A 277,798-nucleotide genomic window follows, 5' to 3' on the forward strand; every position below is an offset into this window, starting at 1 on the left:
CATATTTGCATACATAAGGTTGAGAAATAATAAAACAAATATGGGAAAATTAAAACCCATTTTGTCCCTATTCTCAAGAATCACTGAAATGCATTTGAGAAAATCACTGCCTCTTTATTAAATGTTTGTTTTCCAAATCATTTTTTAAAGTTCAAAACAATAAAATACCTATTTAATATTAATTACAAATAACTCTTAAGAAGTTAAAAATATTTTGTGAGAGTTAATATTAAGACCTAACACTGAATTAGTGTTAGTCAGTGTTAAATTATTAACTCCAGCAGATTTGATATTTGACACTATTAGAGTTAAGGTACCAACTCTCCAAAAAGAGTTAAATTAACACTTTCTGCTGTGGACCCATATAGACACGTTAAAAGTGTTGAAATCAAATCTGACAGAGTTAATCTGGGCCTCCTGGATTTGCTGTGTAATGACGCCCCCTCATGTATCATCCATGGCTAGAACCGGCCCGATCTTTAATCAACTCTAGTTTAAAAACTACAACACCCAGACACTTCAAACCTGGACTGGATTATTCTGCTCTAATAGCTGAATATTTAGATCCATGCTTGGGATTTGTGAAACTTTTATCTGATTTGTGAAAACTCAATAAAGTTCAGATTACTATTCACACTTGTTCCATAGGGTTCTCTCAAATTCAAACTCAATTCTAATTCAAAACCACTTTATTAATCCCAAAGGGAAACTAAATGTTGGCGTAACTCATTAATTCTTCAAAGTGTTATTGTAGATGGTGATGCCTGTTGGAAGGACAGCTCTTCTGTCGCGGGCTGTTAAGTGAAGTGAAGTTTCACAAATCAGAAAAAGGTTTCACAAATCCCAAACATGGTTTTACATATTTTCTTATTAAAGCAGAATAATCCAGCCCAGGTTCGAAGTGTCTAGGTGTACTAGTTTTTTAACTAGAGTAGACTAAAGATGCGGTGAATGAATTAGGTGGAATCGCCCTTTAGCCATTTCCCGAATCGGAAGCTGGAATCGGAAACCAACTCCAGCTTCATCCATGCAATCAAGACAATTTATTTCTTTTGTTACTTCTTTGTTGAAAAATGTTGAAAACACCAAAGTCAAGAAGCCCAGTTCCTGTTAGCAGTCTGTAAAACCGTGTGGCAACGTGGAGTTTACTGTTACTGCGGCAGGAGACAGTCGGACGCTTAGCAGTAGATTCAGGCCTCGGTCAGGAGGGAAGTGAAAACTGATCTGTGGACATTTCAAACTTGCTTCATCAAACTTCCTTCTGTTGGCCTGATTGCCTCACGGCGTCGTCCTGCTGTCATAGCAGGAACTCAGCGCTTCAACATTCTGCCGTTAGCATCCTGCTGGCCTCAGAGTTCCTGTTTGCTCCAGGTTCCTGGATGAACTCCACACACTGAACGCCATCGGCCGCTTTGGGGGAACCGCAGCTCCTCGGTGAGTCCTGAACACAGAATAGCAGTCCTCTTACAGCTGAAAGGTTGTTGGTTTGAGGGGAGCTGTTGGTGACCCCAACCCTACCCATATCTCAGGATCTGATACAAAATCAGCCAGTAATCTTTAGTCCAGGCCTGGCAACCACGATATAACCACAATACAACCATAATGCTAGTAAATGCAGTACTGTGTGTTTTTATCAGGAGCTGCCATGACACCAGAGGACCTATTAAACACTTTGGATGATCTTGGCAACGAGGATTTCACCAGATTCAAATGGTTCCTGCAGCAACCAGAATGCCTTGAGGGCCTCCCGGTCATCAGAAAGGGTCGCCTTCAGGCGGCAAACAGAGAGGACACTGTTGATCTGCTGGTCCAGACCTACACACTTCCTGGAGCGCTGGGCGTCACCAGGGAGGTTCTAGAAAAGATCCACAGGAATGATCTTCTCCACAGTTTGTCTGTCAGCAGCTCAGAACCAGAAGGTCAGTGATAGAAACAAACATCTGATTAATGTATTGGAGCAACTTTCTCATCTACCTGCCACACATTGTCTGTACCCGTCAGTCCATGGCAGGGATGATGAGGAGTCTTCTGGGAGCATGGCACAGGCCTCTCTGACTCTTCCTCCAAGAGAAGGTAAACCTGTTGGCTTCCAGTCTTCAAGTCGGTCTTTAATGAGACTCAAACTGAGAACAAGTTGTAAATGAGTCCATGAAGTCTGGATCTGATAAACCGAGGTCTGATCTGGACTTGAAGCTGTACTGAATGATATGGAGAAGAAGTTCAGGTTCAACACACTGAAAATCTTAACGGCGATATCTTTAGTGTCCTGATGCTCCAACCAGTAAATGTCTAGTTTATTTTTAGATGTGTTTCAGTTCCCTGGCAGAAAGGAATGTTGAATGTGTCACAACTTTATTCACTGATCAGTCTCGGCAGAATATAGTTTAGATTCTCACGTTTCACTTGTTTCTATGCACAGATGTGGTGGTTCGGGCTCCTGAGCCGCATCCCATCGCTTTCTACCAGCAGATGCTTCAGTCGAACTTCCAGGACAAGTTCATGTGTGCTGAGGAGGGCTGGGCAGAGGACAAGCAGCGTCTGGTTGACGTCTACACGGAGGTCTACGTCGCTGCCGGGCGTGACGTCCACATCAACACGCAACACGAGGTCAGGCAGATTGAGAGTGTGTTGAAGCCAGCCGGGGAAACGGCAGTGAAACCCAGAGACATGTTCAGTCATCCTTCAGGAGAGTACCAGCCCATAAAGACGGTTCTGACCAATGGGATAGCAGGGATTGGAAAAACTTTCCTTGTGCAGAAGTTTGTGTTGGACTGGGCTGAACGACGAGCCAATCAAGACGTGGATCTGATTTTCCCCTTCACCTTCCGCCAGCTGAATCCACTGAGAGCAGAAAGACTCAGTTTAGCTCAGCTCATCCACGAATGCATCCCAGAAACTGTAGACATCAGAGAGGAGGCTCTGAATTACATCTTTAAAGCGCTGCAGTCTTCTGGAAACAGCAACTTTGACAAAAGTAGATTTAAACTTCTGTTTGTGTTTGATGGACTGGACGAGAGCCGGCTTCATCTGGATCTTCACGTCGACGACGTCCGATCTGTCGACGTGACAAAGACGAGCACAACCGACGTTCTGCTGAGGAACCTCATCAGCGGGAAACTGCTACGCTCTGCTCGGATCTGGATAACATCCCGGCCGGCGGCAGCCAATCAGATCCCTGGGCGGTTTGTCAGCAGCGTGAATGAGGTCAGAGGGTTCACCGACCCCCAGAAGGAGACGTACTTCAGGAAAAGATTCAGAAGAGAAGAGCAGGCCGAGCAGATCATCGCCCACATCCAGGCGTCCCAGAGCCTCCACATCATGTGCCACATCCCCGTCTTCTGCTGGATCGCAGCTACGGTCCTGGAGGACGTGTTGAAGACCCGAGGAGCCGCAGAGCTACCCAACAGCCTGACGGACATGTACACAGAGTTCCTGGTGTTCCAGATCCACCATACTAAACAGAAATATGGCTCCCAGACGTCTCTTCACTACATCAAATCCTTAGCTAAACTAGCTTACCAGCAGCTGGAGAAGGGCAACCTGATCTTCTACAAGAAGGATCTGATAGAGAGCAATGTGGACTTCAAAGAAGCCTCAGTGTGCTCCGGCGTATTCACAGAGATCTTTAAAGAGGTGCGTGGCAGGAAAGGCAAAGACGAGATGTTCAGCTTCGTCCATCTGAGCGTTCAGGAGTTTCTGGCTGCTGTTTATGTCAGGATGTCTCCTAGCAACAGCAGCAAAATATCATTTTTCACGCAACGATCAATGAAAAACCTTCAACTCATATTAAACCAAACATCTTCAAAGAAGATTCACAGGATTTACATCAACAAGGCCTTGCAGTCTCCAAACGGTCACCTGGACTTGTTCCTCCGCTTCTTTTTAGGTCTCTCTCTGAGCAGCAGCCAGGATAAACTGAAGGAGCTGCTGACCCTGACAATCTGCAGCTTGGAAACCAAACGGAAAACTGTTCAGTACATCAAGAAGAAGATCAATGAGAATGTGTCTGTAGAGAAAAGCCTCAACCTGTTCCACTGCCTGAACGAACTGAACGATCGTTCTCTGGTGGAGGACATCCAGCGGTACCTGAGCTCAGGAAGTCTCTCTGCAGACCAGCTGTCTCCAGCTCAGTGGTCTGCTCTGGTCTTTATCCTGCTGTCTACTAAAGATCTGGACGTGTTTGAGTTGAAGAAGTACTCGGCGTCAGAGGAGGCTTTTCTGAAGCTGCTGCCGGTGGTCAAAGCTTCCAGCAGAGCGCTGTAGGTACACAGAAAGCTTTATTACACATCGTTGTAGTTAAGTTACTGTGAACTTTGATATGGAAGCAAATCACAGAGTTCTTCTTTTTCTTCCTTCAGGCTGAGTGAATGTAATCTGACAGAGAGAAGCTGTGAGGCTCTCGGCTTTTTGCTCATTTCTGAGTCATCTGGTCTGAAAGATTTGGACCTGAGCAAAAATATCCTGCAGGATTCAGGAGTGAAGCTGCTGCTGGCTGGAATGCAGAGTCCTTTGTGTAAACTCCAGGCGCTCGGGTAAGATCCAGTGGCTTCCCAAAGTACTCATACACCTTGAACTTTTCTGTATTTGGTCACATTACAATCTTTTTGTAGGATAGACCTGCTTTAAGTTCTGGCTGGATAAAAAAGAAATTTGAATTTCCCAGATAAAGATCCTAAACTAGAGAGTCCAACAGGTTATCCCAGACAGGCATCACAGGGAAAAGCTGCCAGGAGTTTTCATGGGCCGTCGGCTCAACGTTCTGCTGTCTGACGGTTCTGGACCTGAGCAGCAACGAGCTGCAGGACTCAGGAGTGAAGCTGCTCTGTGCGGCGCTGCTGCGTCCGGACTGCACTCTGGAAACTCTCAGGTCAGACCCAGCAGGTTGACTCCGCTTCCTTATCTACTGCTGACCAACGCGTCATGCCATCTGTGTGCGAAATGACAGTGAATATTAAATATTATGTCTAGATATTCCACCAGCTTTCAATACAAAGCAACTTGTAAAGTGAGACCATCATTCAGCTTCAGTATAAAAGAAAATATTGACGTGACTGAAATATCAAAAACTTTCCAGTGAAAAAATGATGGAAATTGTTAAAATGGTGCAAAGAGAAGATTTTTTTTCCTCAGAAGAGATGTTGAGCGTTGCTTCCTGTTCTCTGCAGCAGGTTTTAATCCAAGGCAGGTTGTTCAGTTTTTCCTGAAGATGTTTGACACGGTCCAGGAGTATCGGTTGGTTCTGGAGGTTTGCAGGTTGGAGTTGGGAGCCTCCGTCCTCTGGAGCGTCCGGACCGAGCCGCGGCTCTGACTTGCTTATGGAATTTCCTTGGAATGAGTTTCAGATCAGGGTTGTAAATGGTTGAAAGCTTGAATCGCAACTCTGCCCTCAGTTCGGTGTTGGTTTGTCCCGTTTTACAAAACTGGCTTCCTTCAGCCGTTTCAAACCGTCTGTCAGCTCTGGAGCCTGGGTGTTGGTGCGTACGTCTGCATCAGCCCAGAGCTGCTGCCTCTTCTGTGCCCTGCGTCATGTTGTCGCTGTTCGGTTTCATCGGCGTAGAAGTCAGTGCCGACCTCGTTGCTCTGGACAGCATGAACACAACCGCTCAGCTGGCGTTGGCATTTTGTGCTTTGGATGAATCGGCGTCAAACAAAAGACCCAAACCATCCAGGTGAGGACGATGAGCGTCTGATTCCATCGTCTGGAAACTGCCGGTGTTTTTGGATGTTGATTGGGGAAAAGCTCTGCGGTACTGTAAACATGAGACCGCCAAGAATCCATCGGCGGTAGTTGTCATGCCAGGGCACTAGATGGTGCTGTGATTTTAGATTGTTGTTGAAATCACATGTGCTCTGACCTTTAACCTCCACGTTGTCCTGCAGCGTTGTGCACATGGCTGCCTCCACTGAACCATTTCACTCTGAGACCTGATGGTGCCAGAGACTCTGATCAGTAGTCGGGTAAACCAATGGCTGCATCCCAACAACGTCTGTGTAAGCATGGCCTAAAAAACAAGTTGCTCATCTGTGAGCCTCCAGAATTGACAGATTCTTGGATTGGTGTGAAAACATGTTCAGGAAAAAGTGAAGTGGCCTTCCTGTAGCTTGTTGCAGTAGACAGATGTGCACAGGCAACACTGACTGCTGCTTTCTGCAGGTTAAGTCAGACGTCTCTCACAGAGGCAGGCTGTGAGGAGATCTCGGCAGTTTTCTGCACCCAGTCCTCCAGACTCAGACAAGTGGACCTGAACAACAACGACCTCAGAGACGCAGGGATGAAAAGTCTTTCTGCTGGACTTCAGAGCTGCCACTGCTCTGTAGAAACCCTGAGGTAACAACCCAGCTGCAACCAAACCAAACATGGTTTACCAAGTGGTAAGACGTCCTGAAGCCTCGGCGGACCGCTGCGCTCTGCTGCCTCACCTGCATGGAGTCAGAGAAACTGAGTAAACTCGGTTACTGCCTGTGGTGACTTTCCACTTTCTTTGCAAAGTGTTTCTGTAGCAAAGAAACACAGCAATGAGACCCATGAGTGTCTGCAGGTTGTCGGGCTGCATGATCTCTGAGGATGGCTGCGTGTTCCTGGAGTCGGCGCTGAGGTCCAACCCGTCCGGTCTCAGAGAGCTGGACTTGAGCTACAATCACCCAGGAGACGCAGGAAAACGTCTTTCTGCTCGACTGGAGGATCCGCTCTGCAAGCTGCAAACTCTGCGGTCAGATTCAGGCAGTTTGATGCTTTTACTCTGAAAGAGTTGGGTTCATGGTCCCGAGGCGTCTGAGCTTTGGTTCCATTCCTGTTCAGTTTGGATCATTTCTTTAGTTTCACTGACTTCATTGTTTCCTTTACCGTTTGTCACTTTCAGGTTCTTTTCCTGAAGTCCCTGCTTCAACTCCACCCTCTGCTTCAGCTCATGTCTGTCGCCCCTCTCTCTCCTAGCTGTGAGCGCCCCCAGTAGGCTGGGAGGGACCATGACATTATTTTCCTGTTGTAGACAGAAAAAGCAGCACGGCTTCATTTTCTATGCAGTTTTTCTCTGAAGCAACAATGACCTGCTAATGCAGGGGTCACCAACTCCTCCAGGGCTGCCGTCCTGCTCCAAAATGTCTGAATCCCTCACCAGCATTCATTCCTCTCTGCAATAGGCTGGAAACGAGCAGCTTGTTTGATCCAGGTGTGTTTGAGCAGAGACACATCTAAAAGTTACAGGATGGTAACTGGAGGACTGGAGTTGGTGACCCCTGTGCTAATGAAAATTACGTAACACGGGGAAAGAACCTGGATTGTGACTGAGGTCGTGACCCTAAAGCCAACTGGTAGACCAGTCAAATAATATCAGGTGGCCCAAGGTCCCCATTTAACATTACCCAGGTAGGTCTGGCTTAGAATGATGAAACAGAAATGGTGTACAATAAATTTTATTTATACATTCTTTTACAATATTAAAAATAGACTTTATTCTAACTTAAAACCCAATAAAGCACAGGGACCCAGGACAAGACTAGAAACAATCTGAGACTAAAACAACTGCAAACCAAATTAATGACAAAATGTTAAACAACAAAAACAAATCCCACATTGCCTCCACCCAGTCCTATAAGGCTGTGGCCACATAAGCTGATTCATAAGAAAAATAAATTTAAACTATTCTGGTTCTGCTTGTGCTACAACTCCAGCTGTAGAAGACGACCTGTTAGCTGAGAGCATAATAACAGCAGCAGCCTGTAACACCCAGAGAAGATAAATGTCTGCCGACAATAATAAATCAAATGAAAAGGTTCCTTAATCAGCCACTGCAGTGAGAAACCACTGACATGCATCCTAAGAAGCCATTAGAAATCACGTCAAACCAGTAGCAACAATATAAAAGCTACATGACGTCACACAGAACCAGCCACAAGTGACATCAAAAATCCATTAATCCCACCAGCAGCACAAATAGCCACGATCCAGATCCAGCTGCTGCCTGTCTGCACTAATGAGCCCGACAAGGCTGGGAACGGAAGTGAAGGTGGGGGAACGGGGCCCGGATGTATTCAAGGGCCCCATAAAGGGTGGGAATTTACAGCCACTTTATGTAAACAATGTTTTCCTAGTAAAACCACCTGGTTACATGAGAAATGATGCATTCTCAGCCTGTTTCTCTGACCTGCAGCGCCATCTGCTGGTCTAAAATAAATATTTAGCTTAATGTTAAAAACTTCTGCAGACTTTTTGATTGTCTCTTTCTCCTCAGTCTTCCTGTCAGAGTTCTGTGATGTTTCTCGCCCTCCGTTATCACATATTATTTGAGAACAGATTTTTACTTGTCTCCTGCAGGCTGGATCACGGCGGAGAGCGGCGCCTGAAGCCCGGGCTGCAGAAATGTGAGTGTCAGTTCAGGAACCAAACTTTCTGCTGTCAGCACATGAAGCCAACTGGCCGCTTGTCTCCTAGATTTCTGTGAGCTGCTTCTGGACGGGAACACGGCTCACAGGCGGCTGCAGCTGTCCGCCGGCAGCCGGCAGGTGGCGCGGGTGAGCCAGCAGCAGCCGTATCCGGATCATCCGCAGCGGTTCCACTTCTGCCAGCTGCTGTGCAGCGAGGCGCTGGCAGGCCGCTGCTACTGGGAGGCGGAGTGGCGGGGCACGGTGCACATCGCGGTGAGCTACGGGGGCATCCCGCGGAGGGGAACCAGAGACCAGTGCCTGTTCGGGAGGAACCACCAGTCCTGGAGCCTCTGCTGCTCGGCGGCCGGCTACTCGGTGAGCCACCGGCGGCGGGACGCCGTCCTGTCCGCCTCCTGCGCCTCCAACAGGGTGGCGGTGTACGTGGACGTTCCCGCCGGCGTCCTGTCCTTCTACTGCGTCGTCTCCGACTCCCTGCTCCACCTCCACACCTTCAGCTCCACCTTCACCGAGCCGCTCTACGCCGGGTTCGGGTTCTGGTTCGGCGGCTTTGGGCATTCAGTCACTCTGCAGGACAGCCCGAAATAATAATGCAGATGTTTTACCAGAGTACATGAATGGGTCAGTTTATGGAAAATAAAAGTTCTGGCAGAAAATAATGTTTGTTTTTCATGACTGATTTTTTCCATCCTCAGATAATTTCCGTGGTTCATTAGTGGTAAAATCTGAAGTTATTGGGAAACTTTTCATATTAATCTGATTCAATGCGACTTCATTTATTCAGAGTTTTACAGTAAAACAAAAACACAAAGACTGGAGGCAGGATTTCCAGAAGATGATTCAGTTATAAATAACAAGTAACCAGGAAACAGGAGAAAATATCCAGAGACGACAGAACATCCAACTTTTTATTGGATCCAGAAACGTTTCAGAGAAGGTTCTGGTTCCTCCAGAGGAAAGTTCTGACTTTTACTGTGGAATAAAGTTTGAATCAAATTTAAATATTTATTTGTGGTAAAAAATCTGAGCTGATCCAGACCAGGACAGAAGCTGTTCTGTTGCTGGTTCTGCTGGTTCTGCCTTAGAGGAGGATGAAACCGGACGGCTGATCTGGGTTGTTCTGATGGTTCCTGTTGATCGTTTCGTAGCCGTCTTAGTTCAGCTGGAGCCTCAACTGGTGTTCCTCTGGGTCGGGCCTGGTTCCGGAGTCGGTTCCTCTGGGTCGGGCCTGGTTCCGGGGTCAGTTCCTCTGGGTCGGGCCTGGTTCCGGGGTCGGTTCCTGCTCTCTGGAAGCGGCTCGTTCTTGCTGACCTGAGGGAACCGTGTTCCCCTCCATGATGTTGGTTCCTCAGTGGGTCCAGCTCACGGCCCCAGTTGGCCCGGTTGCCCCTGGTGATCGGGCTGATAGATAGTGACAGGTTCTGATCGCAGATTGTACTGGATGAAGGTGGGTTGATGAGCCTTCATCAGAAACTGGATCTGTTTGGTGAATCGGAAACGTTTTAAAATTGTCCATCATGGTCCAATTTTTACATCAAAAAATATGAAAACATTTCTGATCTGGTGAATGTTTCTGAATGAATTCATGAATTTGTCTCTGCCAGCAAATTAGTTCAGAACATATGTTCAGCTTCAATGCTAAATGTTTAGTACTGAAGCTGAACAGAACCGCTCCTGGTTACTTCCTGCCAACTCCCTCTGACCGGACCTGCTCTGTTCCCAGCAGCAGATCTCTAAGAGAGATCAGAGGTCAAAGTGTCCAGATCTCTGGGTGTCGCCTGATGGAGGCGTCACCAGGCTGCCTGTAGCTGCTGGCGGTTATCTGGCCACGTGTGTGCGGGGTCCAGGGGCCGCCGGACGCCCCGGCCTGGCAAAGCCTTGTATGGCCATGACTGCAGGGAGACGGAGATAAGGACGCTGTGTGACCAGCAGCGGGCGTTTCTGTTAAATTTAGAGCAGCTATCAGGCACAGCTCTCCCTTCTGAACGCACTCTGATCTCCTGGAGCGGCTGCATCAGGACCGAGGTGAGTACCAGCTAACCCCAACCCACAGGGGACAAAATTCCTCATTCACTATGCTCAACCTGCAGCAGGAGACGCTGAGACACCATCAGCTGGAGCTGAACAGTTGGAGGTGGCTGCAGGCCTTTGGAGACTGTTGGAGGCGGTGGGAGACTGTTGGAGGCTTTTGGAGGTGGTTGGAGACTGTTGGAGGTGATTGGATACTGTTGGAGGCTGTTGGAGTTGGTGGGAGACTGTTGGAGGTGGCTGGAGACTGTTGGAGACTGTTGGAGGTGATTGGAGACTGTTGGAGGTGGCTGGAGACTGTTGGAGGCTGTTGGAGACTGTTGGAGGTGGTGGGAGACTGTTGGAGACTGTTGGAGGTGGTGGGAGACTGTTGGAGGTGGTTGGAGGCTGTTGGGGACTGTTGGAGGCTGTTGGAGACTGTTGGAGGCGGTTGGAGACTGTTGGAGGCTGTTGGAGGTGGTTGGAGGCTGTTGGAGACTGTTGGAGGTGATTGGAGACTGTTGGAGGTGGCTGGAGACTGTTGGAGGCTGTTGGAGACTGTTGGAGGCTGTTGGAGGTGGTTGGAGGCTGTTGGAGACTGTTGGAGGTGGTGGGAGACTGTTGGAGGTGGTTGGAGGCTGTTGGGGACTGTTGGAGGCTGTTGGAGGTGGTTGGAGACTGTTGGAGGCTGTTGAAGACTGTTGGAGGCTGTTGGGGACTGTTGGAGGCTGTTGGAGACTGTTGGAGGCGGTTGGAGACTGTTGGAGGCTGTTGGAGGTGGTTGGAGGCTGTTGGAGACTGTTGGAGGTGATTGGAGACTGTTTGAGGTGGCTGGAGACTGTTGGAGGCTGTTGGAGACTGTTGGAGGCTGTTGGAGGCGGTTGGAGACTGTTGGAGGCTGTTGGAGACTGTTGGAGACTGTTGGAGGCTGTTGGAGACTGTTGGAGGCTGTTGGAGGTGGTTGGAGGCTGTTGGAGACTGTTGGAGGTGGTGGGAGACTGTTGGAGGTGGTTGGAGGCTGTTGGGGACTGTTGGAGGCTGTTGGAGGTGGTTGGAGACTGTTGGAGGCTGTTGAAGACTGTTGGAGGTGGTTGGAGGCGGTTGGAGACTGTTGGAGGCTGTTGGAGGTGGTTGGAGGCTGTTGGAGGTGATTGGAGAAGGTTGGAGGCGATTGGAGACTGTTGGAGACTGTTGGAGGTGGCTGGAGACTGTTGGAGGCTGTTAGAGGTGGTTGGAGGATGTTGGAGACTGTTGGAGGTGGTTGAAGGCTGTTGGAGACTGTTGGAGGTGGTTGGAGACTGTTGGAGGTGATTGAAGGCTGTTGGAGGCTGTTGGAGGTGGTTGGAGACTGTTGGAGGTGGTTGGAAGCTGTTGGAGGTGGTTGGAGGCTGTTGGAGGTGGTTGGAGACTATAGGAGGTGGTTGGAGGCTGTTGCAGGTGGTTGGAGACTGTTGGAGGCTGTTGGAGACTGTTGGAGGTGGTTGGAGGCTGTTGGAGGCTGTTGTAGACGTGGTTGGAGGCTGTTGTAGACGTGGTTGGAGGCTGTTGTAGACGTGGTTGGAGGCTGTTGGAGACTATTGGAGGTGGTTGGAGGCTGCTTCCATCTGCGGCTCAGATGGAGTTTCAGGACTGAGATTCTCAGGTTGGGCGTTTCTTCAGATCTTCCTGTTAGATCAAACTGATGGAATATTTTGACTTCTACACATTGACCCCTGCTGGTGGAACCGGACTTCTGCAGGTTTATTCTCTGTTCCAGCTGCAGCAGATCAGTCATTTCAGTCACTAAATTTGGCAACATTTGTCGCAGATTAATGTTCTTGGTGCCAAATTATACATGGACCCATCAAAATAATATTTACTATCATCTTTTGATTTTCCAAGATGGCTGTCATGGTTGTTCTAGAGAATTTATTTGCACTAAAGCTAGCAGTACTGTAGTTATTGCTAAAGAACAACAGTCAACCAGATGTTATGGTCACTACTAGTGCTAATTATAATGCTAATCACATAAAAATAATGAGCAGAAGCTAATGCTAAACTGCAAAATGTGTCCAAAATTTAGTGAAAGTTAATGTTAAAGCATATAGAAATAGCAAAAGCTAAATCTGAATTGCTAAACATAGACAATTAGCAGAAGCTAATGCTAACATCAAGCTGACTGTCTCCTTCCAGTTGACGAATGGAACAAAGTTCTGATACATTTTATTACTTTAAGGCTTATAAACTGGATGAGCCAAAAAAAATAAGATGAGACATAAAATTCATCCCAGTCATGAAAACAGAAAACATTTTATTCCAATAACAAGTTAAAAAGGCTCAAAAATGGCAGCCATCTTGAAAAATGGCCATCATCCTGAAATTCAAGTGTCTGATGGGAAAAATTAAAAACATGTTTAATACTTACTGATGTAGCCACAGTGACAGATTCTTCTGGGTTTCATTTCTACCAGATTTATACAGTAAAACCTTCCCAGAACCAGTCCAGGTCCAGGAGAAGTTCTGGCTGTTTACAGCTGGTTGTTTTGGACCGTTTCTCATCTCCAGTGAGGAAGAGGAGGAGGAGGACAAGCACGAGGAGGAGGAGGAAGCAGCGTCTTGTTTCTGGGCTCTAACCAGGTCGAGGTTCTGCTTCTTGTCTTCACGTCGCCTTCTGGTTCTGCTGGTTCTGTGGGCCTGAAGAGATTTTCCTCCTTTGAAGATGAAAACTTCCTGGAACTTTGTGGAGATTCTGATTTAAAGCATTTTGCTCTTCGTCTGACGGTAGGTTCCTCCTCTTCCTCCTCCGGCAGCCTGATGACCGACTGCATGAAGCTGCTTGTGCCTCAGTCACTGCAGAGGTCAGAGATGACGATTTCAGCCTTAATGTTTCTCATTAACCGTGAAACCAGATCTGACCAGAACCTCACCGCCAGTCCTCCTGTGGTTCTGATGCACCTTAACCAGCAGGTATCCATGGCAACCTGCAGGGTGGTGACCCAGGTGACCTCACTAACCCCTCCCCACAGCCTTTGCACTGAGCTGGACCAAAAGGAAGCTCCAAACCGACCAGGTGTTTCTGTCCAGATTTGTTACCTCTATAGAAACTTTTTCTTTCCAGGTTAAATAATCTGCCAGCTTTTTACCAATATTCAGGAATTCTTGACTTATTTCTTGCTAAAAAGTTTATTTTGCATTATCTCAAGCATAAGGGCTGGAAACTTGACAGAAATCCTTGGTAAGGTTTTGTTTTTTGCAGTGTGGATTGGATCGTTGAGGAAGAGCTGTTGAAGGTCCAGACTGTCAATATTTCTCAGATCGGTCAAAGTTGGTCTGCTGGAGATCCAGAGATTAGCAGGGGGAAGGTCATGTTTTTGGGTTTGACCCCCACGTTCATAAACCCAGATCCAGACTGAAGCCCGTTTCTGTCTGTTTCAGGTTGAGGAGGCCTGAAGCTTCACCATGAGTCCCGCTGGACGCCCGTCGTTCCTGCTGCTCCTGTTCGCCGCCATCTCAGCCAGCTCCGCAGCAGGGGGCGCCGGTTTGGCGCCAAAGTCCAACACCACAGCCAGAAACCAGACTAAATGCGGCGGCAGCACTGACTGCATCGAGGGCGTCATCCTGCCGGTGTGGAAGCCGGAGAACCCGGCCTTCCCCGACCGCCTGGCCAGGGCCACCATCTACTTCGTGGGGCTGTTCTACATGTTCCTGGGCGTCTCCATCATCGCTGATCGCTTTATGGCGTCCATTGAAGTCATCACCTCTCAGGAAAGGAAGATCATCATAAAGAAACCCAACGGGGAGAAGATCACCACCACGGTTCGCGTCTGGAATGAGACAGTGTCCAACCTGACCCTGATGGCGCTCGGCTCCTCCGCGCCAGAGATCCTCCTGTCCGTGGTGGAGGTTTGCGGTCACAACTTTGACGCCGGTGAATTGGGTCCCAACACCATCGTAGGCAGCGCCGCCTTCAACATGTTCGTCATCATCGGCCTCTGCGTGTCCGTCATTCCCGACGGGGAGACCAGGAAGGTGAAGCACCTGCGGGTGTTTTTCGTCACCGCCACCTGGAGCGTGTTTGCTTACACCTGGCTATACCTGATCCTGGCCGTTTTCTCTCCAGGTGTTGTTGAGATATGGGAGGGGCTTCTCACACTCTTCTTCTTCCCTTTCTGTGTTGGGTTTGCTTATGTGGCCGACCGCAGGCTTCTTTTCTACAAATACGTGTACAAGCGATACCGAGCCGGGAAGCAGAAGGGAATGATTATCGAGACCGAGGGCGAGCCAGATCTCCCTTCGAAGTTGGACGTCGAAATGGACGGAAAAATGCTCAACTCCCATGGAGACGAACTACCGGACGGAGAGGCGAAGGAGCTGGACGAGGAGGAGGCGCGCAGAGAGCTGGCCAGGATCCTGAAGGAGCTGAAGCAGAAACATCCAGAGAAGGAGACGGAACAGCTGATGGAGCTCGCTAACTACCAGGTTCTGACCCAGCAGCAGAAGAGTCGGGCCTTTTACCGCTGCCAGGCGACCAGGATCATGACAGGAGCCGGCAACGTCCTGAAGAAACACGCCGCTGACCAGGCCAAGAGGGCCACGCAGCATGACATCTGCTCTGAGATATCCGTCAACAACTTCTCCTCCAAGGTCTTCTTCGACCCTGGGAACTACCAGTGTCTGGAGAACTGCGGCAGCGTGGCGCTCAATGTTGTCCGCCGAGGAGGAGACTTGACCACTACGGTCTGTGTGGATTACCGGACTGAAGACGGAACCGCCAACGCTGGCTCCGACTACCATCTCACCGAAGGAACCGTTGTGTTCAAACCCGGCGAGACCGACAAGGAAATCCACATCAACATCATTGACGACGATATTTTTGAGGAAGACGAGCACTTCCTGGTTCACCTCACCAACGTGCGGGTCACACCAGACGGAGCAAACGACCATCAGGCGAAATACGCCGACGGCCTGGCAGGGCTGGGCCTGCCGTGCTCGGCCACCGTCACCATCTTCGACGACGACCATGCCGGGATATTCAGCTTTGAGGAGCCGGTGGTGACGGTGAGTGAGAGCGTGGGCGTGATGGAGGTGAAGGTGACCAGGAACTCAGGGGCCCGCGGTGTCGTGGCGGTGCCGTACAAAACCATCGAGGGGACGGCAAAAGGCGGCGGAGAAGACTTTGAAGACACGCACGGAGTCCTGGAGTTTGACAACGATGAGATTGTGTAAGTACTAGTGGTGGCACTCACTTAAAAATGTTAATTTCAGGGTCTGTAATTAATTAATTACATTTAATTAAACGACATATCAACAAAATCAGCAACACTTTCAATTCAAAAACCATTTTTGCTGCTATTGAATAAATAGAAATATGAGCTCAAAACCAGGAAGCATCTGTAGAAACGTGGACTGTGGATGCTGCTTAGCATTAGCTGCTACATGTTTAGCATTGAGATGTTTTTTCTTTTTTAGGCTAGCATAGCTTCTGATAGGCTAACTCCTTTTAGCACACCTTGAACACAACGGTCTTTTCCAGTGTCCAATTTTTCTGGGTTTCAGTTTTGTCCCTGATGTTGATGTGTGGATGAAAACCTGTTCACCAGCTGCGGTTTAGAAATGTTTGAATTTTGATTGTATTAGATTATCTGGTAGCTCCGCCCCCATCCTGTCATGTGACCTGGCATCCTTCTGCAAACAGCTGGAATAAAATCCCAGCAGATCTCAAACATGTCAGAGCCAACCGAATATTTTATCTCATTTCGGTTCAGATTGGGACAGTTTGTTATGGCGTGTCTCCGCAGAAAAAGAAAAGCTTTCATTGGAGGCGTGTTGTGACTTTATGCGACTCTAGCATGTAGCATAGTCTTCATGTTGATGTATCGCCAGCAGACTAAGATGATGGAGTTTGGGTCCAGCAGCATTTCTAACAATAGCAATGCCACCTAGTGGTCACATTCATTACAACACGTAGTACTTTTCATTACAATACACCATAATTTAGGTGGATGTGGGCCAGTTGACAGCAGTTTCAGATTAAACCTGACCCACTCCAGAGGTCATTAGTCTCTCAGGTAGAGGGGTGCAAAGGTTGTGGAGGTAATTCAGAACCAGTGGGTCCCATTTGGCAGCAGACATGGGCCAATTCAAGGTTAACATGTGTAATGCTGCAGATCAAACATCAGCTCATAGAATAATTGGGGGCTTGTCTGGGATCCTGACAGGATTGTTCAAGTTTCAATGACAGAAACGGTTCCTGGGTGCTCTGGTTCAGATGGTTCTGCAGAACTTGTTGGTTAGAAAGGATTTTATTCTGTTGCTGGTACTGTTAGGTGTCTTGGTACGGCACCGTACAAGTCATGCTGATGATGACGATGTTCTGGCCTGAGGTCAGCCTGAGGTCAGCCTGAGGTTGGCGTCCTCAGACCTGTCTGCTCCACCAGGCCTGATGTCGCTGGAGTTTCAGTCAGCAGCAGGTTTAAGGAGAAACTTCAGCCGCTCTCTGCAGGCCGCTGGTCGTTGTTAGAAGCTGAGAAGTTTCTGCAGGGAGACTTAATGTTCTGTCAGCGAGGACGCCGCCCACTGAGAGCGAGTACAGCTGTTGTTTTGTCCTGTTTGTCCCGCAGACATGTCTTCAGGTGTCCAACAGTGTCGAGACAGTGCTGCGGGTGGACCCTCCTCTTCCTGGCTGGGTGCTGCTGACAGCTCCTTGTTTCTGTCTGTCCTCCAGATGTCCTTGCTGAGAGGACGGTGTTTTATTTAGCATCTAGTCCAAACGCAGCCGCTCCTGTGTAAGGAGCAGATAAACAGCCTGGACCTTTGTCCTTATTAGGCCGTCGGCTGCAGCAGCAGCTTAGCGCGCGGCTTCGCCCATAAAGCAACCGGTTCCTGTCAGAGCGCTGGGGGAGGTCGGACCTGGCCCACGGCCACGGCGCCGGCCCACATCGCCACGGAGACGAGAAGCAGATCGGACTGCAGAGCTCTGTGGACCCGCCGTCCATCAGAGAACAGTCAGGTTCTGCTGACCCGTTTCATCTCGGTGCCCTGAGGCTCAAACCTCCATAAACTTCACTACTACTAATGCGGCATTCCCATCATTCCCATTGTTCCCATCGTTTCCAGTTCAATGCTGGAGTCCAGGTGGGAACCTAGAAATGGGAGAGACAGCAAGCTCAGCGTGGCATCTAGTAGCGTCACTTCCGGTGGCAGCTGCCACTACTTTCCATCAAGTAAACGAAGTCAAAATATTGCAGATGTTACACTTTTTAGTAAACGGTACTCATTATTTCAACAATTATTATTTACTAACATTCAATATTATGAAAACGTTTTACAAAAATTGACATCAGCATTCCCAAGACAGGTCAGCACCCTAGTGGCAGCTGCTGGAACTGCCAGTACTGGCTGCCACTGCCACAAAATGAGATTCTGCTGGAGGAGAAACGAAGGTTCAACTTCATTTATTGATGGAAGTCCCCAATAAAATCCGAATAAAAACACCAAATTCAGGAGACAGACCGGGTCACGGCCGCGTTCGACTGCAACATAACGGCACTAAATCACTGCTGCACTGCAGGCCGGTTCTGATCCAAACAGCAGAAACAGAAACATATCAGTTCAGTCTGCAGGAAACACAACTTCAGTCTGCTGAAATCAAATAAACATGGTGAGTTTCCATGGTGCTGGCCTCGACGCACACACACACACAGTTGTGTTTTCATGACTTGTGGGGACTTCCCATTGACTTCCATTCATTTTCTACAGCCGATCCCAAACCATCACAGACTGAACCCCGAGTCCAAAAACAGCATTTCCCCTCATGGGGACCAGGAAATGTTCCCACAAGGATATAAAAACATGATTCACACAGACACCAGTCAGTTTCTGGTCAGGAATCAGTTGGAGTGGAAATAAATCCAGGAGCGGACTCTCATTTGAAACTGGATTTCTGTGTTGCGTTTTAAACTGAAAGGTTTCTACAGGAAACAGCAGATCGTCTGGGTTTTAGACGTTGCCTAGGAAACGGAGGTTTACAAACACCTGGATGTGTTTTCTCATAACCTCAGAGCGTTGAGACGAAGGTTCGGTGAATTTATGAATAAAGTTTCTCCTGTGGATTCCCTGAGTTGTCGCAGTGCATGCTGGGAGATGTGGTCCAGTTGGATCCTATCAGACTCCCGGCCCAGTGAGACAACCCGACCTGCTGCAGGGTGGATGGACCAGCGGTACCGGGACATTTCCACCGAGTCTCTGCAGGACCGACTGGGTCACAGCGTCCCGCTCACTTATTACCATCCCCCTGTCCTCCTGTCCCCCTGTCCTCCTGTCCCCCTGTCCTCCTGTCCCTCTGTCCTCCCATCCCTCTGTCCTCCCGTCCCTCTGTCCCCCTGTCCTCCCGTCCCTCTGTCCCCCTGTCCTCCCGTCCCTCTGTCCCCCTGTCCTCCCGTCCCTCTGTCCCCCTGTCCTCCCGTCCCTCTGTCCCCCTGTCCTCCCGTCCCTCTGTCCCTCTGTCCTCCCGTCCCTCTGTCCCCCTGTCCTCCCGTCCCTCCCGTCCTTCATCACGTCTCGCTCCTCTTCCTCTGCTTTCTTCTCTTCCAGCAAATCGATTCGGATCAACGTCGTCGATGATGAAGAGTATGAGAAAAACAAGAACTTCTTCCTGGAGGTCGGCGATCCTCAGCTGCTAGAGATGAGTGAACGGAAAGGTGGGGGCGTCGCCACCCTGACCTCTGACCCCGCCCCACTGACCTTTAACCTCTCCTAATCTTGACCCCCTCAGATGTTTGTGGTTTCCGTGATCGTTGCGTGATTTTAGGTTCAGGGTTGCAGCGGTTCTCTGAACCCCCCCGCCTGTGTGCCTGTGAACTAATGACCCCTGACCCCACAGGAAGACGGTGTCGGTTAGAATAACGGACCATGAGGAATACGATAGGAAGGCCAGCTTCTACCTGGAGCTGCAGGAGCCCTGCTGGGGCAGGAGGGGACGGACAGGTGGGAGCCGTACCTGTCTGGTGACCTCTGACCTCTCTTCTTCCTGCTGTCGCTCTGCTGCCTCCTATTGGCCAGGACTGTCAGGGGCTCAGCTCTGATTGGCTGCAGCTGAACTTTTTTAACTATGAGGGTCTTAGAGACACTGGTCCAGGTTATCTGGAACAGAAACGATCCAGAGACAGTCAGACCTCCCAGTCTGGACCTACTGGTCCCAGACTGGACTGGGGTTCTGAAGCTGAATGGGGGAGCTGCTGTAGAAGCCCAGATCGTCTATAGCAGGGTTTCAAAGTGTGGGGCTCGGCCCACAGGGGGCGCCAGAGCTCTTCAGGGGATCTGGAGGAAAAATCCAACAAGAAAAGAAACTCAATGTTTAGCCAAGCTGGAGACAAGAAGTTAGATTTTTAGACAGCCAGGGCGGATCAACATGGAATGAAGGAAATAAAGCTGGAATGCTAACGGCTAACTGTCCCACACTTTGAAACGCCGTGGGATGCTAATGGCTAACTATTTCACACTTTGAAACGCTGTGGGATGCTAACGGCTAACTCACACTTTGAAACGCCGTGGGATGCTAATGGCTAACTGTCCCACGCTTTGAAACCCCGTGGGATGCTAACTGTCCCACGCTTTGAAACCCCGTGGGATGCTAACGGCTAACTGTCCCACGCTTTGAAACGCTGTGGGATGCTAACGGCTAACTGTCCCAGGCTTTGAAACGCCGTGGGATGCTAACGGCTAACTATCTCACACTTTGAAACGCTGTGGGATGCTAACGGCTAACTGTCTCACGCTGAAATGCCTGATCTAGAGATCGAACCTCCTACTGCTTCTGATGCTTCATGCTTCTCTTTATTTTCTCTGCAGCTCTGCTGCTGCAGGAAGTCGGTAAGCAGACTTCCTGTCTCCTTTCTCCTTTCCTGCTTCAACTTTCACCCCTTCAGACAGAAACAAACGCCTAAATCAATGTTTTTTTCTTCTGGCCTCACAGGTGGCTTCGTCCAGACAGGTAGGACCGCTGTCAGGTTCAGTTCAGGTAGACGGGTTCAGTACCTGACGGGCTGACATTAACTGATCCTTTCTCTAACGTTTCATTAGACAAGCAGCTGTTTGGTAAGACACCGCCCCCTGGTGGACGTTTGAGTGTCTAATTCTACAGACCATCTGACCCTCTGAAAACCAGGAGACTCTCATTTAACCAGAACAAGACCAGGACCAGAATTGGACTAGAGACACTGGCTCTGGAGAGTTCTGCCGGGTTCTCTGCCTTTCTATCAGCTCCGGGCTCTGTTGTCGGCAACCTGCGGCTCTTTAGCGCCGCCCTAGTGGCTCTGGAGCTTTTTCAGAAATGTTTGAAAATTGAAAAGAATGGGGGTGGGAATTATCTTTTGTTTTAATATAGTTTCTGTAGGAGGACAAACATGACACAAACATTCTTAACGTTTTCCAATGCTATAAAAATGTGTAGGGTAAATATTAAATTTCAACATTTCCGTCAACAAAGATTTGCATCAAAACCTGTGACACGTTTCTTTCAGCTGGGCGGTGCGAGGCAGGGGGCTGTAAACAAACAGACAGGTGGGGGGGGGGGCATGGAGAGCAAAGGGAAAAGAGGAAAATAGCCGAAGAGAGATTTACAATTCTTGGACCAAATCATTTGCATTCATTGCCAATGCAGAAGGATTACCTGAATGTTTGCTCTGTAGAGAGAAGCTGCCAAATAACAAAAAGACTAGAGAGCCTAGAGAGACACCTTACTGTAAGCTGCACCTACAAATAAAACAAAGAAGGAAACGTGTGTGTGTGTGTGTGTGTGTGTATATATATATATATATATATATATATATATATATATATATATATAATTCCCTTCTCACCCTCCGCGGGTGGTCTGTCTCTCCCTCTCTCTCTCTCACATTTCTGGACTTGGTTCTCCATTACCATCTTGTCTGTCTGGATCTGGAAGTCCCACAGGATCTTAGCTCGGTCATTCTCCACCACCTTTGGGGGTGTTCCCCACTTTGACCTCGGGGCTTCCAGTCCATATTCTGCACAGATGTTCCTGTACACTATGCCCGCCACTTGGTTATGTCGTTCCATGTACGCTTTCCCTGCCAGCATCTTGCACCCTGCTGTTATGTGCTGGACTGTCTCAGAGGCCTCCTTGCACAACCTACACCTTGGGTCTTGTCTGGTGTGGTAGATCTGAGCCTCTATTGCTCTGGTGTTTAGGGCCTGTTCCTGTGCAGCCAGGATGAGGGCCTCTGTGCTGTCCTTGAGTCCAGCTTTCTCCAGCCATTGGTAGGATTTCCTGATATCAGCCACTTCAGTTATTTGTCGGTGGTACATCCCATGTAGGGGCTTGTCCTCCCATGATGGTTCCTCCAGCACCTTGTCCTCTGTTCCCCATTGCCTGAGACATTCACTGAGCACATCGTCCATTGAGGCTTTGTCCTTGATGCATTTATGGATCTTGGATGTTTCATCCTGGACAGTGGCTCTCACACTCACTAGTCCTCTGCCTCCTTCCTTACAGCTCGTGTACAGTCTCAGGGTGCTGGATTTGGGGTGGAACCCTCCATGCATGGTTAGTAGCTTCCGAGTCTTAACATCCGTGGTCTTTATCTCTTCCATTGGCCAGCTAATTATTCCTGCAGGGTATCTGATTACTGGTAAGGCATAGCTGTTTATTGCATGGATCTTGTTCTTGCCATTGAGCTGGCTTCTCAGGGCTTGCCTTGTTCGTTGGAGGTATTTGGCTGTGGCTCCTTTCCTTGTGACCTCATCGAGGTTGCCATTTGCTTGTGGTATTCCCAGGTACTTGTAACTGTGCTCTATGTCTGCTATTGTTCCTTCTGGGAGTGAGACCCCTTCTGTGCGGATGACCTTCCCTCTCTTTGTGACCATCCGGCCACACTTCTCTAGTCCGAATGACATCCCAATGTCAGTGCTGTAGATCCTGGTGGTGTGGATCAGTGAGTCGATGTTTTGCTCGCTCTTGGCGTACAGCTTGATGTCATCCATGTAGAGGAGGTGACTGATTGTGGCCCCATTCTTGAGTCGGTATCCGTAGCCAGTCTTGATGATTTGGCTGAGGGGGTTCAGGCCTATGCAGAACAGCAGTGGGGACAGAGCATCTCCTTGGTATATGCCACATTTGATGGACACTTGTGCAAGTGGTTTGCAGTTAGCTTCAAGGGTGGTTTTCCACAGCCCCGTCGAGTTTGCAATGAAGGCTCTTAGAGTCCTATTGATGTTGTACATCTCTAAGCATTCAATGATCCAAGTGTGTGGCATTGAGTCATAGGCTTTCTTGTAATCAATCCAAGCGGTGCACAGGTTGGTGTGTCGGGTTTTGCAGACTCGGGCGACTGTGTGGTCTACAAGGAGTTGGTGTTTGGCTCCTCTGCTATTTATGCTGATGCCCTTCTGTGCCGTGCTCATGTATTTATCCATGTGCCCGCTTATCTTAGCTGCTATGATGCCTGACATGAGCTTCCATGTTGTAGAGAGACAGGTTATTGGCCGATAGTTGGATGGGACTGAACCCTTTGAGGGATCCTTCTGGATCAGGATTGTGCGCCCTTCAGTTAACCATTCAGGGTGAGTCCCATTCTGTAGCAGCTGGTTCAGTTGAGCTGTCAGTCGCTCATGGAGGGCAGTGAGTTTCTTTAGCCAGTAGGCATGGATCATGTCAGGCCCTGGTGCTGTCCAGTTTTTCATACCCGAGACTCTTTCTTGGACACAGTGATGGTTACCGGGGCTTGTTCAGGGAGGTTGCTGTGGTCCTCTCGTAGAGAGGTTAGCCACTGTGCATTGCTGTTGTGGGACGCCTCCCTTTCCCATATGCCTTTCCAGTATTGTTCAGTCTCCAGCCTTGGTGGGTCTGCTCTGTTGTTATTACCCTGCCATTGAGAGTACACTTTAGCTGGTTGGGTGGAGAAGAGCCGGTTAAACCTCCTGGCTTTATTCTCTATCTCTTTAGGCGGCTGGCCAAGGCTTGGAGCCTTTGTTTGGCAGTTTTGAGTGCTTCAGGTATGGGCATCTGGCTGTACTTCTTGGGTTTATATATTTATATAAGCCGCCCCGGGCTATAAGCTGCATGGTTCAAGGTGTGGGGACAAAGTTGTGGCTTATAGTCAGAAAAATCCAGTCATGTGGAAAGACATTTCCAGGGACGGTGCTACATTAGCTGCTATGTCAAGATTAAAGTTGCATCTTAGATGCCCGATGTAGAGGAGCTGTCCAGTGATGTCTGTAAACAGAAGTCACATCAGGGGTGAAAGTAGTTTTAAATTCTTGGGGGTACTATGACAAAAGTATACTATACACTATATATATATATATATACACACACAAAAAATTGCTTCTTTTTGTGCTTTGGAGTTTCTGTGCTGATTAATTTTGCAAAGCGATAAAAGCTCGTAGCTCTTGCATTGTTACAAAATGGAGTCATGTTTCCTTCAGCCCACTGGCTGCCATGTTGAACCTTGAGATGCCAGGAGACCTAAATCCTGAACTTCATGGCATGGAGTCATCCCAGTTTTCCATGTCTGGCATATAACCATTCATTTTATCTTTTAAACTGGTTCTATTGATCCTGTGTCCAGACAGAGGGACAATCAGTAGCCCAGCATCATGACCTGTTTGTTCTGCAGATCCTGCAGCTTCACCTTCCCAACATGGCTCCTCCTCACCCTGACAGGAGGAACCACAGAGCTCTGTGAGGTTAAAGCTCATCTTCTGAAGTTGGGATGTTTTTCCTCCAACAGGTTCCAGAGGAATCACCTCAAACCAGATGATGGACTGGATTTTATTTCACTGTCATTTGTGGATGTTAGAGCCTCATTTTCAACAGTGGAGCTATAAAGGTGGAAAAAGGTTTTAATTTTGGAGAAAATCTCATCAACATCAATATTTCCACTAAATAAGAGGCAAAAAAATTGTTGATAGAGGAAAATCCTCTCAGACTCTGAGCTCAAAGCGAGATGCCAGAGAGCAATAAAACTATTATATTTAAATAGGCAATTTAATTTCACATAACTATCGCAGTAGAAGCCATTTGTTTGTTAAATACTTAATGAAACATATTTACCGTGTTTGATGTTTGTTGTAAATGACGTGATACTCACAAAGGTAATTAGTCCAAGTTTGTGGTTTATTGAACGTTCAGAAACTACGGCGGCTGTAAAGAGCCACAGAAAAGGTAAACGAAGGTAAAACAACCCGAACAGGTGATCAACTCTAAACCAGTAGCACCTTTTTACTTTCTCTGTCATTTAAGCCCACCCGTTGCCGTGGCAACCGCCTGCACTCCACAAGCCGACTGGAGATTGTTAAAAACATTCAGTCCATTACGATATGAGGTTTTCAGGCTTGATATTTATTTTGTGATCATTAATAATCCTCCCTGAACACAGAGCTGGTTGATGAGTTCATTTAAACTCCTGCTCTGCTCGTTATTTTAATAATGGAACCGAAACGCACGAAATTGTGCAACACCTTGTTGAAACAATAATCACTGAGGTTATTATTGTTGTTGGGTCATTAATTTGAACACGTTTTGTTGATGTTGTTCTTTAATAAAGTTACGAACGTTTTGATAAGCCAATCAGAGGAAGACCTGCTGGTCTCAGCGTCAGTTTGTCACCTAATGCTGAGATCAACTCAAAAACTTCTGCGGTCGACGTGTTGCTGCCCTGATCTAATAAAGCATGAAGAGTTCAGAAACAATATGAAATGAGAAAAAAGTTATTTATTAACGGATTAAGTTGTGTTTTAGATTGTTCTTGAAAAACTAACCAGTCGCGGCTGATTAGTGGGTGAACTCACAGCTGCTCAGTGAAGCCAATGATTCTTTACAGCCGCTCTTCTCTTGCAGGTACTGCGAACCCCGCTAAATCTTTTAGGGGTAGCAGTACCCTGCCTTACCCCCTTACTTTCACCCCTGAGTCACATTAAACACGTATGAACACAATCCTGTCATAGGCACATATATTTAGTAACAAAGTGGTTGTTTTTATAAATTGATTAGTAATTTTTGCCAGTATTAACATCCTGAGGATGAGGATGGCTGCGTGTCAAAAGAGAAGAGGATATGTTTTACCGTTGCATTTGACTTGCTTGGCATTTGAATAGAAATCAAACTTAAACTGTATTAATTTAAATTTCTATCTTTTCAAAAGGCTGCTGCTTCATTTTTATAACTGCAGGTTGTGTTTTATTGCTCTCTGTTGCCCAGATAAGGGGCAGGTTAAGCACATTCTGGTTTGTTGTTTTTTCGATTACTTAGCATGAATATTTACAAAGACCGGTCGTTATGCAAACTGCATTTGGGAGCAGGAAAAAAATGACCCTTTTCCCGTCGATCTTCATAATAAAAATTACATCAAAAATCTGAATTCTTCATTACATTTTTTAAATTTTATCAATGCAACGAAACGTAAAACATTAATATTGTAACGGAAGGTAAACTTAAAGCACCATCGTGCAACAGAGGGTGCGTTCACACTGCCAGTAAATGCGACCTGTATGTGTTCTGCAGTCTGAACGGGCAAACGACCTGAAAGTGTCCCGCATGCGCAGTAGAGGGCGCCATAGCGTCAGCGTTGTCAGTGTTCTGCCAACCGCCATGAAAAGAAGAAGTGCTCAGTGTTTGCGGAAGTAAACATGGAGGCTAACGGTGGAGCTTAGCTTACATATTTCAAGTTGTTGTCCGGCCGGAGCAGCATATTAACAACTTAATCCTCATATAATCCGTCATGGTTGTTGTTTTTCTTCCCACTTGCGCTTATCAGGACGCAGAATAGTGAGATTTATTGAGAATCAGTGACGTTCAGTTCGGATGAATGCGGCCTGAACGTTAGGTCGTATTTGGATATGTATCGGATATGGGTCACATTCGAAAAAGAATCCGACCTGTGCTGTTCACACTGCCATGGAAAGATCGGATACAGGTCGCATTACGTCAAAAAAATCAGAATTGAGTCACTTCAGGCTGCAGTGTGAACGCACCCAGAGTCACGTGGCTCGTCATGATTAAAGAAACATTTAATCATGAATGATAATTATACACTTAGTCGTTTTGACAATAAGCTAATATAAACACTTAAAGCCTGTGTTGTCTTCATTATAAGCCTTATATTAGGCTTTTAATGTTTTGTGGCTCCAGACAGATGTTTTTGGTCCAATATGGTCATTCAACATTTTGGGTTGCCAAGCCCTGGACTAGGCCAATGGAACACCTTGATTCTTTCGTTCCCCAGTCTGGCCACAGCATCATCCCTGCACCGCCGTGCTCTGAGGCGTCTGAGCAGCTTGGGTCTGGTTCTGGTCATCCGGGACAAACGTCTCTACCCGCGTTACTGAAGAACCCGTCTCAGGTTCTGGTGTTGGCTCGGTCTGAGTTGAAATGAACCCAGTTTGTTAAATGGGAGCCTCAGAGGCCTGGTACTGGTCAGACGTTCTGGACTCGTCTCTCTGTGGGTCCTGGAAACTTCTCCTGCAGGTCCACTGGGCTGGACTGGTTCTCCTCGTGGTCCGATGGGAACAGGGTCCACTAGCTGGACCTGACACCAGAACCAGCCAGTTCTCCTGCAAAAAAGGTTCTGGTGGCCCACTGCTGAACCCGATCACCTCCTCTGGTTGATTGGGTTTGGCCCAGTTCAGAACGGTCTGAGGGGTCAGAGGTCAACCTAACTCACATTCTGACTGCATGCCTGCACCCGGTCCATAACCAGGAAGTCCTGACTGAGCATGCTCAGTATGTTCCGACGCACTGAGCATGCTCAGTTCCCAGTTGAGGTTCTGGTTTAACTGGTTTAGACTGGGAGACCATAAAACCAGGTCCAGTTTAATCAGAGCGCTTTCGTTTCAGGCAGTGTTCTCTAACGTGTGTCTGGGTGTCGGCTGGAACCAGAACCTTCTCTGGTTCTGATCACAGGACGGTTCTGGATTCAGTCCATTCAGTTCCTGTTCACCTGTTCAGGTCAAGATATCTACAGGAAGGTCCAGGGCCGAGACCGTCCCGCCCCATCCGACATCATCAGCATCACAGGTTGGCATCCATCCATCCATCCATCCATCCATCCATCCATCCATCCATCCACCCATCACATCCTACAGTTGGTAGGCAGAGCAGATTCTTGGTGTTGAGTTTGAAGACAAACTGAGATCAGAGTCTGGAGAACTCAAAGAAGCTCTGAGTGTCCAGAGCTGGAGAAGACATTCATTTCAAAACCTCACTACCTTTGTTGGCCTGCAGCTAAACAAACATGTGACCTTTGTCAGATGGGGTGTGTGAGGAGGTTTTGACAAAGAAGGAGGAGGAGGAGCGGCGGATTGCAGAGATGGGCAGACCAATGTTGGGCGAACACGTCCGACTGGAGGTCGTCATCGAGGAATCCTACGAGTTCAAGGTGAGAGTAAATCCCTAAAATCACGCTTCTGCCTCTCAGGTTCCTCCCAAATGTCAGGAGGTCTTGTTTGCCCTGGATCCAGGCTGCAGCTTTAGATGTACAGAGACGGAGCTCTGGTGAGACCACTGGTTGTCCACCAGCGGTTTGGTCCAACATATCCCAGTTCTTACCTCAGGCCACTTTCACAGCATTCAGTCTGCCTTCAGAGTAACCACTGGTCTACAGAAAGGCAGACTTTCAACTCAAGGTTGGTCTGGTTTCAGAACACGGTGGATAAACTGATTAAGAAGACCAACCTGGCTCTGGTGATCGGGACGAACAGCTGGAGGGAGCAGTTTGTAGAGGCCATCACTGTCAGCTCAGGTACAAGCTGCAGAAAGAAAACCTGCTTCTCTGCGTTTTTCACACAAAGCAACAGGGAATGTTGTCTCCTTCCTCAGGTGGTGATGATGATGATGACTGCGGTGAAGAAAAAATGCCTTCCTGTTTTGACTATGTCATGCACTTCCTGACTGTCTTCTGGAAGCTTCTGTTTGCCTTCGTTCCTCCAACGGACTACTGGAACGGCTGGGCCTGCTTCATCGTCTCCATCTTCGTCATCGGCATGCTGACCGCCATCATCGGAGACCTGGCGTCACATTTTGGCTGCACGGTTGGCCTCAAAGACTCCGTCACCGCCGTGGTGTTCGTCGCGTTGGGTACTTCAGTACCAGGTGTGACACAAGCTAAGGTTGATACCGCAGACAAGAAAAACAGATTTAGGGTGCATTCACGCCAGCCTTGTTTACTCGGCTTTGATTAAACTCCAGTTCGTTTGACTAGAAAGTCCGGCTCGGTTGGGGTGGAGTCGTCACAGGCTGGGGAAAAACACCCTTAGTCTATGTTGAGGTCTGAGAGCCGTATCAGTTTGACATCTACCCTCAGCAACACAAACACCTGCTGGGCTAATAGTCTTAGTAGGAAACCAGAGAGAACGCAAACAGGCAGATGGAGAACATGAGAGGTCTCTTCAGAAAGTCCTGGCCAGGCACCAAACAGAGACTGGTGATCTGACTGGTGAGCAGCAGCTCAGAGGCATGAGATCAGGAGGGACTTTACAGGAAACTGTGATCCCGACTCATGTTCAGGCTAACTCTGCAGCTTGGACCTGGAAATAAATCTCAGGGAAAGCAGAACACAGGAAGTTTCTTCTGTTAGTCATCAAACACCAGACTTTACTGCTAAGCTATGCAGCTACTGAAGAACGGGAAGGCAAACATGGAGACTTCACCCTGATGGTTAGCTTCTTGTTCAGTTATGAATTTTAAACACGAGATATTTTCACCAGCAGTGGGAACCGTTCAGAAAAGAGCTAGCTAAAACATGACCACTATGCCAACACGGGTTTTAGCTGAAGCTAATGCTAACACTACATTCAACCACCAAAATCGAATCAAAGTTTATTTGTATATCACATTTCAGCAACAAGGCATTTCAAAGAGCTTTAATCATAAAAACACAAAGTCATAGAAACAGTGAACAACGTCACATCAGATTATTGATCAATGTTTCATTGATTATGTTTCAACGCTGACCAGGTTTTTAGTCTAGGTTTAAAAGGCGCTACATCTCACCAGAACCAGCCGGACCGGAAGTGATACTTGGAACGTTTCGGTTTTCAGGGGCGGAGCTATGGGGGGAGTGTGGGGGGCGGCGGCCCCCGGCCAGAATATGACTTCAGGGATCCAAGCCTTTATATGTCTGATGAGAGCTGGAGAAGGAGGGCCGTCTCCTGTTGAGTACGGTGTTGCCCCAGTAGTTTATATAGCAGCTGCCCCAGGCATTGTTAACTCATGGTTACTAAAAACTTTACCAGACAGATTGATTTCAGTGACAAAGTGAGTTAACTGTAGACTGTAAACTGTGTCAGCCCAGCCGCTGCTACGTCAATCCGCGTTTCCCCATCAGATGCGGTTCCCCTGCGTCTTCCTGCCGCTCCGTCCAGGCGGCAAAATACGCGCGAGCTCGTTGTGACGCGCTTGTCTGGGGAACTACGGACACCGTGAAAGCTCAAACATGTTTCAGCAAAGTTGTCGCTTTCTTTCACGTTTTTGCGTGAAACTAATAGTAATAATTACTATTATCTAAAAAAAGAGGAAAAAAAAGTTGTGTAATATTTACCTAGTCCCATTTTTGTAGATTACTACTACTAATAAATACATATGTCACATATATATATTATAATTATTATATATATGTTTAGTTATATATAGATATTTAGACATAGTGCTATATGAAATAAAAACAGGGCAATGCATTTTAATGCTCAGTATTACCCATCAGACAGCGTTCCCCCACTTTAAAACGGGGAACCGTATCTGATGGGGAAGCGCAGATTGACGTGACACCGCCGAGCTCACGTCCCCTTTTCTCTGTCGGTGGTACAGCGGTGATGTCAGGGACTGAAGGCTGAGTTATAGTCGCGGTTTTAACAGTTCTGGTTGAGCGCTGTGAGCCGAGACAGCAGCATGGCGTTTATAGGTAAGGTTTACATTGGAGCCGCTGGCAGACAGTGGTGGAGCTAGAGTTTTAAAGTTGGGGGGGCCAAGGGGGGCCAGGACCACCTCTGGCTCCGCCTCTGCTGGCAGACCATCTTCCAGATCGTCCAGTTTGTGTGAACGGCGGCGCGCGTGATCCGTGCTGAGTTACAAACATCCAGAGGAGCACGAGGCGCTGCGACACACTGCGCATGCGCTGCTGTAAAAAAAATTAAATCTTCATACTAAGGATTTTAATTCACACTCAAAAATACAGAGAAATAATAATTTTATGTAAGCAAAATATGAAGTCACAGGAAATATGTATTCTTCCCACAATGCATTGTGAGATCTGCCTCTGCGCCTGTTTGTGAGACTGGCCCAGTTGCTATGGTAACTGACTATCTGCACCTGGGCTGGCTCTCTCTGTCAGACAAGATGCAGGTTTCTATACTTGTGAGACACCCAGCGTCGGTCTCAGGACCCTGACAAAAAACCATAAGCCCTAGGAAAATTTTGAAAACATTTTACAGGAGCAGGCATGTGTATCTATGTCATGACCAACTTTGAGATCAATAGGCCTCTATTTGTGCCTGTGAGGGGGAGTTAAACAGAGTTTTAGAGTCAGACCTCCACTGTCCTGTGTGTGTGTTTCAGAGAAAAATATTAGTGATTCTGTGAGACACTCAGCCTCGATTTTTCACGTTTTTCTCAATTTATGTCATCATTTTAACTCAGAATCCCACTAAAAGTAATAGCTCCCTTCTCGGGATCAAGCTGAACGTTTTGATACCATTTTTGTGGGGGTGCACGGAGTGGTACGGGTCGCATTAACGGTGACGGAAGAAAAATAAATAACTAGAAAATTCCTGCAGAAATTTTAAGGGGCCTGCCAAAGTGTGCCCATCACTTTAGTCCCAGCGTTTTAGATTTGTCCTGATAAATAGATCCATGCTGGTCTGACATACATATCTTAAAGTATTGTCAAGTATATCATAGGGATATACTTTTTTTTTCTTTCGAAAAAATTTTATTGTTACTTAGGACATTTTATAGCATAAACACATTTATACAGAAACTCTTCACATAAACACAGTTTGTCACATTTCTCACTAAAAGAAGATAAGAACAAGGATGTTAAAAACCAAACTCTGTACGTTAAAAGTTGAGCAGGACCGGGGCGACTCCTTACAAAGTTCTGAGCCATCCTGTCCCTCCAAACAGCGCCTGGTGCCCAGAGGAGAAAACCCCCCCTGCTGCTCCTTCCCTCCTTCCTCACCCGGAGGGCCAGGCCGCCGCTGCCGGGACCTCTGTCCGTGGAGCGCCGGCTCCTTCGTCCATGGAGGCGCAGGCGATGCTTCTTTGTGGCTGTGTCCTTGGCGCGCCACCTGCAGCTCTGATGTTTCCTCTTTTTGCTGCCGCCATCCGGATCACAGCCACGGGGGGGATCTGCCTGCGCCTACTTACCAGCAAGTTTCTGGAGGTCCATATGGCGTCTTTGACGGTGGCAACGGTGAGCCACATCTCTGTGAAGTCTTTTTTCTCCATTTTCTGGTGGCTCACCCCGTACAGCACGAGCTGTAGATTGAGGACCTCCCCTGCTGGTAAGTATGGGAATTGCAAGGAGCCGGCCTCTGCCCACAGGTCCCTGGCAGCGCTGCACTCCCACAGCAGGTGCCTCACCGACTCCGGCGCGCCACAACCGGGTCGGGGGCAGATGGAGGTCGCCGACATGCCACGGGAGTGCATAACGGCTCTGACCGGGAGGATCTCATGGGCCACCATCCAGGACAGGTCCTGGAGTCTGTTCGAAAGGACGGGATGGCCCACATTGCGCCAAACCGCGGTGGCGTCTCCACGCAGGAGGCCGCGCACTGGAGTCGCTGGTTCCCGGTCCTGCACAACAGAGATAATAAAACGATGGTTAGTTAAAATCCTGATCTCCTCTCCTTCCAGTTTAAAATGCTGTAAAAATTTCCGTATAAAAGTGTATGCTGGTGGGAGGTTAAAAGGTACTGGTTTTTTAAAATCACTCTTTAAAAGTTTCAATTTCCTTAGATATGACCCAAACCAAAATCTATTCATTGAATTTGTCTTTGGATTGTTAAAAATGTCCATGGCTTGTTTAAAATGAGTGCTGATGTAAAGGCTGCCTAAAAACAGGTACAGGTCTGGGACTCCTTTCCCTCCTTTTTCTTTGGGTTTTGTCATAATTTCTCGTTTTAATCTTTCCCATTTGGAGTCCCAGATAAAATAAAAAATGTCCCGTTGCAGCTCTAAAAACACTCTCCTAGGAGGAATAAAAACAGAACTGGTTAGTAAAAACACTGGTAAAATCACTGCTTTCACTATTAAAATCTTCCCCTCTATTGTTAAGTTCCTCATTGACCAGAAACCTATTCTTTGTTTTACTTTTTGTGTTATTTCTGTCCAGTTTGTTTTTCCTTCACCATTTTTATCAAATTTAACTCCTAAAATTTTCTGTTCTTCTTGGGTCACCTGAAACTGAAGTCCTATTTGTTCACTGTTTTTCCATGGTCCGTAAAATTGTGCTTTGGTTTTTTCTTTGTTTAATTTGGAGCCTGACGCTTTTCCGAACCAGTCTGTTAATTGGAAAACTCTGTCTACTGATAAAAGATCTGTACATAAAATGTTAAAATCATCCATATATAAAAGACATTTGGCCACCTGCCCTCCACTCCCCGGTATAGTTACTCCTGAGATCAGTGGGTTGGATTACTTAGACACGGAGCAAAAACAGTTTTTGACCTTGTAGACTGTGTATTTTTGGAAAGAAAGAAAAGGGACTGATTTATCGTCATTTTTGTACTTGTATTTTTTTACAGATAAAGAGTTTTTTGTTAAAATCACGGTTCGCACGCGTCCCTTACTTCCAGTGTCTAAGGAATGGCACAGATATTGGATCTGTTGCCATAACATTAGTCAAAAACTATCTCCAGGAGGATAAAAGGACATTCAAGAAGGAAGGAGACGAATGAAAGGAAGATTTTGGAAGACGAGAAGCTAAGTGTCTTTGTATTACCGTGAGTAGCTGACCTGCTAACAGGCTAATGGCGAAGCTAACTATGCTAACAGAGGGAGCGTCTATTCGCACTTCATGAGTCGTTTGCAAGTTAAGAAGACATTAAAGATGAAGATTGTTTACGTTCATGGACTATAAAGGCTCTTTGTGATCGTTTAATAGTTTGTTGAAAGGCTTGTTGGACATTATCGAGATTAAAACATGGATGAGAAACGCTCGTTTGTTGCCGCATCGGACGCAATGCAGGCGAGTGACCACAAGAGGGAGCCAAAATACACACAAAAGGCACTCGATGAGAAACTCCACAGGCTTATCGGACAAAGAAGGGCAAAATTGGCTCAGATTACGGCTAAAATTAAGGAAATGGACAACATGAAAAATAATGAAGAACATGTTGATAAAGTGGAATCAGAAACACTTAAAAGTTTTTACAAGCTGCATGAAGAGTTCATATTGCTAAACAACAATGTTGTACAAATGTTACCTGAAGAGGAAGCAGACTCAGATCAGCGTGACTGGTACGAGTCAAAGGCAGCTACTATTAAGCAGTTTTTGCATGAGACTGAAAGTTGGATTCAAGAACGTAAAAGAAATGTTCAAAATGAAGAGGAAGTTACTCCACATGACAGTATATCTGTAATAGCTGATCTTCGTCGTCAAAGAAATAAGAGCAGATCAGGTTCCAGGACTGGAAGTTCTTCAGTTGTGTCAAACACTAGTTCAGTGGCTCGCATGAAAGAGGAGGCTAAAAGAGCAGCTCTTCTTGCACAAGCTGAATCGTTGAAAAGGAAAAAGGCAATACAACTGCAGGAAGCAAAGTTAAAGGCTGAGTTGGAGGAGCTAGAGATTGAAACTGCAATAGCAGCCTCTACCGCTAAACTCAAAGTTTTCCAGAACCATGAGGACCCTCGAGATGCAATGAATGAATATGTGAAATACAAGATGGAAGAACATTTGTCAAGTCTTCCTAGCTCCCAACCTGTACATGAAGTCCATGCTCCGATGACAGCAGATGCTGAAGAGAAGGAAGATCATCCGATGTATGATGTGTCTGCTAGTATCACAAAACATTCATCTCATGCATATTTGTGTCATCAGGATCACTCAGATAGAGCCCCACCTCCATGTCCTCAGGAGCCCACATCTACAGGTGACAGGATCTATGAGGTGATGCATCACCAAAACCTGATTACTGAAATGTTGGTCAAGCAGCAAAGCCTATCACTGCTGCTCAAGAGAGACATTCCTGTGTTCTTAGGTGATCCACTCACGTATAGATCTTTTCTTAGAGCATTTGACAATGCTATTGATAATAAGACACAAAACGAGAAAGATAAACTCTTCTTTCTGGAGCAATATACACGTGGAGAGCCACAAGATCTGGTGAGAAGCTGTGAACACATGAACCCAGAGAAATGTTACAGGAAAGCCAGACAAATGCTTCATGAGCAGTATGGCGATAATTTAAAGCTAGCCATGGCTTACATTGAGAAGGCTTTAAAATGGCCACAAATAAAGACAGATGAGGTTAAGAGCTTAAACGCTTATGCTCTCTTTCTGATTGGATGTTGGAACACGATGCAAGATGTTGACTACATGGAAGAAATGGACAACCCAACTAACATGAAAATCATTCTGTCCAAATTGCCATATAAGATGAGGGAGCGATGGCGTAATGTGGCATTTGAAATGCAGGAGACTAAAGGAAGAAGAGCAAGGTTCACAGATCTGGTAGATTACATTGACAGACAAACAAAGATTGTCTCAGATCCACTGTTTGGTGATCTACAGGAAGTCAGTCTATCTATAAAACAAAAAGAAAGGAGCTGTTCTGTGAAGAAAGCAAAGGAAAGTACACCAAGAAGTAGCAGTTTTGTTACAAGTGTTGACACAGAAAAAACAGAAATTTTCACAGTCAAACCAAATTGCAAAGACTGATAATGGCAAAGTATCTCAGAATAACTGTTTGTACTGTGACAAAAATCACAAACTTGAAAACTGTGAAAAGTTCCAGAAACTAACACACAAGGACAAGATTGAATATTTGAAATCCAAAGGTTTATGTTTTTGGATGCCTTATTCAAGGTCATTTGAGTAAAGATTGTTCAAGAAGACTGACATGTCAGTTCTGTTCGCGGAAACATCCAAGCATCCTACATGTACAAAGAGAAGAAAAGACATCACCAAAAAGTGAAAGAAACACTGCATCTGAACCTCAGATCACTAGTGCTGTAAGCCAGGAGATGTGTGGATACACTGGGGCCGGGAGCAAAGAAGGAGTTTTGGCCATTGTTCCAGTAAAGCTCAAGTCCAAGAAAGGCACACAGATAATAGAGACATATGCCTTCATAGATCCTGGCAGTTCAGCAACATTTTGCACAGAGAAGATCATGAGAGCATTGAACTTAAGAGGCAAAAAGACGGACATTTTGCTCCGAACTATGGGACAGGAGAAGCTTGTCCATAGTCACATCCTGTCAGAACTGGAAGTCAGTGGACTTGAAGAGGAAAAATACATTGACCTACCTTCAGTGTTCACACAACATGAAATTCCTGTCAAAAAGGCGAACATTCCTGATCAGAAAGATCTCCAGAAGTGGACGTATTTAGATGAGGTGCACCTCCCAAGTATCAAGGCAGAAATTGGCCTGTTGATCGGTGCTAATGCTCACAAAGCAATAGAGCCATGGAAAGTCATCAATAGTCAGGGAGACGGTCCATACGCAGTGAAAACATCGATTGGATGGATTATCAATGGTCCTGTAAAGGGGGAAGAGGACGTTCAACACTGTGAGAATGACTGCGAACAGGATATCAGTGGCTAACATTGAGGAATTGCTGATACAGCAATATAATTTGGATTTCACAGAGCGTAGTTGTGAAGACAAAACAGAGATGTCACAAAATGATCGACAGTTCATGAAAGATGTGGAACAGTCTTGTCAGTTCATCGACGGACATTACTGTATAAGTCTTCCATTTAAGAACAAGCCTCTGAGGATGCCCAATAATCGCAGTCTAGTTGAGCAGAGGGCCATCAATCTCAAGAAGAAACTCATAAAAAACCCTGAGTTTCATGCTGACTATAAAGCCTTCATGCATGACATCATAGCAAAGGGTTATGCTGAAAAGGTGCCTGCAGACAGTCAGTGCAACACTGGAGAAGTGTGGTACATCCCACATCATGGGGTGTACCATCCAAAGAAGAAGAAAATCAGAGTTGTTTTTGACTGCAACGAAACATATCAGGGAGTTTCACTGAATAACCAGTTACTCCAAGGCCCAGACCTCACAAATACCTTGATTGGAGTGTTGACAAGGTTTAGAGAGGAGAAGGTTGCATTGATGGCCGACATAGAGGCAATGTTTTACCAAGTCCGGGTACCCTCAAGAGACTCTGATTTTCTGCGTTTTCTATGGTGGCCTGATGGAGATTTGAACGGAGTACTGGAGGAGTACAGAATGACAGTACATATTTTTGGGGCCACGTCATCTCCCAGTTGCGCTTGTTTTGCCTTAAGAAAGACAGCCGAAGACAAAGAAGGTGAGACAACAGCTGAAGCATCTAAAACAATCAGGAGAAAGTTTTACATGGATGACTGTTTGGTAGCGGTGGCTTCAGAGGACCAAGCAATAACGCTTTCACAATCTCTGAAAGCTCTATGCTTGCAGGGTGGATTTAACCTGACAAAGTGGGTCAGTAACAGCAGAAAGGTTCTGTCTTGTATTCCTGAAAAGGAAAGAGCTAAAGAGATGAAGGATTTAGACTTGAACAAAGACGCTCTTCCTACCGAAAGAGCTCTGGGGATACACTGATGTACAGAGTCGGACACTTTCACATTTAAGGTGAATGTACCAAGAAAACCTGCCACAAGGAGAGGAATTCTCTCAGTTTATGATCCTATGGGTTTAATTTCTCCATGTATTCTTCCTGCCAAGCTGATTTTGAGGGAACTCTGTCAAAGAAAATTGAGCTGGGATGAGGATATTGGAGAAAGAGATTTTCAAAGATGGATGCAGTGGGTTTCAGAACTCGAGGAGCTTTCTAGCTTCCACATAAAGAGATGTATGAAGCCAGATGATTTCTGTCCCACATCTAAAACAGAGATTCACCATTTCTCGGATGCAAGCGATATTGGTTATGGCACTGCTTCATATCTATTGCTGATCAATGAAGATGGACGGAGGAGCTGTGGATTGCTCATGGCTAAATCCAGAGTTGCCCCTCTGAAGAAAATAACAGTCCCTAGGATGGAACTGACTGCTGCAGTCATAGCAGTGAAGGTCGACAGACTGTTAAAACAAGAACTGGAGACCCCCCTCGGAGAGTCTGTCTTTTGGACAGACAGCCTGACTGTACTTGGGTACATACAGAATGATGCCTCACGTTTCAAGACTTTTGTGGCCAACCGGGTTGCATTCATAAGGGAAGCTACTTCATCATCTCAATGGAGATACGTGAATAGTTCACTTAATCCAGCAGATATGGCTTCACGTGGTACAAAATTTACCACTCTTATCCAGAACCACAACTGGATTTGTGGTCCACATTTTCTTTATGAAGAGGAGTCTAAGTGGCCTACCAGACCTGACATACCAAGCACCATACATGAGGACAGTGAGATCAAAAAGACAGCGCTAGTCAGTCTCTTGACCATGACTGAAGTTTCACCCATGAAAAAACTGGTGGAATACTACTCTGACTGGCACAAACTCAAAAAGGCTGTTGCATGGATGCTACGCTTGAAAGATCTGCTTCACTACCTTGTTGAGAAGAGAAAAGAATGTAAAGAGGTTGTTGCCCTGAAAAGAGACAGAATCATTAAAGCAAGACCAGAAAGTGTATGAAGAAATGATCAGACTGAGAAAGTCAGTGAAAGGAAAACCTTTGTCTGTGCAAGACTTGGAAGATGCCAAAGTTGAGCTAATACGTCATAGTCAAAGAGAGATGTTTTCTGAGGAGTTGTCTGCACTCTTAAGTAATGATTCAAAAATAAAGAGGTCACATCCACTTTCCAAATTAGATCCTTTTCTAGACAATAGCATCATCAAAGTTGGAGGTCGATTGAACAAATCAGCCATGCCAGAGGAGGCAAGATACCCAACTGTGTTGCACAAAGAACATCACATTGCTAAGCTGATTCTGCAACAGGTTCATCGACAGAATGGTCACTGTGGAAGGAACCAGCTGGTAGCAAAGGTCAGACAGCAATACTGGATACCAGGTCTGAACAGAGCTGCTCGCACAGTAATATCAAAATGCATCACATGCAGGAAAATACACGCAAGGCCTGCAGTCCAAAAAATGGCAGACTTAATGGAGGAACGTGTACTCCCAGACAAACCTCCGTTTACACACGTGGGAGTGGACTATTTTGGACCTTTTGGTGTAAAGAGGGGACGATGCAAAGTGAAGCGCTATGGCGTACTGTTTACATGCTTTGCACTGAGAGCAGTCCACATAGAGGTTGCTCACTCTTTGGATACCTCATCATGCATAAATGCCATCAGAAGGTTTATATGTAGAAGAGGTCAAGTTTCTACCCTGCACTCAGATAATGGCACTAATTTCATTGGTGCTGAAAAAGAGCTTAGAGAAGCCATAGCTGAGCTTGATCATTCTAAAATAAGAGAAGATCTGATGTCAAAAAGTATTGCACGGACCTTTAACACACCAACTGCCTCCCATCAAGGTGGAATATGGGAAAGACAGATTCGTACTGTCAGGAAGGTGTTGAACTCTGTGTTGAGGCAACAAACATTAGATGATGATGGCCTTCACACATTATTATGTGAAGTGGAAGCAGTCATAAATGATCGTCCTTTGACTGCTGCATCAGATGATCCAAATGACTTGGAGGTTTTGACCCCAAACCATCTTCTGTTGTTAAAGAAGCAGCCAATCCTTCCTCCAGGCTTATTTGACAGTGATGATATGTACTCACGTCGAAGATGGAGACAGACACAATACATGGCCGATTTGTTTTGGTCAAGATGGACAAAGGAATATCTTCCGTTGCTACAAGAGCGGCAGAGATGGCGGACTCAACGGAGAAATTTTGTCACTGGAGATCTTGTACTCATTGTTGACAATTCAGCACCAAGGAATGCTTGGTTGACTGGAAGAATCCAAAAGACCTTCCCGGACTCCAAAGGAATTGTCCGTCGAGTTCAAGTTCAAACCAAGTCTAGTTTGTTAGATAGACCTATAAGTAAACTCTGTTTGTTACAGGAGGCAGAATGAGTCAGGAAAAGACTGTTAGTTGACTCACAGGCAAAACCTTGGTAGATTTTGTTAGGTTGATAACTATATGGCTCTTTTTGAGGTGTAATTGTTATGCATCCTGCCTATACAATTAGGGGCCGGAATGTTAGAGCCATAAATAGGAAATATTTAAGTTATGTGTAAGATGGTTTGTTTGCATTTTATAAAATTTAGTTAGGACAATTGATATTTGTTTAGGCTTTTTTTATTGTGCAGTTTAGTTTTATTTTGAAAGGTTTACTTCCTGTTGGGTTGTATATTGCCTTAAGAAAAAAGAAACCATTGTTCGGATTGCTTAGACATGGTTGGATTACTTAGACACGGAGCAAAAACAGTTTTTGACCATGTAGACTGTGTATTTTTGGAAAGAAAGAAAAGGGACTGATTTATCGTCATTTTTGTATTTGTATTTTTTTTTACAGATAAGAGTTTTTTGTTAAATTCACGGTTTGCACGCGTCCCTTACTTCCAGTGTCTAAGGAATGGCACAGATATTGGATCTGTTGCCACAACAAGCCCCATCATGGATCTCTGTTCTTTTTTATTTTTCTTTTTTCCTGCTTGTCCAAAAAAAGTCAGACCGCAGTGAAGTGAGTTTCAAGTTGGATATTCGATATTCGAGCTCCGCGGAGTAACCGGCGATTAGCTCAAGGTTGATCCGATTTATGAACGTTATTGTCGGCCAGCGGTTCTCCACCGCTCCCGGCCGCAGGTTCACTTAGGGACCGTCAACAAATTACCAAACCAAACATTCCTGTCAAAGAAATGTTAAATGCCTTGAATTGTAACCAACTAACTGTTGGTGCTAATTCAGGCTTTTACATGAGCCAAAATAGCATCTATAAAATTTTAAAGTCATATACAATATTTTCAGTGATTTTAATATTAAATAATATAATGTTTTCTTCCATAGCTTCCAGGTCATGTGACCTATTGTCATTAAATTCGTAATTGATTACGTTTCAAATACAGCTCTAAACTGGTGGGTTTTTAGTCGAGATTTAAAGGCTCTCAGTGTTTCAGCTGTTTTACAGTTTTCTGGAAGTTTGTTCTAAATTTGTGGTGCATGGAAGCTGAATGCTGCTTCTCCTCGTTTGGTTCTGGTTCTGGATGCAGAGCAGAACCAGAACCAGAAGACCTGAGGGGTCTGGAAGGTTGATACAACAGCAGATCTTTAATGTATTGTGGTGCTAAACCTTTCAGTGATTTATAAACTAACAACAGTATTTTTCTATTCTAGTCTCTGAGCTACAGGGAGTCAGTGTAGGGACTTTAAAACTGGTGTTATGTGATCTATGTTCCTGGTTTTAGTGAGAACCCGAGCAGGAGTTCTCACTAAACTGACCCAATTACTCTAAATCAGTGTAAATTTGTTTTAGTAGACTGGAGCAATGAGGTACGCTCATTTTTAATTCATTTTGACCAATTTTATTATTTTTTAGGCAATTTTGTATTTAAAAAATATATTTCCTATTTTCTCTTCACCTCCATAGGCTGCCACCTCATCGTGATGAAAGGGTTTGAGTGCTGAAGTGACTCTAGGAGTTATGCTGTCAGGGGCTTCATACCCCTTATAGGGTCACCCAATGCTAGAGGTCGTAGGTCATGACAAAGAGCAGCCCAAAGACCCTTTATGAAGAGCACAATCAATGGATACAGTGTCCCCTCACCTGGACGCAGGTCACCAGGGCACCACCCTGGAGCCGGGCCTGGAGTTGGTGCTCCGTGGCAGCATCTGGTGCCAAAACACATGGAGTCTGGCCAGGCTCAGCCCACAGTGGGTTCACCTTCCCATGGGCTCACCAACTGTGGGCCAAAAGGGCTGGGTGCAATGTGGGATGTTAGAAGGCCAAGGGAGGGGACCTTGGCCATCTGACCCTGGGCGATAGACTTTTCATGGGCATCACCTCTCTGGTGGGAGCCTGAGCTGGTGTGTGAGGTTGAGAGGTTCTGACTAGAAATAGTCTCATCTCATCGCATGACCCGAGATGAGAGCCATGCGCTAATTAATGGAACATTTATAAACAATCTGATATGTAGTGAGATAATGTCATGTTTCAGTTGTTGGCTGTGTTTCTATGACTTTGTATTTTTGTGTTTTTATGGTGTAAAGCTCTTTGAAATGCCTTGTTGTTGAAATGTGATATATAGATAAAATTTGATTAGATTTTTGGATTTGGGTGTTTTCTGTCCGAGGCCACGTTCTGCACAACCGGGGTTCTGAAGGGATCCATTTTGGTTGCCTTGGGATCACACCTCTGCTTTTGGCAGATGATGTGGCCCTACTGGCTTCATCAGGTCGTGATCTACAGCTTTACTGGAGCAGGATGCAGATGAGGAGGATCAGTACCTCCAGATCCAAGGCCGTGGTCTTGAGCTGGAAAAGGCTGGAGCGCCTTATTTGGGTCAGGGAAGATTGTCCTGACCCAAGTGGAGGAGTTTAAGCATCTTAGGATCTTGTTCACTGTTGGAGTTCATTCATTTCTGTCTCTGTTCACCACCCATGTCCGTTAACCAGTTTCAGGACCCGACCAGAACCACTCATCGTAAATGACCTTGAGAAATAATGAGATTTGGTTATATATAAAAACAAACTTTAATGCTAAAAGATGATCCAATTCCACAAGCCATACTTATCCAAATGGAACTTCATGCTTCTTATGTTACATTCACCGTCCAGCGTTGGGCCAAGTGAAGCAAAGATTGTAGCAAGTTTAGCTTTTTATTCATCTCTGCAATCTGGACCCTCCCTAAACGGTACTCTAATCAGTTTCAGTCTGTTTACATGTCAGCAGTCACATATAAACATGGTTATGTATGCTGCAGCGTGTTAAGAGGCTAAAAGAGATGGAGGAAAATACAGAATCCATAACATCAAGAATGAGGGCAAAATGGACAGGAGATCAATAGACGGATTGGTGCAGTAAAGTGGGCGCTGTACCAGTCTGTGGTGGTGAAGAGAGCTGGATCGAAAAGCAAAGGTCTCGATTTGCCAGTCGATCTGTCTCTACCTTCTATGCCATAGGCTTAAAGGTCTTGACTGAAACTAACGGCCAAAATTATTTTTTTCCATAAGGTGTCTGGGCTCTCCCTTAGTGATAGGATGAGAAGCTCAGTCATCCAGGAGGGACTGAGAGTAGAGCTGCTGATTTTTCACTTCGAGAGGAGCCAGCTGAGGTGGGTCAGGCATCAGATTAGGATGCTTCCTTGACGTCTCCCTAGTGAGGTCTTCTGGGCGCGTCCCACCAGGAGGAGGCCCCGGGGAGACCCAGGACACGCTGGAGGGACGATGTTTCTCTGCTGGCCTGGGAACGTCCTGGGATTCCCCTGGAGGAGCTGGAACAAGTGGCTGGGGAGGGAAGTCTGGGCCTCTGCTGACCCGCAACCCGACTGCAGACAAGGGGAAGATGATTGATTGATTGATTTTTCTTCAACAGCTTATGGGTCATAAGACCCATAAGTTAATTGGGTCTTATTAACTCAAAATCAATGTGAAATTATTCTACTAGACTGGATAGGTGGTGCAAACTCATTTTTATTCCATTTAGCCCTTTTTATTCCTTGTCAGTGGATCACATGAAATTTAAGATATTAAACACCAATCATATTTTTTAATTTGTAAATTTAAATGATGTAAAAAATGGATAAAGATCTAAAATGGGGAAAAAAATGAGAGTGACTCTCTAATGATTAGTAGAACAATTTCAAAGTGATTTTGAGTCAATAGGTCACATGACCTGGAAGCTATGGAAGAAAACATTATTTAATATTAAAATTATTGAAAATAGTGTATATGATCTTAAAATTGAATAGATGATATTGTGTCTCATGTAATTTGTTGACAGTCCCTAAGTGAACCTGCGGCCGGGAGCGGTGGAGAACCGCTGGCCGACAGTAGCGTTCATAAATCGGATCAACCTTGAGCTAAACGCCGGTTACTCCCCGGAGCGCGAATATCCAACTTGAAACTCACTTCACTGCGGTAAAAGTCTGGGTCCTACCTTTCACCATCTCCCACCACTGTGCTCGTGTTTCGTACAGGTCTTGGAGGGTCTGCCACTCGCGGTACCGCTCCCTGTACTGGCTGACCAGAGCCTGGTCCTCCAGCAGGGAGCGGTTGAGCTTCCACAGACCTCTCCCGGTCGTCGCACCTGAAGGGAGTGAAAGCGTGCAGGATAGAAGGAGGTGATCAGAAAAGAAAGCCGGTGACAATCTAGCATCGGTTAGGGCGCAATCCCTTATGAAGTAATCGATGCGAGAGGCCTTAGAGCTATCATCACTGACCCAGGTGTAGCCCTCCTCTCCAGGATGCATGCCTTTAAAACAGTCCACTAGTTTAAAATCTCTAACGATTCTCTGTAATAAAAGCGATGTCTTGTCTACCTTAAAATCTTGTCCTGCTCCTTTTCTGTCTTTTCTATTTAAAACACAATTAAAATCCCCCCCCATAATAAAAGGTTTTTTTCCCAGCATGTGGGGCTGCAGTTCCTCTAAAAAGTCAAACCTGTCATGTTTGTCACTAAAACCATAAATATTTAAGAGGTTAAAATCCTGTCCGTTAAAAGTCAGATTTGCTAAAAGTGCTCGTCCCTCTCTCACCACGGTGCTCCCCTTCACCAAGATGTGTGGATTGTTTATTAAAATGGCCACGCCGTCATTTTTATTCTCATTTGATCCGCTCCAGATGGACGGTCGTGGCCACAGATCCTGCCACCGGGTGTAAGTCTTTAAAAACGGGATTGCACATTCTTGTAATAAAAACAAATCCGACTGTACAGAACTTAAAAAGGATAAAACACTCTGGGCTCTGACTCGTGACTTCACACTTCTAACATTTATTGTTGAGGAGGTGAAAGTCACGAGTATAATGACTAAAAACAGGTAAGACATTTTAAAGGATTAAAACAGTAAAAACCGGTTTAAAACCAAGTTAAAAATGGGCTCAGAGACTGTCCTGTGAACGGAGCTCTACCGATTCCCAGCATGGTGGTGCAGGTCGGGACTGAGCTCCGTTCCCCCTTCGGACTCTCGGTTTCGGGCGTTTTTCTAAAGCCGTTACCTTCGATGGGTCCTCCGGGGTTGATTGCTGAGCAACATGTTGAAAAGAGGCCTCATCGGCTGGATCAGAGAGGAAGAACTTGGTCCCCTCCCCGAGGGAACCGAAGAGGTTATCAAGTCTCCCTCTCTTCTCCACCGTGGTGGTCTGTTCGGAAGGAGACTCCGGTGCCGGCCTCTTAGCCAGTTGGGCGTCGGGGAGGGGGGCATCCTCGCTGCTGTCGGACTCCATTTCCTGAGAATTCACGCTAGCTCCGCCATCGGTCTGCATTTCCCCCCCACTGGATGTTTCGATTGGGGGGGCTGCTTCCTTCCCCTCCCCCTCTCCTGTCGCTTCCTCCTCCTCCTCTCCACCAATCAGAGGCGGCGACAGGAGATTTGAATTTTCCGGCCCAACGGCTTCAACTTGCTCACTTACCCGGTCCGCTTGTTCTGCTTCTTTTACCTTTTTCAACTTATTTGCAAATGATTTTGGACAGTCTCTGAAAAGATGGTCCTGCTCACCACATAAATTACATTTCCGCTCATTTGTACATTCTTCAAAAGTGTGTCCCACTTCTCTACACTTACCACAAAAGACCTTTTCACAACCCTCGGCCAGATGACCGTGCTCACCACACTTACGGCAGAGTTTTGGCTGGCCCTGATAGTGAATGTAGCCTCGGTTCTCCCCCAGGACTATCATGGATGGGAGATGTTTCAGGCCCTGGAAGCCTTGGGGGTCTTCCCACTGTTTAATGGGGACCCGCCAAGCGCAATTCCAGATGCCGTCCACATCCCGCACCTTCATAGCCTGGCCCTTCACCGTGCAGTATCTACCCAGCCACATACAGATGTCTTCAGCACTGACAGTCTCATTGAACATCCTGACAATCACCGTTTTCAGGGAGTTGTCAGTCAGTTTCTCAACGTCAAATACTGAAAACTGGGTCTTTACATTTTCATACCGTGTCCAAAACTCTTTTAGCCTGTGTTGAGAACGAGAATCTCAATCGATGAATCATAATTTGTATTGACACACGGAGCATAAAATCAGCCAAGAAAAGCATTCAGACTTTACTTATTTTATTAACTTTCAGCGCTGAAAGGAGACGCTTTACCATCACATTCAAAGAGTTTGTAAAAAAGTCTGAGCAGGTCTGAGGAGAAGGAGGGCAGCTGATTATATGAACTGAAGACACTCCCTGAGATCACACCATGTCTCTGTGGCCTGATAAGTTTCTGTTTCTGAGGAATGAGCCTTGGTGTCTGACAGAATCAAACATGTTACTCTTTACTATGGGCCCTTTGTCTGACAGCGTGTGACTCTCGACCTGGTAAAGCATCTCAACACCCCCTGTTGGGCTCTAAAGGAGCCCAAAAAGGAGAAGACAAACCCTAGAGTAGACACTGTCCCTTCCGGAAAACATCCCCCGAGGCTTTTACAGATCTTGACATACATTTGATCATTTCAGTCATTGATGTTGTCTTTCATTCATGTCATTTCATCTCATTTCATTTCATTTCAATTTTGGGGGTAAAAACGGACAGGGCACCCCTAGGCCTCTTAGGCGGTGGATCGAAACCACAATGTCCCTCTTACAGTCTAATGAAGAACATGTAAGGAAATAAAATTGTTAAAGGATGTTAGAGTTAAAATTAGGAAAGGAGATTCAACCGTCCATGGCATGACTCTTTTTTTTGTTTTTAGTGGAATAAAATATTTTTGCAGTTTTGTCAGAGCTTCATCATCTGTAATTACACATCAATCATAAAGTTGGACCATGACACTTTCTGGAACCAAATATTATAATTATTACCTTTATGTTTGTTATTTATTTATTATTTCTTTTTGTTACCTCAGGTCAACGTCATGCCATAGAAGGGTGATGAACTATTAAAGAACAAAGTCTGAATTTTTTTTTTTTTTAAAAAGAATAAATGTTAAATTTTATGAAAATATAAAATGGGTGAAGTGTTAGGATCTAATTTTCATCTTTAAAGTAAAAAGTATTAAAATTATATTCACTAAGTTGTTAGTTAACCAAAATGTAAATTGAATAGAATGTTAGGATGATTATTTCAAAACTTAATAAAATGCAAAAATGAATAAAGTGTTAGGTTAATATTTAAAATGAATAGAATGTAAAATGAATAAAAGGCAGATATTACTTAAAACTTAATAAAGTAAACTTAGAAATGTTAAGCTACTATCCTTTAAAGTCAATGAAGCAATAATGAGTGATGCATAAAACAATGTGTTGGTTTTAATAAACTAGACATATTGAAATTTCAATGTAATATTTAAAGGTTAATGAACTACAGAAAGGATGCAATGTTAAACAAAATGAAATGGTAAGAAAAGCTTAGAAGTCTGAGTATTGAAAGGACAGAACAATGAACACATTCATAAAACAGCAAACCAATAAAATAAATCAGGATCAAGGGCAGCACAGTCAAAATATACTGATATGAATGAACTGTGATGAGGAAACAAGTAAAAATGATCTCTAAGTAAAATGCAATGATAGTAATAAGATCTAATCATGTCAGTCTCTCTATAGCGAGCCCTATCTACGTCAAATCAGTTTCTGCGTGTGTCCAGATGTAGAGCAGCTCGATAGGAAACCCCGACAGGCCCAGGAGGCCTCAGTGGCGTTTCAGCTTTAACTCGGTCCACCAATCGTGGAAGGCGCCCACAGTCTCACACCCCGACCCAGAAAGGATTGGACTTCATTCTGCAACAGAAAAAACACAACAAAAAGCGAAATCAATGGATTATATAAAGAACATTAAAGTGAATGAAAAAATGTTTTGTCACTAGATACTAGTACTGCCCTTATACTATAGAAAGCTGGAGTTCAACGGTCGTCTTTAGGTTCTGGGAAACCATCTGATAGGCAGGTGGGGTTCTATTGGTACCGCTGCCCTTCTCTGTGTTGGAAGTGATGCACTGAACAGCCGAGGACCTCAGGCAGGGAACAGCAGCATCCACAGGTGATGAGGAGAGCAAGGAAGGTTCTTTAAGATTCTGCATCATCTAATTAGTAAATATAATGTTATTTATTTAAAGGCTTCTCCTTGAAGCTGAAGATCAAGTTGGTTTTTTTTACTAAGCCAATAGAGCATCAATATATCAGTAACATCTGTTATTTCAGTTCTCCTCTCAATAATAGCTAAAGAAATGCTTAAAGTCAGTAACACCTTCTACATTTCAACCTTCAAAAATAACTTTCCTTGTTTTAAGTGTTGGCATATTCAGAGGATCAGACAAAATCAGAAACGAAACAAAAAATCATGTAAAAGATCAGATTATGAAATAAATGTGCAAAACTGCCCACAGTTGTGTTTTATCAAAGAAATATCATTTGAAATGTATATAAGATTTATCCCTAATAGAAACGTTACCAGAAATCTTAAACCATACATAAATGTTTTGCTTTTGTTATTTTAATTAACTTCAATCAAATAGTCCTCATTTAACAAGTAGCAACCCGCTACACTAAAGGCCTGTAAAATATCATCAATAGTGTGAAAAGTTAATGATACGTGTTGAATTAAGATCCCTTCTAATATTTTCCATTCATGTAATAAAAGACAACCTTATTTTGTCTCAGACCAAAAACTGTAAATTATGATTATGAGAAATGTTTAGGCATTATTACCTTGGATCAACAATTACACATAGAACTAGATTCTTTTTATTCTGTCAATCCTTTTGACCCCCTTTAATCAGTTCCATAATTGCTCATTTGTAAATCCCAATTTAGACCAATTTTTATGTGAATCCTCATATTTTCTTCCCATTTTAAACCCTCATATAATGATTAGCCTGTTTTTTTTACAAGAATAAAGTTAACCCTGTCACTCCATATTTACTGACTTATTTTATTCTGATCATGGTTTTAAATCCCATAAGTTCAACAATTTTAACCTTTGAACAATTTGTTCTCTTGAAACCCTTCTATAGAATATTTGTTTAACTGAATTACCCTCCTTTGTAGTGTTGATCATATTTATCAATGTTTTTGGCAGTTTTGGGGAGAAATTTGATACAACTAGATTTATTAAATTGTATAATGTTCAGGTTAGACCTTTCTGCATGACTTGGTTAAACAAATAATTTTGACTTATAGCAAGAGAGAAGCAGCAATCAAATAATTTAAAATCTTGACATCATTGTTAATTTTCATGTATTCAATTCAGAATATTCAGTATTAGTTTAGAAACTCATTCAAATAGTTAAAACATTTGTGAATTTTGATTTAGCCTCTTTTATATTTTGCTGAAGCCCAAAACTGAAAAATTTCTCAATTTCTTAGATTAACTCAGAATTTGCTTGAATAGTTTAATTCCATGCATCTCCCCCTGTTTCTGTACCGAAACACTGTTTAGTGTTTCGGTACAGAAACTCCTAAGAAACCTAGTAAATCATTTAGCCCAAATTTGCTTTCATTGCTGACTGTAACAGTTGGACGTAATTTAACCAGGGTGTTTACACCTCAGTGAAATAATTTAACAGTTGATCGAAAAATGTGCAGCAAACCCTTAATTTTGTTGAGTAATTTTCCGAAGAGTAGATTTTTCTAAGATTTGAAATGGATTCCAAATAAACTTAAATCATAACTTGAAATAATAGTCCTCATATTTGTAGCCACTGTAATTTTAGCCAACTAGAACTTAGACCAAGTGTGGTCGGATGTGCTTTTATAAATCAGGAAATTAACAACTGTTACCGTACTTTTATCCTGTTTCAATTGTTGTCCTGGTGGAGGAGAGAAACATATTAGCCAGATGTTGGACAATCAGAGTTATAATCATTCAGGCAAACAATATATTTCTGTAAACTGCAGAGAGTTCTGACACCCTGCTGCACCGTAAAACTTATTCTGGGGGTCAAAGAGCAGAGGTCAGAGTGCAAAGGCAGTAGATAATGAATTTGCTGTAAATAAACTCAAGGTGAGAAAAAGTGGCATCACACAATCCAAAAATTCTAGAAAAATCATTAAGAGCTACAAGGTTTTGTTGGCAGCCATTTTGTCTCCAACCTGTAGACTGAGGGAAATCCCAGGACCAACCATGGCAACAGACAGGACCGCCTCCGAGTCTCAGTCCGGCTTTACATGTGATGTTCCATTTGCCCCATCAGAATCTGTCCAGGGCAGCATTCAGTCCCGCTGTGCAGAAAACTCTGGACAAAGTATGTGGCCCCCCTTGTGTGGGAGAGGCTGAGAGATACAGCAGATGAATCATTGTTTTCAAACCTCCGTCTCACGTCGGGCAGAAGCCGTTGGTCTTTTCTGCCATAGGAGACCCTCAGAAATGACGCCTGGGTCTCGTCCTTTAGCCAGGTGTTTCCTCAGAGATCACAGTCAGACATCCAATGCGAGATCCTGTAAGCTGCAATCCGCCTTCAGGTGACAACAGGAAAAATCAATCCAACCTCACTGACCTCTGTAGAAGGTGTAAGAATCGTCCAACAGGTCTTTGCTCTCAAACAGCAGTCCAGCAGAAGATGGCATAATTCATGTGTAGAAAGTGCAAATGTCCAAGTCAGCGTGGCTAAGAACAACGGAGGCCTGACGCCGGGGCATTACCTCCTCACACGGCCCTGAACTCGCAAAACCCGGCCCCTACGGTCCGTCAGACCACAGGAAGCAGAACTGCACAAAGTAAATTAAGAAAATAAAAGTGTATGCCACCTTTTGCTCACATAATTATAAATTAAATGTCTTTTCTTTAGCTTGTGACGTAGATGAAGAGTTGGCTCTTTGTTTCCTTTTTTTGTTTCAGCCAGGCTCAGGGTCACTGGAGCTGCTCAGATAAAGTCCACTGCCTCAGGCTCTGAGCTCCAAGGAAAGATAAAATAGAAATGCGTTAAGATGATTCAGAACTAACAGATTATGGAATCAACTCCTCTCAAAAATTAAACTCTAAGAAATTATTAAATGTAAAGAAATTTAGTATTTCAGCTACATACACTTTTCATTAATTGGTTATTCAAATGCATATGTAAAATAATTAATTCAATAGTGTCCAATTTTACACAAAAGCATCTTTGTGATAATGCCACGCTTTAAGACAACTAGTTAAATTTCCTTAATAATTTAGGTCAAAAAGAAAACTGTAATCAAATCTATACCATTAATGAAACTATTACCATTATCCTGATAATTTTCAAAACTGCTGGGTGTTGTATTTATGTATTGTTAAAAATTGTTCACATTTTATCTGACTTTTTGCCCATGTCCCCTCAGGGGCTCCATAGAAGTTTTTAGTACTTTTAACCAAAGTTTTCTTACTGACAACAATTACATCCAACTGTAACTTTATACAATTAAAATTAAAGGTGATGCAGGAAATTCATGAATATTTAAATAAACATGGCATAGATATTGATTGAAGCTATTCAGTTTTAAATTACTGATTTTAATTTAGTAAGATCTTCTACTCTGTATTTCAGTCATGCAGGAAGGCACTGTAAGAGCTCATTAAATAAACTCACAATATACCAATGTCAAATGAATAAATTCATAATTAACCATATCTTTAAATCGATTAGGAATTAGAGTCTATTTCTTCTTCACCCCCTGTTGATATAATTTAAAAATTTTAAAGCAATTTTGCATGTTGCTATTCTCCAAAACTAAAATATTCCAGGGTGTCACAAGTTTTCCAAATCTTCTGTCTAGAATTGAAAGTAGACTATGAGATGTTCTAAATGTAAAGATTTATCAGAAATGTTTTATGTTTATCATTTATCATTTCCCCCTTTTGTTTTCTTATGTAAATAGAAAACAAACAAAATATTGTCCAGATACTCTTTTTTTTTTTTTTACATGCGTCCAAAATGTCCAACTGAAACTGAACTGCAAAGGCCAAAAGTTTCATTTTAAAGAGTTCAGATCAGAATTTGGATTGCTTTCCTAAAAAGCAGTGTCAATGTTCTGTGTGAACCGACAAAAGAAAAATTGATCAATTTAGGCAGAGGAGCAAAAGATGTAGACAAAAATTATGCAGTACTGTAAGATGTTTTTGCGTTTCAAATCAAATGTTTTGTTGGACTTGAATTTGTGTATCAATTCAATCAAAATTTAAGGCACACAGATGTTGTGAGCCAGTTGTTGTCCAATCAGTTTGTTTTTACATAATCAATTATTATCATATCCACTTTAAAAGTTTCATGTCCAATTTGTGCCTTTCTACCAAGACACGCATGTGTTTCGAAATTAGCAGTTAGTTCAGTTAGTAAGTTAGTTGGTTAGTTGGTTTGTTATTAGGAAAAAAATAAAAACAACAATAATGTCAATAGAAATGAAAAGAAAAGAAAACATGTCAAACCAAATGAAACAGTCTCGTAATAAATGATATCTGGTTTTAAACCCAAACTGAAATGTGATTACTCCTTTTCCAACATTCCCATTTTGAAGTAAGGTGAGCGAATTATCTGGATTTAGAATCATAAATTGTCTTTGAGACAAGAATATTTTGTAATGAACCTTAATTGAATCTGGAGCTGTTTCATAATCACCTTTTAATCAAACACATACTCATATTTATTTACCAATTCTGTTCCCTCTTCAGACATTTTAAGGGGACCAAGTTTCACATAAAAAGAAATCCTGTTTTTGATAAGATAATGAAGGGAGACGAATATTGATTAGTCCATGATAAAGTTCAAGTCTGGTATAAACCTCATTTTTAAAGTTTCATTAAGTTCAAATTTTAACCCATCAACAGCTAAGCAAAAATTACTAGAATTTCAACCCATTAGATGTCACTTTATTGTGTTTACAATTTTACCTGTTATGTAATTTCATTCATCCTTCATACAGTTAATTTTACCACATGTGAATTTAGTGAATTGTGCAGGATTAGTTTAGTTTCAACCAGTTTTCCCTCAGTGTCAATTATTCCTTCCAGCCAATATTTCCCAAAGGCTGTTTAACAGGTCGCCTCCTTTCTGCACCAGGTATTCTAGCCCTTTTTTTTTTTAGTTTTTGTCTTTCTCCCTTATTTTCATATTCGTCATGCTTTGACAAATAAGTTATTAATGCTTCTATTTGCTCACCGAGCCCAATCCATGGCCCGATGCCCCACTTTGGATCATATTTTTCCTTTTCAAATTCACCCTCCATCTGTTTAGGCTAAAATTTAGGCTCAAAAATCACCTCTTCTTTCTCTCTTTCTCTCTTTTTTTTTTTTTAGCAGTTTTGCTCGCACGGCGGCGAGGAAATCAAACACAGCAGACAAAGTCAAAAACCTCCCACAGATTATAATTTCCCAATGTTGATGATAGGTACTTTTTCTCGAACCTACATAAAAAGACCACAGACAACGTATATGAATTTTATAGACAAAGCTTTTGCAAAAGGAGAACTCTCCGCCACGGCCTCTCCAGGCCGTTCACAGAGAATTCTGATCTCCTTCCACGCGAGCCCCTGTTTTATTGTCCAAGCAGAACAACCAAAAGGGGCAGTCAGGAAGAACAACAAAGGTCGTAAAACTTCTAACCTAAACAAACCAGCCAGGTGTGATATCTGATCTACGGTCTGAGCTCAGTTCAAATCTCGGTCAAACTGTCAACAAAGAGGGAGGATAAACAAGAGACAAAATACGACTGCTCACAGGCAGTTAGGAGGTATTCTGGTTGATAAGAATTAAGGTCTGGGAAACACAGAGTTAACTGTCTCACATGAAGATGAAACAGTCAGTCGTAACCTCCAGGTCAGTTTATACACACATAAGGAAGAGAACACTTTAAACTAACAATCACAATAATACTGATTAACATTAGACTGAATATGAACTAAAGTAATAACAAAATGATAATACCAAAAAATATCTAACATTCCCCCCTTATTATCATTTTACTGTGTGTAAACTTTATGCAAAAGCCAAGCATAGAAAATAAAAGAAAAGAAAAGAACCAATAAATGCAAAAGTTTTTTTTTTCTAATCTAAACACAGAAAATACACAATGAATAAATGGAATATAATGAAATAAATGAAAAATAAAAGAAACAACAAAAAATCAAATGCAGGTTACTCATCTCTACAACCACTTGTTGTAGGAGTCATTCAGCAAATGAATTCATCTGTTTATTGATTACAGAACTTCATCACTGTTCAGAAAACCATCAGAACTCGAAACAAGTCATCTTCAGTTGTGTTAATTGTTTTAAACATCATATTTCGTAGGCATGGAAAAATGCAACCTATGAACAGGCAAAAAAGAATCAAAACACCCAGAATAGGTGTTTCAAGCTTCACCAGTAAATTCCACCATGGTCTGGAAGTGAGCCAAGGAAGAAAATCAAAAGGAGATGATCCTTGTGTTCCACTTTCTATGTAATGTTTAAGTTCCTCCAGTTCCTGTTTCATCAGGCACAAAAGTACAGCACGTTGGGCCAATGATTTTACAGACCCCTCCCTGAGAGGCTGTGAGGAAGTCCAGTACAACACGGTTTTGCAGAACCATCTTTCTCAGTTCAGTCAGCTCTCTCACGGTGCCGTTGGCTGTGTACTGTTGATGAGTCGCAGGAATCCATATCTGTTGATCTCAACGTGGCTTCGAATCTCACCTACTCCGACCCATGGAAAGATGCCTTGCATAACTTTTTCTCCTGAAGCAAGTTGTCACAGTCTGGGTTGTCCTTCCAGACTTTGCAGCCGGGGGTTGCCCTCTGACCCCTGCAGGCGATGCAGTTGATGTAATCCGGTGTCGTGTCGCAGTAGGTGTAAACTTTGTTACGCAGGTTCCAGGGCACCGTCCCAAGAGAAACATGTCCGTTGTTGTAAACACAGCTCCTCAGAGATCCTGGTTTAGCTCCTGCTAAAGAAATGGTCTCTGGTATTTTCCATGTGGCTTGTGGAAACGGTGGAAACGGAAGTATGTCATCCTCAAATGAACAGTTCATAGATCCAAAAAGTCCTTTTGTGGCATCTCCTGTCCGAAGTAGAACAGAATAATCCTTTTTGCACCATTTGCATTTTCTTCTTTTCACGGGGACGCTGAGTCATGGTTGTGTGCTCAGGCCATAGAGACACATCTGTTTGTCATCAGTGATGCTCTCTGGGTGCAGACCTGAGTTGTGTGTGGAAACCGGTAGCTGCGCACACACATAGCAGTTCACAGCATGTCCCTCATAAGCGGTTCTGTTCATCAGCTTCCACACAGATCAGTGCTGTCATGCAGGTGGAACTCAGGCTCGCTTCCTTCTCCAAACATCAGACATGCTGCAGTCACAGCGCAGTAGAAGATCCATCTGGCATATGGAGTCCCCATTGCTGCTGGGCGTACAGAGATGTTAGAACCCCCAAACTAAAGAGTGAGGATCTGTCGAGTTTCTTCACTGGCGTTGAGACAAACCGCCCTATTGGTCAGGAATCCCTGTGTAGCCAGAAACTTCCCCGCCACTCCGGATTAGGGATCCAACACTCTCTGCAGCTTGCAGTGACTGAGATGTATCCAGCTGGGTCTTTCAACAATCTTTACAGCTGTTGGTGTGGTCATCAGCACCTGGAACGGTCCTTCCCACCGTGGACTCGCCCAGTTCTTTCGTTTGATGACCTTTATGTAGACCCAGTCACCTTGCTCTTCCTGCGAGGGAAGAAAATCAGACGGCAGTAAATTTGCATTTGACGCCTCTTTCTGTTTCAGGATCCTGATCATATAATCTGCTAATGTCTGTTCTTCATCAGCTTTTTGTATTCTGGAGCAAACAGAGGCAATCTGTAAGCTCTCCCATGAATTATTTCAGAAGGTGTTAGACCATCAGCTGTCGGGGTGATTCTCATATAGAGCTTCACCAAATCTAAGCATTCTGTGGAATACCGTGTGTTGGGATATAGTTTTGCAGATAGCCTTAGCTACCATCAAAGCATCTGCATGCTTTGCTGGAACTATTTCAACCCATTTAGAAAAAGCATCAATCATCATCTAACAGTATTTGTTAACTCAAGAGTTCATAACAAAAAATTTTTTATGTAAGAATTTAGTAGTTATATAGTATGTAGTTATAGTATTACCTCACCATTTTCCCTTTTCCCCCCTTTTTACACATGGCATTGCCCATGTGTCACAATCACTTAAGCTTTTATAAAGTCTTTGGGAGGATTAGTAGTTAGTGCAGGTGAACTCATAGGTTTATAGAAGATATTTTAGCAGACACGTATTTTAATTGCAGGGTTATATTTTGGTTTTTCTTTGTTAAACTCTAAATTAAATTTTTCAGTTAAATTCAACGAAATATTTCATAATATTTCAACACTGCAATATCAATTATTTTCAACACTTAGAGATGTTTAATTTAGTTCCAAACTAGTAAATAAAACATTTGAAAATCATTATTAGCTTAGAATCTCTAATACATTTTTTTAATTGGTGTAATTTAGTTGCATAGCTCTATCAGTTTTGTTTTTGTTTAACTTTTAATGATTATAATTTTTCTTGTTCATAGTTTCCTAACCTATGGCCCGTGGGCCCTAAGAGGATCACTGGTCCTTCTGTTAAGGACTGAGTTAACGGGTACAAAATGAACGATTGTATCTAACATTGTACCTAAAAACCCTTAAAATGTTCTTTTCTGGGTAGATTATTCCTATATGCAAACAGGATTAGTGAGCACATTCTTTATCACAGTGGTGTGTGTATAACTTATCTGGCATTTCTCCACTGTCTCACTTCTCGCTTCCCCCTCCTGCTGTTGGCGTCGCTGCAGCTGGTCCTCCCCCCGCCTCTCCTCCAGCTCCCTGTCAGTCCAACTGGCTCTGGTGTTGGATAAGTTGTCCAGACCATCCCTTAGTGAATGTCCAGGTTGTCCACCAATGAATTTAGTTCCAGTCCAAACGTCCAGCAGGACTCCATACAGTAGTTTGCTGCATGGCAGTTCCCAGATGTCGAGGAATCAGGATCAGCGGACATCTTAGTGCCTTCAGGTGGCAGAAATCATCGTGTCCTTTTTCGCTTCTTTATCAACTGTCATTGGCTGGTGATGAAGGAGGGACATCATCTGATCTGGCAGGACAGGTTTGAGTTGAGGTCGGAGGTCAGACGCACCGCAGCGAGGCTCAGACAGAGGAAAAGGAAAGAAGCAAATAAGAATCCATTAGGGTTTGTTCGTCTTTCTGTGTCTTTTTTCTTTTTCCAAACATTTTCCATATAACTTTTGTCTTGTGATCGTATAGTGTTTAGCCACTTATTACCCAACATTTTAAGAACTCATAAATCCTTTCCTTATTCAAACACATATAAACATGAAACATGTTAAAAGCTGTAGTCTCTTTTAACCTGTACAATATTAACCTTTAAAATGTAGAATGTAAGTTTATGTTAACTCCATCTGAGTCACGTTTCACCAGAGAACAATGGATTTCTCTAAATTTGTCGATCTTAGTGCTGCAGACTGTGAGGTCAGCGGGCAGCCCTCCTCTCAAAAAGGCCTAAGAGAGACATGAGGCTGGATAATGTCCAGGTCGGTACCTTACTCTGACCTCTGACCCCTCCAGTTATACAGCCAAAGGATCCTTTCACCAAGTTGGTGTTATAATCTGATTACGACACAATATATTAAACATTGTTCTCTGAGGAGAATTTTATTATTTTTATTTTTCAGCTTCTCCTCCTTCAGGAAAGTCATAATTCCACTTTTAGCATACAAGGAAGTTGTTCCCATGTTTTTATTTCAGTGAGACGTCTCTCAACTGGTTTTTCTTTGAAAGTGTAGGAACGCTAAAAAACAAAACAAAACAAACAAACAAAACAAAACAAAACACCAGTATTTCCTAAAAATAATTTTATTTCTGACTTGTGAGGCTTAAACCTAATTTTTAGTAACATTAAAAATTATTTTGCATGCACTGGTTTCATACCGAAATTCAATTTCTTTTATTTATTTATCTTTTACTTAACTTATAACAAGCTGAACTTATGTCCACCATTTCATCAATTTTGTCTGGTGGTTTGTCTTTTTGGGGTGTGGTAGAGTCTGATCATGCTGAGGATTTCTCCTGTTTGTGGTCCCCTCACTTTTGCCCAATCTTTTCCTAATGAGGGTATGGCTGCTTCTCCTGCTTCTACCCCATTTAATCTATATGAATGGATTAATCCAGTCATGTCCTCTATCCACTTATCGGGATCTTCTGTTACAGGCGTTATTCCTTCTACCCCTTTCTGGCCTCTATCAAGGTCCAGGGTGCAAAAACATATAAGTTTTGTGCACCTTCCTCTAGTGAGGGGTACAGTCGTGCTGCTGGGACTGCAGCGGCTGGGACTGGGGCAGACGGAGCTGCTGCAGCGACGGGGGGAGGAGCAGCTGCAGGAGCTTCCACTCCCTGCACCGTTACAGCATTCCGTGTGCTTAGAATGATTTTATTATCTTTCGGTCTAACAAATAGGTTTTTTGCTTCTACGAATTTTTTGTCTTTAACCTTTTTAATTTGTTCTTTCTGGTCTATGGCTGCTTTTAACCATAATTTAGTACATCTCAGCTCATCCTCCTTTTTAGCCTTTATTATTCCCGTTTTTCTTTTTTCACTACTCTCCAAAATTCCAACAATTGTTTGTCATTGATCAATTTTTAGCTTCCATCTATTTTATATTTCTTTTTCCATTTTTTCATGTGTACAATGCTACCAGGAAATCTGGACAGCATGTATTTCTCATCCCCATCGGGGCCCTCAACAAGTGAGGAATTACAAGAATTTGCATTTCCCATTATTCAACTTACTTGCAATTTGAGCTTTTATTTATTTAAATTTAGTCCAGGTTCGTTGACTCCTAGGGAGTCCTATGAACTGGAGATCTTTTCAGTAGGCCAGCAATTAAAAATACCTTGTTGTGGTATTCTCCACTTCAACTCTTTCGAGTGGGAGAATCTCGCCTTTGCATCCACAAGAGGTTTGCTGCTTACAACCCTACTGTGTTATATGAGGTAAAATACTGAGCAGTATTTAAACCTCCAATCACTCTTTCACACACACACACATCAAAGCAGCAAGCAAACAGCAATATCAGCACAGTAATAACAGAACAGTAATAATAAGCTTCCTATCTACGTGAGGACTTACCCTTAAGAGGTGTCCTCTAAGTAAGGAGGCTCTCTAAGAGCCTTTCCTTTTGCCTTTAGTTGAAACTCTGTCAACTGGGACCCTTATAACTTCTTTAGTCAAGCTGGTATCTGACAAGGACTCAAACCTTTTTTTTTTTCTGAATACAGATTTTTAGTCAAAACGCTGTTTAACAAGGATTCTTAAACCTCAGAGTTTTAGTTAAAACGCTGTTTAATAAGGATTCTCAAACCTCAGAGTTTTAGTTAAAACGCTGTTTAACAAGGATACTCAGACCTCTAAAATAGCCATTTTAAAATTCACCTACGTTTCTGTAGTTTTTGGGTTGTCCAGTCGGATCTCGTCACTCCGCCGTTGGCAGACAAAGTCGGACCTACGTCGCTGGCCCAGCAAAGAATTTTGCTTCCTGGGTCTTTCTTTCCAGGTCCAGTTGACTCTGGCCGTGCACGGATTCAGCGCGTCTTCCTCTGCCTGTCAGCGGGGGTTGAGAGATCCGGGTCACGGCACCAAATGATAGGTACTTTTTCTCGAACCTACATAAAAAGACCACAGACAACGTATATGAATTTTATAGACAAAGCTTTTGCAAAAGGAGAACTCTTCGTCACGGCCTCTCCAGGCCGTTCACAGAGAATTCTGATCTCCTTCCACGCGAGCCCCTGTTTTATTGTCAAGCAGAACAACCAAAAGGGGCAGTCAGGAAGAACAACAAAGGTCGTAAAACTTCTAACCTAAACAAACCAGCCAGGTGTGATATCTGATCTACGGTCTGAGCTCAGTTCAAATCTCGGTCAAACTGTCAACAAAGAGGGAGGATAAACAAGAGACAAAATACGACTGCTCACAGGCAGTTAGGAGGTATTCTGGTTGATAAGAATTAAGGTCTGGGAAACACAGAGTTAACTGTTTCACATGAAGATGAAACAGTCAGTCGTAACCTCCAGGTCAGTTTATACACACATAAGGAAGAGAACACTTTAAACTAACAATCACAATAATACTGATGAACATTAGACTGAATATGAACTAAAGTAATAACAAAATGATAATACCAAAAATATCTAACAGTTGACCATGGTTTTAAAACACATTGCAATAAACATAAAATAGTATATTTAAACACATAACGTCTGCTCAGCGGCAGAAGCTTACACACACAGCTGACAGACACACACACAGCTGACACACACACAGCTGACACACACACAGCTGACAGACACACAGAAATGGATCCACGCTTTACAGCTCCTATTTTTGTCCTCTTTTCAACACTTATTACACTACAGAGGATCAGATCGCGATCAACCTTCATTTCATATTCATCCTATGGTGGACCCCTCTCAACACTTTTGTGTTTCTTGAGCAAGTCACAGATTGGCTAACGCGTTCTTTTCAGGGGGCAGCACTCCCCAAGGATAAAACCGACAAAACCTCTCCTTTACCTTCCCCGCGTCCGGGAAAAGCCGGGGACAGCGACCTCCCGCTGCAGTGCCAATCAACCTTTAAACCTAATTCTTCACACCTAAAAACTACTGTTTCTTTTCTATACTCCTATGAACAGTTAAACATGTAGAAAAGCAATATGAAATTTAGACAAACCTGGGAAACAGTACAGTGGTGTATATTAAGGAACAAGTGTCCTTACCTTTCATGTGGGCCCTACACCAGAGTACTGTTCCGGAAAGTCTGCGCCTAAACGGCCAGTCCAATCTCTGCTCATGTGTCAACACAAAACCATCCTCTGCTACCAACTGTTGAGAACGAGAATCTCAATCGATGAATCATAATTTGTATTGACACATGGAGCATAAAATCAGCCAAGAAAAACATTCAGACTTTACTTATTTTATTAACTTTCAGCGCTGAAAGGAGACGCTTTACCATTACATCCGAGAAGAGTTTCTAAAAAGTCTGTGCAGGTCTGAGGAGAAAGAGGAGGGAAGCTGATTATATGGATGGAAGACACTCCCTGAACTCACACCATGTCTCTGTGGCCTGATAAGTTTCTGTTTCTCGTGAGAAATGGACCTTGGTGTCTAACAGCGTGTGACTCTTTCTCGGCCTGGTAAAGCATCTCAACACCTGTCGGCGGTGGTGAAACTTACATCGTATGCCTTGTTGAAGGGCAGGGTAAGGATACAGTTCAGGTCATCTGGCCGAAACTTCAAGGTCTGCTGGATCAATTTCCGTGAGAAGTCTAAACGTGACATTCCAGTTATCTTACCATTTTCATTAAATAAGAAACGAACGCTGTGGTGCCTCCGCATGCCGGCATGAGTAGCTGCCATGGTGGAGGCACCACCCGCTAAAGGTTAAAACCTTTACTAAAACAACAATAAAAGGTTAAAACAATTACACAACAGTAAAATACAACTAAAAGGAAGAGATATTTTTCCACTATTTGTGGTCAATATCTCAACCAGGGACAAAGTTTTAATGAACCTCTTTAAACGGTGGTAACAGCCAAGTCACAAAGACTAACACTATCACCACCCAATGGAGGCGACCACAATGAAATGCAATGACTAAATACCAGGTCTGAGACGACTATAAGCTTCGCACATTTTGTTCTCACTCATGGTTCAAATTAAAAAAAAAAAAAAAACATGAAGAAAGTTGGTAATTCTTTATTTCTAAAAAAAATTAAAATTTCATACTAAGGATTTTAATTTACACTCCAAAATTCAGACAAGTAATAATTTTATGTAAGCAAAATTACATAAAATTAATTTTATTAATTTTATGTAATTTTATGTAGGAAATAGTCCTGTGACTATTTCCTGTGAATAGTCACAGGAAATATGTATTCTTCCCACAATGCATTGTGAGATCTGATTCAGCGCTGTGGGAATATTCACTGCCTCTGTCTAGGACCCGTTGCTATGGTAACTGACTATCTGCACCTGGGCTGGCTCTCTCTGTCAGACAAGATGCTGGTTTCTATACTTGTGAGACACCCAGCGTCGGTCTCAGGGCCCTGACAAAAAACCATAAGCCCCAGGAAAATTTTGAAAACATTTTACAGGAGCAGGCATGTGTATCTATGTCATGACCAACTTTGAGATCAATAGGCCTCTATTTGTGCCTGTGAGGGGGAGTTAAACAGAGTTTTAGAGTCAGACCTCCACTGTGCTGTGTGTGTGTTTCAGAGAAAAATCTTAGTGATTCTGTGAGACACTCAGCCTAAATTTTTCTCGTTTTTCTCAATTTATGTCGTGATTTTATCTCAGAATCCCACTAAAAATAATAGCTCCCTTCTCGGCATCGAGCCGCACGATTTGATACCACTTTTGTGGGGGCACATGCAGCGGTACGAGCCGCATTAACGGTGATGGAAGAAAAATAAATAATCTATACTGCTCAAAAAAATAAAGGGAACATTTCACTTTAATTTTGTGTGTGGCTCCAAATCCAGGCCTCCATTGGTTAATAAATTTGATTTCCATTGATGGTTTTTGTGTGATTTTGTTGTCAGCACATTCAACTTTGTACAGAACAAAGTATTCAATGAGAATATTTCATTCATTCAGATCTAGGATGTGTTATTTGAGTGTTCCCTTTATTTTTTTGAGCAGTGTATAATAATAAAGAGACATTCTATTGGGTATAGAATAGGTGCCTCCATGCAATGCATAGGGAGAGCAGTGACTGACTTGCTCTCCCTATGCATTGCTATGGGCAGGCCCCAATAAAGAGATAGCTTGTAGGGTGTAGAACAGTAGACTCCTGCCATGCATTGCATAGCATTCCCCAATCAGGTTTTCAAACAAAAAGAGAGGGAGAGAGAGTGAAAAAGGTAAGAGGGTTAATTTATAACCCAGTTTTTCTCCGAGAGGTGGGTAGACTGTGTGAGATTATCAACCATTTAGCATAATTAGCTTAGCTACAAACTGTTTGCCTCCTTTTCACTAGCATTAATAAATGCTAGTGAAACTAACTTGTACCTTTTACCACTTAACAGACGAGTCAGTCAGCAGCAGCTCTAACCCACGTCCCTCTTGACCCGTCCTCTCCTGAGTGAAATTAAAACTGCATTATGTAACTTTTATATAAATATATTTTTTTCACATATTTTTTAAAACTGTCATTATGTTGTGACAGTTTGGTATGAGACGTAATCTGTGAAAAATCTATTTCCTCTGCCTTCTCCCAGTGCTACAAGCAACCAGTCAATGGCAGGAGAGTTTTAGTGCTGTCAATCACAATCTCATGTGGTGCTGCTCATCCTTCCTCCCCCTCAATTTGTGCTATTCTGCAGCTAGCATAGCACAGAGCTGTGCAGATTCAAACTGTGAATGCTCAGTTTAGTTAGCATAGCTACCAATGATGGCAGATAAACGGTTTCTTGTAATAAGTTGTTTCTCCACCATTAGCACATTTAGCAGTGAGTGAATGAGGATGATTGACAGCACCCTCCTACTGGTTCTGATTGGTTGTTCTGGTCAGAACGGTTCATTACTTTAACCAGTAATAGTAATTCAGGAAGGAGATGGAGGAGATTGATTGTTTCCACAGATTATCTGTCTCATAACAAACTGCTATGACATGGTGACAGCTTTAACTAATATGGAGAAAACATATTTTTTATTAAAGTTATACTGCAGCCTGAATAAAATGCAACATTTTATGTATATTTTGCACGTTGCTTTTGACTGTTGCTCATGGGGAGACATTTCAGTATCTAAAACTAATAGAAAAAAATAAACAACCTACCTGCATACTGGATGTGGACTGTTGGATGTTAGATTCATGAGCAGTAAATATTGTGCTGATTATCAGTATTGAACCAAAGAAAGCAAAGCAGATGCAGGCCTTTAAAATTGTGACGCTTTTTATGGGTCAAATAGACTCAAAAAATTGTAACAGCAGCTGCACAGGGGGGCCCAAACTTATTTTTTTGTCAGGGGGCCCAAGATTCCTGGCAGCGCCAGGAATGCTTCAGTCAGAAAGCATTAACCAGTTTACTGTAGAACTACAGCCTGAGATCCCACTTCAAAATAGGAGCAGGAACATAAATGTCTAACCACCTGCAGAATTCACAACAGGTGAAAACCAAAACCTCAGCACACGGTGAACTTCACTCAACTGAAAGCTTACAATACAGCCCAGTAAATTATCGCTTTAGAATTTCTGTGGAGAAATTCATTTAGGGAAAGCTAAGCGCACTGAGCATTTTCAAAGTTAGCAAAAACGCTGAACAGCAGGAGTGTGATGGCTGCTTTCACTGACTGAGAAGAAGCCAAATCTAAAGAGCTTTTTGTTTTCTCCGTCTCTTCATCAGACACCTTTGCCAGTAAAGTGGCAGCGATCCAGGACCAATACGCGGACGCCTCCATCGGGAACGTTACAGGAAGTAACGCTGTCAACGTCTTCCTGGGCATTGGTGTGGCGTGGTCCATCGCCGCCGTCTACCACTACAGCAAGGGCCAAGAGTTCAGGGTGGACCCGGGAACGCTGGCCTTCTCTGTCACGCTCTTCACCATCTTTGCTTTCATCTGCATCGCCGTCCTGATCTACCGGCGCCGGCCGGCCATCGGCGGGGAGCTCGGTGGGCCGCGTGTTCCTAAAATCCTGACTTCCTGCCTGTTCTTCAGCCTGTGGTTGATGTACATCATCTTCTCGTCGCTGGAGGCGTACTGCCACGTCCAGGGCTTCTAGGCCACGTGCTTCAAACTGAAATTGCAATTTGGATGGTTTGTCTTCGGTCCATCAGATCATCTGATTGTAACGGGTTCCTATAATGAATGTTTCTGTAAAGACTGAGTTCCTGAGAGGTTCTGGTGGGTTTCAGGTTCCTTCAGGTTCTGGCCTGACAGTCAGAATTTAGCATTAACCAAGATGTTTGGGTCAGCCCTGCTGGTTCCCCTGACTTCCTGTAACATGTCTGTAAGGTTCTGGTTCCAGTTCAGGTTTTCAGTGTGTTGGTGCACACTCTGTGTTCTGGTTTCGGTAGAACCATCTTTAAAATGTTCTGTTGGACCCAGAATGCTGCATGTTTTCCTCTAAGTTATCTTATACTTTCAGATTATATTTAAAGTGAGTTCTTTCAGGTATTTTGAAGTTCAGCCGGGTCCAAACAGCTTCAGGGGTTTTCTTTGAATGTAAGCAGCTTTTCAGACCCTTCAGGCCCGGCGTCCGGCCCGGTTTGGACAGAAAGCCTCTGGATGCGTCTGCAGAGGGCTGCTGACTTCCCTGAGTGATTCCTCCTCCACCTTTAGTTGTGCACAATGTTTTGTCTTGCATGAACTTTGAACCCACCGCCACACAGAGACCTGAGCAGCTAAGAGGTCCCTTCGTCTTTATTCTGCCATGTGATTGGTTGTTGAATGCAGTTTCTCCTCAAAATATTAAAGTTTAGTGAGTGATGATGAGTCGACTTCTGTCTTCAGTGTCTCGGATTTTCCAACTGGGAACGGCTGCCTGGAAACCAGAGCTTTAACTGGGACGTTAAACACACCCTGAATGTTTGGATGATTTACTGGAGTCTGTAATAATTCATAATTATTATAACTGCTTATGGCAATCATTAAATAAACTGGTAATTTAGATGAAAATAAGCCCCGCCCCCAACCGGAAACAAACAGCAACAAGACCCGGTTCCGGCCTCATCTGGATCCGCTTCAACTCGGGTCATTGTTCAGAACCGGTCCGCTTCTTCCTGGAACAAGACTTGGTTTCTGCTCACTCAGGGGTTCTGGCCGGTTCTGGTTCTGGCCCGGTGGGCCTCAGCAGAACCCAGCGTAGCTGGCGGTGGAGCGAGCGCAGAGACCCGGATAGAGCGCCTCGGTGAACTCGGTTCTGAAAGTGTGAACGTGACTCGGCCCGGTTTCAGTCAGCAGGAAGAAGGACAGAACCCCCCCAGCGTGGTCCAAACGGACACGGACCCGCTCATAGCCGTCATCAGGAACATCATAGGTCCACTTCTCCCCACCGTGCCACGCAGTCAGAACATCTCCCTCTGCTGCGAAGAACCAGGACGCCCGGTTCCGCCCAAACGCGGCCCGGCCCGCTCCCTTCCTGGGAACACTTTCGTACGCCAGAGCGACGCCGACGGTGGCCCGGTTGTCGGTGCTCATCCAGTCCACATCGAAGCCATGGCGACCCGTCAGCGCCGCCCGGCTCAGAACCTGCAGCTCCGCGTTGAACCGCTGCGGGTTCTGCGGGTAGTTCTGGTACCGGTCCGAAACCGTCACCCTGCGCAGGTCCGGAGACACGAGGAGCCAGCTGTTGGCGGTGTCTGGGTCCAGGGCGAGGTCCAACGGGTCCGACGGGTCCAACGGGTCCGACGGATCCAACGGGTCCAACGTGTCCGACGGGTCCGATGGGTCCAACGTGTCCGACGGGTCCGACGGGTCCAACGGGTCCGACGGGTCCAACGGGTCCAACGGGTCCAACGTGTCCGACGGGTCCAACGGGTCCGACGGGTCGGCTTTAGAACATGAGACATCAGAGTTCATGTGTTTTTTAATGTGCATTTGTTTAGTTAATAACGCTCAATAAAGTTTCTTTAGAAAAAAAAATGACGAGAGGAAATAGAACTCCTGCTTAAATACATTTCAAAATAAAAGCATGTGCATAAACGTCTAAAAAACTTTTAATGGGTGACAATCAAAACTTCAACACAGATGTTGAACTTTGTCCAACTGAAAGTTTACAAAACAGCCAAGAAAATCAATGATTCAGAATTTATCTGGAGAAATTAATTCAGGGGAAGCTAAGCGCACTAAATGTTTAGGCTAGCAAAACCGCTAACCAAGAAGCTAGCTAAACTGTTAGCACATTAGCGGAAGTCTAACCAGTAACACACCGAGGTTTTGTCAAGTCACGCAAGGTTTAGCAAAAGAAGATGGGGCGGGGCCTACAGGTGGAGCCACTCAGAGAGCAGCTGAGGTCTTACCTGGGGTCAGCTCGCTGGGCATCAGTGCAGTGAGCGGCTGCTCCTGGTCTGAGGACATGTCTCCACCCTGAGAGGACACAAACATCCACTGAAAGCACTCAGCTGGTCTGGACCTGCAGGTAGACCTCCTGAGGACACGTAGTTTAATCCCCCACCTCTAACCATCTGCAGGAAACAGGAAGTTAAATCAGGTTTTTTATGATCCATTCAGGGTCATAAATGTGCATACACCTCCAGACGGCTCAGGATAAAAGTTTCATTTAAATGAGGCAAAAATGAGGCGAAGCTTACTTTTTAGAAACTATATTTTATATAATTAAATTATTGAATACTGACAGATTCCGACATTCTGACAAACTTTCATACTAAAGTTTATTCTTTCACTTAAACATTTGACTTCTGTAATAATACCTGTAAAACTTTGATAAAGAACAAAATGAAGTGAAGTCACTGACTCAAGCTTATATTTATGGTTTGTTCAGAAATCTTTCATTGGCAAAAATACTTTTACATTTTTAAAGCAAATTAAAGGAAAATGGTCCGATTATTTCTTGGATTATTTTTAAAGCATGGTTAATAAATTTAGCAAATATTTCTGAAACCACTGTACGGTCCGTTTAAACCTGTTCTCACCGATGCTGCGTGTTTAAGGAACTTGGAAGCTTACTAAAAATATCATAAAATAAAGAGTCCTCCGGCGGAGACAGGAAGTCTCCACCTGGTGTCGGTCTTACCTGCCGAGCTTCTCCAGTTTTCTGAGCTTCCGGTGGCAGCAGAACCAGGAAGCTGGTTCCAGGAGGGTCCGTTTGTTTACCGCCAGCTGGGAGAAGTGACGGGGAGCCGGTGTGGGAGGAGTTTCCTCCAGAGCGACGTTAGACATTATGGCAGGCCGTTTTAACATAAAATCGGCCTCCCCACTCTCGTATTTCAGATGTCTGAAATTTGTTTCTGATGAGATATACAAGTTAAGCGAGTTAATTAATAATCCTTTAATGGGGTATATGCCACGGACTTCCGTTTTAGCACTTCCGCATTTTTTTTCCACATAGCCTGCTTCCGGTCCACAGGCAACAGGACGTTAACAGTGGCTCCTCAGTCGCTTTAGGACTATTAATGATGCCTGTATAATTCAGACGTCCTGAAACGCTCCAACAACAACAAAGGATTTAAGCTGGATGTGTCAAAACTTCACAATAACTTCAAAGGCAAGTTAATGAATCGTTTGTATTCACCATAATGCCTCATGTCTGACGTAGCTAACAGGGACAAGCTTACAAAGGTGCTATGTAAACGTTCAGTGGTTTGATTATCTGTGCAGTGTGCAATCTACATATCTATGCTTTATAGATATAGATATATATCTATATAAACATATAGATCTGTCTATATTGTGTCCAAGCTATCAGTCGAAGCTGAAGTTAGCTTCCGAATGTAGCATCTAATTCGGAAAATAGCTAAAGGGCGATTACACTTAATTTTTCACTATCTTGAGCTTTCTTAATATGTTGTACTTTAAAAACTACAACACCTAGTCATTTCAAACCTAACTAGATTATTCTGTACTAACAGCAGAATAAATAAAACATTTGTGAAACCTTCTAATTGATTTGTGAAATTTGTAAAATGTCAATAATAGATTCCAGAACGCATTAGATCTGAATTATTAAAGTGGCATTGTTATTTTAACTTCCCGTTTTATTTCTTTTTTTTAATCTTTATTATAGTTGGAGTTGGACAGAGTTCTGTTTGATGGCTTCCTGGATGGAGAGATCGGCTCAGCTAATGTTACCAACAACTTTTCTCCTGCTATTAACGTTTTTGTTTTTCTTTATATAGAAAGTATTTCTATCAGTTGCTCTTTTTCCATTTTGTTTACAGTATTTGCTCTATTTTTTTTTAATTTTTACCTTAATGCTTCCCTGGTCAGGTGAGGTGGAAATGTACATCTTCTTGACAAATGTCAGAACCACCTGGACTGAGCTGGTTAGTCAGATCAATCTGAATCTTTATTTCTCATTAAAACGACTTCTTGTAATTTTAAGACATTGTTATAAAATTGCATCTTTATTCTGCTGCAACGATGACTAAATTCTTGCAATTAAAATTTCTTGTATCCTGACCGTAATGCTCCTTTATACAACTCACAGAACAGATGATTGAAATAAAGGCACTTTTTGAAAATATTTTCTGTGATTTTATGATGGAAATTGAGGATGTGAGGAATCGATTAAAATCAAATCTGATATGAAAAAAAATCTTGTAAGTCATATCATCCAGCCTTATTCAGTATATTAAATTATATAACTAACTACATATTGCTTAATATTCACATTTCTTTGCTGGTTTTACCCAAATGTGTTGAATTTTAACATCTCATTTGAATTCCTCATCTACATGCAAATACTTGATATAAAAACTGAGAAATGGGGGAAAAAAAGGTTTGTGAAATGTAGAGTATTACAAATGAGATTCAGTTTTATTGTAGGTACAAACAGGATAAAAAGAACAGTGAATATATAATATAATATGATGAAAACTCGTCACTCTGGAGGAGAGGAAGAGGAGAGAGGAAGAGCAGCTCAGCCCCGTCCAGGATGACCATCAGGGTAGCCAACAAAGTCTGTAGGCAGATTTTTGCATATCTGGTGCTCCAGTTTCAAGATCATAGTTTAACCAAGTAAATAAAAAGTTATTCCACGTTGTGATGATCCGTGGACTGATGGACGCCATCAGCAGGTCCAGGTGCTTGGATCCAATGGAAAGGTAATCGGCACTGTGATCATGGCTCAGAAACACGAGGTGTTGCGATGCAAACCTGAAAAATTAAAAACAAACAAAAAAATAAGCGTCCATATTTAGCTGCACAACATAATCAAAACTAATAAATCCTCGGCTCTTTTTGAGAGTTTTGCTTGATAATAAATTGACAATATCTCAGGAAATTAAACGTTTAAGTGAAATAGTTCTGGTATCACAAAGAAACTGCAAAAACTGTTTCAGAGGTGTAACAACACTGAAGTCACTGAGTAAGAGTGAACTAAAATACTACTTAGAAATGCATGTTAAAATCTGAATACTCTTGAAAGTGTGCAGCTGAAATTAATTTAAACTACTAGCAGGCAAAGCACAGTGTTCACCTGATATCTGTACCAACAGTAATACAAACAGCAAAGGTAGATGTCATATGTTCGGGATTCGGGAAATACGTGATTTGTACCATTTGTTCTGTGGGTTTTTCATGTGGATCGGTGAAAGTTAAACGGCTGTAAAGCGAAGGTTTTGGACCTTAATCTGACCGACTACCTGTGTGGTTTGGATCGGGCTGAAGCGTTGCTGCTCTCGGCTGTTCTTAAATTACCTGCTCGGTATCGGAGGGGCTCCGACTGCATGTTAAATGTATTTTATATATGTCATATAAACAAAAACTAAGGAGCTGCCTAAGAATAATTTCATACTCCGTATAACACAAACGCATCAACACACGTATTGACTTACCTTGTGCCGAATCGCTGCCTCTGTTCTCAGCCTGTTCCCGTAGCAGTGGATTTCCTCCGGCATTATTTTCCTCCAACAAATTATTCCACTAAACGAACCACGTACAGCTTCCTTTATATCCCCCATCTTCCCATTTCTGACGCTGGATCTTCAATATCCTCAAGCTTTGAAATAGCAGGCAGCTACAAACCGCGTGTTAGCTGTAGTGGCTAAGTTTTGGCTACAGCCCGCTGTCGCCTTGATATCAGCTGGAAAATGAAAAAACTAAGCACCGGATGGTACCGACTAATTACTGGACACAACGGCACACCACAAAACTCAGTCGTTGTACCAGCAGCTCACAGATATTTTAAGTTTTGCGTCTTTTTCATGGTACAGATCTTGCAGCTTTGGCCAAAAACAATAGGAGCAAGCAGGACCCGGAACCAACCTATGTGGAATAAATTCAAACGGAAATACGTCACCACCTCTCGTGGCATATACCCCATTGTTTCTGATTTCCCCTCCTCAATTTAAGGAAATGTTGCTGCCAGAGGTTTGGCAGCCAGAGCGGTCAGTGTCCAGACGTGGATTTAATGTCTACATTATGTGAAATAAAAGTTTAAATTGCTCTGTGTAATCTAGGCCAGTAAAGCGGGTTCTGGACAGATGCAGCAGGTCTGCAGGACGGCCGTGGTGCTCCGGACAGACCTCTGGGTCAGACATCCAGGCAGTCCCTTTGGACCTGCCAGCCGGTTCTGGTGACGAGGTCAGGTCGATACTGGATCTGACTTGGATGCGAAGGGAAACTTAAGGAGTGAATTCTCATGGATCCGATCAAGCCCGGAAGTTTTCATGAATGAAATTCATGATGAAATTCTAACCCAACCAAATCCTGAGGAGCCAATAGTTGGTTTGGTAAGGTGAAATCTCACCTTACCAAACTATTGTAGATTAAAGTAATCAGTAGAATGAAGCTCTGCTAGCTTCAGCTGCAGATCTGTGCATCAACAATGCAAAACACCGCAGAAATGTGCAAAATAAATAGCACTGAAACTTTTTTCTAAACTATTTTATCTCTGCCAAAACACGAACTTCAGGGGTTAGCTCAGCTGCTACGTCCAAGTAAAAAACCAGGGAACAGTTAGCTGCTTGGCTAACAGCTAGCAGTGTGTGCGCGGCTAGCACATGTTAGCTTGGAACGTAGCACATCCGGTTAGCAGTGGTCTCCACAGCATCAGGCTGACGTTCGCTCAGATGGCGGCCGGGCCGACAAACATCCTGACTCCTCATCACTCAGAGGAATAGCAGTGATGTTCATTGATGTCTATAAAGCCATGAGTCTAAATCTAACTTAATTTAAGGGGGCCTCAAAACAATCAAGATCTGTCTAATATTTCAACATCCACTAAAGTTAAAACTGGCATAATTAAATTAATATTTGCAACACTCCTCCTTTTGATCTCTGATATGAGATCAACTATATAAATGCCCTGAATCCCAACACATGGAGGCTGCCAGCAACCAAAGACAATCTGATATCTGGAGAATTAGACCTTCTGCTTGTCACTGTACAGTTCCCACCAGCTCCAGGCTCCTTTCTAAAGATTATCATAAGTGATCAAATAGATGGCACACAACAACATACACATGTAAAACAGCAGGAGAAATGAAGTTCCTCTAAGTGTCAGCTAAGCAAATGCTAAGGCAGAACCAAGAGGGCATTAATGCTTTAGGAGAGGATGTTCCCTGCACACAAATCAAACGCCCAAAATCATGAAAGGGATAACACTGAAGTTCAGCATAAAATGATAAAACATTAACGATTAAAATGCACAAAGAAATTAATCCCTAGAAGGAAACTACAAAGAAAAGTCCTGCAGATTATGGTTGTAATATTTTGTTGTTCTTTTTCAAGGTAATGAAGCCGGGATTAATACAGCACACAGAGCTTCAAATAGGAGGGCTTCTTTATTCTCAAAAAGACATTTTTTCTCCGAGTTGAAAAAATGAGGTTCAATATATGGAGAAATAAATGGCCCGTATTTCGAACGGTAGAAAACCTTAGTTTCGGCGAAATGGCGGGCTAACAACGCGGTTAGCACTAACAGAGGAGAAACAGCTTCACATACAAGCTGAAATCAAACCACAGCGCATAACAAACGGCAGTGGCACCTCTAGAAGAGGACAAACGGAAAAACATGACATTAGCTTCATCTCTGTAGCTTTGTCCACGAAAGATAATTCAGTTCAAACATTAATTACCGAACACTTGGATCCTTCTCTCATGTGGCCATAGAGTCGTCTCCCCATAGACATGAATATGTAGATGCCTCATGGAGCGGGTCTGTCTGTTGCTGCGATACGTCACAGCATCCGCCATATTGAATGTGGCATTTCTGCCAGTAAGCTAATACAGGTAAGTGGACCGAACTTCAGAAAGTGCCGTTCTACAAAGTAGTTTAAGTTAATACTGTCATGATTTGTGGTTTGGTGAGGTGAGGGAAGACGCAGGCAGACAAGGATGAAGGTGAATGATGGTTTAATGCAGTGGTCCCCAATTGGTACCGGGCTGCGCAAGAAATAATTAAATATTTCTGTTTTATGTATTATTTGAGTCTGGAGGATCTTTTATTTTGAAAATCCTTTAACCGGATTCTCTCGCCAACACTGAGCCACAAGCAGCAAAATGAATAAGAAACAGATCCGATGTCTTTGGAAAGTTTCTTTGCAAAGGGGAAAAGGCCCAGAGAAGAGACAGGAGGATGGATTTATCCCGGACCGGTAGGTGAGTCAAACATTACAAGCCGCTCTGTGTAACATGGCGACCGGCTGCTGATGAGGCAATGAAGCTTCAAACTGCTTCACCTCGTAGAGACCAAGCAGGCTGTGGATATAAGCAACACTTCGGGTGTCATTGTCTCCATCACTCCCAGATGGACCGTCTGGTTGCAGAGAAACAAGCTAAGGGCTCCGTTAGTCTTTATCGTGAGTTAAAATTTTCACGAAAGTAAAATGTTCGTTTGTTTTTGTGGCGCATCTGTATCTTATTTTGAAGGGACATGTAAACGTTACCATAGCGACCAGAGTCAGAGCGTTTGGGCAGTGGAGAGGAGATGAGTAGAGCTGTGAGTCTTAAGTCTGGTTTAGACAGAAAGATTTAAGGATGTCGGCTGATTCTCCAAACCTCTGTGACCACAAAGCTGATAAAAGTACAACAGGTTCGATCGGTTCGTGTTCAGCCTCAAGGCAGGAGCAACACGAACCGATTCCAGTCACAAACATCCCGATTCCAGAGGATAATCCAGTAAAACCCCAACATAACGGGAATTTAGAATAACCAAACATGGATGACGATGTAGAAGCAGTAGTGACAGTTTGTGGAGACATTTTAAGAGATAAAAGAAACAAAAAGAAAAGGCGGTGGATAAAAGACAGCGGGAGCAGCAGCTCTATCTGCTGTACTATGATTTGGAGGTGACTGTGTTTTCATAGTTAACATTTTTAACTGAATAAACATGAACATATATTGTTGTGGCTGCTTATTCGTTCAGTGTAAGCCACAATTATTTAACAAGCTTCCGTTTTTCTTCATTGACCTTCATTAGCTTAGCTCTCAGTTAGTTAAAGAAATACTTACAACATCCATACAAAGTCTGACGAACTTTACTTTTCTTTGAACAGATGTTACAGATGATTCTTTAATCTTGCACAGCATTCCACATGTAAAGTAACGTAACGGTCAAAAAACTGTATAGAGCTTAATTGAATGCGCCACATTCAACTTCTTTTCATAAAACAAAACAAAAAGTGTCAAGGCACTTTTACACAATTTCAATTACGTCCATTAGGTGGCGCTTTTCTACAAAAAACATAAAGAAATGGAATCTTATTATCAAATATCTAAATATGCAAACAGCATACATAATAATCAATAATGTTACAAACTGACATTTTTAGCTCTTACATATATAATAATGACCTTTACATATAATAAGAAACATTTCCACATATCATCTCCGCGATATGTCAGCTGTTTGGGATTCCCCTCTGTTCTGACGTCACCGCGCGTTCTGATTGGCTACCTGTCACATTCAGCAGGTTGTATTCTCGTTCCCAGTCAGGGAAGGGAAAACCCCACAGGCTGCGATGAAAAGGCCAAGACAACCCAAATTGGGTATATTCAGGATTTAGCGGGAACGCCAACATGCAGAAGCCTGATCTGATGGTTCACCCTAACCTCCCCCCTGGGCCGCAACAAAATTTTCAAGTCTTGACCGGTCTGTGGTAATAAAAAGGTTGGGGACCACTGTTTTAATGAATAATCCACAGACAACAATGGGCAGCAAGACACAACGAGGATCCGACAACAGGTGGGAATAAATACACTGGGAGGGTAATCAAAGAAACGAGACACAGCTGGGAACAATCAACAGGGAAAACAGACTAATACTAGGGATGTGCCGATCAGGTTTTTTCCTGCCGATACCGATACCGATCACCCATGAGGGCCGATACACCGATACCGATCACCGATACCGATCAAATAATAATTTTTTTTTTTTTTTTTATCATTAACATTACCGGTTACATTATGTGGAAAAAGGAACCATGAATTCACCTTAATTTAGACAAAAACTTGTTTTTAATAACTTTTTTCAAGAAGAAAACTAAACAAAACAGGCATTGTGCAAATTGTACTGCTATTGATAAAACTATCTTTAACAGACTGATAGCATATGAAGGCTCTGAAGAGGCTAAATAATGCAAAGAGCCAAAATAAAACCTCTCAACATTGCCAAAAATTCAAGTATAAAACTTAACATTCAAAGGCAAAAACAGGTTCCATTACAATAAACAATCCAGAGTTACTGAATGAAAACTTCCTGTTAGCATGGCGGCTAGCTGGTTACTGCTAGCTCTGATTGGCTGTTTCTGACTGAGCGGAGTAATTATGCAGATCAGGGAGGAGATGGATTATTTTTTTAGAGATTATCTGTCTCATGTTAGGACAGCGAAAGTTTTAATACGTGTGTGTAGCAGCATAAATGATGCGCTGCCACTTTAAGGCCAATTTCAGCTGCTGCATATAAGCAAGCCTTCACCTGTCATGAGGCTGCTTGCGTCGTGACGTCAACCAAATCTGCTTCCTTTGTTTGCACTGTTCTGGCCTCCTTTGCTGCACCTCCAATATTTGGACCGATCTGTCCGTTCATTTGCTGACAGGAAGTTGCACTGCATCTAGGCGGAATTGGGGATCTGATTATTTGGCAGTGCAGTCATTTATCAGGTCACAGCCTTCTGACTCATCAGCATTGCACCTGGAGTGACACTCGCTGCTGTTTTGCCTACTTATAAATTGTTTTAAAATACTAATCTGCACTTTCCCTGGGGATAAAGTGCAACATTGTAGGGCTATTGTATCTGTTTTACTTGTATCGTTTCATTTTCTTGTCTGTCTTTTAGGGATTGAGGCTTCTGTGGTGGCGGTGTCTTGTCTTGTGTGTTTTGTTGGAGCACCTTTTTCTTTTGTTTGCTGTGTTTTTGTAGTGTCCAGGGTGGTCCCCATTTTCTGCACTGGATGTTGCCCCTTCCCTCACTACTTCCCCCATCGGTAAGCCTCAGTTTCCTTTTAAATTTAGACATTTTATTATCTTGTCAAATGCATTCACTGTTTTAACCATTCAATTTCAGATTATTGGGAATTTAAAAGATATTTTGAAGTTTAATAAATTTTGTAGAACTTTCTGAATCTTGTCTCCTCATTTCCAGTAGAACTTACCTGTGTCCTTACTACATTATATTTTCTGGATTTATTCCAGGTGGCGTTGTTGGTCATCGTAACCTTTAATATTTTATATTTGGGTTCATATTAAGAAAATCCACCCCCCAGGTTGCCACATGTGTAAAATGTATTTTTAAGTTAGATGCTGCAGCTTTAAGCAGGTTCGGTGTGAGAGTCACTACCAGGTGGAGCAGAAGCGAAGCTCCGTCTGTCAGATATTACTACCTGTAGCGTAGCAGCGGTTCAACAGGAGAGCAGAACCAGCGTCTGACATCGCAGCTCGAAGACTTAAATCATTTTCCAGGTTATTTGTTTAGCTTTCTGACCGTCATGCTAATCCGGGTGAGTGTTTGTAGCTGTGCGCTGCTTTACCTGCTGTCTGATCCTCCGTATGTCTTTTTTACTGCAGTGAGCCTCGATGTAGCCAAACTCCGTCCAGTATCTCATTGTTTTTATGTCATATTAGCTTCGTTGTGTTGATGCATTTTGACCTGCTTCAATTTTCCGCTGCAACACGCAAACTTCCCCATTCACTCAGTGGTTATAGTTCCACATCGCTTAGGATTTGTTGCTGCGCGTTTGCGCAGAGTGAAGGAAAGAGGAGACCAGCTGCACAGGCAGGCTGGGAAATGAGATGATCGGTATCGGCAACAAGAGCCAATGATCGCCGATCACCGATCATGCACTTTTTCACGGAAATCGGCCCGATTATGATCGGTGACCGATCGATCGGCACACCTCTAATACACAGAAAAACCTCAAAATAAAACCCAGATCACAACCAATACCTGTCATTGATACATTTTGAAATTGATTAATAAAGACAGACCTTTACAGTGTTTAATTAAAGAACATATTTACATAATTCCATAATTTAATTTACATTTAACATTTCAAGACAAGAATCAAATAATTTTCTTGTATTTATTTTTTATACATTTTTGAGAAATGACTTTTGATTTATAAATCAGTCATTGTCAAACATTAAACTACATATTTTCTTACTTTTTTCCAGAGAAAAATATTTATTACTGTATACATCAACTCTGCTATTGACAGCAAAGAGTGAAAATAATTCTAACAGAGTAAATTATTTTTATTTCATTACATAAGCTACATTAATACACTAATACTTCAGATTGAGATATTTACACAAAGTGAAAGAATAAAATATTTATTATACTGGGAGCACTGGTCACAGGCTTCAGTCTGCTGGTCTCACTGGGAGAACTCAATGACTTCTGAGACGTCCTGGTTCTCAGGCTGAAGCCGAGGATAAAAGAGAAATGATCCAAAAGTGAAAATACATATATGTTTCCTTCACCTTCATAACAAGCCATTTTCAGCATGTTGGGCTCTGACTCGTAGCATCTTTATAGCTAAATACCGACATGGAGAAGCTGAGCTGGAAACAGACTGAAGAGCAGCAGCTCCAGCTCTGATCCTGACTGATCTTTCCTCACTAAATCCTCTGGTTTCTAATGAACTTCTCCTCTAACAGCGGTTTCTCATCAGCTCTCATTAGAAAACAGTGTGAAAACGTTAGCTGCTATGCTAACAATCAGCGGTTATTTCGGGCCAATTTAGCTACATAGGAAATATTTCTCGGTTGTTTAGAAGCGAATTTCTGGCTGCAAAGTAATTCTGATCTTTCATCCTTACCTGGGGAAGGTGATGGTGAATCCAGTTTGTTTCGTAAAACGGTTGAAACACACAGAACAGGACTGAAGGAGCTCCGATCTGCTGCCACATACAAGATGGCGGACGCTGTTACCTACGACTCAGCGCTCAGTGAGGCGTCTAGTATTCATGTCTGTGGTCTTCCCCACCAGGTCTCGGATAAAAAATGTCCTTCTCTTCCGTTTTACCAGTTAGTGCCACCATAGAGATAACATAAGGGTAGACCCCGCATTGGCTGCTCCACGCAGGAAATACGGCGGCCATCTTGGAGCGGTACACCCTCGTACTTTGCTGAACCAAAACCAGAAGATGCCTCAGTTCTGCTCGGCTTATTCGTGTTTAAATCTAAGAACTGTTGATGTCAGGGACTGGGGGATAACTTTTCACAAGTAAGAATGACATATTATTCTTAGTAGGTTGTGAATGTAATATTACTTTGCTGTATTTATGCCCACCAGCGAAATGACAGCAAATGTTAGCTATCGGTCTTCAGCCGGAGATTTGATGACAGGAATATGTTTCAAACAGGCCTGCTCACAATTTCAGTAGCTTTGGTTAATTATCATTATCAACAAATCTTAATCAAATTTGGAGTTTTATGTTCTTTGAAATATGAAGATCAGAAATAGTGAGTGTAACGTTTTTCTGAATGCTACACGGCTTCTGAAGGCAACAAGGCTCCTTAGTTTCAGCTGCTACCTTTTTATTTTTGCTTTGTTATAACCGTTATGAGCAGATCAGCCAGTACAAAATAACTTCAATGAACTCACTAAATAACAGTATATGAATAAAATAACATGGACCTCATTCGGACAATGTTTTTGTGTACACACTCCCAGATATCACGTTTTTGTTTTAAAGGTTTCCAAAGGATAAAGAGATGAGGAAGAGGTGGGACATAGCTTTGAGGAGGGATGGATATTCATCTGTACTATGCAGTGAGCATTTCAAAACGGAGGATTTTGACAAAACTGGTCAGATTGTCAGACTGAGAGCTGATGTGATACCATCTATTTTCCTATATGGGGTTAGGGGGCTAACCCTTACCCTCTTTAGATGGTGTAAAAATGTAATGAACATGTAAATATTCTTGTCACAACAGATAAGTATGTATGTGTGTATGTGTCTATATATTTTATATATATGTATATATTTATGTAAATATATACACACATATATAATGAGATTATCTGAATATATACATAATGTGTGTGTGAATAAATTTCATCTTTGGTTGTATCTTGTAAAACATGTCATACTTTAAAATATTGTATTCCACCAAAATTATTTAAATATGCTAAACTATACGTTCCTATACATGCAGTTTTAATAGCTGTATGCCTAAAATTTAAATACGTGACAATGTGATTACTATTCAGCGTGTTATGATCTATTAAATGCGCTGACACTTCATTGTGCCTGCCAAACGCATAACTCTCCAAGATGGCCGCCCTAAATCTCGTCAGCTCCAATAGGCGAGAGCGGCCATGAGCGTCTATCCTTATATTATGTCTATGAGTGCCACAATACATAAACGAGGTTTTTTTCTATTTCCGGTCATTTTAGACCTGTGTAACAACAGCACCACATGCTGACAAAAACAAGAATTACAACCAGTATGTGAAATAAGAGTAGTATAGAAGTATACTTAGTCCTACACAAACAGTTTCCAGGTGAGAAGTTCCGGTTGTTAAGGTGGGCGTGGTGTATGGAAGTAAATATGTGCCATCAGAATTTGAATAAAAAAATGCATCTGAAACTTGAATGTTGTATATTTGCGCTTACTTTTTCAATTTAAAAAAAATTCAGTGTCATTATTAGTACATGTTTGCAATTTTCATTTGTTAAAAAAAATTACATTCCTATTTCAAAGTGATGAAATTTCTATATTTATATTTTTTCAGTGTTAAAAAAATTCAGCATATAAAAAATTTCAACTTTTAAAAATTCAAATGCAATATTTTCAGTGTCCTAAAAATTCAACTTGCTCAAATTTGCTGTCTCAAACTCAGCATCTAAAAATCCAAAATCACCTGATTAAATTTGACAAGACAGTCCCAACGTAACGAGAGCGAATACACAGCTAAACTAGGCACATTATACCCAATGACAAAGTGCCTGTGAAATATGATTCATTTGGTGAAAAGAGACTTATTTGACCTGAAATCAAAACTCTCTAACTCGTATGATAAGTTGGGCAATGTCACCTTGAATCAGCAGTACCTGTAAAAAAAATCTGATTAAAAACATTTTCTTGAAGCAACAGTAGCTGTGAAAGAAATATAACTACAAAGTGTGCATTTCCTATGAAAATGCAAGTGTGAATGCTCAATGTTGAATGCTTTTGGTGATAATGGCAAAAGCATGATTACAACAAATGTATTGCCAAGGTTACTGTATTTATTTACAACTCTACCAGCTGAGGTGACGGATAAAGACTTTGGAGAATGGGATAAAATTATATTGAGATCCATATGGCAAGGAAGAAGACCACAGATTAGATTCAGAACTCGTGGTCATCGAAGGACAAGGGGCCTTACCCTGTCTAAGAGCTAGTATGTAGCAGCACAGCTTGGTATTCTCCTGAACTTAAGCAATCCATTATACACTGCCAAGTGGAAAGGCATAGAATGTGTTATGTCACCCACGATACCTCTACAAGCCATGATAAATTTATTTATCTGTAGGGAGGAGTCAAATCCAAGGCTAGGATTATCTCTGGACATATGGAATGAAATTATTTTAAAATAAGGGCTGACAGAGCAGAGCAGAGTACTAAGGTGGATTGAGAATGAATCAGTTTTTATACTGATGTAACAGATAAAAGATTCAGTAAATGGGAAAAGGGTCCAAATATATTCTGGGAGGTGGTTAAGAAAAATACTATACAAAGCTTTGAAGAAATAAAGAATACATATGATTTAAACAACCAGGATCTCTACAGGTACTTACAATTGAGGCACTATTAAAAAAGATAAATTTAAATGAGTTGGAATCTGTTATAATTAAGATGTTTATTTCAGCAAATGAATCAACCTTGAGGAAGAAAATTTCTAAATTGTACACAGGATTGAAAAATGTGAAGAAAAGCAAAGCAACAAACATAAAAGTAAGATGAGAAAAAGATGCTAACTGTGGGCTTTTGCAGGAGAACTGGGAGGAGACATGTGGGCAACAGGGGAGAACATCTTGTTCCCTTTCCTGGAGACAGTTTGGCTGGAAGAATATTGTAAGATATTTCAGTAAACCAGCACAAAGAAAATACCAAGATCCAAGATGTTGGAGGCCTTCATGGTGTCCTATTGGCAGAATTTAAAGAATTGTATGGAAAAGGTGCTGGGGGTGAATATTCCACTTATATTTAACGTTCTGCACATGGGAAGAGGGGTGGAAAAATTAACAAGAGCATCTGATAAATACAGCATATAGCAGCTCATCCATGTAGCCTGATGTAGCAACATTTAGCTAGACGATGTCAGACAGTCAGAAGTTTTAATTATTGTTATCAAACTCGGTGTTTTGAAGCCAAAAATACCTCAGAAATATACAGAACCACCCTGAGAATCACCTCATTTAAAGTTAAACTCAGTTTCACACAGAGAGCCCGGCATAAATGTCTGGCTGTTGAACTGGACCGGTCCAGGTCGCTATCAGGCTAATTTCTGTTAGCAGCTTTACTAATCTTTACATCACCAAGGCTCATTAAAACAAACCTTTATCTGGGCTTTTTTCTGTTCTTCCTCCTTCTTCTCTCCCTCCCTGAAGGATGAGTCCTTTTCTGAGACATTGTTTCGCTAACTTAGCTTCTGACCGGAGCTTTGGACGTTTGGATGCTCATTGCAGCTCATGGTACCGGCGAGGCTGCGGTACCTACCGCGGCCACCAGGGGGCCCAAGAGAAATTTAGTTTTTCTTTTTATTCATAAAATAATGATTTCTACATACATTATCAAATATATATTATTGTAAAAACAAATCACTTTATAGTGAAATTGTCTGTTTTTGATATTATAATGACAGAAATTATTACTATAACAAAATAAAACTAAAAACTGAGCTCCATTGAGGGACCTTAGTGGGCCCTAAGCGGCTGCTTAGTTTGCTTATGCCTGGCCTCAACAGAACCGAACAAACTGACTATTCATGTGTAGCCCAAACGGACTTTTTCCTGAAGCCAACTGAACTTCAGAAACTTAGTTTAGCTCAAATGCTAAAACTAAGCATTTGAGCTAAGTTTTAGGAATTCTATATAAATATTGATAGAAGATAATCAAATCTAAAAATTAGGCGTTTGTTGTAAATATTTGGAGGTGTGTATATGATATTCACCAAAAATAATTTAAAAAAGCTAACAATAAAAATTCTGTTTTAACTAGTTGACATTTCTCCATCCTTATCCATTAAAGTAATTTTAAAATTCTTTCGATGGAATAAAAACCCCTCCAGATTAACAATCCCAAAGCAGGTGAACAAACTTTTCTCTCATATCTTTTTATCAAACTGGATAACCATTGTGAATAATTTTGTAGGAAATTTCTCTTTATTATTTAGGTGTTTCTTTGGAAGCAACCAACTCCACTTCCAATTTCTATTTTCAAAAATGTTGGACTGATAAAATATTGAAGTTGCTGAAAAGACAAAATGTGACATTTCGTAACGTCTCGTTGGTTTTCTTAGGCCAGTCAGTGGCACTGGGACGGCGCCAAACACCCGGAACGTTCCTTCTGGTTTACTTCTCTCGGTCCTTTTTTTAATTTATTTTTTTTATTATTACAATAATATGTACAAGTTACGTAAACAGTAACTAAACGAACGATGAGGCTTAAGGAAGGTAACAGAGCAAAAATTACAAACATGAAAGGGATACAAATAGGAAGAGGTTAAATGCAGCAGTCAGGGCAGATTACATGAGACATTCTTTACAAATTGTAGTATTCTTTAAAGCTTTAGTATTGGTACAGTATTTAAGAGAATACAAATATGAAGAAACATAGGCATAAAAAGTATTACATTTGGGTTTAAATTTAAGAAATTTGCAGCTGTAGATATTAAATTTTGCTAAAATTAATATTAAATTTATAATAAATACTATATTTTTTGGTGTGTCTAAACAGAAAAAGCCACATAAAATAGTTTTGAAGTTAAACAGTACATCTATTTCCAAATTTCTTTTTAGGAGTAAAAAAAAGATCTCAATCCCAAAAAAGATGAGTGATGGTTTCCTCAGAATTGATATTTAAATATTTTACTATTAACAGGATAACATCTATGTAGACACTTCTCGAATCTTATTAGTTATTAAATATTTCTTCAGTAATAACCAAATATCCATCAAATTTCATTAAATATATTGTCCCAACAAAAGTAGAAGCTGGTTTGCTTATGTGATCTCTTATTATTAGTTCTCTAATACATTTGTTATTAGTCTTACTACTTAAAGATTAATCTCTCGGTTCTTCTCATGTGCGTCACGTTGGGTGTGACGTCAGTGAACGTATCACGTGCGTCGCTCGGATCAGCTGACCGCTGTGTTTCCGGGTTTATTTCTCGGACTTAATTTCGGTTCAGGTCCAGTTCGGTTCTGCTCAGGTTCGTTTTTCTGAACTTACTCTGACAAAAAGCGACCAGAGTGACGGTCGGAACCATCCGAGTTCGGTTGGCTTCAGGAAAAAGTCTGTTTGGGGCACACATGAATAGTCAGTTTGTTCGGTTCTGTTGAGGCAGGCAGTACCAGTTCGGTTCGGTTCGGTTCTGTTCGATTAGACAGTAGAGTTCCGGTTCTGTTGCACTATACGGCATAGATTTGTTCCTATCGGTTCTGTCGGAGCAGGTAGTACTGGTTCGGTTCTGTGGAGTTGAGGATGCCACTGTGTTTTTCAACATCTTGAAGGTAAAAATCATGCTAAGTTATTTGACTTCTCATCGGCTTTTAACACAATCCAGCCTCATATTTGGATCGATAAGCTTCTTAATTTTCATCTGGATTTTAATGTGGTGAGTTCTTGATGTTTTAACATCATCATTTGGAAAATTAAACCCATTATTGCTGATATTTCTCATCCTTTACATGCTGAGTTCCAGTTTCTGCCTTCCGGCATCAGGCTCAGACTTCCTACTATAAGAGGTTGGAGCTCTTTGGTTCCTACAGCCAAAAATCTCTTTTTAATGCAGGACTCGCACCTGATTAGTGTTTGTAGCGACTGCTGGTCACTAATGAAATAAATACGCTGCTGTGCTTCATGCATTGGTTGTTCGGTGGTCTTATTTTTAATCTCTTTAGTTTTTATACTTGCTGTAACATCTTTTGGCCATTTGGGACACGAATAAATCTGAATCTGCTGTAGCAGTCAGCACAGGTTCTGTTTGTGTACCGAGACCAGGTTCTGTTGGGTTCAGTAGATTCTGTTGGATTCTATTGAGTTCTGCTTGGTTCTGTTGGTTCAGCAGGTTCTGTTTGGTTCTGTTTGCAGTGATGAGTGTGTCGGACAGTGATGAGGAACTCTACAACGAGCGGACCGCCCTGGTTCCGGCCCAGAACCCTGCGGTTCCGTCCTACCGACCCGACCCAGAGCTCAGCCCCACTGAGGACTCCGACAGTAAAACGGTACCGGCCCGGTTCTGCTGACCGTGTTTGAGGACAGTGTCGGTCCTGACAGGTTCTGCTCCCCTCACAGGCCGGGCGGAGCGGCGGGCGGGCCGGTCTGGACCCGGGGGCGGAGCCTGAGGACGAGGAGGAGGAGCCTCTGAAGTACGGCGCCAAGCACGTCATCATGCTGTTCGTCCCCGTCACGCTGTGCATGGCGGTGGTGGTCGCCACCATCAAGTCCGTCAGCTTCTACTCAGAGAAGACCACCCAGCAGCTGTAGGTCTGCCAGGTTCTGGTCCCGGTTCTGGTTCTGGTCTCACCCGGTCTCTCTGCAGGATCTACACGCCGTTCAGCGAGGACACGCCTGACGTGGGCCGCCGGCTGCTGCACTCCGTCCTCAACACCGCCATCATGATCAGCGTCATCGTGGTCATGACCGTCCTGCTGGTGGTACTGTACAAGAACCGCTGCTACAAGGTAGGATTGGGACCGGACCGGAGCAGATCGACCTGATCCAACTCATCATAATCAGCGTCATAAACACATTTAACTATATTTTTGTGGCGCCTTTTCTTTAGATTTTGTGTGTTCATCAGTACATCTTCTAATAACTCGGAATCATCAAGTTATATTTTTCCATTTCCTGTCAACTCTTAACATTTTGTAACATAAAACCACTTTGGGTGGATGTAGCGCCCCCTAGTGCCACTGCTAGCAGGTTTTCGGAGGGAAACCCGACAAGGAAACGATATTTCTCCAGCAGGCGGTCCAGCTGGTTCTGCTTGTGATCCACATTGATGTAACTGGGTCGGAGCAGAGAATCGCTGCCTTGGTTCTGAACTAGAAGCCAGTCCAACCTGCTGAATGTTCTGGGTCCGTTTCAGCCTTAAGTTCTGGTTCTTCTGTGCTTCAGTTCATCCACGGCTGGCTCATCCTGTCCTCCCTCATGCTGCTCTTCTGGTTCAGCTTCATGTACCTGGGGTGAGTTTCCGTTCTGAAGGACCCAGCCGGCCTGGTTCTGACTCTGGTCCATCACTGGACTCGTCCTTTCTGTGCCATCAGCGAGGTGTTTCGGACCTACAACGTGGCGGTGGATTACCCAACAGTTGCCATGGTGATCTGGAACTTCGGCGCAGTGGGCATGCTATGCATCCACTGGAAGGGGCCACTGCAGCTGCAGCAGGCCTACCTCATCCTCATCAGCGCGCTCATGGCCCTCGTCTTCATCAAGTATCTCCCCGAGTGGTCCACCTGGGTCATCCTGGGCGCCATCTCTGTCTATGGTGAGTCCTGCAACGCCGTCACCTCCTACCTCACCGTCATGATGCCTCTAACTGTTCTCCCCTGCAGACCTGGTGGCCGTCCTCAGTCCAAAGGGACCGCTGCGGATGCTGGTGGAGACGGCTCAGGAGCGCAATGAACCCATCTTCCCCGCCCTCATCTACTCCTGTAAGTCCAGAGTCTCATCTGGTCTGCGTCTGGTTAGGTCTAATTATAGGTCGATTCTAGTTGGGGGCTGGTCCGGGTCTCCTTCTGGTCCAGTTGGGGGCTGGTCCGGGTCTCCTTCTGGTCCAGTTGGGGGCTGGTCCGGGTCTCCTTCCGGTCTAGTTGGGGGCTGGTCCGGGTCTCCTTCTGGTCTAGTTGGGGGCTGGTCCGGGTCTCCTTCCGGTCCAGTTGGGGGCTGGTCCGGGTCTCCTTCCGGTCTAGTTGGGGGCTGGTCCGGGTCTCCTTCCGGTCTAGTTGGGGGCTGGTCCGGGTCTCCTTCCGGTCTAGTTGGGGGCTGGTCCGGGTCTCCTTCCGGTCTAGTTGGGGGGTGGTCCGGGTCTCCTTCCGGTCTAGTTGGGGGCTGGTCCGGGTCTCCTTCCGGTCTAGTTGGGGGGGTGGTCCGGGTCTCCTTCCGGTCTAGTTGGGGGGTGGTCCGGGTCTCCTTCCGGTCTAGTTGGGGGCTGGTCCGGGTCTCCTTCCGGTCTAGTTGGGGGCTGGTCCGGGTCTCCTTCCGGTCTAGTTGGGGGGTGGTCCGGGTCTCCTTCCGGTCTAGTTGGGGGCTGGTCCGGGTCTCCTTCCGGTCTAGTTGGGGGGTGGTCCGGGTCTCCTTCCGGTCTAGTTGGGGGCTGGTCCGGGTCTCCTTCCGGTCTAGTTGGGGGCTGGTCCGGGTCTCCTTCCGGTCTAGTTGGGGGCTGGTCCGGGTCTCCTTCCGGTCTAGTTGGGGGGTGGTCCGGGTCTCCTTCTGGTCTAGTTGGGGGCTGGTCCAGGTCTCCTTCTGGTCTAGTTGGGGGGTGGTCCAGGTCTGCTCCAGATGTGTGGTTGGACCGCTCTGATTGGTCATAACATTTCTGTTCCTCTGCAGCTGCCATGATATGGACGGTGATGATGGCAAACCCGGCCGATGGCCAGCGCTCTGAAACAGGTCAGACTTCGCTAGTGGCAACGCCTGCTCTGCTGTCCAAGCCTGAGGTCTAAATAGTGTCTCTATGGCAACAGGTTCAGATGAGGAGGCAGAGCTAAATGGTGGGAGGGCGGAGCCTCAAAGCCGACGGCTGATGCCGGTCACGGAAGAGGAGCTGGAGGAGGAACGTAAGTGGAGGAGCTGCAGGCCACAACTCAGCCGGTGTCTGGTTGCCATGACGATGATTATGATGGTGTGTGTGCAGGCGGGGTGAAGCTTGGCCTTGGAGACTTCATCTTCTACAGCGTCCTGGTGGGAAAGGCTGCAGCGACCGGTGGAGACTGGAACACCACTCTGGCCTGCTTTGTGGCCATCCTCATCGTACGTTCAGCTCTGTTGCTTTCCTTCCACTAAACTTTCCATCAATCATTTCTGGGGTCATTCAGAGTGCCAAGACAGTTTCAGATGTAAGGTAAGTTTCTTAGTCATCTCCAGGTGGTAGGAGATTATCTAAGTCGGCCACGTTGAGTCTGAGGATTCAGTCGTCTTCTTGTGTTTTCTGAATGAACCAATGAGGCGAGGCACTGATCCAGCAGCACTTCCAGTCAGAGGTAGAGGTAATGGCAGCATCATGTCTCCTCTAGTGACTTCAACTAGGAGAGAATGAGCTGAAGAGAGAAAATGGTATGGGGTGCGAGAACTTTGAGCCGGTCATGTGACTCATTGTCCATCTCCTTGCCCCCCTCTCATGCCCCAACCCCTCTGCCCCTCCCTCCAGGGTCTGTGCCTCACCCTGCTGCTCCTGGCCATCTTCAGGAAGGCGTTGCCCGCGCTGCCCATCTCCATCGCCTTCGGTCTCATCTTCTACTTCTCAACCGACTTCCTGGTTCAGCCCTTCATGGACAATCTGGCCAATCACCAGTTCTACATCTGAGACCAAGCCCTGCCCATTTCCTCATCAGCCTGCTGGATCGTCATCCAATGACGCATAAAGGTCACTTCCTGTGCAGCTCTGAGCAACAGGAAGTGACATCATACACTCTGTGACCTTACCTGGTGGTCTGCTCAGGTGTTTAATGTATGTAGTTTGTCACGCTGCAATTGGCTGAGACCTGGCTTCTGCATCATCGACCTGGTGACCCACAGACGCTCCATTAAAGGCGTGGAGCTGCAAAGTGGGCGGAGCCACCAGTTTATTACTACTACATCCACTACATTACCCACAATCCTCAGATCAAGAAGTCTGGTTCTTTGGACACTTCCTGTTGAAAAGCCTGATGGGAGTTGTAGTTTCCCATAAGGCTCAAACATTTTAATTTTTTTTTCCTTTTAATGAGATATTTTACTACATAATTAAACTATTTAAGGTATTAAATAATTTTAACAGGAAGTGATCTGCCAAAGAAAAAGCAGAAAATATTTTATAGTATTTGTCTGGCTCCTAGAAAATCCTAGTGATGAATATGATCCCCTGTACGTGTTTGTATAATATTGGCCTGTCTGGGCCTCCGTACGTCTGCCAGTTGATGTTTTGTTTTTAACTTGTTCTTCTTCTGTAAATGTTTCACATAAATTAAATGGAGTTTTCTGGAACAGACTCAAATCTTTTAACTTCTCAGTGACCTCCTGCTCCTTGGGTCATGACCCTTCCTTCCTCCAGCTAAAGGTCGGAGGTCAGTTGACCTCCGAGTCATCCTGAGCTTCACAGGACGCTGCGGCCCATCGGGTCCATTCTCCAGAACAGAACCGGTGTGTTCTGAATAAATGAGGCGTTTCCATTTTTAATACGTTTATTCTGGATTCTAAAACGGGTTTAGCTCCGCTCCTCGAACTGGGATTTGTTCTTCAGCAGGAACGCCGCCAGATATTCAATAGGGTTGGGAGGCCTGGAGAGAAATATCCACAACTTCAGAACCAGCGAGCGGCAGCAGGTACTGACCCGACCCGCAGCACAACCCACCTCTCCTTGGCCAGGACGGATAGGCCCTGCAGCAGGATGGGAACCACGGTCTGGTCCAGGTAGGCCCGAGTCGGCAGCGCCTGCAGGTCCACCTTCTGCTTGGACAGCTTCTCCGCAGTCGCCTTCTCGTTCTCCACCGTCCGCTGGAGACCAATGACCCGACCCGTTACTCAGACATCGGTTCTGTGACCGAACCGAAGGTGGGTCGGTGGCTCTGTCCCGTCCCAAGGTTCTGATCAGGTTCTGAATCCAGTATCTCGGAACGGGACAGAACCTGTACAGAGTGGTGAGTGAAGCAAAGCATGCTGGGAGACGGCGTTACCTGCAGGTTCTCCGTCAGGCCGAACTCCGCATGAGGGTTTTCAGAAACCTGCAGGAGGATTCAGGTTCAGACAGCTGTTGCACTGGAAACCGTGTGTGTGTGTGTGTGTGTGGCTCACAGGTGTGTGTCCCTCCATGGACTGGTCTGGGTCTGTGTGATCTGAAAGGCAGAGCAGCAGTTGCTTAGCAGCAGGTCTGGCTCCTGATCATGGGAAACATGGGAGAACTTCTCCTCAGACCGGAAATACGCAGTGCTTTGATCACGTGACTAGCATGCTGCAGGGTTTATGTTTTTAGGAGAATAATAAAAAAACTAAAAAAATAAAAACTTTTTATTTTGTTTTCTTTTTTAAGCCGGATTGCATGCGTCTCTGTCGCTCTGAGTGCTTCACTGGCGGAGCAGATTTATTCCTGAAAGATATGTTTAAGATAGCTTTATAGTTTGCATTTAAAGCCGACCAATCACACCGCTGGCGCCTCAGCTGGATTAAGTTTACCTGAGCGCTCCTCCTTCCACTCAAACTGGACTCAGGCTGACCTGTATGGATATTTACATCCACCCCCTGTGAGGAATTATGACTCTTTCCAGAGTTTTTGATCAAGGTAGGACTTTAAACCACTCTAGTTAGCTCCGTTTGCGCAGCTCTACGTGAACTGCAGGAATAACTTGTAGTCGCTTTCAGAGATGCGCTGAACGAGCGGTGAGAATGATTTTATATTTGTGAACAAAGAATTTTGTGCGGCTTTTCCATCTCAACACGCCGCCCAGCGCCCGGCTCTGCCTGCACTGATCAAGTTTATCTATGTTCCCGGTTGGCCGGTGTGTTAGTTAACGAACCAGCTAACCTGATCATGCAGGTTCAGCCTGGTGAGGAGCTTTCACTCCTGTCTGTAACGCATCACGCTGATTTTATATTATATTATTATTTTTAGTATTATTTTTCCGGTTACACAATGCATCAAACGTATCAAATGCTTTGCCCACTTAGTCAGACAGAGTTAATGTGTGGGGCTGAGATCTGAGAAACTCGTCCCATAAACTCAACCAACCAGAATAGTTTTTGTGACGTTTATTAAAAACTCAACAGACATGAAATGTTAGAGCTACCGAAGCCACATTAGCAGCATTGAATTAAATCTCCTGTTTGTTGCACATCTCTGCGTAGTGCAGCAGATTTACCTCATCTTGCAGGGCCGGTCCAAGGCTGATGAGGCCTGGAGCAGAATCAGACTGAGGGGCCCCTTTTGTTGCTAACAACATCAGCACCTCTAACAGATGTGTTGGATTTAATCTGGGAGAGGGGGACTAGTTTAATTGGCCAACCTAGAAAGCAATCAGTTATAATTGCAGTTTACTAAATTGTATTTGTGAACAAACAGCTCAAACTCAAAGATTAAGCTCACAGCATCAGATTGTTGCTATGGTAACAAAACAATCTATGATTATTGTTCTCTGAATTTTTACAAAGTAAACTTGCCAGATCCTTAAACTCTGACATTTAAATGTTAAACAATTTAAAATCTTTTAATTTATGTATGCTGAAATAAATTCAAATTTAGCAGTGTTGATCATCTCTATAAATAAGTGTTACATTCTGTGTTAAAATATCAGCATTTGTGGCCCCTGAAGCCCTGGGAGCCCGATGGAGCTGCTGACTTGATTTGGATTAAACAAAAGTGCAAATAATTGATATTCATTTTAATTGTATATTTTGATTTGTTTTTAAGACTAGTTGTGGGTTTAAGTAATGTTTCACTGGCGATGTTTTCCGTATAATTACCGAGTGATATTCTCAAATTTCCTCTCTAACATCTTTTAATACCAAAACATGGTGGACCGCCTCGGCACCCCGACCACCGGGCTGAGCAGGTTTTCTGGGGGAAACCCCGATTGTTCCTCTGACTCCAGAACTAAAACCCTAACTGGACCGACTGGGTTTGGGATCAGCTTCATGGGAACCTGGTGACGTCTCCAGCGGCTGTTACCATGGTAACCTCCCCGCAGCCTCTTGATGCAGGAGGAGACTGGACTCATAACCAGAACCTCTACCTGAACCCTCGGGGTTCATTCGGAACCGCAAGGGACTCGCCGTCAGAACCGGTTCTGGTTCTGTTTGCCTCTCCAGCAACACAACAGGGACGAAGTCGGCTGTTTAAAGTTCAGTTGGAAATAAATCCGAAAGAAGCGTTTCGGTTCTGGTTCTGGCCAGTCTTAACCCGTACAGCTGGCCTGGATCCGGACCTGGACTCGGACCCAGCTCGAACCGGGCGACGTGGGTCAGTACGCGGCTGGTTGTTAGCTTAGCATCTTAGCTCTTTCCGGTAAATAAACCGAACCGAGGACAGGAAGCGACCAACGGCGGGAGACCTGAGCGATAACGCGCCGGATGAAACCGGAACCACCAAACAACCGGACCGAACCTCCCCAGGACCCACCGATAAGAACCATCAAAGCTCAACAATGAACTCACCATCCGCCATGTTTGTTGTGGAAGTGTGCGCAGTAAATCCGGCGTACGCTGATTCTGCTTTGACGTTACGTCAGAAACGTTCCTTCCAAAATAAAAGCAAAGTTGTTTCCGGTTTCCTTTCAAAGTAAGAGCATAGCAAGTACTTGATTTCAGGCTGGAGGAAAAACTAATCTGCTTTGGTCGGTCACACCTTTTTAAATGGATCTCTTTTTAAGATGAGGAAACATCTTACTGGTTTATATAACTGGTGTGATACTGTAGAAACGATGGGTCATGTTTTTATTAGTTGTAGGAAACATGTGACTCAAAGAAGATTATTAAAAACGGAATTAGGTTTTAATAGAGAACTGAAATTTGAGAATGTCCATCAGTTAAATAGTATTGAGGGGGAAAAGAAGATTTTTCGTCTTTTAAAAAATTCTGGGCTAATTAGGAGAATTTGAGGTATAGATATTAGGATCCAACAGATGGCAGTAGTGCAACAATAATGGACGCAAGCTGCCGTTAAAATCTAAAGAAGAGGTAATCTGCTTTGGATCCTTCTGTTCAGAAAGGTTTAAAATTCTGGCTCAGAAGAAATATTCTCCATAACTTTGAGCAGGATAATTTAATGAATGTTTTCCTATGTTGCAGTTCTGCAGACTTAGCTTCAGGAAATGTTCCAACACCAGACAGAACCAGAGGAGCACCCAGGTTCTGACCTGGGTGCTCCTCTGGTTCTGACTGAATGTGGGTCTGAAATCTGAGTTTATGAGAAATGTTGCAGCTTTCCTTTAAAACGTGGTTCTGCTTACCCTAAACGAGAAAAGCTGAACATTTTGCTGCTAGGTTAAAGTTTCAAGACGAGGTCTGAAGGCCTGGGCCCAAATCTGGCCCGCCTTATGAATTGACGTGGCCCTGCAGACTGTAGAGCTGCCAGATTACATCAATGTGAAAAGATTTTTAATATTATCTAATTTCAAAAAGTATTTGTCAAATTGTAGAAACAGCTGTTCATTAATATTCTAACAATCTGGTTTAATTGACGCCTTCTGCCAAAACCGGCCGTTTAATGATATTCATGATCTTAAAATGTCCAGAAATGAAAAAAATCACAAGAGTAGGAAGGACAGCGGATACCAAACCAACTGAGCCTAAGGTAGCATAATAAGCTACACTCAGTTTCAGTGTCAACACAAACGTTAAAATCTCCCACAATGACTACATCTGCATTTAACTCCAAATCAGGTTTTTAAATAGATTTGATGTAAACATTGAGAGTTAAGTCCTGTGGATGATACGGAGCAACAAACGATACGGACCAACAAACACGATACGGACCAACAACCACGATACGGAGCAACAACCACGATACGTAGCAACAAACACGATACGGAGCAAACACGATACGGAGCAACAAACACGATACGGAGCAACAAACACGATACGGAGCAACAAACACGATACGTAGCAACAAACACGATACGTAGCAACAAACGATACGTAGCAACAAACACGATACGTAGCAACAAACACGATACGTAGCAACAAACACGATACGTAGCAACAAACACGATACGTAGCAACAAACACGATACGTAGCAACAAACAATACGGAGCAACAAACAATACGGAGCAACAAACACAATACGGAGCAACAAACACAATACGGAGCAACAAACACAATACGGAGCAACAACGATACGTAGCAACAAACACGATACGGAGCAACAAACACGATACGGAGCAACAAACACGATACGGAGCAACAAACACGATACGGAACAACAAACACGATACGGAGCAACAAACACGATACGGAGCAACAAACACGATACGGAGCAACAAACACGATACGGAGCAACAAACACGATACGGAACAACACACGATACGGAGCAACAAACGATACGGAGCAACAAACGATACGGAGCAACAAACGATACGGAGCAACAAACACGATACGGAGCAACAAACACGATACGGAGCAACAACGATACGTAGCAACAAACACGATACAGAGCAAACACGATACGGAGCAACAAACACGATACGGAGCAACAAACACGATACGTAGCAACAAACACGATACGTAGCAACAAACACGATACGGAGCAACAAACACGATACGGAGCAACAAACACGATACGGAGCAACAAACACGATACGGAGCAACAAACACGATACGGAGCAACAAACACGATACGGAGCAACAAACACGATACGGAGCAACAAACACGATACGGAGCAAAAACTATACGGAGCAACAAACACGATACGGAGCAACAAACGATACAGAGCAACAAACGATACGGAGCAACAAACGATACGGAGCAACAAACGATACGGAGCAACAAACAATACGGAGCAACAAACGATACGGAGCAACAAACACGATACGGAGCAACAAACACGATACGGAGCAACAAACACGATACGGAGCAACAAACACGATACGGAGCAACAAACACGATACGGAGCAACAAACGATACGGAGCAACAAACACGATACGGAGCAACAAACGATACGGAGCAACAAACACGATACGGAGCAACAAACACGATACGGAGCAACAAACGATACGGAGCAACAAACACGATACGGAACAACACACGATACGGAACAACACACGATACGGAGCAACAAACACAATACGGAGCAACAAAGACGATACGGAGCAGCAAACACGATACGGAGCAGCAAACACGATACGGAGCAACAAACACGATACGGAGCAACAACGATACGGAGCAACAAACGATACGGAGCAACAAACGATACGGAGCAACAAACGATACGGAGCAACACACGATACGGAGCAACAAACACGATACGGAGCAACAAACACGATACGGAGCAACAAACACGATACGGAGCAACAAACGATACGGAACAACACACGATACGGAGCAACAAACACGATACGGAGCAACAAACACGATACGGAGCAACAAACACGATACGGAGCAACAAACACGATACGGAGCAACAAACACGATACGGAGCAACAAACACGATACAGAGCAACAAACACGATACAGAGCAACAAACACGATACGGAACAACAAACGGTACGGAGCAACAAACGATACGGAGCAACAAACTAAACATTTCAGTTCTTTGCAACCAGGATGAGGAAAACTGAGTTACATGTTCAAAAGGAGCTAATCATAATATTTACTACATTTAAATGGCTCCTACTCAGACAAGTCATAGTAAAACTCCACTTTGGAAGTATGAGTGAAGAATCCACCGAACCAGAACCAGACCCAGACCCAGACCCAGAACCAGTCCCAGAACAAGGCCCAGAACCCGCCAACAGTCTGAGTCCAAACTCAGTCTGAATCAGCTTTAATGTTTATTCTGATGGACCGACATTAAGACAAATACATAAAGTTTAGAGGAAATAAAAGAATAAAATGTGAATATAGGACCATATTTAAAGAAAATGAATCAGGTTGTAACATTTAAAATCTGCTTATTTAGTTTCACTGCAGAGCAGCAGACGACTCAGGAAGGAGTTCACCTGTCCAACAGAGACGGTCTGTGGGGACAAACTGTCTCTGTGGCACCACCTGATGGTGAAAGCCCGGACATATTGAGTCCAGGATGTGCGGGGTCTGCGGGGATGTTGGTGCCCTGGTCCTGACCCAGGGCACCAACATCATCATCCATCATCCATCAACCATCATCAACACCTATACCATCATCCATAATCCTGGATGATGGTATAGGTCATCCAGGATTGACCTATACCCAATCCTGGATGGAGGGAACGTCATCCTGTACAGGTCCAGTTCGGGTTCGGGGTAGGATTTATGGAGCATGTGTTGGTTCTCTGAGGAGGAACTGCAACAGCCTCCAGAAGGTACCAGTTCTCACAGGTTGGGTCTCCATCCCTAAAGAATGAAGGGAATGATGGCTTTCCTGGAGCAGGGGTAGTCCTCAAACCTCCGCTTATAATCCCTGGAAGACACGCCGGGAGCGATTTAGTCTGAGTTCTTCTGATTCGAGCTAAAACCCAAACCATAACCCAACCAAAACCTTTGTTCAGTGTGTCTGATCCTGAAAGTATGGGACTGAACGGTACCTGTGGTGATGGTAGGCTCTGGGCCCGATGGAGCAGATGGTGAAGAAGGCAAAGGCGAAGGCTGGAAAGGACCAAGCAGCGAGGGCGAAGCCGCACCACTCTGTGATCTCCCCAAAGAAGTTAGCACCAGAAACTAACTCAAACATCCCCCCTGGAAGACGGAGACCGGTCAACAGGAAGTCAGCATAAGGCGGAGCTATAGAGTCTTTGGCCGTACCGTGGGGGATCCTGTAGACGTACTCCCCAGGTTTCCTCAGGTTACGCAGGATATGGTCACTGTGGATGTTGATGGTCAGACCGACAGCAAACAGCAGAATGCCTTGAGAAAACAGAATCAAGACATGAAGTCCTGCAGAAGGCACATCTCTACCCACCCTGATCCATACCCCAATTCCTCACTTTCTTATTTCAGAACCCCCTGAACAAACCAAACCCAAACTTCCTCATCTCATCTTTCCAAACAAAAACAAATCAATTCATGTTCTAGCATGCTTCTGAATGTCCTCTGGTGGCTTGTTCAGCTTTTGGACTTCAGAACTCCTTCAGAACCGGTTCCTGCCGCGGCAGAGCGTCGCGTCTGACCTGCAGAGAGGCGAGCGCTGGTCAGCCAGGTGTGCTGCAGGTGAGCGCAGTGCAGCAGGTGGTGTCCCTGCAGGAAGCCGTTCAGAGAGCAGAAGACGATGGAGGAGCAGATTATCTTCAGAGGAACCGGCCGCCCGCGAGTCAGCAGAGAGTAGACGCAGCTCCTGCAGAACCAGAACAAAGTTCTCCACCAAAGCCGTCTGAAACCCAGAACATCAACAGGAAGGATTCCACCCATAATCTATAATCCATAATCCCAAACTAAACTCGTCTGAGTTTAGTTTGAGATTCAACAAATTCAACAAAAGCACCTATTAAATTTCTAATTAAATAAATAAATTTTAACTGGATACTTTCTACATTAACTTGGCCTCCACAAACAATGAACAGACACTTTTAACAGTGTTTTATTAAAGAACATATTTACATAATTCCATAATTTAATGTACATTTTAACGTTGCAAGACAAGAATCAAATAATTTTCTTGTATTTATTTTTTATACATTTTTGAGAAATGACTTTTGATTTATAAATCAGTCATTGTCAAACATTAAACTACATATTTTCTTACTTTTTTCCAGAGAAAAATATTTATTACTGTATACATCAACTCTGCTATTGACAGCAAAGAGTGAAAATAATTCTAACAGAGTAAATTATTTTTATTTCATTACATAAGCTGTATTGATACACTAATACTTCAGATTGAGATATTTACACAAAGTGAAAGAATAAAACATTTATTTGTTATACTGGGAGCACTGGTCACAGGCTTCAGTCTGCTGGTCTCACTGGGAGAACTCAATGACTTCTGAGACGTCCTGGTTCTCAGGCTGAAGCCGAGGATAAAAGAGAAATGATCCAAAAGTGAAAATACATATATGTTTCCTTCACCTTCATAACAAGCCATTTTCAGCATGTTGGGCTCTGACTCGTAGCATCTTTATAGCTAAATACCGACATGGAGAAGCTGAGCTGGAAACAGACTGAAGAGCAGCAGCTCCAGCTCTGATCCTGACTGATCTTTCCTCACTAAATCCTCTGGTTTCTAATGAACTTCTCCTCTAACAGCGGTTTCTCATCAGCTCTCATTAGAAAACAGTGTGAAAACGTTAGCTGCTATGCTAACAATCAGCGGTTATTTCGGGCCAATTTAGCTACATAGGAAATATTTCTCGGTTGTTTAGAAGCGAGTTTCTGGCTGCAAAGTAATTCTGATCTTTCATCCTTACCTGGGGAAGGTGATGGTGAATCCAGTTTGTTTCGTAAAACGGTTGAAACACAGAAGATGGCGGCGCTCAGTGAGGCGTCTAGTATTCATGTCTGTGTCAGTGTTTTTCAACCTCTGTGCTGCGGCACACTAGTGTACCGTGAGAGATCGTCAGGTGTGCCGTGGAAATTATCCAATAAGCCGCTACTTTTTTCTTAAGCTTTGAACCATGCGGCTTTTCTGTGGATTTTTCTTCAACCACCAGGGGGCTCTTTAGCAGGAAGTGAATCATTCGAAGTAAAAATTGTAAATCAAAGAAGTGCTAATTTTCATTTTGAGAACAACCACATGCTAGCAGCAGGCACGACAGAGAAATGTTTTCCAACTCATATGATGCAGCTTCTAAGTTGAGGGCTATCGATCTAGCAGTACAGGAAGGAAATAGAGCCGCTGCACAGACGGAGAACTGCGTCCTTAATATATCCAGCAGTTATCAGGACTCAGCCCTCTGCTGCCCTCTGCTGGGTCCTTATGGGAAACCGAGAGCAGCAGAGATACCAGCGGCCTGTAGCCCGGTGAGGCTGATAATGTAAGTTTCCAGGTTTTTTTTGTGTGTGTTTTTTTCCCCCCCAAAAAATTGAAGGTATGGCTTATAGTATGGTGCGCTCTATAGTCCGGAAAATATGGCTATTGGGCATAAAAGATTTTTTGAAAATGAATTAATTATCTGCAAATAATGCCATCTTCGAGTGTCTCCTCTTCCTCTGTAGCAGTGACGAGCGGCGTAATCATGTAATTTTCTTACCACTAGATGGCAGTAGGTACAGAGCATTTTACATTAAAACAAGAGAATTAGTGATGCATGAATGTTACAGGTAGCGGTGAGAGCATCGTACCTAGCAAGACTGACGACAGTGATGGAAAAGACAGTGAAGCTCAGCAGTAGCTGGAAAGAACATGGGTCCATTTCCCACAACATGTCTGTGTGAAGTGAGCTTCTCAAGCCTGGATACTATAAAAACTGAAACCAGAGAGAGACTGAGAGCTGTTGAGGAAGAGCTTTGTCTTCAATTTCTGCCAGGAAATCAGCTGTTTTCATCCAAACATGCACAGGTTTCACAGTAGATGGGTAAAATATACAGATATTGACATTTTGTATATGCAGCTCTTCATATTATAACTGAAATATTTCCCAAATATTGTTGCTTCTTTCAGAATAAGAACTATTTTCTGTATTCTGTCTAAAAGAATGCTTGTGGATTAGTTTGTAAAACACTTTGAAGTTTTCTGCAACTTCTTTAAATTTAACACCAGTGTTGTGGCTGTTCAGGTGTTCAGGTGTATTTTTGAAGTGGACATGTTAAGTACAATTTGAAATAAAATGTAAAATATGATAGAAATAAATTTTTGTGTTTATTTGTTTATTATTATTCAAGGCACTTTGATAAGAATGACTATATATGTAATATAGGCGGCTACAGAGTATCTTTGTTTACATGGGTGGTGGTGTGCCTCTGATTTTTTTTCAATTAAAACAATGTACCTTGGCTCAAAAAAGGTTGAACAAAGTTTTTGTCAGGGGGCCCAAGATTCCTGGCGGCGCCCCTGGTTCCGAAACTCTGGACCTGAGCTCACTACGTCACTAAATGACCCAAAACACCCCGAACCTTTCCAGAACCTCCCACCCGTCCCGGTCCGGTCCCTCTGACCTGTAGAAGTAGTGCAGCATGAAGGTCCAGACGAGCAGCGACCTCCCGGTGGCAGGGCCCGGTTCTCCAAAACCCACCAGCAGCAGCAGCGGAACCAGGAAGGCCGGAACCTCCTGCAGGAACCAGGCCGGGCCGGCGGGCCAGCAGCGACCGCCCGGCTCCGCGTAGCGGCCGTACTGTCCGCAGCGGCGCGTCTGCCGCAGCAGGAAGGCCGCCCCGCTGACCACCAGCGCCCAGCTGAGGAACGACACGGCGGCAGATCGGCACTCCATCAGCCGCGGCGCAGCTGTTGCTTCCGGCGCGGCCCTCTGCCAGAGCCGGAGGCTCAGCCAATGAGCTGCAGAGGCTGGAGGAAGAGGCAGAAATCTGGCTTCCGGTTCGGCATCAACAGCCGAGCCGTGGCTCTGTGAAGGGTCAAAAGGTTCGGTTCTGATAGGATCCGGGTTTCCAGGCCGGAACCAGTTTAGATGAAGATCAGAGGACCATCAGAACCAGAACCTCCATCAGAACCATCTTCCTCCCATCAGTCTCTGTCTGATCACCGAACATAATGGGATCCAATCAGCAGCACAGGTTCTGTTCTGACCCGGTTCCTGGGAGTCCAGGCGGAGATCCGACTTTAGATTTCATTAAGTTAAATCTTTATCATCCTCTTCTCCAGTTCAGATTTCAGATGTTTTATAATATTTATGTTTCTGTCCTATTATAACCAGAAGCACATGAGACTCTGATAATAAACATGATTTAATTCTCGGTTCTGCGTCGTGCTCTGGCTTGCTGGACGGTTAGAGGTCCACTGAGTCCATCCGTCCTCTGCTGGACCTGAGAGAGACGGATCTGACAGTAGCAAACTTTATGTGCCGCAGACTAACTGAAAAAACTTTAAAAAGTGGATCATCGTGGAGGTTCGCCCTGACGGATGAACGCTGCCACCAACCCGCCCAGGTCCATCCTGGACGGGTCCACCGCAGAACCGGCTGGGATTCGAACCGGGGACCTTGCTGCCTCCGCAGCTCATTGTAAGTTTTAGCCAAACTTTTTTCCTCTGGTTGTCCGGCCCGTCAGACCGGAAGTCCTTCATTTAGTCACGTGATAAGGCGTCCAGATGATCGGAGACCTGATTTCATCATCAGCAGCAGCAGCATCATCAGCAGCAGCAGCAGGTCTTCTTCTGCGTGGACCGGTTGTGTAACCGCAGGGCGAGACGCAGCCTGAAGGTCAGCTCCTGCTGCCCCCTGCTGGCGGCGGCGCGTCACCGCAGCTCCGCTCCGCCTCCATTTTGCCTCGGACAGCCGGCGGAGGAGCAGCGGCTCGCAGCGGACTGTCGGCCCAGCATCCCCGGCGGTGGATCCAGCTCTCTGCGGCTCTTTGCGGGTTTCTGCGGGATGGCGGCGCTGCGGCGGCCCGCGGTTCGGGCGCATCGGGACTTCTGAGGATTTGTTCATTTAGCGGTTGTTTTGGAAGCGGAGCGGAGCAGCACAGGGGGTTCGGTTCGGCTTCGGATGGTCAGGTACCGGCTTTGTTCTAATTCTCCATGATTGGCTTTGAGCTGCGGCTCCGCCTGATCCGCTCAGCGGGCCGCCGCGGGCCGCCAGGCCGCGGCTGGAGCCTCTCCGGCGGCCTGGCGGCGCCTCTTCCCCCGGCAGCATCCATCCAGCCCGGTGGGGGCCGCGGAGGGGGGGTTACATAATGTGTGCACTGTGCACGCGCCCGGCGCGCGCTTGTGCCTGTCCGCGTCTGATGGAGCAGATCCACGCAGGTGGCGGATGTGCGGGGTCTCTGCGCTTTGTTTGGCTGGGAGGGCCGGTTCGGTTCGGGCCTAGCTGTAGGTGCTGCGGCCCCGCACGGCCTGCTGGAGCTCCCGCAGAAATCAGGTCAGTGAGTCAAAGGCTGTCAGGCCTGAAAACCGAAGGCTCGGTTCGGTGTTTGATCCCGGTCCAACACGAGCTGCAGCTTTTTCAGAATATTTCCAGAGTTAACAGGAAGTAGTTTCCATCACCTTGATTTATAAAGACCTGATGGAGCTGGAGCCCAAACCTGGAAAATAAACCAGTAAATGTTCAATCTATCACTTCAGAGCTTCCTCGTTAGATCTGGTGATGAACCGGTTCCGGTTCTGAGCTGATGTCGGTGTCAGCACCTGGCAGATGCGTCAGAACAGAAACTTTATGATTTTAGTGAAAGTTTAGCGATGGTTTCCAGAAGCATCTGAATTCCATCGAGGCGTTTTCAGCATCAAGAGAGAAAATCCAGTTTTTAATCTGTGTTGAAAACATGAAAGAAACATGAACTCTATTTTCCAAACGGCCGCCAATATTTTAATATCTATGTTTATCAAAGCCGTTGATCGATAACTGCCACATTCTAAAGGATCTCGGTTCCGGTCCGATTCTAATCATTAAGCCATTTAAAAACAGAACCGCTGGACCCAGGGCGCCTGCAGGTTATCGGAGGGCAGCACTGAAGTATCGCTGCTCCTGACCTGCAAGGGCACAATGCTCATGAAACCAGCACCAACCTAAACCACAGCGCGGAATGCGCATGGCCCACTGAAACAGCTGACTTTTTTAATTTTTATTTATTTATTTTTCCACAAATTATGCTAAATAGGAAGATATGGTGTGGACCGGGTGGAGGAAGGACATTCCCAGGTTCCGGTGGCTCTGAGACGTCCGGAGGAGGAGAAGCAACAATGTCTGCTTCATTTCTACTCTTTGGTCAACATTTCCACTGTTTAACCCGCAGGTGTAGCGCCACGCTCAGGAAGAGCGGCAGATTTCACGGTCGGCCAACCGGTGACCCATCAGCTCTTCCGTTCGCCAAACCATAAAACCGGCGACCCACCAGAACCACACAGCTGAAAAGCTCAGGCGGGATCCAAACGGCTCTTAGAACTACGGGAGGATCAAACTCCCTCTTTCATTTTTAGCTCACAGAAAAAACACCAAGCTGCCAAAGCTGCTACAAGACGTTTTCACACAAAAGATCATTTTCCTCCACAATTTTAATAGTAAAGCAGGTTAGATAATAAAAAAAATCCAAAAACTATTCTTTTCTTTTACTTAAAGGATTATCTCCAGTGCGCAGGCGCACCTGACTGGACCTGCCTGCACCTAGATCTATAGAACCTAGAACATGGAGGAGTTGATGTTCTGTCCGCCGGGTCAGGAAAAGAAACAGACTGCAGCCGACAAAACCGGTTCTGATCCGTTCTACTGACCCGTTTCAGTCCAGTTCTTCAGCAGTTTTGGAGATGAACAGAAGGTTTTAGAGGTTCTGGTTCTGTTTTCTACTGAATGTATCCTAAATTAATTCAGTAATAGATTATGGATTAACGGATCATTCAGGGGGCTCAGTGGGGCGCAGGGGTTGCAGGTTCGATTCCCGGCCTGCTCTTCTCTCATTTCCTGTCAAATCACTATCGAATAAAGGCCACCAGATCCCAAAAACCTAAAAAACAAAAAACAACCTGAATCCAGACTGAAAGAAAATCAAATCAATAATTAAAATAAAAATGTAAATACATATAAACATTTAACCTCCTGACTACCAGTATTTCACATTTCTAAACTTGAATATCTCCCATCCCCCGCATTCTACTGAATTAATTCCTTTTGGTATCTGGAGAGGACATTTACGGCTTTTCAATGATACCACATGTGAAGGGGTGGGACTTTTGTACGTATCTTTTTCTAATTCGTAAAATTTGCGTTCATGGGAAGAGACAAAGAAAGTGCATAAAACCTTTTATTACCTTACAAAGACTGTGGGATTTAAAAAAAATGGTGATTGGACAATATTTTTTTCCTGGTAGTCAGGAGGTTAAAATAAAAACATTTTAGTCTGAACTCTAGTTCAGTTTTAGCTTCACATTCTGGAAATAATCTCCCATTAATCGGCTTTAGCATTCAGTCAATCAATAAACAATAAACAATGTCTATTGATGTTCAGCTTTTCTCGTGTCGGGGGGATTTCAGCTGCAGATGGATTTTCTGCTGGCAGGAAATTATTTCTGCTTTCAAAAAGGAAATAAATTAATTTACTTCTTTAACGCGTTTCTAACGTGGAATAAAATCTGCAGAACGAGCTGATTATTGAACCGATTAATCGTCAGCTGCAGCTTTGACCTTCATCCTCTCTGGACTCCAAGAAGGAAACCGGGTCTGAAGAGCTGAACCGGGTCAGAATGGAGGAATCAGCAGGTTATTGATTTCGTCCATTTGGGTCCAGATTCGAACCAGAATTGGTCTCAGGGTAGACGTTTTAGCTTCAGAACTTTTCTCATGGTTCTACACAGTAAAAACTGCTGGGTTAAAAATAACCCAATACGTAACCCAGCGCTGGGTCAAATATGGACCGACCCAACGCTGGGTTGTTTTAACCCAACTGGGTTGGGTTGAGGGTTTGACCCAGCACATTGGGTCATGGCAACTAACCAAACGTTGGGTTAAATTGACTTGTTTAAATTGGTTAAACTGACCCAAAATTGGGTTGAAATTCATAACCCAACACAAGGGTTATTATACCACTATAGTTGGATTAAAAAAAAATTATTTTAAATTTCACTATATAAAAAAAGGATTAAAAGGCATATGAATTTAAAGCTTCTTTTATTTTCACATGATACATATATAGAGCCAGCAATTTCATTTACAAAAGTTATAAAACATAAGTAGTTAAATCACTTCAATTCATTTGGCTACAACTCCAGAAGTATCTGTTACTCCATATTAGAAAACATTTAATGAAAAAAAGTCTGTTTTAAAGCAAACTACAAGTAAACCTTTCAGCCATTAAACAAGGAGCATTTTTAACGACACTTTAGCATTTTGCCTGTCTCCCTGCATGAGGACATACAGGTTGTCACATTTTGTAGATGCACCACCAGGTTTGTCCCAACCTGATGGAGAGAGAAGACAGAAAAAACAGGCCATTAGTGATGAACTTATATAAACAGCAAACAATTTGAGCATAATTCAGAGATGAATGTTGACTTACAGGCTGGATATCAATGAAACCTTCTGAACTTCCAGGTTGATGGGTCTGAAACTCTACTCCCAAATGTGTAAGTAGGGAGGAGTACTGGCAGCAGCGTCAGGGCTACATCATCTTGTCTGTCTGGCAAACATAAGCTTGTGTTAAAATGTTAAATGTTAACAGTTTATAAACATCTCTTCAGCTTTCAATACCTTAAGGGAGAAAATTCATGTTGTTGAGAAGACGGCCGCTCCTTTCTCTTCTTGGCCATACAAAAGATCTTTGTTGAGAACAAGAGAGAGAAGACACAAAAACAGGCCATTAGTGAATTTAAAGGTAAAGGGATACATTCTCAAAAACTAATTTCTGACTGATTCTAGTTTAACACAAAACCTCACTATTGAATGTAATGCAATTATTTAAACGATCTGAGCATGATTCAGAGATGAAGGTTGACTTACAGGCTGGATATCAATGAAAACATCTGAATTTCCAGGTTGATGGATCTGAAACTTCTCCCAAATTAGTAAGGTGGAGGAGGAAGGGGTACTGGCAGCAGCTGCAGGAATACATCATCTTCTGTATCAAACATAAGTTAGTGTTAAAATGTTGCAGTAACTAGAAAGCATGAAAACATTTTAGAGAACATTTCTTCTGAGCTTCAATACCTTGAGGGAGCAGACTCATGTTCTTGGTCATGCAGAAGGTCTTCCTTGAGAACGAGGAGTTTCGCTTAATTCTCCTGAAGATCCTGGATGTAAAATTACAAAATCTATCAGAAAAGAAAATCACAAATCAAACTTTAAGAATGACTGAATTAAATCTTATAGCTGTCTCCACTGCAAATAACTTGTAATTAGCCAGCAATTTCAAATGTTCAGAGTAATTTTATGTTCCTAAAAATAAATATAGCTCTTAATAAAATAAAATGACACATATAATTTAATTTAGAAGTAAAACTTAACACAAACTTAGTGCTGAATAACTTTCAGCACCAACTTTAAATAAATGTATTTGTAATTAATAGTAACAATAATAATAAAATGAGCAAACATTAACATTAGATATTGTCTTAGTTTTGCTTTTAATTCGTTGCCGAAAACCAGCGGGAGTTTGAAAGCAATGTGCCGGGAGACGGTCGTTCTCTTTCGGCTTAACGAGCCGCTCCGCCCGGTCAACTGACGGAGCGGGCGAGACGAGCCGGCGGCTGGAGGGGAGCGATAAGTCCGAACACGTCCGAGCATGTTTGTAATTAAACTATATGTTAATAAACCGAGCGCATAATTCAGGTTTACACAACTAATTTATCGCCTAATAACTTTGCAAAAGTTATTTTATTTTCAACAAGCATAATATACCCACATTATTAAAGCTCTGCTCGCTCTCCTCCGCCATTACTGCTGGTGTTCGAACACGTAGCCTCAGCCCGCTGACGATGCGCGCGCATATTGCAAAAATCAGGGGACAAACCGTCAACTACCTTTTCTTTTAAAACTAAATCGATTTTTAAAAATTTGACTATGTTAAGTTATGAACAAATATGATTGAGGTTATATTAAAAACTGAATTTAATTTACTTGACAAATTGTGCCCTTCCCCTTCATCTATTTTTCCCCAACATCCGTGTTGTAGCAACACCGAAGCTCTTTGTCAGAGGAACCTGCCATAATAAACATTTCAAATAACCATAAAAATAAATATCAAACATGTTTGAAATAAATTCAATTTATGTATAAAATTCTATTAACATTGAAACTTTATCTTCTTTTTACTTACCATGTCTTATTTCAACGTAGAGGAGAAGTCCGATATGCAACGTTCACAGTCATGTTGAAAATAGAGGCTTGTGAAGAGGGGCGTGGCTTCTTCCAAGTTTCATCTTTAACCCAACCGTTTGGGTAAATCTACCCACCCAACTCCTGGCCCAACAGAAGTGTGCAAGATGTAGACTTCCGATAAATTTCTGACCCAACTCATGAGTTATGAATTTTGACCCAATATTTGGTCAAACTAACCCAACCTATGACCCAACAGCTTTAACCCAGAAATTGGGTTATGAAAATAACCCAGCATTTTTTACTGTGTACAACATTTGGCCAGGTTCTGCTGACAGTCGGAAGTTCTGCCGATCCCGTTCTGACCGGGCCGTTGGTGGTTCTGGTTTTAGAGCGGGACGGTGCAGCAGAACCACTTCCTGTTTCTTATCTGAGGCTCCTTATCGTTATCTGCCGGCTGCAGCCGATCCACCCGGACCAATCAGGAGCCGGGTCTGGGAGGGGGCGGGGTCTGGACGATGAGTCATGCTGCCGCGGTGCCATGGCAACGGGGAGAGAGGTCTGGGGGGAGGAGAGCAGGGAGAACCCTGCTGGTTCTGGAAGCAGAACTTTTATGGATCTCCATCAACTGCTCCAGTAATAAACAGAACCAGAATCAAACAGAACTAGACGTGGATATCTTGGAGCGGCCGAACAGAACCGCTGGAGGACCAAAGATCAAGTCAGATCCAGGATGTCAGGAAGGCAACCGGGTTATCTGGATCGGGTTCATCAGAATCTGGGCTCTCATATGGTTCCTTCAGCTCAAATGAGTCCAAACCGGTTTGCAGAACCAGTCGGTCCAGTCAGGATAGACTGATGGACCCCATCTGGATGGTTTCCTGGATCGCTGCTCAACATTTTAATCTTCCATCTTTAAAACTTTTATTTTTACCTTTGGTTCCAGAGCGTGAGGTAGCAGAACACCTGCAGCTGCAGCGCTGCCCCTGGTTACCATGGTGATGAAGATCAAATCAGAGTAAAGCCACATGTAGCAAAGCTCCTCCTCTTCAGGGCTGTGACTGAATGCTAGCCGGCTCGCTATAGCGTAAACATAGCTAGCACGTCAGCTCGCATGCTGCTTTCAGCTGTTAGTACCTGAGGTTTCCATGGTGATATTTGTGCAGTCCTACTTTGTGTCAGACTCAGTGGAGGAGGTTTTATTTCCAACACCTTTAAAAAATGACTGCTGTCCATTTATTAGAATTAGCATGCTAATATTGCAACTAGCATAGCGAGCTGTGGTTCCGGTGTGTTTCCTGTTTGTTGATGTAGCGTAAAGCGCCTGTATCCTCCTCCATGGACATGAATACCTAGACGCATAGACATAATATAAGGATAGACCCTCATGGACCGCTCTCGCCTATTGGAGCTGACGAGATTTAGGGCGGCCATCTTGGAGCGGTACTCCACTCCACTCAGCGTTATGTGTTTAGCAGCACAATGACGTATCAGCGGATTTAATCGATCATAACACACTTTTTTGTTACTGGAAACCATATTCAAACATCTATCAAAGCTACATTTATAAACAGTTGTATTTTTTTAAGTATGTTTTTAATACATAGTTCATCATATTTAAATATGCTTAGTGGCTATAACAATAGAATAGGAATGGAATATTCTGATATCGATGTATGAAGAGCATATTACAAAGCACACAGCCGTTCATAATTTATTTAATAAATTATTTAGTAATATCAATATATATTTATATAACTATACAAACACTAATAATGATTTGGCAATCAAAGAAATGACTAAATTTTATAACTTTTGATATGATTATTTAATTGTTTTGGGGAATTTCTGAATAAAGAGCACAATGTTTTTATTTGATAGAAAGTATTCTGATTATTTTCATATTAACATTGACGAACAGACACTTTTACAGTGTTTTATTAAAGAACATACCGTGTTTCCCCGATTGTAAGACGCATCGGGGGTTTCAGGAGGGTCGGCTAATATAAGCCGTACCCCGAAAGTAAGACATATGTCTTACTTTTCGGGGAAACACCTCTCATCTAGCTGCGCGCCGCCTCCTGCTCACTTCCGCGTTTTAGAGAGACAGCAGGCGCAAATCGTGACACCGCACCTACTAATGGCACTTCCGGTGGCAGGTGTGACACCTGCCACAAGTGCCACTGTTTTCGGGTCTAGCTGCCAGAGTTGGCACTGCGTTCGGCTGACTTCGGCTGACTTCGGCACCTTCCAAGGGTTTCCACGACCTCATACTGGCACCTCCCACGCCTCACCGACCGCTCTCGCCTATTTTTGCTGACGAGATTTAGGGCGGCCATCTTATAGCGGTCGACCGCTCCACTCAGCGTTATATGTTTACCAGGGACAATGACGTATTTGAACATTTAATCTTTCATAATACGCTGTTTTGCTACTGGAAACCTTATACAAACATCTATATTTATAAAAATTTCATTTTAAAGTTTTTTAAATTGTATTATACATACTTCAGCATATTTAAATATGCTTAGTGGGGAAAACAATAGAATAGGAATAGAATATTCTTTGGTGACAGCTTCTGTGTCAGATTTAATATGAATGAATTTATAATTAATGAAAATAATGGTGGATCTGGCACAACGTATTGCATTTCCTCTTAAGCGTTGTGTTCCCTTAGAAAAGCAAATATACCCTGGTCTATTTTTTATACAGTCTCAAATTTCAGTTTCCAATAAAGAGCCTCAGTGAAAACATGTTGACAGCTGCCATAAGCTGTCACTTGTGCCACCTTACCACTGGGTAAGGTGGCACAAGTAAGGTGGCCATGGGTGCCACAGGCTGCTAACCTCATTCTCTATCTGTTTCAGACAGAATGTAGCATATGAATAACTTTAGTTCAAACAAATAGAAATAAAATATATCTTAATTAAAACATAATTCTCATACATATTTAAATATACAGCCGGTGTTCAGACTTAAACGGAGAAAGACAACTCCTGCACTGTCAGATGGGACCTCTTCTGCAACAGCTGATAATAGCTACCACTAGGTACCTACCACTACAACTGACACTCGGTTGCCATGGTATGCCAGTGCTGACAAGCTCCTGTCAGTTCCGTATTATAATTATTTTCATACAGGGACCTTAATATAATGCTATTGATTATTAAACCGGGTAAGTTCACTAATATGGACTTATTAGTTAATATTAGTGACAGTGGCAACATGAGATATTGACAATTCCAGAGTGACATTATGTTCAGCCTGGTTCCATGACAGTGCAGGATGTCATAACTTTAAGTGTTTTATTTAAGATAATGCAATTTTTCAAAGAACATGTTATCATAATTTTCCAAAAATGCCTGTTAACCAGTTTTAAAGAGTTATTGCTTATTATTTAATAAATTTAATCTGCTATTTTTCATTATTTGTCAAGTTCATTACAGATTTGTGTGGCATACATGAAGGTTGCTTCTCTGTGTTTGTTTCTGGTTCTGTTCATTGTCTTCAAAGTTTCTTATTCAAAGATGAGAGAATGACTAAAATCTGAGCTACAAAATGCATTTCAATAGCATTTTCTAGGCAGCAGGAGGATTTTCACTTTCAAGTTAAACCACCTTCAAATTTTTTACACTAATATTGAATATTGATAAGTCAAAACACAAAGTATGTACACCTCAAAAACTTTGACAATGTGTGAATCTTAAGCAGCATTAAGAACAAGATTGTTACATATTTTTGGAAATAAAAATTACTTTGGGTTATAAACTTAAGATGCAAATGATTTTTTCAAAGAAATTTGTGCTGTTTACATATTATTTTATTTGGCAGATATGTTTCAACATGTTTTAAAGTTTATGTCACAAAGTATATGCATAGTAATTGATTTGTCAATATTTATTAGCCATTGTATATAAATACTTTAAACAGCAATAACATATAATTAAGTTTTCAATAACCAAGAACTAAAATATTTATGTATTATAAAATTCCTCTGAAATCATTTGAAGTCTACTGTAAAATTCATGTTTAGTGTGAATTTACTACATCAGGATCAAATAACTTATTATTCATCCATGAGAAATTATAATCATTACGCTTAAAATTTATTTTTCAAACTTTATTAATTTCTACAATATACGTTTTACACAACTGCTACGTATTTCCATCTTGGCCAAAGCCCTATCTGGCAACCCAACGGGGTTCAACAGGTTCCACTGTAATGGTGACACTTAGTTACTTTGGCCATCTTCCTTCAATTAAATTTAGTCAAAAATATTCAAGGATAATTAACCAATACAATTACCACTGAAATACAAATTTATAAACACGCATTATAAGTAACACGTTTTCCAAAAACTGTCACTGCCGTCCCCCAGAACATCGGCACCGGTTGTGACAGCTCTGAAACATCCTGGACCCCAACAGCAGCTCTAGTGGAAGCCAGACTCAGCTGTTACAAAGGTGCCGAAACCAAAGGCATCCCTGATACCTGCTGTGTATTTGATTAATTCAAAGACGAAAGGAGTCGGCTGGATTATTCAGATGAACTTTAGTGAATAAATAGGATGAACGAATCATACATGATATAAAGAACGTATAGGAATTCAGCTAACATAAGTATTTCTGCGAAAAAAAACTCTTATTAAATTCTGTCTTCTTCGTCTGTCTTTAAGTTCTTCTTCTACTAGTAATAAAGCATCATGGGATATGTAGTCCATTTGCCGAAGTCAGTGGCAACACTGACAGCTAGACCCGAAAACAGTGGCACTTCCGGTGGCAGGTGTCACACCTGCCACCGGAAGTGCCATTAGTAGGTGCGGTGTCACGATTTGCGCTCGGCCCTGCTGGCGTTTTATGGTTAAAACAAAAAATTCGACAATTTTTTTCCAATATAAGACATACCCCGAAAGTAAGACATAGTGGGGCTTTTGGGGATAAAAAGAAAGTAAGACACTGTCTTACTTTCGGGGAAACACGGTATTTACATAATTCCATAATTTAATGTACATTTTAACGTTGCAAGACAAGAATCAAATAATTTTCTTGTATTTATTTTTTATACATTTTTGAGAAATGACTTTTGATTTATAAATCAGTCATTGTCAAACATTAAACTACATATTTTCTTACTTTTTTCCAGAGAAAAATATTTATTACTGTATACATCAACTCTGCTATTGACAGCAAAGAGTGAAAATAATTCTAACAGAGTAAATTATTTTTATTTCATTACATAAGCTGTATTGATACACTAATACTTCAGATTGAGATATTTACACAAAGTGAAAGAATAAAATATTTATTATACTGGGAGCACTGGTCACAGGCTTCAGTCTGCTGGTCTCACTGGGAGAACTCAATGACTTCTGAGACGTCCTGGTTCTCAGGCTGAAGCCGAGGATAAAAGAGAAATGATCCAAAAGTGAAAATACATATATGTTTCCTTCACCTTCATAACAAGCCATTTTCAGCATGTTGGGCTCTGACTCGTAGCATCTTTATAGCTAAATACCGACATGGAGAAGCTGAGCTGGAAACAGACTGAAGAGCAGCAGCTCCAGCTCTGATCCTGACTGATCTTTCCTCACTAAATCCTCTGGTTTCTAATGAACTTCTCCTCTAACAGCGGTTTCTCATCAGCTCTCATTAGAAAACAGTGTGAAAACGTTAGCTGCTAAGCTAACAATCAGCGGTTATTTCGGGCCAATTTAGCTACATAGGAAATATTTCTCGGTTGTTTAGAAGCGAGTTTCTGGCTGCAAAGTAATTCTGATCTTTCATCCTTACCTGGGGAAGGTGATGGTGAATCCAGTTTGTTTCGTAAAACGGTTGAAACACACAGAACAGGACTGAAGGAGCTCCGATCTGCTGCCACATACAAGATGGCGGACGCTGTTACCTACGACTCAGCGCTCAGTGAGGCGTCTAGTATTCATGTCTGTTCTCCTCTACCTTTAGTTCCTAACTCATATCTGTATGTTTAAACAGATTATTGTTGTGGGAATATTTATATTCTAGGCCTGGGTGATAAATCAAGTCAATTGATTCATCAAATTTTCTGATTTTGAAGATGAAACTTTTTCACCACGCCTCGTGTTTCCACAGTTCAGAGTGAAGGCAGAACTCTTGTTTGACAAATGCTTCTATTTATTTTTTTAGATTTTGAATTCAGATCAACTCACAGAAGGAATTATCAAAATGAAAGAACATCTTTTAAAAATAATTTGTGTTACCAAATAAAATTTAATTTGGAGGAAAAAAAAGCGATTTTATATTTAAGCCATATCGCTCAGCCCGAGTATGTCTCTATCCACACTATCGATGTTTCTATCTATCTGCTCCACCGTTCAGAGACAAAACCACTACAGGAAATTACACTATATAGCTGTGGATGCTACCCTTAGCCTGCTACCGTTAGCCTGCTGTTTCTAGATGTTGCTGGAAATCTAGAGGCATGTTCCCAGATCCCAAACTTCTGGCCTCTCTCTTCTTCAGGTCCCCAGCGACGATGTGGCAGTGAGCATGCTCAGTGCGCTGATTGTCACCATGGAGTCAGTGGGTAGCAGCCCGGCCTGCAGCGAACAGAAAAACTGTACAGCCGACGATGAATCCAAAGACTACTGCTACTCAGCCCGCATCCGCAGCACGGTGCTGCAGGGGCTGCCATTCGGAGGCGTGCCCACTGTGCTCGCCCTGGACTTCATGTGCTTCCTGGTGAGCCTGTCAACGCTACGCCAAGCAGCATGTTAGCAGAGCTGTTGGCTGAGTGTAAGCGGAGCAGTTAGCAGAGCCATTAGCACAGCAATAGCAGGTGGTGGATGTCAGCTTCTGATTCTGAAATGCTGCTCAGAAGGTTTCAGCGAGGGAATCGTGTTTCTCTGGTTGGATCAGTTAAATGTGACGATATGCTAGAAAATCTGCATTTCTGTATAAATTTCTGTTAATTACAAGCAGAGCAAATGGCTCCATGTTCTCAGCTGGTTGTGTTGCACAGAATGCAGTGAAAAAATACCCTCAGCTGAAAGCTAGCCAACTTTGGAGCAGGAAAAGAGAGGTTTCAATCTGGATAACCTACATCTAGCTCCATATTCATCTCTACATGCTCTTCTTCATCATTCTCTTTTTCTTCAGGTGCTCCTCTTCGTCTTCTCCATCCTGAGGAAGGTTGCATGGGATTATGGCCGCCTGGCGCTGGTCACAGATGCAGACAGGTAAGCAGGAAGTGACTGGTTCCTGTGGTCTCAGCGGTGCCCCCTGGTGGCTGGGCTGCTGGAGTGTAAATGTCTCTGGAGAACACTGGGTTGAGGATCAGGATCGCCTGGAGAAGCGGGAGATTCTGCTTCAGTAACCTTTTCCTCATCTTCCTGTTTTTCCCTCTTGAAGACTGAAGAAGCGTTTCAGCGACCTGGAGGAGCAGGAATAGTATGTTGCTGCCTGTCGGCTGTTTGGTTTGTCCGTTAACTCCTCCTCCTCCGTCTGCTGCTCCCAATAACAGGATGCTGCGCTCTGATTGGTCTACTAGCACATCTGGCTCCTTCTCATCCTATCAGACGTTCTGCTCACTAATGAGTGACTTTTGGCCCTGCTAACCCTCCATACTCTGTATGTGTGTGTGATGAAGCTAACGCTGCACTCCTCTCTCCATCTTAAACTCAGCCGCAGACGAGACACAGATAACTATGAGCCGGTGAAAAGGTAACGGCTGCTGCTGCAGCTCAGTGTGTGGTGACCCCTTGGTGACCCCGTGGTAGTCAGTAGGTTAGACCTCAGTGCGCCTTGGGCCGAGTCAGAACCGGGTAGATCATGTCTGAACTCAGAACCCGCCTGCTAGCTTCCACACTGGGAGGCGCAAAGGAGTTCATGGTTCCTGCAGGTCGGTCCCTGGAAGGACGGTCAGGAAACCCTGTACATCTGGTCACAGCAGGGAAGTGGGCGGGCCTATCTGGAAAGGTTTTCTGAATTTCTTTATGTTGGTGAATTTTTAAGCTTTTAGCTCAACATTTTCATGTTTTCATTCGCCTGAAATTTGATCCACATCTTCATCGTTAAATCTGGGGTCGGCCTTTAGGGGGCACAGTCTTAGTTCCTGTCCCTTTGGGGCCGTTTGTCCTGAGGTCTCAGACCCTGAAGCAGCTCCGTCTGTGTCTCCCTCCTCGTGTCAGTCTGAGGGAACCAGCTTTCAGGCATAGAGGTCAAAGGTCAGGCAGCTACATGCTAACTGGCTCCTTCCTGTCTGTTTGCAGCGTTGCCTCAGCGATGCACTCGGAGACTCCAGATCGCTACGAACGGCTCACCTCGGTGTCCAGCTCTGTGGACTTCGACCAGAGAGACAACGTAAGGATGTCTTCATCACTCCTCCTCCTCCTCACCATCATCTGAATCTTGAGATGTTTAACGGCCTCCTTCTTGGGAGTTTCCTCCAGGTTCTGACCTTATTCTGGGGTCCGATTAGTTTCCCTGCTGTCATGTTCGCCTATAAAACTCAGCCTTCAGTACAAACCAGACCCATTAGCCTAGCTTAGCATAATGCTGTAAACAGGAGGAACCGTTAGCCTAGGTTAGCATAATGCTGTAAACAGGAGGAACCGTTAGCCTAGCTTAGCATAATGCTGTAAACAGGAGGAACCGTTAGCCTAGCTTAGCATAATGCTGTAAACAGGGGGAACCGTTAGCCTAGCTTAGCATAATGCTGTAAACAGGGGGAACCGTTAGCCTAGCTTAGCATAATGCTGTAAATCAAGGATCTCAAACTCAATTTACCCAGAGGGCACTGGAGGCAGAGTCTGGGTGACGCTGGGCCACATAAAGGATTCCACAAAAAACATTTAAAAATATCCTCAAATGTCATCAACATTTAATTATTTCTCCAATACATGAACTGCATAAGGAGGACCAAAACTGACATAATAAGAAATAAAAGCATAAATATATATTTAGTTTTTCCTTTTCCTTACACAAGTTTCCGTCAAGTAATGTATATATTTTCTTTTTCATTTCCCCTAAACGTGTTTTTGTCAAGAAAAATAGATATTTTGCTTTGGCTTTGAGCAGGAAGCCATCTGGACGAAAAGTGCGCTGGGTTTTTACCTTAGAATGGCCAACTCTCTGTTATTCCTCTGTCAATTTGATACAGTAGAGGCTTCCTCACTTCCCATATCTGTGTCCTCTGTCACTTTTCTCAGCAGTTAAAACTGTTTAATCCGTTGTTAACATGTTGAAACCTGGTTTTCCGAGCCGCCTTTAAACGCAACATGAGCGCTACGACGCTCGCGCTGGGTTTCCACCTGTGAAGGAGACCTGCTGCTGCTGGGCGGAGCTACGTAGGTTTGGGTTAGAATCACGGCAGCAAACCAGCAAAACGCAAAGAACTTTTCACAGTTTTTCCCTCCAAACTAACCGACTGAGTTGAGTAAAGCTGTTGGATGCAGGTAATGTTAGCTAAAAGATGACTAGCTAATGTTAGCTAAAAGATGACTAGCTAATGTTAGCTAAAAGATGACTAGCTAATGTTAGCTAAAAGATGACTAGCTAATGTTAGCTAAAAGATGACTAGCTAATGTTAGCTAAAAGATGACTAGCTAATGTTAGCTAAAAGATGACTAGCTAATATCAATACAGAACCTTAAACTTGTTAACTAGTAGCCTGTAGGCTACTGGTGTTGTTGTCTATGTTCAGTACGATTCATTTTGCCCCCAAAAAGTTGATTCCCCTTGTTCGTCTGGAGCCGGGCTGAGTATAACAGGGAGTCTCTGAGGATCCACCCCCCTTTGCTCACACACATCATTCAACCAGGCAGATATTTGTAAGTCATAGGGGGCCAGAAATAGTTTGGGAACCACTGGCCTAATGTAACCCACAAGAACAGTTACTTCAAATACCCTTGACAATAGTAGATGGCAGGTAAGTTAATTTACTTCATTGACCAACACCAACACTACACAAGTATGAAGGGGGTTGGGTCTGATCAGGAGACTCTAAATTCATGGGAGCCCAGGTGTGAGCAACAACAGAGGAGAGCACACAATGTCTACAAGAGTACAATTTAATAAAGAAAATACTGTGGATCCACATTTACAAATAAACAAAAATTGTGCACTTTAAAAAAAAGAGATAAAAGAAATAACCCAGTATTTTTTTAGTCTTTTCAATGAGTCTGTCAAATGTTCGTTCAATGTCTCACGGCCAGTGACCAGTCGGGTCACCATCTACCGGTTCACTCGGTCCTCTGGGCTGGGGCTCGTCATCCAAGGTCAGGAGAGGGTGACCTTGGGGTCTCTGGGCACTACAGGCCAAAAGTGCACCATAACAAAAAAAAGTCTGGCCTGGAACAAGGCCAGAGCAAAGCATCTTAAAAACAGGATGCCAATATCAATGAAGCTTAAGCTACAATTCAAAGAGATCTTTCATCATTTCTCAAGATTTTCCATGTTGTACAACAATATTCCAGTTATCAGAGTTAAATATTACCAACACATCGGTAAAACTAAAGAAATTAGCTTTATATATATATAAGTACCAATGAAGTACATCTATTTAACATCAGAATGTGGATTAGAAGCTCATATTAGCTCTGACCTACTCAGAACAGAGACTTCCTAAGTAATGCTAATAGAAAATCACATTACAGCGCTATTAACCATGAATTAGCACTGTTGAAATATTAGAACATGTTGCTAATAGAAAAATAAGTGCATTTACTTATATAAAAAAATATACGCAATAAAAGTAATACAAAATCTTACAATACAATTTTATTTTTATTCAATTTGATCAGTTATTGGGGAATTTAGCCAATTTTCAGTGAATTTACTGAGCTAACTGCCGAACGCGTGCGATCACTCACCGATGCTCCGATGCTACACGACGCTACACGGGGATTTTTCCGGGCTTCAGCCACTCACAACGGAAGGTTTCTGAGATTTAATAAAAGCGGATTTACTATTTTGAATTGTATATTTGGCAGAACTATTTTAACATTGTTTTTCTTACCGATTTCCAAGAGTCTTCATCGAATTTGTCAAGATCTTCCAGGCTATTAGCGGAAACAACCGTCAGCTCTGAGCTCTCAAGCATGTCTGATGCAATCTGAGCAAAATATCAGTAACGCAGTTAAAGGGGCGGGACAATCAATCTGATTGGCTGATGTGAAATCAGACTGTGCCAGCTATTGGTTGTTTAATCTGTCACTACAAAAAATCACTAAAGGCATATTTCACAGTTTTTAAAGATTTTTAGCACCTTTTATCTATATTTATGAACATATTTATTAACTTATTTTGAACTTTATTGCTTTTTAACTCTTATTGCAGAATAAGACTTGAAATCTATTTATACTTTTTAATGTCGTTGTAGAAGAAGATATTAAATCAATATCTATTCATTTTTTACTTGTGTTTTTAACACTGGCTTACACTAGCTTAGCATAAAGTATTATGCTAAGCTATGATTGACACCATTAGCCTAGCTTAACAATGCTACAAACAGAGGGACACTATTAGCCTAGCTTAGCATAACACTGTAAAAACAAGCTTAACTTAACATCAGATATAGATAAGCAGATTAATGTAAAATATTGTCAGCAAAAACATTAGAAACTAATCTAAAAGCAGTTTTACAATATTTGTTTTTCATAAATTACAAATAAAAATTTATGAAGTGTCGTAAAATTAACTTTTTGATCTTAAAAACAAATTTCAACTGGACCAAATGCTGTACAGTATTCATAAACCAGAGATAAAAACACAAAGTAAAACAGTAAATTACCATGTCAGGCCTTATAGAAAAGCTAAAGAATAAAAATGAGTTTTCAGGAGAGACTTGAAGTGGCTGATCAAATGTTGGAGGGCGAATCGCTCCACACATCAGGAGCAGTGACAGCGAATGGTTCTGGGAATATTTATGAGCAGTTTGTTATTTGAAGCTGAATCTAGACCATGTAAAGCTTTAAAAACCAATAAAAGGATTTTAAAATCAATCCGATAAGAAACTGGCAGAGAAGTCGATGGTGGAGTCATGTGTTCTGGTTTCTGGTTCCAGTTAAACGTCTCGCTGCGGCATTTTGAATCATCTGGAGACGCTGTAGGGAAGACTGGTCCACATTGTTACATAATGAGTTGCGTAGTCTAAACGTGTAGTGATGAAGGCTGGATTTAACCTTTGCTAGAAGATGAAAAAAGCGACAGAGCTCACCTGCTGATCCGGTTTCAAACTGTCAAAATGACACTGAGATTTCTAACAGAAGAAAAGGAGCAAAGGAACCAAGAACTTTACCAGGTTGACCAATGAGGCTCTTTTGTCCAAACAAAACAACTTGAGTTTTATTTTTGATTCAAGTGAAGAAGCTTTTGGTTCATCCATTGGCTAACTGCTGTTAAGCAATCTGTTGTATATCTGCACATCGTCAGCAAACACTGACGAGAGATATTCAATTTCTTCAAAATATGTCCAAGAGGCAGCAAATACAAAATAAATAGAATAGGACCTAAAACTGAACCTTGAGGTTCTCCATAATTTAGAGGTGCTGCCACAGAGGAACAGAGATCAAGATGAACAGAAAACCTTCTGTCTTTCAAATACGGTGGGAACCGATCTAAGGCTGGGCCCTGCAGACCAACGCAGTGCTGCAATCCAAACAAAAGGATGTTGTGCTATCGAACGCTGCACTTAAATCTAGTAATGATAAAACCCCAGTGTCCCTGAATCAGCCGTTAGGAGATCAATAAAGACTTTCTGTGCCCACATTTAGATATATCATGATCTGTTAGGAAAGACCAGAGTAAAAACAATCTTCTCTAAAACTTTTGATAAAAATGGTAGTTTAGAGATGGGTCTAAAATTAGCAAGAACACTGTGGGTTAAGTTCGGCTTTTGGTGGCGTACCACTTTGGAAGCAGCAGGACCCGTCCAGTCGAAGGAGATACTTATCAAGGCAGGACACCCGGCCCAAAAGTATCTTTAAATCAGCGAGCAGGGAGCCAGTCCAGTGGACAGTCTGTCGGCCGCAGACGTTTAGCTGCAGTGGACAAATGGGACAAAGACATGTCTCCAGTGGCTCGGAGCCGGCGTGAGGCGTTTCGTCACTGAGCTGAGCCTCTGGAGGCTGAGAGTTTCAGTGAAACTTTTAAAAACTGCACTACAAAGATCAACTGAAGCTGTGAAAGCATTCAGAGGGTTAATAACTTTACCTTAAACTGTAAAAACAACTGGAGGCCTGAGCAACCAGGTATTTGGATTTTTCAGTTGTTACAGTATTCTGGTAATGAAGTAAATGATCATGTTTTCCCTGCTGTGCTGCTTTGATTCTTTCATGTTTGAGAAATCCTCTTTAATCTCCATGGCAACAGCTGCAAAACGCCTGGGTGGACCTAGCCCCGCCTTCGAGGAGCAGCTCCTCCCTCAGCTCTCCCAGACAATGTGCTAGCAGTTAAAGGGTTAATAGAGGAGCCATGTTGGGATGACTTCCTGGAGGCGGAGCTTAAAGAGACAGTGGCCCAGTGTCGAGGCATTTAAAGAATTGCTATTAATTTAAGTGATATTTGATATACATAGCATTTCAATGAGCTGAAGACAACATGGCCGCTGGGTTGTGCCATGAAGTGGGACGATGTGCCAGGAAACACAGACCGCTGCGGCCCCTCGGGCTCCGCCCCTCGGGCTCCGCCCCTCGTCTGCTTACTCTTGTCTTTCTTGTGATGAAATGACCAGAAATGAAATGATGTTTTTCTTCTGTACAACAAAATAAATGGTTTGCCGCTGTTCTTCATGCTCCGGGGTTTTGGTTCTGATCAGTCTGGTTTCTCCTGCAGGGCTTCTGTTCCTGGCTCACGGCCATCTTCAGAATAAAGTAAGTCTGGCTCTCAACAACCCGCCAGCTTCTCTTTGCTTTGGAAATGTCTGATCTGAGGGTCTGAGATCTGTCTCCTTCGTCGATACTTCAGGGACGAGGAGATCCGTGAGAAGTGCGGCGAGGACGCCGTGCACTACCTGTCCTTCCAGCGCCACATCATCGGCCTTCTGGTCGTCGTCGGCGTCCTCTCCGTGGGCATCGTCCTGCCGGTGAACTTCTCCGGTGACTTGCTGGGTAAGCGCTCCAGCTGAAGACAGACTGTGGTCTGCAGGATTCCCTTCATGATGCTCTCCATCTGTTTCTGGTTGGTTTTAGTCAGAATTATCAGTGCAGATGCTTTCCTAAGCCAGGGAGCTCCTGGACCTCCTTCCAAAGAAGGTAAAGGCGGCGGCTGCAGGGCGGGAGGTGCTCTGCGCCGCTCTAGACTTGATCTAGCTGGTGGTTTTAGCTGGACCTGGACTCACTCCCATCCGGTCTGTAGATGCTGATTGTTGTGACCCGAGTCTGGACCATAGAAACCAGGTTCTGGTGAATTCTCACTCCAGAAACCCTGACGTCGTTTAGATTTAAACCTCCAGCTTTTTGTCTGGGACAGTGTCAGAACTGTGGGAACGGGAAGGTTTCACTTGCTGGACTCGTGACTCGTTTTGCCATGTCTGTCTGTTCCAGAGAACAACGCCTACAGCTTCGGACGAACCACAATCGCCAACCTGAAGTCAGAGTGAGTAGAGACGAGTGCAGGCGCTCAGTCTGCTTCCAGGCGACACACACCATTTGTTTGCATGTTTTCATCAAGAAGTTTGACCATAAACCACAAATGAAGTATAAGATTTCGAATTGATTTAGCCTAGCTTAGCATGAAGACCTAAAACACAGGCTAAACGTTAGCCAGGCTTAGCATGGATACTGGAATTGGAAGAAACTTTTGCCTTGTTTACAAGGACAAGTTTTAGGAAACTGCTAGCTCAGCATAAAGATTTCCACAGAGGAGCAATACTTAAAGTAAAAGGTGACAGCTGCAGCATAGCATGGCAGACTGCAGAGACGAACGCAGCATCAACCCAACAGGACCTGAGTGGACAGAAACTGAACCGGCTCTTGTTTCCAGGACCAAGCTGCTGTGGCTCCATACGACCTTTGCCTTCATGTACCTGCTGCTGACGGTCTACAGCATGAGGAGACACACGTCTAAGATGCACTACAAGGAGGATGATCTGGTAGGAGAAGCGGCGCTGCATCTGATCCACTTGGTTCTGAGAACGTCTACTGGGTTTGAGCTGGAGTGGCCAGTAATCCCAGGGTTGTGTCTTGCAGGTGAAACGCACTTTATTCATAAACGGCATCTCCAAGTATGCTGATGAGAGTCAGATCAAGCAGCACTTTGAGTGAGTGTTACTGTAATGAGGAGCAGCCGGCCCGCAGCAGCTGTGCTAACCCTTCCCTCCATGCTGCTCCGCAGGCAGGCCTACGACAACTGTGTGGTTCTGGAGGCTCGGATCTGTTACAACGTGGCCAAACTGATGGCGCTGAGCGCTGAGAGGTGAGTCCGGGTCGGTCCCGGGTCACGGGGCCTGTTGTCGGGGCATTCAGGACGTTTTCTGGGTGTGGTTGCAGGAAGAAGACGGAGCGCAGTAAGAAGTTCTTCACCGACCTGATGGCGAAGGAGCACGTTCCCACCATGATCAACCCCAAACCCTGCGGACACCTGTGCTGCTGCGCCATCGCCGGCTGCGAGGAGGTGACCTCTGCCCGTCCAGTCCCTCGTTCGTCAGCAGCTGCTGGATTCAGAACCATTAACCGTTAACGCGTCTGGTTCCCCTACAGGAGGAGGCTGTGAGCTATTACACCAAGAGAGAGGCCAAACTAAAGGAGGAGTACAGGAAGGAGAAGGAGAAGGTCCACACCAAGCCCCTGGGCATGGCCTTCGTCACCTTCCAGAACGAGGCCATGACTGCCATGTGAGAGGCTGACCCAAAACCACAGCTCAGATTTTACATAAAAAATACCGAATGACACGATTTCATTCATTTCATCACTTAGATTTCTTTTATTCCTCACATCGAATGTCTTTCTTTCTGTTGTTGGCATTCATGCTTCTGACTCCGCCCCCTACTCTCTACCTCTTGTCTCTAACCCCTCCCCCTTCTCAATGACTCCGCCCACTTCTCCCTGGCTCCGGCTCCTACTATCTGACTCCGCCCCTTTATCCCTGACTCCGCCCCCTTCCTCCACAGCATCCTGAAGGACTTCAACGCTTGTCAGGTTCAGGGTTGTCGTTGTCGCCAGGAGCCGTGTTCCTCTCAGTTCAGCGAAGTCCTCCATGTTCACAACTGGAGCGTGACGTATGCGCCGGACCCGCAGAACGTCCGCTGGTAGGTACCCAGGCTCCGCCCACAGGCTCCGCCCACAGGCTCCGCCCGCCTGTAAAACAGACCCGTGGCTGCGTTGCCTGCTGACGTGTTGCGGTTCCTTCCTGCAGGGAGCACCTGTCCCTGGGCGGGATCTCCTGGTGGATCCGCTGCTTCATCATCAACTGCATCCTCTTCATCCTGCTCTTCTTCCTCACGACGCCGGCCATCATCATCTCCACCATGGACAAGTTCAACGTCACCAAGCCTGTGGAGTATCTGAATGTAAGCAGAACCGCCCTGTGTTTGTGTTCCTCTGAGCAACTCTTTGGACCATCTTTGTTCTACTCTAGTTCTGGTTCTGGTCTTGCTCTGGTTCTGACTCTGTGTTTTCTTCTGGACAGAACCCCATAATCACTCAGTTCTTCCCCACCCTGCTGCTCTGGGCCTTTTCTGCTCTGCTGCCTACCATCGTCTATTACTCTGCCTTCTTTGAGGCTCACTGGACCAGGTACCGCTGCTTCCTCTCAGCCTCTTTCTCACATCTCTGGCATCAACCAGGGGTTGGGTCACTGAGGCCCATCTCGGTCCGAATTAGGTGTACCGGTGATTGGAGCAGGGACTGAAACCAGAACCATGGCAGGTATTGACCGGTTCCTCTGTCTGTTCCTGCAGGTCTGGAGAAAACAGGACCACCATGCACAAATGTTACACCTTCCTGATCTTCATGGTTCTGCTGCTGCCGTCTCTTGGACTCAGCAGGTGGGAGGCCCGTACCTGTGGTGGCACCGCAGCGCCTGTCCGCTCTGGTGCCACTGAATCGTGTCTCTGTCTTTACAGTCTGGATGTTTTCTTTCGCTGGCTGTTTGATAAGAAGTTCCTGGATGACGCTAAAGTCAGATTTGAGTAAGTCACTTTGTCTCTGTTTGTAAACTGCTCACTACTTTGCCACAAACCGCAGGAAACAGCTGATAAACCGAGTCCAGAGACAGTTTCAGCAGCGAGGTTCCCACTAGGGGGCGTATGTAGTCTGAGTTAGAACCTAAGCTGAAACCAGAAGTGAATTAAAATCTAGACACCAAGACCCAAGTTCATCTTGACCAAGATGAAGAATCAGGTCAAGTTTTAAAAACGGCGATCGAGTCACTGCCCGAACTACAGTGACTTGGGATCAGGTCAAAGCCTGGCACCTCATCGAAAGAGGCTGAGACTAAATGAGATCAGAATAATTGAGTACATTCAGGTGAAAACCAAAGCTTCGCAAAGTATGAAAAAAATCAGAAAGACTTTTACGGGTCGGGACCAGAACCAGGATTTCTCCTCAGAGTGATCCATAGCGAGATAAAGACTTGGAGACTTGGAGATCGAAACAGAGTCTAGACCTAAATTTGTAAATAAACACAATCAGGAAGTACCAAGACTACACCTGTGAGCAGCTGAGATTCAGTCAAAGTCAAGGACAACGTGAAAGAAAGACAAAACCCAACAAGTTACATCAACCTGGCAGGAGCACAAACAGAGGTTCAGAAACAGGAAGTGAGCTTTAAGGCATATGGTTGGGTTTGTGTTTTCATCCTTCTGATCAGCCAATGAGAAAGGATTTTGTCTTCAGGTGCGTCTTCTTACCGGATAACGGAGCATTCTTCGTCAACTACGTCATCGCCTCAGCCTTCATCGGGAACGCCATGGACCTGCTGAGAATCCCTGGTCTGCTCATGTACATGATCCGCCTGTGCCTGGCCCGCTCCGCCGCCGACCGCCGTAATGTGAAGAGGGTAGGGAGGACGGAGACGGTGCTGGACACCTGGTCCTGTCTGAGTGTCCTGTCTGACTGCAACTCTGTCTCTGCAGCACCAGGCCTACGAGTTCCAGTTCGGCGCCGCGTACGCCTGGATGATGAACGTCTTCACGGTGGTGATGGCCTACAGCATCACCTGCCCCATCATAGTCCCCTTTGGTCAGTACGCAGCACTTCCATCAGCAGGTAGTTACCTGAGCAGGTAACTCAACTATGCTGTTCCTCCAGGTCTCATGTACATGCTGCTGAAACACCTGGTGGACAGGTACAACATGTACTACGCCTACCTGCCCTCCAAGCTGGACAAGAAGATCCACTCAGCTGCAGTGACTCAGGTGGTGGCCGCACCCATCCTCTGCCTCTTCTGGCTGCTCTTCTTCTCCACTGTCCGCACAAGTGAGCAACTCTGCTTCTGCACGGGCGAGACTAGGTGTGGGTTCTGGCTCCAGGACTGGTTTTGTGATCTCATTCTGACTGTTCTCCATCCCGCCAGGCTTTGATACGCCCACCTCCATGTTCACGCTGGTGGTTCTTGTCGTCACCATCGTGGTCTGTCTGTCCCACGTCTGCTTTGGACACTTCAAGTACCTGAGCGCCCACAACTACAAGGTGAGTTCTGGCTGCAGGTGAGAGGCCGGCTGCTGATTGGTCGGTTGGTTGTCTCACTGCCCAGCGCTTCTGTTTCAGATCGACACAAAGGAGAGCGACGTGGACGCCGTGAAGAACGGACGACCGGCTCGCTCTTCATCCTCTCCAACCAACAAGTCTCAGGTGAGTCCTCCTACCAGGTGCTCCTCTCCACCAGGTTCTGACCAGACCTGGGTACTCCAACGGGTCACAAACCATTCGGGTCGGGCTTTGACCCACTTGTGGTTCTGTGTGTCCAGCAGCAGGTGGCGCCGCAGCAGCAGATGTACATCGCCCAGGTGCTGCAGGATCCGAACACAGATGAGCCGGGCGGCGCCAGCAGCGAGGAGGACCGGGGCTCGTCGCAGGACGAGGAAATGCTGAACGGAGGGAACAGCATCAACGAGGCGGATTTCCAGTCGGGGGAGGACAGTCTGATCGCCAACGAGGTCCACCAGTAGCTGGAGGCGGAGCTAGAGGAAGGGGCGGAACTAGCCACACCACAGCTACCAGTAAGGCTAACTGGAGATTCACCGTTCGCACTCAATCGGTAGTGTGGCTGGGTTAGCCCCGCCCCCCTCAGCCTGAAGACTCGACCCTGACCTTTGACGCCGGCGCCGGATCGCCACCATCCAGCCCTCCACAGGAAGTCACTGTACATACCCACAACGCCAAAACTGTCGTCCGTTATCCTGGTGAGGGTGGGGTCCAACTTGTGCCTGGGCTGGTTTCCGTTTGTTCTCACTCGTGTCTTGATCCCCATCGATTCCTGATCCGTCGGAAGAACGAAAGCGTCGGACCACTGAATTTTCCAACCGTCCAATCCCGCAGCCGTAGAAGCTTCGCTAACGCAGAACGGCCCCACCTTCCTTCTGTTCCCAAAACTCCGATGTCTGTTCTGCACATCCTTTTGGTTTGCTGTCGACCCGCCGAGCTTCTTGCTGCATGTCATGACATCGCCACCTAGAGGTGACATCATTCATCACAGGAACAAACTCACCCGGATTCCTCTGTTTGTCAGCAGTTTGTCCGTCCAGATCCTCCCCTCCCGGATTATCTCACCTGGACTACCTTAAGTTGTGAATAAGGGAACGGGACGTTGGTGTCGGTAGCGTAGCACTTCGACTCCTTCAAGACTCTCGGACTCTTCCGGCGGCAGAGAGCTCGGATGTCCGGAGACATGGAAGAGCAGCGCTTTTCATCCGGTCCGATGCCTGAAGCTGTTTGGACTCTCAAGGGAAACATTTTGTTGTGTCTTTTGTGAACTGTGTGTGTGTGTGTGTGTGTGTGTGTGTGTGTGTGTGTGTGTGTGTGTGTGTGTGTGTGTGTCCAATTGCTCTCCAGCATTCATTTCGTACAGTCCAGCACATTTCCAGGTAACAGAACCAGTTCTGGTTCCTCTGTTCCTGGGTGGTTCTGATGATGGATTAGGGATGGATCCTGAGGATCGGGACGATCCCAGTCGATCCCAGTGATGCTGGACTGGGTTGTTCCCCGTCAGACAGGTGAGCTCATTAAGCCAGCACAGGTATTCAAATGGTTGCTGTCTCCAACCTGACCACTAGATGGCAGTAGTTTCTCCAAACCAAACTGTTCCTTTCCAGCGATCCTGATGGGTCAGAATTTTTATGTTTTTCAGGTATCCCTGAAACTTTGACTTTTCTCCTAAAAACTCCAGTTTGATCCACTTTAGTTCTCTGGGATCCTGAGAATCAGCTGCATTTTTATGTAGAATATCATCTTGATGTTATTCCCACGTCATAAACATCCCTGGAGTGTTGCCTGGACTCTTTCATTCATGTTTAAGAAAAACATTGTGAAAGTCTTAATGGAGGAGCAACGTGATGATGAAGGCGGAGGGTCAGAAAGAGCAGGAGCTTCTTAAAGAGACAGAGGCCCAATTTCAAAACGTTCAACTGCAAAGTAAAATTTCTTTAGTCATTTTAAACGCATCAAACATTTTCATAACTCGAGACGACACAGTCCCTGACTGGCTGTAAACACAGATATGTGGTACCGGCCCTGTAGACCGACCAGCCTGGTCCAGCATCATCCAGATCTGAACAGAACCACAGCTTCACTACTGGTTCTTCTAACTCTGTCCGGTGCCAGCCCGGTCAGAACCAAACCCGGTCCAGTTGGGTTGTGGCTTCATTCACAGTTTTCATTTCAGATCAGAACCGGTCCATTCAGACAACGATGCCCATGTTTTACTGCGTTGAGCTGATGAGCACCAATGGTGGTTTCCATGGTAACGGGAAACCACCTGAGACGATGCAACAACGGGAAGTTTCACGTGTTTGTTTTTCCTGAGTTCATGTTTACATCTGTTTGTGTGTGTGTGTGTGTGTGTGTGTGTGTGTGTGTGTGTGTGTGTGTGTGTGTCTGTGTGAGACACTGAGCTGGACTATGAAAGCTGCAGCGCCCCCTCCTGGCGGCGGCTGCATGCTGGAGAACCTGCCGCCTCTGTGTCGTGTCGCTGTGTCTCCTCGGCCCCGATTGTAACACAGGAAGCAGAACCTGCAGAGGATCCGGATCAGAACCTCCAGAACCCTACGGACTCTTCTGGGTCTCACCGGATGCAGATGATCCGGCCTGCTGGGTTCTGGTTCTGAGCTGGACCGCAGGTGGACCGGCTGTGTGATATTTTTGTATCTTGCTGATTGAAGTGTTTGATACCGAACTGTGTTACAGAAGAAGAAGCTGGAAGGTTTTTAAACGCCACACTTTCTGCTTTTCTTAGTTTTTTAAGCGTTGCTGCAGGAAGTGACACGTGATGATGATGATGATGATGAGTGTAAATAGCATTGGACTGCACCGCTTGAGGCGAACACGGCGCTTCATGTCAGGCTTTATTTATTGCTGTGAGTATTTATTTTTAAGTTGCTCTCCGGATGTACAGTGAACCTTTGTCCTATTTATGTTCCATGATCAATAAAGCAGCTGATCCAAACCGCTCCGTCCTTCTGTCTGGACACGTCCCCCTCTGTGGACACGTCCCTCTGTCTGGACCCATAGTCGGGTTGTGGTCTTGGTATTTAATTTTCTTAAAGCTTCTTTTTCTAATTTAAATGTTTGAATCGTGTTCTTTGCTTGGAGCAGATGAACTGAGTAATAATAGTAGTAAAGGTGATTCAGGAGGAAGATCTAGACTGGTTTGTATCTAAAACCAGATTATACTGAGTCAGAAGTAACAGATTTAACAGTTTAGAATTACAAAAGCATCATCTGCATAAAGTGATGCGCAGCACAGAAGGAGAATCTCATTGGGATGATTCAGATCAACATGGCCGCCGTGGAGAACAGGCGATGGTCCTGGTCCTGATCCGGTCCTGGTGCGGTTCTGGTTCTGGTCCTGCTACTGTTTGTGGTTTTCATGCCAAATGTGATCCTGTCCATGTGGATCAGATGGTTGAGAATGGATCAGAACCAGGGCTGTTCTCCTCTGTAGTTCAGGTATTAGTCTAGAACCGGATCATCTTTAGCTTTAGCCCCTTGACCTCTGACCCCTGAACCTTTCAGGCTTAAAAACAGCTGGGTTTTTTTTCTTTTCTTTATTCCTCTCTTGCTCTCGATGTAGGCAGACATTTTTCCCCTCTGCTCCTTCCCTGCCCTGCCTGACCTGCTTGCTCTGTTTTTGTCTTTTCTATATTTTTGGAGCCTTTTCCTGCACATCCTCAAAATCTACAAATTATGGATCTGGTCAACCGATCTCTCAATGCAATTGATCAAATTTTCTCGACAAGAAGTCCGGGCACAGGAAAGCCCCCCTGTAATGCAGGGACACACCTGGCGGGATTCACCTGGATTTATTCATGATAACAGGATTTCTGCTGTTTGGAGCTTGTGGATTCCTGGATTATCGACAAATTTGTGGTCGAACTAGCGAACACTCAGACTGTTGGTGTGGACAGAGACGAGGACTCTAAAACTCACCAACAGGAGAAGTTGCTGGTTTCGGCTCAGTGGAACGACCAAACTAATTTGGATTATTGAGAACTGAGATGTATCTGAGAGACTTTAGGGGAGAATGAAATTTATAATCTTCCCGACCTAAGACATTGTTTCTGAATTGGCTTTCCCCGTGTGGCCTTGGAAGGGCTGCATATTTCCAATCTCCTTGAAGATATGTAAACACAAGGCTCTTCCCTCCTCACCCCCTCCTGTATCCATGCAGCTGTGGAGCTGAGCGTCCCAAGGACATTCCTCGATAAATAAGACCTTTATCGGACTTTGCCAGGGGCTCAGTAACCTGGTTTCGTGGCCCTGTGACGTCACCGCCTTCACTCATGTCTCTGTTTTGCCCCTTTGTTTCGTCTGAAAGTTGCCATTTGCCCTAATATGTCCTTTCCTCTTTTTTGTTTTATTTTGTTAGAAACGGTGGAGTACTCACTGTTTAACCCAGGAAAGGATTATTTTAATTTATTAGTAATATCAGAAATTGTGGAGTACGCACTATTCAGATCAATATTATACAGCCCAGAAATGGAATCAGAATCAGAATAACTACGAACTTGGAATCCAGAAATACTTAACAGGACATATTACTTTTAACCCAGAAAAGGATTTAGATCAGTCACTCTTTAGCTTATTTTATCAGAAACTGTAGAGTTTCACTATTTAGAAATTGAATTAGATTCTTAGCAGCCCTGAACAGGAGCACCTAGTTTACATACTTTAGAACAACATTAGATTAGTTTTCTTTCGTCTTTTTTCTTTCCTTTGGTTTGCTATTTTGTTTGTATTTCCTTTTAACTCATGTAAAGAACTTTGAATTGCCTTGTTGCTGAAAATGTGCTATATAAATAAAATTACCTTACCTGGTTCAAACCAAACCAATACAGTATCAAACTAATTTTATTAGTTGCAAAGTGCATAAATCAACATTTTCTCATCACAAACCTTCCTTCATAATCTTTAAATAATATATTGCAACATTTCAGCATCTAAAAATAAAGCCATTAAAGAACTAATGTGTTCACTTCAACATTGTTTTTTACATTTCTGTTATTTTTGCTAAGTAACCCACTGGCATTATTGTTTTGCATGTTCTGTGTTTATAATATTGACGTTATTTGTCAACCCATTATTTATTGGGAAAAAAAGATAAAAGATAATAATAATCAGCGAGTTCTGAGTCAGAGTGATGGCTGGAAGCTGATCAGGGGAAGGAGAACTGTAATTACCCCGCTCCACCGGCAGGGGTCACTTCACTTCAACTCGGCAGAAGAAGAAGAGGAGGCGGAAGTAGCGGTAGCAGCGTCTGTTAGCTACGTGCTAACTGCAGCGACCCAGAGGCATGTCTACGGCCTCCAAGGTGGTTCTGACGGTTTCTGTGGTTCTGACTGTCAGCTCGGTGGCCGGGGTCCACCTCAAGCAGGCCTGGGACAGGGAGGTAAGTGGACCGGGACCGGGCCGGACCAGGTCGACTAGGTGGCGGAACCGGGTTCATCCAGGCTCCTCCAGACACAGACTTGTAGAGGTAAAGTCCAGAACCGATCCGGTTCAGATAGAACCCTCAGGGTTCGTCTGATTCTGTGGTTTAATGAGCGATTACCGGTGATCCGGGAGAAAGAGCTGGTTCCGGTCCACTTCATCATCTTCACTTAAAGAGGAAGATAGTTGCCAGCAGGAAAACTTCCCAGCCCGAGGTCAGAGGTCAGAGGGACCAGCTGAACCCCAGAGCTCCACCTCTACAGGTCAAAGGTCACAACTCTGGTTGTAGTCTGGTTCTCTCTGTGAATCAAACTCTAACTGGTTCTGGTTCTGGTTCTGATCTGGCCCTGATCCTGGTTCTGATTCTGGTTTTGATCTGGTCCTGGTTCTGATGCGGTCCTGGTTCTGATCCGGTCCCGGTTCTGTGCAGCGTCTGCGTGAGGGCGTCCTGCGGGATCTGGACCGGCTGCAGCGGAAGCAGCAGAACCTGCTGGAGGAGCAGAAGGTTCTGACCCGGCAGCTGGAGGAGGAGAGGCGGGGCCAGGAGGCCAGGCTCCGCCCACAGGACACCTGAGCCAGGTACACTCACCTCAAAAAGACCCTCATGATGGGTCGTTCTGAGGACGTCCTGACCCGATTCAGGGTCTAAACTGGCTGCAGGTCACGTGACCCATCCAGGCGTCTCTCCTGCAGGCGATGGACGGCGGTGGCGCGGGAGAGGGGCTGGAGGAGGGAGAGGTGGAGGGGGAGACGCTGCTGATCGTGGAGTCGGAGGACCAGGAGGACCTGTCACATGACCAGAGCGGAGACTCGCTGACCAGCGACCTGGGCGAGGATGCGGACGGCGGCTGGGCCTGCGAGGACATGTCCTTCTACTGTGACCGCTGCCACAAGTGGGTCCCTGCAGGTGAGCTAATCAGAGATCTGCTCCCCAACTCGTTCTGCTGTAAAATAAAGATATTGGGAGGGGGAAAAGCAACCCTTCAAAATAAGAGTGTGAATATTAACATCAAGCTACTTGTAGAATTAAAACTTCAAACCATCCCAGGAAATTATCACTTCAGAATTCATCCAGACAAATAAACTTAGAGCTCAGAGCACTAAAAATGTTCAACACTGGCAAAAGTGCTAAGCTACAAGTTAGCTCTGCTGCTAGCAGGTTAGCATCCTGACCCGGTTCTGGTTCCAGGTCAGCTCCGTGGCGACCAGCCCAGTTACTTGAAGGGAGACAACTTCTTCAAGTTCCTGTGCTGCAACTGTTCTGAGGACGGCAAGGAGAGCTTCGAGAGGCTGAGGCTCACCTGGCAGCAGGTAAGGCCCCGCCCCCTCAGCAGCAGCACACCTGTCCTGCAGGTAGAAACGGATTCCTGTGTGCAGGTGGTGATGCTGGCCATGTACAACCTGTCTCTGGAGGGAACGGGGCGGCAGGGCTACTTCAGGTGGAAGGAGGACATCTGCGCCTTCATTGGTCGACACTGGAACTTCCTGCTGGGGAACAGGTGACTTTCCCTCCCAGACCAGGCTGCAGGAAGTGGCTCTGTCCATATATGGTGCAGTTCCTGTACTGTTGCGGCCCGATACCCAGCCAGGGGGGGCGGCCAGATGACGCTGCTGCTCTGATGTCGGCAGGAAGAAGACGTCTACCTGGTGGAGCACGGTGGCCGGCTGCCTGTCCGTCGGAAGCCCCGCCTTCTTCCGGTCCGGAGCGCAGGAGTTCGGTGAGCCGGGTTGGTGGAAGCTGGTCCAGAACCGCCCCCCCACGCTGAGGCCGGACGGCGACAAGTCCAGCACCAAGACCAAAGGTGAGCGCCGGCGTGCCGGTGACCGGCCGAGTGAGCCTCGCCCCCTGACCTGTGGTTCCGTCGCAGCGACCCGGCCGCCCCTGGACCCCATCATCACGGTGGAGGGCCTGCGGAAGCGCGGCGCCAGGAACCCGGTGGAGAACGCCATGCAGCTGAAGGAGAAGCGCAGCCGCACGCAGGAGGCCAAAGACATCCGGCGCGCCCAGAAGGAGGCGGCGGGCGGAGGCTACGCCGACCGGAGCGCCTCCTCCACGCCCGTCAAGCTGGGTGTGAGCCGCAGCAGCGCTTGCCGCCAGGACCTGGTGCTGGAGCGAGGCGAGGTCGTCGACTTCTCGTCACTCAGCTCGTCGGACCGGACGCCGCTCACCAGCCCCTCGCCCTCACCGTCACCGGACTTCTCCGGGCCGGGGACTCCGGCCTCCCACTCGGCCACGCCCAGCCTGCTGTCGGAGGCCGACCTGATACCGGATGCCATGCCGCCGCAGGCGCTGTTCCACGGTGAGTACGCCCACCGCTGATGTCAGCGCAGACGTCACTTCCTGACTGCCGGCTCCACCCACAGATGACGAGGAGCTGGAGACGGAGGGGATGATCGACCCGGGGATGGAGTACCTACCCCCACCCAGCGCCAGCCGGAAGAAGCTCCGCCCTCCGCAGACTCTGATCAAGCGGGAATCTGAGAGTGAGGAAGACAACGCCCACGAAGAGCGCTTTGAGCACCCGGCGGGCTGCGGTGAGGCTCCGCCTCCTGAGAGGCGGGTGGCAGAGCGTCGCAGGATGAACCTTCAGGACAAACCGGACGGCGCCTCGCCGCGGCCCGTCGTCTCCGCCCTCAGTCTGTACGAAGAGCGGCTGCTGCTGAGGCGGCTGGACGGCTGCCCGCTGGCGCTCGCCGTCACGCCACATGCCAAGCGCCTCCGCAGGAAGCTGCTGGTTCGCCATGCCAAGCGTCAGAGAGGGCTCCCCCTGCTGGACATCGACCGCGCCGTCAGCGCCGCTCTCAGCCTGGTGGGAGGGATCTATGGCACGCAGGAGGCGGAGCCACGGCCTGTGGGCGGGGCTAAGGGGAAGTACTGCACCAGCAGCCAGGAGCAGCGGATTCTGGACCGCTTCCAGGTCAGAACCTCCTGATGGCGGGACAGAACCTCTGCTGGGTCCGACCGGCTCTGACCCGTCTCTGTCCCTGCAGACCAGCGTGTCCAGCCGGCCGGGCGTCCAGCAGCGCTCCGTGTCTTTCTGGCACCGCCTGATGGGAGCCGAGGGCGGTCTGGACCAGAACATCAAGAGTCCGTACACGGCCCGGATCCTGAAGCCCTTCATCAGGTCCGGAACCAGCCGCTGTCTGAGTCTGACTCTGTTCTCTACTGCAAAAATTCATATCAAATAATTCCCCCAATATTCTTGAAATATAAAAAACAAAGACAGATTGGTAACTAACATAACTTTATAACTTCATAAACATACGAACATCTTCATGTGAAAGTAATGAAAACAGATTTCTGGACAAAACCTGGAAACCCAAACTGTTCCCTCCATTCTGCCATTAGCCAGCTATCTGGGCCTAGCTCAGCCTGACTCACCAGGAGCTAACTAGCCTAGCATGTCATCACAGTGTCGCTCACCTTCTTCACAGGTAGGAATCAGGCTGGTTTGGGGGGCTGCTGCTGTTAAGGGCGTTAAAACAAACAAGTTAACTGCATTTTAAATATCCCAGTAAACATTTTTCCTTCACTGATTAAATCCTGGCGAAATAGAGGCTAACAGCTTAGTTAGCTTAGCTACAGACTACTAACGGGTCGATAGCCACCGACCTCTTGAAGAAAAACAGGGTTTCAAATTGACTCCCTTTCTTCTCGTCGTTCTTTTTTAAACCTGTTTTATTATTTTTTAGCCAGCTGGTTATCACCTCTTTCTCTACTGACTGCTATTAAACGCCGTCACCGTCCAGCGCGCTAAGCAGGAACAAACCATTTCATGTAGAAGCGGGGGGTCACTAAATATGGACGCTGGCTTTCTGGTCTGGGAGGGAGAACATTTAACTCACTGCTATAAACAAGTAAAAACAACGATAGGATTCATTTTATTAGTGACGGGGCAACAAAACGGGCCTTTTTGTATTAAAAAACACATTTTTGTGGGGGGCCCCCTAGTGGTCAGGCCTTTGGAGGCTAACTTTCCCTTCTATAAGGAACACTCGGTTCTGGTCCTGGTCTTAACTCTGGTTCTGGACCTTGTGTCCCTCTGTCTCTTCTTCACCTGTCCATCTCTTCCTCAGGAGGGACTTTGAGTCCCGCCCCCTGAAGCTCCGCCTCCTGGCTGAGATCCGGGCGTTTCCTCACAGGACAGATCCAGACTGGACCCCAGAACCCGACGCTCCCATCGACTACTGCTACGTCCGGCCCAACCACATCCCCTCGGTCAACGCCATGTGCCATGACAGCTTCTGGCCAGGTAGCCCCGCCCCCACCTGCCACTGTTGCTGCAGTGGCGGCCTCTGACCTCAGCCGTGTCTCTCCAGGTGTGGACCTGTCCGAGTGCCTGCAGTACCCGGACTTCAGCGTGGTGGCGCTCTACAGGAAGGTGGTGGTGGGCTTCGGGTTCATGGTTCCGGACGTGAAGTACAGCGAGGCGTACATCTCCTTCCTGCTGGTTCACCCGGAGTGGAGGCGCGCCGGCATCGGGACCTTCATGATCTACCACCTGATCCAGGTGAGTCTGGCCACGCCTACATACTGCCGGGACAGGTGTGTGACCTGTGTGTTTCAGACCTGTGTGACCTGTGTGTTTCAGACCTGTGTGACCTGTGTGTGACCTGTGTGTGACCTGTGTGTTTCAGACCTGTGTGACCTGTGTGTGACCTGTGTGTGACCTGTGTGTTTCGGACCTGTGTGACCTGTGTGTTTCAGACCTGTGTGACCTGTGTGTGACCTGTGTGACCTGTGTGTGACCTGTGTGTGACCTGTGTGTTTCGGACCTTTGTGTGACCTTTGTGTGACCTGTGTGTGACCTTTGTGTGACCTGTGTGTGACCTGTGTGTTTCGGACCTGTGTGACCTGTGTGTGACCTGTGTGTGACCTGTGTGTTTCGGACCTGTGTGACCTTTGTGTGACCTGTGTGTGACCTGTGTGTTTCGGACCTGTGTGACCTGTGTGTGACCTGTGTGTGACCTGTGTGTTTCGGACCTGTGTGACCTGTGTGTGACCTGTGTGACCTGTGTGTGACCTGTGTGACCTGTGTGTGACCTGTGTGACCTGTGTGTTTCGGACCTGTGTGACCTTTGTGTGACCTGTGTGTTTCGGACCTGTGTGACCTTTGTGTGACCTGTGTGTGACCTGTGTGTTTCGGACCTGTGTGTGACCTGTGTGACCTGTGTGTGACCTGTGTGTGACCTGTGTGTTTCAGACCTGTGTGACCTGTGTGTGACCTGTGTGTTTCAGACCTGTGTGACCTGTGTGTGACCTGTGTGTTTCGGACCTGTGTGACCTGTGTGTGACCTGTGTGTTTCAGACCTGTGTGACCTGTGTGTGACCTGTGTGTTTCGGACCTGTGTGACCTCTGTGTGACCTCTGTGTGACCTGTGTGTTTCAGACCTGTGTGACCTCTGTGTGACCTGTGTGTGACCTGTGTGTTTCAGACCTGTGTGACCTGTGTGTGACCTGTGTGTGACCTGTGTGACCTGTGTGTTTCGGACCTGTGTGACCTGTGTGTTTCGGACCTGTGTGACCTGTGTGTTTCAGACCTGTGTGACCTGTGTGTGACCTGTGTGACCTGTGTGTGACCTGTGTGTTTCGGACCTGTGTGACCTGTGTGTTTCGGACCTGTGTGACCTGTGTGTTTCAGACCTGTGTGACCTGTGTGTGACCTGTGTGTTTCGGACCTGTGTGACCTGTGTGTTTCGGACCTGTGTGACCTGTGTGTGACCTGTGTGTTTCGGACCTGTGTGACCTGTGTGTGACCTGTGTGACCTGTGTGTTTCAGACCTGTGTGACCTGTGTGACCTGTGTGTTTCAGACCTGTGTGACCTGTGTGTGACCTGTGTGTTTCGGACCTGTGTGACCTGTGTGTGACCTGTGTGACCTGTGTGTTTCAGACCTGTGTGACCTGTGTGACCTGTGTGTTTCGGACCTGTGTGACCTGTGTGTGACCTGTGTGTTTCGGACCTGTGTGACCTGTGTGTGACCTGTGTGACCTGTGTGTTTCAGACCTGTGTGACCTGTGTGACCTGTGTGTTTCAGACCTGTGTGACCTGTATGTGACCTGTGTGTTTCGGACCTGTGTGACCTGTGTGTGACCTGTGTGTTTCGGACCTGTGTGACCTGTGTGTGACCTGTGTGACCTGTGTGTTTCAGACCTGTGTGACCTGTGTGACCTGTGTGTTTCGGACCTGTGTGACCTGTGTGTGACCTGTGTGTTTCGGACCTGTGTGACCTGTGTGTGACCTGTGTGACCTGTGTGTTTCAGACCTGTGTGACCTGTGTGACCTGTGTGTTTCAGACCTGTGTGACCTGTATGTGACCTGTGTGACCTGTGTGTTTCAGACCTGTGTGACCTGTATGTGACCTGTGTGACCTGTGTGTTTCAGACCTGTGTGACCTGTATGTGACCTGTGTGACCTGTGTGTGACCTGTGTGTGACCTGTGTGACCTGTGTGTTTCTGACCTGTGTGTGACCTGTGTTTCAGACCTGTGTGACCTGTGTGTGACCTGTGTGTTTCAGACCTGTGTGACCTGTGTGTGACCTGTGTGTTTCAGACCTGTGTGACCTTTGTGTGACCTGTGTGACCTGTGTGTTTCAGACCTGTGTGACCTGTATGTGACCTGTGTGACCTGTGTGTGACCTGTGTGACCTGTGTGTTTCTGACCTGTGTGTGACCTGTGTGTTTCAGACCTGCATGGGGAAGGACGTGACGCTCCACGTGTCGGCCAGCAACCCGGCCATGCTGCTGTACCAGAAGTTCGGCTTCAAGGCCGAGGAATACATCCTGGACTTCTACGATAAATATTACCCAGTGGACAGCAGCGAGTGCCGCCACGCCTTCTTCCTCAGGCTGCGGCGCTGACCCGCACTCTGGTCCCGGTCCGGCTTGAATCCAAGAAGTTTAGAAGCTCGCCAGAAACAGACGGATCAGAAGTATTCATACCCCTGACATATTTCCTCTGAAGCTCATGTTGTGGTTGGGGCTCTGACCCGGTTCTGACCCGGTTCCGACCCTTCCAGTTTAAACCTGTAGGGGCCCCGAGTCCTTTTAGCTCTGTGTTTTCCATGTTTGACCAGCAGGTGGCGCCGTTTCCCCGAGTCACAAATGAATAATTTTTCATTTGATTAAAATGATAAATATAATTTTCTCATCCTGATGACATGAATAAATAAAAACTTCTAAATCAATGTTGGGTTTTATTTCCATAAACTGGAAGAAACGACCTGGCTGGGGTCAGAGGTCAACCCCACAAATATTCCATCATATTTGATCTGCAGGTCCTGATCGGTCCGATCCGTTGTGGCCGCAGAGGGCGGGCGTCACCATAGCAACCATCACACCGCTTCTTCATGCCAGGAATCCAAGATGGCCGCCTCAGTTCGTCACAGGAATGGGTCAGAACCAGAACCAGGGCGTCTGAAGCTCTGAAGGCATGTAGTGTTCTGGACCGGCCTCGTCCAGCCGGGGGAAGGTTCTGGTTCTACTGGGACCGGCCAAGTTGGCAGCGTCTGACCCACAGACCCGCTAGTCCTGTACCTGTAGGCAAATGGTGACATCATAAGGGGGAGGAGCCATGTGATTCTATGCATCATAATTTCAGGGATGGAAACATCTGGTCTCCTGTCCTAACATAGCACGAACTTCACTTTTTTGCCACTAGAGGCTTTTATTTTGAAAGAAATCCAGCAGAAAGGGGATGGAAAGAGGGTGGGTGGGGGAGGACATACTACTGAGGAGTAGCAGAGTTGTAGTCAAGACCAGCACCCCGCGCTACGTGACACAAAAACATTAAGTTTTACCTTCAAAATTGGTTCTCAAATTGATCTGAAAGATCCACATTTCCATAAAACACCTAATTATTAAATACTTAGAGCTGAAATAAATTTAATCAGTAAAGATCCGTCCGGAAGAATCGGATCGTTCCTGAATGTCATATCATTATATCGCACTTTGGTCACAGTGTTGTCCCATATATGAACACCTCAGTCAACACACAATAATTCAGCCCATGAGTGACAACTTTTTTCATCGCAGATGCAACATGTCTCAGTACAGCTAGCTTTGCTAGCATCACGTCCACAGATCCCAGATAGCACATGATGTTAAATCAACGTTGAAAAATAGTTAGAATCGTTGATTTTTGGTTGAAGTCGACAAATGACGATGGATCAACCATCAAACAACCATCCAATCAAACCGTTGAAACTGTGACATTGAATCAACGTTGTTTGGTGGTTGAAATCTGATCACTGAAATGCCGAAGTCTGATTAATGGTTGATTTTTGGTTGAAGACGACAAATGACGGTGGATCAACCATCAAACAACCATCCAATCAAACCGTTGAAACTGTGTCATTGAATCAATGTTGTTTTGTGGTTGAAATCTAATGACTGAAATGCTGATGTCTGATCAACATCTGATCAATATTGAATCAATGTCAGCTGTATTGCCGCACCCCTTCCCCTCCTCTCCTCCTCATCAGCGCTCTGGGTCAGAGCATTTTATTAGTGAGTGGGGGGTATTACATTTAAATTAAGCACTGTAGAGGATAGTCGGTGCTGATTCCTTTCTGTACATTTTCTTACTTGTTCATAACAATTCTCACTGACTGTGTGTGTGTGATATATTGACACAAAAACATCTACAACTTACTACAAGGAGTGGAGGGGTCCACCCCCACCATTTACATGAGTGGGATGTCCCAAACACACAGCCACTTCGCTGTTGGCTTGTTGGAAAATATGTTAATTCAATGTTGAATTATCATCACAAAGGTTGCATGTTTGGTTGAGGTCGACAACTGATGGTGGATCAACTATAAAACAACCATTCAATTCTAGCCAATTAACTAATGTTGAAACTGTGTCATTGAATCAGTGTTGTTTTGTGGTTGACATCAAATAAATGAAATGCCAACGTCGAATCCAGTGTGTTTCACCACTGGTCCTCCAGGCCCTACAAGTTTTAGGCATTTCCCTAATTCAACACACATGATATTAATTGATGTCTGATTAACGGGGTTTTGCTGAACTGAAAAAACGCAGGTCAGTTTGATTGACGTCAAGGTTTGGGGAAGAACTACCCAGATAGCACACGATGTTAATTTAATGTTGAATTATGATCACAAAGGCTGCATGTATGGTTCAGGTCAACGACAGAAGCTGGATCAACCATCAAACAACCATTCAATTCTAGCCAATTAACATTCATTGATTGAAATGCCACATTGAATCCAGTGTTTTTCAGCACCGGCACCAGGCACACTGCCCTGCAAGTTTTAGCCATTTCCCTAATTCAGCACACATGATTTTAATTAACATTTGATTAACAAGGTTTTGCTGAACTGAAAGCATGCAGGTCAGTTTGCCTTGAGGATAAGGTTTGGGGAGAAACTAGTAATCAAAGTGTTCAGGTGTTTTTTGCACCCCTCACCACCGCCTGCCATTCAAACGCCCAACCCCCTTCCCTCCACCCGCCAAAAACACACACAAGCCTCTTTCCCCCCACCTGGGCCCATCTACCCCTCAATCGGGTGAAACAACTTTAATTTTAAGTGAGGGTTTTTCATTTTTTAAAAGATTGTTTTGGCTAGTGGCCTTTATTTGATAGTTAATTGACAGGAAGGTGGGTAATGAGAGAGGGGGGGTAATGCAGCAAAGGTTGCCAAGGTCAGGAATTGAACCTGTGACAGCTGTGTTGAGGACTGAGGCCTTGATTGTGGTTTGTGCTTAACCCCTGCGCCACCACAGCACAGCCCCTTTTAGGTGAGGGTTAATCACGTTTTAACTTAAGCACTATGTGTTGACAACACTGAGTTGTGATTCCGTTCTGTACCCAGATTCACTAGCGGAACAAGTCAGCGTTGGGCCGGGGGGCGGGGCTAATTACCGGACCCCTAACGAATCACCAGGCCCCTGACGTTTATCGCCTGCGCTACCAGAAACTGTTGAGCGAGGGGCGGGGAGGTTGGTCTGCGTTTTTTGGTTGATCTTTACCCAGGAAACACATCGGCTAAACCGTGAGTGAAACGGTCACTGGGACTGACTAGTATATATTCCATTGAGGGAAAGTAACTTTAACATTAAATAGACCTTTCTCAACAGGTGGTAGACTTTCTCAGTCTATAATCAGATATTTAACTCAATGACACAGTTTCAACATTGGTTACTTGGCTGGAGGTGGATGGTTGTTTGATGGTTGATCCACCGTCAGTTGTTGACCTCAACCAAAAATCAACCCTTCTAACTATAATTCAACGTTTATTTACTGTTGTGTGCAAACTGGGCAGTTTGTTGCAGCCCTCATCACCTCCTCATCTCCCCCTACTCCCTCCCAAACCTCCCCCACCCAGCCGCTCCTCCCAACCTTCTCCTCTTTACCCCCTCTCATCCCTTCTTCCCTCCCCCTCCTTGAGCTCTGGGTCAGAACATTTTATTACTAGGTGGGGGTTAATCATGTTTCAAATTAAGCACTACATGTTGAGAACAGTGGGTTGTGATTCCTTTCTGTACATTTTCTTACTTGTCTGTAAATATTATTACTACTGTGCATAATGTGTTGACACAAAAACATCTACAAGTCTGTACTAGGAGTTGTACAGTCCACCTCCCCGTTTTTACACTTGTGGTTTGTCCCAACCAAACAGCCACTTTGCTGCTGGCTTGTTTGCTACCGGCTTCTGAATTGAATTCTCCGCTGAGCACTTTTATGGTAAGTTTTTCAATATTACTTTGATCTTAAATGTGTTTATTGAAAAATAAGGGCATTGTTTTGTGCCCATAGTAATCCTGGTTATTTTGGGGCAAAACGGATATTTTTAATAATTGAGGTCATGTCTCCTTTTGTATTATTTTCATCCTACCCACCACTCCAGGCCTAAGTATGAAATCCTGTGAGATTTTGTGGGATTTGAGTTTTTAAAATAGGGCGGGGCCTATTGTTTGGTCTGGGAGAGCATGTGGTGGACAAGGAAGTGTAAGGCTGGCTGGTCCAGGTGGGCTTTAAATTGTTGTGATAGTAATCACTTGTTTTTAACTTTTTATTACGATGTGCTTAGGGTCGTGCTTAAATGAGCCTCTGTACCAGAACAGCTGAGTTGGATGATTACATGACCGTCTGCAGCCATCAAGAAGTGCAGAAGGTTGTTAATCATCCACAGATTCAATCCAGGTGAGGCAGAAGGGAAACACTTAACATGTAAGGCAGGTGAAACACTGAACTAAACCTGCTAATGACTGATTCAGTCTGTTGATCCTTGGATTGGTAACTGGTTAAATTGAACTGGACTATTGTTACTTGTGTGGGATCTTTATTAGCATATAGACACTTTTTAAGGAATTTAATCAACTTATTTGGAAATATTTGTAGTTGATGGAAGATTGAACCAGCTATTTGATGGAAGTTTATTCTGTATAAATTATAATTTTTCCAACTACACTATAAATCACCTTTTGTTCGATTTATTTGTCTCTGGTGTGTTAAATAAACCTGATCCTCCCTGAGTTTTGTTGTTAGGTTTTCTGATAAACAGCCCTTTATTTTAAATATTGATTTAATATCAATATCATAAATCCTACACTATACTGCAGCTTAATGGGTAAATGCAGTTGTATATGTAAACATTAAGATAAATATTAATGAAAGATTAAGATATTAATTTAACAGTGAGTGTACATGGGGAACTATATGGTTTGTATTTGATCTCAGACCTGTAACCAGTACAGTGTTTAATCTTTCATTGTGTTTCAGAACTTTTCTAATGTTTATCATCTTTCTAACCGGCACCTTCCTCACTTTTATTTTTTTCAGCTGTTGCTCTGCAGTTTGACCCAAAGCTGACTCTTGAGGACTGCAGCAAAATTGTCAAGAAGTGGCTTCATTACGCACCAGAACGAGAGGAAGACATCGCAAGGAATCAAAGTGACGCCAACCAGAGTCAAACTGGGGTTACCACAACTTGTACTGTTTCCCTACTTCATACAGTACAAAGCTTAACCTCATGGACTCTGTTCTTCTGTGGACAACAGACTGTTGTTTTGACAGTCAAAAAGGAATCAAATATGTTTAAAGATCTGTCCCTCTTTTCTTAAATAAAATGTTAAATCAAACCCATGTTGTCATTTTTAACCTTTTGTACACAGTTTACGCATCATCTGCCAATAATACAGTGTTTAACACCAGTAAAGAAACTTTTAGTGGCATGTTATGATGTAGACCTATCAGATGTAAAATGTACATAAATCCTTAGCTTTCATTCAATATAAAAACAACCCAAATCTGCATGTACATCCACAGTCAAATGAGTGTTGAATCAACATTGATTCAATGTAGAATCAACACAAATCTGCATGCAGATCCACGTTCAGATGATGGTTGACTCAACATTGATATAATGTAGAATCAACATTGATTCATAACTGATTCAATGTACTATCAACACAAATATGCATACAAGTTGACATACAGATGATGGTTGAATCAACATTGATATAATGTCAGTTATGGTTGAAACCCTAACGTTGATTCAACATACAAGTCACCGACCACTTTCAACGTTGATTCAATGTTTCTGGCTGACATTGATTCAATGTTGTTTCAATCATTCTGTGCTATCTGGGATCTTACCTTTCTTTAAGCTTTCCTTCCAAGTGACGCTAAAAGTTGGACGAAGTCCCACCGTGTCGCCATATCTTATGATTTATGCAGCGCTATTATATTACTGACGATCATAATATATACACAATAATATGTCCATCTTACACATACAACCCCACAATCATTTTGATCAAAACTCACAGAAAGACACACACAAGCTTTTATCTTTGTTACACACACACATATATATATATGCGCCTGCTGCAGCTAGCACAGAGCTGTGCAGATTCAAACTGTGAATGCTGTTTAGTTAGCATAGCTACCAATGATGGCAGATAAACAGTTTCTTGTAATAAGTTGTTTCTCCCCCATTAGCACATTTAGCAGTGAGTGAATGAGGATGATTGACAGCGGTAAGAGCGTCCTACTAGTTCTGATTGATTGTTTTCACAGATTATCTGTCTCATAACAAACTGCTATGACATTGTGAAATGTGGAGAAAACATTTTTTTATTAAAGTTATGTACTGCAGCTTGAATAAAATGCAGCTGTAACACAGTTAATATTGTATAGAATTCCACTTGTCATTACTTCCCAGTTTGGGTTCATGTGTAAAGGGTGAAACAGCACCCCCTCCTGGTGGTTGGCAGGGTTAAATCTCGTTGCCAGTTCATGAGAGATGGGCGCGAGGTGCTGAACCCGCTGTGATGAACCCGATTCCTGATCAGTCCATATTCTGTTTCGCACAGATAAACGACGTTTCATCTCATCCTGTCTCCTGGCCCTTATTCACACAACAAAGAACTAATTTATGCTGATCGATCAGAATTACCGAGGTTACACAGCTACATAGGATTTTTTAGAAATCTGGATTGCTTCATGTATATTTTGCTCGTTGCTTTTGATTGTTGCTCAGGGGAGACATTTCAGTATCTAAAACTAATTAAAAAAAATAAACAACCTACCTGCATACTGGATGTGGACTGTTGGATGTTAGATTCATGAGCAGTAAATATTGTGCTGATTATCAGTATTGAACCAAAGAAAGCAAAGCAGATGCAGGCCTTTAAAATTGTGACACTTTTTATGGGTCAAATAGACTCAAAAATTGTAACAGCAGCTGCACAGGGGGGCCCAAACTTATTTTTTTGTCAGGGGGCCCAAGATTACTGGCAGCGCCCCTGAACAGAACCCTGATCTGTTGCTCACCTGCAGCCAGACAGCCAATCAGAGCCCAGCTAGCTGGAGGTGGGTCACCTGTTCTTACCAGCAGCCCGGGCTGGCCCGGTTTGGTTCTGTTTTTAGCGGCCCGGTTTGGTTCTGTTCAGTTCTTACCAACAGGTTAGGTTCTGGGTCGGCATCTCGCTTCAGCCCTCGACTTCCTGGAAGACAAAGCAGAGTTCTGAGCCAGAGGTTCTGATCTGTTTCTGAACAGAGCTGGAGGAGAACCTCCAGGTGTTCCGCAGGTCAACTGGGTCAGAACCAGTTCTGTCAGGTGGAAAGAATTTCATCCTAAAAGTAAAGTACAACAAAAGGCTGTGGTATCTGGGTTTCCCCCTCCGGCCACCAGGGGTCACTGTTCATCAGTCCGCCCGGTTCTCTTATGTCCAAATCAGAACCACCAGAACATCCTCTGTTCTTACCGGCTCTGTCTGTAGCGTGCTGTGTGACACTGCTCAGCGTCTGGACCCGACCTGATTCCCGACCTGAACTTCCTGCCGGGCCGTCAGGGTCGCTGTCAGGTCCGACCTGCAGGACACAGAGGTTCTGCCGGGTCAAAGGTCTGCCTTCAGAACCGGTTCAGCGACCCAGACCGGGCCTCACCTGCAGGTTCTGATCAGCGGCCAGCGAGAAGCTCAACGTCAGAACCACTTCATCCTGGTTCTGCTGGACCAGCGCCGACACCATCTGGACCGGGTAGAACAACAAACCGGATCAGAACTAATCTGGCCCACATTCAGCTGAACCACAGGTTCTGTTCCTCAGGTGAGCAGCTTACCCGGCCCAGTCGAGGTTCTGCTAGCAGGGTTCTGAAGGAGGCCCGGTTCTGGGTGTAGCTCCTCAGGTGAGCACAGACATGGTCCAGTTGGTTCCTCCAGTAACCTACAGAACCAACGGAATCAAACAGAACCATCGGGAAGATCCCTGGACCGGGCCAAGCCTCTGATGGCGTTGTCATGGTACCTCTGCCGGGGCTGACGGCGCTGAGCGGCGGCCGGCGGTCGCTCCTCGCCGCCTCTCGCCGGCGCCACATCGCCCTCTGCTGGTCCTGCTGCTGCAGCTCAATGGCTGATGGGTAATAGAGTCCGACGGTCTGCGTGGACCGATCCACAGGGGGAGGAGCTACGCCCCTTCTGGAGGCGGGGCTCTGTGGGGGCGGGGCCTGCGAGTACCCAGCCTGTTAACGACAGGAAGGAAGTAAGCGGACGACAGGAAACGGGTGTCTTTCTACCTGGCTGTGGGCGGTGTCCTCTTCAGGCGGTGTGATGTCATTGCAGGGTGTGGGCGGGGCCAGTGCCAGGAGGAACACGCCGCACGCCGCACAGTGGGGGGCGTCCAGCGGTGAGCTTGCTCCACACTGCCAACACGTCACCCAGCAGGGGGCGTGGCCAGCCTGGATATGCACACCAATAAATATCCCACAATGCTTCACTGCCCAGCACACCAAGAGGTCAAAGGTCACCTTGGTGCCACAACGGTCGCAGAATCTGGCATCATGGCGGTTCAGACGGCGACAGCTGGAGCAGGACCACATGCTGCTGTCCACCGGCCCACTAGAGGGGGTGCTGCCTCCACCCTGATCTACCTGCAGCAACACAAACAGGTAAACCTGGACCAGAACTGGTTTGACCTGGTTCTGCTCTGGACGTACCGGCCGCAGGTCAGAACCAGAACTCGATGCGAGTACTTCCTGGTTGATGTCCCGGTTCCATCAGAACCTGACCCATGTTTGCTAACGGCGATACACCTTGAGCTCACCTGCAGGGAGAAGCTGGCCCGGGACCCATCTGTGGACGCCTCGCAGGTCCAACAGGTCTGAGAGTTGATGGGAACCAGGCAGCGACAGGAAGGACACGGCAGCAGCTGAGACAGCAGGACAGACGGTCAGTCCGTCCGGACCAGCCGGCAGCAGCTGGACGGTGGACAAGTGCAGTACCTGTCCTCTCCCAGCAGGGGGCGGCCTGAGTGCCGGAACTGGAGGAGCGCCACACTGAGGACAGAACCGAGCAAACGGGTCTGAAGGGCAGAGGCAGCGAGGACACCTAGAGACACAGGACCAGGACACGTCCCCCAGTGGACGGGTGAGGAACGACATTAATAAACATTAATAAACAATAACATGTTTATTATAATATAATAAAAAACATCATAAATGGTTTATTTATTCATAATAAACATTAATAAACTAAAAATAAACCATTAATTAACCAATAATAAACCAACAGCATAGATATTCTGACACAATAAAAAAACTATTTGGAAATCAGTTTGTCTTTCACTGATAATTGATTTTAATGGGCGTGTCTCTGCCAGTGGGTGTGTCTCAATGGTAGTGTCATCAGAGTGGGCATGTCCTGAGAGCGTACCACGGCGTGGTGGCGTCTCTCAGCCATTGGGTTTGCAGTTTGCTGCTCAGCGGCATTGGATGGTGAGAATCCTGGCAGACAAGAAGTGGATCACCGTAATACTCTGGCCAGGTCTGGAACTTCCTGCCGGATCTCTCTGTTAGCCTGTTTACCACAGAGTGGGAGCGTCGGGAAGAGCTGGTCCTGGCAGCATCAGGATCTGGGATCCCGGCACCTCTGGAGCATCTGGAGGGCAGGGGGACTGGCGGACGACTGGACATGGTCCGGCCCGGTTCTGAAGCCGGACTGCAGGTGACTTCAATCCACTCAGAGCGTCCAGGTGTTCCTGCAGGTGTTGGATCAGAACCGGACCGCTCATCAGAATCGTAGCCTCCTTCAGACTGGACCTGAAGCAACAGAACCACGGAGGCGGAGCTCTTCAGACCAGACAGGTGAGCGAGGTCAGAGGTCAGCTACAGGCTGCTGATTGGCTACCTGCTGGTCTGGTTCCACCTGACCCACGGAGAACACCTTGGTGACCACGGAGCTGCGCCTCCCGTCCCTGCACCGCAGTTACACTCAGCAGAGGGAAACAGGAAGTCATGAAGCTCAAGTGTTTCTGCTGAACATTACCTGGTGACAGCCACGGCTCTGACAGACACCCGGCCCGCAGGAAGCAGGATGGGACCTGTGTACTTCCTGCTGCCGACCTCTGACCCCCGCTGCCCGGCAACCGGCTTCGATCCATCCAGAGTGAAGAAGATCAGCACACCTGGAGGACCAGGGACACCTGGAGGACCAGGGTTAGATGTACCTGACTGGATGTGGTTGGATGCTGGTTGGATGTGGTTGGATGTACCTGACTGGATGCACACGGGCGTCCTGGTGTCGATGCGGGTCTTGGGTTTGCGGGTCACGCCCTCGCTGATCGGGATGATTAGAGGAGCTGAAATGGCGCCTGCTGCCATGGCAACCGCTGGCCAATCGATAAGGGTCACTGAGCTGCTGAGTGGCAGAACGATTGATTATTGGTCTTATGTAGATCATGAACAACATGTCACCTCAGAGGATCACAAACTTTGATGAACGTAGTTCAGATCCGGTTCTGATCCAGTAGCCGAATGTTCCAGACGTTTCATTTCGTGACAAACTGGTCCCCACGTAAGTTCCAGTTCTGATCCGGTTCTGACCCTTGTTTGGTTCTGGTTCCGCTCTTGTTTTTCCAGTTTTCTGTGAATTTCGTTAAAATGAATTTCTGATCGGGACATCAGCAGTATTTTCACTGAAGCCCAGCTGTTGCGTTTAGCGTCACCATGACAACGGGATCACAGTAGGCTCCGCCCACAACGCTAAGCAACAATGCTTAGATTCTAGAACCAGAACCAGAACCACCTGCCCTGGTTCGGTTCGGCACAGTTTTTATGTTTAACATGATTCAGTCTCGTCCGGATTTTTATCGGATTTTCTGGATTTCACTGCCGACTTTTCCTAAAATAGCCGCAGTATTTTCTACATTAAAACTCCAGGTAAAATGTTTTAACCTAAATATAAATATGCGATATATTTCATTTCATAGAACTGAACTAGAGTTCATTAAAAGACCAGACCAGCAGAATATCTGCAGGACCCCGACTCCTTTGTAATCAGGCACAGATCAGGACAGCTCACACTGAGAGACACACGGACATAGACATAATATAAGGATAGATGCCTCATGGACCGCTCTCGCCTATTGTCGCTGACGAGATTTAGGGCGGCCATCTTGGAGCGGTACACCACTCCACTCAGCGTTATGTGTTTAGCAGGCACAATGACGTATCAGCGCATTTAATCGATCATAACACACTTTTTTGTTACTGGAAACCATATTCAAACATCTATCAAAGCTACATTTATATAAAAAAATTATTTTTAAGTATGTTTTTAATACATAGTTCATCATATTTAAATATGCTTAGTGGCTATAACAATAGAATAGGAATGGAATATTCTGATATCGATGTATAAAGAGCATATTACAAAGCACACAGCCGTTCATAATTTATTTAATAAATTATTTAGTAATATCAATACATATTTATACAACTATACAAACACTAATAAATAAAGTTTAATAATAATAATGGCAAAAATAAATGATTTATAGTGAATATATATATATATATATATATATATATATATATATATATATATATATATATATATATATATATATATATATATATATATATATATATGTTTATGTTTTTCAGCCGACGAGTCCAAAATCCGATGCAAGATTCATCCGTGCTGCAGTGAATCCATCTCTCTTTATAGATATCTCCCTCTTCTTCCTCACATCGTGTCTTTAGGAAACTTTCAAAACAAAAACGGAAGATTTAGGATGTATCTTACTTTGACAGAGTGAAAGAATATAAATAATAGTCTTTACAACCTGTGTAAACTTTGCCGGTGAATGTTATAACACATAATATAAGTTTTATAATATGTGTTATATTGTTTCATTTCTAATGTAGGCTCTTGTGTCAGATAATCTAAGTCAATGTTAGAGAATAATTAACTTTTTTAGATTTACAGAATCTCAGTTAGCCTTCATAGCGGGGCTGAATCCGTATTACACCAAGCACTGTAGCTAATATTAGCTGGTATCTCGCCGGTGGACATAAATACAGTAAAGTAATATTCTAATCACAATATATACACAATAATATGTCCATCTTACTTGTGAAATGCTGTCTGTGGAGCCCTCACATCAGTAATCCATAGATCCGAACAACAATATCCCTCAGAGCTGAGGCATCGTCTATTGTTTTGATTGAGCAAAGTAGGAGGGTATACCGCTCCAAGATGGCCGCCGTATTTCCTGCGCCGGAGCGGCCAATGCGGGGTCTACTCTTATATTATGTCTATGCACACGGAGACACAGCTTTAAGGACCCCGACTCCTTTGTAATCAGGCACAGATCAGGACAGCTCACACTGAGAGACACACGGAGACACAGCTTTAAGGACCCCGGCTCATCGCAGCACGTTCAACTCGGTCCAGTCAAACTCGGCCCCGCTGCGGAGAGACGGAACAACAGAATTGGGTCAGGATGGCAGAGGTGAAGGTGAAGAAGGAGACGAACCTTTCGGAACCGGCGGAGATAGAGAACAGGTGAAAACCCGCTCAGAAGAACCAAACTCCGAGGTAGTTCGGCTCAGAAGAACCGAACCCCAGCTGACAGAACTTTGAGGTTTAAACAGAATGATTCTGAAAGGAGCAGAACCAGAGGTTCGGAGAAGAAGAACCAGGAGAAACGTTTTGATTATTTTTAATGTTTCCAGAAGCATGCTCTGACTCGGTTCGGTTCGGATGTTTTCCAGGATCAAGGAGCTGTGTCAGCAGTTTCCCCAGGGAATCACAGACCAGGTGATCCAGAACGACCTGCCTCACCTGGAGCCCCAGCAGCGCGCCATGGCGCTCAACAAGCTGCTGTCTCTGGTCAGTCACTTCCGGTTCCGGTTCGGTTCGTTGTTCGCCGTATCGATCTGACGATAAGTGGACTGCATCACTGAGACCATTTCTGTGGAACGTCAGCAATAAACTGACAATCCCGGCTGCAGCTTCCTGTTTGTTTGATGTGAAACATTTAAGACAAAAGAAGAAGAAGAAACTGACAGGGTGTGAATACTTTTCCAGCTCCTGACCTTTGACCTGACTGTGTTTCAGGGTCAGCTGGACCTGCTGAGGAACAGTTCGGGTCTGCTGTACCGGCTGAAGGACACGCAGAGCGCCAGGTAAGCTCCACATCGGCCCGGTTCTGCCGGGTCGTTCCTCCCTGACGCTCCTCTGTGTTCTAGTAAGATGAAAGGTTCTGACAACCAGGAGAAGCTGGTCTACCAGATCATCGAAGACGCAGGAAACAAAGGTAGCGTCCTGTAGACGGTCCGCCGTGATCGGGTCAGGACCGATCGGGTCGGAACCTCATGGCCTGTTCTGGTGTCGTCGCAGGAATCTGGAGCAGAGACATCCGCTTCAAGAGCAACCTTCCTCTGACGGAGATCAACAAGATCCTGAAGAACCTGGAGAGCAAGAAGCTCATCAAGGCTGTCAAGTCTGTGGCGGTGAGTCCAGAACCGCCCGGCCCGGTTCAGGCCCAGCTGGTACAACACAGACTTATTTTTTATTTTTTGGTTGCAATATTTTGTCGTCTTAAAGACTTTTGTCAAATTGGTTATTTTGTTTTGATATATCGGTTTTGGCAGGATCGGTCCTCCATACACAGCTGATGTCTCTACATACACAAACACATTAAATATATTTATATTTTTGATTGATCAATTACTGATTGACCAATCAATCAGTAATTGTTATTGTCATTTTAGAAACATAATGTAATTCTATAATTATAAAATTACATGGACTTTAATGAAATTGGTGGTAAACAGCAAACAGTAGCCATGGCGATTAGTAACCGCAGGGCTGCTGGGTTTGGTCCGTCCACCTGTCTCTCTGTCCGTCTGTCCACCTGTCTCTCTGTCCGTCTGTCCACCTGTCTCTCTGTCCGTCTGTCCACCTGTCTCTCTGTCCGTCTGTCCACCTGTCTCTCTGTCCGTCTGTCCACCTGTCTCTCTGTCCGTCTGTCCACCTGTCTCTCTGTCCGTCTGTCCACCTGTCTCTCTGTCCGTCTGTCCACCTGTCTCTCTGTCCGTCTGTCCATCTGTCTCTCTGTCCGTCTGTCCACCTGTCTCTCTGTCCGTCTGTCCACCTGTCTCTCTGTCCGTCTGTCCACCTGTCTCTCTGTCCGTCTGTCCACCTGTCTCTCTGTCCGTCTGTCCACCTGTCTCTCTGTCCGTCTGTCCATCTGTCTCTGTCTGAAGCACAGAGGCAGCAGCAGTTGATGCTTTCAGTGGAGCATCGATGGAAAACCTCCAGCAGCTTTTGAGGACAATAGTTTCTCCTGAGGACACGGGGCAGGACACGGGGCAGGACACGGGGTCTCTGGACTGTCTTTGCCCGTTCTGCTGTGTTTCTGCTCCAGGCCTGTTTATCCATGAAATGAACCCCCAGGAAGCAGAAGCCTGACCCTCTCCACCTGGCGTCTGTATGTCTCCTTTACTTCTCCTAAAATCCAGGATGAGCTCCTTGGTCTTGGCTGAGCGTAGGGCGGTCTCCCTTGAGGTGAGACCCCCTGCTGTCGTCGTCTGCTAGTTTAACAAGGTGCTACTTTGGTGGCCTGGAAGCATGAAGAGCAGAGGGCCAGAGCTGATGAGCTACTGACTCTGACTGTCAGTGTGCGTTTTGTCAGGAAGTCCTTAATCCAGCAACAGGTGGGAGAGGGGCTTCCAAGGCCTGCCAGTTTCCACACCGGTCTGCCATGAAAGCAGAGCTGAATTCAGTGAAGCGGATGCGTGCCAAGGTTTCCCCAGAAAACCTTCTGAGCCCGGTGGTTGGGGCTCATCCGTCCAGCAGCTCATCATGTTTTTCAGTAAAAAAATGTAAAAAGTGCATTTCATTGTTGACCAACAGTCACTACGAACCCCAACAGTCAGGTGAGAGTCCCTCCACCGTGTCCTGCTTTAAAAAGAGAAATTTCTGAATGAACAAAACGGTGACATCAGGCCTGGTACCCCGTGGCTCCGTAACCCAGTCGGATGTTGGAGTTGGTGTGGGCAGCTTTAAGCTGACATGATTAAAATCTCTGGCAGTAGTAAAACCTGGGTAGCGGCTCTGTTTGTTCTCAGAGCTGAACTGGCATTGGGGGGGGGAGGTAGACGGTGAAGTCCTGTGTGGGGAGCAGCAGGTGTTGATGTGACACAGACTCCGCCCCCTCTGCTCTTCCTACCAAAACGCAGTCATGTCGCCGATTGGCTCAATTAGCTGAGTCCCGGATTCCTGACTGAAGTCAGGAGTCTGTTGTCATGACAACATCTGTCTGATGGTTCGATCTGTAACGGAGCCTCAGTTCGTCCATTTGTTGACGAGGGACGTGGCGTTGCTGAGGAAACGGCTGGGAAGCGGCGGATCTTCTTAGTTCCACTGTAACTCGGCTCTGCGGAGCGGTAATCCACTGGCCTCCTGCTGTCAATCAGCTCTATCACTCCGTTCGCACCAGAAACCAGTCAGATTTACTTTACTATGTATGAAATATAATTAAAGGAACATTTTTAATTTCTATAAAACTCAACAAACATCAGAAATACTGAAACAAATGCAGAATACTTAGAAAATGTTGCAGAGGTTTGACAGAATTTAAATGTCCTCTCATTCTTCTCTGATTGGACGCTTCAGTCTGTTCTAGCTGCTGATTGGCTGGATCTACTACACATTAGCCAATCAGGCTAATTCACTTTATTAAAATGGTTTAAAATCATTAGAGTAACTGGAAGGAAATTAAATTAATCAGTTTCATTTTGGACTGATGAACTCAGAATTAGGTTAGAATTCAAAGCAGATTTTATATATTCAGGTTTCTCGTCAGAGCTCACAGAGCGGGCTGAAAACAGTAGCTGACCCGGTTCTGATCTGGTTCCGGTGTGGTTCTGTCCTCCAGGCGTCCAAGAAGAAGGTGTACATGCTGTACAACCTGCAGCCAGATCGTACGGTGACGGGCGGCGCCTGGTACAGCGACCAGGACTTCGAGTCCGAGTTCGTGGAGGTTCTGAACCAGCAGTGCTTCAAGTTCCTGCAGAGCAAGGTACCAGCAGAACATGTCCGACCAGAACCAGAGCTGTCTGGACACAAACACACACACAGCCTGGTACTTCTATACAAACTGAAGACTTGGTATTGATCTCCATTCATTTTAGTGACTGTTTAATTCTAACAAGAACAAGTTTATTCCAAACTCCACCCAACCAGAGCCAAACTCCACCCAACCAGAGCCAAACTCCACCCAACCAGAGCCAAACTCCACCCAACCAGAAGTCTAACCAAACCTGTAATCTAACCAGCATAGCTCAGGAGAAACTCCAAAGGAAGCCAGGACCAAGAAAAGGTCCTCACTTTCTATATGTAGTACATACAAGTACACACACACCGGTTCAGGTTTAGATGATTCGGGCCAGCAGGGGGCAGCACAGGTCTCCCTCTTGAAAGCTCTGCAGGTCTGGGCCCTCAGTAATGAAAGTAGATCAGATGGAACCAACATGATCAGTGATAAACTCTGTGTTCGTCCTCAGTTTTCCTTTACAACGGCACCAAGAGACTTTCTGGTTGGGTCTGTGACCCCCTGGTGGATCCTGTGACCTCCTGGTTGGGTCTCTGACCCCCTGGTGGATCCTGTGACCCCCTGGTGGATCCTGTGACCCCCTGGTTGGGTCTCTGACCCCCTGGTGGATCCTGTGACCCCCTGGTTGGGTCTGTGACCCCCTGGTGGATCCTGTGACCCCCTGGTTGGGTCTGTGACCCCCTGGTGGATCCTGTGACCCCCTGGTGGATCCTGTGACCCCCTGGTTGGGTCTGTGACCCCCTGGTGGATCATGTGACCCCCTGGTTGGGTCTGTGACCCCCTGGTTGGGTCTGTGACCCCCTGGTGGATCCTGTGACCCCCTGGTTGGGTCTGTGACCCTCTCTACTCTGCTCCAAGGCGGAAGCAGCGAGGGACGGGAAGCAGAGCCCGATGGTCCAGAGGAACAGCTCGTTCGCTACGTCGCATGAGGTGTGGAAGTACATCTGTGAGCTGGGAATCAGCAAGGTGACTCCTCCCACCTGCAGTCCAGGCCCCTGGCAGTCGGTCTACCTCTGGGCTGACAGGTGTGTGTGTGTGTGTGTTGGGCGCAGGTGGACCTGTCCATGGACGACATCGAGACCATCCTGAACACACTGATCTACGATGGGAAGGTGGAGATGACTGTGATTGCTGCCAAGGAGGGGACGGTGGGCAGCGTGGACGGCCAGATGAAGCTGTACCGCGGCGTCAACGCCATCCTGCAGCCCACCGGCCTCGTCAAGACGCCCTGCGGACTCTGCCCGGTAACCATGCCCCCTTGACGTACCTGCAGCCCCTCCCCAGCCTCACCTGACCTCACCCGTCTGTCCTCTCTGCAGGTGTTCCACGACTGCCACGAAGGTGGAGAGATCTCCCCATCCAGCTGCATCTACATGAGCAAGTGGCTGGACTTCTGATGGGGCGGGGCCGGAGGAGCCTTATGGGCGGAGTCGGTGTGCGGCGCGGGCGGGGCCGTGGACATGTGAAGACGACTGGGTGGAGGGATGAACGAGGCAAACTGAAAACCCAAATGCTAAGAAACAAACGCAACAGAAAAAATGGAAACACAAAATGCTACAGCAACAGGAAATGGAAGGAAAAACAACAGGAAGTATGAAAAGCTGTAAACTCGCTCCCCCAACAGAAGTCCTCCCACCACTAGGGGGAGACTGCAGTCGGTTACATCACCTACATACAGACGCTGCAGCTGGGACGACCCAGTTCTGGTGCCTTTGGGGAAAACCCAGAGTCGGAGCATCTTCAGCCCGACCCATGGATCGATGTTTGTCCCATCAGGCCCGGTTCTGCTTCATCAGGCTCTAATGGACTTGGTGCTGACGATCAGCACGGATCATCTTACACCACTTCCTGTCTCCGTATCGACCTGACAGGAAGCGGCTCGGCAGCCGCAGCTCCAACTGTAGGGACGAAAACAAACGCAGAGAACTTCTCCGGCTCTGGATCCAGGCCTGATGGTTCTGTTGGGTCCAAGGGGAATCCCACAGAACCTCAGGAACAGACTGGAACCAGAACTCTAGTTTCTGTGCTGCTGGTTTAGCTTGTGAATAAATTCAATGAAGCCCGCAGAGTTCTGGTCGGGTTCTGGCAGCTGCTGGGCTTCATTCGGTTTAGATGACTCGGGTTGGCGAGTCTGGTTTGATTGGACCTGATGGTTCTGGTGGAAAAACATTAAAAACACATTAAAACATTCTGAGTTCTTCTTCTGTGGTTTCTGCAGCACCTCTTGCAGGACGAAGACAGGATCTTCATGGTCCCTGTTGAGAATTACGGGTCAGAACCAGTCCCAAGAGGTGGACCATGGCATAACCAGAACCACAACCTTGGACTTGTCTCTGGCCCCGCCCCCACAGCCAATGAACCAATCAGAGGCCAACTTCAAACCAGTTCATCTCTCACCAGAGGAACCTCATCCTGACCCACCGACCTCTGACCCCTGACACCTCTACCGTCCTCTCTGCCCTTCATAAGTCTTTGATCGCCATGTAGTTCTTTATGAACAGTTCCTCTCCTGTAGTTCTTTATGAACAGTTCCTCTCCTGTAGTTCTTTATGAACAGTTCCTCTCCTGTAGTTCTTTATGAACAGTTCCTCTCCTGTAGTTCTTTATGAACAGTTCCTCTCCTGTAGTTCTTTATGAACAGTTCCTCTCCTGTAGTTCTTTATGAACAGTTCCTCTCCTGTAGTTCTTTATGAACAGTTCCTCTCCTGTAGTTCTTTATGAACAGTTCCTCTCACCAGAATCTCATCGATATCTTCATGGCAGCTGATTCTGGATTTCTCTCCATCATGCTAAAGGCTAGCTTCCACTAGTGTAGCTCAGACCCTGAAGCTCTGGAGTTCCTCAGGGCCTCGTTCTCGGGCTCCTTCTTATCTCCATCCTGGTTCGTTGAAACGCAGCTGCTGCTTCCTCCTCCTCTTCCTCCCTGCGGTTGCCATAGAAACATCGATGTCCTCTCCAGTTTCACATCCTGAAAACTGATTTGTTTGAAACTGAATCCATCAGATTAACTGATTATTATTGTATTGATTTTACTTATTATTTCCTCAAAAGTCAACAAAGGCGCCCATAAATAAAATGTATTATTATTCTGACGGAGACGAGTCTCTCTCTCTCGGAAGCTAAAGTTCCAGTCAGAACTGGGTCGACAGTAGAGATGATGAAGACCCATCATCATCATGGAGGTTCTGGAGCTCTCAGCCCGGTTCTGTTGAATCTTCCTGGTTCTGAACTGGTTCCCTCCTGGGTTGGGTTCTGACCCGGTTCTACCGGCTTCAGGTGCTGGAACCATGGCTCAGTCAGCAGCAGGGCGGTCAGACCAGAACCAGAACCAGGAGTTCTACTTCCTACAGGGCCAGTTCACTGAGAAGGTGACAGAGTATGGAGACATGACCTCTGACCTCTCATAGTAACATTTGACCCCTGGTTCCAGTTTTCCACTGAATTTATAGGATTTAAAACGATTCTCTGCGGAAACAAGGCGGCCTGGTTCTGTTCTGGTCCGGTTCAGGCTCGGTTCTGCTCTTGCTGGATGAAGATGAGGAGGAGGAGGGTCAGTGCGGATCTTTTCCCGTCATTCCCTGCAGCAGCCCTCCCCCCCCCTCCCGGTGCTCCTCCTCCGGTTCCGTCCGCTCTGCAGACTCTTCCTCCGCAGCTGAAGTTTGGATCCTCGCTGTGGATCTCTTAGCAGGTAAGCGGCGCCCTGCTCCGGTTCGGTTCGGTTCGGTTGGGTTTTAATGGCCGCTGTGATTGGAGCTTCGGTTTGGGGGGCTTCTAGGTTTCTGAGGCTAACTTCGCTTCGTGTCGGGAGTCCGGGCTCAGTCTGGCCGTTTGGACTCCGGATCCAAACCCAACAACCTCGGATTCTCCGAACCAGAACCGCTGTACTTCCGCCGGGCCCGGCCGCGCCGTGTGGCCGGGCCGCGGCACCTAGCAGCCCGCCTGGCCGCCTCCGGGCCCCCGCCCTCCCGGTTGGAGGATGGAGAATAATAACGGTGCGCCATGCAGGCGTGGCCGCGGGAGGAGGCGGTCTGGCCGGGACAATAACAGCCGCTGCGGCCGCGATTCTGCCCTCATTTCCCGGTCCGTCTCAGCGTCGGTTCGGACCGCCCGTGGCCGGCCTCCAGCCATCTCTCCCCGGCTCTTTGGGGCTCCGCAGGCCGCCGCGCAGCTCCGCTCGGCCCTCAGAAAATGCTGGAAAACAGAGGCCTCCATCCCCGGGTTCTGCTGGAGGAACGTTCCTCTCAGAGAACCGAACCCTGCTGCAGGTGTTCAAACTGCAGGACCATATTCAACAGGAACTTGACGGGTTCCGAAAGATCCAAAGTGGAATCTTTTTCAAGGAACTTTGCCCAACAGAACTCCTCCTACTGGTTCTACAGTTCCGGTTCGGTTCCTTGGAATAAGTTCTGATGTCCTGGCCGAAGCTCTCTTGTTCTGACAGTTTATTGGGTTTTTAGTTTTAAAATGGGTCCTTGGACCAGAACGGTACCGGAGCGTTCCAGGTTCAGATGTTCTGTTGGGTCTTCAGCTTCTCATTCTCTTGGTTCTGAAAAGTTGCAGGAAGTTCTGGTTGGATCCAGAACATAGAGCCGGGCCAGCTGTAGCTGCTGGTTCTGACCCAGAACGTTGTCCTGCTGGAGGTTCTGAACGGTCTGCCGCTCCAGAAACTTCCTCCATGAACTCTGGGAAAATCTGGACTCAACTGAAGCCGGTCCGATCTGAACAGATCGGTTCCGATCCGATTCCTGTTTTTGTTTGTCCTCTACATGTGTCGTTAGAGAGTTCAACTTTAAATGTTTCTGATGTTTGGCGGCCATCTTGGATGGATTTGAGGTCTGGAGGCCGCCGCCATGGCATCAACAATCAATAGATGATCAATCAATAAGCTTCCTGTCTGAAGCCTGGAATCCCAGTCAAGAGCTGGTTCTGGTTCTGAGTGAAGTCAGGCAGGAAGCTGAAGCTGGATCGGTTCCGGAGGTTGAAGTTCAGTTTTTTCTAAATAACTAGACTCAGTGGACCGGTTCTGTCGGCTCAGTTTGGGTTTCTGTTGGGTCAGAACCGGGTCTGGTGGGTGCGTTCCCTCGGTTCAGGAATGTTGGGGCAGTTTTCCCTGCAGCTGCTCTGCCGTGCGGCTGTCTGACAGCTGTTCCTCAACCTGAGGGGCGGGGCCCATAGGGGGACGGGTCGTGTGTCTCTGGGTTCTGTGTGCACAGCCAGAACCTGGAAATGTTGATGAGATCATCCTTCCAGCCACTTCCTGGCTTGGACTTCATGATGTTATTGCTCTTCAATAAAGATGATGAACACCAATAATTAATGTCTAAATCAGAATAAGGAGCTTCATATTGACCCATCAGTTCATTTCTCAAAACACCCAACTGGTCTGTGGCTCGACTGGTCTGAATCCTTTACTCTAGCCTCTCTCTGACCCCTGACCTGAGACACGTCTGAGAGCAACTTTTGTTGCTAATGTTTGAAATGCAAATGAGACCCTTTCATTTTCCACTGATTGGAAGATGCCAGCGACGTTAGACTTGTCCATCCAGCCACAACAGGACTGACATCATATGGTAAACAAGGCTCACATAGTTAGCTGGTTAGCTAACGTGGGCACCAAGAACGTAACTGAAATCATTTGGATCACGTGTTCCCAAGACAAAATGGTGAAAGCAATGCCAAACTGTTAACATTCAAAACAAGATGGTTCGGTCCAGTAGGAGCTAACAGCTAGCTAACAGCGCTACCTGCAATGTGATGCTAATGCTAGCAAACAGTGGCCAGAATATCAACAATAAATTCATGAAGTTTGTCATCATTTTAACTGAATTAGCAGCTTAGCGTTTTGCTCAGTCAGACCAAGTTAGCTACAACTTCTGGATGCTAGCGCAGGTCAAAGACGACTTTCCCCTCTGATGTGAAATATTTCCAGGAAAAATAAAGTTTAACCAAACATTTGGAAGATGTTCTGGTGCTGGGGATCGGTTGGGTTAAAACACAAACAGCCCAGCAATTAGACCGATCCACTCAGAGTTTCGCCATCACTAAACCTGGAAGACAAAAATCTCTGCCAGGAGTAAAAATGGCGGATTCATGAATGTGGTTAGCCAGAAGACCATGGCTGGGCTTTGCAGTTCTGCAGCAAAAACTGATATAGTTCAAAACCCGCAATGGGAAATAAAGAAAGCTGAAAAATACGAGGCAATCAGAAACAAAGGATTTCTAGACAAACTAGATCTGCTGTTCTAGAGTCCAGGATCAAACCCTGAAGGATTCAGTGAAGCTGCTGTTAAAAACAGACTGGATGCAGATTCTGGTTCCCTGAACACACAGACCAGCCAATGAGGCGCTGGCTCCTGCTGCCGTCCAATCAGAGTCAGGCTTGGCTGTGCCAGGTTCAGGGTGTCGTCCAGTGTGGGAATTTCCAGCCTCCTGATCCTACCTGAGCAGCATGACCTCAACCTCTCTGCAATATGAAATATTAATGCTGCAAAGATGTGCATTAAATATTAACTGCCCGTGAAGTGCTGGACCGTTATCGACTGCAACAAGAGCTCAACGTTTTCAGAAATAAAACCAGTTTCTGTTTCAATATGAATGAGAAAAAGTAATAAAATTAGTAATGAGATTTTTATGAATTGCTGCCATAAACTATAAACTAAACTGATTTGGATTATTATTAATGTAAAGGTGTCAACATGTCTCCTCCTCTGCTGCCAGTCCCCTCGCCGGCCTGCTGAAATGATGCTGACCCACCGCTCTGCCACGTGACCCCCTCGCGCCCCCCCCATTAGAACTCAGCCAATCAGAGCGCAGCAGCCAGACTCAACATGATCATTGGTCAGGATGAAACAATGCCGTGCCAGGTTCTGTTCTGTGGAACCGGGCCCAGGTTCTGGTTCTGCCTCTGACCCGTGGTTCCGCCCGCAGGTGTGGTGGCCCTGAAGCGGCCCGTGTCAGCCGACCCATCATGATGACGACGGTGGCGGCCGAGTACGACCCGATGGAGCTGCACGGCCAGTACAGCAGCAGCGACACCGTCAACAACCGCTGGGAGGACGACTGGGACAACGAGAACAGCTCCGCACGGCTCTTCGAGCGCTCGCGCATCAAGGCTCTGGCAGGTAGGCGGGCGGCGCCCCCTGTGGGTTGTACTCATTTAGCAGCGAGTGCATGAGAATGACTGACAACGCTAAGCCCCTCCTCCTGGCTTTGATTGGTTGTTCCTGGTAGGAGCGGTGCGTTTCTGCCAGCTCAAACAGGAAGTGGAGACGATACGACCAGAGGAAGCCCCGCCTCTCTGACGCCTCACTGGGAAAGTGGGCGGGGCCAGAACCAGAAACGCACCAATCAGAACCATCAGAACCATAATCAGCTGAAAAATGAGGTGCTTTAGCTGGTCCAGATTCAGGTTCTGGTTCTGGTTCTGGTCCATTTTCTGGTTCTGGTTCTGGGCCAGGTCCAGGTTCTGTTTCTGGTCCAGCAGGCCCGGCAGGATGTTTGTTTCTCACTTCCTGTCTTTGACTCAGGAATGTGAGGAACAATGAAGGGAAGCTGATGACATCATCGCGATGCTGTCGCGCCATTGGCTCACGCTCTCCACTGTAAAAAGCTGCTTGGGGTAAATACCAGTCTGTTTGTAGAAAACAAACTGGGACCAGCATGGTGCCGATCGGACCGGTTCTGACCCCACACACAAGCAGTTTCAGTCCAATGAGAAATCTAAGGTAGAAATTGAACCCCAGTGACCTTTGACCTCATCAGACTCAAGAAGACAAAAGCATCAGATTGTTGTTTTATCAACAACTTGATTTTATTTGTAGCTTAAAAGAATCAACGATTTATCGAAACCTGAACTCAGTCTGATGACAGCGCCCCCCGCAGGCTCGTTATGTAACACAGTTACTTTATTATTATTATTATTATTATTATTAATAAAACAGGAACGACCTCAGCTGGACCTGCACTGCAGATCTGACCTGGTTCTGGTTCTGTTGGACCAGATGGATGCTGCGCTCACCTCATAATAAACATAACAGCAGATGGTGTGTGTGTGTGTGTGTGTCGTCTGCAGACAACAGGAACAGAACCTGTTGACAGGTCCAACTGTCCCAGCAGCTTTCAGGTAGAACTTACTGGGAATGCTGGATCCAACCCAGCACCAGATGATGTTGAAATGTTCCTCCAGAACCTCCTGGTGACCCGCTGACCCCCGCTGACCCCATCTGACCTCGGCTCTATCTGGACCAGCAGGGGAACCAGAGTTCCCTTGCTTCCTGTTTTCTGTCAGAAACCGGAGAACACCTTCCTGAACCTCCATGTCCGGACCGGCGTGGGCAGTACCGGTACTGGTCTTGGTTCTGTTCCCAGGAAACACTCTGGGTTTCAGTACGGGAGTTCCTCAAGGCCGTGTGCTCGGGTCCCTGATCCCGGCTCGTCTGGATGTGGATCTCGTCTAGAGAAGAAACGCCTGAAGAGCTGGGATTCCCTCAGAGTTTTGACCCGGTTCTGGTTCCGGTTCTGCATGTATCTCTCCTGGAAGCGACCTCCTGAAGGAATCTGTTTCACCTTCACTTTTTGCAGCGTATCCGTCCTGGAGGGGCAGAGGAGGAGAGGGGGAGTCCCTGCAGCCAATCAGACGCAGCAGGGCAGGGCGTCACGGCGACCTCTGGACTCGTCACGGCGCCGCTGCCGACTCCAGGTCGCTGCTCCCGGTCCACTCCACAGGCTCCTGTCCAGAACCAGAACCAGAGTTTCAGACTGTGACTGCTGGGTTAAACTTTAATCTGAGCTTCTTGTTCATGAGGTCCAAAGTTCAGCTCCGTCGCTGCGAAGGAAACTACCGCAGGATTTCCTTTCCTGATTTCATCCCGACCGAATCCTCGGATCGGCTGGGACTCTTCCTGCCGCGTCGGCCAGAATGTCGCTGGACTGAAGTAGAACCAGGCCTGGAGAGGTCAGGGATCCGACCCACAAAGACCCGCGCATAAGGAATCGTAGGAGGGATGGAGGCGGAGCCGCAGGCCAGCAGCAGCCTGCTGGAGGGGCGCTTCAAGCAGCTGCAAGGTGAGGGGGAACCCTGCCTCCAGGTTCACAGGTTCTGCCCGTTTGGGTCGGTTCCCTCCCTCCTGCTTGTTCTGATCTTTGGGTCAATCCGGTTCTGGGACGACTCCTCTGGAGCTCCACCGGCTCGGCGCTCAGCCTGCAGGTTTTTGCAGATGTTGTCTTCTTTGCAGACCTCCGTCTCGCCGGCAGCGGCGACAACGATCTCCTTTAAATTGATCCGTTCTTAATTTATCCTAAACTTGGATGAAACTCAAGTTGTGTCACCTGATTGTCCACAAACAGCCACGTTAGGAAAATGTTAAACATCAGGATTCTGTTTATCAAATATTTCATGTCTCCGTCGCTATGGCGACAGTTTATTCAAATAAGCACCAGTGAGCAAACAATGGCCGGTTCTAGAGTTGATGGTTCTGTTCCACGAAGGAATACTTCCTGTTGCTATATCAGAACCAGCAAACCCGATCCGGTTCCTCTTCCTTCCTGTTGTCCCTTCAGAGTAAAGTTCCAGAATCCTGGACCGAGCCAGTAGGATCTACTGAATTAACGGTTCTGACCCAGTTTGTGTCTCTGTCCACCCAGATGAACGTGAAGCAGTCCAGAAGAAGACCTTCACCAAGTGGGTCAACTCCCACCTGTCCAGAGTGTCCTGCAGGATCACCGACCTTTACCTGGACCTGAGGGACGGACGCATGCTCATCAAGCTGCTGGAGGTTCTGTCCGGAGAGAGACTGGTGAGGGCCGTTGGTTCTGTCCGGAGAGAGACTGGTGAGGGCCGTTGGTTCTGTCCGGAGATCCCGGTCAGGGCCGTTGGTTCTGTCCGGAGAGAGACTGGTGAGGGCCGTTGGTTCTGTCCGGAGATCCCGGTCAGGGCCGTTGGTTCTGTCCAGAGATCCCGGTCAGGACCGTTGGTAGAACCCGGTCAGGCAGCTCTTCCTCGACACTCACGGCGTGTTTCAGGTGTTTCTCTGCTTCAGCCTGGCTGATTTGAGGCGTTTGCTGAATCAGTCGTCTGAATGGGTCTGAACTGGGCCCTGAACCCGGAGGCCCCTGCTCTCAGAGCTGCTCCAGAACCTGCAGGCCCCTGGGGATGCTGGGTGATGTAGTCTGCATGCAACACAACCTAGACCAGCTGGTTCTGGTTCTTCTCTGGTTCCACACAGTCTGAGGGCCGCCTTCCATGGAAGCTGCTTTTCCAAGAAGTGGGCGGAGCCTAACACAATTTCCCTCTCTGTGGGCGGAGCCTAACATTCCTCTGTATTAAACGCCGCTTCACTTCAGGTCTACCAGGTGTGTCCACTTCCTGTTTTGCTGCTGCTAGCAGTCAGAGCAGCAGGTTCTGGATCCAGATAAGATGGCTCTGATCCAGTTCCCCACTACCCGTCCTGAGGTTCTGGAACACTCCACTTCCTGTACTCCGTTTAGGGCCCTGCTAAACGCTTTACTGCCCTCTGATAAGGCAGGGCTGGTGTGTCACTGCCATGGTTACCAAGGAGCCATCTTTAGGCATCTTATCTCCTGCTGCTGCAGGGTTTATAATGAACAGCGGCCCCTGGTGGGCAGCAGAGGGACTGCAGGGTTTATAATGAACAGCGGCCCCTGGTGGGCAGCAGAGGGACTGCAGGGTTTATAATGAACAGCGGCCCCTGGTGGGCAGCAGAGGGACTACCATTCCCTTGTTTATCTGCAGCCGAAGCCCACCAAAGGCCGGATGCGCATCCACTGCCTGGAGAACGTGGACAAAGCTCTGCAGTTCCTGAAGGAGCAGCGGGTTCACCTGGAGAACATGGGATCCCATGACATCGTCGACGGCAACCACCGACTCACTCTGGGCCTCATCTGGACCATCATCCTGCGCTTCCAGGTAACAGAGCCACGCCCCATCAGGCCGCCAGCAGGCGGAGGTGAGACAGGTGGCCCTGACGCTTCTGCTGTTCCGCTGTCAGATCCAGGACATCAGTGTTGAGACTGAAGACAATAAGGAGAAGCGATCGGCCAAGGACGCCCTGCTCCTGTGGTGCCAGATGAAGACGGCCGGGTGAGTCTCCGCCTGCGCAGGTAACCAGGTGATGCTGCTGGACCAGACCGTCTCTGACCTCAGCTGTTCCTCTGCAGTTACTCCAACGTCAACATCCACAACTTCACCACCAGCTGGAGAGACGGCATGGCCTTCAACGCCCTCATCCACAAACACAGGTAACCTCCTCCTCCTGGACACCTGGACAGGTGTGGTACAGGTGTGTTGTGAAAAACCTGTCTGGTGTTTTAGACCTGACCTGATCGACTTCGACAAGCTGAAGAAGTCCAACGCTCACTACAACTTGCAGAATGCGTTCAACCTGGCGGAGCAGCACCTGGGCCTCACCAAGCTGCTGGACCCGGAAGGTTCTGACCCGTCTGACTGTCAGGCAACAATCAGTTACCTGGCTGAACGTCGCTCACCCGGGGCTGGTGTGTCTGTCTGCAGATATCAGCGTGGACCATCCTGATGAGAAGTCTGTCATCACCTACGTGGTCACCTACTACCACTACTTCTCCAAGATGAAGGCGCTGAAGGTGGAGGGCAAACGCATCGGGAAGGTAGGAGCCTGTCCCGCTGCCGTGACGTTCAACTAACGCAGGGGTGTCAAACACATTTTGGTTTAGGGGCCGCATACAGCTTAATCTGATCTGCAGGGGCCACACAAGTAAACTCATTGCAAGATTAAATAGAACCAATAAAAGTGGACTTGTTGTTGATTTTTATATTAAACGAATTTCACTTTTACAAAATATATTATGAATAATCTCAGTTTTTAAGAAAGGTATCTGCAATTTCAACAATACTTTTACTCAGTTAAGCATTTATTTAAGTGCATTATGCATAAGAACTGATCTCAGTGATTGTACAATGTTGCAAAACATTTATTCATAGTTTTTGGAACTTAAAAACACTGTCCTGCATCACAAAATACAACAGACAAAAATTAAGAAAAGATTTAAAATCAATTTTCAACATCTGGGAAGTAATTTGAACAAATTTATCTGGCTTCACACATTTGAAATCTTAAGTGTCAGCTGTTTTAAACAGACATTTGATTAAGTACATTTGTTGATGCATAAAATGCATACATATAGAAAAACATGCATACATAACATGTATGTATGTTAGCATGCACGAGAAATATGAGGTTCCCAGGGCCAAAATAAAAAGCTGGTAGAATCCAACTTGTTTACAGAACCTGAAGCTCAGTGCTGCCATCTGCTGTTAGTTCCGCTGCAGTGTTGCATCATGTTGTGTGCTCTGAATAAAACACAGCGCCCCTCGTGGACAGTATAGGAACTGCAGATTTTCAATTAAACGAAGTATATGTTTTTTCATGAATAATGATAATGCATTTAGCCCCCGGGCCGGACTACATCGTTCGGCGGGCCGGTTCCGGCCCGCGGGCCGTACGTTTGACACCCCTGAACTAACGCCTTTATACGAACCAAAGCAAACCGGTACTTAGCAATTTTATTTGACCAATGGCCTCAGGGTTTTAACTGCTGCAAGAACTCTGGACTTTTTGTCCTGAACTCTTTTCCTAAGAAAATACTTTTGGACATAAAGAACGTTGGACATGAAGTCCAAAGAATGTGGACAAAGTTTTGAACAAGTTTTCCATGATAAATAACAAGTTTGCTTTCCAAAAGTAACATCGGACTTTAGACAAACAAAATGATCCAGGATTTAAGGTCCAGATGAGTTCTGGGAACTGACTGGAGGAGATTTGGCCAATTATCCAGTGCTGTAAGAATCAGTTCCATCTTTTCATCTGAACAAAACAAACAGGTGTGTTGAGTCTAGAAAACACGTCTGAAGGTTCTGGTCCAGACGGGTCACCCAGAGGCAGGTCTGGATCCAGTCCACTCTCCTGTTTCCTGCTGTTTCAGAAGGAAACCTTGGGAACCGTCGTCATGGTGAACATGTTGCTAGTTCCCAGGCACTTTGTAAGGCTTCAGGGGGCATCTGGTCAGAATATTGACCTCACTGTTCATAAACCTGAGGGCTCTTCAACCAGGTGAGCTACAGAACAGAACCCAACCAATCAGAGATGAGCAGGTACTCGCCAACTCCCTGACCAAGCCGAAGGACCGGTACCAAGGTCCTGGTTCCTTCAGGTCAGATTTCTGTGAATCCGGTTCCGGTCTGCTGTCAGTTGACCTGAGTCATCTTTGTTGTCCAGGTTCTGGACAACGCCATCGAGACGGAGAAGATGATCGAGAAGTACGAGTCTCTGGCGTCGGACCTGCTGGAGTGGATCGAGCAGACCATCATCATCCTCAACAACAGGAAGTTCGCCAACTCGCTGGTGGGCGTCCAGCAGCAGCTGCAGGCCTTCAACACGTACCGCACCGTGGAGAAACCGCCCAAGTGAGTGGCAGGTCCTCCATGTGTCCTCAGCTCCAGGTAACGCCACCTGTTCAGACATTGATTTTGTTGTCCTCTCAGGTTCACAGAGAAGGGGAACCTGGAGGTTCTGCTCTTCACCATCCAGAGCAAGATGAGGGCCAACAACCAGAAGGTCTACATGCCCCGCGAGGGGAAGCTCATCTCGGACATCAACAAGGTGAGCACCGCCCACCGCCGTTCTCTGAAACGTCGTCCAGATTTAGAGTGTTGGTCTGCTCCTCCCATCAGGCCTGGGAGCGCCTGGAGAAGGCGGAGCATGAGAGGGAGCTGGCTCTTCGGACGGAGCTGATCCGCCAGGAGAAGCTGGAGCAGCTGGCCAGACGCTTCGACCGCAAGGCCGCCATGAGGGAGACGTGGCTCAGTGAAAACCAGAGGCTGGTGTCTCAGGTGAGCAGCGCTCTGCAGCAGTTCACCTTTAGCTCACCTGTCCTGCCTTCCTCACTCGCCCTCCCCTCTGACTCCAGGACAACTTTGGCTTCGACCTCCAAGCCGTGGAGGCGGCCACCAAGAAGCACGAGGCCATCGAGACGGACATCGCCGCGTATGAGGAACGTGTTCAGGCGGTGGTCGCCGTGGCGAAGGAGCTGGAGGCGGAGCGTTACCACGACATCAAGCGCATCGCAGCCAGAAAGGACAACGTGATCCGGCTGTGGGAATACCTGCTGGAGCTGCTGAAGGCCCGGCGGCACCGGCTGGAGATGAACCTGGGCCTGCAGAGGGTCTTCCAGGAGATGCTCTACATCATGGACTGGATGGACGAGATGAAGGCAGGCAGAGGAACCCACCTTCATCCCCGGACGAGGATCCCAGCTCTAACCCCGGTCTGTCTTCCAGATGCTGCTGCTGTCTCAGGACTATGGGAAGCACCTGCTGGGCGTGGAAGACCTGCTGCAGAAACACGCGCTGGTGGAGGCCGACGTCGCCATCCAGGCCGACAGGGTGAAGGCCGTCGTCAACAACGCCAACAAGTACTCAGTGACCGACAGCGGTGAGCAGCTCACCTTCACCATGAGCGCCACCTGGAGGAGAACAGCTACTTAAACTAGAACAATTGCTGTTCCTTCCAAAGCAGCTTTGAGAAAACTGGTCTGCAGAACGAACACAGCCACAGACAGTTGTTCTTCCGTCAGCTCCGACAGTCTGGGGGATTTTTCTGCCCTCATTCCAGAGAACATGTTTTCGTCCGAAAGCACGACTTCATGTCTTAAAACTTGTACTCCAAACTTCTGCTCTCAAATATTCACTCTCCTCTCTCAAACCTCGGATCAGATCTCAGCCAATAGAATCCAAGTGTTGTACCGGCTGCGTTTGTTTCCTTCTAGTGGCTGAGCAAGTGTGTCTGTCTATCCTTTATCAACACAGGAACAATCTAGATGGATAGATACTAATAGAAAACCCATCAAACTGGTAAAAATCAGCAGCCATTGTTTTGACTCTTTAAAGTGTAACTGACCTCTGAACCCGGCCCTGGCAGAGACGCGCTGAGGGATGTGATCAGGACGAAGGGACGTTTGTCAACTTATCCGCTGTAGGGCGAGGAAACAGTTGGCTCTAAGCCGCTGGTTGGTTTATGTCGTCATAGCAACGACCAGCAACTAACATAGCAACTGTCATGACAGCTGGGTACAAACACCAACTGTGGACATGTAGAACATGTTCCTGGTCACACTTTCAGCAACATGTCGTGGAGACTTTTATGGCGACAGGTTCTGCAGCCTGTCTGTCCTGAGCGAGTGGCTATTAGCAGCTATTAGCAGCTATTAGCAGCCATTTGTTCAACACCAAACCTTCACCAGTAGTCAGAGCAGAGCAGACCCGTTTCACTCTGTGTCCACATTGCAAATAAATCACATAAAGCCGAGTAGCTATCAATCAATGCTCGCCAGTCGCCATGGCAACCCTTGCTACTTCAAATTCTGACTTTCATTGGGCGGGTGGGGAGGGAGGGAGCGCTGACTCGCCCACTAGAAGGAAACAAACGCACCCAGTATAACTCTTGCATTCTATTGGCTGAGAAGTTGCCAGGCAACAGCAGAAAATGATTTGCAAGCCAGCAGAGAGGTTTGCAAGAAGAGATTTGATCCGAGCAGAGAGACGGGTTTTGAGCTCAAGGAGAAAGGTTTGAGAGAGCAGATTGAATATTTGAGAGAGCAGAAGTTTGCAGTTCAAGGATTAAAAGTTTTGAAAAGAAAAACATGAAGACCTGCTTTCAAAATGAAAATGTGTGCCTTGGAATCATGGCAGAAAAGAGTCAGTGAAAACGTTTCACATGAGCCCAAGAGAGGAAGGTGACAGAAAACCGTAATCCAATGCAAACAGCTGTGGCTTTGTTTTGATCCATAAATTAGTGAAATTTGTGCCAGCAGCAGCTTTCTGCTTGTGAAAAACTGTTGAAGTTTGAAAAGCATCAGTTACCAGACTGCACTCTGTAAAACTGAAAATGACCAAAAGTTAGCATATAACTTAAACTGTGATTTTAGAAAAAGGGATATCAAAAAGTTGAATCATCTGAAGGCCTGTGACTTGCTTAAAAGTTGAAAGAAGTTTCTACGTTGAAGTCGGTGGAAGTACCAAGCTGCCAAAGTGCACAAAGTTTTTGCTGAATTCTGAAGATTTTCAATCCATTTCAGTGGGGATGAAATTTGCATTAAAGTTGAAATATTTCAAATCTTGCAGTAGCAGGCGTACTGCAGCTTAAGGCAAGTTAAATTGAAGACCAACTTCACAATACAAATACAAACAAAACTAGCAACAATTTTACGCAGAAGTAAAAAAATAATAACTTTTTGGTCCAATGTAAAAGTTAACATTTCTGAAACACTTTTCAAAGTTGAAAAAAAGTGAAAGGGCACAAGTGGCAGATAACTATTCATTTTAAACAACTATTCTGCATTTTTTGTGTCCCAGAGGGAGCATCAGGCCAATGATGCTAAATTAATGTAAAATATCTGTGTGTAGAAACGCAGACACCTCGGCGTACCGGGTCTCTGCGTCCTGCCTTTTCTCCCACACAGTTTGCAGAGACAATTTCCTGCTCCGGTTCCGACTGTCCATCCGCCCCGTGGTTTTTAACAGTCAGTCATTTAAACCCCACAGGTGTTTCCTCAGTCCGGCAGAGAGGCGCCGTGCTGACCTGACCGTGACAACGGCTGACCTGACCCCAGCTGACCTGACCTGACCCCGGCTGACCCTGACCCCAGCTGACCTGACCTGACCCCGGCTGACCCTGACCTGACCCCAGCTGACCTGACCTGACCCCGGCTGACCCTGACCCCAGCTGACCTGACCTGACCCCGGCTGACCCTGACCCCAGCTGACCTGACCCCAGCTGACCTGACCTGACCCCGGCTGACCCTGACCCCAGCTGACCTGACCTGACCCCGGCTGACCCTGACCCCAGCTGACCTGACCCCAGCTGACCTGACCTGACCCCGGCTGACCCTGACCCCAGCTGACCTGACCCCAGCTGACCTGACCTGACCCCGGCTGACCCTGACCCCAGCTGACCTGACCCCAGCTGACCTGACCTGACCCCGGCTGACCCTGACCCCAGCTGACCTGACCTGACCCCGGCTGTGTTTCTCTGAGCTGCCATCAGCTGGTGAACCGCAGCAGCTCCTCGTTGAAGTTTTTACACCTACAGTTGACATCAGCTAAGTGGATGTTGGTGCAAAAAACTGATTGAAAGTCGATTTATTCACTGCATGTTTGTCTGTTAAGGTTGAGATGAAACACAATCAGATGATTTATTATCCTCGATAATAACTCAAATAGTCCAAATAGTTTGAATGTATTTTTATTTCTTTCCTTCTTACAGGAAGTTTCTGCTTATATCCCATGTTTGTGGTGCCTTTCTGTACTAAAGAAAAAGATATAAAACTTCAGATATTTCACAACGAGAATAGATAAGTGTATGTAAATATTCTCTGGACTTTCTAAGTATACTCTAAATTTGTAAAAGTAATGAGTACGCCACAGTTTCTAAGTAATAAAAACTAAATGTTCCTGTCCTGGAAGAAAGTTCGTCCTGATTCTGATCGGATTGGTGCGTTTGATTTATGGACTGGGACATTTTACACAGGTGGTCTACAGACATAAAGATGCTGCTTGGACAACAATAACCTGCTTATCGTTTACTGACCTTAAAATGAAAACCGGGAAACACCCTCCCTCTCTCTTTTTTTTCTCTCTCTCCTTCTCTCTCTCTTTTTCTCTCTCTCCCTCTCTCTCTCTCCCTCTCTCTCTCTCCCTCTCTCCCTCTCTCTCTTTTTTCTCTCTCTCCCTCTCTCTCTCTCTCTCTTTTTTCTCTCTCTCCTTCTCTCTCTCTTTTTCTCTCTCTCTCTCCCTCTCTCTTTTTTCTCTTTTTCTCTCTCTCTCTCTCTTTTTTCTCTCTCTCTCTCCTTCTCTCTCTCTTTCTCTCTCTCCCTCTCTCTCTCTCCCTCTATCTCTCTCTCTCTTTTTTTTCTCTCTCACCTTCTCTCTCTCTTTTTACTCTCTCTCTCTTTTTTCTCTCTCTCCTTCTCTCTCTTTTTCTCTCTCTATCTCCCTCTCTCTTTTTTCTCTCTCGCCTTCTCTCTCTCTCTCTTTTTCTCTGTCTCTCCCTTTCTCTCTCTATTTTCTCTTTCTCCCTCTCTCTCCCTTTCTCTCCCTCTCTCCCTCTCTCTCCCTTTCTCTCTCTCTCTTTTTCTCTCTCTCTCTCTTCCTCCCCCCCCCCTCTCTCTCACTAAAGCTGTCCTAGTCCAATCATCGCAGGCCGAGAAATGAGCATTAGATCTTTCTGGCTGATCATTGAGAGGTTCATCAACAAGCTGAAACCAGATTCTTGATGAAAACACTTTGTCTGTTCTCCAGGCTACAAGCCCTGTGATCCTCAGATCATCCAGGACCGGGTGGCCCACTTGGAGTTCTGCTACCAGGAGCTGACCCAGCTGGCCGCTGAGCGCCGTGCACGTCTCGAGGAATCTCGCCGACTCTGGAAGTTCTTCTGGGAAATGGCAGAGGAAGAGGGCTGGATCCGGGAGAAGGAGCAGATCCTGTCCTCCATGGAGCACGGCAAAGACCTGACCGGGGCGGTGCGCCTCCTGAGCCAGCAGCGGGCCCTGGAGGACGAGATGAGTGGCCGGGCCGGACACCTGCAGCACACCATAGCTGAGGGCCAGGCCATGGTGGATGCGGGTCACTTTGGTGCTGCCAAGATCCAGGAGCGAATCTCAGACCTGCAGGCTCAGTGGGTGGCGCTGGAGCAGCTTGCAGCAGCAAGAAAGAAGAGACTGCAGGAAGCTCTGGCCATGCACCAGTTCCAGGCCGATGCGGATGATGTGGATGCGTGGACACTGGACGCTCTGCGCATCGTCTCTAGTGGAGAGACGGGCCATGATGAGTTCTCCACCCAGGCTCTGGTCAGGAAGCACAAGGACGCTGCAGCAGAGGTGGCCAGCTACCGTTCGGTCATCGACTCTCTGCATGAGCAGGTCGCCCTGCTGCCCAAAGAGGAGGCGCAGTCGGAGGACGTGCAGGGCCGCCTAGCTGGCATCGAGGAGCGCTACAAGGAAGTGTCCGAGCTCACGAAGCTGAGGAAGCAGGCGCTCCAGGATGCACTGGCTCTCTACAAGATGATGAGTGAGGCTGACGCCTGCGAGGTTTGGATCGACGAGAAGGAGCAGTGGTTGAACAGCATGGAGATTCCTGAGAAACTGGAGGACCTGGAGGTGATACAGCACAGGTAACAGCTGAGGGACTGCATGCATCCTGGATGTCTGTCAGGCTGTACAGATCTGATGTGGATCTCTCTGCAGGTTTGAGAATCTGGAGCCAGAGATGAACAACCAAGCGTCTCGCGTTGCTGTGGTGAACCAGATCGCCCGACAGCTGATCCACAGCGGCCATCCGAGCGAGACAAACATCAAGACTCAGCAGGATAAACTGAACAACAGGTACACATGGCCCACTGGGAAAGAAAGAACCTTAAAGGTACTGTGCAGACCTGAATCTGACCCTCTGTCTGCAGGTGGAGCCAGTTCCGAGACCTGGTGGACCAGAAGAAGGAGTCCCTGAACTCTGCTCTGGGTGTACAGAACTATCATCTCGACTGCAATGAGACCAAATCCTGGATCAAAGAAAAGACCAAACTAATCGAGTCCACCCAGGAGCTGGGCAATGACCTCACCGGAGTCATGGCTCTGCAGAGGAAGCTGACCGGCATGGAGCGAGACTTGGTGGCCATCGAAGACAAGCTGGGTGACCTGCGGGGTGAAGCCCAGAGGCTGGCTGAGGAGCATCCTGACCAGGCCGGCGCCATCACAGACCGGCTGGCTGAGATCGCTGCCGTCTGGGACGAAATGAAGAATACTCTGAAAACACGAGAGGAGTCCCTGGGCGAAGCCAGGAAGCTGCAGCAGTTCCTGCGAGAGCTAGACGACTTCCAGTCGTGGCTGTCCCGCACGCAGACGGCCATCGCCTCCGAAGACATGCCCAACACGCTGGCCGAGGCCGAGAAGCTGATGGCGCAACACGAAAGCATCAAAAACGAGATCCACAACTACGAGGAGGACTACCAGAAGATGAGAGACATGGGGGAGATGGTGACCCGGGGCCAGGTGGACGCCCAGTACATGTTCCTGAGGCAGCGGCTGCAGGCCCTGGACACCGGCTGGAACGAGCTGCTCAAAATGTGGGAGAACCGGCAGAACCTGCTGTCCCAGTCCCACGCCTACCAGCTGTTCCTGAGGGACACCAAGCAGGCCGAGGCCTTCCTCAACAACCAGGTAAGTCCAGACCCCAGAACCAGGACCGGTGAGCCCTGAGTGTCACAGAACAGCCTCCAGACTTCCAGCTTATCCTCTCTGCAGGAGTACGTGCTGGCTCACACAGAGATGCCCACCACCCTGCAGGGCGCCGAGGGCGCCATCAAGAAGCAGGAGGACTTCATGACCACAATGGACGCCAACGAGGAGAAGATCAACGGTGTGGTGGAGGCAGGCAGGAGGCTGGCCGGTGATGGGAACATCAACGCTGAGCGGATCCTGGAGAGAGTGGCCTCCATCGACGACAGGTAGCTTCAGAGCTACATCCAGTTTAACGGACCCAACATGGCTTCTGTAGCATCAGCAGCTTGAGGAGTCTGTGCTCAGGAGCTGGACTGTGAGGGTGCTGCCTTCATGCTCTAGACTGCAGAGTTTCTGCTTTTTGTGAAGTTTTGGTTCACATGGAGCCTGTTGTAGAGCTACCTGCTGTTTCTTCTTGTTCCAGGCACAAGAAGAACAGGGAGGCAGCAGTGGAGCTGCTGATGAGACTGAAGGACAATCGCGATCTTCAGAAGTTCCTGCAGGACTGCCAGGAGGTCAGCGCGTCAGAAGCACATTTTAACCCAACACTTCCAGAGAACTGGCTCAGAAAGTGTGAGACGGACCAAAAGGTTCCAGAGGATGAGGTTCTGTTGGGTCTCTTTGCAGCTGTCTTTATGGATCAGTGAGAAGATGCTGACGGCTCAGGACATGACCTACGACGAGGCCAGGAACCTGCACAGCAAATGGCTGAAGCACCAGGCCTTCATGGCCGAGCTGCAGTCCAACAAGGAGTGGCTGGACAAGATCCAGAAGGTACTGAAGTTCAGACGCTGAATCATCATTTTATTCCCACTGAAACTATTCTGAATGTTTCAGACAAATGACAAAAACCTCCAGACTCCATGGAGGTTTTTGTCATTTCTAGTGATTTTCCATCAACAATCCTCTTCATGTAAACAAATGTTCCTCTCATCACTGTAGACGGCAAGGTCAGCCTCTCCTTGGACCCGTAGAGGTCAAGGTCAAATATTACCATCACAACCTCAACCAGTAACACCAGAGCCAAGGAGGGTTATCCAAAGTACAGCTTGTTCATCCCATCCTGATGGGCCAACAGATCAAAATAACATCTGACAGTAGTTTGTAGTTCTCCTCTGTCTGAGCGACGCCCTAAAGACGGCGCCCCCTAGTGTGTCATTTCCTTTAACCGTAGCTTTGCGCATGTGTGCTCTGTGTGTTTGCATGTATGTTTATACGAACATGCAAACAGCTTAAGCAGAGAGGAAAGCCCAGAATTATTTATTCTTAACATTCCCAATTCTCAGAATAACTTGTTGAATATCACAAATAAGGCTAATCCTGTTAGCTAGTCCACTAGCCCTGCTATGTAGTGGACAGATCTCATCTGCTTGGTTCCTCCTGATGTCAGGATGGGACGCTGCTGGTGTCAGAGAAGCCAGAGACGGAGGCGGTGGTGAAGGAGAAGCTGGAGTCACTCCACACCTTGTGGGAGAAGCTTGAGTCCACCACTCAGACCAAAGCTCAGGGTCTGTTTGACGCCAACAAGGCCGAGCTGCTTACACAGAGCTGTGCCGACTTGGACAAGTGGCTGGGCAGCCTGGAGGGCCAGATCCAGTCCGACGACTACGGCAAAGACCTGACATCTGTCAACATACTTCTGAAGAAACAGCAGGTAGCTGCCTGATGTGACTCTATGAATGTCATCTCCTTCTGAGTGAGGGCAGGGGATTGATGTCTGCCTCCTGCTCAGATGCTGGAGAACCAGGTGGATGTGCGCCAGAGGGAGGTGGTGGAGTTGCAGAGCCAAGTGAAGGCCCTTGGTCAAGAGGTGAAGGACACAGATGAGGTGGACGGGAGGCGACAGGTGGTGGAGAAGAAGTTCCAGGAGCTGCTGGAGCCGCTGCGCCGTCGCAGGGACTTCCTGGTGGCGTCCAGAGAGGTCCATCAGTTCAACCGTGACGTGGAGGATGAGATTGTACGTACACAAACAGACTCCTCCTCCAGAGGTTTACAACTGACCCCGTCCCCTGACAGTACCCCCCACCTGCTCCTCTCACTGGTGTCCTTCCTTCCTGCAGCTCTGGGCCCAGGAGAGGATGCCAGTGGCCACATCCACTGAGCATGGACACAACCTGCAGACAGTCCAGCTGCTCATCAAGAAGAACCAGGTGACTTCTTCTTCTCCTGAGCTTCTGGAGTTTCCTAGCTGCTCCCTGACCTCTCCGGTTGATGTGTCCTCAGACGCTGCAGAAGGAGATCCAGGGCCATCAGCCTCGCATCAACGACATCTTGGAGCGCAGCCGCAGCCTACTGCAGGACGGGTCCTCCAACACCGACTTGATCCGGCAGCGCCTGGCCGACCTGCAGCAGCTGTGGAAGGAGCTGATGGAGGAGGTGGAGCAGCGGCACGGCCGACTGGAGGAGGCCCACAAAGCTCAGCAGTACTACTTTGACGCCGCTGAGGCCGAGGCTTGGATGAGTGAACAGGAGCTCTACATGATGTCAGAGGAGAAAGCCAAGGTGAGTGGGGCGAACTGCTCAGCCTGGAAAGTTCCTGAAGTCACTTGTCAACTGTCCCGTGTTGTGGTCAGGACGAGCAGAGTGCCGTCACCATGCTGAAGAAGCATCAGATCATGGAGCAGGCTGTGGAGGACTACGCAGAGACCGTCCACCAGCTGTCCAAGACCAGCCGAGGGCTAGTGGCCGCCGGACACCCTGAGAGGTTGTCACTGCTCCTGTTTTTATTGTTCTGCAACATTCCTGGGTGAAACCTGAAGAACATGCAGCTTTTGGCTGAAGGTTCGCCCTCATTTATCAGAACAGGGCCGGAAAGCTGTTGTTCAGGCTCTCAGAAAATAGAGGAGTCTCCTGATGTGAATTTTACTAGACAGGAACTGGTTCTCAGCAGGGCTTTTATTGTGGAAAATCTGCATGTCAGTTGCCTTCTAATCCAGTTCCTTTGTTTGTCTGTCAGCGAGCGGATCAGCATGCGCCAGTCTCAGGTGGACAAGCTGTACGCCGGCCTGAAGGACCTGTCTGAGGAGAGGCGGGGCAAGCTGGACGAGAGGCTCCGCCTCTTCCAGCTCAACAGGGAGGTGGACGACCTGGAGCAGTGGATCGCGGAACGGGAGGTGGTGGCCGGGTCTCACGAGCTGGGCCAGGACTACGAACATGTCACGGTGAGTCCCTGTCGTCATGCGGTCTGTACCTGAAGTCTCCTGGACTGGAGCCGAGACGACCAACGCTTGGTGGCTTCAGATGCTGCAGGAACGTTTCCGGGAGTTTGCACGGGACACCGGGAACATCGGGCAGGAGAGAGTGGACGCCGTGAATCGGCTGGCGGACGAGCTAATCAACGCTGGGCATGGCGACGCGGCTACGGTGGCGGAGTGGAAGGACGGGCTGAACGAGGCGTGGGCTGACCTGCTGGAGCTCATCGACACTCGGACGCAGATCCTCGCCGCCTCCTTCGAGCTCCACAAGTTCTACCATGACGCCAAGGAGATCCTGGGTCGCATCGCCGACAAGCAGAAGAAGCTACCAGAGGAGGTCGGCCGGGACCAGAACACAGTGGAGACGCTGCAGAGGATGCACAACACCTTCGAACACGACATCCAGGCGCTGGGGACACAGGTAACACGGCTGACAGTCCCTCCAGCCAGAGTGTCTGCTGTCAGGATGCTCAGCTGAAGAAGGGAAACAGCAGTGTAATGGTCTGGTTGCAGGTGAGGCAGCTTCAGGAGGACGCCGCGCGCCTGCAGTCAGCATACGCCGGAGACAAAGCCGACGACATCCAGCGGCGGGAGGGTGAAGTGCTGGAGGCGTGGAGGAGCCTGCTGGAGGCCTGCGACGGACGCAGGTTCCGCCTCCTCGACACCGGGGACAAGTTCCGGTTCTTCAGCATGGTCCGCGACCTGATGCTCTGGATGGACGACGTGATCCGGCTCATCGAGGCCCAGGAGAAGCCCAGGTAGGCCCGCCTGCTGCCACCGCCGCTCAGCCGGCGTCAGGAGTCAAACTGACAGGGATGTTTGTGGTTCCAGAGACGTTTCCTCCGTGGAGCTGCTGATGAACAACCATCAGGGCATCAAGGCGGAGATCGACGCCCGCAACGACAGCTTCACCGCCTGCATCGAGCTGGGCAAGGCGCTGCTGGCCCGCAAGCACTTCGCCTCAGAGGAGGTGAGCCAAGAGGAAACGGAGGGAGGGTGGCTGAGGGAGAACCGAGGAGTAGGGGAACCTTCGAGACGGTTCTGGATTCCTCTCCAGACTGATGGACTCTTTAGGATCCGGTCTTAAAGTTTGGCTGCTTTGTGCTGTCGGACTGGTTCTAAAAATAAGGTTTCAGCTGATATGTGTCTTATCTAGGGGCAGCCTGGGGGTTCTGGTTCTGGTGGGTCCGGGCTGAGCTGTGTTCTGTTTCCTGTGGTCCAGATCAAGGAGAAGCTGCTGCAGCTCACCGACAAGAGGAAGGAGATGATCGACAAATGGGAGGACCGCTGGGAGTGGCTCCGCCTCAGTAAGACACTTCCTGTTTACCCCGCCGCGCCAGCCAATCAGAGCCACCCTAACCCTCCTGCTCCTCCCCAGTCCTGGAGGTGCACCAGTTCTCGCGGGACGCGGGCGTGGCCGAGGCCTGGCTGCTGGGCCAGGAGCCGTACCTGTCCAGCCGGGAGATGGGCCAGAGCGTGGACGAGGTGGAGAAGCTCATCAAGCGCCACGAGGCCTTCGAGAAGTCCGCCGCCACCTGGGAGGAGCGCTTCTCCGCCCTGGAGCGGCTGACCACGGTGAGCAGGGCGGCGGGCGGGCGGGGTCCTGCCCGGTCCGGTTCCACTGGCGCTGACGGCCCAGTTCTGCTTCCAGATGGAGCTGCTGGAGGTCAGGAGGCAGCAGGAGGAAGAGGAGAGGATGAGGAAGCCACCGGATCCAGAACCGGTTCTGATCCAGCAAGACGGACCCCAGCAGCAAAGGTGAGCCTCCAGAACCGCCTCCAGAACCACTCACACCCACAAAGCAGACCGGAAGCACACAAGACCGGGTCAAACCAGAACTTGGACACGGGTGACATCAGAGCTAGTTTCCGACCAATCAGAGAGCAGAGGGACACGCCCACTCTTTCTCACCTCCAGATGGTTCTGGAGAACCTGGGCCGCCGGCTGCCAGCTCCCCTTGACTCTGTGTGACACGTTACGTAACTACGACTAGGACTAGCACAGCGCTAGTGAACTTAGCATGCAGCATGGAGCTGTTCTTTAACTCACTTCCTGAAAGCAACGGTAACAGGCAACGGCCAAAATATACGTCCAGTTATTCAGACCTGCAGTTATATTTGTTCATTTCATTTAGGAGTTAGGAGGGAAAGTGGCAGCAGCTACAGCAGGACGCTCTGTTCAACCCGCCCAGGAGCAGGTTTTATTAAATCCCATTATTGTTTAAACAAACTAAACAATAAGAATATAAACAGTGACATTTATAGAATGTTGAATAATTATGCTCAAAATTGCATAAATATTAGGACATACTTGCAGAAATCTAAGAATCAAATGTTTCTGATCTCTGAAGTTTGTCTTTAAATGCAAAATTAATCAACTCAAGTAAGTAGCAATAACAACATCACTCAAATAAAAGAAGAAGGGACAGTGCAGTAAAAGTACTCTAAGTACCCCCACACACCTCGGACTGGGCCAGTACTCATTTACTTGAGTACCAGTTACTCAAGTAATGTAACTAATGTAACTAATGTAACTAATGTAACTAGTACTACCTACATTTGAACATAGATAACAGCAATACTAGTTTCCTATTCTTGCTAACAAGTTTAACGTGTTATATCGGCACTAGCTAGTGATCATGTAGCTAACATGGTAGCTAACACTAGCTAGTCATTGTGTAGCTAACATGGTAGCTAACACTAGCTAGTGATTGTGTAGCTAACATGGTAGCTAACACTAGCTAGTGATTGTGTAGCTAACATGGTAGCTAACACTAGCTAGTCATTGTGTAGCTAACATGGTAGCTAACACTAGCTAGTGATTGTGTAGCTAACATGGTAGCTAACACTAGCTAGTGATTGTGTAGCTAACATGGTAGCTAACACTAGCTAGTGATTGTGTAGCTAACATGGTAGCTAACACTAGCTAGTGATTGTGTAGCTAACATGGTAGCTAACACTAGCTAGTCATCGTGTAGCTAACATGGTAGCTAACACTAGCTAGTCATCGTGTAGCTAACATGGTAGCTAACACTAGCTAGTCATCGTGTAGCTAACATGGTAGCTAACACTAGCCAGTCATCGTGTAGCTAACATGGTAGCTAACACTAGCTAGTCATCGTGTAGCTAACATGGTAGCTAACACTAGCTAGTCATTGTGTAGCTAACACTTGCTAGTTTTCATGTAGCTAAGCTGGTTTTTCCTTTGCTGGTTGGCGGCCATGATTCTAACACAGCTGTCTCTGCGCAGCAGCAGGTCTCCTTCGCTGCCAGGAGTAAAACCGGGCGTCTAAGCCTCATGTTGCGTTTAAAGGCAGCGCTATGACATGTTAGCGATGGATTAAAGGGAACCACGACTAGTTATAAAAACAGACCTTATTTGGGAAGGAGATGAGGAATATATAACAGGTGATGCCCCCCAACGTCTGCCTAGGCCGCCGGGCCTGAGAGATTCTGTGAGGTTCTGCTGCTCCCGGGTCCAGATGGTTCTGACCCGGTTGTGTCCTCAGTGTGAGTGTTTAACTGGGGTCTGTGTTGGTCCTGCAGCGCCGTGACCCAGAACGGACTCCCATCGGATCGGGACCAGGACTCTCCTCAGGTCAGTTCTGCTGCTCTGCCTGCAGGTTGGGCGCCGCTCCCGCTGGCCGAACCGACCCGGTTCCGGTACCAGAACATTCAGAACACTTCAGGCTAGAGATTTTATTCTGGATTGTTTCAGATTCAGTATTTAATGAAACATTAATAATTAATAAGATTTATTTATGGAGCCACATTACTAAAACCATTTCTGTAAAACTTCCGGTCCAGAACCGCCTGGATGTAACAAAAATAAACCCGATTTATGCTCCGTGTTGCTCAGGAAGATCCAGCCAGAACCGCAATAAGGGATCAATCAGATGGTTCTGATCCAGTTCTCAGTTTCCGTCCAGCAGTTAAATCAGATTAAAGTCATGGGGTTCAGTTTTCACACTAGTCAGGAATGTGTTCTAACCCGGTTCTGTCCGATCCGGACCGGCAGGACGCCGTGGAAGGCGGCGGCCTGGTGAACGGCATGGTGGAGCGCGGCTCCAAGGACCCGAGCCCCGGCCCCTCGCCGACCTCGGCCAGGAAGTCAGGCGGCAGCCAGTCGGCCACGCTGCCGGCCCACAGCCAGGAGGCGCCGGCGCTGCTGGAGGGGCCGCTGCACCGCAAGCACGAGTGGGAGGGGCCTAACAAGAAGGCGTCCAACAGGTGAGGCCCGCCGCCACAGGCCCCGCCCCCAGGCTCTGCCCTCCCTGACTCCTGCACTCTGTGTTTGGCAGGTCCTGGCACCACGTGTACTGTGTGATTCGCGGCGCGGAGCTGAGCTTCTACAAGGACGGCAAGGCGGCGGCCCAGGGTGCCCCGTACCATGGGGAGGCGCCCGTCGGCCTGAAGGACATCACCTGTGACGTCGCCTCTGACTACAAGAAGAAGAAACACGTCTTCAAGCTCAGGTGAGGACTGGTCCAGAACCGGTCCAGGACCGGACTGTCGTCATAGGACAGCCTGACTGTCCAACGTGTCCATGTGAGAGGTCCAATGGGGTTCTGACAGAACCGACATTCACCAGACGACCTTTAACCTGCAAAGACCGGTTCAAACTGGTACCAAAGAGCTTAGGCCAGTGTGAACTGGTTCTGAACCGGTTTAAACCAGTATAAACCAGATCAGAACTGAAGGTCCAAACATCTAAACCCACTTCCTGAATCTAGTTGTTCTTCTCTTCCAGAGTCTCCGATGGGAACGAGTTTCTGTTCCAAGCCAAAGATGAAGTGAGTATCTGCGCTAGAAACAGGAAGCGGACCGGAACCGGTCCAACCAGCCGGCTTTCCAGAACCCAGGAAAAATGTTTGGAGGGTTCTGATTGGTTCTGATGACCGGGTTACCGTGGTTCTGATGAACATCCGGATCCATCCTCCAGCTGTTGCTCGGTGTGACCCACTGTCCTCTGTCGCCCCCTGCAGGAGGAGATGAGCTCGTGGATCCAGGCCGTGCTGAGCGCCGAGCGCCCCGCCCCAGGCGCCGCCCCGGGCACGCCGCCCTCTGGGCGCGCTCAGACGCTCCCGGCCAGCGTGTCGCTGCCCGCCGAATCGAGTCCGGGGAAACGGGACAAGGAGAAACGCTTCAGCCTGTTCAGCAAGAAGAAACAGTAGAAGAAGAACCACAGGGGGCGCTGGTGGACCCAACCCGGCTCTGCGAAGCAGCAAGCACCCAACCCGACCGAACCCGACCTGACCCGACCGAACCCGACCTGACCCGACCCGCTTCGGAGCATTTCCTCTCAGCTCCTGCTTCACTGAGACCCAAACTGCACATCCAGAACTTCCTGAAACATTCATCAGCTGTTCACCTGTTCTACAGAACCGGTCCAGAACATACCCAAGACCAAAATCCCAAACTGGTTTACCCAAACCGGACCACAGACCAGGATCTAAATCTGGTTCTGCTCAACCAATCCCAGACCCATCGCTGGTTCTGGTCCAGAACCAGAGAGGCTGGGATATAAAACTGCTTCTGCTGGACTACCCACCCAGAACCAGGTCCAAACTCTGGCTCTGGGTCCGTCTCTGATCAGAACAGGTCCGCTGATCGGACAAACCAGAACCACCATTAATAAACTCCAGTGGGCTGATGATGTCACTGATGATGTCACAGTGACCGACCAATGGTAGAGGTGGACAGCTGATGAGCGTGTCGCCAGCGTCGACCCGGTTGTTGGTTCCGAATGGTTCTGATTGTGATGTGTTCGTCTTTCAGATATAGGTGGCCTTTCTGCCCCCTGATTGGTTGATGGTGGGCCTGCGGGCGCTGTGATTGGTCCGTCTGACCTGGGTGGGACCGGCCGCTCCGGTTCTGATTTTCCTGAACTTGTTTTTGTATTTTCGTTGTTCTTCGGTTCTGAAGGAGAAACTGGACCAACTTTTTACGGCTTTGGAGTTAAACGTTCACCTGCATGCTTCACGTAAGCTCACCTGACCGACCGTCTTCTTCTTCTATGGTTCCACGCATCGTAACGTAGCGAACATGTATGGAAGTTCGTGTGTCTGCACAATCCAAGCTGCATCGTTAGGAATGGCCTATTTAAAGCTTTTCTCATGTATGAAGCTGCACCTGTTAAAGCTGCCAACTCATTAAAGCTTTTAAACTATGACCTCACTTCCTGTTCTGTGATGTCATTTCATCACTTTTTGATAAATTCAGAACCGTTTTCTTGTTTATTTTTCCATCATTTTATTTCCAAATATTCAGATTTTTTTTCTCACATTTTTCAATTAATTTTCTTAAAAATATTTTCCTTTGTCATATTTGAGTTTTTCCATATAAATTATTATATTGTGACTTTTCTTTCTGATATTAAACATTTTCTCAATAATTCAGCCTTTTTCCCTGGATTTCTTTCCTGTTGAGGTTTTTTCTCAGTTAAACTGAATATTTTCTCCAAACACAAAATTTATAGTATTTCAGGTTTTTGTCTGACTAAACAAGTTCAAACAAATTAAAAAACATATTTTTTAATGTTTCCCCCCCTTTATTTGTGAAATTGTATTTTTTCAAGTCGTTTAAGTTCAAGTTTAAATCTTTGTTTGGCCAATCAGAAGAAAACAAATAGAAAATGAATTTAGTTCAGCAGATCTTGGGGAACAGAAACCATTAAACATGGAAAGCTCGATTTTAAAAAACTCATCAAATATGACTTCAGTTCCAATATCAGATCCACTGATGAGCTTCTTCACCATTTTCTGTCTGGACATACTTTTGTTTTAATATGTTTTATTTATTCCATATTGATGTTAATTCCTTTATATTTGAGTTTTTATTTTATGTGCTTTACTAAGCAAAATTATTAGCTGTAAACAGGGGCGCCGCCAGGAATCTTGGGCCCCCTGACAAAACTTTGTTTGGCCCCCCGCAGCTGCTGTTACAATTTATTGGGTCTATTTGACCCATAAAAAGTGTCACATTTTTTAACGGCTTCGTCTGCCGTCCTTTCTGTGGTCCAGTACCGAGTCTCACTGGGGGGCCGCATATCGGAAACCTGACAGATCAGTAAATAGCCATCAACACGTCAGTAACGCGTTACTCTAATCTGACCCTAGTATTCTAACATGTTACTATTTACAATCCAATAATCAGATTAAAGTTATGCAGTATAATGACCGTCATTCCAGGATGAACACTCACTTTAGCATTTGCCTCACAACTAGCAAGCTAAATACTCTGGTAGCTCAGACAGGCTAACAGATTCTGATATATTTTATTGGTCAAAAGACATTGATATAAATTGACTTGTGATTGAACAGGTTCTACCTCTTCCTAAAACCAAAGTAGAAAACAGCTCATAAAATTAGACTCAGCAGTTTTAAACTCAATACAGCAGTTTGACCAACAAAAATAAATCTAAAAAACAAGTTTTGTTCTTCTTGAACGTCTCCCTACATCAGTGCAACAGTTTGATCCACAAAACAAATAAAAATGATACTTTTCACATCTGACACTTTAGCTCCTCTCTGTTAACTCAGTCTCACTTTCCAGCCAGTAACTTACCAAAGAGCCATAAAAACACTGAGGCAAAAAGACTAAATGTTTTTTTCTCCTGTCATTTTCAGCCGCAAACATTTAACTAAAATATCTACAGATATGTGTTTCTGTCTCTGCAGCCTGATGTTCCTGGATGGATTTACAACAGACACTACAGTGATGTACAGTGTCAGAATGGGAACTAAATATAAAAAGTTTGTTTTTATCATACAGAATGAGAATTTAAACAACTTAATTTTTACATTTTTATACATCTCAACTCTATTTACTGTGTAGTAAAAATGTTCACTAATTTATTTTTAAACCTCTCCTCAAGCACTTTTCTTATTGTCTCCTGTAATTAATATAATTAATATATTTTTTTTATATCTTCACACCCTGAAACTCCACCTGCTCCTCTCATAATAAAATAGTTTAGCTTATTTAAAAATTAAAAACAGTTAATAAATATTTCAATAAACTAAATGAAGACCTCACCAGAACTTCTTCACCTTTCTTCAACATCATTCTAGCACTGCTGTTCTCCTAAATATCTAAATAATATAATATAATATAATATAATAATATATAATAATATATAAATATATGTTAAGTGGTCGCGTATGATCAGGTGTTGCTCACTTTAAATAATAAAACGGCTCATTTCGCTGCTGTTTCGGTCTCATTCTGATTAAATAAATCATTGTGGTTGGTCACCGCAGTGAAGTGAGTTTCAAGTTGGATATTCGATATTCGAGCTCCGGGGAGTAACCGGCGATTAGCTCAAGGTTGATCCGATTTATGAACGTTACTGTCGGCCAGCGGTTCTCCGCCGCTCCCGGCCGCAGGTTCACTTAGGGACCGTCAACAAATTACATGAGACACAATATCATCTATTCAATTTTAAAGTCATATACAATATTTTCAATAATTTTAATATTAAATAATATAATGTTTTCTTCCATAGCTTCCAGGTCATGTGACCTATTGTCATTAAATTCGTAATTGATTACGTTTCAAATACAGCTCTAAACTGGTGGGTTTTTAGTCGAGATTTAAAGGCTCTCAGTGTTTCAGCTGTTTTACAGTTTTCTGGAAGTTTGTTCTAAATTTGTGGTGCATGGAAGCTGAATGCTGCTTCTCCTCATTTGGTTCTGGTTCTGGATGCAGAGCAGAACCAGAACCAGAAGACCTGAGGGGTCTGGAAGGTTGATACAACAGCAGATCTTTAATGTATTGTGGTACTAAACCTTTCAGTGATTTATAAACTAACAACAGTATTTTTCTATTCTAGTCTCTGAGCTACTGGGAGTCAGTGTAGGGACTTTATACTGGTGTTATGTGATCTATGTTCCTGGTTTTAGTGAGAACCCGAGCAGGAGTTCTCACTAAACTGACCCAATTACTCTAAATCAGTGTAAATTTGTTTTAGTAGACTGGAGCAGTGAGGTACGCTCATTTTTAATTCATTTTGACCCATTTTATTATTTTTTAGGCAATTTTGTATTTAAAAAATATATTTCCTATTTTCTCTTCACCTCCATAGGCTGCCACCTCATCGTGATGAAAGGGTTTGAGTGTTGAAGTGACTCTAGGAGTTATGCTGTCAGGGGCTTCATACCCCTTATAGGGTCACCCAATGCTAGAGGTCGTAGGTCATGACAAAGAGCAGCCCAAAGACCCTTTATGAAGAGCACAGTTAATGGATACAGTGTCCCCTCACCTGGACGCAGGTCACCAGGGCTCCACCCTGGAGCCGGGCCTGGAGTTGGTGCTCCGTGGCAGCATCTGGTGCCAAAACACATGGAGTCTGGCCAGGCTCAGCCCACAGTGGATTCACCTTCCCATGGGCTCACCACATGTGGGCCAAAAGGGCTGGGTGCAATGTGGGATGTTAGAAGGCCGAGGGAGGGGCCCTTGGCCATCTGACCCTGGGTGGTAGACTTTTCATGGGCATCACCTCTCTGGTGGGAGCCTGAGCTGGTGTGTGAGGTTGAGAGGTTCTGACTAGAAATAGTCTCATCTCATCATGACCCGAGATGAGAGCCATGCGCTAATTAATGGAACATTTATAAACAATCTGATATGTAGTGAGATAATGTCATGTTTCAGTTGTTGGCTGTGTTTCTATGACTTTGTATTTTTTGTTTTTATGGTGTAAAGCTCTTGGAAATGTCTTGTTGTTGAAATGTGATATATAGATAAAATTTGATTAGATTTTTGGATTTGGGTGTTTTCTGTCCGAGGCCACGTTCGGCCCAACCGGGGTTCTGAAGGGATCCATTTTGGTGGCCTTGGGATCACACCTCTGCTTTTGGCAGATGATGTGGCCCTACTGGCTTCATCAGGTCGTGATCTACAGCTTTACTGGAGCAGGATGCAGATGAGGAGGATCAGTACCTCCAGATCCAAGGCCATGGTCTTGAGCTGGAAAAGGGTAGAGCGCCTTATTTGGGTCAGGGAAGATTGTCCTGACCCAAGTGGAGGAGTTTAAGCATCTTAGGATCTTGTTCACTGTTGGAGTTCATTCATTTCTGTCTCTGTTCACCACCCATGTACGTTAACCAGTTTCAGGACCCGACCAGAACCACTCATTGTAAATGACCTTGAGAAATAATGAGATTTGGTTATATATAAAAACAAACTTTAATGCTAAAAGATGATCCAATTCCACAAGCCATACTTATCCAAATGGAACTTCATGCTTCTGATGTTACATTCACCGTCCAGCGTTGGGCCAAGTGAGGCAAAGATTGTAGCAAGTTTAGCTTTTTATTCATCTCTGCAATCTGGACCCTCCCTAAACGGTACTCTAATCAGTTTCAGTCTGTTTACATGTCAGCAGTCACATATAAACATGGTTATGTATGCTGCAGCGTGTTAAGAGGGTAAAAGAGATGGAGGAAAATACAGAATCCATAACATCAAGAATGAGGCAAAATGGACAGGAGATCAATAGAAGGATTGGTGCAGTAAAGTGGGCGCTGTACCAGTCTGTCGTGGTGAAGAGAGCTGGATCGAAAAGCAAAGGTCTCGATTTGCCAGTGGATCTGTCTCTACCTTCATCTATGGCATAGGCTGAAGGGTCTTGACTGAAACTAACGGCCAAAATTAGTTTTTTCCATAAGGTGTCTGGGCCTCCCTTAGTGATAGGATGAGAAGCTCAGTCATCCAGGAGGGACTGAGAGTAGAGCTGCTGATTTTTCACTTCGAGAGGAGCCAGCTGAGGTGGGTCAGGCATCAGATTAGGATGCTTCCTTGACGTCTCCCTAGTGAGGTCTTCTGGGCGCGTCCCACCAGGAGGAGGCCCCGGGGAGACCCAGGACACGCTGGAGGGACGATGTTTCTCTGCTGGCCTGGGAACGTCCTGGGATTCCCCTGGAGGAGCTGGAACAAGTGGCTGGGGAGGGAAGTCTGGGCCTCTGCTGACCCGCAACCCGACTGCAGACAAGGGGAAGATGATTGATTGATTGATTGATTGATTTTTCTTCAACAGCTTATGGGTCATAAGACCCATAAGTTAATTGGGTCTTATTAACTCAAAATCAATGTGAAATTATTCTACTAGACTGGATAGGTGGTGCAAACTCATTTTTATTCCATTTAGCCCTTTTTATTCCTTGTCAGTGGATCACATGAAATTTAAGATATTAAACACCAATCATATTTTTTAATTTGTAAATTTAAATGATGTAAAAAATGGATAAAGATCTAAAATGGGGAAAAAAATGAGAGTGACTCTCTAATGATTAGTAGAACAATTTCAAAGTGATTTTGAGTCAATAGGTCACATGACCTGGAAGCTATGGAAGAAAACATTATTTAATATTAAAATTATTGAAAATAGTGTATATGACCTTAAAATTGAATAGATGATATTGTGTCTCATGTAATTTGTTGACAGTCCCTAAGTGAACCTGCGGCCGGGAGCGGTGGAGAACCGCTGGCCGACAGTAGCGTTCATAAATCGGATCAACCTTGAGCTAAACGCCGGTTACTCCCCGGAGCGCGAATATCCAACTTGAAACTCACTTCACTGCGGTGACTAGACTAGCTAACTTTTAAACAAAGTCAGCAGTAAAATTTTGGACATGTGACTATTCCAGAATTAAAACAGCTTAATTAAAAGATTTAGTTCTATATATGAAAGTAAACTGACAACAAGATGTTATAAACGAGCGACATTCATGGCAACAGTCCTGACAGACAGTTTACCTCCTTCTAACGGAGTTTCTCTGCTGCTGCCTTTACTCTGAGCTGTTCAGAGGGGGGAGGGGCAGGAAGCGCTCTGCTGAATGCGCTGTTGTGCGCCTTCAAAATAAAAGCACGCGAGTGGAAGATTTTAAAATTCTTCGCAACAGCGGTGAAATTATTGGGGGGCACGAATGTGACTCTCTCCAATAATGGTGGGGGGACATTTCCCCCCCGCCCCCCTCGCTTCCTACGCCTATGTTCAATACTGATAATCAGCACAAATTTACTGCTCATGAATCTAACATCCAACAGTCCACATCCAGTATGCAGGTAGGTTGTTTATTTTTTTCTATTAGTTTTAGATACTGAAATGTCTCCCCATGAGCAACAGTCAAAAGCAACGTGCAAAATATACATAAAGCAATCCAGACTTCTCAAAATGTTGCATTTTATTCAAGCTGCAGTATAACTTTAATAAAAAATATGTTTTCTCCATATTAGTTAAAGCTGTCACCATGTTGTAGCAGTTTGTTATGAGACAGATAATCTGTGGAAACAATCAATCTCCTCCATCTCCTTCCTGAATTACTATTACTGGTTAAAGTAATTGTTAGGTAAATAATATTATTATCAACTATTTGTTATATCTTTATTATGTTCTTAGTTTATGTATTCTTACTTATTTAGTTTAGTCATATGTTTTAAGGAATGTTTCTGTATTGTTAATCACTCTGGCTTGCTTTCTCAGAGGGCCTCTCTGAAGAAGAGCAGTGACAGCAGCTCTTCTCAGAACGGCCTGCTTTGACCTCTTAGATAGCTATAAAACCATCGCCGTGAAGATGTACAACTTGTCCTGTTTGATCCTGGGTCAGGAACTGGATAAGCTAGTGCGAGATAGATTGTGTTGTTAGTTAGCTATAATCTTGGTGCTGTGACTGTGTGATGAAGTGTCTTTTCCCCTCCCTTTAGAGTTACACCGCTCTCTGTGATTAGGGATCCTAAAGACAATAAAAAGAGAGGGGCAGGCAAATGTGCTTCAGAGCAGCAGGAGATTTGTAACTGAAAGCACATCTCTGTCTGTTCTCCTCGCGAGTATTAAGAATCTAACTTTCTCTTGTCTTTCCTGTGTTATTTGCTGTGTTTAATAGGTGTCAACTCTGACAGTAATGAACCGTTCTGACCAGAACAACCAATCAGAACCAGTAGGAGGGTCTTAGTGCTGTCAATCATCCTCATTCACTCACTGCTAAATGTGCTAATGGTGGAGAAACAACTTATCATTACAAGAAACCGTTTATCTGCCATCATTGGTAGCTATGCTAACTAAACTGAGCATTCACAGTTTGAATCTGCACAGCTCTGTGCTATGCTAGCTGCAGAATAGCACAAATTGAGGGGGAGGAAGGATGAGCAGCACCACATGAGATTGTGATTGACAGCACTAAAACTCTCCTGCCATTGACTGGTTGCTTGTAGCACTGGGAGAAGGCAGAGGAAATAGATTTTTCACAGATTACGTCTCATACCAAACTGTCACAACATAATGACAGTTTTAAAAAATATGTGAAAAATATTTATTTAAAAGTTACTGCAGCTTTAATTTCACTCAGGAGAGGACAGAGATTCATTAAGTATTTAACAGACAAATGGCTTCTACCACGATAATTATGTGAAATTAAATCTAATATAAAAAAATAGTTTGGTGCTGTCGGAGTCTGAGAGGCTTTTCCCCAGAGAGCACAGACTGATTGGAACAACGTTGAATCAACGTTAGGGTTTCAACCATAACTGACATTATATCAATGTTGATTCAACCATCATCTGAATGTGGATTTGGATTGATTTTATATTGAATGAAAGCTAAGGATTTATGTACATTTTAGGTCTGATAGGTCTACATCATAACATGCCACTAAAAGTTTCTTCACTGGTGTTAAACACTGTATTATTGGCAGATGATGCGTAAACTGTGTACAAAAGTTTAAAAATGACAACATGGGTTTGATTTAACATTTTATTTAAGAAAAGAGGGACAGATCTTTAAACATATCTGACTGACAGAACAACAATCTGCTGCCACAGAAGAACAGAGTCCATGAGGTTCAGCTTCGTACTGTATGAACCAGGGAAACAGGACAAGTTGCAGTAACCCCAGTTTGACTCTGGTTGGCGTCACTTTGATTCCTTGTGATGTCTTCCTCTCATTCTGGCGCATAATGAAGCCACTTCGACAGTTTTGCTGCAGTCAGTCAGGTTTGGGTCAAACTGCAGAGCAACGGCTGAAAAACAAAAAAATAAAAGTGAGGAAGGTGCCGATTAGAAAGATGATAAACATTAGAAAAGTTCTGAAACACAATGAAAGATTAAACAGTGAACTGGTTACAGGTCTGAGAACAAATACAAACCATATAGTTCCCCATGTACACTCACTGTTAAATTAATATCTTAATCTTTCATTAATATTTATCTTAATGTTTACATATACAACTGCATTTACCCATCAAGCTGCAGTATAGTGTAGGATTTATGATATTGATATTAAATCAGTATTTAAAATAAAGGGCTGTTTATCAGAAAACCTAACAATAAAACTCAGGGAGGATCAGGTTTATTTAACACACCAGAGACAAATAAATCGAACAAAAGGTGATTTATAGTGTAGTTGGAAAAATTATTTATAATTTATACAGAATAAACTTCCATCAACTACAAATATTTCCAAATAAGTTGATTAAATTCCTTAAAAAGAGTCTATATGCTGATAAAGATCCCACACAAGTAACAATAGTCCAGTTCAGCTTAACCAATCCAAGAATCAACAGACTGAATCAGTCATTAGCAGGTTTAGTTCAGTGTTTCTTCTGCCTCACCTGGATGAATCTGTGGATGATTAACAACCTTCTGCTGTTCTTGATGGCTGATGAGGAGGAGAGGAGGGGAAGGGATGCAGCAAAACAGCTGACATTGATTCAACATTGATCAGACATCAGCATTTCATTCATTAGGTTTCAACCACAAAACAACATTGATTCAATGACACAGTTTGAACGGTTTGATTGGATGGTTGTTTGATGGTTGATCCACCGTCATTTGTCGACTTCAACCAAAAATCAACCATTCTGACTATAATTCAACGTTGATTTAACGTCGTGTGCTATCTGGGCCCTTTATCAAACAATTTTTTTGCCTCTTATTTAGTGGAAATATTGATGTTGATGAGATTTTCTCCAAAATTAAAACATTTTTCCACCTTTATAGCTCCACTGTTGAAAATGAGGCTCTAACATCCACAAATGACAGTGAAATAAAATCCAGTCCATCATCTGGTTTGAGGTGATTCCTCTGGAACCTGTTGGAGGAAAAACATCCCAACTTCAGAAGATGAGCTTTAACCTCACAGAGCTCTGTGGTTCCTCCTGTCAGGGTGAGGAGGAGCCATGTTGGGAAGGTGAAGCTGCAGGATCTGCAGAACAAACAGGTCATGATGCTGGGCTACTGATTATCCCTCCGTCTGGACACAGGATCAGTAGAACCAGTTTAAAAGATAAAATGAATGGTTATATGCCAGACATGGAAAACTGGGATGACTCCACGCCATGAAGTTCAGGATTTAGGTCTCCTGGCATCTCAAGGTTCAACATGGCAGCCAGTGGGCTGAAGGAAACATGACTCCATTTTGTAACAATGCAAGAGCTACGAGCTTTTATCGCTTCGCAAAATTAATCAGCACAGAAACTCCAAAGCACAAAAAGAAGCAATTTTTTGTGTATATTATATATATATATATATATATATATATATATATATATATATATAAAAAAATTCCCCTCTCACCCTCCGTGGGTGGTCTCTTTCATCCTCTGAGCTCGGGTCCTCTACCAGAGGCCTGGGAGCTTGAGGGTTCTGCGCAGTATCTTGGCTGTGCCTAGAACTGCACATTTCTGGACTGAGATGTCTGATGTTGTTCCTGGGATCTGTTTGAGCCACTGCTCCAGTTTGGGGGTGACTGCCCCGAGGGCCCCTATGACCACAGGCACCACTGTGGTCTTCACCTTCCAGGCCTTCTCCAGTTCCTCTCTGAGGCCCTGGTATTTCTCCAGTTTCTCCTTTTTCCTGATGTTGTGGTCACTTGGTATTGCTACATCCACCACAACGGCTTTCCTCTGTTCTTTATCCACCACCACAATGTCCGGTTGGTTCGCCATTACCATCTTGTCTGTTTGGATCTGGAAGTCCCACAGGATCTTAGCTCGGTCATTCTCCACCACCTTTGGGGGTGTTCCCCACTTTGACCTCGGGGCTTCCAGTCCATATTCGGCACAGATGTTCCTGTACACTATGCCCGCCACTTGGTTATGTCGTTCCATGTACGCTTTCCCTGCCAGCATCTTGCACCCTGCTGTTATGTGCTGGACTGTCTCAGAGGCCTCCTTGCACAACCTACACCTTGGGTCTTGTCTGGTGTGGTAGATCTGAGCCTCTATTGCTCTGGTGTTTAGTGCCTGTTCCTGGGCGGCCAGGATGAGGGCCTCCGTGCTGTCCTTGAGTCCAGCTTTCTCCAGCCATTGGTAGGATTTCCTGATATCAGCCACTTCAGTTATTTGTCGGTGGTACATCCCATGTAGGGGCTTGTCTTCCCATGATGGTTCCTCCAGCACCTTGTCCTCTGTTCCCCATTGTCTGAGACATTCGCTGAGCACATCGTCCATTGAGGCTTTGTCCTTGATGTATTTATGGATCTTGGATGTTTCATCCTGGACAGTGGCTCTCACACTCACTAGTCCTCTGCCTCCTTCCTTACGGCTTGTGTACAGTCTCAGGGTGCTGGATTTGGGGTGGAACCCTCCATGCATGGTTAGTAGCTTCCGAGTCTTAACGTCCGTGGCCTTTATCTCTTCCATTGGCCAGCTAATTATTCCGGCAGGGTATCTGATTACTGGTAAGGCATAGCTGTTTATTGCACGGATCTTGTTCTTGCCATTGAGCTGGCTTCTCAGGACTTGCCTTATTCGTTGGAGGTATTTGGCTGTGGCTCCTTTCCTTGTGACCTCATCGAGGTTGCCATTTGCTTGTGGTATTCCCAGGTACTTGTAACTGTGCTCTATGTCTGCTATTGTTCCCTCTGGGAGTCAGACCCCTTCTGTGTGGACGACCTTCCCTCTCTTTGTAACCATCCGGCCACACTTCTCTAGTCCGAATGACATCCCAATGTCAGTGCTGTAGATCCTGGTGGTGTGGATCAGTGAGTCGATGTCTCGCTCGCTCTTGGTGTACAGCTTGATGTCATCCATGTAGAGGAGGTGACTGATTGTGGCCCCATTCTTGAGTCGGTATCCGTAGCCAGTCTTGTTGATGATTTGGCTAAGGGGGTTCAGGCCTATGCAGAACAGCAGTGGGGACAGAGCATCTCCTTGGTATATGCCACATTTGATGGACACTTGTGCAAGTGGTTTGCAGTTGGCTTCAAGGGTGGTTTTCCACAGCCCCATCGAGTTTGCAATGAAGGCTCTTAGAGTCCTATTGATATTGTACATCTCTAAGCATTCAATGATCCAAGTGTGTGGCATTGAGTCATAGGCTTTCTTGTAATCAATCCAAGCGGTGCACAGGTTGGTGTGTCGGGTTTTGCAGTCTCGGGCGACTGTGTGGTCTACAAGGAGTTGGTGTTTGGCTCCTCTGCTATTTATGTCGATGCCCTTCTGTGCCGTGCTCATGTATTTATCCATGTGCCCGCTTATCTTAGCTGCTATGATGCCTGACATGAGCTTCCATGTTGTAGAGAGACAGGTTATCGGCCGATAGTTGGATGGGACTGAACCCTTTGAGGGATCCTTCTGGATCAGGATTGTGCGCCCTTCAGTTAGCCATTCAGGGTGAGTCCCATTCTGTAGCAGCTGGTTCAGTTGAGCTGCCAGTCGCTCATGGAGGGCAGTGAGTTTCTTTAGCCAGTAGGCATGGATCATGTCAGGCCCTGGTGCTGTCCAGTTTTTCATACCCGAGACTCTTTCTTGGACATCTGCCACAGTGATGGTTACCGGGGCTTGCTCAGGGAGGTTGCTGTGGTCCTCTCGTAGAGAGGTTAGCCACTGTGCATTGCTGTTGTGGGACGCCTCCCTTTCCCATATGCCTTTCCAGTATTGTTCAGTCTCCAGCCTTGGTGGGTCTGCTCTGTTGTTATTACCCTGCCATTGAGAGTACACTTTAGCTGGTTGGGTGGAGAAGAGCCGGTTAATCCTCCTGGCTTCATTCTCTCTTGTGTATCTCTTTAGGCGGCTGGCCAAGGCTTGGAGCCTTTGTTTGGCAGTTTCGAGTGCTTCAGGTATGGGCATCTGGCTGTACTTCTTAAGTACTGGTCTTTTCATTGTACCTCTTTAGAGCTCTGACAGTTGGCTCACTTCCCTCCTTGTTATCTTGATCTTAGCCTCTAACCGTCTTTTCCATGATGGATATTGGGTCTCATGGTTGCTCTTATATCCGAGCAGTTCAAGGATCACTGATGCTGAGTTGTATATCAGCTCATTGGTTTCTGTTATGGTGTTGGTAGGGATTGTTCTCAATGCTGCATTCACATCTTCAATGAGACTTTCTGATGGTACTTCACTCAGCCGTTGTAATTGGCGTCGGGGTTGCCTGGTGTTCATTCAGGGCCATGATTCTTTCTCTCAGGTCAGTTGCTGTCTCGTTCAGCTTTGATAGTTCGTTCATTACTGGGGCTGCATACCCAGTCTCGGGGTGGGGAGTTGTAGTTAACTCCCCCCTGACCTTACCTCTGGGCTCCTCCCTTTTGCCGTAGCATTTGTGTTGTACCTCGTCAATCTCAAGTTGTGATAGCAGTTGCCGTTTGCGGATGTTGGAGCACTGAGCTACTAGTTGTTTGGCAGTCATTGTAGACTGTGGGTGTCGAAGTAACCATTCCACCCTCAGTCTTTGCATGTAGCCCCTCTGACTAGGGTTACTTGAGTAACTATATATATATATATATATATAACTATATATATATATATATATATATATACCACATTTGCTTGTGGGAATACCACAAGCAAATGGCAACCTCGATGAGGTCACAAGGAAAGGAGCCACAGCCAAATACCTCCAACGAATAAGGCAAGTCCTGAGAAGCCAGCTCAATGGCAAGAACAAGATCCGTGCAATAAACAGCTATGCCTTACCAGTAATCAGATACCCTGCCGGAATAATTAGCTGGCCAATGGAAGAGATGAAGGCCACGGATGTTAAGACTCGGAAGCTACTAACCATGCATGGAGGGTTCCACCCCAAATCCAGCACCCTGAGACTGTACACGAGCCGTAAGGAAGGAGGCAGAGGACTAGTGAGTGTGAGAGCCACTGTCCAGGATGAAACATCTAAGATCCATAAATACATCAAGGACAAAGCCTCAATGGACGATGTGCTCAGCGAATGCCTCAAGCAATGGGGAACAGAGGACGAGGTGCTGGAGGAACCATCATGGGAAGACAAGCCCCTACATGGGATGTACCACCGACAAATAACTGAAGTGGCTGATATCAGGAAATCCTACCAATGGCTGGAGAAAGCTGGACTCAAGGACAGCACGGAGGCCCTCATCCTGGCCGCCCAGGAACAGGCCCTAAACACCAGAGCAATAGAAGCTCAGATCTACCACACCAGACAAGACCCAAGGTGTAGGTTGTGCAAGGAGGCCTCTGAGACAGTCCAGCACATAACAGCAGGGTGCAAGATGCTGGCAGGGAAAGCGTACATGGAACGACATAACCAAGTGGCGGGCATAGTGTACAGGAACATCTGTGCAGAATATGGACTGGAAGCCCCGAGGTCAAAATGGGGGACACCCCCAAAGGTGGTGGAGAATGACCGAGCTAAGATCCTGTGGGACTTCCAGATCCAGACAGACAAGATGGTAATGTCGAACCAACCGGACATTGTGGTGGTGGATAAAGAACAGAGGAAAGCCGTTGTGGTGGATGTAGCAATACCAAGTGACCACAACATCAGGAAAAAGGAGCATGAGAAACTGGAGAAATACCAGGGTCTCAGAGAGGAACTGGAGAAGGCCTGGAAGGTGAAGACCACAGTGGTGCCTGTGGTCATCGGGGCCCTCGGGGCAGTCACCCCCAAACTGGAGCAGTGGCTCAAACAGATCCCAGGAACAACATCAGACATCTCAGTCCAGAAATGTGCAGTTCTAGGCACAGCCAAGATACTGCGCAGAACCCTCAAGCTCCCAGGCCTCTGGTAGAGGACCCGAGCTCAGAGGATGAAAGAGACCACCCACGGAGGGTGAGAGGGGAATTTTTATATATATATAATCAGTGATTCTTGAGAATAGGGACAAAACAGGTCCTATGGATAAAGCATGAAATTTGAATAAAATATGCACAAAATATATTTTTTTCAAATATCTAACTAAACTAACCTGGGTCATGTGAGCACAACAATGTATATTTTTCTTTTTTTTGCTGAATATTTTTTTATTTTAAACATTGTAGTCGGTGGATGATGCCTGTAAAAGCCCTTGTCCAGGAGCAGAACTCAACACATTCTTATAGTTTAAAACAATTAAAGAAATACTAAAATTATATATTATGACAATTAAGTATAAGTAGTCATATAAATAATTATAAAAGTATCGATAAATTGAATTAAAAATAATTTTTAGATATTTTCCAACTCCGTTGAAATTTGTCCTTAGTTTTTGTCAACACCGTCAGAAATGAAAAGAATGTAAAAAAATCAGGCATTATTGGGGGGCACCAGAACTTCTGAGGACCCCATGACGTTGTCTTTTCTCTTCCTTTGCTAGGAGGGCTAGTTAGCTCCGGTTAGCTTAAGTTATTCTTTAGTTTTTTCTTCTGTTTTATTCCTAAGTTGTTTGTCACAACCATGATGTGTCAACACCATAACTGACAATTTACAAAACTTTGATGAAATTTTGCGAAATAAAAGCTTAATTTTGGTATAATGTAAAGATTTCATGGACCTGACGAGCTACAATATGGCCTCCTTCAGAATAACATCATATAAATTGAGGTAGTTTGGCATTTCGTCAACTCCGTCAGAGTTTTTCTGACTCTTTCAGTGAAATTGTTGTCAAATCTCACTTAAATGTGCAACTAATTCATTTTAATGTATTTTACATGAATTGCATTACTTCACATGTACCAAGTTTTTCATTTTACTCACTAGTTTGTCACCACCTTCAGTTCTGTGTCAACTCCGTCAGATGGACTTTTTCTTGTTTTTTGTTTTAAATAATATTTATTTTATTTCTTGAGAAGCATTTGTCTGTAAATTGAGTAAAAATATCACTAATGGGGTATTTTAAAAATCATTTTAGATTTATTTTTGTCAGATGGTGATGACAAAGTTTTGGGTCAGGTCGATTAAAAATGTAATTTTTTTTAAAAAATTCGCAACTGGGAGCCTGTACCTTAGCATCTTTACATTTTCTAAACATTATTTGTCATATTTGCATACATAAGGTTGAGAAATAATTTTTAAAAAATATGGGAAAATTAAAACCCATTTTGTCCCTATTCTCAAGAATGATATATATATATATATATATATATATATATATATATATATATATATATATATATATATATATATATATATATATATATATATATATATATATATATATACACACACACACACACCTTTTTTGGTCATAGTACCCCCAAGAATTTAAAACTACTTTCACCCCTGAGTGCAACTACATAGCAGTTTTTAGAAGTCTGGATTGCTTTATGCAGAGGTTCCCAAACTGTGGGGCGCGCCCCCTAGGGGGGGCGCCGTGTCATTGCAGGGGGGGCGCGGGAAGCCGTCTGGATGGAAAAAAAAAACATGAACGCTGTATGCGCTGGGTTTTTACCTTAGAATGGGCAACTCTCTGCTATTCCTATGCCAATTTGATACAGTAGAGGCTTCCACACTTCCCATATCTGTGTCCTCTGTCACTTTTATCAGCAGTTAAAACTGTTTAATCCGTTGTTAACATGTTGTAACCTGTTTTTCCGAGCCGCCTTTAAACGCAACATGAGCGCTACGACGCTCGCGCTGGGTTTCCACCTGTGAAGGAGACCTGCTGCTGCTGGGCGGAGCTACGTAGGTTTGTGTTAGAATCACGGCAGCAAACCAGCAAAACGCAAAGAACTTTTCACAGTTTTTCCCTCCAAACTAACCGACTGAGTTGAGTAAAGCTGCTGGATGCAGGTAATGTTAGCTAAAAGATGACTAGCTAATGTTAGCTAAAAGATGACTAGCTAATGTTAGCTAAAAGATGACTAGCTAATGTTAGCTAAAAGATGACTAGCTAATGTTAGCTAAAAGATGACTAACTAACATCAATACAGAACCTTAAGCTTAGCAAGTACCTTGTAGGCTACCGATGTTGGTGTCTATTTTCAGCTACGTACATTCATTTTGCCCCCCAAAAAGTCAATGATCCCCCCCCCCCACACACACACACACACACACACACACGCGTCGTTTCAACCAGACAGCCATTTGTAATCCATGGTGGGTGCAGAAAATGTTTGGAAACCACTGGCTTTATGTGTATTTTGCACGTTGCTTTTGACTGTTGCTCATGGGGAGACATTTCAGTATCTAAAACTAATTAAAAAAAATAAACAACCTACCTGCATACTGGATGTGGACTGTTGGATGTTAGATTCATGAGCAGTAAATATTGTGCTGATTATCAGTATTGAACCAAAGAAAGCAAAGGAGATGCAGGCCTTTAAAATTGTGACGCTTTTTATGGGTCAAATAGACTCAAAAATTGTAACAGCAGCTGCACAGGGGGGCCCAAACTTATTTTTTTGTCAGGGGGCCCAAGATTCCTGGTGGCGCCCCTGGTTCTGGAACACCCGGTTGGGTCCAGATTCTGGTTCTGATTCAGAAGCCTGGACTTCTTCCGAACCACCGACTCTTCCCACAATGCATCACTTCAGCAACTGTTACCCAGGTAACAGATATAGTCAGACCTGATCCAGTTCTGGATTCTAATGACCTTTGACCCAGTCAAAGTCGTGCTCGGTTCTGATAGGGTCTGTGGACTGACTGGAGGTCCAGATGGTGGCCAGACCTGGAGAGGATGGACAGTTTCAGCTGCTTTTATTTTGAAGTTCAAAAGGAAGTCCCTCTCCCACTGTTCCAGCCTGACTTGCTCAGCGGTTCATGAGATTCCCGTTAGTATTCCCACTCTGCTCCTGTTTTTGGGTCCAGCGGCTCTCCGTGGCCTTCGGACCCGCCGCCGGTGCCTGTCGGGCGGCCTGCTCCAGCGGGACCTTTCGCTGCGGGCTGCGGTGCCGGTTCGGGGCTGCTGGTTCAGATTGGTTCTGTAATCTTCGGATTTAACGCTGAGCAGACGGCGGAGGGATTTTCTCAGATTCCAGCCTTCGCGGACTCATCAGCGGAATTAATCCTGTGTTCTGGTCGGGTTCGGATCCGCAGCTGATCGAGACCCGGTGGGCTGAACCGATCCGCATCACTGACCCAGGAACAGTTCAGAGAGCCGCTGGATTCTGCCAGGTCCAACCGGATCTTTAAAGGAACCGGTTCTGCGGGTTTGAACTGATTTTGATCCGAACTGGATTCAGATCAGATTAACAGCAGATATTGAAACAGCTGCAGCGCTGAACATCAGGAATAAAATATGATTCCATCTGTTTTCATCATCAATAAATACACGGAAATACTCTGATTCTTCCTCGATTCACGAACACAGAATCAGAATCGGATCATTTCACATATATATATATGTATATACATACATATATATATATAAATTTTTTTAAATATGAAAAAACTTTCCATCCAATCAGAAACAAGTTATCAGTTCACAGCAGAACCAGCTGAGGTTTGATCTTCTAGGCACGAAACCATAGAAACCATGTTGGCGGCCATGTTGGCGGCCATGATGGAGGCAGCCTGAAGGAATCGTCTGCTTTTTATGGGACGACTTACTGACCGTTGCTGTTCTTGCTTCAATCAGGAGGCTGCAGAATGGCATTATGGGAAGTGTAGTTGGAGGTTGCTCAGTTAGAAGCACTTCTGAGAGAGACTACTGCTCCCAGCATCCTTAGCAGCAGAGCGGGATGTCGGACAAAACGGCGCCGCGCTGCCAGCTGCGGCTGGAGTGGATCCACGGCTACCGGGGCCACCAGTGTCGGAACAACCTGTTCTACACGGCGGGGAAGGAGCTGGTCTACTTTGTGGCCGGGGTGGGCGTGGTCTACAACACCCGCGAGCACACCCAGAAGTTTTACCTGGGTCACAACGATGACATCATCAGGTGAGGGGCGGTGCCCAACGCAACCACGGCTTGATTAGTGCAAGACAGGCGGTTGGATGAAGGGGTCAGAGTTCATCCAACCGCCTGTTCATCCAGGCGTTGGATGAATTCACACCTATCCTTCCACCTAAGGATACGTGTGCGTGTGTGTGTTATGCCAGTGAACACACACACTCTGTTCCTGATGGCATCAGCGATCGGGTCACTGAGCCGCCTCCACGCTGCCTCTAGTGGAGAGAAGATGAATTACTTGTTAGGACGTGGTGCTGTTCAGGTAAACGTGGGTTTAGTGACTCGTTCTGTCCGCAGCCTGGCCATCCACCCCGATAAGATCCAGGTGGCGACGGGTCAGGTGGGGAAAGACCCGTACATCTGCATCTGGGACACCTACGCCATGCAGACCGTCTCCATCCTGAGGGACGTCCACACCCACGGAGTCGCCTGCCTTGCCTTTGACTCAGACGGACAGGTAAAGCCACGCCCCCTCTCCGTGGTGGGCGGAGTCCAGAGGATGAATACTACAGTAATTATGACCGAAGCTGCCCTCAGGTCGTGTCAACTGCGTGGTTTATGTCTGTCGTCATAGCGACTGGCCTCAGTCGGACTGGACGCCAAGAACACGGTGTGCATCTGGGACTGGAGAAGAGGGCGGGTCGTCGCCATGGCAACCGGACACTCGGACAGAGTAGGACTGTGGGAGGTTAAAGGTTCTGGAAACGGTTGGGTGCGTAACGCTCTGCTCCTCCCACAGATCTTTGACGTGTGCTGGGATCCGTTCCAGACCAGCCGCCTGGTCAGCTGTGGAGTCAAACACATCAAGGTGAGACAGCGCCCCCACAGGGTCGCAGTGGATCTGCAGCTCACACATCATGAATCATAAAATCTTTGAGTGTTGATGAAAACTTCCAGAAGAGATTAAACTGTTAAACCATTTTATTGACTCTGACATGAATTGGACTAAACACTTGATTTAGAGGTTAGAGATCTGTCTGCTGAAAGACACAGTAGTGAAAGATCTTCTTGCTGTTTCCTCGGTATTTGGTTAAATTGGCTTTAATTCCATGACGATCCTTCCACCTTGTTGTCCCTCAGTCATTTTGTATCTAATCTGCTGCTCTGTTGAGGGACATTGTGAATCTGTCTGTGTCCAAGCTTTAACTTAAATGTTACTTCAATGTTTTTTCGTGATGTTGCCTATTTTGTGAAGCGCACCCGTCCCTCCTGCAGTAAAACAGCTCCTCACCATGATGCTTCCCCTCCCCTGTTCTTTGCAGCTGGGATGATGTTCTCAGGCTTAAGCGCTTTCCTGTTTTCACGACTTTTTCCTCGCTGAGTGGCCTCCCAGCTCACATTGGTACAAGACTTGTTTTTTGGGGGGAAAATGACTCTCTGCTAGCTTCAACAGCATCTTCACAAGGTCCAACCGGTCCATCTCTGGGTCACAGAACCGGTCTCCTTCATGGCTGGCCGTCTCCATGATGTTCATACTTGGACATAACTTTTTGAACTGATGAACTTTGAACCTTCAACTCTCTGGACCCAAGAAAGAACCAGACTGGAGAAGGTTCTGGTTCTGTTCCTGATATATGGGCTGATTCTTTTTATTTTCCATGATGTCACACAAGGAGGCAGAAACTTTCAGGCGTTGCCTTAAAATACATCCACAGGTGTTTCTCCATTTCATTCAGAAGTTGTAGATCAACCAATCAGAAGCTTAAAAACCCATGACATCATCATCATCTGGCCTTTAGCAGAGAGAACTCATTCTTGTAATTCCCACCGACCTGAACCAGGAACCATTTAGCCTGATTGAATGTCAGACAGACAGAATAAAAAGGTTTTGGCTAACTCGGAATCAGTTATAGACTTCAGAATGGTCCGAATTGGACTAGAACCAGTCCAGTTCATTCTAATTCAACCTAGTCACATGGAGTCCAGTTGAGTCCTGATGTTTGTGGTGAAATCCAGGTGATGACCAGATGTGAGTCAGTGCAGCAGGGAGGTGACTGGGTCCAACTGTGTTTGTGAGGTTGAATATCTAAGGCAGGTTTCCAGTTCTGAAGGTGTTCTCTCTCCTGATTGCAGTTCTGGACTCTGTGTGGAAATGCTCTGACTCCGAAGCGAGGCATCTTTGGGAAGACGGGCGACCTGCAGACCATCCTGTGTGTCTCTGCAGCCAAAGATGAGCTGACCTACTCTGGAGCTCTGAACGGAGACATCTATGTATGGAAAGGAATCACTCTGATCCGGACCGTCCAGGCTGCACATGGGGTACCAACTAACACTCCAACATCTTCAGAGCAGAGCCAGCTTGTTTCTAAACTCTGGATTGTTTCGTGCTTCATTGTGCAGGCAGGAATCTTCAGCATGCACGCCTGTGAGGAAGGGTTCGCCACTGGAGGACGTGACGGCTGCATCAGACTGTGGGATGTGGACTTCAAACCAATCACCAAGATTGACTTGAGGGAGGCCGAGCAGGGCTACAAAGGTGTGGAGGTGTTGTCACCTTATCCTGTAGTTGGTAGGGGTCACCCACTGAAATTTAGTCACAAGTACCCAGGAACCTACGTGTACTTTGAGTACACTGGTTCCATGTGTATCCAAGGTCAGCCCCCGTCCTAGCGTCAGGTCAGTCCCAAGGTACCCAGGTGTACCCAGCTTTAGATTGGTTTCAATAACAGGTGTTTTCTTTTTCAGGACTGTCAGTTCGCAGCGTTTGCTGGAAAGCAGACCGAATTCTGGCTGGGACTCAGGACAGTGAGATTTTTGAGGTGATGGTTCGGGACCGGGACAAGCCAGTTCTGCTGATGCAGGGTCACAGTGAGGGTGAGCTCTGGGCGCTGGACCTGCACCCCAAGCAGCCAGTGGCAGTCACCGGGAGTGACGACCGCTCAGTCAGGTTGGTTTAAACTAAAACTCTCCACCGTTGTCTTCCCTTATCTCATTCAACCCCATCTGGGTCTAACCTGTTTGTCTTATCTGTGTCAGGCTGTGGAGTCTACCAGACCACACCCTGCTGGCACGCTGCAACATGGAGGAGTCGATTAGGAGTGTGTCCTTCAATAATGACGGCTCCCAGCTTGCTCTTGGTATGAGGGATGGTTCGTTCACCGTGTTGCGAGTCAGGTGATCTCACTCATTTGTCCTTAGAGTTGCTGCTGCCTCATCAGCTTCATTAGCTGCAAAGGCAAGGTGGGTTTAATGGTCGGTAAAACCTCTTCCTCTGCAGGGACATGACCGAGGTTGTGCATATTAAGGACAGGAAGGAGGTCATCCATGAGCTGAAGTTCTCTCCAGATAGCTCCTTCTTGGCAGTAGGGTCTAACGACGGCTTGGTGGACATCTACGCCGTTGCTCAACGCTTCAAGAAGGTGGGAGAGTGCAGCCGCTCCACCTCCTTCATCACCCATCTGGATTGGTCTGTCGACAGCCGCTTCTTGCAGACCAACGACGGCGCTGGCGAGCGGCTCTTCTACAGGATGCCAGGTATTTATCTCAGAGTCCAAACTGGTCAGGTATAGTTTGAAGAAGCCTGATAAATCTTGAACCCGGCAGGTCGTTACAACTGGTATCAATATGTTCTAAAACCCTAGTTGCATCCCAGTTGTTTGAACTGAGGATTGGTTTTGGATGTGTGTGTTCTGGTCTTGCAGCAGGAAAACTCGTTCCTAAAGAAGAAGCAAAAGGGATCCACTGGATGACCTGGACCGGTACCATCGGGCCAGAGGTGAATGGAATCTGGCCCAAATACTCCAGTGTGACCAATATGAACTCAGTGCATGCCAACTACAGCAGTGCTGTGCTGGTGACCGGGGATGATCTGGGTCTCATCAAGCTCTTTAGATTCCCCTGCCTGAAGAAAGGTTTGTATCTTCCTTAGAACAGGAACATTTGTTAACTCAATGTTTGACAGAGTTTTTAGACCTGGTTCTGAATTTTCTGGGCTATTTCCTGAATGAATACATGAGTTTCTAACAACTGCTTCCTGACACAGGGGCCAAATTTAAGAAGTACATCGGTCACTCTGCCCATGTGACCAATGTTCGCTGGTCTAATGACCTCCAGTGGGTCATCAGCACCGGTGGCGCTGACCACGCAGTCTTCCAATGGAGGTTCCTTCCTGAAGGTGTAATGAACGGTGTTCTGGAGCCGCTTCTTCAAGGTAGATTAAACCTTTATCTCATCTACTGATCAAAGGATCCACGAAAGTTGAGTACATTGAGACCAAAAGGACCTGTCAGAACCACAGACAGAACCATCTGTAGGATCTCAGCACCCTGAAGGGAGCATGTTGTTATTTTCTGGTCTTGATTTCTCAGAGGGCTACGCTGACTCCAACAGTGGCGAGTCAGATTCAGATGTGTCAGACGTTCCAGAGCTCGACTCGGACATCGAACAGGAAGCTCAGACCAACTATGATCGCCAGGTGAGAAGGGAACAGACAGCGTTTACCTTTCTATGACTTGTTTGTGTGTCTGACCCACCAGTGTCTGTCTCCAGGTGTACAAGGAGGATCTGTCACAGCTCAAGAAGAAGCTGATAGGATCCTTGAAGAGACAGAAAGCACCGGAGGAGGGGCTTCGTCTACAGTTCGTTCACGGGTAAAAAAGTTTAAACAGTCAAACATGTCAGTTATAGGTCAATAAACCTTTAATGACCCTTTGCACCTGACATAGCATTCTTCAGAAAGCGGCCCACTCTGCCATGACGGACAGCAAAACAATCTAGGCATGCTTTAACTCCTTTAAAGCGTGTCCAAGCTATACAGTTGGCCACCTAATATCACTTTTATTTTGCTGATTCACTGGTGAAATGGCTGTAAGGTGCTGAGCAGTTGGCTGCACAAACCGATAAGGATGCAAACCAAACTTGTCATTTTACTGTAAACCTTTTGGCAAGGAAAGAAGATGCTGATGGATAGCAGCCATGAGTGAACACACCAGGTTGCCCATGTTTGTTTGCTTCAAATCACAGATTTGAAGCAAACATTTTTTACAAGGTAAGTAACTAAAGTAAGTTAGCTTAACTTGAACCAGGAGAAGCCATGGCTAATCTGGCAAAAACAATTTGGGAAAACAATCAGTACTCCTGTTCCTCACTTCCAACGACATGGCAGTGAAGGGCGCAACATGATTAGGTGACGTAGTTGCAAAGGGTCTACATGAGCTTGGTCTATATGGATCAGTATTAGCCAACGTTCTCTACCTCAGCTTAGATTAGAGGTCTTCAACTCCAGTAAGGAGAGCTAAGATCCTGTAGCTTTCTGACGCACACCTGAGTTCTCACCAGCAACCAGACCTGCAGCTCCGCAGAGGCCTGGAACCCGGTGTTGGATGGTAGCTCTGAAGGACTGGAGCTGGAACCAGATTTAGACCTTTTGAGCAAAAATATAGAGACGTTCTCTTTTAAGAAACAGTTTATTCATGTCCGCTCATCTTCCTGAGGTTTAAATCAGATACAACAGGTAATCTCTCTGCCTTTGTGTTATTTTGTTGATTTAAACCCTATGATGAAGGGACTACAGGTAAACCACACTCACCTGAACACTTTAGAGAGAAAAAGGTTGACTGGACCTGATAATCCACAAAGTTTCCATCATTAGCTCACATTTAGACCCACATTCAGAGCAGTTTTTAGAACACCAGCAGCTTTAATGAGCTGCTCATCACACCCCCTGTGACTTCCTACTTCCTGTTGGCTGCAGGTACCGTGGCTTTGACTGTCGCAACAACCTGTTCTACACCCAGACGGGGGAGGTGGTGTTCCATGTGGCCGCAGTCGCTGTCGTCTACCACCGGGTGCAGCACAGTCAGCGCTTTTACCTCGGACATGACGACGACATCCTCAGCCTCGCCGTTCACCCTCTCAAAGACTATGTGGCATCTGCTCAGGTACGCCCAGCCAATCATAGAGCAGCTTGTTTTGGGACACATTTTAAGGGTTTCTAATTGGCTGTCTCTGTCATTAGGTGGGCAGAGACCCAGCCATCCACATCTGGGACATCCAAACCTTGAAGTGCCTGTCTCTGGTCAAAGGTCACCACAGCAAAGGAATCTGTGCTCTGGACTTTACAGGTCAGTCAAATCTCCCCACAAACTCTTCCACCTCATCTGGAGTTCCTCCAAGCAAACGTAGAGATCATATAATGTCCAGTAAAGCGAACATTTCCATCCAGTGGGACATGTCCTGACCACCTCAACTAGTGAAAAGGTAAATGAAAACTTCTTCTGGTGTTGAAATGTGATGAAACAGAACAACCAATTCAGACTTTGTTTGGACTGAATTTGGACATTAAGGCTAAAACACTTTCATCCAGAATTTACTGAAAAGTTCTCCATGGACATGTCCATTCAGTGTTTGGAGGACATCTTTAGTTGGATCTTATTACTCAGTGAATAGCCAAGAATAAAACCAAACCATATGACCTGGGGACCGTCAGGTTCCTGGTGGCACCGTCACATGCTGTCCATAAAGGTGATGAACAGAACCAACCAGCCGGCCCTAGAACTCCCAGTGTTCAGATCATCCAGGCCCTGGGTGGTCTGTAGTCCAGCGCCACCAGGTGGCAGTCCTTGTCCATAAAACTTTCACCAGCAGGTGGCTTCAGTGACTTCACCTCCAGCTCCTGAACCAATCACAGCTCAGCTCTGCTTTGATGAGCATCATCCAGCGGTACCAGCCTGCTGTCTGTAGGGATCCTTGGAGTTACCTGGCTGGGACATCTGAAACCTCCTGCTGCTCCATATCCAACCCTAATGTGTCCTTTTGTCTCTGTCTGTCCCAGCGGACGGAAAGAGTTTGGTCTCGGTGGGAATCGACGAGTTCCACTCCATTGTCATCTGGGATTGGAAGAAAGGAGAGAGGCTGGCTAAGGCCAGGTAAGTACACCTGGACCCAGGTCTGATGCAGACTGGGTCTAAAACCAGGGTAGTTAACTGACCTTCACCTGTTGGCTACAGCAGTGAGAGGTAGAGTAGAGGTGGCTTCAGGTTATAGTCTAATCTGCTCCAGCATCAGGCCGGATTCTCCCAGTCAGACGGACTGCAGATGGATGTGTCTCTGCCTGATTGACTGAAGTCCTCCTGTGTCCTGCAGGGGCCACAAAGATAAAATCTTTGTGGTGAAAAGCAACCCTTTCAGGGTGGACAAGCTGGTTACTGTGGGAATCAAACACATCAAGTTCTGGCAGCACTCAGGTATGCTTCCTGTCTTCGTTTTAGAAAAGGTTCTGTCTGCAGGAGATGAAGACCTGAGAACCTGACACAAGGAGCCAGGATCCACCGTCTGTTCTCCCCAACTAGGAGGCGGTCTGACGTTTAAACGCGGAATTTTTGGGAACCTTGGGAAGCAGGAAACCATGATGTCAGCATGTTACGGCCGGTCTGAGGACATGGTCTTCTCTGGAGCCACCAATGGAGACGTCTACATCTGGAAGGACACAACACTGATGAAGACCATTAAGGCTCACGACGGACCCGTGTTCACCATGTGCTCCCTGGACAAGGTGACGCATCCAACCAACCAATCATCCATCCATCCATCCATCCAACCATCCAGCCACCCACACACACACACACACACACACACACACATACACACATACATACAGACAGACACCTCAGGTCTTCAGCGACCCATTTCCTCAGTCTTATCAGAACCAGAACCTGGTGAGAGACGTTGAGCTTCTCTGTTCCTCAGATCTGGAACAAACTGCCTGAAAACCTGAGATGATCAGAACCTACCGGCTACTACTGTGTGTTTCTTTCATGGTGTTTATATCTGTATTTTATCATCTTCTTGTTTGATGCAAAAACCTTTCATAGAATAAGGTTTTTGTTAAAAAAAAATGTGTCTGATGTCCCATAGAGCCCCTCGGATTGTCTTACTGTTTGAAAGGACCTAATAAATAAAGTCGTTTTGTGTTGCGTTCACTGTCAGGGTTTTGTGACCGGAGGAAAGGACGGCATTGTGGAGTTGTGGGACGACATGTTTGAGAGATGTTTGAAAACCTACGCCATCAAAAGGGCAGCTCTGTCCCCGTCCTCCAAAGGTGTCCTCTCTGGCGTCCACAGCTTCCCCTCCTAAGGATTCTGCTGTTGGACTGACAATGTCTTCCTTCTGAGCAGGTCTGCTGCTGGAGGACAACCCGTCCATCAGAGCCATCACTCTGGGTCACGGTCACATCCTGCTCGGGACCAAGAACGGGGAAATTCTGGAGATAGACAAGAGCGGCCCAATGACGCTGCTGGTTCAGGTGAGACAAAGAGACTATCCCTGGTGAGATCCTACTGTTGGAAGGAGAGCTGAGCTGTTTGACCTGTAGCAGCCACCGTAGCCTGAAGATCTCAGGTTCCTGGGAAGGTCTGTAGGCGTCCAGCAGACCTGAAGACACCTCCAACACTTCCTTCCTGCTTCTGTCCTTCACTGGAAAACCGAGATGATCATCAGTCCTTCCTCCCTGATCCACTTCTTCTCAGGTACCTCACCTGTGTCTCACCTGTGGTACTTCTATGTTCAGGGTCACATGGAGGGGGACGTGTGGGGGTTGGCAGCCCATCCTCTACTTCCTGTCTGTGCCACTGTCAGTGACGACAAAACTCTGAGGATCTGGGAGCTGTCGACCAATCACAGGATGGTTGCTGTTCGTAAGCTGAAGAAAGGTGACACCTGTTCAGGTAAGCGCAGGTTTTATGCTAGTTTCACTTGGCTAACCTGTATTCTGTGTCACCTGCCAGGTGGGCGGTGCTGCACCTTCTCTCCAGATGGTAAAGCTCTGGCAGTCGGTCTGAACGACGGCAGCTTCATGGTGGTGAACGCTGACACCCTGGAGGACATGGTGACCTTCCACCACCGCAGGGAGCTCATCTCAGATATCCGCTTCTCCTTAGGTACCTGAACTCACTACACAGGTGTGACAAGTGTTGAAGCTGGGTCCCTAAGGTGTCAGGGGTGTTTCACAGATGCAGGAAAGTATTTGGCTGTTGCATCCCATGATTCCTTTGTGGACATCTACAACATCCTGACCAGTAAGAGGGTTGGAATCTGTAAAGGAGCTGGAAGCTTCATCACCCACATCGACTGGGACTCCAGAGGTGGACTCACCTGTTTTACTTAACCTCAGATGTTGACATTTCCCTGGTCCTCATCTTTACCTGATGTTCAAGGTCCCAACCTAACATCTCATTCTGATGTTTTCCCTTCAGGTAAACTCCTCCAGGTGAATACCGGAGCTAAAGATCAGCTCTTCTTTGAGGCTCCACGAGGACGCAGACAGAACATCAGTGTCTCGGAGGTCAGAAAGCATGTCTCTCTGTTTTCTCTGAGGCGTTTGTTCCCCAAAGGTCATAGTGCTGTTTCTGTGTCCAGTTTGAGAAGATGGACTGGGCCACTTGGACATCCGTTCTGGGTCCCACCTGTGAAGGAATATGGCCATCATTCAGCTTTGTGAACGCTGCTTCACTCACCAGAGACCAAAAACTTCTCGCCACAGGAGATGATTTTGGCTTCGTCAAACTGTTCAGCTTCCCGTCCCGGGTGAGTCCAGAGACAGAGTCCAAAGTTGGTTTTCCTTGAGGATCTCTGTTCATCTCATCAGTCTCTTCTCCCAGGGTCAGTTTGCTAAGTTTAAGAAGTACGTGGGTCACAGCACCAATGTGACGAACGTGCGCTGGTCCAATGATGATGCAGTGCTTCTGTCTGTGGGCGGAGCTGACACGGCGCTGATGATCTGGACCAGAGAGCCGCCGGGCCACAAGGAGAGCAAAGCTGTGGACAGCGAGGAGTCGGACGATGACCCTGAGGAGGACGGAGGTAACATCAGAGGAGGAAGGAGGTCATAGTGAACGTCTGGCTGGTTGGTTCTCTGGTTCTGCACTCAGATCGTTGGGGGCTCTCAGGTTGATTTGAGTTTTAGAGATGCAGTTGTAACCACTAGTTGTGCTAACCCTAAAGACCTAATCACAAACATTAGCTGCACTAATGCTAAGTGCTACAGCAACATGGTATTTAGGTGAATCCAACTTCAAACATATTGAAACATATAACACATGTGCTACATCATAGCATAGCGCCCTCAGCAGGGTCATATCTGTCATTACACACCGACCTGTACAATTTACAGGAAGTGATTCTTTGGAACAGGCTTTTCACTCATCATTTCAGTTTTATAGTTGAATTTTGTTATCTCACATTTTCAAAATTAGCCCAAGTGCTAAAGCAAATGAAAAAATAGCTCTTCTATTGGCACATTAGCAGATTTGTGGACTTGTGTCCACCACTGCAAAGATGTTTTCTGAGAATGGCAACGTTCTGGTCAAGGACAACACCAACCTTCAGCACCCAGGGCCACGGCACCGCCATCCAGAGTGAGTAGAATTGTCTGAGAAACAGTAATTGGTGAATTTCTGTTTTTTTAGGATACGACAGTGATGTGGCTCGGGAGAAGGTGGTGGACTATATCACTAAGATCTACTCAACAAGCATCAGGAACATGACAGGAACCAAGCCCCACCTGCAGCACAGAGAGCTTCCTCTGGAGGACAGGTAACCTGAAGGCCTCCTGATGAGTTCAGGTGCAGTTTGTTGTTAACGCTGCTCTTCCTGTTCAGGCCTCCTGTGAGCCGGGCCGTCCCGCTGCCTGACAAACTGCTGAAGGACAACATGACTAAGAAGAGGAAAGCGGTGGAGGTCGGCACATGGCATCTCCTTGATAACGTCCAACACGTCCTGACATCGGCTCTAACTGCTGTCTGCGTCTGTTAGGAGCTGCTGCTGGAACACGTCTTTGGCTACCGAGGCTTCGACTGCCGCAACAACCTGCACTACCTCAACGATGGCGCCGACATCGTCTTCCACACCGCCGCTGCTGTCGTCATCCAGAATCTGTCTGCCGGTGCGTAGAACCATCAGTCACCGTCAGTCATTGCCAATGTTGCTCATGAGGTCATTTTTCTGGCTTCCTGTCCTGACAGGAACTCAGAGTTTCTACCTGGAACACACAGATGACATTCTCTGTCTGACGGTCAACCAGCACCCAAAGTACCAGAACATCATCGCCACTGGACAGATCGGTAAGTGTGAGAACGCAAACCTTCACATCACCTTCAGGTGATCTTACCTGTGGCTCAGGTAGCAGTAGCGTAGCAGAGAAAGTTCTGGTTCATGATCATAATAAGATCACTGGCTGGTTCCATCAGAAAGTAGGAGTGCTAAGTAGAACATCTAAAAGAACCTTTTCAGTAAACCCCACGACCACCTGAGTAAAAGTTTGAATGAACTTGTTTGGAATGTTAATAACAGGCAATGATGTTTGGTTTTATGTCACAATCTGATAAAATATCTCAGCTAATTTCGTTTAGTTCTGAAGCAGCTCAAGTGTCATGAAGAAAGTTGTTTCAGATCATGTCCTATCAGGTTGGGTTCTCTAAGACCCAGTTCATTTAGTCAGATTGTTTCAGCTCAGATTCTTACAGGTCAGGATTCCTGAGGTCAGGTTCTTATTGGTTGAGTACTAGAAGTCCTTGCAGGTTGGGTCCGTTCTGGTCTGTTCTGGTGGAAAGCTCATTTGTAGGTCCCACAGGACCATCCATGTAGTGAAGGTTCCCAGGTGAACCAAGCTCAACTTGTAAAGGTGTAGGACCTGCTGGTTCTCAGAAGAATAATCTGCAATCTATCGAAGAGTTCAGTCTTCATTTGAAGCTGCAGGAATGGAGAACCAACTGAACATAAACTGGGGGCTTGTCCGGGATTCTGTCTTGGACAAGCTCCCAGTTTCTGCTACAACCCGGCTTTCCTGCAGGTCCAGTGAGGCTGTAGAGCAGTGTAAGGCCACCAGAGGGAGCCAGGTGTTTGGTAGCTGATCCATGTTTCCTCCTGTCAGAGGATGTAGTCAGAGTGCAGGTCGTTAGCTCCTCTGCACATTGCTTTCATGCATGACTGGCTGCTTTTGGTCCATCACACCTTTCCTTCTTTTCCACTGCTTCCTCATTGTCACCGCCTCTCTTCGCCACCAGGTGACATCTCTGACCTGCCAGGTGAGGCTGCCTCTACTTTCCTCATCGTGCTCATCATCATTCACACACATGTTTCTGTTTGCTCTGCTGTGTCGTCTGCTGTCGGTGTGTAGAGACCGAGGTGTCCGGTGAGTACCAGTGGTCAGGGTCCGGGTCGAGTCCGACCCATGTCTGTTCTGTCCTAGACTAGATCTGCTCTCATGTGGGCTCGGAAAACACTCGCTGCAGAACCTGCAGGTGAAGGAAGCTCTGACCTGAAACTGGACGCTTGTTGTTTCCGGTGTCATCAGGCAGAAAAGTGACGCATCAAGTTTTTTCTTTTTGATTCCAGACTGAAAGAAAAATGGTTCCCAGTTTTTATTCTGGCAGTAATAAAATAATTTATTATTTCAAAGGAAGTAATTATTCTGATCTGATTAGATTCTACTTTAGATGGGTCACGGTTCCGAATGTTGAAGTTTCAGTAGCAGGAGAGGTGTTCCCCCTGGAGGTTTACCGGGACCACGGTTTTTACCGGACTCTCCTGGTTCTGATCCTGATAACGATTAAGATTTTTCCAAAGGATTCTGGTTTCACCATCAGTCTGAGCCTGTAGTTTCCTGTTCTGACCCGATAAATGACAGAACCCGACCAGAACCAGGTTCTGTATTGAGTGTTTTCATCAGGATGATGATGTGGCAGACAGGAAGTAGCAGCATTCCTGCGTAGCGCCCCCTAGTAGCACACCTGGGCCGATTGTTCCCCATGTAGAACTGACTGATGGTTGGATTGGTTCTGTTTCTGCCCTGTTTGGACCGGGTCCTGTCAGATGAACTTAATGATTTATCTGTTGATGGTTCTGATCTGAATGAACATTTCCTCTTCCTGTCTGCAGGAAGTGACGATTTTATTGCATCCGGCCTTCCTGTTAACCCTCGCTTTGCCTGTGGTGTTCTCTCCACCTGAACTGCTGGGTCCCTCCCACTGTCCCCACTCTGTCCCTCCCACTGTCCCCACTCTGTCCCTCCCACTGTCCCCACTCTGTCCCTCCCACTGTCCCCACTCTGTTGGTGAGATCTGGATCCTGCCTTGCTTTCTGGCTACGGTGCTGAGTCAGCATTCCTGCTCTCTTCTGGGGCAGAACCAGCGTCTACATTCACATGCTAATGGTGGTTAGCTACTACTGCCTTGGGGCAGTCTGACAGAGGCAAGGCATTGACACCACCTGCTGGTGGGGCGGGGTTTGAACCAGCAACGGGTTACCGGACAAACTCCTGCCTCCTGAGCCACTGTCAGAAGTTACTGTTGTAACTGTGAAGCGTCCCAGTACCACTGGGTGGCTTGGGTCGGAGAGCAAGTGCACCAGGTGCAGAGGCTACAGCCCTCGACTCGGTTGACCTGAGTTAGATTCCTGGTCTCAGGCCATTTGCTGCATATCTTCCCCTTCTCTCTCTTCCCTATGTCCACTTACTGTTCAATTAAACCACTAGAGACTAAAAAGTTATTGAAAATAAACAAGTGGCACAGTATTGAGAAATAAGATCAGGTTGAGAGAATCAAGATCGAAAGCAATCTGCTACGTACCATGAGCTAGCAGGAAGTGACATGACCCAAACAAACCTGGATCCTCTCAACCTCCTCATGGTTGGGTCATTATTTGCTGGTATCAATATCCTGTGAACTGAAAACTTTGATTGTTAATGTTCCATAATTAGAAGATAATCAGAAGGTCCAGTACAGAATGATCTGTTCTTTAGCTAACAGATAATTTTTCAGCGCTACAAGGAAGTTTATGTCTTGCTGGGATTCCTAGATTGTGTGGTTCCTTGACTCCAGCAGTTTCTGTGACTCTAGATCTAGTGTTTTACAGGCTCTGACTTTGGTTCTCTGTCTCTGGTTGTCCTCTCACAGGTCTTGCTCCATCCATCCATGTGTGGGATGCAATGACCAAGCAGACTCTTTCCATCCTGCGATGTTCCCATGCTAAAGGCGTAGGTTATGTCAACTTTAGTGCAACAGGGAAGTTACTGCTGTCGGTGGGGGTGGAACCTGAACATACCATCACGGTGTGGAGATGGCAAGAAGGTAAGTTATGAAGCTGGAAACATGGAAGCATCTCTCTGCTGTCAAGGACCAGCGGTCTCACTCTTATTTCACATTTAAACATCTGAAAACTCAGAACTGCAGTTAGAATCCTGCCAAAGCATCTGTTGAAGTAGAGAAGAAACATTACCTGTTTTGCTTTTGCTGCATGTGAAGCGCGGACAACCTGACCCTTTACCTCCATGACAGGCACCAAGGTGACCAGTAAAGGCGGTCACGCTGAGCGGATCTTTGTGGTCGAGTTTAGACCCGACTCAGACACTCAGTTTGTGTCGGTGGGAATCAAACACATCAAGTTCTGGACACTGGTTGGTGGTTCCCTCATGTATAAGAAAGGTGTGATTGGCTCGGTGGAGGATGGCCGCATGCAGACCATGCTGTCTGTCGCCTTTGGTGCTGTAAGTCCTAGTTATATGTAGTCCATTTATGTCTACCAAGTTTTAGTTTTATTGTAAATCAATGTTTTCGTCCTAGAATAATCTGACATTCACTGGTGCAATAAATGGAGATGTGTATGTCTGGAGGGAGCACTTCCTGGTCCGAGTAGTGGCGAAGGCGCACAGCGGTCCCGTCTTCACCATGTACACCACGCTGAGAGACGGACTCATCGTCACTGGAGGGAAGGAAAGGCCGTAAGGAATTGAACTCACCTTTAGAGCTGTAGTCAGGGGTTAGTCAGGGTACTAAGACTTTCCCAGTCAGAAGGTTATCATAATGTTGTTTTACACATGGCTCTATGTGAGATGTTCTTGATCCATTAAATCTGGTCTTTTAACAAGACCCCTGGCTATCATCAATGTTCTGCAGATACTTTAGAAGAAAGAAACATCTCTGAGAACCTAAAACTGGTCCAGTTTCTCTGCATCCTCATTGTTCTGGGATCCAGCCGTCAGTCCCATTGGCTCTGTATTTGTCAGTGTAGGATGTGAAGGCCAGATCCTTTATTCAGAAAGACTTACTCTGTCTCCAGAGGAGTAGGTTGTGTACTCCATTAGGGTGTTTCTTTCACAGGACCAAAGAGGGGGGAGCTGTGAAGCTTTGGGACCAGGAGATGAAGCGCTGCAGAGCCTTTCAGCTGGAGACTGGTCAGCCAGTTGAGAACGTTCGATCTGTCTGCAGAGGGAAGGTAAGGCCCACAGTCTGCTTCTGACCTGCAGGCAATACTAAGAATGTAAAGACAGTCTCTTCACCGTCTAAGTGTCCATGCTTTTAGACAAGAACTAGAGAGGCCTTTCTCTCTTGCTCTCAGTGAAGGCGGACTCTTTTTCCCTCTGCTCCCTCCCTACCCATCTTCTCCCTGCTTACTTTGTTTTTCTGTTGCTTTTTTGAAGCCTTTCTTTGCACATCCTCCAAATCTACAAATTATGGATCTGGTCAGCTGCTCTCAATGCAATTGATCAAATTGTCTCGAGGAGAAGACTGGGCAGAGGAAAGCCCTCCTGTCCTACAGGGACACACCCAGAGGGATACATCCTGGATTTATTTGGATTCATGATAACAGGATTTCTGTTTGGAGTTGGCAGATACCTGGCATGTCGACAAATTTGTGACGGATTGGGCCGACTAGCAGACACTCAGACTGACACGGTGACAGAGACGCAAGTTGGATGTGATTCTTGCTGAGACTCTAAAACTCTGTAGCAGGAAGGAATCGATCCTGGAGAAGTTGCTAGTTTTGGTTCAGTGGAACGGCCACACTAATTTGGATGATTGGAATTAACAGAGATGTATCGGTGAGACTTTAGGGCAGGTTAAAATTTAAAATCTACCCGACCTAAAGCTTTCTGCATCTGAACTGGCTCCCCTGTGTTAGCCTGGACTGGCTGGCGATCTCAAATCTCCTGGAAGATTTGTGAACGTAACGCTCCTTCTCTCCTCACTCCCTTCTGAAATCATCCGTGTGACTGTGGAGCAGAGCGCTCCCAAGGACTGGCTCCTGGATAACCATCATATCAGACTGTTGCCTGGGAGACCGAGCTGCATGGTTTCATGGTCATACACATGCAACACACAAACACAGGAAGCAGATGCACTGTGATGTCACCGCCTTTTGCTGGCTTCATGTCTGAGCCTTATCTTGCTATACGTGCCATATCCTTCCCAATGTTGTCATTTCATTCTACCAATTCTTATTAGTTAGAACAAATTTAAGATCCAGGAAAATTCCTATTAGTTTATAAATTACAGACTACTTATTCTTACTCTTATTAAACATGAGGAACCAATATATAGTTTTTACCTTTTGGTTTGTTATTTTGTTTGTATTTCCTTCTAGTTCATATAAAACACTTTGAACTGCCTTGTTGCTGAAAATCTGCTATATAGATCAAATTACCTAACCTTATCTTGCTGTGCTCAATCCAAGGTCCTGATCTTCTGAAACCTCTAATCTTTTCTGCCTCTGTTTGCTGCAGGGTAAGATTCTGGTGGGAACCAAAGACGGGGAGATCATAGAGGTTGGAGAGAAGAATGCTGCTTCCAACACCATGATCAATGGTCACACTAAGGGAGGAATCTGGGGTTTAGCATCGCATCCTTTCAAAGATGTCTTCATCTCTGCTAGTGATGATGGGACCATACGCATCTGGGACCTGGCTGACAAGGTACTGACCTCCAGGGTCCAGTCTAGCCTTCAGATTTCCTGCAGTGCAAACTTTAATTTGTTTTGCTGCTTTAGAAACTCCTGAACAAGGTGAGTTTGGGTCACCCTGCCAAGTGCACATGCTACAGCCCCAATGGGGAGATGGTTTCCATCGGCATGGAGAATGGCGAGTTCATCGTGCTGCTGGTCAACTCCCTCACTGTCTGGGGCAAAAAGAGAGACCGCAGTGTCTCCATCCAGGACATTCGGTAAGTAAGGCAGTGCATTAGAGCTGAACTCCTCTGTGTGGTGTCTGTGAAAATCTGAGGCTTGTTGTGGTCCAGGTTCAGTCCAGATAACCGGTTCCTGGCAGTGGGTTCAGTAGAAAGTGCTGTAGATTTCTATGATCTGACTCTCGGCCCGTCACTCAACCGAATCGGTTACTGTAAGGACATCCCTGGCTTCGTTATTCACATCGACTTCTCTGCTGACAGCAAACACATCCAGGTGATCTGGGTTGAAGGTTTGGGTGTTTGACTGATCTCTGCAGCCTCTAATAGTTCACATGTTCACCTTGTTGTCAGGTGTCCACCAGCACCTACACTCGTCAGGTCCATGAAGTCCCCTCAGGAAAGATCGTCACAGAGCTGCACGTCATTGAACGCATCACCTGGGCGACCTGGACCAGGTAAGACTGACACCGAGGTTGGGAAATGCAGCGTTTGGTGGGTTAGTAACAGTTCCATCCATCTGGTGCCGGTAGTTAGAAAGCTTGATGTCTGACTTGGTTCTGGTCCAAACCTGAAGGTTCCCCATAACTCTGATAGGCTCGCTGAGGAGCCAATGAGAAGACAGGTTCTGACTGGTTCTGACTGAGTTCTGAAAGGTTCTGACTGGTTCGGACTGGGTTCTGACTGGTTCAGACTGGTTGGGACTGGGTTCTGACAGGTTCTGACAGGGTTCTGACTGGTTCGGACAGGTTCTGACAAGTTCTGACTGGTTCTTACTGGGTTCTGACTGGGTTCTGACTGGTTCTGACAGGTTCTGACAGGGTTCTGACTGGGTTCTCACTGGTTCTGACTGGTTCTGACAGGTTCTGACTGGGTTCTGACAGGTTCTGACTGGGTTCTCACTGGTTCTGACTGGTTCTGACAGGTTCTGACAGGGTTCTGACTGGGTTCTCACTGGTTCTGACTGGTTCTGACAGGTTCTGACTGGGTTCTGACTGGGTTCTGACAGGTTCTGACAGGGTTCTGACTGGGTTCTCACTGGTTCTGACTGGTTCTGACAGGTTCTGACTGGGTTCTGACAGGTTCTGACTGGGTTCTGACTGGTTCTGGGTTTCTCTTGATTCTCCAGCATCTTTGGTGATGAAGTTCTGGGCATTTGGCCGCGGAACGCCGAAAAGGCCGACGTCACCTGCGCCTGCGTTTCCCACGCCGGCCTCAACCTGGTGACCGGAGACGACTTCGGCCTCGTCAAGCTCTTCGATTTCCCTTGCCCGGAGAAATTTGTAAGAGACAGAGTCTGCCCGGAATGTATTCCAGACCCGGCAGAACCAGGTCAACCCGTCACCCTGTCCTCTCTCTGGCCGTCCCTCCAGGCGAAGCACAAGCGCTACTTCGGCCACTCGGCTCACGTCACCAACGTCCGCTTCTCCTGCGACGACAAATACGTCATCAGTGCCGGAGGCAGCGACTGCAGGTCAGAACCAGGTCATAACTAATGAGATCCGAGAAGTTTCTAAAGATAGACGTTATCCTGTTAATACTGAAATATTTAAATATCACCTAATGTTCATTTTCTCACAATTCTGAGGAAACCGTCACTCATCTTTTTTGGGACTGCTCTTATATTCAAATATTTTGGAAAGATGTCTTTTTACTCCAAAAAGAAAATTTGAAATAGATGTACTGCAGTGTTGTGTTCAAGACCACCTAACCCGAGACCAAGACAAGACCAAGACCAGAGCGTATCGAGACCGAGACAAGACCAAGACTTAGGGTCCGAGACCAAGTCAAGACCAAGACCGAGGGAAGTCGAGACCGAGTCAAGACCAAGACCAGCGCCCCACGCTACATGATACTATAAAATGTGAAATATGATCAAAATTACTTCTCAAATTGATCTGAAAGATCCATATTCACATAAAAACACCTACATATTAAATACTTAATAAAATTAATCAATATAAATTTTTCTTCCATCTCTGTGCTACAATCCGCGGTGGTCTCGTGCCATCCTTAAAAAGATAACGCCCTGGGTGTTTGCCCATATTACTCATGTCAGAAACCACCACTGTTGCACCATTAAACATAGCAATTGAGGCAATGCCCTGACGGTAAATAACGCTCAACTATGAACACTGACCAAGGAGCAACAAGCAAGAAGTAACCAATCACAAGACGCTCACCGTAACTGTTCTCACCCTCTCTCCCACTACATGAAACCAGGTAGTCTGACACCATGGCAGACTACCATTACAGCTGCCACTTTGACCGAAAACAATCAAAGAGCAATGTACATGCTCTGTGTGCTCTTTCGTTCTTGTTTTATTTATTTGTTAATTAAAAAATATCAATGTACATAATTAAATAAAATAATGATAGCTGCTGCAGTGTACGCAGGGGATTACAAGAACAAAGAAGAGTGTTCTGTCAGGTCAGCATATGCTGTCAGATCGTCATACGCTTAGCACAAACCCACGGCTATATCTGTCAGACATGTCTTTACTATATTATTTTATTTAATTAGCAACATAGAATCATGACGTAGATCATTATACACTTTATTAACAGTTGTATGGCATCTTGACTTAGCGGTTAAGTAGGTTAATGAGTTTTACACGGGCGTGTGTTGTAGCTGACTCCAGCTGCAGCCAGACCTGCTTTAAATACAATTTGAAAAAACAATGCATGTATATCTACATAGTTATCATGGAAAACAATTTAATGACTTATTTTCATCATAACTTGTTGTGTATGGTGAGCTGACAACTCCTCTGACTGTCGGACTTCTTAATGCGCAGGCATGGTACTCACTGCATGTATGCTATTCTGACAGCGTATGGTAATCTAATGGGCTCTTTGCACCTACGGCGTTGACGTTACATCTCAAGGAGCTAATGCGGCTCACTTGTTTCCGCTTTGAGTTACCATGACTGGTAGAAAAGACCAAGTCATATTTCAGATGCAAAAAACGCAATACTATGAACATTGTTGTCTTCCTAATATAATGAGCTTTTAAGTTTTCATTAATTTCCAAGCGATCCTGAATTAAGAAGATGGCTTGTAAATATTTGTCACTACCAGTTAAAGCTAACGCTGCACAACACAAAGTTTGCAGCCTTCACTTCAGCCTAAAACTACCGGGGATACGGATGGTAAATAAAGGAGCCTCCCTGAGTTATTTCCATGGAATCACTTCTGTATTCAGCCTGAAAGAGTTTATGGGAACGAGAGAGCAGACCAGAGCCAGACAGCCAAGCAACTGATCCGCCTGTACATACTGCTGTAAACACCGTCCTATCTGAGCTCTTCACAAGAAACATGCAAAGGTAATAAAACGAAATAACATGGAGACATGAAGCAACACGGTCATATTTTTCTAAAAGCAGCAACTTTGAACCTGAACCATCAGATGAACCAGATCTCTGACACCAGAGCTGCGCTACTGTTAAGCTATGGGGCTTGTTGAGCTTCATCAGGTTTTGGAAGCTAAAAGCCCGAACCGGAACCGAACCCCATTAGTCTGACACTAACGACTTGAAAATAAGATAAATACATTGTCCGTTAGAATGTTTAGATACTTAAATAGCACATTTTTACAAGAACAATGTCCGAGAATATTGCCTACTAGCATAAGCTAAGGTTAATGTTAGCCACAAAGTTTAAGTAAAACTCACCTTTGTATCACTAAATGTAAAACGAGGCATACATCTAAAACCTTTCTCCAGCTGACTTGTTGGGGCTTCGGATCGATGTACAAACCTTGGCCAAGCCCTGAAAGCACCTATTGTAAAAGGCCATTTTCAATAGATCGGAAACAATCGAGCCGCTTTTCCCCGAACGCGGAAGCTGAGGTGCAAAGAGTCCATAGAACGACTCTCAGTGACACTCCAGTCCTATCTAAGTACAGAGACAAGCAGATGAATCGTACTGTTCCTGAATGTCACATCACCATATTGCAGGGGAGAGAAACAGAAACACGTATTTGGCAAGTCACATTATTGGTTGGATTTTAATCGGTGTGTTTTGCATCCACTGAAAACAAAGATGTTAACAAATAAACTAGACAGTATGCTGCACGTTTAGTGATATTTTAACAGTTGCGGTCTCGACTGGTCTTGAAATAAAATACCGAGTCCTTAGCGTCCGAGACCGAGACCAAATGCGGTCGAGTCCGAGACCGAGACCATCAATAAATGGTCTCGAGACCGGTATCGAGACCGAGACCGTTCTCGAGTACCACAACACTGATGTACTGTTTAACTTTAAAGCTATTTTATGTGGCTTTTTCTGTTTAAACACTACAAAAAATAGTCTTTGCTATAAACTTAATATTAATTTAAATATCCACAGCTGCAAATTTCTGAAGTTGCAACCCAAATTGAATACTTTATCTGCCTGTTTCTTCATATTTGTATTCTCTGACGTTCTGTATCAATAATAAATCCTTAAAGAATACTTCAGTTTTCAGCCCTAATTTGCTGTATTTAACCTTTTCCTGTTGTAATTTTTGCTCTTTAACCTTCCTTAAGCCTCATTGTTCTTTTAGTTACTGTTTATGTAACTTGTACATATTATTGTAAAAAAAAAAAAAAAAAAAAAATAGGTCAGAACCAGCAGCTCTGCTGGTTCTGGTTCTGTTTCTGCTCAGCAGTGATTCCTCCATTCTGCCTTTAATTTTCTCAGGAGGTTTTGTGTTTATGCAGCTGGGTTGGGTTTTTAGCCCGTTAGAACATTTCATCACATTATTGGTCGAATGTGGTGTCAGTCTAAAGGAGCGGCTCTGGGCTGCCCAATAAAAGCGTCATAATGGACCCGGCAGAGTTTAAACCCTTAAATCTCAGCCCAGAAAATACAATGGAAAAACGACACGCGGGTGATAATAATAGTAGATTAATAATAATAATTGATTAAAACCTGAAAACACTGAGCAGCTTTCAGAAACATGCCGTGATCCGAGTGTAACTGAATAGGATAATTTTTTGTTTAATAGTGAAAAATGATTTTTATTATAATTTTAACTTATTTTATTATAACGATGGAAAAATTGATTAAATGTTACAATTTAGAAAACTGTAATTAAATGTTCATTACTAAAACTGAGTATTGAGGCTGGTAACCATGGCGACTGTGTGGCTGCTGCAGGCTGAAACATCTGGAGCTCTTCTCTTCTCTGCAGCCTGTTGGTGTGGCGGTGCCAGTGAGTCCTCCTCTTCCTCTGATGAAGGCCCCCAAACCTCCAGGCCTGTGATTGGCTGAAAGGGACGACCCTGTGTGTGTTTCAGGTTTTTTGTTCTCTGTAGATCCGTGGAGAAACGTCTGATCTCCACCTGTAGCTGTCATGTGACGTGTTTTGGTGTCAGTTTGTGCCTTTTTTAAAATCTCTGACCAAACATTTGATACAGATTATTTTACTGGTGGTGCTATAATCTTTTAGGGCTTTTACATGTGGATGCTGTTGTGTTTGTGTCATGTGATGATGATGATGCAGATCACTAAAAATGAAGAAGATGGATTGGTGTTTGATCCCAGCCGTTAAAACCTGAGATCATCTGTAGAAACTAGTAAAGATTTCTACCTCTGAAAACAGCTGTGTAGAGAACAGATGTAGGTGACGCTTTGAGCCACACGGTGGTGCTGTTTCCTCCCTCTCATCTAAATGCTGCCTGAACATTTAAAGGGAATAAACTCTTCATGTTGCTGTGGACAGAAGTTCTGTCTGAATCTGAAAATACGAGCAACAAAAATTCTGATCCAACACGGCCTCATGTAGCGCTGCTGAAGTCCAGCTCCGATCGGGTCAAATCCGGTTCCGATTTCAACCTGGAAGAGTCTCTGTGGTTCAACTCGAGCTGAAGAACCATCTGGACCTTTGTGGCTCCTGCGTGATCGCTTCCTGATTCAGAAGGTCCGAATCTGAACCGGGTCTGAACCAGGACAGAACCTTTTAATCAAAAAGAAATAAAACAGTCACATGAGAGCACAAATTGAGCGTTTCTGTTGTTTTATTGAATGATTTGATGGTGGCCATGTTTAGGTCCATTTTCAGAACCAGTTCCTCCCAGTTCAGTAAAACAAGTCCAGACAGGAATCACCATAGTAACCGTGTTGTTTGGACTGGTCCAGGCATCCAGGATGATGAAACTCTGAATTTGCAGCATTAGCCCAGATTGTTTTCATCAGTGGTTTGATAACTTCTGTTTTTAAAGCCTGGGGAAAACAGCTGGTGAGCGGGTGGGACATGGACTCGGAGCCCGAGGAGCTCCAGGATCTCAGCCAGTTTAGAAACGTCTTGTTGTGGTGGGAGGAGTCAGATCAGAGCAGGCTCCTTTAAGCTAGGCAGGGGCGCCGCCAGGAATCTTGGGCCCCCTGACAAAAAACTTTGTTTGGGCCCCCCTGTGCAGCTGCTGTTGCAATTTTTTGAGTCTATTTGACCCATAAAAAGTGTCACAATTTTAAAGGCCTGCATCTGCTTTGCTTTCTTTGGTTCAATACTGATAATCAGCACAATATTTACTGCTCATGAATCTAACATCCAACAGTCCACATCCAGTATGCAGGTAGGTTGTTTATTTTTTTCTATTAGTTTTAGATACTGAAATGTCTCCCCATGAGCAACAGTCAAAAGCAACGAGCAAAATATACATAAAGCAATCCAGACTTCTCAAAATGTTGCATTTTATTCAGGCTGCAGTACAACTTTAATAAAAAATATGTTTTCTCCATATTAGTTAAAGCTGTCACCATGTCATAGCAGTTTGTTATGAGACAGATAATCTGTGGAAACAATCAATCTCCTCCATCTCCTTCCTGAATTACTATTACTGGTTAAAGTAATGAACCGTTCTGACCAGAACAACCAATCAGAACCAGGAGGAGGGTGCTGTCAATCATCCTCATTCACTCACTGCTAAATGTGCTAATGGTGGAGAAACAACTTATCATTACAAGAAACCGTTTATCTGCCATCATTGGTACCTATGCTAACTAAACTGAGCATTCACAGTTTGAATCTGCACAGCTCTGTGCTATGCTAGCTGCAGAATAGCACAAATTGAGGGGGAGGAAGGATGAGCAGCACCACATGAGATTGTGATTGACAGCACTAAAACTCTCCTGCCATTGACTGGTTGTTTGTAGCACTGGGAGAAGGCAGAGGAAATAGATTTTTCACAGATTACGTCTCATACCAAACTGTCACAACATAATGACAGTTTTAAAAAATATGTGAAAAAATATATTTATCTAAAAGTTACATAATGCAGTTTTAATTTCACTCAGGAGAGGACGGGTCAAGAGGGACGTGGGTTAGAGCTGCTGCTGACTGACTCGTCTGTTAAGTGGTAAAAGGTAGAATATGAATATGTTGGTAATTTTTTTTCTTTAATTCATTAATGCTAGTGAACAGGAGGCGAACAGTAGTTTGTAGCTAAGCTAATTATGCTAAATGGTTGATAATCTCATACAGTCTACCCACCTCTTTTGGAAAAACTGGATAATAAATTAACACTCTGTTACGACTGGCTCAAGGTCATAAAACGGGAGACCATGCAGGGGTTAAAGTGCATTTAAATTAATATTTATTAACAAAAACAAAAATGGATTGTGGATATCAGTATCAGTGGTGTAATGCAAATGCCTGGATGTGTTGTACGAGTGCATATGGGAGTGTTGAAGTGCAAAAACAAAGGCAAACGCAAATGTGCAGAAAGGAGGGGAGCTGAGGCCTGGCAACAAACACCACCAGTGTCAATCGGCAGATGGACGCTGAAGGCGACCCAGAAGACGGAGACAGGCAGGTTCAAGTACTCCGCGCTCCCAATCAATGAACCAGAGACACCTGCAAAGGGGAGGAGCACAAAGACAGACAAAAGTAACACCTGCAGCCCGGCCTACAAGGCCCAGGGCCGTAACAACTCTTACCTTTTTCTCTCTCTCCCTCTCTATTTTGTGTTTGAAAACCTGATTTTCTAACTTTTCTTAGCAGCATATTAACTGTTGTTGCACAGCATAAGTAAAATCAATAATCTAGCCTATCTTTCCCTAATGCTGACACTGTGAACTAAAAAAGGAAAACTTTGAGAGAGACAGATGGAGTTTGGCATTTTGAACCCCAGAACTGGCCTGATGATGAAAAAGGTGTTGCAGCAGCAGGAGGCTCCCAGTACAGGAAGAGTACTGAGTCAGAGCGGCAGATCTCAGGCCTCAGGGTGACTTCCTCATGCGTGGAGCGGTCCTCTCCTTCTTGACTTGCAGCTCTGTAGCTCCTTTTTCTTCGTCTCACGATCTTTCTGGTCCTTCGAGATGTAGACGAGCTGGTCTCATGGAAGGAACACACCAGTTCTTCATCTTTGCCTTTGTTCTTTGCCTTTGTCTTTATCTTCATCTTTGCCTTGGTCTTTGTCTTTGGGGTCCTGAACCCAGCTGATGAGAGAAGTGCAGTTTGAAGCCACATGTTGCGGGGCTAACGGGTTGGTCCCCATGTGCAGAACAGTCTTCGGCTCTGTGGCTCCGGCTCTTCTTCAGCTGCAGAGTTCTTTGTCCATCTCGATCTTGGCTCGAAGCTGCCTGAAGGATCCAACCAAAGATTCCTCTGTTGCACTCACCTTATAAAGGGTTTATCCACCCTTTTGGTGCATTTGCATTGGCTAGCTTTGTTCATGTGCCTGTTTCATTGGCTGACTGCTTGGACCGATAATCTCATATCCATCACCATCTTTGGACATGACCTGATGTCTGTTCTAATGTCCCAAGTTGCTCAACAGTCCTCTTGTGTCTAACCTTTTCTTAGGTAAGTTGAAGTTTAGCAATAAGGCATTGGTCACCTCCGCTCTCCTATCAGTTCCTCTTTCTCCCTGACCTTTCACCTACCATCTACCTCTAACACAACATCAGTGACCTTTAGTTACAGTTACACATTTTACACCATTTCAAGTTCAATGTCAAAATCACATTTACAACCTTTTAGTTTCTCTGATTTTGCATTCACTTATATTATAATAACCATTACTTATTAGTTACTCTTATAATCATAATGAGTTATTACAGACATTTCTGAAAAGAAACCAATAATAATTCATCATTCTAATCATTTGACACCATGTTACAGTTACTTGTTTCAGCTGTAAGTACTTCCATAAGTATAAGAGTAAGTGTAAATATTCTTATAATCAAACCAACATCAACCAATATTAATTATCGGCTTAATTATAAGTTATCATTATTAATTTAAGTATTTTACTCTGGGTTTTATCCAATTACTCAAAATGTTTAGATTTTATTCCTTAAACCTTTAGTGCTCAAAATGAGCAATCTGAACTATTTTTAATCACTGCAGGCTGGATTCTCAAAACTCCACTGCTCTTTGACACCCCCTCCTTGGAGTTTTGATGTCTCCCAGGAAGTGACGAATGTCGAAGAGAACCCAGGTCGCTCTGATCCTCAGCTGGATGAACTGTCAGTTCTTCAGGATGTGGCAATTCCTTAGGAACATGTTGATGGGCTGACGGGCTGAGGCAGAAACCTCACAAAAAAAAAATCTGGAAGTTCAGCAGAACAAAGCAAAAAGCATGAGCAGCATGACGCTTTATCCATAATCGTAATCCTTTTCCGTCGCTGGAGGTCGTTAAGGGGTACTGGAGTTGTCGGAGGCATCAGAAGTGTTCAGGTCCTGGGAGGAAACTGTTGACCCTTCCCCTTCCAGGTGTTCAATGCTTTGTTGCAGGATGATCTTAGTGGTTGTCTATGATGCCACTCCTTCCTCACGACTTCAGTCCCTTTTCCATTTTAATCCATCCGTTTGTGACAGGAGTTCTTCTTTAGCATAATCCAATTTCTTCAGGGCCCTCCCACTCAAAGCCTTGAAGTTGTTCTTTGAATGGCAATCATCCGGTAATAGTGGCAAGTCTAACACAGGATGGCATGTTACTTGATTCTTGCAATGTTCTGGTTCGCTTTAGCTAAGAACTGGCTTGAGCACTGACCTTGTGGACCCCTTTCCTCATTAATAGTACTGTTTTGCAGTGCAGTACTTGCTTCACAAAATTAATTCCATTGAATTTCAGCTTGATCACCGATGTTGCAGGCTGATCTTGAGCTTTAATCCAAACTTTCTGCCCTGTTTTCAATGACACTGCAAACCGCAACTTCCCCTTTCCCTCTCTGGGCCAAAAGGAGAAGCGCCTCCGCCCCCCTGCTTTCCGTGACCTGAACGGAGTTTCTCTGCAGGGGAAGACCTACTCTTTCACAGCTGTCACTGTTACACCATGTCCATCAGCACCAAGAGGTACTCCTGACCTCTCTTTTCTGTTATCCACGGGGCCTGCTACATCCATGCAGACTGAACCTTTGGGTAATGTGCTCCTTGATGAACAACCCTTCCATCCGCTGCCCTGAGAGCCCTGCGTATGGACCACATACTCACAGTCCCACAGCTGCATCGGATGGTCTGAAGGGACGTCCAAAGGTCTTGTTCCTCCAGCTCCTTATGGGTGGACCGTACGCCTGCATGTCCAAGGACCTCATGCACGCTCCGCACGACCTCATCCACGTACTCTTCTGGAACCTCCCTTCCTCTGGGAGTGTTGTCCCACTTCTCGATTCCAACAAAGACAACCTTCCTTTGATTCACTCGTGTCCATGTCTCAAATCCCTCTCCATACAGGATCACTCTCACTGGGGCTGACTGGAACGGGGATTTAGACAGGGATCTTCATCTTCTCTCCTGCTCTCATGATTGTCTTTGTCTTCGAGTTGCCTATCCCCCAAAGCCTCTCTTAAGCTATCGAGCAGGGATGGGTCTAGGCTATGTTGGCTGCTGGCTTCACGTCCGGATACGCACGTTTATCCTCAGTAGAAGCTTTCCCTCACCTGTACGCTATACAGTTACTGCAAGGGTTGTGACTGATGGTCGGATCAGTCACCACTAACTCTATTCCCTAAGAGCTACTACTCTAAGCGAGCTATCCAGAACTCTCCTCCTGTTTCACCCGCTTAGTTTTCTAGGGCTCTACCCCTTCTCAAGGGGCATGGCCCCACGTTGGGCGCCACCTCCCTTTTCCATAATCAGGCTTGTTGTTGCACAGCACCCCCCGCCCCCCTTCTCAAGGGGCGTGGCCCCACGTTGGGCGCCACCTTGTTGTTGCACAGCACCCCCCCCCCTTCTCTCTCTCTACTTCCTCTTCTGAGAGGAGGGAGATGTTGCTCCCAGCTCTCCGTCTAACGGGTGAATTGAGTTTCCTAAATCTGCCGGGATTTACCCTACCCAGAACTGAAGTAAACTCTGTTTAAGCTGGGTGCGAGAAAGACTAGCCTGGTTTCTAACGACCTCCATCCAGATGTCCCACCCTTTTTCACCCTGTGAATTAGCCAGATAGAGCAGCCCAGAATCAGCTAGTTTCACAGAGCACACCTGTTAACGGTCGCTCTTTCTCTTATTACAACTTGCACTTGTTATTGAACCAGGTAGGTTTTAGTGACTCGGGCGAGTCCCAAGGGTGTTGTTTTAGTTTTGGCTAAAAGCAACCTATAAAACATTTTCCACCTTCTCCTCCCAGAATCAAACTTCATAGCTATTTTACACCATCAAAGAACTTTAAGGTGACTCATTAACTGAATGTCCACAACATCTTTTAGATTTTCTTAATGCTAAGTATTTTATTAGCAAGGCAATTTTGCAAGGGTCAGTACAGCTTAAATCAGTAGCAGAAATAATCAAATAAGTAAAATCAATAATCTAGCCTATCTTTCCCTAATGCTGACACTGTGAACTAAAAAAGGAAACTTTGAGAGAGATGGACGGTGTTTGGCATTTTGAACCCCAGAACTGGCCTGATGATGAAAAAGGTGTTGCAGCAGCAGGAGGCTCCCAGTACAGGAAGAGTACTGAGTCAGAGCGGCAGATCTCGGGCCTCAGGGTGACTTCCTCATGCTCGTAGCGGTCCTCTCCTTCTTGTCTTGCAGCTCTGTAGCTCCTTTTTCTTCGTCTCACGATCTTTCTGGTCCATGGAGATGTAGACGAGCTGGTCTCACGGAAGGAACACACCAGTTCTTCATCTTTGTCTTTGTTCTTTGCCTTTGTCTTTATCTTCATCTTTGCCTTGGTCTTTTTCTTTGGGGTCCCAAACCCAGCTGATGAGAGAAATGCAATTTGAAGCCACATGTTGCGGGGCTAACGGGTTGGTCCCCATGTGCAGAACAGTCTTCGGCTCTGTGGCTCCGGCTCTTCTTCAGCTGCAGAGTTCTTTGTCCATCTCGATCTTGGCTCGAAGCTGCCTGAAGGATCCAACCAAAGATTCCTCTGTTGCACTCACCTTATAAAGGGTTTATCCACCCTTTTAGTGCATTTCCATTGGCTAGCTTTGTTCATGTGCCTGTTTCATTGGCTGACTGCTTGGACCGATGATCTCATATCCATCACCATCTTTGGACATGACCTGATGTCTGTACTAATGTCCCAAGTTGCTCAACAGTCCTCTTGTGTCTAACCTTTTCTTAGGTAAGTTGAAGTTTAGCAATAAGGCCTTAAGACACCTCCGCTCTCCCATCAGTTCCTCTTTCCCCCTGACCTTTCCTCTACCATCCACCTCTAACACAACATCAGTGACCTTTAGTTACAGTTACACATTTTACACCATTTCAAGTTCAATGTCAAAATCACATTTACAACCTTTTAGTTTCTCTGATTTTGCATTCACTTATATTATAATAACCATTACTTATTAGTTACGCTTATAATCATAATGAGTTATTACAGACATTTCTGAAAAGAAACCAATAATAATTCATCATTCTAATCATTTGACACCATGTTACAGTTACTTGTTTCAGCTGTAAGTACTTCCATAAGTATAAGAGTAAGTGTAAATATTCTTATAATCAAACCAACATCAACCAATATTAATTATTGGCTTAATTATAAGTTATCATTATTAATTTAAGTATTTTACTCTGGGTTTTATCCAATTACTCAAAATGTTTAGATTTTATTCCTTAAACCTTTAGTGCTCAAAATGAGCAGTCTGAACTATTTTTAATCACTGCAGGCTGGAAACTTCCTCTTTTTCCAGGAAACCTGCTCTTCCTGTTTCATAACTCTCTTTCTGCCTGATTATGATTTTTTTATGATTAAATAGAAAAAAGTAGAATTAAAGCAGGACACAATAACAACACACACAACCAGATTAATTTTATTAGCATCTGACTCTACTGTTGGGTCTTGATGTCACCTGTGTAATCAGTTTGAAAGATAACTTTATTTATTGTTATTATTAAACTAAAATCTCCAGCATGGGGAAGTGGGCTGAGCTCGACTTTTCTCGACATAACCTATGATAATAACTGCCACCATCGTTCTTGTTTCCCACTGTCTGCTGCTAACAGCGTCACTCTGAAGGCTCCAAGCAGGAACGAACCATTTAACTCAGATAGGGGGGTTCAGGGCAAATACGGATGTGTGTTTTTTGATCTGGGAGTGGGAACATAAATTTTTTACTGCTAAAAACAATCTTTGAAAATACAATATGATTAATTTTGTAATTGATAGGGCATCGATTTTTTTTAAATTTTATTTCTATGAACAAAAAATAAATAACTAAATTGTGGAGGGCCCCCTGCTAGTCAGGGCCCCTAGAATTGTCATCACTCCCCCCACCCCCATACCGCGCCGCTGTAGCTAGTCATGTGACTTCCTGCGTCATCAGGAGACTCTTACGGGATTAATAACGCCATTCAGGTTCGATGGATAATTGTTAATACTAGAAATAAAGAGAGTCAGATCTGCTCGTTATGTAACGTTTCTACGGGTTCTGGACTCAGTTCGGGTCCAGAGTCTGTAAACAGCTCCAGAAGCAGCAGTTCTACTCCGGACCGGCAGGCGGCGGCGGCGTGCCCGTCCTGTTCCCCCTGTTTGCCATCTATCATGGCGGCTCCCAGCTGCAGGTGTCGTTCACGGTGAGGTTGTTCTTGGTTCGGTGACGCAGGATGAGGTGAAGAGCTTACCGGTCTCAGGTGAGACACACAGAGCGCGAGCTGGCGGGACACCCGGTAGCTGAGAACTTCCTGTCCGCCTTTCTAGCAGCAGCAGAAAAACAGAACCAGACTTCAGTCTGAAGAAGTGAAAATATCTGTTCGGCAGGTGAACAGACTTGAGATAAACACACGTGTGGGCTTTGATTAGACAGCAGCTCCTCAGTAATCCATCCGGCTTATCAGTTTGGTATGTGAGGAACTGCTTTTACTGTCCTGGACGAACTTTAGACATATTCTGTTCAAGTTTACGCGGTTTGGTCCTGGTGATGTTCATTTGTCTGAATATTATTATTTTCTAATCTGCTGTTTTCTTTCATTCGGCTTCGGTTTCATCTCCAAGAACTTTTATTTTGAAAGGTTCTCTCTTGGATTTCTCAGATGAGCTGAGGGGAGTCTTTGTGTTTCTGTCATTTCAAATTCAATTTAGAAATACTTTATTGACCCCCAAAGGAAATTAAAATGTTGTATCTCATTAATTCAACATTTTTCAAAGTTATTGTAGATAGTGATCTGTAGCAGTCTGTCTTACATTGAACTGGAAGACGCTTCTGACCGACATGAAGAGTTGTCCTTAATTTTCTTGATTTCATGTGAAATCCTTCTTTCCATCATCGTCATCATCATCATCTCCAGAGTTTTCACAATAAAAGTAAAATTAATAAATCAAAATGTGTTTCCTCCACAGTCACTTCCCAATCTGCCCACTTATCACTTAATACTGGGAGGTGATTTTAACTGCTGGCTTGATCCTCAGCTGATCGCTCTGCCTTCACACTCATCCAAAATTATTAACTCCTTTATGTCCGAATTTAATGTTCATGACGCCTACTGATTTCTTCACCCCTCCCAGGTTTACTCGTTTTTATCCCCAGTCCACCACACCTTTACGCGTATTGATTTTTTCTTGATTGATAATAAATTGCTGTCCTCTCTCACTGGGTGCAAATATGATGCTATTGTTCTATCAGATCACGCCCCAGTTTCTATAAATATTAGATTTGACTCTCACCCCATTGAGGGCCCACCGTGGAGGCTGGGCATCCATTTGCTATCAAATGAAAAAATTGTATCTTTTGTGGCACGACAAATAGATTATTTTCTAAAAAATAATAGAGGACCTGAGGTGTTGGCCTCACTACTCTGGGAGACACTTGGTCTTCATCAGAGAGGAAATTATCTTCTATGTAAAGTTTGAAAATAAGCTGCAAAGAGAGAAAATTAGTACTTTGACACACTACATTACTCAAATTGACAACTTGTGTGCAATATCACCTTCTCCCACTTTGTACCAGGATCGCCTTGTGTTGCAAGCTGAGTTTGATGAGCTGTTGCTGCAGTTTGGTGCCCAGTTTTACAAACATGAAGATAAGGCTGGTAAACTCCTGGCTCACCAAATTCGACGTGTGTCAGCCTCTCGCCACATCTCTCAGATCCAGGGTGTCACAACTGACCCAATGGAAATTAATTTGGCCTTCAAGGATTTTTATAGGACATTAAACTCCTCAGAATGTACTCCTGTAACTGATTTTGATAACTTTTTTAATGATTTGGAAATTCCTATCAGTCACGATGTAGCTGACAATCTTGAGAGACCTATTGAACTCACTGAGGCAGTTAAGGCCCTGCGGGGGGGCGGTAACTGCCCAGGCCCTGACCTGTAACTGCCCAGGCCCTGACCGGTAACTGCCCAGGCCCTGACCAGTAACTGCCCAGGCCCTGACCGGTAACTGCCCAGGCCCTGACCAGTAACTGCCCAGGCCCTGACCGGTAACTGTCCAGGTCCTGACTGGTAACTGTCCAGGTCCTGACTGGTAACTGTCCAGGTCCTGACTGGTAACTGTCCAGGTCCTGACTGGTAACTGCCCAGGCCCTGACCGGTAACTGTCCAGGTCCTGACCGGTAACTGTCCAGGTCCTGACTGGTAACTGTCCAGGTCCTGACTGGTAACTGTCCAGGTCCTGACTGGTAACTGCCCAGGCCCTGACCGGTAACTGTCCAGGTCCTGACCGGTAACTGTCCAGGTCCTGACTGGTAACTGTCCAGGTCCTGACTGGTAACTGTCCAGGTCCTGACTGGTAACTGCCCAGGCCCTGACCGGTAACTGTCCAGGTCCTGACCGGTAACTGTCCAGGTCCTGACTGGTAACTGCCCAGGCCCTGACCGGTAACTGTCCAGGTCCTGACCGGTAACTGCCCAGGTCCTGACTGGTGTTGTTGCACAGCACCCCCCCCTTTGCTCTCTCTCTCTACTTCCTCTTCTGAGAGGAGGGAGATGTTGCTCCCAGCTCTCCGTCTAACGGGTGAATTGAGTTTCCTAAATCTGCCGAGATTTACCCTACCCAGAACTGAAGTAAACTCTGTTTAAGCTGGGTGCGTAAAGACTAGCCTGGTTTCTGACGACCTCCATCCAGATGTCCCACCCTTTTTCACCCTGTGAATTAGCCAGATAGAGCAGCCTGGAATCAGCTAGTTTCACAGAGCACACCTGTTAACGGTCGCTCTTTCTCTTATTACAACTTGCACTTGTTATTGAACCAGGTTAGTTTTAGTGACTCGGGCGAGTCCCAAGGGTGTTGTTTTAGTTTTGGCTAAAAGCAACCTATAAAACATTTTCCACTTTCTCCTCCCAGAATCAAACTTCATAGCTATTTTACACCATCAAAGAACTTTAAGGTGACTCATTAACTGAATGTCCACAACATCTTTTAGATTTTCTTAATGCTAATTATTTTATTAGTAAGGCAATTTTGCAAGGGTCAGTACAGCTTAAATCAGTAGCAGAAATAATCAAATGAGTAAAATCAATAATCTAGCCTATCTTTCCCTAATGCTGACACTGTGAACTAAAAAAGGAAACTTTGAGAGAGACGGACGGAGTTTGGCATTTTGAACCCCAGAACTGGCCTGATGATGAAAAAGGTGTTGCAGCAGCAGGAGGCTCCCAGTACAGGAAGAGTACTGAGTCAGAGCGGCAGATCTCAGGCCTCAGGGTGACTTCCTCATGCGAGTAGCGGTCCTCTCCTTCTTGACTTGCAGCTCTGTAGCTCCTTTCTCTTCGTCTCACGATCTTTCTGGTCCTTTGAGATGTAGACGAGCTGGTCTCACGGAAGGAACACACCAGTTCTTCATCTTTGTCTTTGTTCTTTGCCTTTGTCTTTATCTTCATCTTTGCCTTGGTCTTTTTCTTTGGGGTCCCAAACCCAGCTGATGAGAGAAATGCAATTTGAAGCCACATGTTGCGGGGCTAACGGGTTGGTCCCCATGTGCAGAACAGTCTTCGGCTCTGTGGCTCCGGCTCTTCTTCAGCTGCAGAGTTCTTTGTCCATCTCGATCTTGGCTCGAAGCTGCCTGAAGGATCCAACCAAAGATTCCTCTTTTGCACTCACCTTATATAGGGTTTATCCACCCTTTTAGTGCATTTGTATTGGCTAGCTTTGTTCATGTGCCTGTTTCATTGGCTGACTGCTTGGACCGATGATCTCATATCCATCACCATCTTTGGACATGACCTGATGTCTGTTCTAATGTCCCAAGTTGCTCAACAGCCCTCTTGTGTCTAACCTTTTCTTAGGTAAGTTGAAGTTTAGCAATAAGGCCTTAAGACACCTCCGCTCTCCCATCAGTTCCTCTTTCCACCTGACCTTTCACCTACCATCCACCTCTAACACAACATCAGTGACCTTTAGTTACAGTTACACATTTTACACCATTTCAAGTTCAATGTCAAAATCACATTTACAACCTTTTAGTTTCTCTGATTTTGCATTCACTTATATTATAATAACCATTACTTATTAGTTACTCTTATAATCATAATGAGTTATTACAGACATTTCTGAAAAGAAACCAATAATAATTCATCATTCTAATCATTTGACACCATGTTACAGTTACTTGTTTCACCTGTAAGTACTTCCATAAGTATAAGAGTAAGTGTAAATATTCTTATAATCAAACCAACATCAACCAATATTAATTATTGGCTTAATTATAAGTTATCATTATTAATTTAAGTATTTTACTCTGGGTTTTATCCAATTACTCAAAATGTTTAGATTTTATTCCTTAAACCTTTAGTTCTCAAAATGAGCAGTCTGAACTATTTTTAATCACTGCAGGCTGGAAACTTCCTCTTTTTCCAGGAAACCTGCTCTTCCTGTTTCATAACTCTCTTTCTGCCTGATTATGATTTTTTTATGATTAAATAGAAAAAAGTAGAATTAAAGCAGGACACAATAACAACACACACAACCAGATTAATTTTATTACCGTCTGACTCTACTGTTGGGTCTTGATGTCACCTGTGTAATCAGTTTGAAAGATAACTTTATTTATTGTTATTATTAAACTAAAATCTCCAGCATGGGGAAGTGGGCTGAGCTCGACTTTTCTCGACACCGGTAACTGCCCAGGCCCTGACTGGTAACTGCCCAGGTCCTGACCGGTAACTGCCCAGGCCCTGACCGGTAACTGCCCAGGCCCTGACCGGTAACTGCCCAGGTCCTGACGGGTAACTGCCTAAGCCCTGACTGGTAACTGCCCAGGCCCTGACTGGTAACTGCCCAGGCCCTGACCGGTAACTGCCCAGGCCCTGACCGGTAACTGCCCAGGCCCTGACCGGTAACTGCCCAGGCCCTGACCGGTAACTGCCCAGGCCCTGACCGGTAACTGCCCAGGCCCTGACTGGTAACTGCCCAGGCCCTGACCGGTAACTGCCCAGGCCCTGACCGGTAACTGCCCAGGTCCTGACTGGTAACTGCCCAGGTCCTGACTGGTCACTGCCCAGGTCCTGACTGGTACCCTTGTGAGTTTTATGGGATATTTTGGGACTAGCTTTCTCCACGGCTTTCAGAGGTATACAATGAATCTTTTACTTCTGGTCACCTACCTCAGACCGTTCATCAGGTAATTATTACTTTACTTGCTAAAAAAGGCAAAGACCCTCAACTCTGTTCTTCCTATCGCCCAATAGGTTTACTTAATGTTGATTTTAAATTGCTAGCAAAAACAATATCACTGAGACTAGAAACGGTGCTTCTAGTCTGTGGTTGGAATAGATCAGACCGGCTTTGTACAAGATAGGAACTCCTTTTCCAACATAAGACGACTCTTTAATGTATATGCAGCTCACCCTCTGTCAGTACTCAAGAAGTGGTGATATCTTTGGACGCTGAAAAGGCCTCCGACAGAGTCAAGTGGCCATATTTATTCCACTCGATTAATTTGGCTTTGGGGAGAATTTTCTGCCTTGGATTAAGTGACTTTATTCTGACCCATATGCATCGATTAGGACAAACAATACTCAGTCTGGCTATTTTTGTCTCAGTTGCTCTACGCGCCAAGGCTGCCCGCTGAGTCTGCTATTATTTGCTTTGGCAATTGAACCCTTCACAGTAGCACTTAGATGTAATACAAGCATTATTGGTATTTAGAGGAGTGACATGGAAACCAAGGTTTCTCTATAAACTGATGATCTTCTTTTGTACATCTCTAATTTGAATATTTCTATTCCTGCTGTACTTGCCACACTTGGTAAATTTGGGCAGCTGTCAGGTTATAAATTAAACCTCAGCAAAAGTGAATTATTCCCAGTTAATGCATTAGCTTAAAGTTACCCACTGCATACATTAATTACCATTTAAGGTCGTAGACCAGAGCTTTACCTACTTAGGGATCCAGATTACATCCAAATACAAGGATCTTTTTAAAGCTAACTCCTCCCCTTTATTATTTCATGTTAAGGACTTTGATCGTTGGTCGGTGCTTGGCCTCTCATTGGTTGCTCCGGTTAACTCAATCAAAATGAACATCCTGCCGCGTTTTTCCAACTATTTCAGTGCATCCCTATTTTTCTTCACGGAGCTTTTTTAGCAAACTCCATAGTATAATTACCAAATTTCTCTGGAATGGTTAGGCTCCTCGTATACGTACTCAGTTCTTCCAGAGACCTAAAAGGCTTGGGGGAATGGCCTTGCCAAATGTTAGATATTATTATTGGGCCTCAAATATTAGACTTTTTAGATATTGGCTCGATGCCCTTCTTCTCCAGGTTGGCTTGTTATGGAGGCCAACTCTGAAAAACCTGTGTCCTTAGCAGCCTTACTACATTCACCATTACAGTCTTCAACTAAACTTTATACTTCTAATAAAATAGTTGATGCATCTTTAAGGCTGTGGATGCAGTTTAGACGGCATTTCGGCTTGCGAGCTCCTATAGCTTCAGATCATACCTTTCCACCGTCTCTCAGACGGCATCTTCCTGTCGTGGCGGAGAAAAGGAATTTCAACTTTTCATGACATGTATCTTGATAGTACTTTTGCCTCGTTCCAACAAATCTCTGAGAAGTTTCATATCCCGCGCCATCAATTTTTTAGATACTTGCAAGTGTGCAGCTTTGTCCGCTCTACCTATTCAGATTTTTCCAACCTTCCCAGGGAGTCACCTTTTCTAAAACCTCCTGTCAAACTGAAAGGGGCTATACCTTTTATTTGCAATGAAATTACTCTTCTACGCCCACAAACCTTGAATTCCTTTAGATCTTTTTGGGAGGAAGACCTTGGACACAAACCCTGTCATTAGTACATAAGTCCTCTATTTGTGCCAGACATCATCTAATTCAATGCAAACTTCGCACTTATTATACTAAAGCACGTCTGGCTAAGTTTTATACCAACGTTTCTCCTGCCTGTGATGGATGCCAGCGTTCTCCAGCTAATTTGATCTGCACCATCTGGCTCTGCCCTCAGCTTTTTAATTATTGGTCCAAAGTTTTTGCTATTCTGTTGGACATTTTTGACAAGAAATTGGAGTTTGGCCCCTTGACTGCTTTGTTTGGAGTTGCACCTCCTCAGCCCACCCTGTCCTGTCAGAAATCCTCCTTGGCTTTCTTGGCATTTTTGGCACAGAGTGATAATGAAATGGAAATGGCCTCAACCTCCATCATACACACACAGATACGCTGCATTTCACCAAACTAGAGAAAATCTGTTTTACTTTAAGAGGCTCTTCTATGAGATTTTTGGGTTTGTGGAGCCGCTTGTTAAGAACCTTAGATTAATTTCCCTAATATTGCAGATAAGGTGGTTATGTATACAGCTGGTGCTTATTATTCTTATCTACATCTATTACTTTCATCTTTTTCCTTGAGTTAAGCTTGACCGATATATTGACAGAAGAATCCTCTGGCACTGAAATGTGTTTATTTATTTTTTGTTGTCTTTGTGGGTTGAGGGAAAAAGATTTCCACACATTTAGTTCTGTCCTCCGTTTTATCATGTATCCGTTTCCTGTCTGCTAGCGCAGTATGTTTATTCTGACTGTACCTCATGTATATGTGTGTGTAACTGGGTGTGTCGTAGCCCAGGTATGTTAACGGTACAATGTTAGCCATGTAGCTGCGGCTCTGCCTTTACACTGGAAGTCAGGACAGACGCAGCGCTGCTGCAGTTCGTCTCCTGGCTGAACAGAAATGCCTGTCCTCCACCTGTGTCTCTGTAGCTATGAGTGTGATGTCATCAATGATGCGGGGTGCGCGGCTGCTCCGGAGCTCCGCCCCCCTGCTCACCTGGCCTCAGAGCAGACGACTGGCCTCCAAGCAGGTAAGGCTGTGGATGTTAGCTTAGCTTGTGGTTGGTGTCCTGGATTAGAGTAAAGGCTGATGACTCACTTGGTGCAGGTCAAAGGTCAGAGGAAAGAGCAGAAGAAGCCCAACCTGAAGCCCAAAGTGGACAAACAGGAAGTGGAGATCAGACAGGGCATGACGGCGGCGGCGCTGGCGGCGGCCATGAACAGAGACTTTGGTGAGCAGCGTTAGCTAACCCCGATGACCCGATTCTCCTGCAGATTCTACTGACCCGGTTCTGCTACAGACCACGTTGTGGAGGCGCTGCTCAACACGCCGGTGGACCTGGACTCGCTCCGGCTCGACTCGGTTCTGGAGGACAGCTGGATCAAGGAGGCGGTGATCCGGTCCGGGATGAAGTTCAGATGGGCCAAGCTGGGCGAGAGCCGAGAGCGGCCCAACAGAGACGCCCAGAGGAGGTACCGGGAGCACCGGATGGGACCGGACCCGACCATCATCCAACTGACCTGTCTGTGACCCCTCTGTGACCCCAGGCCCCCTGCTGACCCCGCGCTGCTGGTGAGTCGCCCCCCGGTGGTCACTATCATGGGTCATGTGGATCACGGGAAGACGACGCTGCTGGACAGCCTGAGGAAGAGCCAGCTGGTCGCCACGGAGGCCGGCGGCATCACGCAGCACATCGGCGCCTTCCTGGGTAACGGGGCCAGCTGGCAGGCTCCACCCCCAAAACCCCAGATCAGATTCTTTGTGGAGCTCCTGACCTCTGTCTTTCTGACCTCCAGTCCAGCTGCCCACCGGGGAGCGGATCACCTTCCTGGACACGCCGGGCCACGCCGCCTTCTCCTCCATGAGGGCCCGCGGCGCCCACGCCACCGACATCGTGGTGCTGGTGGTGGCGGCCGACGACGGCGTCATGAACCAGACCGTGGAGTCCATCCAGCACGCCAAGAACGCCAAAGGTAGAAGTGGGTGTCATCAGGCGGCGCCGGGTTGTTTTGAGGTTCTGGTTCTGATGTTCTGCTTGCGGCCCGGCCCAGTCCCCATCATCGTGGCGGTGAATAAGTGTGACAAGCCACAGGCCGACCCCCAGCGGGTGAAGCAGGAGCTGCTGGCGCACGGCGTCGTCTGCGAGGAGTTCGGCGGCGACGTTCAGGCCATCCACATCTCGGCTCTGAAGGTGATCCGACCCGAACGGAGCCGCCCCGGTCTGGCCGACACACGGCGCCCGGCGCGGCCTCAACGATGATGTCGCTGTTTCCAGGGCGACAACCTGCAGGCTCTGGCCGAGGCCACGGTGGCGCTGGCCGAGGTTCTGGAGCTCAAGGCGGACCCGGGCGGCCCGGTGGAGGCCGTCCTCATCGAGAGCCGGACCGACAAGGGCAAAGGGTGAGTCCTCCAGAACCGGGTCCGGTTCTGATGGGGGTTCTGCTGACGGGCCTGCTTCCTGTTCCCAGCCCCGTGACTACGGTCATCGTCCAGAGGGGGACGCTGCGGCGCGGCTGCGTTCTGGTGGCCGGCCGCTGCTGGGCCAAGGTCCGCTTCCTGTTCGACGAGAACGGCCACGCGGTGCTGGAGGCGGCGCCGAGCGCAGTGGTCCAGGTGGTCGGATGGAAGGAGCTGCCGTCTGCCGGAGAGACCGTGCTGGAGGTGGAGTCGGAGGTGAGGGCCAGAACCGGTGTCTGGTTGCAACCAGAACTTTGGTTCTGGTTGCTAGAATCCCGACATGTACAGACAGCCCGTCCTGTCAGAGCTGTGCGTTAGCTACTTCCTGTGTGGACCGCTGCAGTAAAAGCCTGTCCTGTGGCCTGCAGCAGCGGGCCAGAGAGGTGGTGGAGTGGAGGAGCCACCAGGCGGAGCAGCACAAGCTGCTGGGGGAGCAGAGCGCCATCGAGCTCAAGCAGCAGCGCCACCTGGAGGAGTACCGGCGGGAGCGCGAGCCGCTGGCCCACCTGAGCTGGCGCCAGAGGAGGGCGGCACTGTACCGGGCCGACAAGATCCGCTTCTCGATGCGGCCCAGCGAGCGGACGGAGAGCGACGAGCCCGGCCTGCCGCTCGTCATCAAAGGTGGGGACGGCGCTCCGCTGGCTCCGCCCGGCATGACGTCACTGACTGGTGACCTCTGACCTACAGGTGACGTGGATGGGTCGGTGAAGACGCTGCTGAACATCCTGGACGGCTACGATGCCCAGGACGAGTGCCGGCTGGACGTGATCCACTTCGGCGTTGGCGACGTCTCGGAGAATGACGTCAACATGGCCGCCACGTTCGGAGGTAGGTGTTCTGGTGCCAGAACCACCTGGGGCCAAGTGGTGTTGCCTTGGTAACGGCAGCAGGTTCCGGTTCTGTTCCTCAGGGTCGGTGTACGGCTTCAACGTGGCGGCGAGCCGCGGCGTGACGCAGCTGGCGGCGCGGAGGGGCGTCGCCCTGCAGCTGCACCGCGTCATCTACCAGCTGGTGGAGCAGCTGCGCCACGAGTTGAGCAGCAAGCTGCCGCCGCAGCGCCGCTGCAGCACCGTGGGTGAGTACAGGTCCAGAACCACAGCAGAACCGGGTCAGACCGCTTCCATCTGAAGCAAACGGAACCGACTGGCACCTCTGCTCTGTCCCTCTGCCCCCGCCTGCAGGTGAGGCGACGGTCCTCGCCATCTTCACCGTCTCTGTGGGGAAGAAGGAGGTTCTGGTGGCTGGTTGCCGGGTCCAGAAGGGCCAGCTGGACCGGCGGCTGAAGTTCAGGCTGATCCGAGGACGAGACACGGTGTGGGAGGGTGAGTGAGACCAGAACCAGGCCGGGCCCAATTGATTCTGAACCTTGAGGATTTATGTGTTCGGGTCCTGATGGTTATCCAGTTCATCCTGGTCAGAATGAACTGGTTCATGTTCACAGTTTACCACCATGAACTAGTTCTCCTGGTCAGGAGCTTCTCTGATTGGCTGAGCAGGAGGTCAGAGGTCAGGTGGAACCTTCAGACATCATTAAACATCAGTTTCATTAAACCAGCGCTGCCAGTCATCCTTATGTACACGCTGCTCAAAGCCTCCCCATTAGCAGTAACAGAAGATTTCCTGTACGTCGTTTCTGCCAATAGAACATTTGGCAGCAGATGCATAAGGATGATTGACAGCTCGGGAGCAGTGCATTACCATGGAGACGGTTAGGGTACAGAAGTTACATGCTGCAGCTTTAATGAGCCGGTTCTGGTTCTGGTTCTGCTGCAGGTTCTGTGTTGACGCTGAAGCACCATAAGGATGACGTGGCGACGGCGAAGGCGGGCATGGAGTGCGGCGTGTCGGTGGACGGCGAGGTGGACTTCAGCGCTGGTGATGTCATCGAATGCTTCGAGGAGCAGGAAGTTCCTCGGGTCACTTCCTGGGACCCCGGGTTCTGACCGGACCCTCAGACTGAGAAACTACTCCGTTTGGTTCTGGAACATTTTATTAATATTTCAGGAAAACAAATCTGATCATCGATTCACATGTTCAAATAAACGATTCCAACATCCAGACCCGACTGCTTCATTCCAGACAGGAAGTTCCGCCTTCCAGAGGAACCTCCCAGCTGGGTCTACTTCCTCCTGGTTCTGGCGAGCAGTGCCGGGTCGATCTGGTCTGGACTCAGGCCTCTGACGGAGAAGAGGCGGGCGGCGCGCTCCGATAGCGTTCCCCCGCACTTCAGGCCGCGGCGCATCAGTTCCTCCTTCAGAACCTCCAGACCCAGAGACTCCAGCTGCTGGACGGATGGCACCGAGGACAGGTCCAACTGCTGAGGCAGAACCAGAACAGTCAGAACCCAGCAGAGGGTTCTGCTCTAAATCACGTTTAAGCATCTGGATTCTGGTTCTGACCTGATCTGGTTCCCTGCAGCCCTGAGGAGGGTTCTGGTCCCCTGACAGTTCAACAGCCGGTTCTGTCGGGGGTCCGGGGTTCTGGACCTCGGCCGGTTCCGTCGGGGGTCCGGGGTTCTGGACCTCGGCCGGTTCCGTCGGGGGTCCGGGGTTCTGGACCTCGGCCGGTTCCGTCGGGGGGCCGGGGTTCTGGACCTCTGAGGTTCTGGCGGTTGGAGCGGCTGAAGCGGTGCTGGAGGAGACAGCAGAACTTGAGGCTGGATGTGGATCCGGGTCATGGGAACTGGTTTGGTTCTGGTTCTGATGGTGAACTGGTCTGGTTCGGATCAGTTCTGCTTAGAGCGAACAGCTGGTTCTGAATCAGAACTGAGAATATTTCAGCTTCTTGGACCGGTGCTGGACGGGTTTCTGCAGCTGGACCATCTGGACCCCCGGATTATGAGGAACCAGTTAGAACCATCAGAACCAGTTTAGCCAGCGCTCCCAGGAACAGAACCCACCCTGAAGCTAAACATGGATCGGTCCAGAACCAGCCGGTCCGATCGGTGGACTCTGAACCTGCAGCGCCTCCAGCTGGTCAGACATGGAAAAACCTGTTGATCTAACGCTGACCTTTGACCTCTGAGGATCAGGAACATCCATCAACAGACCTGCTGCTGGGTCCAGGCTCCGCCACCTCCCTCTGGGTCGTCATGGTAACAGCTCCTCTGCTGCTGCGTGGAAACTCTTCATCATCTTCATCCTCGGAGCTCAGCAGCTCCTCCAGTCCTGTCCTGTAACCATGGCAACAGAGGTTCAGAGCCTGGCTGTGCTCCCTTCACCGGGTCAGAACCTCACACACTGACCAGAACCCGGCCGCCGCTGCAGTCTTCATCCTCTTCCTCGCAGGGGCTTGGTTCTGATCCGGGTCGGCTCCGACCTTCACCTGACCGCTGGAGGTCGCCTGCAGGCCTGCGACACACACACACACCTTAAAGATCCAGAGCTGCAGCTGGGCCGGCCCGCTGCCTGGTTCTGACCCGTCACCTTTCAGAACCGAGTCCTCCAGACGCTCGCTCAGGTCGTGGCACTGCTGCTGGTACTGCGGGTCGGCGAACTGATGCCGCGGCTCCGACAGCTTCCTCTGCAGACGCTCCAGCCGCCGCTGCTCCTTCTCCGCCTCGCGTTCCGACTGCTTCTTCAGCCAGTCCGCCATCCTACCAGAACCAGAACCAGAACCTGTCTGGACCCTTCACTACAAAACAACATCCAGAGCAAGAGGAGGAGCTTACTCCTTCTCATGGTTAACGTCTCGAAGGCGGCGGCCGCTCAGGTCTCTGCAGGCCTCTCTGTTGGTCGTCTTCTCGATCTGCGCTCCCAAAGCCCGGAGCATGGACCCAAAACCTGGAAAACCAACGAAACATGGACCCAAAACCTGGAAAACCAACGAAACATGGACCCAAAACCTGGTCATGGGATCGGAACATTTCCGGGAACTGACCTCCCTTCCCTCCACGGAGCCGGGGCTCCAGGCGGTAGACGGCCCCATCCTGCAGCCGCTCCTCCAGCTCGGTCAGACGGCCGTTAGTGGTGATGTACCAGTCCTGATGGGAAATACTGGATCAGTAAGGATTCCTACAAACTGGACCCGAGACAGAACCAACGACCCGTCACCACTTCAGGATGAGACCTGACCTCTGGTTCGGATTTTTAGTTTCTGACGATCTAAAGGCCACAGCCCTGTGGGACACCGTCACAAAACGGTGGATAAATCTAAATCATTAAATACATTTATTTAGAATAATACAAATGTTTTCTAAACACGAAACTTTATTTGTTCAGAGTTTCGCTCTCAGAGTTTGACAACCGTTTGAACTTCCAGTTCCACTGAAACTGGAAGTGCTGCTATCAGAGATGGTCCCAGCATCTGAACACTAGTTTTCTGATTTAATGTTTCTTTTGCATTTAGTTATTTTCTGTTTCTGTCGTACTTCTTTACATTCGTGCGGACAATAAAGGGTTAGAAAAAAACAAATAACCCATCTGATTATTATAAAGTTTATTTGATAGGGACAGACACACATCGACATAGACAAACTGAATAAAACATCGTCCCATGTTTGCATCGTGGTGCAACAGCTAATTCGCAGCACTTGTCCCTAGTTGGGCTTTTTGAAAAATAACTAAAAATTGAAGTGATAATCATTTAAAATAGCACAACATAATGTATACAAAAAGAAAAATGTAAAACATTAAAAATGGGTACAGTTCTGTTTTTGATCACCTCCGGGAAACTGTAACATCTTAAATTAACTTTAATACAGCTCCGAAGTAAAATAGGAGATTTATGTTAAAGCTTGTTGTTAACCTATAGCATGTTCAAGTGTGCAGATTTTTTTTAATTATCCCTATGTTAGCCTCCGGTAGCTTAACAGCTAACAGGCTTCCAGCTCCGATTTAAACCCTTTAACCCCACGCTAAGGTTCGGTTCCGGTTCTGTTAGATATAATCACTCACCTGGTGCGGGACGAACCGTTCCAGAACATCTCGGACAACAGAACCAGGTGGAAACTCGAAGCTTGAGCACCTGAAGCTCGGAGCAACAACAAAGACCTCCATTTTGGCTCCGTTTGTTACACCACTGAACGGTCTGCGCAGGCGCAGGACTTTATAGGGACGTCTCATAGGCGCCTCCTGGCGCATAGGATTAGAATCGATGCTCTTGAGGTGAAACACAAACCAGTATATATGTTAAGTAATATACTTAAATTTCTATTTATTTCGAACAGACAATAATAAACAAACAACCAAACTTTTAAACTTGAAAAGTTTATGAAGTTATAAAAAAATTCCAGTCCAGATTTGCATTAACCTTCTTAAATCGGCCGGGGACGGCGCTGTGGCCCAACAGGAAGTCAAAGGGAACTCTCTTATTTCCGGTATTGGAGGACAACATGGCGGCCTTGTGTAAACTGAGGTTTGGGTGCCGGTCCGCGTTCCGCTTTTCCTCAAGCGTTTCCGTCCGGACCTCCTTCAGCTCAGACAGTGAGGACGGAACCAGAGCCGGGGCCGGCTTCGCGGCAGCCTTTCAGCGACAGGCGGAGCTCCAGCGGGAGGCAGAGAACTCCGCGCCCGATCAGAGTGGCTCCATCTCCGGCCAGGAGCAGACCTTCGCCTCGCTCTTCCAGGCGGTTCCGGTCAGAGACAAGGTTGTGGTTGGAAACATCTTCCATGTGGTCCGGGATGACCTGTACATCGACTTCGGAGGGAAGTTTCACTGCGTCTGCCGGAGACCCGCGGCCGGAGGAGAGAGGCTGCAGCGGGGCTCCAGGGTCCGGCTGAAGGTCCTGGACCCGGAGCTCACCGCCCGGTTCCTCGGAGCCAAGACCGACACCACCCTGCTGGAGGCCCAGGCGGTCCTGCTGGGCCCGCTGGAGGAACGGGAGGCCCAGGGACGGGTGCAGAAACAGGACTAGAACCGGAACAATGGCTGAAGCCAGAACCGGGACCAAAAACAGATCTGGTTCAGGGTCTGGACCGTTCAGTGAATCGTTGAATTAATCTTTTAAATCAAGTTTGTGTAAAACGATCAGAATAAATATTTATAAAGTATTGAAGTGTTTCTGTCTGCAGTTTCTGAGACCCAGTTTGCTGGAGTGTGGCCCAAACTAAGCCAGTAAGATCAGAACCAGGGAATCCATCAGTCAGGATGTTCTGATGAGCCAGGTCAAACCCAGCACTGAGATCCAGGGATACCAAGACCGACGTTCTGGACCCACTGCTGTTACGATGTGGATCATCCAGAACTTTTACCAACGGTTCCTGTTCTGTGGTCCAAGACCGACTGGGAACAGCTGTGAGACCGGAACAGGTTCGTTAATACCTGGAGCAGTTTGGACCGAACCTGGGATGAACCCATTAGTACCTGAGTCCTTTATTATCCACCCATCAATGTGTTCATTATTGAACCTTTTCCTGGTTCAATAATCCGGCAGATCAGAGATTAACAAACATCTTCAGTTGGATTTATCCAGGAGAAATACTTGGACTAGACCCATGGAGAGGCAGATTTTCAGTACATTTACAGAAATAAGTTGAAAGGCAACTTTGAGCAAATTGAATTATTTTATTTTAAAGCTTATATGTATAAACAGGCTAATAACATTTTATGTAATCCAAAAGTAGGATCTTATATTCTAGTAAAGGATGTTTTTTTAGGCCCCAGAGGTTTGTGGCCCCAAGCCTTTTACAAACTGAGGATTGAAAATGTTCTCCGATTTAAATGGGGCCCCTCACTCTGCCGGGACAGATCCTATGCCAACAGATTGGGCTGGAGTTCCGGATTTCCAAGCAAAGCGAGCAGTGGACCAAACGGCCCGCCTCAACTAAACTGTAGATAATAGACAAAGATGTCTGCCAATCAGAACTCTAGCTCCGTGTTCTTGACCAATGAATGTAAGACGGTTTGTAGAAAAGAAGCGCATGCGTTCGGTAAATCAATGCGATATGAAAGAAGGTGGAGTTTGTCTCACCCGGTAAAGAAACACGTTTACTTGAGAAAGGAATTAAAAACAGATATTAAGTTGATATTAAGTCTTACCTCAAATGAAGTGAAACACACTGGACTACTTATAACTACCATCATAACTGTAGAACAAACCCTTTGTACATTGGAATAAAACAAAAGATAACTTGTTCTAAGATAACAGAGGGTTTAACGTCTGGTCGGTATGTTGTTACTCTGAAATGCTGATTGAAAAACTAACTTAAGAAAATAGGTTCTTTCAACAGTAACATTTTTTGCCTCAGCCATCTCCTTCGTTATATCCTTCCTGTAATGCTCTGAAAACAGGAGATCTTCTTCTTGTCTTCATTTCCTGGCAGCAGCTCTTTGAAGGTGTCCAGAAATGCTCAGAAATTACAGCTTTGCAATAGTTAATCATGGAGAAAGCCTTTTCATGAATTCAAACTTGGTGAATCTCTTCTGGACATTCTCATAGTTGGTGATGACTCAATTCATTGTGGTCACTTAAAAAAAGAACAAAAACAAAAAACAATGTCATCATATTCCAGCATTTATTTAAATACCATTTCAAAAATGTCCCTTGCTGCACACTGTCAGAATGGTAGACTGGCAGACAAATGGCTAGTTAACATGACTGGTTGTTATAAAGTGCAATACAATTATTTCTTAATACAAGTGGAATGATAACTGGAGCTGAACAAAATTATTCTGATCAAATATTTGTCTGGCAGAAGTTCAGACAGACTGTCACTGTTATTTAGAAAGCATCATTTAATGTATAGTTTTAGGCACATGAATGCATCTTTTTACTTAATGAGCATTCAAAATTATTTCTAACCAGATACTCTAACTTAGGGTTGTTTGCAAGAAGCTTATTAATAAATAAATAAATAAATAAATAGATTTAACATCAGTTTTAGTTGTCTAAAACATAACTTATTAACTCAGCTGGTGAATGTTGATTCCTGCTCCCCATTCCCCTCTTACCTGGCTGTCCCACCCCACTTCACATAGTGAAAATATTAACACAAAAACGACTTACCTAATTTTCTTGGGGAATATTTCATCTGCTTCTTTCTCTTTGGTCAAATAAGAACTTCTTTCTCTGGTGGCTGGTCCTTATTATCATCCTCCACACTCGTAGCATGTCTTCATTAGCCAACTTTGTCCTCCCACCATGTGTCCTTAGGCTAGCCTGGGTCTTCATGTGGCTAAACTTGCCAAAGCAAAGAACACAAACTCTGTGTCACATCAGCCAAGTCGCTAAATAATGCATATGAAGGATAACTTTGACTAATATATTAGCTTTTAATTTGCTAGATTAAAATTGGAGGGAAAAACAATTTGCCTGTCTTTAAAATATGTTTAATATTAAGGGCTGACGTTACGGTAATGGAGTTTAATAACTTTAGCTAACATTAACTAAGGTAGGATTGGCTTGAATTGCTCATAGCTAACATTAAAGAGAAATAGATGTTATTTTCTAAAAAAAAAAAAAAAGTAAAGTTAATAAGACACATACCTCATATGTATTAGGTATCAAACTTCAGCTTCTTTTTAAACAGGAGGTCTGGCCGTTATAACTTATGGAAAGCCATTTGCGCCAAAATTGAATAAATAAATAAATGGGTTAAATAAATAAAAAATGAGTAAAATAAATCAAAAAATGAAGTAAATGAGTGAAATAAATAAAAAATTTGTTAAATAAATAGTTTAGCTTTTTCATTAAACCAATTTTTAATTTATTTATTTTTCATATTATCAATTTCCCAATTTCTCTTTTTCATTTATCTATTTGTCATTTATCCCTTTATCCATTTACCCATTTTTCATTAATCTATTTTTCATTTGTCCATTTTTCATTTATCCCTTTATCTATTTACCCATTTTTCATTAATCTATTTTTTAATTTAACCGTTTTTCCATTTCCTATTTCCATTAACCCGATTTGCTATTTCCCACTTTCATTAATCAATTTCTCATATATCCCTTTTCTTACTTACCCATTTTCTTTTATCTATTTTTCATTTACCCATTTTTCATTAATCTCTTTATCTATTTACCCATTTTTCATTAATCTATCTTTTAATTTAACCATTTTTCCATTTCCTTTTTCCATTAACCCGATTTTCCTATTTCCCACTTTCATTAATCAATTTCTCATATATCCCTTTTTTTATTTACCCATTTTCTTTTATCTATTTTTCATTTACCCATTTTTCATTAATCTCTTTATCTATTTACCCATTTTTCATTAATCTATCTTTTAATTTAACCATTTTTCCATTTCCTTTTTCCATTAACCCGATTTTCCTATTTCCCACTTTCATTAATCAATTTCTCATATATCCCTTTTTTTATTTACCCATTTTCTTTTATCTATTTTTCATTTACCCATTTTTCATTAATCTCTTTATCTATTTACCCATTTTTCATTAATCTATCTTTTAATTTAACCATTTTTCCATTTCCTTTTTCCATTAACCCGATTTTCTATTTCCCACTTTCATTAATCAATTTCTCATATATCCCTTCTTTATGTACCCATTTTTCTTTAACCTATTTTTCATTTAACTTTTGTTTGAAAAACTTTTAATTTTCCCATTTTCCAATTTCCCTTATTCATTTAGTATTTCCTTATTTTCTTATTTATCACATTCTATTTTCCCCGCTAAACTTAGGGGGAAAAAATAAATGCAAATGAGGAGTGGCACGTCATCAGGCTACAACTTCCCCAATTGGTTGGTTAGCGTCACACCTACTTTGCTTTCAAGAAAGATGGCGACCTACTAACGGGTTATCAATAAGCATAAGCTCATCAACTTTATTAGAAAATAGTGTTATTACTCCTGACTTTATTTTTGGTGTTGCCGCTCAGACAGAACGTGTTTCAGCTGGCGGCTCTGATGGACTCAGAGCTTCACCGTCGGGGGTTTTTATAGTTTGGACGAAGCGGCCGCTGAAGTTGGCTTACGATTGAAGGTTCAGGACGCCTTCGTAGCTACCAGCTGCGATTCAACTATAAGGAGCAGACTTGACTGTACATCGTAAGTGAACTGCAATATCCAGTGGCAGCTCTACGGAGCATCGAGCTGAAAGAATGACGGTGCCAAGCCTTGGAGATCTGCATCGGAGGCCATCTTTCAGACATGCACCGCTGCTGTCCGTCCAGGATCCTCCGGTTGCCCAGACGGTAAGCTAACGCTGATGTTTTCCAACTATAGTCATATTTGTAACCAAACTTGAGGCCAACAGGTGTACTTTTGACCGCCACCAGGTCAAAAGTACAGCTTGTTTTTGCAGCACATTCATTAATGTTTCTATCGTGTATGTTTTCAGATGTTAAGCTGTCACAGCAGACCATCCTGCAGGCCTCTGGTCTCTGTTTCCAGTGGGCTCACAGCTTCAGGGTGACCAGAGACCTTCACCTTTCTGGAGCAGGAACACCCGGCCAAATGCACTGGTGACACATTTAATTTAAAAAATGTGGGGGTAAATTAACGCTGATATTTGTAAACAGACTACCTGAATACAGTGACCTTAGTGAGGGTACAGAATGCAGAATGGATAAAAGCTGAACTCCTGCTAAAATCTGTCCCTATTGGTTACATCCCTGAAATGTGCCAAGTGTGGCCCACATGCATACATGTCGTATTCATATAAAGTAATTATGACTATTCATTTCAGTAGTTCTTTGTGGATGTATAACTTGGCCACCTTAGTTTCCCTGTTTTTGTTCAACATATGTGCCTCAACATTTGGTTACTGTTCCATAATTTGTACTCCAAACATGTTTTTACTCATGTTTATCTCTTACTTACATGTTTAAGTAAAAAGTAGCTGAATAAGAAATTACACATGAGTAAAGAAGCATTTGGTAAAAAGTATACAAGTACTGAGTAACTGATCAAGTTATCAATTATTTCATATCTTAAAAAATTACACAATTAGAGGGCTCAAAATATAAAGTTCAGCGGAATTTTTAGTTTTTTAAAGACAAAATAAAAAATTTGTTTAAATAAGAATAGTGATGCTTCATAATAAAATGACCTGAGTAAAAGTAAAAAGTTCAGCATAGTAACGGTACTCCTAAAACTTCATTTGAGTTTCAAAAAGTTACTCAACTATATTTGAGTAAATGTAATTAGTGAGTCCTAAACTCTTTCCTTCTGAGGGAACAGGAGAAGGAATTGTTAAGGAAATAAATTAATCTTATTTTTATATTAAACGTTGTTTTAATTAACAAACGAATCATAAATAACACCCAGAACATATTCTGTTATGTTTATTCAAGGATCAAGAAAAATGACTGGAGATTCTGGCTGAGAGAGGGACAACGGCAAACAGGGAGGAGAACCGTCTGCACTGTGAGCAGCACCAGAACTCCTGATGGATCTCCTTCAGGAAGAACCAGAGAGATGGCCGACCTCCGCAGAGAAGAGTTCACCCAAACATCAGAGGAAAAATGAATTTTTTTTTCACTTTCAAGGACTCTAAAAAGCTTGCTGATTAAATTTTCAGTTAATATTCAGCAAACATTCAAAGTTTAGTGTTTAGATAATACTTATGCAGTATCACATGTTTAGACTAAATTATCACATGACTAGAGCTGATTAAATCTTGGTTGCACCTCGGCGAGAAAAAGAGTGCCACAAACCTCCCAAAGAAGAGGATAGCAATGTATGTTTAAATAAACATACAACAAAGATTTTTGGTGCACATCATCTTTAAAGTGTCTAGTTATGATATTCACCTTTGCATTTATAAAAATTTGTTAGGTGTGTGAGCAGGATGTGTAAACATGTTGACGGTCATAATAGTGACAGGTGGGAGAATACGTTTGACCAATAGGTCCACTTATTTAAATACATACCATATTCTTCCAATTCCTAACTTCTTCCTTTTTAAGATTAATTTTGAGTTTGGTTCTTGATTTGTTGGACTTTGTTATAGCCAGACAAAGCATACAACAATGTAGTTGTGAGAAAAATGGAACCCTTACTGATTTTGATAGTGATGGCTTAAACATGGAAGGAAGATGGGCCATTTTCCATGCCTGATTTTGAATGCATATGATCAGTTCATGGGAAAAGAGGATAATCTGACCCTTCATCAGGCATGTGGTACTCTGTTACCACCTGCAAAAGTTTATGACGAAGGGACAGCTGTCTCTTTGATGTACCCTTTAAAGAGGATCCAAATGAGGTTCCAACACAAGATGAGAAACTGCTGAACCACTAGAAAAACAACAATATTTTCCTAATGGAAACAAAGATGAAGAATTATATAGAGACTGATGTCAACTAGATCAATGAGCACATGAGGTGTAGACCTTTATGACCAAACCCCCTCAAGGTTCAATGTCATGGTCAGGTCCAAGAAGTGATGGTGGTTGTTGAGATGCTTTACCAAGGCCGAGAAAGAGTCACACGCTGTTAGACAAAGGGCCCATAGTAAAGAGTTACATTTTTGATTCTGTTAGACACTAAGGTCCATTTCTCACGAGAAACAGAAACTTATCAGGCCACAGAGACATGGTGTGATTTCAGGCAGTGTCTTCAGTCCATATAATCAGCTGCCCTCCTCCTTCTCCTCAGACGCTGCACAGACTTTTTTAGAAACTCTTCTCGGATGTAATGGTAAAGCGTCTCCTTTCAGCGCTGAAAGTTAATAAAATAAGTAAAGTCTGAATGCTTTTCTTGGCTGATTTTATGCTCCATGTGTCAATACAAATTATGATTCATCGATTGAGATTCTCGTTCTCAACATGGTTCATACCAAAAGCACACCTGAAACGGTGCCGGTAGCCTAGGAGGTTGGAGTTTATCTTGTACCTGGTGGGTTGCCTGCTGGAACCCCCACTTTGTTTGTGTCAGTAGTTGTGACCTTGATCAAGAGGACAATTCAGCCACCATGCCAGCCGGTGGTATTCAGAGGACCCTGGTGGAGGAGCCGGTGTATGACTGCCTTACTTCTGTCAAACTGTGGCAGGCAAGCTGTAGCTACAATATAGTAGCTTACTGCTGTCGGTGTGTGAATGTGTGTGTGAATGGGTGAATGACTAAATGTGGTGAAAACATTTTCAGGTCATTTGGACTTGATAAAGAACTACACAAGTACAGGCCATTTACCTTTCAGATATTATTTTACAAATGTGTCGTAGGAGGAACAACTGATTTGCTCATCATGGCTTATTATCTTATGCAAAGGTTTGGTATAAGGCCAGCAGGTCATGGAAATAGATCTCAAATGGACACTTCTCTTCAAGTTATGACGAGATGTAACCAAGACACTTTCTGGTCAGTCAATGCAAGAGTCGTTTCCAGAGATGTTGTTCCAGTTGTTGCTTTTGCACCACCCATGCCTTGGAGAAATTCAAGGTTTTATTGCACACTGAGTGCTTCAAGAAAGAACATGGAAAGTAAGAAAGAGATGAAATAACCTAAAATTGAAGAAAACCAAAGTCACCAAATGGTGAGAAGGAGCCATACTACTCTCCTTTGATTCCAGGCCTTGGGGTCCGGTATCCTGCAACTTTCAGGTGTGTTCCTGGTCCAACACACCTGAATTAAATGGATCACCCTTTCAGTATGCAGTCCAGTTCTCCAGAGTCCTGCTTATCACCTGATTCAGGTGTGCTGAAGCAGAGGCGGATGGAAAAGATGCATGACACAGGCCCTAAATCCTGGAGACGGAGACCCCTGGACTAAGTCTATTGAGTTTTACTTTATGACAGTGTGACAAATGTTCATAATTTTCAGAAATATAAATGAAAGCCTCTACTGTAGATGTTATCTTTATGATCTATGTTACTGTGATGACACTACAGCTGACTGAAGTTCAATATAATTATGCATAAACACTCAAGCACTCAAATTTACCTTGGTTTAGAATATATTGATAGTCAAATTTGTACTTTACAGAGCAAATGTTGCACTAAAGTAATGCTGTGGCAAGATATATTCTACTAAAGAAACAATGTTCACATATTATGATCATGTCTATTTGGAAAAAGCACTTTTAGCTCATCTTAGTATTAGAACACCATATTATCCCACCGGTCACAATTGTGACCGAACATAAAACACACTTTTTTACATACTTTTCCACAATTTTTAAAATTATTTCCCTGATTAGTTCAAAGGGCTATCAATGACATCGGATTTTCATATTTACATGTTTGGGAAAAATTTGGAATGAATGGGTTAAAGCCACAAACAAACTATCCATCTTATTGTCTCTGGGATGTGAAAACATGAGATTTGATTAAATTAGAACTACACAGATGAGAAGGAACACAGATTTCATAATATATATATTTTTATTATTAAAAACAGTAGATGGTTCTTGCATATCAATGCTATAAGAACAGCCACATTTTTTGAATTAAATGTGTCACCAGTGCATTTGGCCGGGTGTTCCTGCTCCAGAAAGGTGAAGGTCTCTGGTCACCCTGAAGCTGTGAGCCCACTGGAAACAGAGACCAGAGGTCTGCAGGATGGTCTGCTGTGGCAGCTTAACATCTGAAAACATACACGATGGAAACATTAATGAATGTGCTGCAAAAACAAGCTGTACTTTTGACCTGGTGGCGATCAAAAGTACACCTGTTGGCCTCAAGTTTGGTTACAAATATGACTGTAGTTGGAAAACATCAGCGTTAGCTTACCGTCTGGGCAACCGGAGGATCCTGGACGGACAGCAGCGGTGCATGTCTGAAAGATGGCCTCCGATGCAGATCTCCAAGGCTTGGCACCGTCATTCTTTCAGCTCGATGCTCCGTAGAGCTGCCACTGGATATTGCAGTTCACTTACGATGTACAGTCAAGTCTGCTCCTTATAGTTGAATCGCAGCTGGTAGCTACGAAGGCGTCCTGAACCTTCAATCGTAAGCCAACTTCAGCGGCCGCTTCGTCCAAACTATAAAAAACCCCGACGGTGAAGCTCTGAGTCCATCAGAGCCGCCAGCTGAAACACGTTCTGTCTGAGCGGCCACACCAAAAATAAAGTCAGGAGGAATAACACTATTTTCTAATGAAGTTGATGAGCTTATGTTTATTGATAACCCGTTAGTAGGTCGCCATCTTTCTTGAAAGCAAAGTAGGTGTGACGCTAACCAACCAATTGGGGAAGTTGTAGCCTGATGACGTGCCACTCCTCATTTGCATTTATTTTTTCCCCCTAAGTTTAGCGGGGAAAATAGAATGTGATAAATAAGAAAATAAGGAAATACTAAATGAATAAGGGAAATTGGAAAATGGGAAAATTAAAAGTTTTTCAAACAAAAGTTAAATGAAAAATAGGTTAAAGAAAAATGGGTACATAAAGAAGGGATATATGAGAAATTGATTAATGAAAGTGGGAAATAGAAAATCGGGTTAATGGAAAAAGGAAATGGAAAAATGGTTAAATTAAAAGATAGATTAATGAAAAATGGGTAAATAGATAAAGAGATTAATGAAAAATGGGTAAATGAAAAATAGATAAAAGAAAATGGGTAAATAAAAAAAGGGATATATGAGAAATTGATTAATGAAAGTGGGAAATAGGAAAATCGGGTTAATGGAAAAAGGAAATGGAAAAATGGTTAAATTAAAAGATAGATTAATGAAAAATGGGTAAATAGATAAAGAGATTAATGAAAAATGGGTAAATGAAAAATAGATAAAAGAAAATGGGTAAATAAAAAAAGGGATATATGAGAAATTGATTAATGAAAGTGGGAAATAGGAAAATCGGGTTAATGGAAAAAGGAAATGGAAAAATGGTTAAATTAAAAGATAGATTAATGAAAAATGGGTAAATAGATAAAGAGATTAATGAAAAATGGGTAAATGAAAAATAGATAAAAGAAAATGGGTAAGTAAGAAAAGGGATATATGAGAAATTGATTAATGAAAGTGGGAAATAGCAAATCGGGTTAATGGAAATAGGAAATGGAAAAACGGTTAAATTAAAAAATAGATTAATGAAAAATGGGTAAATAGATAAAGGGATAAATGAAAAATGGACAAATGAAAAATAGATTAATGAAAAATGGGTAAATGGATAAAGGAATAAATGACAAATAGATAAATGAAAAAGAGAAATTGGGAAATTGATAATATGAAAAATAAATAAATTAAAAATTGGTTTAATGAAAAAGCTAAACTATTTATTTAACAAATTTTTTATTTATTTCACTCATTTACTTCATTTTTTGATTTATTTTACTCATTTTTTATTTATTTAACCCATTTATTTATTTATTCAATTTTGGCGCAAATGGCTTTCCATAATAACTTGTGTTAGGTTTGCCCCACAATATGGAAGATTTCTTCTTCACCAACAAACTGCACGCCTGTTCGTGCACTGCTGCCTCTCACTGGTGGAGATGGTGTATTGCACTACTTAATTGTGTTTAGAAATGGGGTCCATACCAACCGACCCCACACACGTAAAACTTTATCATTTGCCACAGTTCTCTACGTTTGCCTCAGTCCTCGCACGGACAAGGGTTAAAACATCCTTAAATAATGTTTCAAATGCTAAGTTCATAAGTGCTTTGTAGACATCTTGCTGTAAAACTTTAGGATCAATTCAATCAAGAAAATTATCATGGCAGAGCTATATAATATTACTACATAAAGCAAATTTTTAAAGTAATACTTTTATTAAAACAAATTATGTCAGATCATGATTTCTTGGTTGTCACAACGAAGACATTTTTGGCGAAGTTAATGACAAGTTGTCATAATGAAGACATTGTGAATAATGTCATCTTTGTATTAAAAGTGTCATAATTTACCGAACGACACTTTATGACAACAGTCATAAATAGTCATGAAGACTTATTGATGTTCAGGTGTTATGTCATGTTTATGTGGGTGTCATGACGGTCTTATTCAATACCCGTCAAATAAAGTGTTACCCAGGAAATAAACTAAAGTGGACATAGCAATAAACCAGGAGAGGATAATAATAATGAAAGGAAACTAAATGGAAATGAATGAAGAACAAAATGCAAGAATAAACTAAGAAACTAAAGTAAATACAGAGGAATAAACTGGTATGGCAAGACCTTTAGAGCAATAATTAATACAGAGACTGTATGGCAAGAATAAACAGACACTATTTCCAGATAAAAGGTTAAATAATATAGTTGAAGTGCCATGGGTTTGTTGAGACCACATCTAGTACTGAGAATAAATATATCTTACAGACCATAACAGTAAAGAATTTATCACTTATTCATGTTTTTACTTAGATTTGATACATTTATTTCTTCACTATTATTTTTCATGTCAATGTTAATGTCATGAGGCTGATGACTCCATGACACTTTCAGTTTGACTCATTAGGATTTGATGAAGAACCAGATTTGTTCTTTGTAATTTCTGTCCAGTAAAACTATTAATCTATAATCAATAGACAGGTCTATATGAAGATATAATCCATGTTTCTGTCTCATATTTCTATGGCATTAAAAGGAACTTTAGTTTTCCACTGAAAGCTCTGGTTTGCACACTAAATGCCATGTGGGTGAAGTTTTATGGCTGATACTCTGATGTCCCATTCTCCTGAAGGCAGCACAGAGCTGCACCACCAGAAGAGAAGAAGATCTATGATTAATGTAGTTACAGTTCTATCCATGTTTTAATGCTGCAGAGCTCAGTCGGTTTGCAAATAGATCAAAGTTTAAACTGGCATGTTGTTCATCTTTTATCATTTTCTGGAATATTTAACAACTAGAAAATGGAAAAGAACAAGAATATTTTTCCACTCTGACTGGCTGCTGTTGGCCTACAGATTTTAAGTTGAACATTTATTGCATTTTTCTTAGACGTCTGTGAAAATAATTTCTATTCTCATGGCTTTTTGTTCTCTGGGAAATTATTTTTGATGATAAATACAGAAACAAGCATAAAAATCAAAACATCTACAATAGTGACAGTAATATTAATGATAAATAATAGTCAGTGCAAAGTAGCCTGCAGATTCTTTGGTGGGGGGTGGGGGGGGGGGGGGCTGGATAAGGGCTGGGGGGCGCTGGCCCAAACGGTTCAGAAACTAATTTGGTTGGTAATGCTGCATGTTCTAAGTTACTTGCATAAACATCGACTGAAAGGACTTTTATTTAATGTTGAGGGATTTTTGCCTGTAAGGCTAAAACCTTTAGCACACAGACATTTGATATTTTGTTTTGAGTTGAAATGAACTGAAGTCTTATTTAAGTTTGAGTGTTTAGCTAATCGTATTGTTAGAAGAAATTGTTTGCATTATTCACAGACACTTTTTATTAAACTGTGGCCATAGCAACGGCATAGTTCATTTCTATCACCACTATAAGTTTCAGGCTCAGGATTTTTTTTAAGCCCTGGCGCTCAGTGACAGGTTAGGATGAGAGGTGTTGGATTGAAGTTGATTTTATTCTCTTTGATTTGATATTTGCATCTGTTTTCTGCTACTGCTGAACACCGTGTGAGCCCCTCATCCTAACCCTTCACCCAACCCTTAAATGAGCAAACAGTCCCTGGTGGACATTCTGTGTCCTCTGATAGGTGTAACTACTGGTGGTTTAGCAAAACAAAGAAGATAAAAATATCTCCTCTGCGATTTGTAAACCAAAACACAAAATCCTAACCTGGGCAAACTTTAAGAGCATGTTGTGAAAATGAGAACGACGGTTAGCAGGTCTAATCTGGGGAGTTCTGTAACTCGGGTGGCTGGTGAGCTAACCCATCGACCAGTTCCTAATGATTTTCACCAGAACCAGTGGACTGGGTTTGGACCTGTAGTGACCTGGTTCTGACCCAGTTTATTGTCTGGATCTGGAATAATTCGGGATAAAAAGCATTTGATGAACCTGGAGGGAACCGGGCTTTAGGTTCTGATCCAGGAGGTTAAAGAATATAGATAGTCACACACAGTCAGCTGATCTGCTTCACTTTATTAAAGCTGTGGGTTCAGGCATAAATACCGAGGAGCTACAGCGCCCTCTATCAGGTCAAACTGGTACAGCAGGACGGAGGTAGAGCTCAGGAGCAGCAGGACTGTTGGTCGGTTCTGGATTAGACGACCCGGTGGAGCCCAGCTGCAGGTCAGTAGAAATGAATGAATGAATGAATGAAAGAATGAATCTGTGTTCTCAATTTGAGGATGAAACTTTCTTAGATGAACCATTTATGACGTTTGTTAAATAACCTCTGAAATGAAAGCAGCTGATCATAGTGAATGACTTCTGACTGCAACTGAACACCAGAACCAGAACCAGTTCTGAGTATCCAATGAGAGACTGCTGATGGACGAGCCGTCTCACCTGACCAGGTGAGTCCTCTCAGGTTAAACTGAGCTTGGTGGATTCATGCATGTTAGTGAAGGTTATGATAATTAACAGGTAAATACAAATTAATATAATAAAAATACACTTAAAATCAGACTGAGGCTCAACACTGTAGCCTTGCTGTCCTATCCTGTAATTATTATTATATTATTATGATGATTATGGTAGTAACTGTAGTATTGTGGACATTTTGTAGCTCAGTGGAGCAGCAGCATCTTCTCAGTCTGGGTGTTTTGCTGTCATCCGTCCTCTTGGGGGCGCTCTGGGTTTCAGCCACACATGGTCACAAAGAGCCACTGTGGAGAAGCAACAGAGAAACAGTGAATGTCAGGCTATGGTCAGGCGCCCCCTGGTGGCTACATTTCCTATCTGTTGTCATGGAAACGTCAGTTCATTGGAGTCTCACTGGATATCTAGAATCAGTTCATTAGAATGATCCGTTCATCAGATCACACAGTTCATTTTGACAGAACAGCGCCTTCTCCAGCACAATCTGCGTACTGCATTATTCAGAACCCGATCCTTTTCCGCCGTGACCAGAACCTGGAAGACCTGCCTAGCAGGACGCCGACCTCCTCCCAGCTGAGAATGAATCATCCAGTGAAGTGATTCGCTTCAGTTCGTTCACTCATCGGCGGTGACCGCTTTAAAAAATTTAAGAAGAAAATAAGTTCGTACCATCTTCAAGACTGTAATGCTAAGTAACATTATTTTTAACTATATTTTTATTTTTTTCAATTACTTATGTAAGTTTCACATTATTCCAGCAACAAAAAGGATTTTGTGTATCTCACTGCTTAATAAGTTAACAGTGAGCTGGTGAAACTAGATGAATAAATGAAAGTCATGCTGGAGAAGTAAGCTAGCAATATTTATGCTAGCGATATTAAAGCTAGCAATATTTATGCTAGCAATATTTATGCTAGCAATATTTAAGCTAGCAATATTTATGCTAGCAATATTTATGCTAGCGATATTAAAGCTAGCAATATTTATGCTAGTGATATTAAAGCTAGCAATATTTATGCTAGTGATATTTATGCTAGCGATATTTATGCTAGCAATATTTATGCTAGCAATATTTAAGCTATCAATATTTATGCTAGCGATATTTTTGCTAGCAATATTTAAGCTAGCAATATTTATGCTAGCGGTATTTTTGCTAGCAATATTTATGCTAGCGATATTTTTGCTAGCGATATTTTTGCTAGCAATATTTAGGTTAATAATAACAGTAACAGAAGGAAAAAGTCAAGTTAATATCATCCAATCAGGTGGAAACGCCTATTCAGTACCTTCATCCAAGATGGGAATGACCAGAGTGGTTTGGAATCATCAGTCAGAAAACAGGACATGACGTCGGCTAACTGGACCAAGTCCAGAGGGCCAGAACCAAGTTGTAAAGTAAAAGGACAGAACAAGGTTTGGTACCTCCATGAGGTTCATCTCCACAGTTCCAGTCCCGTCTCTGTCCAGACCCTGGAAGATTCCTGACCAACAGACTCCAACAGGTCAGTTCAGAACCACATGAACAGAACCGGCTCATGGATCAGGGTGTGGACTTACTGAACATGGTCTCCAGTTTGACCAGGCAGCAGGTGAAGTTGTCGAAGTCGATGATCTCATTGTCGGCGTATCGAGCGATCAACATCTGGTACAGCTTGTTGTTCAGTTTGAACCCTGCAGATGGAGCACATCCCGGGTCAGGTCTGGAGAACCAAGCTCGGTCCAACCCAAACTTCTTCTGGGAACATAAAACTCACCGCCGTTGTCCAGCGCCAGACGCATCTCATAAGAGTTCATGCAGCCGGACTTATCCAGATCAAAGTCTCTGAAGATCCCCTGGAACACAACATTATCTCCTGAAAATCTAAACTGGACCCAACAGGTCCTTAACCCTGACCCGTTTGGGTCAGAACCAGCCTGACTACTCCACTGACTCACCAGCCACTTCCTAATCTTGTTCCAAAGAATCTGAAACTCCAGCAGACCGAGCCGAGCGCTGCCGTCTTTCTGAGCTCCAGTTAAGGTCTACCTGATCCAGACCCGGTAATGTGTTCTGACCCGGCCAGAACCTCGTTCAGGCCGGGTCAGAACTGACCCTGTCATTCAGAGGGAGGATACGTCCATAAGGCTGACCATGGCCCGGCAGGACTCCATGCTGAATCCATCCGTCTGCAGGTCTCTGTCTGCAACAAGACACAAGAAACAAGAAGCATCTTCAGGAAGTGGAACCTGAAACCTTCAGACTGTGATGTTCTGGATCTACCCTGCAGACCCACAACATCTCCACCCAGTGTACACCTGGTAGATTCTGTTATGTGGAACCTGATTGGCTGCAGAAACATGGATAACCCGCCCTACACATGCATTTTTCAAAAAGACTCACGTTTGGAGACGACCCTGTTGAGGACGGTTCTGAGCTCCCGCACTGAGATCTCCATGTCCTGAGGACAGAAAGCAAATAGTGAGCAGGTTTCTGAGCATGCTCAGAGCTGAGCAGTCACTAAAAGAGCCTGAGGATTTGAACTCACGTCTCCAGACAGCTGAGCAAACAAAGACCTAAAGGAGTCGTCAATGTCATGCTCAGAGATTTCCTCCTATGAACACCAAAGGGAACATCAGCCCAACAGAATATCTTTAAAAAAAACAGCAACATCATCTCCAGTGACGTCAGACCACTTTTTTCAGTAACGACTAATCGAACGCGTTGCTTTTTCACATCCAGTAGTCTGATTTTGTGACCATTAAACAATCAGTTCAACCTTATAAGTGGAGACACATAGTTGATGCTACCATTATAAAATAACTTGCAATGAAGTTTTGGCAAACCTCAAAGTAATTTTCAGAGGTAGCAGAGCGTTGCTGTTAGCAGCTGCTCAAAGTAACTACAAAAGTTACTTTTAATGTAACTTAGTTACTTTCCAAATCAAGTAGTCAGTAATCTAAGTTGCTTTTCCAAGGAGTAATCAGTAATCCAATTAAAGTTACTTTTTCAAAGGAACTATGTCGTCACTACTCATCTCTCACCTCCTCATCCAGGTTTGCCACCAAGACATCGTCCATGTCCCTGCAGAGGTTCACATGAGCATCAACCAGAGAAGAATGAAAACCAGAACCAGACCTTCTCCGGTTTTCTCAGACTCACTCGGTCTCGGACTGTTTCTCAGTGAAAACCCTGAGGACAAAGTCTGCCTCCTTCGAGGGTTCAAATGTAGACGGGACGATCAGGTACTCTCCGGGTGGGAGGCGGAACCTGGAGCTCACCTCCCGCAGGTTGATGAAGCTTTCAGAGCGAGCGCAGGAGGAGCGGCGCAGGAAGAAGTCCTTCTTCATGTGGACACCTGCAGAACCTCGGAACTTCCAGATGACCGGATGGACAGCATCAACGTCGTTCCCAAAAACAGTACATATGAAATAAATTATAAGAACTGACCTCCTTGGGAATCTGCGAATGAGACAGAAAGAAGAAATTCTGAAACACTCAGAGTCAACAGAACTGTCTGTAATGATGAAAGTGAGTAACCGGACCTCAGTGCGGTCCTACAGGACCGACTCTGACGTTTGCTTCAATCTGATCTTACAGTAAGTGATCGAATCAATCACCAGCAAACACAATGAACCAGACATTCCTGCTGTGTTCCAGCGAAAGGCTGAAGGAGCACCAAAGTACCAAAGGCACCAGGTGATGGCCAACCGAACACCGAGGACTTCCTGTCCTGTGGGTAACGTCCAACTGTTCCTGCATTTGCTAAGAAGGTTGATTCACTCTGACTGCTACTTCCTATGACATTTAGTCTCCTGAAGTTGGTTTGATCAAGAGTTTTCCAGGCTGCTGGAGGGAAAACCAGACCTAGATCCAGAGTTCCTTCACAGTCCATTGGAAACAAAAGGTTCTCCAACCAGACCCGCTTTAATCAAACTCTAGATCGTTTGCCTGGGAAATCCGGTTTGTTAGGGGAGATCTGAATGCATAATCGAACTGTGATGTGGATGAAAAGCGCAAACTCTGGTCCACCTACAAACCTCTGTCTTCTTCAGAGGTTTTTGTGTCGTTTCCCCTCCTGGCCTGTGCAGCGCCCCCACGGGCCAGGAGGGGAACAGGTTGGTTTGACTCAGAGCAGAGAAAGAACCACAGCAGCTGGAGGTGGAGCAGATGATGGAGCTCTGGTTCCAGTAGAACTGGGTCGACTGGACCATCAGGAGGGAAACAGCTTTAGGGCAGCGTTTCTGGCAAGGTGGTTAGTTTTCATGCAGTTCTCAGAGAACGTGGTGGTTTTTGTGGCAGTAGAAGAAATGTTGCAATACTCTAGCAGCTCTAACCTCATAGATGGCGAAGCCGATGGTGTGCATGTCCTGGCCGTGGCGGCGGAACTGGTGGCGGTCCTTCTGCATCAGAGCCACCAGGAAGCTGCAGGCGGCCTCGTCATCCTCAGGGTCATCGTCCTCCTCTAGAAGAGTGATCTTGTACTGAGGGTTGATCCAGAAGGTGTCTGCAGGTAGGCATCATGGGAAATGAAGTCTGATCAGAGACAGGTTTATGACTGTGGTGCAGCTGAAGGTTCTAGACCCTTTATCCTCACTGGGGTGGTTCCTGCAGCCTCCAGCTGTGCTTCCTTTCCTCCAGCTGCCCTCGTATGTCACGGTGGTCCAGAAGCTGGTGGCATCCTGACTCAGTGCATCTGGAGTCAGGTTGCAAATCTCCAGACGTGAAAACTGATGCAGAAACTCCTGGAAGGACATCCTGACACAGAAGAACATCAACCCGTTGGGACATTCTGGAGTTAAAGGACTTGGAGTGCCCAGTACCAACCTACCAGAACTCTCCATCCTCCATCTTACACAGCATCTCATCCTTTTCTGCAGAATCGATGGCGTTCCACTCTGAGGAGCTGAAACATCAAGATTCCCATTGATGATCCAACTCAAACCTCTTGTTCTCCCTTTCTGTGGAGCACTGACCTGTCGCTCCAGGCTCCGGTCCACTCCACCTGACCCCAGGGGTTCCTGATCCGGATCAGACGCTCCTGCCGCCCGCGGTACTCCAGCTGCAGGAGAAACCAGGAGACAACAAGCATCAGTTGGCTCTGGTCCAGCATCCAGACTGTAGCACCAGGTTGTCTAACCATGACAGTGAGAGCAGCTCTGAGCTCACCTGTCTGACACCAGTCACTGAGTAGGCGTGGCCTTTCACCAGCTTCTTGAAGGTAATGGCCTCCATGTCAAAGGCACTGGTGATCTGAGGACAGAGCACCATCAGTCACCTTCAACTCACTCAGACTTAGTTTGTTTCTAAAGGAGGCCTAATGGACTCTGGGGTCCGGGATATACTGGAGGCTGACTGGAATAAGTCCAGCAGGGACTCACATCTATGGAGCATCCCAGCAGAGATCCTCTCTCCAGAGCTTTGCCCATGATCCGGTAGAGATCTCTGGGAGCTTTTTTCAGCTCATACATCTCCGCCACGCCTCCAGTAAAGTCCTCAAAACCTTCAGTGGTGCTGCCGCCGGACAAGGCCTCATACGAGCCATTCAGCCTCAGAAAACACAAACAGGGGTGGATGGTTGGATGGATGGTTGGATGGATGAACAGGTGGATGGACAAATGTATGGATGGTTCTAGTTCTTACTTGGCGTAGGCCTTCTCCAGCAGGGCGCTCCAGAACTCGCTTCCCTCAGCTGAATGGACAAACAGCAGCTCTCCATCTTTAACTGGCAGCCGGTCGTCAATTACCACGTCCACCCACTCGCCAAACTGCCAGAACTGAGGACAGAGAGGAGGACGGACAGACTGAATCCAATCCTGTCTAATAAATTCAGATTTGTAGAATCAGCACTGAACCTCTGTGACGGCCTAGTCCAAGGATCCAGGCCTGCAGGGCCGGTGACCTGCTAATGACCTGATGATGAAGCAGAGACAAACCTGCAGTGCACCAGCCCTACAGGCCTGGAATGGAGCTCTCTGGTCTAGTCCTTCCTCCTGCAGGTCAGGGGGCGTGGCCTGCTGGCAGGTAGAATCTCACCTGGAAGTGGAAGATGCCGGCATACAGGTGGCTGAAGTCCTGGCCATGAGGAACCACCCGATGAAGTAGCTGCTGGTTGAGAGTCAGAGATCCGATAGCAGCCAGCAGCCAGCAGTCGCCTGGAGGGAACAGCGAAAGCAGTTAGCTGACGCTTCACTTGGCCAGGAGAGAAAAGGAGAGAAAAGGTGAGAGAAGGAGAGAAAAGGTGAGAGAAGGAGGCGCCGTCAGCCGCGATCAAACCCTCGTATTGCTGCCTCTCTCTACAGGCAGCAACTTGGACGGGTTTGTGCAAAAAGACCTTCAGATGATCATTTAGAGCAGTGGCCCCCGACCCCCGGTCCGTGGAGCAATTGGTACCGGGCTGCGCAAGAAATGATTAAATATTTCTGTTTTATGTATTATTTGAGTCTGGAGGATCTTTTATTTTGAAAATCCTTTAACCGGATTCTCTCGCCAACACTGAGCCACAAGCAGCAAAATGAGTAAGAAACAGATCAGATGTCTTTGGAAAGTTTCTTTGCAAAGGGGAAAAGGCCCAGAGAAGAGACAGGAGGATGGATTTATCCCGGACCGGTAGGTGAGTCAAACATTACAAGCCGCTCTGTGTAACATGGCGACCGGCTGCTAATGAGGCAATGAAGCTTCAAACTGCTTCACCACGTAGAGACCAAGCAGGCTGTGGATATAAGCAACACTTCGGGTGTCATTGTCTCCATCACTCCCAGATGGACCGTCTGGTTGCAGAGAAACAAGCTAAGGGCTCCGTTAGTCTTTATCGTGAGTTAAAATTTTCACGAAAGTAAAATGTTTGTTTTTGTGGCGCATCTGTATCTTATTTTGAAGGGACATGTAAACGTTACCATAGCGACCAGAGTCAGAGCGTTTGGGCAGTGGAGAGGAGATGAGTAGAGCTGTGAGTCTTAAGTCTGGTTTAGACGGCAAGATTTAAGGATGGCTACCTGTCACATTCAGCAGGTTGTATTCTCGTTCCCAGTCAGGGAAGGGAAAACCCCACAGGCTGCGATGAAAAGGCCAAGACAACCCAAATTGGGTATATTCAGGATTTAGCGGGAACGCCAACATGCAGAAGCCTGATCTGATGGTTCACCCTAACCTCCCCCCTGGGCCGCAACAAAATTTTCAAGTCTTGACCGGTCTGTGGTAATAAAAAGGTTGGGGACCACTGTTTTAGAGTGGGGACTGGTTCTGATCCAGGTCCTGGTCCTGGTTCTGATTCAGGAGAACCGTCTAAACCCTGCAGCTCCTTCCAGGCTGGTTGCAGGAATTCAAGCCTGCAGCCTCATTCTGACTCTGGACTGAACCGGATCCTTTCCCATCATCCCTCTCTCCTCCATCAAGGAGGTGTTGCCTTGGATGAAGGAAAAAACATTTCTGGGATTTCATGGACTATTTGAAGTACTTGTCTGTATATTTAGTTGTAAATATATTTAATACACTTCACTAATTTTGCACTATTTGGTTGTTTGTGTGTTTTTATAAAATCTCTCTCCCTCCAGCAGCGAGTCGTTGACCAACTCAGTCATTATGTTGCACTTAGCTCTCCGTCGCTATGATACCATCATGTCTGTCCTGTTAGTTTCTGAGAAAAGAAGATCCATCCATCCATCCATCATCCATCCATCATCCCTCCCTCCATCCATCATCCCTCCCTCCATCCATCATCCATCCATCATCATCCATCCATCATCCATCCATCATCCCTCCCTCCATCCATCATCCCTCCCTCCATCCATCATCCATCCATCATCCATCCATCATCCCTCCCTCCATCCATCATCCATCCACCCTCCCTCCATCCATCATCCATCCATCATCCATCCATCATCCCTCCCTCCATCCATCGTCCCTCCCTCCATCCCTCCCTCCATCCATCATCCATCCATCATCCATCCATCATCCCTCCCTCCATCCATCATCCCTCCCTCCATCCATCATCCATCCATCACTTCATCCATCCATCATCCATCCATCCATCCATCATCCATCCATCCTCCCTCCATCCATCAGCCTCAAGCTGCAGGTAAACAGGAAGTGGCTCCTGCTGGGAAACAGCTGATGCATGATTTATGATTATTGGGAAACATTAATTATTAACCACAACAGTCTGTCTGTTCTCTTATGAAGGGTTTGTGTTCAGAGGCCATGGAGGTTCAGGGGCCCCTGAGTATTGGCCAGTGTGTCACCAGGATCATCCAGCAGGTGGAGCTAATGCAGCCCTAAAGTGACTGAGTTGCTTGTATTTGTGAAACGGCTGACAGACAGAAGACACAGGAATTATGGGTCATTTAAGGAATCAGGCAGTGATGTTGATGAGCTGACTGATATTATTAGTCGCTGTGGGATTTTTATGAAGACTGATTAATTCTAACAAAGAAAACTGCGAAAATATGTTCTTAGAGCAAAAATCTGCTGAACCAGAAGAGAAAGGCATTCTGTGAAGGAAATTAGCTTAAAAGGGACATTAAGTATGAAATAAAAACGGCAAAACAGAAGTACAAGGAAAGGCTGGAGAAAGACTCCACTATTGGGCAGGAACGAATTAAACGCTGCTGTTGGACCAGAGATCAGGTGCAACAGGTGCTTCTTCCTGGTTCTCATTCTCATAACTAAATGAGTTCAACATGTTTTTCCTGAGGTTTGATTCTCCTGATTTTAGTAATGAGATTTCACATCTGAAAAACAAACATCTCTGCTCTTTCCTCTTTGACTTTTTCTCTGCAGCTGAATCTGTCAAACGCTGCAAGGCTGGAAAAGCCGTCAGGAAATACTCAACATGTGGCTCCGATTTGATCATCTTCCACACGTCACTTCACCAGCAGGGGGCGCCAAGGCCTCACTTATTTCCATGATCTGGATTCTGACGCTTTAAAGGGAACCTCGACTAGTTATAAAAATAACCTTATTTGGGAAATATTTATCTCAGATGTAAAGACAATACAGTAATAATACTGTAGGTTATTTAGTTTTTATAAATTTTAATAAAATATTTTCACAGGAATGTCGCCATGTTTTTCACACTGCAATGCATTCTGGGTAAATGACATGTAATGGTCCAACTGCCTGGACCAAACAGTGATGAGTAACGTTATGAAGCCTTTTTGATTTGAACCGGAGCGCGTTGAAACCGACCAGAACGTGGAAATAACAAGAGGTGATGAAGAGGAGGAGCAAACAGAGGAAGAGGAAGAGTTGGCCGTAGGAGCTGCTGCTGCCTTCAGGTTCATCATGAAACAATGAATGAGACTCACCTCTGGTTACTGTGTGATCCGGTTCGGTTCTGTAGCTCTGAGTCCAGTTAGGTAACAGCTGTTACTGGTGGTGGTTTCACATTCAGTACCGGTGATCCAGATCCGTTAGCATTTCCAGTAGCAATAGCGCCGTTAGCGCTGCTTGTCTTTGACGTTTCTCCCAGCGTCTGTAGCGCTGTGTCCGGTTCAGCATGAGCTGTGCTGTCGAGTCCGGTGTCAGTGGTAACAGCGACACCGGACTCTACCAATGACACTGGACCTCCATCGGTGATGTCAGTACCGGAGTCAGTGTTGCCCTGCACTGTAGCTAACTTCCTGCTTTTGGAGAGGTCTCCAGTCCAGTGGCATTCTCACTGCCTTCCAACTGCATCAGAGTTCACTTCAGCCGGACCGAGGTTTTCAGAGTTAACCGTTTCAGTCTGGATTGGAATTCAAATTTGCATCCACATTCCCTAGACACACTTTCTAGACAAACAAATTAAAGTAAAGCGGATTGGTGTGCAACCTTAGTTTATATGTCGTGTGTGTGTGTGTGTGTGTGTATATATATATATATATATATATATATATACACACACACACACACATATATATACACACACACACACACACATATATATACACACACACACACAAACAGGAGGGCGGGGCTTCGGTTGGCTCATGAGTCAACTGGTCCCCAGGAGGGGGCATGACACTCCTGGGGACACACTGGAGGCCCCGCCCCTCATTTAGGCCCCGCCCCTCAGAGAGCTGCAGCTGTAGCAGCAGGTTGCAGCCACTGCTCAGTTTCCTCCTGACTGACTCATCATTGACAAGCAGCTCAGCCTCACAGACAGCTTTCTAACAAACACCGACTGGCCCCGCCCACAGCGACTGCACCTTTCCGTTATACAGGTAGCAGCTGCCCCAGTGCATGCTGGGAACTCAGGACCTTCAGCTTCAGGTTCTGACCCGGCTTGGTCCTGCCTCAGCAGAGGAAACCAAACAGGATCAGGACCAGCAAGGTTCCAGACCTGGTTTAGGTTTTGAACACATGGCCGGTCCAGAACCGGACCGAGTTCAGAACCAGGCCCGGCTGAATGAGGTGTAGATGTGGTCAGGTTGCCATGGTAACTCACCCAGCGCCCCCTGGCAGATGTCGGTCCTAGTGGCTCCGCCCACAATGAACCGCGGCTCCGCCGACAGCTCCTGAACGACCAATCAGAGACGAGCTGCGTCACCGACACGCCCTCGATTCCCGGACCGGTTTCGGTTCCGGTTCTTACCGTAGGCCGGCGCCACTGCACGCCCCGGGTCTTGGCGCTGAGCGGGCCCAGCTCCTTGAAGCCCAGCGAGCCAGGTTCTGCCGGAAAGAGCGGGTCCAGGAAGACGGTTCCGTTCTGCAGGCACTCCTCCCTCAGGGCCCAGAAGTCCTGGTTCTGGTACCGGACCGCCTGCTGGGCCGAGCCCAGTCCCCCGGCCCGGTCCCGCTCGTGTTGGATCCGACACGACACGCTGCTGAACATCCTGAGCAGAACCAGAACCAAACACAGAACCGGGTCAGAACCAGCAGCGACGCCCCCTGCTGTCTGAAACAGCCCCTGACACAGAACTGGACCCAGTGGTTCCGGTCAAAGATCTGGACTGGATGACCCGGGTATGAGCCGAACAAAGCCTGTTCTACCATCAGCTGATTACCTCCCTGGTTCTGGTTCCGGTTCTGATCAGGGAGCAAAGTGGAAATTAACAAATTAATTTGGCCGGACCAGCAGATCCATCAGGTCCAGTTCAGGCACATGGTCCGAACCAGTAACACCGGAACCTTCTGCTCCCAGTAGAGCTTAGTGGACCAGAGTTCTTTAACTGGTTCCGACTGGTTCTGAAGTAGTTCAACACAGCAGCTCTGGGTGTTCTGCTCAAACCGAACCGGGCCGGACCAAACTCTGCTGCTGATTCAGTCACACTGACCTAAGAACCGGAACCAGAACCGGGTTCTCCTCCCGAACCTCGCCACCAGCAGTAACACCTGTCCGTGTGCGCTCCCGGGACGCTGTGACGAGGACGGCTCTGATTGGATCAAATGTTTTTCATCAGTCAAGCAGCTGGTCCGGACCAGAACTCCCAGTCCGAACCGGGTCGGACCGCAGCTTGAAGTGTGACCCACCTGCAGTTATGGTTCCGGCGGCTCGGTGTCGGGATGTCTCTGAGTTCTGCAGTCTGGTTCTGGTTCCAAATGATGCTGAAGATGCTTCACTGCAGCACCGGCCCCGCCCGGCGGGAGGGGCGGGGCTCCACATGACGTCACAGCGCCACAGAGGGAGGGGGGGAGGGAGTTAGAGAGCGCCCCCTGCAGGAGGACAGCGGTCCAAACCGAACTTATGCTTCTGGTTCTGAATCAGAAGGCGGGTTCTGGTCCAAAAGCATCAGATCAGAACCGGCTGAGATGAAAAAGAACATTCTGGAAACACGAACAGAAACGTCCGCTCAGGTTCTGGAGGAGGATCTGACCGGGTCAGAACCGGTTCTGGTTAGTTTCCAGGTTCTGACCGGGTCAGAACCGTGTTTGTACTTTGAGGAGTAATAAGGTGTATTTACATATTTAATGTATGAACTTTGAGCTTTATTTTGTGTTTCTGGCAGTGTAAATAATTTTATTGTGAAAGTTCAGAACTTCCTGTTAGCCAGTGAAATCTGTCCAAAGTGAACCTGCAGAAAACTGATATTTAGAAATTAGTCCTTTATTTTCTACAGTACTGTTTACTGTAAACTTAATGGAAACAGGATTATATTTAGTATATTATATTTATTATGTTATATTATATTATATTATATTAAATTTCATTTCTGATTCCGGGTTCTTCATGCCTTTCAAATGAAACTTCAAAACAGACTGAGTGCGTCCGCCATGGAAACACTTTAATGATCCGGTAAAGAGCAGCCAGCAGATAAAAGCCTGACTAACAGGTTCTGTGTGGCGCCGGTCCAAATGGACCTGCAGAACATCAGCGCACAGAGCAGACGGGTTCAGGGACAGTCAGCTGGTGGAGGAGAGGTTACAATACGACGAGAGAGAAGCTGCAGCCGGAAACGCTTTGATGGCGTGAAGCAGAGCGGTTCTGGTTCAGATCATGGCGAAGTTCAACCACTGCAACACAAACACAGAGGATCACTTCCTGAACTCCGATAATAAACTGATATTAAACTGCTAAAAACTGATTCAGCTTCCTGCCTCACCTGGTTCTGGTCGAGCTCGATGGAGCCACTCTGGTGGGCATCCAGCTTCCTGAAGATCCCTGAGGAAAAAGACGGAGGTTAGTGTCTCTGCTCGGCTGAAATCAGATGGATTTTTAACCACTCTGGATGTAGAACAGTGAAGTTTGTTCAGGCGTTCTCGTTCGCGCCGTTGATCATCAGACTCACTGAACATCATCTCCAGCCTCATCAGACACGCCACGAAGTTGTCAAAGTCGATGGTCATGTCCGGGTCCGAGTACCGGGCCACCAGCTGCTGGTAGATGGTGTTGTTGAGGGAGAAACCTTCGGAAGGACCAGGAAGCAGTTAGCTAGCAGCATGCTAACTCAATGCTAACATAAAGAGTTATCAACTGAAAAACAGGAGAAAATAATCTAGTTTTTTTTGGCTCTAGTGGCCTTTATTTGATAGTTAATTACAGGAAAGTGGGTAACGAGAGAAGACATGCAGTGAAGGTCGCCAAGGCCAGGAATCGAACCTGCGACAGCTGCGTGGAGGACTAAGGCCTCTAATGTGGGTTGTGCTGAACCCCTGCGCCACCACAGCACACCTAAAACAATCTAGTTTTAAAATGAGATGATGGAGTCACAGATAAGGTTTAATGTCAAGATTTCTGACGGTTAAACTGGTACATCTGGTGAAGCTAACTGGGCTAGCTTCAAATGTAGCGCCAACAGGACACATTAAGGCCGGTTAGAGGACGTTTAACACAGTGATTCTTAACCTTTTTTGAGGTACCGAACCCACCCCCTGATTTATTAATGTAATTATATTAGTTGTATTACCTCCCCCACGCCACTAGAGGCAGTACCAACCCCAAAAAGATGTGACTAAGGAGCAGATTTAGACTACAGGGTTAGGGTTAGGTAAAAACTGAGCTTTACTGAAGACAAGTTCAAAGGGCTCTTTGCACCTAAGGCGTTGACGTCACATCTCCAGGAGCTAATGCGGCTCACTTTTTTCCGCTTTGAGTTACCATGACTGGTAGAAAAGACTAAGTCGTATTTCAGGTGCAAAAAAACAATACTATTAACATTGTTGTCTTCCTAATATAATGGGCTTTTAAGTTTTCGTTAATTTCCAAGCGATCCTGAATTAAGAAGATGGCTTGTAAATATCTGTCGCTACCAGCTAACGCCGCACAGCAAAGTTTGCAGCCTTCACTTCACTCAGGATCAGCCTAAAACTACCGGGGATACGGATGGTAAATAAAGGAGCCTCCCTGAGTTATTTCCATGGAATCACTTCTGTATTCAGCCTGAAAGAGTTTATGGGAACGAGAGAGCAGACCAGAGCCAGACAGCCGAGCAACTGATCCGCCTGTACATCCTGCTGTAAACACCGTCCTATCTGAGCTCTTCACAAGAAACATGCAAAGGTAATAAAACGAAATAACACGGAGACATGAAGCAACACGGTCATATTTTTCTAAAAGCAGCAACTTTGAACCTGAACAGCTGAACCAGATCTCTGACACCAGAGCTGCGCTACTGTCAAGCTATGAGGCTTGTTGAGCTTCGTCAGGCTTCGTTAGTAAAAAGCCCGAACCGTAACCTCCCCGTTAGTCTGTGACACTAACGACAATAAACACACATAATATACTTGAAAATAAGATAAATACATTGTCCGTTAGAATGTTTAGATACTTAAATAGCACATTTTACAAGAACAATGTCCGAGAAAATTGCCTACTAGCATAAGCTAACGTTAATGTTAGCCACAAAGTTTAAGTAAAACTCACCTTCGTGTCAGTGAATGTATAACGAGGCGAACATCTAAAACCTTTCTCCAGCTGACTTGTTGGGGCTTCGGATCGATGTACAAACCTTGGCCAAGCCCTGAAAGCACCTGATGTAAATGATATTTGTATTGGATCGGAAACAATCGAGCCGCTTTACCCCGAACGCGGAAGCTGAGGTGCAAAGAGCCCAATCCATGCTGAGAGTGGAAATCTTTCCCGCAGCTCTGATTGGCTCAGCAATGTAACGTGATCCTCTGCAGCAAGTGATGGCAAAGCGGGGCGTCATCACGACTACACAGTGTGTCTTTACCTCCGCGGCAGAGGCTACGCCGAACCCCTGAGACCGACTCACCGAACCCCTGGGGTTCGATCGAACCCAGGTTAAGAACCACTGATCTAACACCTTCCTGTTGGACCTGGCCGGACCGCAGAGACGGGTCAACGGTTCTGTCAGCCCAGCCAATGGAACCAGTGATACTACAGGCCACGCCTCCTCCTGAGAAAAGGAGGGAATCACAGTAATCCCAGATCAGAACTTCTTGAGTTCAAGAACCGGGTTGGTTCTGTAGAATTTAGTTCATACACTTCAGAAATATCTGAAGTCCAAATAGGAAATGCCTTTCACTGTCCTTTCAAAATAAAGATAAATTAAGTTAAACAGACAGGAACCCATTTAAAATGATCTAAACAAAGATGAAGCGGGTTCTGGAGGGGTTCTGGATCCTTAAATGGTCTTTATTTTTGAAAACATTTATAAAACAGAGCTGAATAAACAGAACCAACATGAGTCCGACTCACTGTTAGCTGAACAGAACCTGAACAGAACCCAGCTTCATGTTGGAAGACACACAGATGGACAGTTTGAAAAAGAACCAGAACCAGACGTACCATCGCCGTCAGCAGGCTGAGCAGCAGAAAACAGAAACACACGTTAGATACAAACACTGCAGAAGAAGTTGGAGATAAACAGGAAGTTCTCCTCAGTTTACACACACACACACACACATACACACACACACGCACACACACACACACACGCGCGCGCACGCGCACACGCACACACACGCAGCACCTCGGGCCAGATTCCCGGACTGTGACTCATCCCGACCACAGAGGGGCGCCGCCTGGCCCAGGAATGTCAGGGGGAGCGGCCCCTTCCACCCAGCCGGGGTTTTTCCACAGAGGGAACTTTGACTCCGCCCACTAACAGCTGATTGGCCGTTTGGCTCCATCCTGGAGGTGTTTCCATCAGAGGGACAAACTGCAGATGTTGGTGGAAGCAGCTAGACGTCAGACACGCAAGGACAGACAGAGACATGGAGGACACTGAGACACCTGTCCACCTGCATTTAGGGCGGGGAGGGCACCGAGGTCTGGGGGGCGCTCCAAGCCTCCTGCAGCTTTTCCGTGTCTCCCTGGTCCAACATGCCTCAGAGTAGGTCTGCAGAGTCCTGCTGATGACCTCATGATGTCACTCAGGTGTTGAAGCAGACCCATCTAACCCAGGGCTGGGCGATCCTGGTCCTGGAGGGCCGGAGTCCTGCAGCTCTTAGACGTCTCCCTGGTCCAACACACCTGGATCCAACAGCTGAATCTCCTCCTCAGTGCAGTCAGGTTCTGCTGAGTCCTGCTAACGACCCTCCAGGCCTGGAGCTTTGCTTAAATCTTTGCTGACGGTTCGACTGGCCGCTTCACTCCGGCTGATTCTGGTTTCGAACCCGATCTGATAATCTCACATGTTCTCAGACTATGGTGACGGTTTCCTGCTGCGTGTTTGGAGCGACCCGGTTCGCTCCAAACTCTCATCGGATCGACTCGGCCCGACCTGCTGACAGTGTTGCATTATGGGACAGGAGAGGAGGAAGCTGGTCAAAGCGATATGAGAAAACTCAGCATCCTCATGGCGCTGTCCCATCATGCTCTGCAGCAGCAAGTGGGTCAGAGCCAGAACCGAAACCAAGAGCTGATCCGTCTGCCAGCAGCACCAAACATCGAATTGACACGGTTAAAGCTGGCAGAGCCACTGCAGCAGAACAGGAAGTAGGCAGGCGCCAGGCAGGAAGTAAGCAAGCAGAGGCAGGAAGTGGGCAGGCACCAGGCAGGAAGTTTCCCCTCTGACCACAGCGACCCACCTGCGTCCTTAAAGGCCACCCTCATCTCCGGAGTGCTCATTGTTCCAGAGTTATCCGAGTCGTTCTGCTTGTAGATCGACTGCAGGAACAGCAAACACTGAGATTTCCCACAATTCCAACATCAAGAAAACAGCGGGTGTCACAGGTCAAAGGTCACAGCTCACCAGGTATTTCTGCACCTTCTTCCACAGTGTGGCAAATTCTCCAAGGCCCAGCTTGCCGTTGCCGCTGTCCTGCTGCAGGTTAAAGGTCACTCACAGGTGTTGGACAGGTGGGACCGCCGACCAATCAGCTGGCTGATCAGCTGACCAATCACAGATCATGTAAACGCATTTAAATTGGTTGGGTCCTCATGGACCCTCTGAGGGTCCAGAGTTCCAGAACAAGAACCGGCATGTTGCTCCAGAACCTCCTGACTATGGCTCCAGCCAATTCCCCGCCCCCTCACAGATCCCACCCCCTCTTAATCCCGGTTCACATGCTCCGCCCCCCAGCGTTCGCCCTGATGCTCCGCCCCCCAGGCGGTGAAGGATACGTCCATCAGGTTGACCATGACCTTGCAGGTCTCCATGCTGAATCCGTCTGTTTTGATGTCAGTTCCTGTTAAAACAACAACAAACAGGAAGTCATGGCTGTGGCCGCTCCAGCGCAGCGTGTTGAACGTGGCGAAGCGGCTCACGTTTGGCTACGATCTTGTTCATGATGGTCCGGAGCTCGTAGGCGGAGATTTCCATGTCCTGAAACAGAAGCAGCCAATCAGCAGGGAGGAAGCAGCCGCTGGGCGGGGCCAGCCACGGCGACACTTACGGCTCCCGCGAGTTTAGTGAACAGGTTCCTGAACCCGGAGTCCACCTCTTCGTCTGACACCGTCTCCTAGACACAGTCACCATGGTAATAGTCAGAGCATCACAACAGACCAAACATATAACGGTGCAAAGATCTGGGCTACCATGGTACCAACTGGTACCAGCAACACCAGCCAGTATTAATGTTCCTGTTTCTACTGGTTTTAAATTCTAAATTAACGATTATATTATTATTAGATTAGATTTTATTTTATTTACATTTTTAAAACAAATCTAGCATAACTGCAGTTTCACAGCAGGATCCTTTTCTGCAGAACGTAGAAATACACAGATATGCAGCAAACAAGGCAGACATACATTCACAGTGAGGGCAGCGTCCTGCAGACGGCTCTTCCTAACAAGCATTCAGATAGACGTTATATGTTGTGGAATATCATTCCATACTTTGGGATGAACATAGGAAATGTTTTAAAGGCTGGCGGTGCGTTTGTAGATCCAGAGGAACCGACATTTCCAGACTGAGCTCAAAGAGCTGCATGACCCTGAGCGATCAGGAAACACTATGTAAAACCACTATGCAGAGTGTAATAATCTATATTTCACATTTTATTCAAACTTTTCCAGCCAGGGTTTATAGGTCAGGATGGTGCGACGTTCTTTCCGTTTCACCAGGGTAGGGTGAAACATCATAACTGTACAGCAACATATTCTAACAGAACTTTAAAGTTTCACATTTTCAAAGTTAAATACATGTAGCAGCAGGTACGACACCTGCTAGCTAACAGCTGTAACACTGTCACTAGCAGCTGGAATGCGCTAGCTACCAGATGTGGGCGGATCATCACTCACGTCACTGAGGTCGGCGCTGACCGGGTCGTCACAGGGCCTGAAACAGAACAAACGGTTCTGATCACGCTCTCTGATCCGGACCCTCTTCCCCTCCTCTGCACCTTCCACAGAACAGAACCGGGATTCTGGACTGAAGGAAGTCTCCGAGGAACCTCACACAGAGTCTACAGGGGGGGGACGGGTCAGACGGAGAACCGAAGCGGTTCTGGTCCAGCAGAACTTACACGGTCTCGGTCTGCTTCTCGGAGAACACTCGGATGCAGAAGTCTCCGTTTTGGTGCGGTTCAAAGGTGGATGGGACAATCAGGTACTCTCCAGGTGGCAGCTTGAAGCGGGAGCTAACCTCCCGCAGGTTGATGAAGGTTTCTGACCTCGCCGTCTGAGCGTGGGTCAGGAAGAAGTTCTTGTCCAGGTGGACCTCCCTCTGTCCGTGGAACTGCAGACAGACAGCCAATCAGGAAAGCTCTTAAAGTCACCTGTACCTGTCCAGGAGAAGCGTTCAGAA

General features: G+C 45.7%; 20 protein-coding genes and 11 long non-coding RNA genes across 49 annotated transcripts in view; 14 read left to right on the forward strand and 17 right to left on the reverse strand.

Moving 5' to 3' along the window:
• Positions 1–943: 943 nt before the first annotated feature.
• LOC106909665 (NACHT, LRR and PYD domains-containing protein 3-like) lies at positions 944–9,041 on the forward strand. Of its 2 annotated transcripts, XM_014976082.2 has the most exons (10): positions 944–1,434; positions 1,638–1,919; positions 2,002–2,073; positions 2,420–4,259; positions 4,359–4,532; positions 4,694–4,867; positions 6,155–6,328; positions 6,540–6,710; positions 8,315–8,361; positions 8,432–9,041. In XM_014976082.2, exons 2-10 carry the CDS (start codon positions 1,646–1,648, stop codon positions 8,968–8,970), a joined length of 3,465 nt encoding a protein of 1,154 aa, XP_014831568.2. In that variant the 5' UTR covers positions 944–1,434; positions 1,638–1,645; the 3' UTR covers positions 8,971–9,041. The 2 variants fall into 2 exon arrangements, with proteins under 2 accessions (XP_014831568.2, XP_087862961.1); XM_088006835.1 differs by lacking the exons at positions 6,155–6,328; positions 6,540–6,710.
• A 511-nt stretch (positions 9,042–9,552) lies between these two features.
• Positions 9,553–12,590, reverse strand: LOC148161243 (uncharacterized). The gene is made up of 3 exons (XM_088007728.1): positions 12,549–12,590; positions 10,467–11,963; positions 9,553–9,693 (listed from the first exon to the last, which is right to left on the reverse strand). The coding sequence occupies exons 1-3, from the start codon at positions 12,588–12,590 to the stop codon at positions 9,553–9,555; spliced, it is 1,680 nt and encodes a 559-aa protein (XP_087863854.1).
• Positions 12,591–12,672: 82 nt separating this feature from the next.
• Positions 12,673–29,812, forward strand: LOC106909666 (sodium/calcium exchanger 1-like). Its single transcript, XM_088007734.1, has 11 exons — positions 12,673–15,590; positions 18,961–19,067; positions 19,178–19,184; positions 19,250–19,353; positions 20,218–20,238; positions 20,342–20,359; positions 27,338–27,406; positions 27,640–27,767; positions 28,031–28,130; positions 28,208–28,480; positions 29,715–29,812. Exons 1-11 carry the CDS (start codon positions 13,828–13,830, stop codon positions 29,810–29,812), a joined length of 2,688 nt encoding a protein of 895 aa, XP_087863860.1. The 5' UTR covers positions 12,673–13,827.
• Positions 29,813–31,446: 1,634 nt separating this feature from the next.
• On the reverse strand, positions 31,447–50,794 carry LOC148161244 (uncharacterized). The gene is made up of 2 exons (XM_088006849.1): positions 44,651–50,794; positions 31,447–32,179 (listed from the first exon to the last, which is right to left on the reverse strand). The coding sequence occupies exons 1-2, from the start codon at positions 45,509–45,511 to the stop codon at positions 31,559–31,561; spliced, it is 1,482 nt and encodes a 493-aa protein (XP_087862975.1). The 5' UTR covers positions 45,512–50,794; the 3' UTR covers positions 31,447–31,558.
• A 5,999-nt stretch (positions 50,795–56,793) lies between these two features.
• On the reverse strand, positions 56,794–67,404 carry LOC106910131 (stonustoxin subunit alpha-like). Its single transcript, XM_088006841.1, has 3 exons — positions 67,327–67,404; positions 66,593–66,757; positions 56,794–66,124 (listed from the first exon to the last, which is right to left on the reverse strand). Exons 2-3 carry the CDS (start codon positions 66,675–66,677, stop codon positions 65,421–65,423), a joined length of 789 nt encoding a protein of 262 aa, XP_087862967.1. The 5' UTR covers positions 66,678–66,757; positions 67,327–67,404; the 3' UTR covers positions 56,794–65,420.
• A 54-nt stretch (positions 67,405–67,458) lies between these two features.
• On the forward strand, positions 67,459–68,888 carry LOC148161245 (uncharacterized). Its single transcript, XR_015763692.1, has 2 exons — positions 67,459–67,797; positions 68,317–68,888. It is a non-coding gene; the product is annotated as an uncharacterized LOC148161245 (long non-coding RNA).
• A 161-nt stretch (positions 68,889–69,049) lies between these two features.
• LOC148161246 (uncharacterized) lies at positions 69,050–70,571 on the reverse strand. Its single transcript, XR_015763693.1, has 2 exons — positions 70,088–70,571; positions 69,050–69,407 (listed from the first exon to the last, which is right to left on the reverse strand). It is a non-coding gene; the product is annotated as an uncharacterized LOC148161246 (long non-coding RNA).
• Positions 70,572–83,008: 12,437 nt separating this feature from the next.
• psen2 (presenilin 2) lies at positions 83,009–88,095 on the forward strand. 3 transcript variants are annotated; one of them, XM_014977027.2, is made up of 11 exons: positions 83,009–83,119; positions 84,001–84,134; positions 84,205–84,392; positions 84,452–84,593; positions 85,030–85,097; positions 85,179–85,399; positions 85,467–85,565; positions 86,464–86,523; positions 86,598–86,690; positions 86,768–86,883; positions 87,281–88,095. In XM_014977027.2, exons 2-11 carry the CDS (start codon positions 84,003–84,005, stop codon positions 87,434–87,436), a joined length of 1,275 nt encoding a protein of 424 aa, XP_014832513.2. In that variant the 5' UTR covers positions 83,009–83,119; positions 84,001–84,002; the 3' UTR covers positions 87,437–88,095. The 3 variants fall into 3 exon arrangements, with proteins under 3 accessions (XP_014832513.2, XP_087863038.1, XP_014832514.2); XM_088006912.1 differs by lacking the exon at positions 83,009–83,119 and adding an exon at positions 83,137–83,524; XM_014977028.2 differs by lacking the exon at positions 83,009–83,119 and adding an exon at positions 83,137–83,420.
• A 179-nt stretch (positions 88,096–88,274) lies between these two features.
• On the reverse strand, positions 88,275–91,345 carry dpy30 (dpy-30 histone methyltransferase complex regulatory subunit). The gene is made up of 5 exons (XM_014977031.2): positions 91,255–91,345; positions 88,903–88,943; positions 88,785–88,832; positions 88,463–88,605; positions 88,275–88,388 (listed from the first exon to the last, which is right to left on the reverse strand). Exons 1-5 carry the CDS (start codon positions 91,262–91,264, stop codon positions 88,316–88,318), a joined length of 315 nt encoding a protein of 104 aa, XP_014832517.1. The 5' UTR covers positions 91,265–91,345; the 3' UTR covers positions 88,275–88,315.
• A 3,769-nt stretch (positions 91,346–95,114) lies between these two features.
• LOC106910415 (3-oxo-5-alpha-steroid 4-dehydrogenase 2-like) lies at positions 95,115–100,124 on the reverse strand. Its single transcript, XM_014977030.2, has 5 exons — positions 98,825–100,124; positions 95,905–96,068; positions 95,540–95,641; positions 95,323–95,473; positions 95,115–95,198 (listed from the first exon to the last, which is right to left on the reverse strand). Exons 1-5 carry the CDS (start codon positions 99,094–99,096, stop codon positions 95,132–95,134), a joined length of 756 nt encoding a protein of 251 aa, XP_014832516.1. The 5' UTR covers positions 99,097–100,124; the 3' UTR covers positions 95,115–95,131.
• LOC148161247 (uncharacterized) lies at positions 96,630–97,189 on the reverse strand. Its single transcript, XR_015763728.1, has 2 exons — positions 97,138–97,189; positions 96,630–96,738 (listed from the first exon to the last, which is right to left on the reverse strand). It is a non-coding gene; the product is annotated as an uncharacterized LOC148161247 (long non-coding RNA).
• LOC106934241 (mechanosensitive cation channel TMEM63B-like) lies at positions 100,124–127,152 on the forward strand. 3 transcript variants are annotated; one of them, XM_088006888.1, is made up of 24 exons: positions 100,124–100,334; positions 112,075–112,293; positions 112,711–112,790; positions 112,963–113,001; positions 113,823–113,913; positions 119,386–119,423; positions 119,518–119,660; positions 120,096–120,147; positions 120,535–120,643; positions 120,741–120,811; positions 120,886–120,966; positions 121,041–121,164; positions 121,251–121,384; positions 121,661–121,798; positions 121,906–122,059; positions 122,179–122,285; positions 122,450–122,536; positions 122,615–122,680; positions 123,387–123,549; positions 123,626–123,731; positions 123,801–123,968; positions 124,066–124,181; positions 124,260–124,343; positions 124,460–127,152. In XM_088006888.1, the coding sequence occupies exons 2-24, from the start codon at positions 112,102–112,104 to the stop codon at positions 124,658–124,660; spliced, it is 2,544 nt and encodes an 847-aa protein (XP_087863014.1). In that variant the 5' UTR covers positions 100,124–100,334; positions 112,075–112,101; the 3' UTR covers positions 124,661–127,152. The 3 variants fall into 3 exon arrangements, with proteins under 3 accessions (XP_087863014.1, XP_087863005.1, XP_087863008.1); XM_088006879.1 differs by having other exon boundaries at positions 100,201–100,334; positions 124,463–127,152; XM_088006882.1 differs by lacking the exon at positions 112,963–113,001 and having other exon boundaries at positions 100,201–100,334.
• LOC106910417 (uncharacterized) lies at positions 101,811–103,284 on the reverse strand. 2 transcript variants are annotated; one of them, XR_015763724.1, is made up of 2 exons: positions 102,952–103,284; positions 101,811–102,274 (listed from the first exon to the last, which is right to left on the reverse strand). It is a non-coding gene; the product is annotated as an uncharacterized LOC106910417 (long non-coding RNA). The 2 variants fall into 2 exon arrangements; XR_015763725.1 differs by having other exon boundaries at positions 102,868–103,284.
• Positions 103,418–105,831, reverse strand: LOC148161248 (uncharacterized). Of its 2 annotated transcripts, none has more exons than XR_015763723.1 (6): positions 105,578–105,831; positions 104,470–104,552; positions 104,263–104,380; positions 104,014–104,081; positions 103,823–103,938; positions 103,418–103,724 (listed from the first exon to the last, which is right to left on the reverse strand). It is a non-coding gene; the product is annotated as an uncharacterized LOC148161248 (long non-coding RNA). The 2 variants fall into 2 exon arrangements; XR_015763721.1 differs by having other exon boundaries at positions 103,823–103,942.
• On the reverse strand, positions 115,230–116,657 carry LOC148161249 (uncharacterized). Its single transcript, XR_015763726.1, has 3 exons — positions 116,570–116,657; positions 116,424–116,493; positions 115,230–115,902 (listed from the first exon to the last, which is right to left on the reverse strand). It is a non-coding gene; the product is annotated as an uncharacterized LOC148161249 (long non-coding RNA).
• Positions 127,153–129,407: 2,255 nt separating the features above from the next.
• pet117 (PET117 cytochrome c oxidase chaperone) lies at positions 129,408–130,209 on the forward strand. The gene is made up of 2 exons (XM_015014022.2): positions 129,408–129,594; positions 130,066–130,209. The coding sequence occupies exons 1-2, from the start codon at positions 129,499–129,501 to the stop codon at positions 130,207–130,209; spliced, it is 240 nt and encodes a 79-aa protein (XP_014869508.1). The 5' UTR covers positions 129,408–129,498.
• A 122-nt stretch (positions 130,210–130,331) lies between these two features.
• Positions 130,332–136,822, forward strand: kat14 (lysine acetyltransferase 14). The gene is made up of 10 exons (XM_015014018.2): positions 130,332–130,542; positions 130,825–130,946; positions 131,013–131,134; positions 131,265–131,437; positions 131,504–131,935; positions 132,000–132,553; positions 132,627–132,760; positions 133,713–133,888; positions 133,956–134,146; positions 136,323–136,822. Exons 1-10 carry the CDS (start codon positions 130,332–130,334, stop codon positions 136,494–136,496), a joined length of 2,289 nt encoding a protein of 762 aa, XP_014869504.2. The 3' UTR covers positions 136,497–136,822.
• Positions 136,812–147,475, reverse strand: dzank1 (double zinc ribbon and ankyrin repeat domains 1). Its single transcript, XM_088006898.1, is given in 12 exon segments — positions 136,812–137,171; positions 143,566–143,612; positions 143,874–143,979; positions 144,055–144,138; positions 144,230–144,333; positions 144,415–144,844; positions 144,914–145,036; positions 145,210–145,314; positions 145,388–145,493; positions 145,818–146,203; positions 146,292–146,358; positions 146,430–147,475. Coding segments are annotated over 12 exon segments (1,905 nt in total). The 5' UTR covers positions 146,765–147,475; the 3' UTR covers positions 136,812–137,159.
• LOC148161250 (uncharacterized) lies at positions 140,516–141,743 on the forward strand. The gene is made up of 2 exons (XR_015763729.1): positions 140,516–140,805; positions 141,445–141,743. It is a non-coding gene; the product is annotated as an uncharacterized LOC148161250 (long non-coding RNA).
• Positions 147,476–148,768: 1,293 nt separating the features above from the next.
• polr3f (polymerase (RNA) III (DNA directed) polypeptide F) lies at positions 148,769–154,696 on the forward strand. Of its 2 annotated transcripts, none has more exons than XM_015014020.2 (9): positions 148,769–148,952; positions 149,162–149,279; positions 149,508–149,575; positions 149,639–149,706; positions 149,790–149,902; positions 152,332–152,475; positions 153,367–153,474; positions 153,561–153,752; positions 153,828–154,696. In XM_015014020.2, the coding sequence occupies exons 1-9, from the start codon at positions 148,891–148,893 to the stop codon at positions 153,903–153,905; spliced, it is 951 nt and encodes a 316-aa protein (XP_014869506.2). In that variant the 5' UTR covers positions 148,769–148,890; the 3' UTR covers positions 153,906–154,696. The 2 variants fall into 2 exon arrangements, with proteins under 2 accessions (XP_014869506.2, XP_014869507.2); XM_015014021.2 differs by having other exon boundaries at positions 148,770–149,069.
• A 1,392-nt stretch (positions 154,697–156,088) lies between these two features.
• On the forward strand, positions 156,089–182,414 carry LOC106934240 (spectrin beta chain, non-erythrocytic 1-like). Of its 3 annotated transcripts, XM_015014008.2 has the most exons (36): positions 156,089–156,196; positions 159,436–159,629; positions 162,151–162,302; positions 163,259–163,432; positions 163,515–163,606; positions 163,684–163,764; positions 163,838–163,953; positions 164,036–164,148; positions 165,777–165,964; positions 166,043–166,160; positions 166,232–166,390; positions 166,468–166,770; positions 166,838–166,991; positions 170,855–171,725; positions 171,799–171,936; positions 172,011–172,767; positions 172,852–173,054; positions 173,252–173,342; positions 173,455–173,601; positions 174,218–174,481; positions 174,560–174,784; positions 174,888–174,977; positions 175,051–175,329; positions 175,401–175,531; positions 175,784–175,988; positions 176,068–176,442; positions 176,535–176,779; positions 176,853–176,991; positions 177,244–177,328; positions 177,400–177,596; positions 177,673–177,779; positions 179,567–179,618; positions 180,039–180,250; positions 180,322–180,495; positions 180,771–180,813; positions 181,006–182,414. In XM_015014008.2, the coding sequence occupies exons 2-36, from the start codon at positions 159,476–159,478 to the stop codon at positions 181,192–181,194; spliced, it is 7,023 nt and encodes a 2,340-aa protein (XP_014869494.2). In that variant the 5' UTR covers positions 156,089–156,196; positions 159,436–159,475; the 3' UTR covers positions 181,195–182,414. The 3 variants fall into 3 exon arrangements, with proteins under 3 accessions (XP_014869494.2, XP_014869495.2, XP_087863001.1); XM_015014009.2 differs by lacking the exons at positions 156,089–156,196; positions 159,436–159,629 and adding an exon at positions 161,137–161,571; XM_088006875.1 differs by lacking the exons at positions 156,089–156,196; positions 159,436–159,629; positions 162,151–162,302 and adding an exon at positions 162,363–162,402.
• Positions 182,415–185,776: 3,362 nt separating this feature from the next.
• On the reverse strand, positions 185,777–187,816 carry LOC148161251 (uncharacterized). The gene is made up of 2 exons (XR_015763917.1): positions 187,775–187,816; positions 185,777–187,000 (listed from the first exon to the last, which is right to left on the reverse strand). It is a non-coding gene; the product is annotated as an uncharacterized LOC148161251 (long non-coding RNA).
• Positions 187,817–198,847: 11,031 nt separating this feature from the next.
• LOC106911333 (echinoderm microtubule-associated protein-like 6) lies at positions 198,848–222,948 on the forward strand. Its single transcript, XM_014978116.2, has 42 exons — positions 198,848–200,060; positions 200,370–200,529; positions 200,647–200,745; positions 200,812–200,880; positions 202,146–202,331; positions 202,413–202,548; positions 202,758–202,959; positions 203,049–203,186; positions 203,290–203,546; positions 203,714–203,923; positions 204,055–204,222; positions 204,380–204,486; positions 204,561–204,661; positions 205,765–205,951; positions 206,029–206,134; positions 206,845–206,938; positions 207,156–207,256; positions 207,362–207,564; positions 207,999–208,110; positions 208,187–208,314; positions 208,579–208,720; positions 208,796–208,948; positions 209,021–209,152; positions 209,264–209,352; positions 209,427–209,594; positions 209,669–209,870; positions 210,476–210,602; positions 210,668–210,746; positions 210,822–210,951; positions 211,031–211,129; positions 212,072–212,092; positions 213,962–214,135; positions 214,343–214,551; positions 214,628–214,785; positions 215,165–215,279; positions 216,568–216,756; positions 216,831–217,003; positions 217,079–217,241; positions 217,319–217,422; positions 218,094–218,247; positions 218,338–218,438; positions 222,141–222,948. Exons 1-42 carry the CDS (start codon positions 199,864–199,866, stop codon positions 222,163–222,165), a joined length of 5,868 nt encoding a protein of 1,955 aa, XP_014833602.2. The 5' UTR covers positions 198,848–199,863; the 3' UTR covers positions 222,166–222,948.
• A 7,864-nt stretch (positions 222,949–230,812) lies between these two features.
• mtif2 (mitochondrial translational initiation factor 2) lies at positions 230,813–242,072 on the forward strand. Its single transcript, XM_088006961.1, has 14 exons — positions 230,813–230,968; positions 238,487–238,587; positions 238,665–238,788; positions 238,858–239,029; positions 239,105–239,265; positions 239,354–239,530; positions 239,609–239,748; positions 239,833–239,957; positions 240,026–240,230; positions 240,383–240,635; positions 240,702–240,842; positions 240,925–241,089; positions 241,196–241,336; positions 241,788–242,072. The coding sequence occupies exons 2-14, from the start codon at positions 238,489–238,491 to the stop codon at positions 241,955–241,957; spliced, it is 2,073 nt and encodes a 690-aa protein (XP_087863087.1). The 5' UTR covers positions 230,813–230,968; positions 238,487–238,488; the 3' UTR covers positions 241,958–242,072.
• sde2 (SDE2 telomere maintenance homolog (S. pombe)) lies at positions 241,987–245,039 on the reverse strand. Of its 8 annotated transcripts, none has more exons than XM_015010116.2 (8): positions 244,910–245,039; positions 243,894–243,996; positions 243,685–243,796; positions 243,440–243,609; positions 243,259–243,364; positions 243,064–243,186; positions 242,414–242,645; positions 241,987–242,331 (listed from the first exon to the last, which is right to left on the reverse strand). In XM_015010116.2, exons 1-8 carry the CDS (start codon positions 245,009–245,011, stop codon positions 242,134–242,136), a joined length of 1,146 nt encoding a protein of 381 aa, XP_014865602.2. In that variant the 5' UTR covers positions 245,012–245,039; the 3' UTR covers positions 241,987–242,133. The 8 variants fall into 8 exon arrangements, with proteins under 8 accessions (XP_014865602.2, XP_087863108.1, XP_087863107.1 ...); XM_088006982.1 differs by having other exon boundaries at positions 241,987–242,328; positions 242,414–242,500; positions 242,609–242,645; positions 243,259–243,609; XM_088006981.1 differs by having other exon boundaries at positions 242,414–242,500; positions 242,609–242,645; positions 243,259–243,609.
• Positions 245,040–245,310: 271 nt separating this feature from the next.
• On the forward strand, positions 245,311–246,004 carry mrps28 (mitochondrial ribosomal protein S28). The gene has a single exon (XM_015010118.2). It carries the CDS (start codon positions 245,347–245,349, stop codon positions 245,866–245,868), a length of 522 nt encoding a protein of 173 aa, XP_014865604.1. The 5' UTR covers positions 245,311–245,346; the 3' UTR covers positions 245,869–246,004.
• Positions 246,005–246,498: 494 nt separating this feature from the next.
• Positions 246,499–248,506, reverse strand: LOC148161252 (uncharacterized). 2 transcript variants are annotated; one of them, XR_015763738.1, is made up of 3 exons: positions 248,440–248,506; positions 247,960–248,133; positions 246,499–247,420 (listed from the first exon to the last, which is right to left on the reverse strand). It is a non-coding gene; the product is annotated as an uncharacterized LOC148161252 (long non-coding RNA). The 2 variants fall into 2 exon arrangements; XR_015763737.1 differs by having other exon boundaries at positions 247,960–248,500.
• Positions 248,507–248,947: 441 nt separating this feature from the next.
• Positions 248,948–252,608, forward strand: LOC148161253 (uncharacterized). The gene is made up of 3 exons (XR_015763735.1): positions 248,948–250,110; positions 250,257–250,380; positions 251,212–252,608. It is a non-coding gene; the product is annotated as an uncharacterized LOC148161253 (long non-coding RNA).
• A 1,611-nt stretch (positions 252,609–254,219) lies between these two features.
• Positions 254,220–255,756, reverse strand: LOC148161254 (uncharacterized). Its single transcript, XR_015763740.1, has 2 exons — positions 254,587–255,756; positions 254,220–254,440 (listed from the first exon to the last, which is right to left on the reverse strand). It is a non-coding gene; the product is annotated as an uncharacterized LOC148161254 (long non-coding RNA).
• A 3,073-nt stretch (positions 255,757–258,829) lies between these two features.
• Positions 258,830–271,269, reverse strand: LOC106931775 (calpain-1 catalytic subunit-like). Its single transcript, XM_015010110.2, has 22 exons — positions 270,677–271,269; positions 269,799–270,039; positions 269,652–269,721; positions 265,262–265,380; positions 264,869–265,002; positions 264,607–264,775; positions 264,395–264,478; positions 264,202–264,287; positions 264,057–264,131; positions 263,823–263,983; positions 263,563–263,732; positions 262,676–262,687; positions 262,388–262,599; positions 262,270–262,309; positions 261,774–261,839; positions 261,629–261,686; positions 261,364–261,428; positions 261,184–261,252; positions 261,003–261,081; positions 260,806–260,919; positions 260,671–260,729; positions 258,830–259,535 (listed from the first exon to the last, which is right to left on the reverse strand). Exons 2-22 carry the CDS (start codon positions 270,036–270,038, stop codon positions 259,509–259,511), a joined length of 2,109 nt encoding a protein of 702 aa, XP_014865596.2. The 5' UTR covers position 270,039; positions 270,677–271,269; the 3' UTR covers positions 258,830–259,508.
• A 138-nt stretch (positions 271,270–271,407) lies between these two features.
• The window catches only part of LOC106931777 (calpain-2 catalytic subunit-like), an 11,493-nt gene continuing 5,102 nt past the window's right edge, over positions 271,408–277,798 (reverse strand). The window contains exons 12-21 of the mRNA XM_015010115.2: positions 277,518–277,729; positions 277,294–277,330; positions 276,446–276,511; positions 276,318–276,375; positions 276,174–276,238; positions 275,803–275,871; positions 275,639–275,717; positions 271,933–272,049; positions 271,747–271,805; positions 271,408–271,657 (exon numbers count right to left, since the gene is read on the reverse strand). Of these exons, the coding sequence (XP_014865601.1) occupies positions 271,634–271,657; positions 271,747–271,805; positions 271,933–272,049; positions 275,639–275,717; positions 275,803–275,871; positions 276,174–276,238; positions 276,318–276,375; positions 276,446–276,511; positions 277,294–277,330; positions 277,518–277,729 (786 nt within the window). The 3' untranslated portion in view covers positions 271,408–271,633. The remainder of the gene's footprint in view (positions 271,658–271,746; positions 271,806–271,932; positions 272,050–275,638; positions 275,718–275,802; positions 275,872–276,173; positions 276,239–276,317; positions 276,376–276,445; positions 276,512–277,293; positions 277,331–277,517; positions 277,730–277,798) is intronic.

Source organism: Poecilia mexicana, unplaced genomic scaffold (genome assembly GCF_051168715.1).
Source record: "Poecilia mexicana isolate PSO_F unplaced genomic scaffold, ASM5116871v1 scaffold_1, whole genome shotgun sequence".
Classification (NCBI taxonomy): Eukaryota; Metazoa; Chordata; class Actinopteri; order Cyprinodontiformes; family Poeciliidae; genus Poecilia; species Poecilia mexicana.

Excerpts from the sequence above, each read along its gene's own strand:
- sde2 (XM_088006965.1), bottom strand. The coding sequence starts at position 245,011 with ATGGAGGTCTTTGTTGTTGCTCCGAGCTTCAGGTGCTCAAGCTTCGAG. Across the intron at positions 243,797-243,893 it reads GCTCCGTGGAGGGAAGGGAG|GTTTTGGGTCCATGCTCCGG; the intron begins GTCAGTTCCCGG and ends TTGGTTTTCCAG. Across the intron at positions 243,610-243,684 it reads GACGTTAACCATGAGAAGGA|GATGGCGGACTGGCTGAAGA; the intron begins GTAAGCTCCTCC and ends TGGTTCTGGTAG.
- LOC106909666 (XM_088007734.1), top strand. The coding sequence starts at position 13,828 with ATGAGTCCCGCTGGACGCCCGTCGTTCCTGCTGCTCCTGTTCGCCGCC. Across the intron at positions 28,131-28,207 it reads GGCCATCACTGTCAGCTCAG|GTGGTGATGATGATGATGAC; the intron begins GTACAAGCTGCA and ends CTCCTTCCTCAG. Across the intron at positions 28,481-29,714 it reads GTTGGGTACTTCAGTACCAG|ATGCGGTTCCCCTGCGTCTT; the intron begins GTGTGACACAAG and ends TTTCCCCATCAG.
- LOC148161243 (XM_088007728.1), bottom strand. The coding sequence starts at position 12,590 with ATGTATCAGAACTTTGTTCCATTCGTCAACTGGAAGGAGACA. Across the intron at positions 11,964-12,548 it reads TCGTCAACTGGAAGGAGACA|TCTCCAACAGCCTCCAACCA; the intron begins GTCAGCTTGATG and ends CACCTCCAATAG. Across the intron at positions 9,694-10,466 it reads CTCAGCGTCTCCTGCTGCAG|GTCAGCAAGAACGAGCCGCT; the intron begins GTTGAGCATAGT and ends CGGTTCCCTCAG.
- LOC106931775 (XM_015010110.2), bottom strand. The coding sequence starts at position 270,038 with ATGTTCAGCAGCGTGTCGTGTCGGATCCAACACGAGCGGGACCGGGCC. Across the intron at positions 265,003-265,261 it reads CCGGCATCTTCCACTTCCAG|TTCTGGCAGTTTGGCGAGTG; the intron begins GTGAGATTCTAC and ends CTCTGTCCTCAG. Across the intron at positions 261,840-262,269 it reads TGGCAAACCTGGATGAGGAG|GAGGAAATCTCTGAGCATGA; the intron begins GTGAGAGATGAG and ends TGGTGTTCATAG.
- LOC106934241 (XM_088006888.1), top strand. The coding sequence starts at position 112,102 with ATGCTCAGTGCGCTGATTGTCACCATGGAGTCAGTGGGTAGCAGCCCG. Across the intron at positions 122,537-122,614 it reads CCGTCTCTTGGACTCAGCAG|TCTGGATGTTTTCTTTCGCT; the intron begins GTGGGAGGCCCG and ends CTGTCTTTACAG. Across the intron at positions 124,182-124,259 it reads TGAGCGCCCACAACTACAAG|ATCGACACAAAGGAGAGCGA; the intron begins GTGAGTTCTGGC and ends CTTCTGTTTCAG.
- kat14 (XM_015014018.2), top strand. The coding sequence starts at position 130,332 with ATGGACGGCGGTGGCGCGGGAGAGGGGCTGGAGGAGGGAGAGGTGGAG. Across the intron at positions 131,936-131,999 it reads GCCGCAGGCGCTGTTCCACG|ATGACGAGGAGCTGGAGACG; the intron begins GTGAGTACGCCC and ends CTCCACCCACAG. Across the intron at positions 132,554-132,626 it reads GGATTCTGGACCGCTTCCAG|ACCAGCGTGTCCAGCCGGCC; the intron begins GTCAGAACCTCC and ends CTGTCCCTGCAG.
- polr3f (XM_015014020.2), top strand. The coding sequence starts at position 148,891 with ATGGCAGAGGTGAAGGTGAAGAAGGAGACGAACCTTTCGGAACCGGCG. Across the intron at positions 149,903-152,331 it reads AGGCTGTCAAGTCTGTGGCG|GCGTCCAAGAAGAAGGTGTA; the intron begins GTGAGTCCAGAA and ends TCTGTCCTCCAG. Across the intron at positions 153,475-153,560 it reads GTGAGCTGGGAATCAGCAAG|GTGGACCTGTCCATGGACGA; the intron begins GTGACTCCTCCC and ends TGTTGGGCGCAG.
- pet117 (XM_015014022.2), top strand. The coding sequence starts at position 129,499 with ATGTCTACGGCCTCCAAGGTGGTTCTGACGGTTTCTGTGGTTCTGACT. Across the intron at positions 129,595-130,065 it reads AGCAGGCCTGGGACAGGGAG|CGTCTGCGTGAGGGCGTCCT; the intron begins GTAAGTGGACCG and ends GGTTCTGTGCAG.
- dpy30 (XM_014977031.2), bottom strand. Across the intron at positions 88,606-88,784 it reads GCCTGACGGAGAACCTGCAG|CGGACGGTGGAGAACGAGAA; the intron begins GTAACGCCGTCT and ends ATTGGTCTCCAG. Across the intron at positions 88,389-88,462 it reads TCCGTCCTGGCCAAGGAGAG|GCCTCCCAACCCTATTGAAT; the intron begins GTGGGTTGTGCT and ends ATTTCTCTCCAG.
- LOC106910131 (XM_088006841.1), bottom strand. The coding sequence starts at position 66,677 with ATGTTTGTGTCCTCTCAGGGTGGAGACATGTCCTCAGACCAGGAGCAG. Across the intron at positions 66,125-66,592 it reads GCCCAGCGAGCTGACCCCAG|CCGACCCGTCGGACCCGTTG; the intron begins GTAAGACCTCAG and ends CATGTTCTAAAG.
- LOC148161244 (XM_088006849.1), bottom strand. The coding sequence starts at position 45,511 with ATGTTCAATGAGACTGTCAGTGCTGAAGACATCTGTATGTGGCTGGGT. Across the intron at positions 32,180-44,650 it reads CCCCGGAGGACCCATCGAAG|GACCGGGAACCAGCGACTCC; the intron begins GTAACGGCTTTA and ends TCTGTTGTGCAG.
- psen2 (XM_014977027.2), top strand. The coding sequence starts at position 84,003 with ATGAGTGTGTCGGACAGTGATGAGGAACTCTACAACGAGCGGACCGCC. Across the intron at positions 85,566-86,463 it reads CCCCGCCCTCATCTACTCCT|CTGCCATGATATGGACGGTG; the intron begins GTAAGTCCAGAG and ends GTTCCTCTGCAG. Across the intron at positions 86,884-87,280 it reads GCTTTGTGGCCATCCTCATC|GGTCTGTGCCTCACCCTGCT; the intron begins GTACGTTCAGCT and ends CCCTCCCTCCAG.
- LOC106909665 (XM_014976082.2), top strand. The coding sequence starts at position 1,646 with ATGACACCAGAGGACCTATTAAACACTTTGGATGATCTTGGCAACGAG. Across the intron at positions 4,260-4,358 it reads AAAGCTTCCAGCAGAGCGCT|GCTGAGTGAATGTAATCTGA; the intron begins GTAGGTACACAG and ends TTCTTCCTTCAG. Across the intron at positions 4,868-6,154 it reads TGCACTCTGGAAACTCTCAG|GTTAAGTCAGACGTCTCTCA; the intron begins GTCAGACCCAGC and ends TGCTTTCTGCAG.
- LOC106934240 (XM_015014008.2), top strand. The coding sequence starts at position 159,476 with ATGATGACGACGGTGGCGGCCGAGTACGACCCGATGGAGCTGCACGGC. Across the intron at positions 174,482-174,559 it reads TACTTCTGAAGAAACAGCAG|ATGCTGGAGAACCAGGTGGA; the intron begins GTAGCTGCCTGA and ends CCTCCTGCTCAG. Across the intron at positions 175,532-175,783 it reads GCCGCCGGACACCCTGAGAG|CGAGCGGATCAGCATGCGCC; the intron begins GTTGTCACTGCT and ends TTTGTCTGTCAG.
- mrps28 (XM_015010118.2), top strand. The coding sequence starts at position 245,347 with ATGGCGGCCTTGTGTAAACTGAGGTTTGGGTGCCGGTCCGCGTTCCGC.
- mtif2 (XM_088006961.1), top strand. The coding sequence starts at position 238,489 with ATGAGTGTGATGTCATCAATGATGCGGGGTGCGCGGCTGCTCCGGAGC. Across the intron at positions 238,789-238,857 it reads GGCCATGAACAGAGACTTTG|ACCACGTTGTGGAGGCGCTG; the intron begins GTGAGCAGCGTT and ends GTTCTGCTACAG. Across the intron at positions 239,030-239,104 it reads AACAGAGACGCCCAGAGGAG|GCCCCCTGCTGACCCCGCGC; the intron begins GTACCGGGAGCA and ends CTGTGACCCCAG.
- LOC106910415 (XM_014977030.2), bottom strand. The coding sequence starts at position 99,096 with ATGGAGTGCCGATCTGCCGCCGTGTCGTTCCTCAGCTGGGCGCTGGTG. Across the intron at positions 95,642-95,904 it reads CAGCGCTCGCCTCTCTGCAG|GCATTCTGCTGTTTGCTGTC; the intron begins GTCAGACGCGAC and ends TGTTTTCTCAAG. Across the intron at positions 95,199-95,322 it reads AGAGCCTACCATCACCACAG|GGATTATAAGCGGAGGTTTG; the intron begins GTACCGTTCAGT and ends CGTGTCTTCCAG.
- LOC106911333 (XM_014978116.2), top strand. The coding sequence starts at position 199,864 with ATGTCGGACAAAACGGCGCCGCGCTGCCAGCTGCGGCTGGAGTGGATC. Across the intron at positions 208,721-208,795 it reads TGTTCGTAAGCTGAAGAAAG|GTGGGCGGTGCTGCACCTTC; the intron begins GTGACACCTGTT and ends GTCACCTGCCAG. Across the intron at positions 209,595-209,668 it reads TGTTCAGCTTCCCGTCCCGG|GGTCAGTTTGCTAAGTTTAA; the intron begins GTGAGTCCAGAG and ends CTCTTCTCCCAG.